Source organism: Scleropages formosus, chromosome 1 (genome assembly GCF_900964775.1).
Source record: "Scleropages formosus chromosome 1, fSclFor1.1, whole genome shotgun sequence".
Classification (NCBI taxonomy): domain Eukaryota; kingdom Metazoa; phylum Chordata; class Actinopteri; order Osteoglossiformes; family Osteoglossidae; genus Scleropages; species Scleropages formosus.
Genome location: NC_041806.1, coordinates 4,655,039 through 4,893,309, shown reverse-complemented (window position 1 = coordinate 4,893,309; position 238,271 = coordinate 4,655,039). Strand labels below are relative to the sequence as shown.

The 238,271-nt window shown below is 45.7% G+C and overlaps 9 protein-coding genes and 1 non-coding gene across 18 annotated transcripts; 6 read left to right on the top strand and 4 right to left on the bottom strand.

The window, feature by feature from the left end:
• Nucleotides 1-2,333: 2,333 nt before the first annotated feature.
• On the top strand, nucleotides 2,334-22,513 carry slc16a5a (solute carrier family 16 member 5a). Of its 2 annotated transcripts, none has more exons than XM_018745288.1 (5): nucleotides 2,334-2,408; nucleotides 16,079-16,452; nucleotides 18,466-18,609; nucleotides 19,214-20,056; nucleotides 20,786-22,513. In XM_018745288.1, the coding sequence occupies exons 2-5, from the start codon at nucleotides 16,167-16,169 to the stop codon at nucleotides 21,034-21,036; spliced, it is 1,524 nt and encodes a 507-aa protein (XP_018600804.1). In that variant the 5' UTR covers nucleotides 2,334-2,408; nucleotides 16,079-16,166; the 3' UTR covers nucleotides 21,037-22,513. The 2 variants fall into 2 exon arrangements, with proteins under 2 accessions (XP_018600804.1, XP_018600803.1); XM_018745287.2 differs by lacking the exon at nucleotides 2,334-2,408 and adding an exon at nucleotides 5,983-6,131.
• A 1,359-nt stretch (nucleotides 22,514-23,872) lies between these two features.
• Nucleotides 23,873-33,759, top strand: tap2t (transporter associated with antigen processing, subunit type t, teleost specific). Its single transcript, XM_018745473.2, has 12 exons — nucleotides 23,873-23,892; nucleotides 25,678-26,186; nucleotides 26,760-26,874; nucleotides 27,068-27,198; nucleotides 27,322-27,527; nucleotides 27,621-27,818; nucleotides 27,953-28,081; nucleotides 28,567-28,755; nucleotides 30,911-31,084; nucleotides 32,699-32,858; nucleotides 33,086-33,222; nucleotides 33,539-33,759. The coding sequence occupies exons 2-12, from the start codon at nucleotides 25,688-25,690 to the stop codon at nucleotides 33,746-33,748; spliced, it is 2,148 nt and encodes a 715-aa protein (XP_018600989.2). The 5' UTR covers nucleotides 23,873-23,892; nucleotides 25,678-25,687; the 3' UTR covers nucleotides 33,749-33,759.
• A 2,139-nt stretch (nucleotides 33,760-35,898) lies between these two features.
• chad (chondroadherin) lies at nucleotides 35,899-45,467 on the bottom strand. Its single transcript, XM_018745472.2, has 4 exons — nucleotides 44,079-45,467; nucleotides 40,418-40,581; nucleotides 38,480-38,625; nucleotides 35,899-35,976 (listed from the first exon to the last, which is right to left on the bottom strand). Exons 1-3 carry the CDS (start codon nucleotides 44,859-44,861, stop codon nucleotides 38,484-38,486), a joined length of 1,089 nt encoding a protein of 362 aa, XP_018600988.1. The 5' UTR covers nucleotides 44,862-45,467; the 3' UTR covers nucleotides 35,899-35,976; nucleotides 38,480-38,483.
• Nucleotides 45,468-50,158: 4,691 nt separating this feature from the next.
• Nucleotides 50,159-52,634, bottom strand: armc7 (armadillo repeat containing 7). Its single transcript, XM_018745440.2, has 3 exons — nucleotides 52,227-52,634; nucleotides 51,957-52,100; nucleotides 50,159-50,970 (listed from the first exon to the last, which is right to left on the bottom strand). Exons 1-3 carry the CDS (start codon nucleotides 52,312-52,314, stop codon nucleotides 50,600-50,602), a joined length of 603 nt encoding a protein of 200 aa, XP_018600956.1. The 5' UTR covers nucleotides 52,315-52,634; the 3' UTR covers nucleotides 50,159-50,599.
• Nucleotides 52,635-55,114: 2,480 nt separating this feature from the next.
• LOC108930264 (nuclear distribution protein nudE-like 1-B) lies at nucleotides 55,115-74,935 on the bottom strand. 2 transcript variants are annotated; one of them, XM_018745439.1, is made up of 10 exons: nucleotides 74,820-74,935; nucleotides 67,346-67,442; nucleotides 62,485-62,638; nucleotides 61,515-61,663; nucleotides 60,955-61,091; nucleotides 60,444-60,614; nucleotides 60,052-60,143; nucleotides 59,476-59,627; nucleotides 58,536-58,570; nucleotides 56,381-56,458 (listed from the first exon to the last, which is right to left on the bottom strand). In XM_018745439.1, the coding sequence occupies exons 2-10, from the start codon at nucleotides 67,429-67,431 to the stop codon at nucleotides 56,451-56,453; spliced, it is 984 nt and encodes a 327-aa protein (XP_018600955.1). In that variant the 5' UTR covers nucleotides 67,432-67,442; nucleotides 74,820-74,935; the 3' UTR covers nucleotides 56,381-56,450. The 2 variants fall into 2 exon arrangements, with proteins under 2 accessions (XP_018600954.1, XP_018600955.1); XM_018745438.2 differs by lacking the exon at nucleotides 58,536-58,570 and having other exon boundaries at nucleotides 55,115-56,458.
• A 1,122-nt stretch (nucleotides 74,936-76,057) lies between these two features.
• On the top strand, nucleotides 76,058-76,970 carry LOC114912288 (RING finger protein 222-like). The gene has a single exon (XM_029258288.1). The coding sequence runs from the start codon at nucleotides 76,223-76,225 to the stop codon at nucleotides 76,868-76,870; it is 648 nt and encodes a 215-aa protein (XP_029114121.1). The 5' UTR covers nucleotides 76,058-76,222; the 3' UTR covers nucleotides 76,871-76,970.
• Nucleotides 76,971-79,189: 2,219 nt separating this feature from the next.
• tex47 (testis expressed 47) lies at nucleotides 79,190-86,761 on the top strand. Its single transcript, XM_029257675.1, has 8 exons — nucleotides 79,190-79,254; nucleotides 79,868-79,940; nucleotides 81,348-81,451; nucleotides 83,090-83,157; nucleotides 83,752-83,953; nucleotides 84,377-84,533; nucleotides 85,843-85,894; nucleotides 86,691-86,761. The coding sequence occupies exons 1-7, from the start codon at nucleotides 79,228-79,230 to the stop codon at nucleotides 85,878-85,880; spliced, it is 669 nt and encodes a 222-aa protein (XP_029113508.1). The 5' UTR covers nucleotides 79,190-79,227; the 3' UTR covers nucleotides 85,881-85,894; nucleotides 86,691-86,761.
• A 1,095-nt stretch (nucleotides 86,762-87,856) lies between these two features.
• arhgap44b (Rho GTPase activating protein 44b) lies at nucleotides 87,857-142,162 on the bottom strand. Of its 7 annotated transcripts, XM_029251854.1 has the most exons (23): nucleotides 141,848-142,162; nucleotides 112,447-112,486; nucleotides 111,975-112,094; nucleotides 110,654-110,730; nucleotides 110,158-110,269; nucleotides 109,798-109,874; nucleotides 108,630-108,747; nucleotides 107,750-107,818; nucleotides 107,548-107,629; nucleotides 105,907-106,034; nucleotides 105,488-105,599; nucleotides 104,420-104,501; nucleotides 104,173-104,253; nucleotides 102,957-103,070; nucleotides 102,343-102,434; nucleotides 101,899-102,076; nucleotides 100,442-100,459; nucleotides 99,324-99,533; nucleotides 97,315-97,809; nucleotides 95,450-95,583; nucleotides 93,737-94,111; nucleotides 92,868-92,908; nucleotides 87,857-92,051 (listed from the first exon to the last, which is right to left on the bottom strand). In XM_029251854.1, the coding sequence occupies exons 1-22, from the start codon at nucleotides 141,898-141,900 to the stop codon at nucleotides 92,901-92,903; spliced, it is 2,775 nt and encodes a 924-aa protein (XP_029107687.1). In that variant the 5' UTR covers nucleotides 141,901-142,162; the 3' UTR covers nucleotides 87,857-92,051; nucleotides 92,868-92,900. The 7 variants fall into 7 exon arrangements, 2 of the variants coding, with proteins under 2 accessions (XP_029107687.1, XP_029107695.1); XR_003797673.1 differs by having other exon boundaries at nucleotides 92,868-94,111; XM_029251862.1 differs by lacking the exon at nucleotides 92,868-92,908.
• A 3,515-nt stretch (nucleotides 142,163-145,677) lies between these two features.
• trnag-ccc (transfer RNA glycine (anticodon CCC)) lies at nucleotides 145,678-145,748 on the top strand. Its single transcript has one exon. It is a non-coding gene; the product is annotated as a tRNA-Gly (tRNA).
• A 358-nt stretch (nucleotides 145,749-146,106) lies between these two features.
• Nucleotides 146,107-154,301, top strand: fbxw10 (F-box and WD repeat domain containing 10). Its single transcript, XM_029254238.1, has 14 exons — nucleotides 146,107-146,824; nucleotides 146,936-147,112; nucleotides 147,249-147,428; nucleotides 148,318-148,445; nucleotides 149,126-149,242; nucleotides 149,883-149,989; nucleotides 150,096-150,299; nucleotides 150,791-150,912; nucleotides 151,021-151,175; nucleotides 151,334-151,476; nucleotides 151,831-151,989; nucleotides 152,759-153,051; nucleotides 153,479-153,679; nucleotides 153,781-154,301. The coding sequence occupies exons 1-14, from the start codon at nucleotides 146,308-146,310 to the stop codon at nucleotides 154,206-154,208; spliced, it is 2,931 nt and encodes a 976-aa protein (XP_029110071.1). The 5' UTR covers nucleotides 146,107-146,307; the 3' UTR covers nucleotides 154,209-154,301.
• The last annotated feature ends 83,970 nt before the right edge of the window (nucleotides 154,302-238,271 follow it).

Below are 238,271 nucleotides of genomic sequence, written 5' to 3'. Positions count from 1 at the left end.
ATGTTCTTCTCAGATTTTTGGATTTTGAAAGTTGAATTGACTGGCATTTTCATTTATTACTTATTTTTGTCGTGTTACTGCATTTCCTTGGGAACCTTCTTGGGAATGGTTACGGAAAATGACTTGTAACGTAAAGGCCGCCACGGCTGTATTTCCTTTGATCAGCGCATTTCCCCGAAAAAAACCCAGTTTTAATACCCTCCTCTACAATAATGAGTAAACAGTTGTAAATGTCCAAATGATAAATGAATATGATGTGTCACTAATGGCTGATAAAATCCAAGGAATACAGCTGACAGTAAGGAGATCTCACTAATGGTTCCCAGTGAAAGTGAGTCAATTATTATAAGGGAAAATTGTGACTGAGAACGGCCAGCGAATCCAACAGAATTTTAAACAGTAAGTTTAAACAATAAAAGCGAGTAGGGGGGACAGAAAAGTAATGGGGTAAAACTACATTTTTTTCTTTAGAAGTGTACTGGAGTAAAATGAAAATTATCAATGCCAAAAACTACTTTAATTATTAATGCCAAAAGCTACTACTGCTACATTTTTTTTTTTAGAAATTTTCGTAAGTAATGGAGTAAATGTTAACCTCTATCTGTGAGAATAATCAGCTGTGATAAAGGGAATTTATATTAATTTTATACCTCTTGCACTTTTACCCTCGTTATCCTTGAACCTGAACCTACCTGGAGCAATAATCAGCGTCATCATCATTATTACCCCTACTACCCCCTTTGATTGTTTAACCTCCTTGTGTAAAATCTTTTTTCTCTCTCATGCAGTCTAGTGTTCAGTCACTGAGGACTGATAAAGAAAAAAAGAAAATTGCACTTGCATCATCGGCATGATTTCTTGTGCAAGTGTTTTTTTTTTCCTACATGCCTTCAATTCCTGCATTTTTTTTTCTGTGCGTCTACTTGAATCTAGAGCGATACCCTATTGCCAAGACCGCAAGAGGAGGAGGAGGAGGAGTCTGAGGGTGGTGTTAATGGGCCTCTTGAAGCCTGCGTCTTTTGAAAGAGGACTGGACTGTAAATGTATAGACTGAGCACAAAAAGACCCTATAGGGTATGACCTCTTGTCTTTTTTGGGTCAGATCGTAAAGGCTGGTCTACTGCGGTAAAAATAAGGCTAAGAGAAGGAAGGGAAAATGCTCTGATGTCCAGGAGTGATGGAAGCTCTTCACATGAGTCGATCCCACCAAGACATCTTCCTTTGACTTTCCGATTTGCGTAAAAAAACAAGAATTTATTCAACAATGTGGTGTTATAAAAATATAAGAATTTCTCAGTGTTGCGATTGACATTTCTAACAAGAAACCCTCATGAACTGTGAAATCTGAAAACAAACCTCCCGGACAACAATGTTTTATGCAAGTATGAAACCAAGGGAAACAGGAAACGACCCAAGATTGACGTTCGACTGAGATCTGATGAACTGGTCTGTCCACATGGGTGGTGTGAACACGGCACCGTCTTCCCTACTTTACAGGATGACTCTCTTCCTATTGAGGCATCAGGTGATACTCCATACCAGCAATACCACCACACACCCCCTCCCAAGTAATTCATAAATAGAGTTAGTTACCTTGAATTGAAGTCTACACCGAATGTTAACAGTGTGCCACTTTGCATGATATAAAATTCTGTTTCATCAAGACCTGTGTGCTTCCATAGATGTGCAAATGAAGCACCTGTACCTGAACTGTTGCCAGAAGTTGTTTGGGGTATGATGTTACTTTTTATTTTGGTAGGTGTTAACTCTAAGGTCACAAGGATAATCTTGTTGAAGGCAAGATGTGGGGAAACAGATTTTGTGAGACTGTACTGTTTTTCTGTTCTTATTTGCTTAAGCATACCATGTATAGTGATGTAATCCAAATTTTGCTGAAAAAAGTGGTTATTCTGTGAATTTTCATTCTGGAACTGCCAAGAGTATGATATGTAAACAGAAGCTACATTGATAGGGGTGCAAACATTGCCAGGGGGTGCATGCTCAGCAGTCCCAGCCGGTTTAAAGCGTTCAGAAAGAATATGGTGTTTTCCAGTGCTACAGCTTGGACGTGGTGTTATTATATTCCTAAACATCTCTCTTCCTCTTCCTTGTGCTCTCGAACTCTTTGAGTGTATGTGTATACCAAATATTGTTGGGTCAGGCCCACGAATATCATGGAAATGAACATCCTGTGCCAAAAGCTAGGCAGTCAGAGTGCTGTGGACCGGAGCCAAACCAACTGGATCAAGGTCACGTGGGGCAATGGAGTACAAAGGACAGATCCTCACACAGAACATAACTCTCATCTGAGTATTGGGTACATCATATAGACAGCTCATCACAGGCTGCGTCAGACCTGGGAATCTGGCTGGCTGCAGGTGCACATACTACCTGGACAACCTCTTACGGTAAGGTAGAAATAACTTGACTCTGGGGAAGCTGGGGGGGTAGCATGTAGTGTGGGTAATAATAAAATCTGGACAAATGAGACTAGCGATGGCAAAATGCTTGCAGTTTAATATTTTTTGGCTGTTTCAAACTTCCTTCTTGGGTTGGTTGATGTCCATAATAAGGTATTTTAAGTCTTGAACCTGCCACTTTAAGGAGACAAATATTTTTAAATATAATAAAATGCAATAGTGAGACAAAAACTTAAACTGGTTTTCTTTAATGATCAACACGAGAGTGTGGGTTTATAATCATTCTGCTGACACAAAAATAAGGCATGAAGCATTAAAATTGTCAACTGAAATGGTAAAATCATTTCCTGGAATAATTTGGTTTTTGTAATTTCCTGAGCCTCTCAATATGATTGCATGAGCTGCTTGTATTATCAGTCTTTATTTAGCTAATGACTTGGCTAATAACTTAAAGTCATTGTTTGAGGCAACGTGTCATGTTAGGTGTGTGTATTATATAAGTGCTTACAAGTGCATAGGTTAATAATCACATTCTAAAATGGAATATTGTGCAACATTTAACAACCTAGGAATGATAATTCATGATTAAGAGCATAGTGTAATGCAATAAATAAATACCGCTTTTGTGTAAATACCTTCCCACCATTTGTGATATTGGCTTTATCAGCAACCGTTACGGAGGGCTGCCTTACCTGATATCGTATTTTTTGTTTCATGATTGTTGCCTAACAACTATGTACCAAAAGGGATTGTACTCCTTAGGTCATACAAGCCCCAGATATGATTAGCTTCCCTGTGACTATTTGCATTATTATGTCACATCCCCTTAAATGTTCTTCATGTTCCCACTATTCACGTTAACTTACAGCAGTGTGTGACGTCAGCGGAATGAAAATGTGAAAAGCATGGTGTCTGTCTGCTCGCAAAATTTGCAGTTTTAAATTAAATGTATAAATTAATAATAAATCTAACTGGGGACTGCAGGTGGTGCGGTGATTAGAGTATTTATCAGTAGCAAGTTGAGTTCTTGCTCCTTAATAAAGTTACTTAGCCTGAACTGATATGGAAAAATATCACTCTATTATATAAAAGGGTAATAATTGTGTACCTTAGTGTACAAACCTGGTAACAGAGAGAGGACAAAGTATTTTAGATTTGTCAGTCGGTTTCCTTCTGCTTGCCCCAGAGTGTCTCATGGTTATTAGATTTAAAAGGAACTGGTTATTAGATTTAAAAGGAAATAAAAAATTTGAATTCAGCTGAAACAAAATCAGTGCAGAAGCCACCATGAGGAGCACTAAGTTAATATTCTACAGTATTGTAGCTCAAGATGGGGATGTATATTGTCTCATCCTGAGCCTGATGATGAATTCTATTTATGATTTAAATTGTTTTTTTTTTTTTTTTTTACACTAAACGTAATTCTGTGCATTTTAAAAGTCCTTCTTTTGTCACAATTTTTTTTTTTATAATGAAAGGGGAACAGTGTATGTTGCATACCTGTTTGGTACATGGCAGTATATCCAAAGAAGGAGATTTAAAAAAAAAAAAAAAAAAAACTTGCAGTGCATCAGCAAACAAACATTTTTATATTTCCAGTCAATGAACTTGTTTTTTTATCTATGTTTTAAATCATATCTATGTGTGTTTTGGCAAAATGGCAGAATGGGCTGTGCTTCATAAATATCAAATATAACTAAAGGTCACTGAGGTTAAAGGGCCTCGAAGGAGGTACGGTGTCAAGTGTTTACTGTCTTTCCTGCAGGTGTGTAGAATCTGCCTGCAGAAGCACCAGTGTGTTACACAGCACTGTGGTCACAATGACCGCATATGGACCACTGCTTGGGCAGAGGGTAACACTGCGGTCGTGGTTGAGGACAGGAATTACATCAATTCTGAAATCCCAACTCTGACAGAAGACTAACCGCACATGGATCTCCAAACTTTCGATCGCTGTAAATGGAGTAAAGACGTTTAGTTGCCGAGCACATAGAAAAAATCACGTACTGTCGTAATGTCATCAAGGTTAATGACAGTGATAAGGAAGGGTGGATCTGTGTGCTGAGCCACTTTTAACCCACATCTACATTTTGCTAAAAACTTTATAAAATGAAAACACATCTGTTACACAGAGAGGGATGGTATATTCATTTTTTTTTAATATACTACACTCAAATGACCTTCATATAGATATGAATTATGACTTGTTACACTATTTTTTGTAATCCCGACCTTGCTTCAAATCATTTTTCACCCGTAGCAATACGTTTGCCTGTTCTCCTAATGTGCCTCGATTGCAGGTTTTTGTCAAGTTTTGAACTGTTATGTCTGTTATTATATTACTGTTGGTATTTTTGGTAGGTATTAAATTTGTGGTCATTTTGTTCTATGCATTGGAAAGCTTGTACAATGTCTTTGTCCACATTTTCATTTTACTGGCCATTTTATTGTGCTGCTGCCACCATTTTACTGCTGGGCCCTTTGTGGTGACATCATTTGCTACTTTGTGACCTCATAGTTGTATACACGTCATGGTTTTCGTACTATACAGGTATGCCGCTTAAGGGTTCGTCTTAGTATTAATGCCAAATAACCTTATCTGTCCTTGGACTGGTGTGGTGGTGCAGCAGGCTTGGCTGGGGTCTGCTCTCTGGTGGGTCTAGGGTTCGAGTCTGGCTGGAGGTGCCTTGCGGCAGAACGGCATCCCATCCAGGGTGTCTCCCCTCCTCTCCCCCTTCTGTCCTGAGTTATTGGGGGGAGAAGTGGATTCAGCCAGTGTGTGATCTCTGGAAAGTTGTAGGCAAGTACCAAATATTTTCCACTCTTCTTTTAAATACTGGCTAGACACAACCATATAGTTAATAATAACAGTAAGCTTTTATTTAGGTTCAAGGACCCTTTTTTCTCAAAGCCAGACTACACTTCCAGCTTAGCCAAAAGACCAAGAGGCAATTTGCCAGACTACTTGCCCCACGCGGCAGCCACCCACGTTTTCTCTCTTTACAACCGGCAAACAGTTATCCCATAATATTCCCCCATAAGTCCCCACAATGGTTGAACACATTTATATTTTTCCCACAATCCAACTATTTACAATAGACCCGTTTCCCGCCCAAACTCTCGGTAAAGCATGTCCTTACATTATTACTACTACTATTATTATTATTATTATTATTATTAAGTGCAGTTTATGTATAGGCCTATATTTTCTCTTAATGTAATGCATAAATTGTACTTTTGCTGAGATGTACGTCGCTTTGGACAAACTAAGCGTCTGCTAAATGAATAAATCATAATTTAAACGTAAAATGTGTACGATTTTAGGGCACTGCGAAGCCCAGATGAGATCACCGTCTTGTTTTTCACTCAGCTGCGGTTAAAATCATCACAGCGTCCAGTGTGAGTGTCCTGTGTCAGGGTGCGAATTTAAGACCTAAGTAAGTTGAAAGCTCCACGAGCTTCGCCGCTTCTTAGGAACAAGCCAATCTATTTCTCCGCGCGTCGGTCGGGTGGGTGTGTCGGGCTTGCGCGTCCTCTCCACGGCTCTGTGGAAACCCGTGCCGTGACATCGAGCCCGTGACGTCACGTCCCCTCCCACGGAGAAACTCGACACTGCGTTGCCGCCGCCGCCGCCGTTGCTGCAGAACGTGGACGTGGAAGTGGACGGGGACCGAACTACTCGGAGGGTCGCCGCGGTCCGGCCCGATGAAGGTGAGGAGCTGGGGGGTCTCGATCTCAGCGGGGGGTTTGGTTTCGGCTGTGAAAAGCGCTGCTGAAACTACGCTACGGCGTGAAAGCGCTTTTCCACGCGGATGCTCCTCAGAACGGCGACTCGCGGCAATCACAATGATGTGCTTGTTCATAAACTTTATGAATAGCCTGGGAACTAAGAGCTGTAATAGAAGAAGGTACTGCAGGATATATATGTTCCTTAATTATTTTGTAGCTAAGCGACGTGATGATGATGATGATCGTATTCGCGTTTTTCTGCTCCGCTTTAGCCCAACATCTGTCTAAAACGTGTCTTTTACGTTTTCTAACTGAGCGCAATTCAGTTATGCGCCCAGCGTCCCCGATCGCTTTTTTTGTCTTCTCGTGATTTTAAACACGATTTTTGAACAATGTTTCAACCGGTCCGCGGCGCGCGACGGCGGTCCCTGCCGCGCGCGCACCTTCTTTTGCGCTGTTGTCACGTCCCTTTGAATCGGTGTCCGTAAAAAAAAACGGAAACAAAAAGAAATTGCGGTACTCGAGTGTAAACACGTTCCTTTCTTTAAACCCGAAATTACTTTTTACACTGATCATGTAGCAATGCAATGCAATGCACTAAAAATAGGGAATCATACTAGTATAAATACGCTTGAACTGTGTGATCAACAGGTAAAATAGTGGTTAGGGCTGTTGCCTTGTAATCTAAGGTTGGTGGTTTCAGCCAGTGTGTGTTCTCTGGAGAGTTGTAGGCAATTATCAAACATTTTCTATCCATTTCCATTTTCTATTCTACTTCTGCTATCTATTGTCCTCTCCCTCTGGTACAAGTGAAAAACAGTTAATCAACTTTTTGGATTTTCACATGAATAATTCCTAGAGTCTGGTCGGATTTTAATAGGTCCTAATAAAGACAGATTGAATAAACAAGTAGAGTGTGCAAAAATTAATTCTCATATCTTTACTGAACATATTCTTTGAATAGCTAAGGGGAAGGATTGAAGGAGTATATAAATTCAGTGTTTCTGGGGGTTCCAGTCTATGATATGATGTTCAGCCTTGACTTCAAGATAGTCTGCTCTAGAAAATATTCCCACAATGCTGCTAATGTGATCACTTAGGTTTAGGAATAGGTGGAACCTCTTTCATCAGCTATAACTTCATCAAAATTCTTCCTATATCTGGTGATCAGACATGCACAGCGGTTAGGAGGTATTTTGGCCCTTCGTCTTTCTCGCTCCGCAGTGAGGATTCTACCATGGCTATTACAGAAAGCAGAATTTCTAGTTTTAAAGTTAGTGTTCCTGGGTTAGGGGTGCTGTGGCGCAGTGGGTTGGACCACAGTCCTGCTCTCCGGTGGGTCTGGGGTTCAAGTCCCACTTGGGGTGCCTTGCGACGGACTGGCGTCCCGTCCTGGGTGTGTCCCCTCCCCCTCCGGCCTTATGCCCTGTGTTGCCGGGTAGGCTCTGGTTCCCTGCGACCCCGTATGGGACAAGCGGTTCTGAAAATGTGTGTGTGTGTGTTCCTGGGTTACTCCTGTGTTTGAGGTTATGGTCATGCTGCATGACCCTACTTCTTTTCAGCTTTAGATGACAGATGCCCCTATACTCTCTTGTACAGTTTTGATACAGTTGACATTTATTCCCCCAATTACTACAAGCCATCCAGACCCTGAGGCAGTAACACAGCCCCACATCATGATGCTCCCTCCTTCCTCCATCAGTTGCAATCAGATTTTGGTGTTTGTATGCAGTGTTTCGTTTCCTCCAAACATTGTGAACCTTCGCCAACATGTTCAGCTCTTGTCTTCTCTGTCTACAGAACACGTTCCAGTAGTGTTCTGGAACATTATGTATTCTTTAAAGTGCTGGAAATGGGCATCAAAGCTTTTTTTGGAGAGCGGAGACCTCCAAGGTCCTCTACAGTAACCTCTCTTGAGCACCACCCTTGTTCAGTGTTATTCGTAGTGTAGGCTCATGGATGTAGACCTTATCAAGTGCAAGAGATCGCTGTAGATCCTTAGCTGTCAGCCTAGGATTCTTTGTCACTTCCCTGAACAATGTATGGCGCACACTTGCGGAGATCTTTAGAGGGTTCCTAATTAGTAGTAATAGTACTGAGCTTGTGCACTAACTGCCTAACTGTGGACTAAAAGAGGCACAATTTTTACAAATACTTTTGTAGCTATTTCCAGCTTTGCAATAATAACCAACTCTTCTTCTGAGGTCTTCTAAAATGTCTTGACTGGGCAATGTTACACTTCAGCAGAGGAGTAGGTGACCAGATTTGTGGGATTTTTTTTTTTGTACATTTGGGCACTTCAAACCCTCACCTGAATGTCATTTTATTAATGGGATACCTTGATTTCATTTACCCTCTTTCAAATTATGGTTTTTCTTGGAGTTTCATACACATTTTTTTATTGACCTTGTACATTTAAGCAATATGTTCAATAAACTCATGACAGTGACCATTTTTAATTAGATTGTTTTATTATTATGACTTATGCAGATCAGATCACATTTTCAAAGTCATTCATAAAGGCACCCGAGAAGATCCAGGTTCACAAACCACCTCACAATTATATGTGACCTGAATTGGTACGGTAAGAATACTCTATAAATAAAATTATTGTAAAGCTGTTTAAGATTTTAAGTAGCTTTGGACAGAGTCATCAGCTAAATAAAAGTAAACACTCAACACCATGCCATTACTCTGGCCATGGTTCTTTATTGTGCTTTCTTATTTACAATGGGTCATAAAGGTCCAGCCAGGAGACCGAGAACAAGCAGGCAAATCCATTTACATTCCGACTCCCTAGAGGGTGGGGCTGTCTGCCAGCCTGGTCTCCATGAGCTACTCCATAGAAGAGAGAGACATAACGTTGACATTTATTCCTTTATGAGACATTTTTCTGTGCATTTGAGCAACAGACAAAGAGTTGGAGATGCAGACATGCGATTCTCGTAGCAGATTCGGTGTGTCCAATACCACGGTTTTTTTCCTTGTGCACGTTAGCACCAGCAGCTACACGTAGAACTGATGAAGAGCCGCTTGCCAACGTCATGTCATATTCGGCCAACAAACTTTTCATGTGACGAACTCACTTTTGGCCCCGATTAAGTTCATACGGACGGTACCCATTGCATTATTATTCTATAATATTATTAATGAGTGATCCTAAGAAACTGTTTGTCTTTGTTATCACATACCATGCAGTTATGTGGTTTAAGTGGTATATTATAGATGTTCCACAAGTGGAATGAATGTTTCTTGACATTTTTTATTGTTATATGGAAATTATAGTGCACAGTAAATTTTCACAGCTTGTCAGTTGCTTAATTGTATAGGTGTAGTAGGAAATGGAAAGGCAACGGAGTGAAATGTTGGCACAGTGTGGCGGGAAGATTATGCCAACAAAGTAACATGTTTGAAGGTAAGTTTATGATGTTATTTAAGCTTAGAATACTTTAAACAATGGATTTTAGAATTGGTGAAACTGTTTCTGTCATTGTCTTCATGTGAGAAGATAATGCAATAATTCATGTAAAAACTAACTGGAATGGTTTCCATCACCAGCATCCTCTGTCTCTATGCACAGCTGTTTGTCTGTTTATCTTTTGGGCAGAGGTCCGATTGTTTCAAACCCTTGGAGATGTTTTAAACTGAATTTGCTTACAGAAGATCAGGGACTGAGTTCTGAGACTGGTGTGAACGGTACAAAAACGGTATAAATGAATATCAGTTTAAGAAGTATTCATATTACAGGAGCTGGTGTAATACTATCAGATGACGTAGTCCTATAAGAAAGAACACAATGTGTAATCATAAAACACAATATCTGCAGTCTGATTTTATTCCTTTTGTTTGGTTTCAGACTCATGGTGTCAACCAGCACCTTTAAGATTAAAGACCTTTAAAGTTTGATTTGATATCCTCCTTGAAAATCAAGTGCCCCTCTGTCTCTGTTAGTGGTGTTTCTCCACCTCACTAGAGTCTGTTGCACTGTGAGAAGTAGCTAGTAAAAGAAAACATGTTGAGAAATAAATTTAGCAGGCAAAGTTTAAATGCAGGACACGTACTTCCTGCATTGCAATTTAAAGAATAGCACCGTTTCTCCCTCATTCCTGTGGCCCTAGCAGCATGTCTGCTATGATTTAAAGTATAGTTTGCTATTCTCTGACCGTTTACAAGTGGTTTTCAATTTACGTCGGGTTCTCTTCCAACAATCCCATTACAAGTTTACTTCATCATAAATTACAAATCCCCTTATAAACCATAAGGATATATATATAAAAAAAAAGAACATGCATGAATGCTATGTTGTGTAAAAGGGATTTGTTATTTTTTGCCACTGATTTCACACATTATTCTTGTTAAAGTCATACTAATGTAGAAAAATAATAACATAAATACAGTGCACTGTTGTAATTTAATGCTGCACTATTCTTTTATTTTCATTTGGACAGTACTACAGGAGGGTAGTGTCAGAATATCTTTTATTGAAGTTTTACTAGATCTACTGTCTTGTGCTTTTTTTTTTTAGCACCACCAGAATGCTACCTTTTTGTTTCCTAGCCTTTTAAAATAAAAAGGCTTTTGAAAGGAACTATAGACAAAAAGTTTAGTAAACAAATCCCAGTTCCTGCTGGATACCCAAACACAGACTGGGACCCAAACAGTAACAGATATGACTTCCTTGTAAGCAGCGTGGTCAGCTGATGTTGCCGTTCAGCAGATGGAGCAATCATCATTGTTATGGCCAAACATCAAAACTTGAATATAATAATAATAAGGTTAACAGATGGCCGTTGTAAGTCCACATGGTCGTAGGTTACATGTGTCATAAATCAAGGACCACTTGTATTTGACCCATCCAGGCAGGCTTCAATTTACAAAATTAATCCATTCCTGAAAACTCTGTGGATATCAAAACTGAGGATACCAAAACCCTATCTCCCATTATTTTAAATGAGTAAAATGTACAGTTCAATTTTATAGAATGCTCTTCTTAGGGAGTAATGCAGAACATTGAACTGAAGGAGACTTAAAAAATAAAGGGTTAGCTATTCATTCAATTACATTAAAAAAGTATTACATTTATTAATTTAGCAGACGCTTTTCTACAAAGCGATGTACATCTCAGAGAAAATACAATTTGTGCATTACATTAGGAGAAAGACTGACAGTTGCAGATGTGATTTTTAAGTAAACCTAGTTTGTTTGTTTCCACTTTATGCACCAATGTTCATCGCATGAGTAGGTGCAGAAAACTCAGGATAGACTAATCCTGATCACCTTCCTACAATATTTTTTTAAAAAGGTACACAAACATTTACATACCATACAGGAGTAGCAGGTATGTAAATACTTATCTGGGGATGATCGTAAAGTCAAGGTGCATGAACATTTATACCATACATGAGCTTGAGAGATCATGGGCAAAGTGAGTCAGGAAAGGTGAGTTTTCAGACCTTTCTTGAAGGTAGACAGAGTTTCTGCAGTTCTGAGTGAGAGCGGGAGGTCATTCCATGACAACGGAGCCAGAACCAAGAATCTCTGTACTTTATTTTTCATGCACGGGACTACCAAGCGGGCAGAAGTAGACGAACGAAGGGGTCTGGTTGGGGTGTAGCGGTTGATCAAGTCTTGTAAATAGCTGGGAGCAGTTCTGTTGACACATTTGTAGACAATAACCAGGGTCTTGAATTTGATCCGGGCAGTTATAGGAAGCGAGTGCAGAGAAACGAGTAGAGGAGATACATGGGAATGCTTTGGCAGGTCAAACACAACTCGAGCAACAGTGTTCTGTGTCAGCTGCAGAGGTTTGATGGCAGTAGCGGAAAGGCCACACAAGAGAGTTGGCAGTAGTCCAGACGAGATGTCGCCATGGCCTGGACAAGTAGTTGGGCAGAGACAGTTGTGAGGTAAGGACAGATCCTGTGGATATTATACAGGATGTATCTGCAGGTCCGGGTTGTGGCTTTGATGTGCCTAGAGAAAGATTGACTCAAGTCTGTCGTCACTCCCAGACACTTAGCCGAAGAGGTAGGCAAAATGAGTGAATTGTCCAGAGAGGAGGACAGGCCAGCTGGGAGGTGAAGAATCTCTGTTTTGGAGAAGTTGAGTTAGAGGTGATGATCAGACATCCAAGCAGAGATGACTAACAGGCAGGCAGCAATGCGTGCAGAATTGTCTGATGCTCGAGGTGGAAAGGAGGGAAAGAGCTGGGTATCGTCAGTATAGCAGTAGTATTTGAATCCATGGAAGGCTATGACTGGGCTGAGGGTGGAAGTGTAGATCGAGAAGAGAAGAGGACCCAGTATTGAGCCCTGTGGGACACTGGTTGAGAGAGGCAGAGGAGAAGAACGGGAGCTCTGCCAGACCACTTGATAGGATCTGTCAGATAGGTAGGACTCAAACCATCTTAGTGCCGCTCCTTTGATGCCAAGCTGACTAAGAGAGGAGAGTAGAATCCGGTGGTTGGCAGTGTTGAATGTTGCAGTCAGATCTAGGAGGATGAGGACCGAGAAGAGGGAGGTGGCTCTCGTTGACTGGAGAGCATCAGACACCGCCAGAAGTGTCGTCTCTATGGAGTGACCAACTTTGAAACCAGACTGATAACCATTGAGGAGATGGTTCTGGGTGAGGAATTCAGATAGTTGATCACAGGCCGCCTGCTCTAGAGTTTTAGACAGGAAGAAGAGGAAGGAGACTGGTCTGTAGTTTTGAACTGAGTTGGGGTCCAGGGAGGGTTTCTTTAAGAGAGATGAAATGAGAGCAGTTTTGAAGGCAGCTGGGAAACAGCCAGTAGAGAGCAAGGAGTTGATGATATTAGAGATGAAGGTGGAGAGTTGGGGGGAGATGTTCTGTTGGAGTGACAATGGAATTGGATCAAGTGAGCAGGTGGTGGTTCTGTGTGATATCAGGAGGTCGGAGATTTCGGATTCGGAGAGCATGACTTCACAGGGAGGTTTAGCGTGAACCGAGTAGGTTGATGCTGAGAACTTGTCTCTGATTGCATTGACTTTGTTTCTGAAAAACAAAGCAAAGTCATTGGCAGTGAGAGAAGGAGGAGGAGCGGGTGGCAGAAGACACAGAATGGATGAGAAGTTGGCAAAGACTCTGTGTGGTTTTTTTGTTGCAGACTGTGTTTTGTTGTGGTAGAAGGTAGTTTTAGCTGAAGAGACAGCAGAGTGAAAAGTAGCTAAGAGTTTTTTGTAAGCATCCAGATCTGAGCGAGTCTTGGATTTTCGCCATCTTCGCTCTGCAGCCCAGAGTTTTGTCCTGTTAGCACGTAACGTATCAGTCAGCCATGGAGTGGTACTTGAGTGTGCTAGTCTGGAAGATAGTGGACAGAGAGAGTCAAGGACGGAAGATAGGGCAGAGAGGAAAATGTTAGTGGCATTGTCTGTCGATAGATTCGAGAATTGTGCATCAGAAGGGAGAGCAGACAGCGTGGCAGAGGCAAAGCGGGAGGGTGAGTGATTTTAAGTTGTGGCGGAAGGTGACAATGGGTGCAGAAAGAGGTGAGGGAATAGTGGCGAGGCAGGGTTGGAAGGAAATGAAGATGTGGTCAGAGACATGCAGTGGAGTAACAGAGAGGCCAGGACAGCCACAGTTATGGGAAAATACAAGGTCAAGGCAATTGCCTGCTTTGTGAGTAGCGGGGGATTGGGACAGGAAGAGATAGGACTGCAGTTGTAACAGAAGGCCGCTTGCATGAATGTTGTCGACGTGCAGGTTGAAGTCACCCAGGAGAATCAACAGAGCGTTGTCACCTGGGAGAGAGCTCAACAAAATGTCAAGGTCATCTAAGAAGCAGCCGAGGGGCCAGGAGAACGATAAAGAACAACCACAACAAGAGTTATTGGGGCAGTGATAGACTGCATGCCATTCAAAGGAGAACAGATCATGCAGGTGGAGAGGGAGAACAGAATGTTCCCACCAGGGAGAGATAAGCAGGCCTGTGCATCCACATCTACCAGAGGGATGAGGGGTGTGAGAGAAGGAGTAGTTAGTGGAGAGAGCTGCAGGTGTGGCTGTGTTGTCTTGGGTGATCTAGGTTTCCCAGCCCCTCTGAAAACCCCAAACCAATCTTCCCAAATATCACTAAGACACACACACACTCGCACACGCTGCCTGAACCGCATGTCCCATACGGGGTCACGGGAAGCCAGAGCCTAACCCGGCAACACAGGGCGTAAGGCCGGAGAGGGAGGGGACACACCCAGGATGGGACGCCAGTCCGTCGCAAGGCACCCCAAGCGGGACCTGAACCCCAGACCCACCGGAGAGCAGGACTGTGGTCCAACCCACTGCGCCACCGCGCCCCCCATTTAGGAGACTCTTTTCTCCAAAGTGATGTAGACCTCAGAAAACAGCACAAAAGTGTATTATACCTGTGCTTCTTTGCTGTTCTGCTTCCAGATGTTGCTCAGAATACCCAGGGCAGTTGTCTGTCTCCAGTTTCTGCTCCAGGGTAATTCCCATTTTTCATTTTAATTGATCAGTTCTCTGTATGACGAGCTGTACATCTAGCAGTGATCAACTGAGCAAAATGTTTATTGTGAACAACTTTCTAAAAGTTTACACTGTTGCCAAAATGTGCAAACATAACCCGAAAAGCCATCGGCAATGTTTTCTGTCAGTTGCTCTGCTGTCTCCGCAATCGTTCCATGTCACAATGAATATGGCTGACAAATACTTCCCATAATGCCCCACTCTCTTAAAGCTACAGTCACATTCTTAACACAGAAATAGATAGCGAGATCAGGATGCAGATTTACCAAATACAATACATTACTGCATTTTTACTTCACTTGCTTAACGTGTGACTTTCTAATTTTTTGGACACGCTCCTGGTAAATTTTGTTGTACTAATTTTTATGTTCCCTAAATTGAAGAATGGCTATCAAAAGCCAAGAGTCAATATACTGAAATGTAGGATAAGGACAGTTCATAAATCAAAGGAGGCCTGCACTTACTAGGACTTGGTACTTGCTAGGACATCCCTTATCAAGAAAAAATATATAACGGATAAAATCTGTCTATCCACCTGGGTCACTAAATAAATCCATCCATCATCAACAGCTGCACATCCCAAACGGGGTTGCGGTGAGCCGGAGCCTTAACCGGCAACACAGGTCGCAAGGCCGAAGTGGGAGGAGACACACCCACGATGGGACGCCAGTCCGTCGCACGACACCCCAACCAGGGCTCGAATCCCAGACCTGCCACACAGTGGGCACTGGCCAATCCCACCGTGCCACCACACGCTGCTGCTAAATAAATGTTACAATATGTCAATTATTTAATTAAATAAAATATTAAGAAAAATAGAAATTTAATTTATTTAAAATAAATAAAAGTAGTTTTTAAATAATTTATATACATATTGTAGAAACCATAGTGTGTATATATATATATATATATATATATATACCACAATATTACAACAGTGAAAGTCACCGTATATTTACATCCCAATTGTTTATAATTATAGTTTAAAAAATTTGGAAATAGTTGGACGTGAAAGATCACCAAGTTGTGTACAATCCGTCAGAAATATAGAACAGTTAAACGTAAATAAAATATGAAATGTATTGCCTTTTTTACCAGTGTATATTGGGCCATATTTGGGCCATAAATATGCATTTAGTTTTCAATACTTGAGGATACTGAAACAGTTTGTATTCCCTGAACATTGGTATTGTATTTTTGCACTTTTTGAGGAAGAAGGTTTCATATTTGATGCAAGCCTACACACACATCCATCTCTACATATGTTTAAACGTGCCTGTTTGTAAAATAACATCTTGTTTCTAAAAATCATTGGAGAAGAGAGTTCTAAGTTTTTGTATGGTGGACATGCTTCTGACAAGGAGAGATGAAATGCGAGAGGCCTGAGAAGCTTCACTAACTTATGTTTATTTTTTGACAACATTCAGACGGGATTAGCTGCCGGTGGACGACTGACTGGAGAGTGAAGGCGCCTGAGGACCCCTCCAACCAAGACCAGGAAGCACAGAGGCGAGGATGGCAGATATAGGAGCCACCCTTGATGATTGTGTGGAGGACGGAGATAACCTGCAAGGCTCAGCATCAACGCCAAAACAAGACGGACGTCATGCCCAGTGGGAGGCTCCAGATGGGGGTTGGGGTTGGGTGGTGCTGGGAGCCACTGTCCTTGTCCAGGCCTTAACACTGGCCTTCCCCTCCTGCCTGGGTATCTTCTACACTGATCTACAGACTACTTTCCAAAGCAGCAACAGTGAGACCTCCTGGGTACCCTCCATAATGACTGCGCTGCTGCATGCTGGAGGTGTGTAGGAGAATGACTGGCAGTGCACAGCACAATTCACACAGTTAAAGTCACTGGAGGAGTTCTTATGGACCATGCGTGTTCCCAGTTAATTCCCCTCATAATATTTTCACTGCTGACTTGTGTGTTCATGCTATGGTATCTTTGAGCCTATGGTACTGCCGAAGAGATAACGTTAAGAAAACACTGGCTCAAGCAGTAATTCTTGATTTTATGCTGTGGCAGCAGGGAGACCCATGCAATGCAAAGTTCTCCAACAGGATGTACAGCATAGGCCTTATAAAGCATGGGGTAAAAAAAGAAAGGAACATTCTTAACCACTTGGGTAGTATCAACAGTACCTTTTCACGCATTGCACTAGCACACTGGAAACAGCTACTCTCTTTGCAAATCTCCTTTTCACTCTTCTTTGCAAATAATCAATAAAATATTATCATTTTATTTCCAAGCACATAGTCTTTAGTAATGTCCCTATGATTCAGGGAAGACCTATATGGGCATTAACGCACAAAGACATGTATGAGTTTATTAATGCAATAAGATCACTCGGAAGGGTAGCAAGAACATTCTACACAGTAATGGAATATGTATTTTGGAACAAGATTCTACAGTACACATGCCTGAACGCTGCAGACAAATGACCTACCCCTGAGCTCTGTATAAGAACCACATGACCTTTTAATAATCTCGAGGTCAACGAAGATGAACCTCAACCTTAAGTTTAACCATGTTCAAGCTAATGCATTCTCCAAATTATCATGCGCAATCATTATTCAGATATTCCTACATCTAATAACGCCACAGACAATGTGTTCCCAAATGTCTGCTGCCTCATTCTGTTCAGCAACAAATGAAGGCAAATAAGAGTAAAACTTCAATTTTCCATTGCGTTTAAACTGAGGCACAGATTTACAAATGAGTAAAAGTGTCTCTTGATAAAAGCACTGTCTAAGGAAAGGCTTAATAATATAGGCAGATATAGGACATGTTTACCAGAGATCCACTGAAGGTCGTGTGTAGCAAAGTTCTGGTGCTGTTAACACGGGAATTTAAGGATTCAGAAACATTTAACAGGTGAGCCGACATGCAGTTCGCCACCTGTCCCAATGACCGTTACAAAAGTCAACCCAAAACAGATCTGTTTGTTTCAATGTGATTGTTGGCAAGCACTGACAAGGCTCACGTCACAAACCATCGGGAACGGCAGGTGGTGAAATAGCTCCCAGTCAGCAAATTGTGACATCGAGCGATTTTCCTTTCCATGACACCCAGTGAAATGTGGTTTGTAGCGTCAGTCGTGTCAGTTGCTTTTTCTTCTTAGTTTGTGTTGGGTGGTAAGCGTACTCTTTGTCGGCGTTATTTTTTTGGTTGCTTAGCACATGCGCCTACTCGGTCCTGCCATTTCAGGTGTTTATGCAGTTTGATATTTTTACGGACACATTTTGTGTTAAGAGGCCTATACTGTTTATGGGTACAACAGCAGGGCCCCACCTGGGTCTTAAAACTGTGCATCCAGTTTCTTAAGAACTGCCTTGCAGGACCAGGGTGATGGAATAGCAATTTTTGAGTCAGGAGGGTAGTGTCAGAATATCTTTTACTGAAGTTTACTATGGGACTTTGCTCGAACTAAATGGCAGTACACTGAAATGTAAATAGCCAAAACAAGTTTTAGCTTTCATATTGCTTTGTGGCCTTGAGTAATGAAACCGTTTGCTTATTTTCTAGTGGAATTGCTATATACAATGAGTGTCCTGAGGATACTTAAAAGATGTTGATGTAGGCACTGTCACAAAACCAGGATTTGCATCTGTACTATGTGCATCTGACACGGTCATACAAATGAGGATGATTGATTGTGGAAATAAGTGCATGTGTTTGCATGAAAGGTTTAGGCATGGTAGTTCATAACCAGTAGTGTTTAAAACAGTTTTATTATCTGCAGGAATGTGCAGATATTATCCAGGCTTGTAAGTGTGTCTGGTGCTATACTCTTGTTCTTGATTTGATTTGCAGGTCCTTTCTGCAGCGTGCTGGTGGAGCACTTTGGTTGCCGGATTACGGTGATGCTGGGAGGTGTCCTGAGTGGTTTGGGAATGGTGGCCAGTTCCTTCACCACCACCATTAGTGAGCTTTACATTACCACGGGGATCATCACAGGTTAGTGGCTGAGCAATCGGATGGGTCATTCACTAAGTTTGTAGAAACTTTGAAAAAGGTTTGGAATTTTTCTTTTTTTAAATTTCTTGTAGTTAGTGCTCATTTGGCGTTCGGAACTTTTGAGAATATGTCCTCATTCACATTTGACCAACATCCTGGCAACCAGCCAGTATTACTATTCTTTATTTAGCTAATGCCTGTGTGCAGAGTCATTTACAGTTATTTACCAGTTTATATAGCCTGGTAATTTTGGCTGTATCAATTCAGGGTCAAAGGAGAGGCCCCACAAAAATACCAGTAGAAATTAGTTTTATTTAAATGGGGCAGAGTAGTATTCTTCCAGGGGAGCCAGAATTTCTATACACACCCTTGGTGATGGGGCAGCAGGTGGTGTAGTGGCTAAAACCATCCAAAGACTTGGGTTTGCAAGGTTCTTACCCTGAATTTATACAGTAAAAATTAGCCAGCCATACAAGTGAATAAATGATAGTAAGTAGCTGGATGACTGTAAGCTGTATCCGTTGCTTTGGAAAAAAAGAAGTGTCAACTAAATGAATAACTAAGAATAATTAAATATTTATGAGTTTTCCACCATTTCCTACAGGGTTGGGCTTCTGTTTCAGCTTCCAGCCAGCCGTGACAATACTTGGCCACTACTTTGTACGCCGACGTGCCTTTGCCAATGCGGTGTCATCCACGGGTACTGCCATCGGCCTTTCTACCTTGCCCTTCCTCTCGCACTTCCTCCGCAGCGAGCTGGGCTGGAGGGGGAGCTTCCTGGTGCTCGGTGGAATTCTGCTGAACTGCTGTGTGTGCGGGTCTGTGATGAGGCCTGTGGGAGGCCCACGACATAAAGGCCATGGCACAGCGAAGACAGAGGAGGCGGAGTCCGAGGGCCAACCACGTGACGAAAAGCTGGGGACCAGGGTAGTGATGGTCCTGCGGAGTTTGATGGCCTCCATTCGGCGCCACCTGGCTTTTGACGTGTTCTGTGGCAACGTGCGATTTCGCATCTACTCTCTGGGCATCACCTGGATGATGGTGGGCTTCATGGTGCCCCTGGTGTACCTGGTGCCTTATGCCACGGCCAATGGCATGGAGAAGAGCCGCGCGGCGCTGCTGCTCACCATCCTGGGCTTCGTCAACATCTTTGTGCGGCCGATGGCCGGACTGCTCTTTGGCCTGCCCTGGTTCAAGGGCCGCCACGTCTACATGTTTTCCGCTGCCCTGCTGGTCAACGGGCTAAGCAACAGCATCTGCTGCGTGTCGGCCAGTTTTCCTGTGCTGCTGTCCTACGTGGTGGTCTATGGCCTGTCCATGAGTGTTGTGGGCGCATTGCTCTTCACAGTGCTGATGAATGTGGTGGAAATGAGCCGCTTCCCAGCGGCCCTTGGCCTGCTGTGTGTGATGGAGAGCATCACCCTGCTCCTCGGGCCGCCCCTTGCAGGTAGAGGGTGAAGCGAGTCTCTTTGGCTGCATTGTTATCCTACTTGTGTTTTTACACCTTATATTGCAGTAATCAAGAGTTGATGTCCACCGTTCCCATGTTACATTCTAGCACTTGATTTCTTTGGCACTCCAGCAACATTTAGCTGTGGAAAAACACTGGTGCCAAAAGCACTGACTGAGTTCATTCTCTAGCAGATTAATTTATTCTTAAGCAGCTTACACTGCTTAAAATTTTTAACTCTCACCCAGATATTGGCGGGATAACATATTGAAGCCATGCAGATGAAGGGCTTTGATAAAAGGAACTGCAGTGTTGGTAACAAAAAAGTCTAGATGTGGAAAATTTACATCTACTTCCTCAATCATTCTTTCCCTGGATTCAAGTGGAACAACATACACTTCTTCTTAAGACACATTTTATGTTTTGTCTCGCTCGGGGACACACACACACACACGCACACAAGAGTCTAAAACCGCTTGTCCCGAGTGGGGTCACGGCGAGCCGGAGCCGAACCCAGCAACACAGGGCACGAGGCCAAGGGGGGAGGGGACACACCCCAGACGGGACGCCAGTCCGCCGCAAGGCACCCTAAGCGGGACTCGAACCCCAGACCTGCCATGTTTTGTCTCATTTCTGTGAATTCTTCTTTGTTATGGTTACAGCTGTTTTCTGCACTCGTCCTCGGGCCTTCCTAAGACCACGCCTTTCCCCTCACTTGTGTTCCAGGGATCGTGGTGGACAGCACCGGCCAGTACAGTCACGTCTTCTATGTGTGCAGTGCCGCCGTGGCCTCATCCGCCATCTTCCTCATGGTGTCCTTCTGCTGGCTGGACTATACACAGGCAAAGAGCTCAGGTCCTCTCAGATCACCCGCCCACAAGCCCGCCATCATCCTGTCCGACTGCCAAGATGGTATTGGTGTGCAGAAGGTGGAGGCATCCCAGCCGATGGAGACAGCGTTCGTCACTGTTGCCTGATCCATGCATAGTGTCTAGATGGACCGTGATGTCTCCGTCCTTTGCCGAGTGCTTGCGGGACGTCTGGGTAGCAACCAAAGCAGGCTGACGCACACCGATGGGGGATGGCACAGTGCCTTAACGCAGCTTTTAGGAGCAAGTTTTAGGAAGCTGTAGGTTTGATTCACGTGCAGTCCAGATTTTTCCTCGTGTCTCACTCCTTCTGTCCTTATTTCACACAGTTCAGGTCGATTCTGGTTGCATTACCAGGATAATTCACGCAAGAAAAAGGCCCAAGTGCGAGCAGCAATGTGCAAATCAGCATCAGCATCAGCTGCGGCATCATTACCTCACACTGGTAAACACTCTAAAATAAAGATTTTGACAAGACTACAATATGAATTACACTAATACCTCCATTAGCGCTACCTCCTGTGGTGCTGTCTCACTATGGCGCTCTTTCATTTTAGCCCTCTGTGTACTTTATCATAATACACCATATTTTAAAATATTTCTGAAAAATATTTCAGAGAAATTTTTTTTGGAGTTTGTTCTTGTTGTCCAGAAAATACACTGTTTTTGTGTTTATGTATTGTTATTAAAGGTATAACTATTCTGCAGAGTCCTGTATTTCACATTGTGTTGTTCATGCACAGTTTTGAAGTTCCAGAACACAAATAAGCACAGAATCCCGTCGGACACAACTTCACAAACCCTCAGCACCTCCTTCCCGCCCAGCCCCTTGGAAATTAAGAATAGAAGAAAGGAATAAAAGGACACCGTGTATCACACCCACCTTGAGCGTCTCCCAGGGGGATCCCATGCCATATGTATATTTCAGATTTAAATAACCTGTAACTGCGCACATTTCCATTTATACAGTATAAATCTACCGTATTAATGACCTTTTATAACACTGTTCCATTTAGCGTCGTACTTTGCAAGAACACACGTTGAGCGCTAATGGAGCTATTAGTGTAATAAATAGTGTCATGCCATAAAAATATCAACAACACAACTACAATCAATATAACTTTTTATATGGAATATATTAAATGTTGACCTAGAGAAATAATATATAAGAAAACCTGTGACTTTCTGTTATTGACGCTGTCAAAAAACAGTGGGAAATGTTTTTTTCTGACCTTTCCCACTTTGGACCTATTGTGTGATTTGACTTCTTGCAGGTAGTGAGTTTGCTTGTGTTGGCATGATCACTGTTACAGAGCAAAGAATGTCCTGTTGTTTTCCAGTGCCTTCCAGGGTATCAAAGCTACATTTTGTGTTTGTTTTGCACCAAACAGAATTCTTGGTTTTAATTTCATATCTGACTGATGTATGTTTTTATAGCACTTTTACATTGTGTAGGTAATATTAGTAATGTGTACAATCACTATGTACAAGACCACCTGATTCAGGACAATGTAAACACAACTTCTCAACAACTAACAAGTACAGGAGCTGAACTTTTCTGTGGACATTTCAAGTTTTGTGTGTAAAGGGCAAACAACTTTTGAGTCTCAAGTGTTTTCATTGTATCAGCTTTTCTGCTGAACTATGTATATTTATTTTAGATGTTCTTAAAAATTATGATCAATTTATTGCCAATGTGTCTGTTCCTTCACTTCCACTCACTGCTCATGGATTATTTAAGGTTACATTTGGGTCTCTGGTGATACGAATCAACTCAATTCATCTTATTTTTATGATAATGCAATATTAATGGCAAAGTTTTTTTTTACTGTCAGAGTTTTCACTTTCTCGGAATAAGGTCTGGATTTTCAAGAGAAATTCATGATTTATCTCTCATTACAATCATATTCACAAGGCTCAGTTACTTCACTACAACTCGGTAAGTTTCTCAGACGTTGAAAGGTCACCATGATCTAGGATCTGAACTTGTTAATGGACTCAAGTTCCAAAAAGGAGTGGCTTTTTTCAGTGAATCCTCACCTTAATTGATACACCAAATTCCCAAATCTGTAAATAACTTTAGACAGAAGTCCTAGTTTTACATCTATTCATTTAGCTGATGTTTTTCTCCAGAGTGACTTATGTTATGTAAAGGTATCTATAGGTATTTACCCATTTATACAGCTGGTTAGTTTTGCTGGAGCTATTGATGATAAGTACCTTGCTCTAGGGTGCTAAAATGAAGGTGAAATTTAAACCTGTGACCTTCGGGTCTAAAGGCAGCAGTTCAAACCACTACACTTCTAGCTTCCTGAAGTTCTGACAGCTGTGCATCAGAATATTGTATATGGCTGTCAAATTTTAATTCACTTCTGTTTTTCTTTTTTATATATAAGCAATTGCAGTATATTTTCCAGAGGGGGAAGGAAATGAAATTTCTAATCCCATATTAAATTTTAATGTGGGGAGCTATGAAGACGAATTTCTGACAGGCAGCTGAGGCTCCTCCAAAGACTCCTGTCTGGTAGAGGACAAATGCGGGGAAACTTCGAGAAGCCCTAATTTCCCGCCAATTTGACGCGCCAGTTTTTTCCGGTGGGATGCAGTATTTAATTTTTCACTGATCCCCGATCAGTATCATGTCCTTCAAAAAAGGTTAAGGATCTGGGATTGGGGAGGGTCTTCTGACCTATTAACATTACACAACGAAAGCGAAGTGGACAGAAAATATTAACATTATTGTTTATAATTTTAACATAAAGTGTGAGGTATATAATAATAATATACCATATATACACAGTACATCTTTAGTGTACATACAATATATAAAATACTCAATATACTCAAATACACTGCAAAAACACTCGACACACCACATACGGTGAACACATTACGGTAAATTGTAGCCACACCCACTTCCGCCTAAACCGAAAGTGAAAGCAGTTTGTGTCTCCATGATCACGGGTAAGTCTTAAGCAATGTCTTATTTCAATACTTAATGTTTCTTTTGTATTAAAGCAGCGAGTGTAGCTTTATCATGTTCCCTCGTAAGGTATCGCTCTCACTAACGGAGCTGCGCTGTGTTATCTTCAGTTTTAACCGTGGGGTGGGTTTGTCATTGTTTAATTTACATTTATATTTATCAGACGCTTCTCCAATTTCTCCAAAGCGACGCATCTCATAGAAAATGCAATGTGTGCATTACATTAGGAGAAAGAGAGACGTGATAGTTGCAGCCGTGTGATTTTTAAGTACAGTTAGATTGTTTCTTTCCATATGAACCAATGTTCATCACACAAGTCAAGTAGCTGCATAAAACTCAGAATATCGACGATTCCTGATCACCTTCCTGAAATTTTTTTTTTCTTGGAGATACACACAAACATTTACATACATTACAGTAGGAGTAGCTGCATAAACCTAAAGGGTTCTCATGAACATTTGCATGAACTGAAGAGGTGATGGGCGAAGTGAGTCTGGAAGAGGTGAGTTTTCAGACCCATTTAAATGTTGACAGAGTTTCAGCAGTTTTGAGTGACAGGGGAAGGTCGTTCCACCACAACGGAGCCAGAACCGAGAACCTCCGTGCTTTACTTTTCATGCACGGGACTACCAAGCGGGCAGAAGTAGACGAGCGAAGGGGTCTTTTTGGGGTGTAGCGGTTGATCAAGTCTTGTAAATAGCTGGGAGCAGTTCTGTTGATGCATCTGTAGACAGTAACCAGGGTCTTGAATTTGATCCGGGCAGCTATAGGAAGCCAGTGCAGAGAACTGAGTAGAGGAGATAATGGGAAGACTTTGGCAGGTCAAACACAACTTGGGCAGCAGCGTTCTGTATCGGCTATAATTTACCGTGATTGGAGAGGAAATTCATTTTCATTCTGCCTTTTCTCTTTTGACTTTGATTTATACTGACAAAAATAACGTGTTAATTTTCTGTTTAAAGTATGGAACTGTCAGTGTCACTGACACTGACTCAGTGCTGAAACTGACAGCAAGTAATCTATAAGGAATATAATATTTGCTGCATCAATCCAACTGTGAATATATTGGTGTCGTATATAGAGAAGGAAAAGTCATAATACAAATAATAAACCAAAACATGTACTTTAGAAAATGGAATTGTTACACATTCTGTTTCAGGAAATTTTGGCAGGAAAACTTGTTTATAATGTACAAGTTTATTAAAAGGTAAATATGAATGTATTTATGTAATTATTTATATATTGAATTCATATTCTACATTACTTAAGTTACGATATTAAATATATTGTCACAATATTCACATTAGAATGCCCAGGAACCTATGCTGCCACTTGCCCTTGAACCCCAGGAGGTTTTTCCCCCTTTTTTGTGACTGGAAGTTTTTTGTTTTTCTGTCCTCCACTGCCAGCCACCATACTTGTCCAACTCAGCTATATGTTATCACTGTTTATGTAACTGTCCTGCTTTACCTATTGCTCAGTGCTCCGGATCACTCTGCTACAAAGGTTTTCTATTAAAGTTGAACTGTACTGAATTGAAATATGCTTCCTTGACCTTGATGTCTTTTTCCCAACCTTTGTCCTCAAAGTATGATCTGTAATTATAAAAGTGACACAATAAATAAAAGGTAAGATCTTATATAACATTGTACATTGAGACATTGTAGAGAAACCACACAGAGGTGTGAAGAGTGGTTCTGCTCATGTAGGGATGACCGTCTATAATTCCCATTATTGTGATTTTTTTTATTTTTTTTTTTTTTCAGGAAGGCCACGATGCTGGGTGGCGGTGTGGGAGTGTACGTCCAGATCCTGTGCTGTGATCTGGCTCTCTGGGGGACATTATGGGGCTGGGTGTACCTGCTTGGGAGCCCAAGTGATGGCGGGTTAGCTTGGCTTTGGGCTCTGGGGATTTTGAGGTGGGCTTTTCTCCACATGGCCTCCATAGCATCCTCCGGTGGAATGGTCGTGCGTCGCTGGGTGGCAACACAGTGTCTCCTGTGGCCCATTTTCCGGAGCAGCCAAGTGATGCTGCAGCCAGGAGCTCTGAGCTACCCGATCCCTGGGCCTGCTGGGGTGGCCCTCATCACAGTATCGGGCATAGCTGCCTGCCTGTTCTGGGAGCTCACATTCCCTGAGGCACAGACAGCTGACAGCGTGAAGGAGAAGAAGAAACAGGAGGCCAAAGCACTCTTCCTCAGGGTGGTCCGCTACTCACGACCCGACATCCTGCACCTGGGCACGGCCTTCCTCTTCCTCAGTCTCGCTGTGATCTGTGAGTGCAACGTCCTACATACCAGGCGGTACTGACCTGCTGGTACCCCATGAATTTTCCACAGATCTATATTTTCTTTGTGTGAACTTTAAAATTTGTTTTTATTTTGCAGGCAGTTTCCTCCTGCCCATCTTACACTGATTTACCCATTTATATAGATAGCTGTGTAATTTTATTGTATGATTTCATAGGAAGTGCTGTGATCAAGGGTACTATAGCAGGAGGTAAAATTGAAACGGGATTGTTCTGGTGCAAGGTGTTTGCTCCAACCACTGGGTCACTTGCTGCCCCCACTTTTTACTCTTTGTTGGATTTAAAATGCTCACACTTTATCTGAACGTTGCCCAGAGTTAAAAGACCAACACTTAGTGATGGTCACAGGTAACACAGTGGTTAAGGACCCACACTTGAACTTGAAGGTTGCTTGTTGACAACCCACTCTCTGCTGCTGCTCTAGCACCCTGGATCGAGGTGTTTATCCTGAGTTGTTCCAAAAGTATAGGTTACAGTAAGAAGACAGATGGATGTTGCAAGTTTGGTGTGAATGATGAGCTGCTCCCTGCTCATACCTAGGTGAGACGTTCATCCCGTACGCCACGGGGAAAGTCATTGACATCCTGGGCTCCCAGTATGAGCAGAGCAAGTTCCTGTCGGCTATTGGGCTCATGAGCATCCTCTCATTGGGCAGGTAAGTTGTGTGTCCATCCATCCATCCATCCATCCATCCATCTTTCATACAGGTATATCTGTTGTACACTTAGACTTGTGAGCTGCCCTTGGCAAAACTCTGCTTTGGTTGGTTAGAACATGTGTATGGGAGCATTGCGCAGTAATATCCCCACCTGACCCTGGACCTGTATGTGTGTGTGTCTCACTTCCAGTGCTGTGTGCTCCGGCGTGCGGGGAGGCATGTTTATGTGCAGTCTGGCGCGGCTGAACAGGCGGATGCGGCACATGCTGTTCCGTAACCTGGTGCAGCAGGAGATCGGCTTCTTTGAGGAGACCAAGCCGGGTGAGAAGCGGAAAGACGAAAGGGAAAGAGCTGGCTGAGCTGTAAGGTTCCACGTCGTGGTCTGATCTCAAGGGTGATGTTGAAGAGCAATTTCCTTTTCTTCTTCTGCCTTCCTGCTGGTAGGGGACCTGGCATCACGCCTGGAGTCTGATACCAACTTGATGGGCATGTCGGTCGCCATGAACGTTAACGTGTTGCTGCGCAGTACGGTGAAGACGGCGGGCATGCTGGTGCTCATGGTGGGCATCTCCTGGCAGCTCACTCTGCTCACCTGTGTGGAGATGCCCCTGCTGGCGGCGCTGCAAAACTGCTACAATACTTTCTACCAGGTGTGGAGATCATCTGTTTAGAAAAAAACTACTGACTGATGGCAAGATGCCCTTAACCGTTGGGCTGCCCATTGTCCCACTTTTATCCCGCAGGCCCTTTCTCAGCAGCTTCAGGACTGCAAGGCGCAAGCCAAGGAGTTGGCAGGGTCTGCTGTGGGACAGGTGCGGACGGTGCGCGGCTGCGGTGCGGAGTCCGCCGAGATCCGCCGATACGAGGAAACGCTATCAGAGATGCACCGCATACAGTCCAGCAAGGGCATCGCCAGCGCCATCCACCTGCTTCTGCGGAGGGTACGTCAGCACACAACCCACGTTACTTTTCAAGTGTCGCTGGACATGGTGCATTGACCTAGGGTGCCATCTTCCACTTCACTGTTTGCCCATTCACCGCAGTTAAGCCTCCTCTCACCCTTGCCTCTCCCCAGATGGTGACCATTGCTGTCAAGGTGGGCATGCTGTTCTACGGTCGTCAGCTCATCATGCTCAATCATCTGACCAACGGTGGCCTGCTGGCCTTTGTCCTCTACCAAAAAGACATGGTGACCAACATGAAGGTACCTTATTACTTCATAATTCAAAATTGACATAATTAGTACAATAACATTAATACTCAACAGTGGATGAACCACTTATTGTGAGGACTGTCTTCTGAGGACTCCTTTACCCTATTACTGTATTACTCCTCATTATGGGGCGTAGTCATTAGAGCTGCCGCCTCTGGACTTGGAGGTCGAAGGTTCAAATCCCACCTCCCCGCTGTAATGCTTTAGTCACGGTACTTACCCTGAGCTGATACTGTAAAAATTACCCAGCTGTATAAATGGGTAAATAATTTTAGGTGTCTTAACATTGTTTTGCTTTGGAGAAAAATGTCAGATAAACGAAATGTAGTAGAACAACATTTTTCCTGTGCAATCATGAACCAGCTATGGTGACACCTCCATCCCAGACACGTGGACATGCTTATATTTTTGAACAGTCAGCTAGCGTTGATGTGTGATGGTGAGACATCTGGTGGTCTTCTCTCATTCTGTCCCAGAGTCTGGTCTACGTCTTCGGCACCATGCTGAACTCGGTGGGGGCGGCCGCCAAGGTCTTCAAGTACCTGGACAGGAAGCCACTGCAGGAGGAGGCAGGAAGCCTGGAACCCGCTCACTTGGAGGGGCGTGTAGAGTTCAGAGACGTCACCTTCTCGTACCCGTCGCAGCCAGACAAGCCTGCTCTGAAGGTGAGCCGGTCCTGGAGAGTGATACGCGCAGCTACTGCGAGTGGGATGTGTCTGGACAGCAGACACTGAAGCCCCTCTCTTTTACTTAATAGTAATGTAATATTTTCAGTCAGACAGTGTGGTATTTTAAATTATCCAGTATGTGAGGAAAACGAAGGGAAAGAACAAATCTTTCTAATACCATAAGGAAACGACAGGGAAATATCCATCAGAATATCTTGTTTATGGAAGTTATGTACTTTAGTGTGTATTTTATTACATTCATAATGACATGCACATAAATCCTTAAATCTGGCACGTTATTTCAAAGTATTTGCTGTTAGAAATATAAACCATGGGGGAGTTGTTTTCTTCCCATTTTGTTGATTTTTGAAAATGATTTAATTGTCGGGAAGTTCAAAGCATTCAAGCCATACTTATAATGTCTCCACACTGCATATAAAATATAATCGAACATATTGTCTGCAATCAGATGTGAGGAAAAAATGAGAGACGGGTGTTTGGTATCGTTTGTATCATTTGCATTAATTCGGTTTCATTAGTATGAAAATTAGCAGTTAAAAAGTTTGTGGAACAGACTTAAAATAATGGTGCATGGTAGCATATTGTAATAATATTTCAATTAAGTATTGGTGACACCGGAAGCCCTCTTTCTCTCTCGAGACAAATATTGCACCTTTATTTTATTACACCTATATTACGTCTTGCTTAGAATAATTCATGTTTTGTTAACATTTATTTAATATTGTAACATAGATGTTAGCCCAGTTCCACACATTGTTCTTTTTTAAGTATTAATTACCAGATATGTTCAAATATTATGTGTCATCCTCTGCTGTTTCTTTCAAAAGGAAGGCCTGTGCTGCTGAGTCGAGATGTACCTTGTTTCTGGATAATCTTCTGCATTTCATACCAGAAACCGAGAGAAAGAGCAATATTTACTACATTTTTTTTACTTAGCAGATGCCTTTTCTCCAAAGCGACTTCCAGTGAACCCTATGTAGTGTTATCAGCCCACACACACCTTATTCACCACGGTGACTTACACTGCTAGATACACTACTTACACTGGGTCACTCATCCATACATCAGTGGAACACATTCTCTCTGTCACTCACACACTATGGGTGAAGAGCATATCTTTGGAATGTGGGAGGAAACCAGAGCACCCAGAGGGGACCCACGCAGACACAGGGAGAACATGCAAACTCCATACACGCTGAGCGGGGATCAAACCCATGTCCTCTCGCACCACCCAGGTGCTGTGAGACAGCAGCGCTACTCGCTGTGCCACCCAACAGATTTTCCAAGTCGGGGATTTTCCATGAACAACATTTCTGACGGGCAGCACGGGGGCAAGATACAAACACTGTGTGCTGGGGATTTGGAATTAAAAACATTTCACACAGAAAGTGCTGAGTAAGACACAGAGAACCTTTGGGACAGAAGGCACTTTTGCTGTGGAGGTCAAAATAATATTTTGGCATTTCGGCATGTACAGCATTAACTGTACGTGCACAGAATGGGGAGGAGAACTCTGTGAAGCACTAATGAAAAACAAGACGGAAATGGAGTCAAAAGCAGACTCTTTTCCCCGAGAGCAAACAAGACTGGGGTGACTGCGATCGCGATCACTCCACATGATCCCCTAAACCAGTCTCCCACTCTCTGGAGCAGCTGCCTCATATAGCAGCCATAAATGTGCAATTATAAGCAGCTGGTCATTAGTAGTGGCAGCAGGTGGCATAGTGGTTAGAGGTATTGCCCTGTAATTGAAGAATATGGGTTCGAACATTTGTTGTAAGACCCTTGAAGAAGGTACTTACCTTCAATAGATACAGTAAAAATGACCCTGCTCTACACATGGGCAAATTGTTGTAAGTAGCTTAGTGTACTGTATCTGACATCTTAAATGGCACTAGAGAAAGGTGCCACATAAATGACTAAATGTAAATTAAAAGGAAATTGGCATAGTTTTTCCTCTACCAAGTTAATCCTGAATTTGCTGTGTGTCACAGTTCCACCTCCTTCCAGATCACAATAGTGTAAACACTGGGTGTCGTACGGGAGTTACTCCATTACTCGTGGTTACGGAGCCCTCTGAAATCGTTGCTGTGATTTGTGTTTTGTCTCGGATGTGTGGTTTCCGTGTCAGGGCGTGTCCTTGACCCTGCGGCCCGGCAAGGTGACGGCGCTGGTGGGGCCCTCTGGGGGTGGGAAGAGCTCCTGCATCAGCCTGCTGGAGAGGTTTTATGAGTCACAGCAGGGGGAGGTGTTGCTGGATGGGCGGCCACTGCACCAGTACCAGCACAGCTACCTGCACCGCAAAGTGAGTGCTGTCAGTCTCTCCCTGGGCAGCAGGGGCGTAGTGATTAGAGCCATCACCTTAGAACTGATAGAAACAGATTTAGATCCCAACTCTTGTTGTACTGCCCTTGAGCAAGGCACTTTCCTTGAATTGGTACCAAAAAATTAACCATCTGAATAAATAATTATAGAAACCTCACACTTTCCATCTGGGGAAAAGTGTTGGCTCGATGAATAACGGAACAGCAAAGCAGGAAAGGGCAGTGGAGCATCCTCTAGTGAGTTAGCAGTCCACATCGACATTAATCATTACAATCAATAGCACATATCTGTCGATTTTATAATATCACTCAAGTCAAGTAGGCTTCCGCGGCTGTTGTCATTCGACTGGAATTTAGCGTCTTCCGGAGTAGACTGCGTCGTCATAGAGACTAATCCCAACATTTCGTTTCCTATGTTGGAAACATCCTCAGGGTTCTGCATCGTAAACCGTTAGACGTTGTCTTCGCGGATCATTGATGTAGTCTAGTAGGTTGATTGACAAAAACAGCCGAACCGTCAAGGACAGCCTACCTCCCACATGTAAAAGGCACGACGGATAAGGTCAGCAGAAAATTAAAACAACACGATATCGAGACCTCCTTCCCCACGGAGAAAACAACGAGATGTCTGCTAAGCACAGTCAAGGACAAACTACCGTTAAAAACCAGTGGAGTCTATGAGATTCCGTGTAGCTGCGGTAAAATCTATGTAGGACAAACGGGACGACTCATCTCCACCCGCCTACAGGAACACATCAGGGCAACCAGAAACAATGACGTTAGGTCTGCATTAGCGGAGCACTCACTAGAGACTGGTCCCCTAGTGAACTTTGAGCAAACAAGGGTACTGGTATTAGTCTCCAACTACAGAAGCAGATTGGTTAGAGAAGCCATAGAGATAGAAAAACGTTCAAACAGCTTCAACAAAGAAGATGGTTTCAAGTTGTCACGAACATGGACTCCACTAATCTCATCTATCTCCACCAGAATTACCATGGATCGTTCATCAAACCAACCCAAAGCTGAACAGCCAATAGATGAACAGCCCCCCGGCTGGTACAGCCCCTCAAGGGAGTCTACACGCTGACAATAGGACCCCTTACTACCTACGACCCCGTCCTCCGGCAGATACACGATCCAATTGCACCCCCCGCTGACTCCAGCCCTGCCCACCGACTACTATAAATACCCAAACTCCTCAATCAACCTACTAGACTACATCAATGATCCGCGAAGACAACGTCTAACGGTTTACGATGCAGAACCCTGAGTATGTTTCCAACATAGGAAACGAAACTTTGGGATTGGTTTCTATGACGACGCGGTCTACTCTGGAAGACGTTAAATTCCAGTCTATAATATAACTCACTTGTAGAGCTGCGAATCAGTAAACACCTGAAGCAGTTTGGGTTAAAAACCCCACTCAAGGCAATAACAGCTGGAAACATGCTGGGACTTTCAGCCACAACTGTTGTTCAGTAGCAATTCTGCCATGTGCTGCTCAGGCAAATCATTTTTAAAAAAATATTACTTGTGAATATGACAGGTCGGTGACCCCAGGTGACCTTCTCCTCATGCTCTCTCTCCTGAGGAAGGTGTCGATCGTCTCCCAGAACCCGGTGCTGTTTTCCGGCTCCGTCAGCGATAACATTCGGTACGGCTTGAAGGACTGCTCCATGGAGAGGGTGGTGGTGGCTGCGGTTAAAGCCCACGCCCACGACTTCATCTGCAAGCTGGAGGACGGATATGACACAGGTGCCGCACCCCCGTCATCAGACATAGTCAATAAAAAGCTAGACTGGATAAAATCCCACATATGCGCGGCACAGCACTAGGAAACCCGACACACACCCTCATGCAAGCGTCGCCTTTTCCATGATGCACACACAAGCGTGGGTGTTCCACCTGCGAATGCGCAGAGGTGGCTCGTTTGCGTTGATCCCGCGTGGGACTTTGCGTGACGTGCTTTACGAACGTTGCAGATGTCGGGGAGTGCGGCGGGCAGCTGTCGGTCGGGCAGAAGCAGTGCATCGCCATCGCCAGGGCGCTGGTTCGAGACCCGCGTGTGCTCATCCTGGACGAGGCCACCAGTTGCATGGACGCCGGCACGCTGCAGGCAGTACGGCCACAGCAGTCCGCGCACCGTCACACTGCAATGCGCTGTCTCACGGCACAGAAATAGTAATATGGCATCGCTTTGATTCTCAAATTTATTAACCAAGAGTGGGTGTAAAACAGAGACCAGAGGACTGCAGGTCTGGACCTTTGAAATATTTGCTCTTGAGTCAATCTGGGTCCTATCAGGTAGTTACAAGTCATAAAATTCAGAAATCTACATCATTATACGACAAGTTACAGAAATGCTCTGATGACATTTTTTTTGTCATCGCGAAAAAGGATTGAGAGATTTTTTTTTTTCTGTTCTTTTCTTCCAGATGCAGGAACTTCTGTCTGGTACTGCGAGCCAGACGGTCCTGGTCGTGGCCCACCACCTGCAGACTGTGCAGAACGCCGATCACATCGTATTCCTGGAGGGGGGAGTCGTGGTCGAGCAGGGCACTGACAAGGAGCTGATGGCCCGCAGGGGGCGCTATCGCAGGTTGAAAGAGAAACTGTTTGATGAGCAGGCCAGCGGTGACAGCTGATTGCGCCGGGACGGCAGTTTATCCACATTTGGTGGAAAAAAAAATGGTTCCCTTGTAGGGACTGAATGTTGCAGGTTCAGACCAGATAAATGAAAATCCAGATGGATTAACAATAAATGATATTCATAAGTGCTGAACAGATAAGTGGAAAAACTGGATATCAAGAGTCAGTCCATCGCAAGTCACCCCAAGCAGGACTTGAACCTCAGACCCACCAGAGAACAGGACCTGGCCATACTCGGTGCTCCATCACATCCCCTTCAGTGTAGTAATAGTAAAACTGAAATATGGCAAAGGAAATGAATTGGGCAGCCTCTTGGCAGATTAACGGTAATAAGTATAAATATATCTATAATTGTGGTATTGGGAAACTGTCATCATCAAGCTTTATTCATTTAAGGTATTAAGAACTGGAGTTGTTTCCTCTTCTGTGTTTGAAGTTACATTTCCCATGTGGTTGTGGGAGCGCTTCTCTTTTCACACCACGAGGGGGACTCAGAGGACCGGAGGCCTCTATTGGACAGTGACTCGAGGCTCTCAGATGGAAAAATCAGTACTTTCCTGCTGGTGTATTGATTACAAACCGAACTGTAGTTTATTGTGGGTTTTACTGATGCATAGGATTCATTCTGAAGGGAATGCAACAAAACATGCTTTCATTTTGATGACTGCACTGGAATGTCAGTTATGATTAGCAGTGGCTTGTACTTACATTGATTTACCCACTTATACAGCAGAGTCATTTTTACTGGTAAATACCTTCTCCCAGGTGTGCTACAGTAGGTGTCAGATTTGAACTGGGAACCAGTATAGTGCCAGGCGATGGCTGAAACCACTACTCCACCAGCTGCTGATGGGAATAAATAATGAAAATTAGAAAAATATTTCTAGAACACATTATATGTTAATAAGTGGGCAGGAAATGTATAAGTTAATAAGGAGGGAGGAAGCAATAATAAAGATTACAAAATGGGCTTGACTGACGATGAATGGAAGTCAGTCTGCAGCGATGAGGATGTGGGAACCTGGCTTCTTATATCGACTTTTGTCCCCTGAAATAGCCTTGTGAGACACAGAACAAATGAAAACACGTTTATTTAATTTTACTGGTTAGATGTTTATTGTAAAGTAAATCACCTCCACAAGACAATATTTTAAGGTGTACTGGTAATGTTCCACATACATAAAAGTTGCGTAGGAATCGATGCTCCCAGAGGCTGGAAGTGTTCATTGCTACATGCTAATGTCCCATGCCGAGATTTTGGCAAAATTCTTTATCATTTCCTTTTTAAAAGTGTATCAAACCTTTCATCTTGGCTTAAAACGATGCGACTAATTTCATTGCATAAGGGCATATTCGAGTTTCTCGACCGAAGAGAAATATTAGCATTGCCAACAATTGGAGCTACCGTTACATTGGAATTTTTCCCTTAAAGTTTTAAATCCTTTTGTAGGGCCACATTTTTAACTGTAAAAAGGCAATACTGACCACTCAACGTATAGTATTTACACTGGTTGTGTTGGAAACGACCTCAAAAGGTGTTAAAATTCCTGCCGATGTCCATCTTCAGTAATTCGATATGATCCCTCATTTGGGCCACTACAAACTGCAGCTTATGCGTGAACTGCTTTGACTGTTGTTTCCAAGTCTCGGAGAGAGTACAAAAAGTCCCTGTTTGGATCGCAAAAGCTAGATCAAAGAAGTTTGTATAGAGTGTCAGTTATGTACGCTGCAATACATTTAATAGTCCAAGGGAAATTTCTCATGGGAAGATGACCCATCATCATGAAATACCCTTCTTGTCGATGGGCGGTAACCCTGGTAACAAGCGTTGAGGTCCTAAGCAGCGAGGGTACATGACTGAGGAATAGCAAGAGCTGGAATGAACATGGAGGCGTAGTGATGGCTGAGAGGAGATACAGATATCCTCAGTATGGTAGTTTGAAGGAGGTGGATATGTGTGTATAATCGTATTTGACAGTGTAAATGTGAAAGTGTTGGAAATGTGTGCGCCTACAAATGTTGGTGTTTATGGCTGCCTGTGTGAACCCTTGGTGTGCCTTTAGTCATAAAGGGTGTGTCTTTACTGTGTGTGAGTGTGTGTGTTTCTGTGCTGGACTGTTGAGCTGATAACCAAGGAGACACTCTGCATTGGTGTAAAGGTTGGCGTAGTGTCCTTTCTTCCTTCTCCTAGACGCTCACCTGGATAGACTCTTCCAGCTGTCCCCTGTGCGGAAAGACGCAGACACACAGCCAATTCAAACAGCGGGAAGTAGGCTGGAGACCACTCAAGGACTAGGGATACTGTGGACTGAAGAAGCCTGGGGCCACAGTGGAAAAGAACAGGCAGGTGTAGGGGACATGAGGACATAAGAGGGGTTCTCATGGAGGCAGGTGAGGCAAGATGAACAGGGTGTGGTGCAGCGGAGTGAATACATTTATTCCTCGTTATTATGGCTCCCGAGGTCCGCTTTTTCAATTAATTGGTCCATTATTATTGATGCCACTTATCGTTAATTGGTCAATTTGAATTTATGCTGTCTGCGACATCCAGGACGGGCCACAACATTCAGACTAGCGTGATAAACTGAGCCCACATTTGAAAACTGTGCCCTGTTATTGTGTGAGTGACTGTGAGTTGCACTGCATTGTGGGAATCATGTACCCATGCTCTCAGCTCCGGTCTGGCACTCTACGGCCTTGCTTGCATAAACACCTGTTTGCATTGTGCAACACTGTGCTTTAATTTTAACTATTCATTTATGTAAATGTCACATGTAGCCTTCCTCTTCCTCGCTCCAGTCCAAACACTATCACAACAAGTTTACTGCATTGTTATTTTTAAAACGTAATAAATTTTATAAACAATGTTATTATTCATTCCATTTTACTGTTACACGCAACATTTGGGTTGAGGCGAACCTTGTACGAGCTTGGAACAGATTGGATATTTTTCGCCATGAGACATAAGTACACATATGTAAATAAGTAATTTTCATTAACTGGTTTTACGATATTTGGTTGACTTTTGAACGAATCGGGACAGGATAATGAGGGATAAGCACGTTATGCTTATTCATTTATAGCACACCTTTCTCCAGGTATTTATATTAAGCTAATATTGTTATTTACCCAATTATATAGCAGGGGAATTTCTACCAGAGCAATTTACTGTCAGTACCGCAATCAAGGACACTACAGGACCAGGGATTCAAACGAAGGACCTTCTGACTGCCAGGCCAGTACTGGCTGTCCCAGAACAGAGAATGAGGTTTAGGCCATGGCTGTATTTCTGTCTGCTGCAGACTTGTACCAACCCAACATATATTTACATTACATTTAACTCCTTATCTGATGCTTTCAAAGCAATTTTGCTGTACCATTCAGAATAAGGAACGTTACAGGATGGTATCTCCAGAGGCATAAACAAGTCTGAGTCCTTAACCATGAAGCTAACTGCTTCCCTTTTATACTTTACATACATATACAGGTAGATGTTTTTGCTGAAGCAGTTAAACCTGAGTACCTGGCTCAAGGTGCGTCAGCAAGGCTTTCCTTCGGTCAAGAATTTGCTTTAAAGTCCTTTCGCTATCATTCCAGCTCAAGGTTATTCTGCCAAGTGACTTCATTGTCCCCAAACCCCAGGCCAAACCCAAATCTACGCGACGCTCTCCCGGTCCCAAACCTCACAGTCCCGAAGTTGAATTGTTCCAGCCCCAAAACACAGCTTCTCGGTCCAATCTCAGAGCGTCTGTCCAGTTTCCGAAACTACTCAGACCCTAGTTTGTAACTATATATTTTAATCCTGCTTGAGGTGTGGCATACAAACAATGCATAAATGCCTCTTCTGTTTTTAGCTGCTTGCAACCATTATCTAAAATACCTGAACATAATATACCCACCTGAATATAATATGAAATACGTGAATATAATTTACTCTATTGTATAGTGAACTGTCTTATTTGTTTCTTTGTCTTATGCCTTTGTTCAGCACTCTGTCACTGTGTGAGAAGAGCTTTATAAAAATGAATTGAACTGAATGTGAATAATCATAGTGAATGTGTAAATGGGTGGGGCCCCCAAAGGACACACACCTGCCAGAGCCTCAGACTGAAACACGAAACATTTACTTCATGGTGGAATTTATTTGTTGACCCTCTGGGTGGCGATCCGCGTGAACGCTAGAGGATGCGTTGAACTAGGGACGCAACTCTGTCCCCTTTTGCGCTGCGTGACACACACACACACACACACACACACACACACGACTGTAAATGTGAGCACTATCACTGCTGAAGCACTGATTCCCATGGTTATTTCCGCTGTTTCAACTGACTGTGATGAATCCAAAGGGAAGTGACTGCTACATGAAAGATCATAAGGTTTGTGAACAAAATTCAGCAATTCTGGCAATCAAGGTCTTTTCCAATTTTGCCTCTTTTCTGGTGGCCTTAATGTACACGGATCAAGTGCTGCTTTCCATAAGCCACTGCAGACATTAGTTTCCAGTTGGCTTAACCTGAGAGCTATTGAAATTTTCTTGACACCCCATTGTCCTATTAGCAGGGTTAAAGTCCAGGGTGGTACATTTCATAGAAAATTAATCTGTTTTTAAGAAGGAGGGCAAGATCTCCCCCCTACTGTCCCTCTTCCAATTTTGCCCCCACTCCACTACCAGAGAAGAGAGTAGCAGTATGATTTGTTGACACTCCGGTCTTCCTCATGCTTACCCATTCAGTGGCGTGCTCCCTTCTTGGCCCTTTTTGACTTCACCCTACAGTTGCCAAAACTTGATATGTCTCGAATCTGCTTGCCCTTGTGCTGGGATGGAGAGGAGCAGATGGCATCAGGATGCTGCCGGGTGGAGTCCATCCACCTGGTGGAGGGGAAGAGAGGGTGGGGAAGGGGGAGAGCATGAACACGCGGTCCGGAGAAGGGCGTTGCTTGCTGGCCCTCCAAGCCTGTCTGTGTGTGTATGTACATATTTATACTGAGGACAAAAATTGTTGGCGCAGTGGGTAATAAGCTGTTGAGTTGTTTACAGCTGAATGGTTCGAGTACAAGGAGGAGCTTTACTCGTGTACACATGGGGCAAAGCACTGAGCGTCATTTTGCGGCAGTTACCTTGGATCTGTGATACTGCAGGTTGCTTTGAAGAAAAGCACGCAAGGCACTTTGCTACCTCCCTGTCTCTCTGAATTAATGGGTCATGGAATATAATGGAGGATCACCCCTTTGGGGCAGTATTTCTGGTGAATAAGAGTCACTCCTTAAATAGCAAAGTAGCGAAGATCCAACTGTGCTGTGCAAATCCTCACTGCCGGGGTTCCTCAAGGATCACTTCTGAGTCCTATCATTCTCTGTCCATACATTTGCTCCCTAGGACCATTAATATGACCTTAAACCTTCTCCAACAACTCGTATGCTAATGATGGTCTGATTTTTAATGTCTTACTGCCACACAATACTGTCTAATTAGAGTTGTGATTGTTTTGCAGGAATTCTGGAAGGACATCTCAGTTGAAATTGAAACCTTTCTACGTTTAGTGTCTTATTCGTTTAGTCTTTCTTATCTTTTGACCTCCTCCATCTACAAATACAGTCATACCTTGGTACTCGACTGCTTTGAAACTCGTCGAATTTGGTACTCGACGCATTTTTACGCGAAAATTTTGTCCCGGTACTCGTCATTTGTTTGTTTCTCGATGCGCAAGCTAGAACTTCTCGGTGTCAATTGCCTCGTGACTCGCTACCCTTTCCGGCCGAAACAAAGGATCACGCGTTAGTCATGCGGTAGCTCTTGCCTTGTGCACATCCCCTTGCAGTCTTATCTTAGCTTCTGTGGTCATTTTGTGTGTTTTTGCGCTTTTTTTCTCATCATGGGTTCTAAAAAAATGAGCAGGGATAGCGCTGAGCAGAGAAGAAAATTACTTCACACCACCATTGAGCAAAAAAAAAGAAATAATAGGCAAATATGAGAGCGGCATTCCCATTACTGATCTTGCTAGGGAATACGGTATGCCTAGAACAACGGTCTCCACCATCATTAAGAATAAAGAAGCGATAAAAAAGGCTGATGTTACGAAAGGAGTTAAAGCCGTAACAAAGCAGCTTTACCAAACACTCGAGGAAGTTGAAAAGCTGTTATTAATTTGGGTAAACGAGAAGCAGTTAGCGGACGATCATAGTGCATCGGAAGCCGTGATATGTGAAAAAGCAAAAGTGTACTACAGGTAAAGTGAAGTTTTTATTTTATTTAATCTAAGTATTTATTAATTTTTAGGTTTATTTCTCATGTAAAGTAATGATATACAACCATATCTTTTTACATATTGCCCTGAAGATGTGCATTGTCTTTGGTTTGGGAATGCATTAAATTTATTTACATTATTCCTTATGGGAAAAATTTGTTTGGTACTCGTCGCTTTTGGTACTCGTCGCACCTCCCAGAACCAATTAACGACAAGTACCGAGGTACCACTGTATAAGAAAAAAAAATCACTATTTCCACTTCCCAGTATCTTGAAATCCATGGTTTTATCCATTTTCTCTTCCTGTGATTTCCCTTGTCAGTTTCTTTCTTTTTTCTGTTATGTATCAGATACAACTTTCCAATGTATGTCAGGTGTATCTGAGGTATGGATTGTCTCCCAGGGTTCTCTCCTCACTTGCGAAGTGGGGCCAGCTGGCAATTGCAGCTCCAGGGGTTGTTGGCCAGTGTGAGATTCTGGATGGTGCCAAAATCCAGGCTGCGGGGGAGAGACTTTAGCTTGTTGTTGTCTAGGTAGAGAGACTTGAGGGCCTTCACTCCAGTGAAGGCACCATCTGAGAACTGGGAAAGACAGCAGCAGAAGAAGAGAGAAACAGCACAACCGATTAATGGCGCCGTTCAAAAGCTACACTTTAATGGTTCGTGGCACCCAGCTACCATAAACACTTTGCATGCTGGCAAAATTAGTGCTGACTTCATTGGAACATGTCAACCATAAAACATCCCTTGTTGCTGCATTTGAATGCTACGTGTAGATGTAAACATCTGTCTTTGGTGAATCACAGAAACAGCTTTTTCAGTCTTCGCCTGCACATGTCAGCTTGCTATACACTAATGTAAATGTCAGTTTTGCTAGCGGAAAAGGTATGGCGTGTAAACGGTGTGGTGGTATTCCGCTGGCTGTCGAAATTCTTGATCCCTTGTGAGAAGACATCCCTTTTTATCCCTGGCAAGGCAGTAGATACCTAGGAGACGGTTGGGGTTTTCTTGTTATGAAAGGCTCCACTCAGCTCTCCCGGTGTGAAGTCTTTGGTGGGGTTCGCCAGCTGACCCACCGACACCCCCCTCCTTGATCTCGTGCACTTCTGCGAAAATGCTAAAAATCTCAGAAAGGTGCAAAAGGAATTGATCTTCAGGGTGTCAAGTTTGCAGGAAACTGGAGGTCCCTGAAGGTGGCTGGGAGGTAGGAAAAGAAGGTGAAGAGAAAAGAGGAAAGGGGAGGGGGTGGGCGCTGCGGAGGGCATCCTATGTAAACGTATACGATTCGAGGATTCCGAAGCGCCCTTTTGGAAATTTCCACTGCCGAGGTACTGCGGGGCAGTGGAGGGCCTTGGTAATTTGAGGCAATGGAAGATGGATGACTTCCAGCTCCGAGGGTTGTTTTTCTCCCATTTCGTCTGCCTTCGATACACTCTTCTGCCAGCGCCACTGCAAAGGGCCCAATTGTCCATTCACCTGTGTGATGGCAACCTAAAAATACCCCTCTCTTCATGGGATCCTGAACACCCTCCCTCTGTTTACACATCTTCCAACCCTTGCTGACCTCCTTACAGGGTACCCTGTTTTTGGGTAGAAAACAAGCACTGCTCTGAAAATAACCCTTGTGTAATAATTAATTAGAACATGCCTGGAGGGGGTCCAGTAAACAAATGGCTAAAAATACCCACTTTGACAGGAAAAGGGCTTCTCGCCTTAGCCTCATTGCCCTGTCGCTTCCCGCCTTCTCACGAGGGCATGGAGGCTGAACCACTTGTTTTTATTATTTTTTTTTTGCTTGGTTCACTAGACTTAATAAGTATACTTGGAAAAGTAGCCACCCCCCTCCCTCCGTCCATGTGCGCCTCTTTGTTTGTTGCACATATCTTGACCATCAATTGAGTCTGTACATCGGGAATGCAGCGTAGGTTGGGCTTACCCTGTGAAGTATGAAACACCTCACACTTCATACCTGCACCCACTGATCGTAGGAGAAGTTGCCTACAACTGACTGGACCTACAGGACGTAAGCAGCAGAATTTTGCTTCACTTTAGCCTTCTCATCGAAAACCTTTTGAAAATAAGTCTGAGTGCAACATCGTAGCAAAATTGTCAAGAAAACCTGCATTGTGCAGCCAACTGAGCTCCACGGGTAAGACTGTGGTCCTCGATTCTGTCATTTGTGGCCAAGATTCCTAACACCATAACAGAACTATCTTTGTTCTTCTGAGAACTTTGGAATACAGGATCTGTCCATAGGGTACTCACAGCACATGGCCGTAACACATTTATCATGAGCCTGCGGATTGCTGATTGCAAATACCAAGGGATGTGGATGGGTACTTCCTGCACATGGTCAGGACTTTGAGTGCAAAAGGATGTCCTTGAAAGAACAGTAACCTTACACTAACTGGGACACCTGTGGAGCAGGACCAGTTTTGGTTAACACAGGTATTACAGTGATCCTGACTGTCATGCAGCCTAGAGGAATGACTGGATCTCTCTTGGGTCTCTCACTCAAGGGTTTTGGGTCTAGTTAGGCATCAGTTCTTATTCAACTCTGTCTCAGATCTGATGTGAGTCAGTTGTGGTCAGGCTTGAGTTTGGCTCAGACTGAGGTCCCCACCACATGATGGTTTTAAATCCTGCTATTGACTCCATGGCATTGTTTACAACTTGATACCACCTCTTCTTGACAAGTTCAGTTCAAGTCCTGCTTTCAGATTAGATCTTCAGAAATCTAACCTTTCCTAAGGAATGGAACACTTAGAGGTGATCCCACTATAAAAACAGATCATTCCACACAAATAGCTTCTTCTACGCAAAAGTAATCTGTGTAGAACACGTTACACAATGATACCACCATTGAAACAGGTGAGGTTGAAAACAGTTTGGAAAACAGCAGGAAAATGTATTTTTAACCCGAGGGCTATTGTTAAAGTGAGATATCTAGAGCGAAAGTCAACATAATAAGCATTTCACTTAAACCACGGGAATGTGGGTATTCAGCTGTGAGCAGAGATGTAAGTAGCAGGTTTTGAAATAAGCCGTAAAACAGTTGCATGACATTGTTTTGGCCCGTGATCCATGCTGTGACCATACATGTGTATACCCTGTCAGGACATAATGCGAGCTTCTTCTCCTTGATTCCTGAGCTCCGCACACAACATGCGCTGCACGGAAGCACAGAGACAAGTGGTTTCCAGACCTATCAAAAAGCTAAAGGGCAAAAACTCAACAGCTGTCATGCAGGAACCACTCCAAGAAAAACATCCCTGAAGGAACGTGATGAGTCTTAATTTCCGTGAACTTGGCATATGCAAGAAAAAAAAAAACAAGAACAACTCAGATGTTACAGGTGTAACGGACTGGTAATCAAAAGCAGAAACACATCAGGAAAAGTTCAAAACGACCATAAAGTTTTGCAGGGAACGTCCATCCTACAACCAACAAAACGATGTGCTCGGGAAGTCTCTGGCACCACCATGTTTACACCACTTTTTAAAGCATAGGTTCTATCTACAGCAGCATAAACAGTGTAACCACTCTAGTTCAGCCTGGGAACACCCCACCCCCAGTCCTCCACCCACATACCACGACCCACACTCATTAGCTAGTATAGCTAAGCCATTGTACACAATTAGAGGTGTACACAAGCTTATAGAGACTCTGGGACATTTTGCCCAATTTGGGCAAATATTTAAATTTTTTTCCACAAATATAGGATCATTAGCTTTTATCATGTTTCATGAGGTATTTTGAACTCAACAAGGGTATAGCTGGTCATACTATGGACTGATTGATGACAATCTTATTATTGTCCCTATCCCTTTCACTCCCTCTGCACACAAATTGTCAACATACATAAAAGTTTGAATGAACTGGACAAACTGTACTGAAATAAAATTGAACTAGTCTTGTTCTACACAGAAAACAACTGCCACCAAAACTACAATCTGGAATTGTCCTTCTCCAATTCCCAAAACACTCTGATGTTCTGCAGAAGCATTAATCTCACCACATAAAATCCACACTTGTCTGACCCAACCAAACCCCCACCCCATTCAAAAACTGGAACTCACCTTCTCCAAGCCCATGTTGTCCAGGTGCAACTTCTCCATGTAGCGGCCGAAGCTTTGGAAAGCGTTGTCCGGGATGTTCTTCATTGGATTCTTGGAGAAGGTGAGCTCTTCCACCACACGTAGCTTGCTGATGGCTGCGCTTGGGTAGGTGGTCAGCTTGTTGTGATCAAGGTGCAGTATGGCAAGGTTCTCAACTTCATCTAGGGAGCCAGGCTGCAGTGAGCTTAACTCGTTACCGCTCATGTGCAGCCAGCGCAGGTCTGTGGCACCTGCAAAAGTTCCTGCCCGCAGCTCCCTCACCCGGTTGTTGTTGAGCTGCAGGACAAAGAGGTTGATCATGGGCGAGAAGATGCCTTTAGGCAACTCACTGATGCTGTTGCCATCCAGGTAGAGGTAGGTGAGCTCTGTCAGATCCTCAAAGGCACCCGGCTTGATGCTGCTGATTTCGTTGTTAGAAAGGTAGAGGTAGACGAGCTTCTTGAGACCCTTGAAGGCCTGGCCAGAAATCTCACGGAGCTGGCAGTGCTGCAGGTGCAGCGAAACTAGGCCTTTGGCATCGACAAAGATGTTGGCAGGCAAGACACCCAGGTTGTTTCGCTGAAGGTTCAGGAGCCGCGTGGCTGCCGACACGCGAGGTATCTTGGTCAACCCCACATTCTCGCAAATGACGTGCTGCAGATCACCGTGGCAGTGGCAGTCGTTGGGGCACTGGCTGGGCACCCCCTCTGCTGTGGGCCCAAGGCCCAGCATGCAGATCAACGCCAGGATTCCTGCACCATGCATGATGCTGCACCCAATACCTGTCCTTCTGTCCGAATACACCAGCAGCCGAAGCCCCAGAATCGAGAGGTACGACGTTGGGGAAGGGATATGTCTGGCTCTACAAGGAGGCGACGCAAAGAAGGCGAGCCAAAGGGCAAGAATGAGAGGCAGGACCCAGAAAGGTAGAGAGCGGGCCAGAGGGTGACAGGGAGAAAAGGAGGGTAGTGTGAAAACAGATTCACTCTGGCTTGAGAAGAAGGACTGCAGTCCATAGAACACAGCTCTATTTATAACATTTATTCGAGAGGAGAAAAAAAGCAGCAGAGGGCAGCCAAGCTGTTACGTGGACAGGTCTGCAGAAGGAAGCAGAGATTCTCAGGGAGTTAACCCTGCGCAGACTGACACTCCACCTCCCACCTTAACATGGAATGTGTGAGCACTGATGCTTTAAATAAGGAGAGGTCACCACACACAAACTGCATGGGTATTTTTTGATCCAAATTAACAGGAATTTTTTTAGGGGAGGGAGTAAAGTATTAGACAAAATGAAAGGGGAGGAAAAAAGGGATTTTGTGACAAAGTGAAAAAGGTAAAACCTTAACAACCCGTTGGAATTTCCTTGGCTTGCGTGTCCTATTAAATGTGTTGAGTCTGGAATATGAGGTGGCGCCTTTCGGCGGTCCAGACATTTATGTTGTTCCCATTGTCTGTGGCAGGGGAACAGTGCTCCGTTCCGCGTGTGTGTTCTAGCAGGGCCTAATCAGATGCAGACGGCCCGCGACGGCTCGCGGTGGCTGGTCGGGGCTGCTGTTCTCAGTCAGTCAAACAGGAGAATCAAAACCAAAAATCTGCATCAGCCCCTTTCCTTTCATTTGAGAGGTTTAAAGTCTGGCTTGATATACAAAACACGCAGCTGTTATGTACAAGGAGGTATGGTAAAGGAACTACGATGAAGTGGAGGTGCTCCCGGGCAGTCCACCATGGTGGCGTTGCAGAATGCATGAAGACAGCAGTATAATGCTCAGGAGCTACTGAAACTTAGACCCTTATAAGTATATTTCGCTCCTTTTTTTGCAGTTGAGAGTTGTTTTGTTTTCCTCTCCTCAGGTGTCAACAGACTTATTCTAAAAGTTGAATAGACCTGCTACAGCTCTGCATTGTACCAGTCCCTGGAACTTTGTTCAGCACTCTACATCACACTGGTGAGAAGAGCGCTCTATAACAATGAATTTAATTGACTAAAACTGAAGGAGAGAAGACGTGGCTGTCACGGTGGCTGCAAGTGTAGAAGCCGGATGAAGTGAGAGAAGCACGGGTGAGCAGTCCTCTCGGTTTGAACTTGCATAGAGGTGGAGGTAGGACAAGGAGAGAGATAAAGATGAAAATATGGGAGGAGGACACCTTTAGCTTAAAAAGGAAGAGACTGGGACTGACTGTCTACTTCCCTAGTGCTGTTGATCTTAGATAAGCACGTTTTTGAGCCCAAACCCAAGTGAGAGGACAGGTGGAATCTTGTATTTGCTCAACAGATTTGACATTCTGATGGGAATGTGTTTCTCGGGGTCCTCCAAGTGAACGTCCCCACAGTTCCACCCCTCTGCATCATGTAAGACCCCCTTATTCCCCCTACTTCATCGCCAGGCTACACTTCGCCCAGCAGTTCCCCTGTATTCTCCAGACTTCACACCCAGGAGGAAAAATATTCTCCAAGTAAGATATTATGTGTTGGAATCAATAGTGGAGACGAGCTTGTGTTGAACTTTCTAGCTGAAGGTCTGCTCCAACCGTGGTGTGTTTCCTTCTCTGGCTCATTCTCCTTTGACCACTACTGCCGTGCTGTGTAGCGTGCGACATAATTTCAAAAAACACACACCCTTCAGCAGCGGAGGAAGCCACATCACCACTTTTTCAAACTGGTGCTAGATCAGGTAAATAAAGGAGGGCTAGGAGACAATGAGTTTAAATATTTTCAAGCACCACTTCATCCGATCCCTCTTTTCAATAGTGACTTGAATGCCGGAAATTTCCGTTCAGGTTCCAAGATGCGGACAGTCGACTGACCGGGACAGCTGTGTCTTCAGGTCGAGGGACGTCAGAAGGATGACCCAGACCATGCTGGAGATGGGCCAGTTCTCAGATGTGCGCCACATATCTCACTGTCCTCCAAGTCCAGTTGTTTGGCAGGAAGGGTCCCTCTACTAAACCACAGTCTTCAAGGTAGAGCTATTGCCTATATACCTGGAGGTTGCAGGATCCCACCTCCTGCTGTCATACCCTTGATTATAGTACTTACCCTAAATTGCTCCACTAATTAATTACCCACGTGTATAAATTGGTAAATAACTGTAAGAAGCTTAATGCTGCAAGCTGCTTCGGAGAAAAGTGTCAGGTACCCGTGTAGAGCTGACTGTTGGTGGGCTCTCCTGCATTATACATCGTCAAGCTTGAAATTTATGAAGATGAAAACATTTTCCTGTTTATTTTTAAATAGGTTTCTTTTCTTGATCAATTTTTCAGAATTTCCAACTGGTCAATGCCACTTGTAATTACGCACCCAGCAGGCAGATGCCGGTAAAGAGCACGAAATGCATTAGGAGTTGGGAATCAATGCAGGTCAAATTAACTCCCTTCCGGCGTTTACAGCTCGTGCCTGGTGCTCCGGAGTCAGCGATCCATAACAAGATGACAAATGCTGCTCAGGTTTGTAGGATGAACTGGCCAAAAAAGAGCACTAAATGAGAGCTTGTAGAGCACTGTGCATTTTCAGACATTTTAAATGAATTTTGATGTCACCCCAAGGTATTCTGCAATAGACTCCCATCCCATCCAGTCCGTGCACCTCCCTCAGTCTTGCACCCAATGCCTCCAGGATAGGCTCTGGATCATCACGATCCTGCTCAGGTGAAACAGTTATTGACATTGGATGGATGGGTGCATGATGACCCATAGCTAATAAAAAATGTTAAAGTGTCTTTAAAGTGATTTTTAGTCCTAATAGCTATATTCATTATAGAACCCACAGAGGCTGATTTATAATAAAGGTTTTAATAGTTGTGAATTACTGGTAAACTGGACTGGATTTATGAACAAGACAAACTAGAGCAGAATTCCGGTCACATGGGGTTTATAAATTGGGGGGGGGGGGAGTGTAGTACGCTCTGTGAAGCAAACAGCAACGTGGCTGTGGGGAGAGTTAATTAAAAGTTCTGCAAATTTGCGTTTCGTTTGAAGGACTTAAAAACGAAAAACACTGCAGTCTCGGCAAGCGCCAGGAGCGGAGTCAGCGACCAGCAGACAAACAACGCGGCGGCGCTCGACGCCCTCGCTGTCTCACGAGGAGACTGGCAGCACCGGGAAATATGCGCACTTCAAACCGAACCGCTGACGTTCCAGACAGGAGGAAATGGAGCTCCCTGGCAGCGTGCGCCGGGTTCGACGCTGTGGTTTCCTAAGGCCGCGCGGTGAGTCATAATATCGTTCGCTTCCAAGGGCCCTCTTCTGCTTATTGCTCGGACTGGACGAGGATTCGCGGGAAGCGTGACGGGCGCGGAGCCGCAGCGCGCCCAGCGGAACCCAGACTGCCCGTCTGCGGACGGGGATTAATTTGCTTCAGCCAGCAGGTGGAGCAGCGGTTCAGGCACAGGGTTCTCCAAAGCGGGCACGGGCTACAGCGCGTGAGGTGTGTAATGCCAGCTGCTCGGGTTCGCACCCAGCTGTGTAAACAGGTGAGAGCGAAAGCTATGTGAGGCATTGGGAGCGAAAGGGGCCCTGAGCAAACAGGCGAGAACAAAAGCGGGAATATTTAACGGAAACCCCAGCGGGGCAACGGCCACAAAAATGCAGCGGTTCACTGAGCTCCAGTCTGGTATTCTTTGGACCCGACTGGACCTCACCTTATCCCGGGTCCGCTAGGAGGGAGGGTGGTCCACAGAGCGCTGGGGTCCACTTTCTCACAGCTCTCCATCCTTCGTCATTTACGCACAAAGTGTCGAAAAAGTGACAACTGACCGTTTGCTATAAAACCTGCGCTGCTCGGTCATTATTAATAATTATTAATTTTCCAAGTGTTCAGGTTGTGAGATTTTTACACTAACCTACCTACTGATTTATCCATTTATACAACAAGAGAATTTTTACCTGATCAATTCAGGGTTAGTGCTTTGATCAAGGGAGCTACAGCAGGGATTTAAAGCGAGGTCCTTTGCTTGCAAAGTGACTGCGCTAACCACTACGCCCCCTGCTGCCTTTTTTATGCACTCATTCTGACGGAGTGTTACAAAGCGCCGCTCAGTGCTGCTCCTCGGATCACGACTGCTTCTATTAAAGCCAGGTGCTCCGGGTTACTTTTTGATACCGAGAACACACAGTTTCTGTGACGAGGTGGTGCGGTCGGAGACGGCTCTGCTCAGAGGTGACCGCTCGCCCGAGGGTGCGGTGCGGTCCGTTCCCATTCTGCACACGTGGCGGTTGGGAATTTCCCCGGCGTTTCATGCTGCGCCAACCACGTGTTCCGCCCCAGCTGGCCCGGATCTGGGCCGGATCGGGGTCTGGCATGGGAAAACTTGCTTTGGACCGTCCCGCACAGCAACTTTCATAAGAGCGGAATTCTAGTGGCTAAAGAAGTGAATGTGTAATCAGAAGGTTGCAGGTTCTGGTCCTGGAGGAATCTGGCTGTTCCACTCTAAGCCAGGGTGCTCAACTCAGATCCATCCATTTTCACAAACAGTTTGTCCTGTCCAGGGTCAGCATGGTCCGGAGCCAATCAAAACAAGCAGGTACAGAGCAATCTCACTCACACAAGTGTTACTGCTGGGTCTGGAAACAGGGCGACTCTACTCGTCTCTAGCTGTTCTGCAATGATTACATGCCTCCACAGCACACAGTGCACTTCTGCTACAGTGTAAATACCGCCCCCTGGTGTTCCAGAGAGGTACTGGAGCACCCATATCTTAGCAAACAGGAATGAATGAAGACTGTCATATTTAAGCAACATTTTTCTTAAAGCACCTTACAGTTATAAACTGCTTATAATTATTTACCTATTTATACAACTGCATTTTTTGTTTTTTTAACCAGAACAAATCAAGGTAGGTAACCTGTGGGCCTTGAACCTATAAGAGTCCCCAGGTAGCAGCTTTAACGACTTTGCCACCTATGCTCCCAGCTATTAATCCCAGAGTGAAAATTCACAATAAAAAAGGAAGGGAAAAAAAAAAAAAAAACACACACAAAGAAATGAAAATAAAACTGAGGAAGGAAAAAAGGAAAACGAAAAAGTATGAAGAGAAAACAAGGAACACAGAAAAATAAAACGCGGAGCTGCTGAGCCATTATGAGAATGGGATGGAAACCAAATTAAAACTTCTTTGAGGTGTCATTTATGAAGCAAATAATCTGAATAAAAAATAAAAATTTACTAAAAAAATCTGAATACATCCTGCTACACATTTCCTATAACAAAATCGAGACCAGCATATTTACAAAAGTTTCCCACAGAATTGAGGATTAACATTATCACCATCCTGACATGCTCAGAAAAAGTGTTTAGTATATTTTTCTTATACTCTAATGTGTACAATTTCTCTAACTGACCATTTCATTTATTAAATCACTGGTTGCTTTGACTCCAATCAATAAGTGCAGAAGAGCTTCATTCTTTTTCCAGAATGTTCTCTGCAAAAGAGAGTTTCTGTGCTTCTGACTGCGTACCCAACACTGCGGCAACCCATCTCTTTCGTTGGTTGCATGGACCGCATCGATCACGTCCCGCCGCGTCCCCCGACCGGGTCCTCGGGTAAGGGGATGCCCAGGGCGGTCTGGGTGTGACCCTGCAGCTCATGCTGCGCCTGCTCCACCTGCTCCTGGCTGCAGTAGTCCTGCAGGAAGACCGTGGCCAGGTTGCGCAGCCGTGTGCTCTTCGACAGCGAGAAGCGCAGCATGCACTGCAGCACGGCCCTATCGGTGGTCTGGGCGCGGGAGGACGCCGTGGTCAGGTTCATGAGCGTTCCGATGGCCGACAGGACCGTCTCCTCGCGCCGACTCGACAGGCAGCCCGTCACCAGGGCAACGCCTCCGCTCTGCAGGATCTCGTCTCGGCACTCGTGGTCCACGCTGAGGTTACAGAGGCCTCCTGCAGCAGGCGCCCGTGGATGAGAGATGGCAGCAAAGCGCACCCAAAAAAAAAAAAGTATGGGACCGATCTCATTCAACTCACTTCCACTGTGTTTACAACTTGTGTTCGGTTTGTCATCGATAACATAACGACAGGTGTTGCACATTTTTACACGATGCACAATGAGCACTGAATAGGACTCTGTGGATGACAATGTATTTTTAATTCTCATGTAACTACATTATAATCATGTCCATTAAGAAAACCTAACCCATCAAGTTTATTGGCAGTAAAGTGCAGCAACGGAGAGCGTGTGCGCACACATGCACACAGTCTGAAACCACTTGTCCCGAGTGGGGTCGTGGCGAACCAGAGCCTAACCCGGCACCATGGGGCGCAAAGCTGGAGGGAGAGGGGACACGCCCAGAACGGGACACCAGTCCATCTCAAGGCACCCCAAGCAGGACGCGAACCCCAGACCCGCCGGAGATCAGCACCCGGCCAAACCCGCTGCGCCACTGCGTCCCCCATGCAACACAGAATATTAGTGTGAAATCGCCTTAAACTCAGTCGCAGCCTTAAAAAGTAGGTTTCCACAAATACCCACCGACACGTTTTGTAAATCTATTAGAGCCTCTTTTCCGGTAACCCTCCATTCACCAAGACTTAGCGCTCGGTGACTTTGTTGAACGAACAAGTTGGGAGTTTTAGTCCCAATAGAGAGCGTAACATGAAAGATGAGCTTATTGCAGGGAAGCTTCAAACAAAGTGTGTTTTATTTATTGCAGCTATTGCTAACTATTTTACTGAATGTGAGCTGTGAATAAATAGAGGGATGTCTATTATTTTATTAAACTATTATTTACATAAAAACACATTATTGGCATTAACTTGGGGTGTAAACGTGGAGGTACGGAGTTACGTACAGCCACCCCGAGTTACGCACAAACCCCCCGAGTTAGTCACGTGAGCTCACGAGGCACCACCGCCGGTCACTTACTTACCGAGGCCGAACTCCACCAGGTCCTCGCTCTCCTCCGTCAGCATGTCGAGGAAGAGCTCGGTCACCTGCAGCCTCCGCAGGGCGTCCGAGTTCCTGGGGTCATACGAGAAGTTGGCGAGGTTCGCCAGGACCTGCTGCTTGGCCTCTGGAAGCGACACGAGAAACGCGAAACATCAGCGCCGAGCCGAACGAAACCCTCGAAATCATCACGGCTCAAAATTGGAGCGGAACTGAAGCGACCCCCCCCCCGCAAACACGCAGGCTCGCGCACCCGCGCTGTCCGTGTCCTGGAACTCGGTGACGAGCGCCTGCAGGTATTCGAACCGGTCCGGTCCCGAGAAACGGCCCCTTCTCGACATTATTTATTTATTTATTTCACGACCTCCATTTCCCGGGAGAACGACCCTGAATGCCCGTTTAAAGCGCACACGCCACCCCACGAGCAACAACAGCGCTTCCCTTAGCAACGTCGGGTCCTGCTCTAAAAGGGGTCCGACCGGCAACTGGCGCCAAATCACGAGTTCCGGCTTTATTCACTAACGCTACATAATTATGCCCACATCTTACGCGAGTTTAAATGTGTTTCTGACGACGCGGCACATTTGAAACGCCACTTCGCTGCGCTTTAAAAACACGGTAAACTATTGTTTGGAAAACGGCTAACGAGAAACCGGAAGTGGTGACGAAACAGGAAGTGACGTTTCGAAAGCGATACCACAGGAGTTAGCGAGTGCTGCGGGCGTTCCTGAAGGACAGACCGCATACAGCTCCGTGGTTTAAAAATTAAAAAAAAAAAAAAAAAAAAAAAAATATTTGTGAGGAAGCGCCATGATTAAGCCCCACAAATTGTCGGCTGCGAAGCGCTTCACCAAGCCTGTTCTGTTCGGAACCGTCCTGCTGGCTCTGGCCGCTACTTTCGTCAACAGGTGGGTGTGTGTGTTCTCTGTGTGTGCCATCAGAAGTCTTGGTAAATTTCTGCTAACAATTTTTATTTTCTTCCAAATTTTTATATGTGTGTATATTGTGCAGTGGCACCTTCAGTACTTTTCTGTGCGTCATCATGCAGCAACAATTGCGAAGACATTTACCTCAGTGTTAGGAAAATGTGTACGAGTACAGCCATGCCCTTAGGCTTAGTATTTTTACTGTGTAAATTCAAGCAAGGTAAGTGCCTTGGTCAAGCCTTGTCAAGGGTTGTATCGAGTAGGATTCAAACCAACAACCTTCAGACTGGAAGGCAATGGCTCGAACCACTACGCCACCTCTGCTCCAGTTTATGGAACAAACACTGGTAGCACAGTGGTTGCACTTGCAGCATCTGCCTTTGAGCTTGAACTTGAAGGTTTGAATCCCAGCTCCAGCTGTAGTACCCTTGAGCAAGGTACTTTGCTCCCCTAAAATTACCCAGCTGTAAAAATGGGTGAGTAGTTGTAAGAAGACATTCTGATTGTAAATTGCTTTGGAGAAAAGCATCAGCCAGATGAATAAATGTAAATGCAACTGGCAGTTTGCTGCTCAAGTCCCTCCTGCAGTTACCCTGTTTTTAGGGGATATGATGGCTGTAGAAAACATGACCATGTAGTCACGGTGGAATATAAATAATTTGAAAGCTAGGAATTGGTCTAGTAAAAGCACCTGCTGGTTATGATTCCCATTCCAGCTAAACTTGCTACATAAGTTTTATATCTTCGGCTGAACTTAATTTAACCCTGTTCTGACACATCCAGTTATATGAAGTGAACGTAACAAATAGCATGAGCGTAACCTACACACCTGTGATGCGGTTCTGTCTCTGTCAGACACATGTTCTTGGCGGACGTGACGGAGATGCGAGCTCAGGAACATGCTCGCAACCAGGAGAAGCTGAGGGAGGTCTTGGAGCGGAGGCAGAGGCAAGTGGCCAAGCTGGAGCAGAAGAAGGTCGAGGCGGGCAGGTGAGGCCCTGTAGGAAGGCCCCCTGGGGCCGGATAGACAGTGGACTACAATGCGGATGCACCAAGTCCTCGAGGTGGTCTGGAAGGCCTTCAGAAACCATGATGGATTGACAGAGGGATGCCACACGGCTGCGAGAAGTAGATGGACTTCAAAGCCTTTTGCAGCCTGTAGTCGTCTTCAGCACTCTGCGTGGAGTGGGGTTATGCTGAACCACCGTGCTACGACCTGATGAGCTTTGCAGTTGTCAATAATTAGTGCCTATGTGTGAAAATGAAAGGTAATTTCTGAAAAATGAGTTTGTGGTTTATGCAAAATACAATAGTATAACTCATCCATCAGTAAGCATTACCTTGCAGGTTCACTTCAGAGGGGTATGTATTAATGTAGTGTGGAGACAGTCAAATCAATCTTTACAAATAGGTGTTCTGTCAATATGTGTCACTCAGTTCCTACTCAATATAACCAGCCATAATTCCTCTGGTTTAGTTACACCAATTACCTTTAACAGATGCTTTTCTCCAAAACCACTTCCAGTGGACTCGATGTAATAGTGTTATCAGCCCACACACTTATTCACTAAGGTGACTTGCTAGATACACTACTTCAAGGGTCACTCATTCATGCCTAAGTGATTGAGCTTCATCAAGTTATTAGTTGAACCTTTAACAAGTTACAGCTTCCCCTCCCCCCCCCCAACCCTATATACCACTTTTCCCCCTTTATCCTCCATATGGGAGTTTAGGGTAAATACTATTCCTGATCTGAGGGTTTTGTCCATTGCAACTTGGTGTATTTCTGAAAAAGTTGCTTGCAATAATTTACCAGTTTATACAGCTGGGTAATTTTTACTGCCTCTATTAAGGAACCTTCAGATTTCTAGGCAGAGATGAACATTGAACATGCAGTTTTGCTGACAGTATTAACCAGGTCCAGTAGAGGGCAATAGTGTAGTGTCAGTGCAGGAATGACGTATTCAGGACAGTTTAATCAAAATATGAAAGCTTTTTTAAATTTGCGCCCAATTGAAGTAACTAATGTTAGACAATTTAAGCATGATAAACGAAACAGCTTTGCTAGGCAACAGGGGCTCCTACAATATTTTCATTCATCCCAGAGGATTTCAAGGCAGAGCATTTCTCTACTCTTCCCATTTTAAAAATCCACATGACATGAAGTGACAAAGGACATTAATAAAAAGCAAAACTCATTTCAGAAGGAATTAGTGCTTTGGATTTTAAATATTTTATTAACTTTTGATTTTAAAAACTACATCATGTGATGCACTTTGCAATAGATGTCATTTCAATACATGCAACAAGGAATCAAATAAATAAATTCAAACTGGTGGATGTATGCATGTGTGTAGATATACAAACAACTGAAGACAGAGTACAAACCTATATACAGTGGAACGTGTTGATAGGCAATACAGTTTCGTTAAACAGCGAGCCATCTGGGAATTTACAAAAAAACCTAACTTCAAGAGTTCTGAATGTTTTTTGGGCAACACCAATCCATGGAATTCCCCTGCTAGAGGACTCGATCTAAATGAGTACAGTACTACTACATGTAAACCAAGACGACAAACTGAATAAACTCAGCTGAAAACAAAAAGGCACGTTGGACACAGTCTTTGGTCTAAACGGTTTAACTGGACAGGGAACGTTGGCTGGACAGTGTCCCATTTTGCCAAAATGAGGAGCTTGTGTGCCGCACAACGCCGGACACCGCATAAAGAACATCATTAAAACACTGGAAGGACAGAAGCATTTTTCCTGACAGTTTTAAGGTTTAAAGTCCACAAGGCTGTACCAGCGTCGAAGAGTTTGCTCCGAGACGTACACCAGCTTCCCTTACAAACCTGTGTGGTACTACAAGTAGCCTGGGCTGCTCAACGTGTTGTGCTGCTTTCACTCATTTATCACATCCTCTAGGAACATGGAGGAAAACAGACAACAGCAAAGCATGTCCTCTGTAGAATGAACAGCTCAACACGTGCAGGATGCTGGCGGTTCGGCTCCACTGGGCTTTTCGATAACCACACGGTGCTAATGCAGTACAGCATCAGTGATAACCGCTTAATCATTGCCTTACATTAAATGCCTTTAACCATTCCTACAAACACTTTTCTTCACATGTAAATTTTATTTTTGATGGGAGGGTGGGGACAAACTTCAGTTCTTTCATAGGAGGAACACTAGAAATAAACACACCTAAACCAATTTGGACCTCAAGGGCCGCTTCCTTGTGCAGCGCTAACTCGAGAGATGTGTGCATTTGTGCGTGCGTATTCATACCCTTAGCGTACACACAGGCAGGCCACGTGACCAGAGGACAGTGGACCAAGGTGAGAGGGTAGGTGTGTGCACCTGTGCCCGGGACAGTCTGGGTTAGAGGAGAGTTAGCGCTGTGTAACAGACCCCTTCCATGCGCTTTCAGGTGTGCTCCCTTTTTGTCCTGTCAGTGGCTGCGACAGCTGGTGGGCAGGGAGCGCTCCGTCACACACTGAGGGGCAGCAGGCTGCTTGGGGACACGGAGTGGGTGCTGGAGTCCAGTCCATTCACTGCCCTGTTTTGTTCACAACACAGACAACAAAGAGGTCAACATAAAACCCCCCGACTTCTGTTCTCCACTGCCCTTCCAACAACAAAAAAAATCCCTTTCAATCCAGGTAAGTTGGGGGGGGGGGGGGGGGGGATTCTTTGGCTGCTACATGTAACATTCTGTTAAAGACAAAGGATGTCTTTCAAACCACCCCCTGGTTACAGGTCAGTGATTAGACCCAAGGAAAAAAACATTCCGTACCCACATTTTTTCCTCCTAGATTTGGACATTGAAATGTGGTATTTGTATAGTAAAGCAATTAGTCCATCACAGGGCAGTGACACACACATTGACTCGCATACATGTGAAACAGGACAGGAAATTTAGAAGATGGTGAATGTTGACTAAGGGTGTATTCTGCCTCATACCCTGTGCCTTGCAGATAGGCTCTTGGCTACTGCAACCCTGCATTAGACAAAGATGAGCATGCAGCAGCCGCACCCAGCACAACATACATTTCTCAGTGACCCAAATCCTGGCCCCATCTCCCAAGCTTTCCAAAAAGCATACAAAAAAACCCCCCCCACAATCAGTGCCATAGCACGCACACACAACCGTGAAGCCGTGCACACACTATAAACATGGCCCATTCACCACCACATTCCTCCTGTCTGGGCAATCAGCCATTGTGGGGCTGCCGGGAGGGTCCACATTGCACAGCACATACTATGACAAACAGCTACATCTGTGGTGTGTGTATCAAACTTCCTGGAATCAGCTGAGTGTGTGTGTGTGTGTGTGTGTGTGTGTGTGTGTGTGTGTGTGTAAAGGGACCTGAAATAAATACTTACAAGCGGTTGAATGAAGCAAGCAGAAGACATTTGAAGTTAGCTGCTACTACTACTCAATTCAATGGCACATTTTCCAGGAGAAACCAGGTTAGACCAGTTCACCTCTGTGTGGTGCAGCATTGGAGGTGTGACTGGAGCAGAGATTTTACAACTGGAAGCCTTTGCTGATGTCAACCCTCATCACTTACCCTGGGCTTGAACCAGCACTGACTAGAAAGCAGCTACGGTTACAGGCAATTTAGCATAACCAGTTCATCAAACTCTGGAGGAAACCAGAGTAGCTGGGGAAAGACTTAGTGCCTAAACAAAACTTTGAAATTCACACCATATAACACACACATAATGAACAACAATACAATTCAGCATTTGCATACTTCAAGTTCCTCCACAAAGGGGTGCAGCTCCTCTGTCTTAGTGGAGTTGACAGGCTAATCACAGGTAGATTAACTTGAAAAGAAAGCTGCTGCCACCTGATTCAGACCACATCTGCCAGTCCAATTCAAAATAAGAACTTTGTTCAAGGGTACTACAACAGGAGTGGGATTCAAACCTAGATTCTATTGGAAGGTGATAACTCCCACAGGCTGCCACTGCACACAAACAGGTAGACACAGCTGCTGCAACAACGGACTTGCAGTCCCTATAGTGGTCCATATAGTTGTTACACCAGTATTTAGCTGATCATTATTTATGGAAGACACCCCTCAGACTTGGAGGACCTGTGATGTTCATTCATGGTACAAACTGACACTGCTGGATAAAGAGTCTGACAATGTACCACACACACACACACACACACACACAAAGACAGAGTCCATAACTGGAAGTCCTGTCTTGTACGTATTAGATTTACAACAGTCCCCTAAGACCAGGTGACCAAACAGATTTAACGGGACATTTCCAAGAGACTTTCCATTTCCAACATCAACAGAACTGCCTATTACTCTGGGAATCCCAAAAAGGAAAGAGGAGCTACTGCTTTGTTGTTCTAAAAGCCCAGGTAAAGACAGCACCCATCAGTAGTTATAGAGCAAGGAGAAACAGCCAGTGGTCTTCACAGCGTTGCAGGGTCACCTGAGGGGACAGGCAGTTCTCTCCCAGCATGGTGATAAGAAGGAATGTGAGTGCCACCACCTGGGCCAGTTAGTATAGATTACATCATCCATCTACTGCAAGAGCCATCATACCCCGCACTATATAGAATTAGACAGCATGCATATAGTCTAACATGACACACTCGGGGGTGTTACCGAGGACGAGCGCTGGGAAAATGACCCTCTCTCGCCTGCAGGGAGAAAACAAAGCATCTGAAACAGAGGCCTCCACCTTCCTCCTCGTGACCTCCGTCACCCTCAAACACTTTCAACTTGACCACACTGGTAACAAAAAGGTATGAGAGATGCTTGTGATGCACCATTTTAGCTTTGAGACCCAGTTAAAACTGAACAACAAGTCACTGTGTACTAGTGTCACTAAGATGGTAACACTCAAGTGGCTATGTGTAGACCGACCTGAATGTCTGAAAGAGGAGGTGGAGCAATTAGGGCAACCCAATTGATGGGTTGGATGAAGGTGATCTACCAGTAGAAACCAGCCTGCAGGCACATGTTTTCTTCCTTACATTGCATTTAAAGTCCAACTATGTTGAAATGTAACATTTTTATTCATTTATAAATATATGTCTACTTCTTACATCAGTAGCGTTGCTTTCCAGTAATGTTCTGATATGACCACTCCTGTCTACAGGATTCACCCTGAAAGGCGAAACCACAAAGACATTCTGGAACACTGTGCCGGATTCGTCGCGACTGTGTAAGCTGAAACTCCACTGTAACCTGAGAATGTCCTTTTTGCCAATGAAATGTGGCCTGCCTGGGAATGGCACACAAACAGCACTTTGTGGCATACAAGTGCACCACTTAGCTTGCTGTTTTAATTATGGGTTATTGACTTTAATGTCCAGCTGCTTAACTACTGACACCTTGATCTGGCCACAAAACAACGAGGAAGCCGTGTTAAACAGGAATGTATTGAAGCAAGCCTTGCCCTGGAGACCAAACCACCCATCGCCCACCAACTCTGTCGCAGTGCCCCATCCTCCATGTTCTCAAAGTGTGGGATGGGTTTTGTGCATGTATGCATAAACATGTTTTTTTTTTTTTTTTTCCTGCATGAAGGGGATGAACTCACGCTTTGTCAAAGTAGGTGGTGTGGAGAGACCCGGGGAACTTGGCACTGTTGCCATTGCTGTTGACCAGGGTGCCATTAGTAGCGACGTAGCTCTTCCTTGTTGCCTGCTCCTTAGCAAAGTTCCTGCAGGCTGCTAGCTTGGACTCTAGTGCCTGGACAGATGCACAAAAACACCTTGCTGGTCACATCACCACAATGCACTTCAGACTCCTGGGAAAAGGAATTTATGCAAATATGGTTCCTGTAATAGTAATTTAGAATTAAAATTTAAATTCACTCCTTAAAGATCATAGTTCAGTATGTAGTGGATACAATAAATTCACTAACATATCGCATTGTTAGTACATACGCGTACTCTAGCATTTCACTTCACCTCAAAAGTGCCATTAGTTGTGCGATACCCATTTTTTTTTTTTAAAAGGAAAGCACATTTATTGCAAGCACTTAAACACAAGCATTTTCAGACCATATTTCAGAACACTGATGTGCAATAAACAAGGATACACTCAGTGTGGCGGCACAGGCTAAAAGGACAAGAGGACCTCCGATGAGTGAACACTGTTCCAATGAGTTTACCCCAACTTTCCGCAGGAGTTCGCCAACAATATTGAGAGCTGATATTCTGGCTGACGGCGTCAGCGGTGAGCTGCCACAGCCATTGGAGAGCACTGTCACAAAGGAGAACAAACATCACAACCAGGCTGATCCACATGAACAGTGAAAGCAGTCATTTGTGTTTCAGAACAACTAGAGCACTTGGAACATTTCCCTGTCACAAAGAGACCTCTCTGGCAAAATGGAAGCAATGAAGGGACACTCATGCAGCAGAGATGCTGCTGGGCCCAAGAGCAGCAAGAGAAAGGTAGCTGATGGAAAGTAGAAGACATGGAGGAGCAACAGAAAATATAAAGGGGTGGATGAAAAAGTAGCCATAAGCAACCAGGAGGACAGCGGGACAGATATACCACCTTTAGGGCTTGTGAAGGACGTGTCCCCATTTTTGCCGACAGGCGTAGCCGGCAGAGACAGAGAGGCCTGTACACCCGAGTCCATCTTGTCGCCATCAAGTGTGGGAGAGCTGGGTGCTGACATCCTGGTGTCAGACTGCCTCTCACGCACCGCCAGTTCCTGGCGCAGGTCTGGATACAGGAACACAGTGATGCTAATGTCAGCAATATTTATCATTTGTGTTTGTGTCAACATACAAGTGGATAAAAGTGAAATTCCTGAGAACAGACACGATTCAGACTTCGATTTGAAGCAAAGCCACAATTTTTACTTCCCGTCAAAAAAGAAAAGACAAGCTGTGGACAACTGTATTCTTGTGTAATGTTACTGAATTAAAACTAATTCACACAGACAGGATACTTCAGAAATCTGGAGTTCATATGTTTCGTTATAGAATGTACACAACCAAATGGTATAACATATTGTGGGGTAGGTATGTGTGAGAGAATGGGAATGTGGATCAGTACCTACCTCTGGCTTCATCCTTTAGCCTTTGCACAGACACCAGGAGGGACTCTTTCTCATCCAGCTCGCTCTCTAAGAATGCATTCCTCTCTATGGCCTGGTTGAGGCGCTGTTCAAAGTCCTCTAGAGAAACAATTGTAGCCCTGGAGATAGGAAGATGACCAGTTCAATATAACACATGGAGAGCCAGTATTCCCTGAGGGTTTCATTTGCTGAGTGAATAATTTCTTCTGTTAGGCTTCTGTAGAGCACATGACTTCTACACTTGCCCCAGGTAAAATTCAAAAGTCCAAAAGAGTTTGGAGCAGAGTTCCACTGAAATTTTACAGTGCTATAAGGAAGCAGATTCCAAGAAACTGAATGGTTGTGTCTCAATGGACTGAACTGAACTATCTGAACTGAGGCAAAACATGGTGAAAGTGGTTCAGTGGGCAAACTGCTATTTTCTTAGCATTTGAGAAGACCCAGAAACTGCTGCAAATCAGTGGGTCAACTTAACTGTATGGGAATCTCAACTGCGTCAAGGCAATAGTCCACAGTGCCCCAGAGTCCCTAGCACCCCTGACCTCTTGGCCCGCTCCAGGTCATCGTTGGACTGCTCTAGCTCTCGCACGTATTTGTGGAGCTGCTCCTTGATGCCCTTTGTCTGGACCAGGTCATCCTCCAACATGGAGATCTGTTTATAGCTCTGGGCGTAATGCTGTTCGAGCTTCTCCTGTGAATGGGTGAAGAAAGCATAAGAGCAAAACCACCCTAACCCTAAAGGTGAGAGGGTGAACTGGGGGCTTAGTTGTAACCCCACTACCCCTTAGTCCAAACCTGCAGAGGAACAGCACTAGAAGCACCACTCACATTTGTCCATATAACTTTTAATGTATTGTGTCTGGTCACACCATCACTGCAGTGCACATGGAAGGTCGGGTGACCCACATGTATAGCTTGCTGTCTCTGACCTACATTAGCAGACACTGCCATCCGATTCAATGCTCTGTCTTATCAGGACTGAATCAGCAAAGCAGCAGCCTGTGTTTGTCAGAGTCCAGCAAAACAGAACAGTGGCTCTCGCACATTTAAGCACAATGACAAACATGAACACGAATGAACGACCACACGTTACATTGCATTACACACATTATACCTGCTTGCCGTTGCAAGCAGGATATCTTTAAAATATATCTAGGTATATGGACAGGAAGATCCCGGTTCCAGTCACAGGCTGATCAAAGCGAAGGACCATAATCATTCCCAAAAAATATCAGATTAACTGCATGTAGAACTTCTGAAATCCTAGGTATGACAGGTATGGGATATATGACTAACATGACTGCACCAAGGCTTCAGGACAGCATTTCCATTAAGTGGAAGGTAATGCTGGTGGGATTCTCTCAGGTTTGGTGGTGTTTAAGCACGCTTAAATCAGTATGCCTAAGGGGACAAAGTCTGAATACACTGGTTGTTTAGAGTGGCTACTAATCCTCTAAGGGGCTGTGGAGCAGCTTCAAATAAATGCAGTTCAGCCAATGCAAGACCACCAACCTTCAGAGCTTCCACCTCATTCTTCAGCCTCTGGTTCTCGGCCTGGAGGTCCCGTATACGGTGTTCTGCCTGACCAAGTTGCGTTTCCAGCTCTGCCTCCAGCTCTCGGCTGCCCTCCTGGAACTCCAACAGCTCGTCCCGAGCCTCCTGAAAACTGCAAAAGGGGCAACAAGACACGAGTTAGAAATCACTCAGGAAGTGCAATACATGGAAATCAGTCCACATAATAGATCCAATAAGGGTTTTGAAGCAGGCTTTGGAAAATTCCTGTTACATTACAACTGTCTTTTAGCGTGAAGGTATAAGAGAACCATTTGTTTTTGATGTTTGAAAGCTTAATACTTTGAGTAAGATATGTAATTTGTATGTTTGTAGTTACCCAGAAATGGAGAATGTTCATAGTTAATTAACAACAGATTGTTAGTGGTTACAGTTAAGCATTTAAAAAAAATGCAGCTGCAATGTGTGACTTCTGTGCATCGAAGCTGAAGATTCATGCATGCTAATGGAATAAAGAAGTTGTGAACCCAGTCTCCACTTGCCTTGTTCATGCCTCTATGCACCCACGCAACCAAAATAAATACTGGATGCTGTGTTGGTCACATTTTTGGGAGGAATCCTGGTTCTTTGGCTTCACAAACAGGATGAGAAATGAAAACTGCAAGCTGTTGGTTTCTTTTTTGAAAAGAGAATACTTGATAGCAATAGAAGCTGTCTGAGGAGACCCATTCATTGGTCAGAGGTAAAGACTTCCCTTCTTTAAAGTCCACAGCTACTCAGTGATGTAGCACTCTGTGCTTGTGCAATTCTGAATACAAGATTGGAGAAATGCAGACATAGGCTGCAGAACTTTTTAGGCTGTTCCCATGGTGCTCTGGAATAAAGGTGCCCACTAGTCGTTCTGAATAGTAAAGACCTATGGTTTTGAAAAGAACAGATCAAATTCTAGATGGTTATTGTTGCAGCTGTAACCAGCATATGTGTAACCTAAGACCTGTGCCTGCATTATGTGTGAAACAAAGACAGTACATGTGAAAATGACCACTGAGAAGGGAGAATGGAGTCCTCCTAAGATAGTCAAGGGTGAATTACAACTGAAAATATCATTTCCAGATAGCTTTCAGAGACATTCAAGCCAAGCTTGATGCCCTCACAGGGCAGTGCTCTCTTCATTATATTACTTGTATGGGGAAAATTGAACAAAAACAGAATGCAGTGGTTGCTTGCAATCATGAATAAACTGGCAGCATAATGGACAGTCATGTGCTGATAGAATGCAAATTGAGACCAGCAGCCAGTTTATCACACATTTATAGTTTTGTTTTTACAATGCTGTTCTAAGATAATGTAAATGAAAGAAATAACCAGCAACTAGTTTGTGTTCCTGAAAGTAGCAGCCAAGACCCAAAGTACCAGAGAGAACACGTGAAATTTTGTGTCAAGCCTTGTCCGACTGACAAACATCAAGGTGTGGCCTGAAAAGAAATCATTCATGATGGGAAAAGTAGCTTTAAAACACTGTCCAGTACTTAAGACACACATACTTAGTTCAACTAGGAGACACCGGGGAAGAAAAACTGAAGTCATCTTAAAGACATCAAGAAACACTGTAGGAATGCACATGTGACCGTATTCAAAGAATTCTTCAGCTACTTGGCACCTTAAGTAAATGAAGTAATGACTTCAACCAGATTTCCATCTTTACGCACCCCAGGTCACATGTTATGAAGCAGGACTGGCTTAGCACCTATCAGAGCAGACACCTGGTGACCCTAGATATTAGGGCTTCTTCAGCTGTCAGACAGGACAACCTCTGACCCTTAATGTGCTTCTAAAGTGGTGTGGGGATATGGAGTGAATGTGACAAGCACAAAGGCATTCATATTTTCAGAGAACTGATGAGCTGCTGTTGGTTCTCACACTGCCAAATGATGCCTTTTTGCTACGATTTTGACCAAACTGGATTTTTCAACCTTCCACCCACTACAAAAGTGAACCCGTTAAGATAATGGGTTATTCAGGTTAGAGCCACCAGATCAAAAACCATTGAACAGAGGAACCATTGTATACACATACAAAAAAAAAAAAAAAAAACACCCCTTGACCAGCATCAGTGAGCCCTGAAAAAAAAATCCAGATGACAATTACACCTAGTGACAGCACCCCATTTCCACATGCTCAAACAGCTTTTGTTTACCTTCCTAGTCAGGTGCCTCTGCATGAGTTCACCACGTGTTGTGGGGTACACAGTGTACTATAAATAACCAGGTGCTTGTTTACTTTGAGCAACTGGCCCTGGAGGGCAGCACGTTGGCCACTGTTACTTAATGGCCCTCCAGTTCAGACTGGAAATCAGATACGGCTCAAGCTAAAAATGGCAGCCATTTGGTATGTTTAGGTATGTGACCAAAGGCAGAGGGTTTCAAAAGGAAAGTGGGCAGTTGCTTTGTATCTAGAACCATGAAGCCCATTAAACCACACTTTACCACATCAACCATGTCATGGGTAGGGTTTCCCCCCCACCCCAAGGGACAAGTTTTGGGGGGGGGGGGGGGGGGGGGGGGGGCATTTGAATGCAACACACACCAGCTTCCTCCCAACAGCAATGTATGAAAGTGCGCTGGAGTTGCTCACATGCACTGTTTCACTTGGCCAATGATTTAAACTATATATGGCTACTCGTGTAACGTATACTGGTTTCAGTGGTGCTATGTCACGTGTCTGCATCAAGACTTCACCTTGGTGTAAATGCAGTTTTGTATTGTTTTCTGAGATGTATGTTTCTTTGGAGGAAAGCATCTGCTAAATGAATAAATGTAAATGAGAGTGATGACGACCCTAACCCTTCCCACTGAGACATCTTTAGCATCACATATTCCTGCACAGTGGCGTCTGGTGGCCGTTACAATGCTAAAAAAGATCAAAAAAAAAAAAAAAAAGAGGCAGTCTAACAGCACTCCTTACAATATCAGCAGTTTTTAAAGAATTGGACAATAGGGTTAATAAGTTTTAAGCTGCAGTCTTCAACAAAAAAAAGAAACATTTGTAAATGCTATATCACCATAATCACATGGAAAGTTTTAAATTAGCCAAGTCCATCTGACCATCCACACTTTTTAAAAAAAAAAAAAAAAAAAAAAAAGACAACTACTGTTAAGGCATGGCCTGCAGAGCATCTCAGAGGAAGACATTAAGAGTGTGATGATGCCAATGGGTCACAGACTTGAGGCAGTTTGTACATAAGGGGTATGTGGCAAAATACTAAATTACTTCTAATTTTTTGTCCCCCATTTATACTCCGTTGAAATTGAGGGGGAGAACCAGACACTAAACATATTGCTCTAACATGGTTTATAATGTATGGTAATAAATTATGCAGAAATAAAAAGCTGACATTCTGTACTTGAGCTAGACATTCAGCTTTTGATCTGAAACAAAAATAAATCTGTTACTTCACTGGTCCAACACTTTTATCACTGTATTGATTACAATAAAGGTTATTTACAGTGAGGAAATGACCATTACATCAGTATTTAACTTGCAGCTAGAGCCTCATTTGTGTTAACGGTGCAGAAATAGAGACTGCTGTTTGTGGGAGGTGAAGAGAAGATGGGTTGATGTTTTTCACAGTTGGCTCTTATATTATGACAGGAAATTCCTCAGATTTGTACTCAAAGGGATGACTATGCCATCTCTGCACTCTGATCCTGAGAGCTTCAGCAGGCAGCTAAGAGTTCAGGGCCCAAATACATTTCCTAAATACTTTCCTAAACACACACCCAGAGGCTCATACATTTAGGAATCTCACATAGCCTCCTGGTCTACCACACAAACACATAGAGCTAAGAGCGACAGCTGAATCAAAAACTGCAGGTTGTTCTGCATGAAGCCACCACCTGTGAGTAACTTTTCAGACCAGCCTCACATCAAACCACGTATAGCAGCTGCTCAGAGCAAGAATGCCAAGGGAAAAACATTTTGTTCCATTTAATGCTGCTTTTCAGTACTGGGGTTCCCCAAAAGGGTCCAACGGGCTTTAGCTAAACAAAACGTTTCAGTACCACACGCCGCCTCAGCACACTGCTGGAATGCAAGCCGGATCTTTCGACTGACTCAGATGGTGAGCAGCTCTTGGGGGAATAAAGGAGGTTTCAGACACCAGTCTGGTGCTGTCACCACACTGAAACCATCACAATTTGAATGAGCAAGGAGACAAAACAGAGGCAGCTTACAGTTCATCTTGAGTTATCACCTCTAAGGTCATACGCTGGACCAACAACCATTCTGGTCCATTTCAATAGGTACCACTGAGGGAAACACTAGATCTAGGTTGAGATCCAAATCATGTAGTTACCTGAAACCTGTGGTAAGTTCTCTTTTGTTCACATTTGTGATTTAAAAAAATTAAAAAAAAAAAAAAAAAGATGTCAGACTCAGAGTACAAAATCCATTCATGTCACCTTTTCAGTTAGCTGCTACAAATATGGGGGAAATGACACTTTGGATGACGAGGGCTTCTGTGACAATAAGCGCAGCCATTGGCCCCGATACAGAATTATTTAAATCCTTTAAAACATAAGATTAACACAATGCCCACTCCTATACAAAATCCCATTCCGTGTAAAAAATTCCAAGGAATGTGACAGTGCTGCTGAACCACATGAAAATAGTGGGAAAAAAAAATTATGGGACGAACCCTGACTCGTTGCACTGAAAGCAATTAGACATTACAGTAAAATCTCTGAAAACTTACTGCAAACCTATTCCAATGAAAACAGTGTTACAATTGTACAAATTCTGGTGTGTCTCAAACAAGTAGTTTCAAGTGGGTTTGACATGTGAAAGTGGTACAGAGACTTACCTCCTCTTGTACTGCTGCGAGAGGGCCTTCCAGTAATCAATCTCCTCGTCTTTGGAAGAGAATTTTGGTATCGTTTCTGTGTCCATTGTCAGCAAACCTGAAGGAAAAGGCAGGTCAGCAAAGCAGATTAAAGGTGTCATCTGCAGAAATAAACATCTGTAGCAGTTGAACAGTGGGATGGGAGAACAATTCAGAAAAGACAGGTTAAGGGCAACAAACTGTTACGCTGCCACGGTTCTGGCTTTCAGAACGGCCGACACGCATCCTCCCTGGAGCTATTTTTTACCCATTGCCCCTGATGACCCAGCAGCGTAACCCAAGGACAGGAAATGCTGTCATACCTCATGCACAGGATTCTGCTTGGCGCCATACATGTTCCTTTCCCAAGTTTAACAGTGCCAGAATAAACACGGAGTCAGTTTAAACACAGAAAGCTGTTTTCAGATGCCGGAATATGTCTTTATTCCAACCTCCTCCTTCAACTATTGAATTAGGGCCATCACTTAATATCATTGGTTTTTTTATACTATGAATACACCGAACTACAGACAAATTTTAAAACGGAACATTCAAGTCAGGATTTTCTAGTCAGAAGTTAATGTGCAATTGCTGACACTGTATTAGCTGCAGTGAAAATTGCTGCAATATCAGAACCCACCACCTTATATCTTTCCTGCCCCTCAGTCATCCAACCGATTATTGCATCCCACAAAGCAAAGAGAAACCCCTGCTGCCAAACATCTGACCTTTAAATCAGCTAATGGATGGCCCTGAGTGCTGATAAATCCTTTCCAGGAGCCATCTCAGCATTGTCCCTCCATGCCCTAGATCTGTGAAGGGATGCAGGGACACCATTCTGCTTATGTAGGGGTTCATCCTCCACCCAGATCCTGTTTCACTTTTACCTGCTTTAGAACCACCGATTAGCTCCAGGTCAGTTTTGTGTCATATGTATATCTGCTGTGGGTTTTTTTTTTTTTTTTTTTTGTTTGTTTCCTTGAATTATCATGAGTTGACATGTGAACACAGTTATGAACAATTAGAACTTCTGGGAAATTAGTCGATACCAGCAGGAAAACCCCATAACTCAGCCCCATGAGTCTCTCAGACTGCAGAAGAACTTTAACTTAGACAAAGCACAAGCTGAGCTTGCCCCCTGACATACCCAAGCTGCTGCCTCCGGCTCTGCTGCCTCTGTTGTTAAAATTCCACACCCTCACAGCACATTCCCATGGTTCACTGTGGGCCTGCCCAAACCCACAGCTTCAACCCCTACAAAAGTTAATCCATTTGCCTTGGAAGTCTCCTCCAGCTGTCAGTCCTGGCACACACCAGCTTCTCTGCCTGATGCTGGAAACCACTGGGGTTCAACTCAGAAGGGGGGGGGGGAGATCAATACCCTTACAGCAGTCACAATGAACCATCAAAGGCCCCCTCCCCCCCAGTGTGCCACACATTACAAGGATATCGATTCTTGCTTATAGCAGAAGACAAGGGGATCAGGTTAAATAAATATATAAAGGGGAGGGCATTAGTTTCTTTTCATTGTTGGCTTGCCAGTCTCTGTGAGAATGTCCCGACGGCACTCTGCTCACTGAGGCCATACCACGTGAGAATTATGTGGGGGAATGGGATACTTCTGAGAGGAGGATTGTTTAAAACCTCTGCCTAGCAGACAAAAATACAGTGCAACACAAGACACAGGTAAACAACAGAACAGTCAATGAGGCCACAGAATGAAACTGCAAGGTAAGTAGTCCACAAGAACACCATGCAACAACTGACAAACGCACAAAAAGTGCTCCAAAAAACATCCTGAAAAAAAAACTGTCATTCTCCCATCCATACAGTTCTAGGGTGCAGTACACTGCTAAAAGCTGAAGACCACCAATAACCTAAATAGCTAAACCATTTTGACATTTAAGGACATTGATCTCATTTTTTCATGTTCTGTGGGAAGTATACCCTTGGTCTGGCCTTTCAGGGAAGTTTTCTTCTGCAATAACACTGATAAATGATAATCGATTACACCAAGTAGTTACAGACACAGACTGGAAATAAACTGACAAGGCACAAGAACAGTAACCATGAAAGTGAAATATTGACTAACAGAACGAGCCAATCCACTGCCAGAGACATCTTACTCATCATTGAAGATAAGCCGTTTGGACAGCTGTGAGGGGTAAAGGTTTCAGTGTAGGCCTGTTACAGCTCTGGCCCCTCAACCACAATGCAGACACCCAAAAATCTCTAACAAAAACACTGTGGACGTAGACATGAAGTTGCACCACAGCTGTTGCTTGCATGGAGACAAGCAGGTGAAAAGTCCACTAATCATTGTAAGAATCAGATGAGGAGAATGAACAATGAATAAATAAAGCCACAGCAACTCAGCCTGAGCTTTACAGTCTTCATTTTAAAAAAAAAAAAAAAGTGAAAACTGGACACGAAGCCAGAAGGGCTCAAACCTGTTATCTCTGCAGCATCCTGAGCATTATATAGTGACCATATACCAAACAATGGCTGGAGATGCTATTGTTTCAGGCAATGGGGGAAGCAAAGGAAGTATTCCTCCCACTCCCCTTTCCATGGCCCAATCCGCCCTTACAGAGGCCTTCAAACACTTCCAGCGAGAGGCTTTACTCATCCAGGATTTCAGAAGGATTTCCATTACACAGGTCAGCATCTGAGCCAAGTACGCAGAGCGTTATTTTACCGAGCGTTTCTCCGTGTTTGCATGCACCCACCAAAGACCAAAAAAAAACCCTGATTCTTCGAAGCCAGCACCTCTAAACTACCCATAAGGCGATCTGAAACCAGAAAAGAGCAAAGTGAACAGCCTTGATTCACATTTGGGCTGCACTTTCACAGCCTGTTTATACTGAGAGCTATGTGAGCTTCTTTTCAGAGAAGGTTTTGTTTCTCACCAGCTGACACACAGGTGCCTCAAGTCACATCTGGGGAACCTCTCTGATGTTGGGCAAGGCAATGCTGGAGATCTCCAAATAATGGAATGTTGGTCATATGCGGCAGCACCCCATTTCGGTGCCCCGTCCACATGGGTTTCATGCATCAAAAAGGCACCACAATAAATCTGAACAAAACGCACAAAAGGTGCTGCTGCAACACCACAGCACCATGTGCGTACAATGAACCAGTACTTGCACAGGACTCACTAAAATGCACCGTTACAGCTACCCCTGCATCATCACCCTATTTGTGTACAGTCCCCCAACGCAGGAAGAGTACATATTCCAAAAGCCCAGAGTCCTCCAAAAACTATCCTAGGCTAATATTAACTAATTTATTTTTACCATTCCGCAGCAGGCCTGGGGTTTGAGCCCTGCTTCGGGTGCCTTGTGACAAACTGGTGTCCTGTCCTGGCTGTGTCCCCTCCAGCATTGCGCCCTGTGTTGCCGGGTTAGAGTCAAGTTCGCCGCGACCCTGTTTGGGACAAGCGGTTTCACCCAGTGTCTTAGAGGAATGTAGCTCACCTTGTTGGAAGCAATCTGCTTCCTCGTTTCTGTGCGGTAAATGTCAGTCTTTACTGTAATGCGCAGTGCGGATACTGTCTGAATCCAGTTCTCCTTCACATCATATCACATCCACCCCCTCTTACTTTATTGCAAAATCGGTGTCTCCATCTCCTTCTCACAAACTAAAACAAATGGATTGGTCCAGTTTCTGCACAGCAAGTGAATTACTTGAACCTAATAAGAAAATTAATATCCCAGTTTAACTATACAGTATTAAATTTAAAATGTGATTTCCAAATTAAACGGAAGTTGGAACAAGTACGGTAACCAATTAACAGCAATGTCTCACACAAACAAATTCACACTTCCTCGAACATAACAGTTAAAGATTATGAACCCAGAACAGCACTGGCTCAGTTCAAAAGCATTCATTAAAAGGAAGAAGGGAAAAAAAAATAAATAAAAAAATTGTTCACCATGTGATTGGGCTGTCAAAGGATTCACTCAGGCTACATCATTACCGACCGAGAAATTCATTTAATATAATCACTACTTTCCTGTATTTTAACAGGAATGTCCTGCCCTGCAATAATTACACATGGATTTAAGACAGTTAATGAAAACCTGACACCAACTAAAATCACACTTCGTCACAACACAGATGTCTTAATGTTTTATATTTTGCACAACTCCCAGAAGGGTTCTTGAATTATCACAAGGTCATGCTAAATTGTAGGCATGTTAATAAACCAACACCGAGATATTTCCAGTACTTTTAGCACCCAGCAACAATGTCCGATTTGTCGTGCAGATGTTGGTTCCCTAAATCATTTCAGCCACTGGCAGCACCACTGACCTGTGGCTGTGTGCAAGTTGCTCTCTGTGGTCATATGAATTCACAATGGGGTGGCTACACCACAGCTTAAAGGAAACATCACACCCATCGCAAGAAAGAAATGCAGTTGGCTATGCAACAGTCTGAGGACAGGATACCAACCATCACCAGCAAAAGTAGAATAAAGTAAAAGGTTCTTATTCAGGGTTTCCTTATGATTGTTCAGCATCCCATAGTAAATGAAAGTGGATAAACCCACATCTACCACAGCAACAAAAGGAAAGCCATTCCAAGTCCCACAATGCACCCTATCTTTGATTAAAATTATGTCCATAAATTTGCCAAAAATCTGACAACATATAGTTTCCAAACAATCGTAGCAAGAGAGGCAAGGCAGGTAAACTCATGGACAATAGAATGCTACACACTAAACTCTAAAGCACTGCACTAATCCAAGGTGGTAGCTGTGAAAGACATACAGCTCAATTTACACCTCAGAAAAATAATGAGGGAATTTGTAAAGCACTTAGTACAATGAGCTGTAAAAGACCAAAACATGCAAACCCTAGAGGTTTCTAGAAAACGTGCATGTGGAGCACCATTTCTAGTAACCTTATTCCTGCAACTCAGGAGAAACACTTGTCTTGCTACATGTCCCTTCAGGGTACATCTAAAACCAAGAAAAACATGAAAAATTATACTTCAGTTATTACTATGGAGAGAGAGCCAATAGATGCCAATAGCACCCTGTTCCAAAGACAGGCACACTGGAATATCAATCACTACCCTAACTCAAACTCCTTCAAACCAAAGGAATTATTGGAAAGGCAAAGAAGGAGAGATTCTACCCTGAAAAACATATGTGCTACACATGCTCATCTCATGGTGAGCTGGTACCCTTAATTATTAGGCTGAAGGATGTATGCATTGCTCCAGGCAACTCATTAAAAAAAAAAACTGAAGGGATTTGCCAAAAGTACCTGAAAGACCAGCAGACAGAACTTTCATTAGTCACCATAATACAGCTCTGTCGACTCATTTCCTTCTACCCAGCCAAAGGAAACCTTCGTGGGAAGTCTAGCGGCGAATTCCAGGACCATCAGGATGACATAACTGGGACTGAACAGTACAGAGCTTAAAAGCAAGCAGCATTTTCCAGTATCTCTACTGTTGGAGTTTATGTGTTCATTTGAAGCTTGATAGTAATTGCAGCTGAAATGGCAGAACTTCTTTGACAGCTCCTTTCTGTGTAAAAGTAGCACCCAACCTGTAAGACTGCACTCCTCAGGACAACTAAACACCCAGGAAAGCCTATAAGGGATGCCACAAGTACTTCCTTAAGGGGAGTGATGCTGAGGTTCATTAAATATCAGCATATTAATACACATGATCAACTACGGATCAAAAATACAGCCAATCGCAAATATGGAACATGAACGAAACAACTAATTTTAACAGTTCCTCTTATGACTAGCACCCAGAGGGACTTCCTTGTACTTGCAGTTGAAAACGATTAAAAAGCAAACCCCAAACTGGAACAAGGTCGACTCATCGGTCATCCTTATTTAAACACAGACCCAGCTGGAAAGTCACTTAAATTACATAACCGCATAGGACGCAAACAGCTAGTCCATCCACAGCACAAACCTCAGCACTTATGTTTGTGAAATGTTAAATTTCAACGCAAAGTGTTTCACTTCACTGTCACAAAACATGCTAATTAAATTTTTGTTCTTGAGACCAACCCAATAACAGTTCAGTTCTCACATTCAAACCTACCTAAATCTACAGACAGACATCCATCAGGCATGGACCATCTTAGATATAACATTAAGAATACAGTAGCCTTACCGTATAAATGCAGAGTAATTACCTTGATCAAGAAAAACTACAGCAGGAATGAGATTCAGACCCAAAACCTTCACATTGTAAGAAGATGGCTCTAACCACACCACCTCCTGTAACAATTCTAACAAAAACTGTACCTACACATAACTCAATAGTTGTAAATATTAGTAGCCATTATTCTGGTCAGTTTGGGTAGAAATATACAAGTAACATTTATATTTATTTATTTAGAAAATGGATTTCACCAAACCAACACACAAGGACTAAACTTTGTTCAGGCAACTTGCACACTAGACTCCCCATATTTTCTATAGCACAACTATGCAACACACACACACACACACACACACACACACACACACACACTCTACAGGCAACTTAGTCACTAATTCACCAAAAACACAGGGATAAACTCCACACAGAGAGCCAAATGTAACTCCCACTTCCTAACACAAAGCCCTGGTGCTGATAGGCACCACAGCTACCCACTTCACCACTGTGCCGCCTGGATATATAAGAAAATAAAGGCAGACGAACAATGACGCCTTCACGCTTCGCTCTAACTTCAGATAAGGATGAAATGATAACCAAATTCCTATGTCACGATATACATTCATAGAGATAGAAGACGAAAGGAGAGTATGGTTAAAAACAAAAGAAGAGAGAAAGCGCAGGTGGAGCACAGCAGAGCTCCTTGTCTCGGGTTCCAGCTCATATCGCAGTGCAGTTCCGCCGCTGGCCTCCAGGGCGGCGACACTCCCGCCCAGGCACAGCCAGACACACACCGCCAGAGACACGGCTGGAAAAGGCCGGGTCAAGGCAGGGTACTTTCCAATACAGAATCAGGGTACTTTTTAATCCTACTAAACAACAATGCCGTTGGGTTTATTTTACTGAATCACAGGCACACGGACCTCCGGCTCGAGCGGACTTGACTTGACACACAGTCATAGCATAGACACTTACTTACTGACACAGACGTGCGCGAACTAAAATTTAAACAATTTTACGAACTTACGTTATCATGTCATTTCTGTGTGAAAAGCGTACGTGATGAAATCGAATTGAGTAAAAACACAACATTTACCAGTAATAAATAGGCAGCACGACAACGAAGCCGGCTGGGTCGACGCCGGTGAGAGCCTGGTCTGGGGGGGACGACTCCAGTCAGTCGTCTCCCCCCGCCCGGAGAAACAGTACCACTCGAAAACGACGTACCGTTTCATTTTTACAACTTTCAAGATGAAAACAGGAGTAGAAGTGAAGAAAGAAGAATACAGTATGTGAGGGGAAAACCCAGTATACTGTACTTTACCTGTGCATCTCCTGCCCGAATCTCCCGCTTCCCTACTGGCTTCAGCGCATCACCGGCTTTCGCTCCTCACTGTCGGAAAAAATTGCACCTCGAGCCACGACTCGTGAGTCACGGGCGTCGACTTGAGCGACGCATGCGCAGAGCACGTGATGACGTTACTTCGTGATGACGTCACAGACGGCTGAAAGTTCCCCCCAATTACGCAATCGCATTCTGTAAACTACTGGGGAAGCTGAAAAGAATTAAAAAGTAAACCTCATGCGGAGCATTGAACTTCTGTGTGAGACGGAAAACTTGTGAAAATATAGATTCTGCCGTTAACAAATTGATATTTTATTACAGGTATTGAGAAAATCAAAAAATTCAGCAATAGGAGGTATACACTGGCTTCTTTGAACATTGGGGGGCACTCCCACAAACACCACATTATAACAGTTACAAAATAATAACAATAATGCTCCTGACAACTGTTCTATTGTTAATAAATAAATTAAATTATTAATACACCCATCATTTGTAACATTTCCACCGTTTTTAGATCGTGTATATATATGCAACATTTTAAAATGAAAGTTGCGTGTCGTCATATATTTCCGTAGGCCCACGAGCAGCTGTGATATGAAAGCAGAATGCGGTTAAAACAGAGGCGAGGAGCCGTCAATGTGACACCATGTGCTCTTAGCGCCGACTGCTGGTAGAGAAACGCAGGCCTCCAGCACATGTTCCGCAGGTGAAGTTCTCCTTCGTGACCCGAAGGGAGATCATTGAACGACAGATCTCATTCATAAATATGTATTTCGCTATATAGGTGCATGGAAGCCCCAAATAAAGTGATGATCTAAATGACATTATTCTTGCTCTAGATCACACTGGAAAAGAGCTGAAGGAATTCTATGGATTAAACCGATTAATATTTAATTGACACGTGTAGATGAACCGCTGGCATTTTTTTTTGTCATAACGCGGAAAAAATCTGTGTGAAATAATCATACCCTTGGTAAAGAATGTGGAAAACAGTTTTATAAATGGAATGGAATCGTAAAGTGAGTAACACGCCCCTCCCTATCCCCCCTACAGCTTGGACTAAATATTGACATGATTTGATTGTGTTTATGTTGACATCTCAAAAGTAGTTGAAATACTGCAGATGAGAAGGCTGCCCCTACGCACCTACATACAAACGCACGCACGCACGCACGCACGCGCCCGCGCGCACGGCTACCCAGGGAAACGGAACAACGCGTGGCGCGCGAGAGCGGGCCGGCTCAGGTGTGTCACAGGCGTTCTCCGTGGGGAGGAAAGGACCTTTCGGATCTCGTCCAAAGTCCGGCGGATCGCGCGCGCGGCCCCCGCGTCCACGCCCCGGCAGCCCGCGCGTTCCCGCTCGCCTCCCCGACACCATAATGAAGAGCTCCTGCGCGAACATGAGCGCGAGCGCCCCGGCGGAGAAGTGCGCGTCGGACGGCGGCACGTTCTCCGAATGCCCCGTGTGCTACGAGCCCTTGGAGGAGGACGCGCGCACGCTCAGCTGCGGACACGTCTTCTGCCACGGGTGCCTGGTGCGCACGCTCGTGACCGGCGCGGGCCCGCGGGCGGCCGCGCGCGGGTCCATCGTGTGCCCCATCTGCAGGCACCTCACCTTCATCACGCCGGGCCTGGCGACCCACGGGAAGCTCCCGGACAAGCGGCAGATCTTGGAGGTGCCTTCGCTCGAAGCCCACGCGCCGCTCCTCCTCGCGGAGCCCCCCCAGCCGGCGCTCTTCCGCTTCGCCAGCTCCTGCACCTGGCTGCCGGGGCGCTTGGGCCGGCCGCGCGCCACCCACCCCGCCCGAACGACACACATCTTCGTCATCAGCAACCAGGGTCGGCCCATGGCCGAGGAGGACCAGATCAGCGTGGACACCACCACCACCACTAGTGCCACGGAGTCGCTCGCGCGGCGCGTGCGGCCAAACCTCTGCATGAGCGCCTTCTGCGTGCTGCTGCTGCTCGTGACCCTCAGCCTGCTGGCGGGCGCCGCGGGGGTCCTGCGCTGGGTACTGCTGGGCTAGGCTGCCTTCCGTGATGGGGCAGCAGGTGGCGTGCTGGTTAGAGCGCTCACCTTGTAGTCAAAGGGCCCGGGTTCGAATCCTACCTCCTGCAGCAGGGCCCTTCATCAAGGTGCTTGTTCTGAATTGATACAGTTTAAAAAAAAAGAAAAGAAAAGCAAACAACATTGTAAGATGCCTTGGAGAAATGTGGCAGATAAATGAACCCCAGAAAAAAATCAGTTAAAACTGTTGACCTCATAAAAACTTTTAAAAGATGCAATATGCAGAGCACTGAGGAGTATATATGCAAACTTTGCTGTGAGCTCGTTGGCCCTGTGGGTGTAGAAAAATGATTCATTATTACAGCATCAATAGTCCACAATAAAGGCAGCGGGGCAAGGGCAGCGCGTTCTTCCCGAATGTCTTCCTCACGACTTTGTCCTTATGCATATCCAGGTAACACAGCGTTGTATAGGGCTGCATATTTTTTGGAGAGCAAACATTTTTCAAAAATCTAAAGCCTGTCTTACCTAAACTGTGCCACTTATCTAACATATCCAAATGCTGTACTCTTATTATTGCTTTCCTGTGGATTACACAGATTTTCTTTATGTGCCAAATACCAGCCTAATTCCATGATCCAGTCAAAAATCTTACACTTTCTCTTTTAAAGAATTTCTTTAAAGAATTCTGTCAGCCTGGATATGCTTTAAATGCACACGGTGGAAGAGAATGATTTAAAATATTATAAACTGTGAAATTAATATGACTCTGGAAGCATAAAATGTCAGTGTCTATGTATCAAAATGTAAAAAGTTGGAATGAAGCTTATTTTTTCTACCTGTACAGGTATACCTCCTAAATGTACCATATGTTGTTTTAATAACTGCAATACTTTCCACGCAGCCAAAGACTCTTATACTCTGTATTAAAACACCTGCTCATGTGAAGAAAAAGTGTTTGATGGTTTTTGTTCAAAGAGTTTGATCGTTTACGTCTTTGCTCTTGTTACTGGTGTTTTGCAGGCGCACATGTGTGTGAGAACTCGGTTTTGTGTAACGGCACACTTCCTTGCAAAAACACCCTGCGACTTTAAACAGGCAAATGACCTCCTGCAGCTCTTTTAAGGCACCGCTGTGGCAGGGAGCCTGTTGCTTGGCAACAAGGCCAAACAACCATGTCAGTCATGGCGTCCGGACCGCACAGGGCTCGGATGGACCACTTGGACGACGGGAGTCCTCTTTTTGAGGAGAGAGAGTCGCTGTTCGTCCATGTGCTGGACTCATACAGGGCCCTTAGAAAGGTTTGTACTGAGCTGTCTTGTAAAGAAATGCACACACACACACACACACTCTGCACAGCAGCCACAGGCTTCAATTGTGTGACGCAGGGCTGGCAGAGACACATCTGTCATGTCTCTCCAAGCAGGAGGTATTAATTCTTGGAAGAACTGAGTTTGAGAAAAGTTAGATATTTTTTGGGGAAAATTTATTTTTACATAATCTTACAGATTATTGTGGGACTCAGAGGACGAGCGTCTCTAAGCAGTGGCTCATCATGTCTACAGGGATGCTGGGATACACATCTGTACCACCGAATCCTCTGGACCACGCTCCCCAGTGGTTTGCGTAATGGTTAGGGCTTGATGGAATTGGGTTTGAATCCCCACTCCTGCTACAGTACCCCTGATCAGGATACATACCCTGCACTGATACAGTAAAAAATTACCCTGCTGTCTAAATGGGTAAATCGGTAGGAGTAACTGAGTGTACAAACCCAACACTGTAAGCCACCTTGGAGAAAAGCTTCACATAAATGAATAACTAATAATTTATGGTTCAGTCTCGATCTAATACCAATTTGACTCGGCGTGGAGAGACTCTCCGGCCATCGGAGTCTCTCCGTGAGAGGGCATGCAATCTGTTGTCATGGCGATTTGGCCTCTTCAGCCGCCGATACGAATGCATAAGATGTTTGTGAGAGGGTTGGGCGTGGGGGATGGGGGTGGTGGTGTAAGGGAGGGGTCAAGTTTAAAATATGCTCACCCTCCCCAGTCCTTCCTCTCTCTGCAAAGTTTAGCAGAGGAGGGGGCGGGGCATGTCTCCACCCCTTGCACGCACACCCCACTTCTGCTATTTCCCCAATCAATGAGACGGGGTGTGTTTTGTTTTGCCTTTTGACGGCTGTTTCCCCGCAGCCGCTGTTGGCCCAGCGGGATCTCCGCGTCTCCAGGATGTAACGTGCGCGGGGGCGATAAACACAGGGTTGGGGTTGGTTCCAGGCTCACAGCCATGCCGGTAGGGAAGCGGGCCGAGAACCCGAAAGGTTCCAAGGAAAAGAAGGGCAGCAGCCTGTTTCATCGCCTGTGGGACCAGCGAATGCTCCTGAGCCCCCAAGATGAGATGGTCAGTAGGTCTGCGCCCTGCATCGGTCTACTGCCATCCTTAAAATTTCTGCTTTTAATATGTTGTAGCCAACTGGTCGAGAAAATGAAGTAGAACCTTATGATTTGGAAAACCTTACTTTACTATGGACACCTTCTGGCCTGTTGAACTCAAAGAGTGTGTTGAGAGGCTGTTGAACTCAAGAAGTAGCCGTGTGTCCTGGAACCCGGGCTCGGCACAGCGGCTCTAGGAACGAAACGCAATCCGATCCCTGCTGTTTTTAGCTCGGAAGCCTTGAGATGCCGGTATTCAGCAGAACAGCACTGCTTTCTGTTTCGGGTCATCAGACACACCTTTTCAGGTGACCTTCAGGTGCTTTGTTTATGTTGCACTTTGGACCAGTTCGTGCACCGGGAGGTGGGGAGGGGGGTTTGGTGCCATGCGACCTATTGTTCTTAGAATAGTTATGTTGGCATGCTTTGCATTGAGGGGAACGGTCAAATACGGTGTGTTAGGTTGCAATGATTATAACGTGCATAATTGTGTGTGTGTGTGTGTGTGTGTGTGAGATGGGGTGTTTCGCCACTGCTACCTGTCAGCCGTCATCTCAATCACTGCATCCCCCTGCCTCCAGAAGTTCCTGTTGCACCGGCTCGTTGCTATTGGCAGCCTCTCCCCTGGCCTTGCTGACAAAAGGGAGCTGGGAGGTAGGTTGAATGTTACAGCGGTACATCCCGAGAGCTGGGATTACGTGGGAGAACCGCGTCGCTGTCAGTGTCATATAACGCACAGAAACACTCTTTGCTAACAGTACAGGTCTCCTTGGACAAAGATGTCATCTAAATGGAGGTCAATAATAATAATAATGCAATGTTTACAGCTTTTGGGTAGGATCTTGCTTGATCTGTTCCTTTTTATCCATTCCTTCTTCACGTTCTCTTTCATCGTGGAGGACCAGGCAACCTGGTTTGGCGAGAGTCACTTGAGTTTAAGGGTTAACTATTTGTACCTCACTTTCTAAGTTATTGACCGTGTGTCAAAGTGTGATTCCTCAGCTGATCAGAAATCAGTCTCCGTTATGCTGGGTCAGCCTTCGATATCGCAAGGACAAATATGTTCAGTGAAATATATTTTAAAAATATATGTATTTGGGGGGGTGCGGTGGCACAGTGGGTTGGACCACAGTCCTCCTCTCCGGTGGGTCTGGGGTTCGAGTCCCCCTTGGGGTGCCTTGCGGCGGACTGGCGTCCCGTCCTGGGTGTGTCCCCTCCCCCTCCGGCCTTATGCCCTGTGTTACTGGGTAGGCTCCGGTTCCCCGTGACCCCATATGGGGACAAGCGGTTCAGAAAATATATGTGTGTGTGTGTGTGTGTGTGTGTGTGTATTTGGAAAACTATATAGGGAAGAATAGATTTGATAATTTGGTTCAGTGCAGAGCAGCGGTGCGGTGGTGTAATGGTGCAGCGGGTTTGGCTGGATCCTGCTCTCTGGTGGGTCTGGGGTTCAAGTCCTGCTTGGGGTGCCTTGTGATGGACTGGCGTCCTGTCCTGGGTGTGTCCCCTCCAGCCCTGTGCCGCTGGGTTAGGCTCCAGCTTGCAGCAACCCCACTCAGGACAAGTGGCTTCAGCCAGTGTGTGTGTGGGGGGTGGGTTCAGTCTAGTGTATTTTGTTGAAGCTCTTCTCACCAATGTGATACTTGATGATGATAAAAGAGACCAAAGTGAACATAAACAAAACAAGCAGTTTTCTAAGGTAATATGGTGAAATAAGCCATCTGGCAACTGAGGAGAAGAAAACAAAAAAGTTCCATGCCAAGGAATTGGGAGGTAGACAAAGCCCTGGGGCTCTGAGTACCGGTGGCTGTCCGTTCACCCCTCCTAGGCTACACGGAACACGTAAACCCCAAAAAGATGGACGCTGCAGTTACAAGACAGGAACCCCCTAGGAGCCACAAGACAGATGAAGCCCTTTCTTATAGTAAACATTCAGCATGAAATCTACAGGACCTGTGATGTTACTCGTAACCCTTTCAAATCTGAGAGAAACGTCCCATTCCAGGAGATGTGACGCTTGCGGTGATTCGTTTTAATCGCGCTCCACTGCCGCCCGCACAGCTCATTTCGAGAGCCTCAATCAGAGGGTGCAGCGCAGTCACCAAGGAGAGGAGATCACAGGGCTGCTCCTGCTCTACCCGTCCCACATGGTTCACATCGTCGAGGTAACAGTGCTGGGCACCTCCTGTAATATAACCATGGGATCTGATGGCAGACAAATACCATACTCCATAGAGACAGAGCAGTGACCAGAGGGTTGTTGGTTTGTGTTCCAGGAACAACCCCATGTGTGTTGTTTGTAATATATAGATATATAAATAAGACTCTATTTTCTGAGCTTTTACTAAATGTATTATTTTTGAAGGTGTTACATTAAACTCCCAAAATCAAAATGCTATTAAACTGCACACATTAACTAGAATTAATAAATACTTATATATGTATTAAACTCAGTTGTTATGAAATGATTAAGAGGAATATATGTAGTTTTCGTCACTGAATTATACGAAACAGTGCAAATTGTTTCTGTTATTTACCGCAGTACAGCGATTACGTAACCCGAACCCTAACACTAATGGTTGCCCACGAACCCTGATTGTCCACTGCCTTTTAAAATGAGGTAACCGAGGGATTTATTAAACCAAATGGGTTTCAGAATTAATTTATTTAGTTGCAGGAATGATACAATAAAGCATGTTTTCTGCTTGTATATTTCATTCAGTGAGATTTTAATAAAGTGTTAAGCTGGAAGCAAAATCAATAGCTGCAGAAGGCAGGTGGAAAGAGGGAGCAGGTGTGATGTAGTGGTTGGCGCTGTTGCTTTGCAACAGAAGGGCCCGGGTTCCAATCCCACCTCCTACTGCAATACCATCAGCCAAGGTACTTACACTGATTTGATCGAGTAGGAATTAAACAGGTACATTAATATCAGCAGCTCAGTGTATAAAGTCAACTCTAAGAAAAAGGGTCATATGAATAAAATTGCTACAAAATTTTTCAAAATTCTCAGTTACGTCAATTCTTGTGCCGATTATGATTAGTCAAACTTTATTGATTACAAAAACACCTCAAGATCTTCTAGTCAACTTTTAGCCGATGAATCTTGCGTTCGTTATTTTCATGAAATTTTTCAAGAATTTATGAGAATTTTCTCTTACACATATAAGGAACTGAGAGATTTTAAACGTCATTTATTTAAAATAACACATATCCTGCACTGGAACATTCCAGAAAGGTACAGAAACATCAGGCATTGGAAGAGTGTAGAAGGCTGCAGAACATTCTAGAAAGCATCAGATCCTAAAAGGTACCGGAATATTCGGTGCTTGGAACCCGGCGCCGAAATTCGCCAAATTTTGCGAATTTCAAGAATGTGGAATATATTTCTCAAAACTCACATATAGTACAAACTAACAGCAAAAGTATGTTTCATCTAACAAAACTGAATGGAAAATGCAAAAAAAAATGAACATGATAAAATTTTTAGTTACAGTGTGTAATTTGTAACCTCTTCACTATTGATGCCTGCGAGGGAAAAATGACTAAATGAGGATTTGAGCACATTAATAATCGCAGTGCTTCACCTGGGATTTGAACTGCTGACCTTCACATCCATCTAGCTGGATACGGCAGTCAAGTCCATTGTTCGCTGCCCGTCAATAAGGAACGTTGGATTTTTCCATGCCGACGCTCAAAACAATTGGCTTTTGTTCACCCTGTAGTGTATTGGTTCTAAACAAATAAACACGCAGGTTTTTGTTTTGGCTCAAACCTGGCGGCCCTTTTGCACTCTCTGCCCGCAGTGTTCCAGCGAGGCCCTTATCTCCGTGCTGCAGGACCTGGGAGAGCTGCTGACGCGCCCCTCCGATAGGTGAGCTCTCTGGTCGGGGAAGGGGGGTCTCATGGTGCCCTCGCCGAAGAGTCATAAACGTGCGGAAGATATACAGGAGTTTCACTTTTGTTAATTCGTTATTTAATTATCAATTTTTCTCCAAAACAACTGACAATATTAAGCCACATAAATTAATTTACCCGTCTCTGTAAGTGAGCAGCACCTTGCTCAATGGTTATGCAGCAGGAGGTGGGATTTGAACCTGCAACCTCCGGTTCCAAAGGCAGCAACTCTGACCTCTAAAAAACACTTTTGTTAAATGGATAAGTGGCAGTGCGGCGGCACAGGGGGTAGCACTGGTGCCTCACTCTCCTGGGCTGTTCATTCAGACATGGGCTTGAATCCAGCTCAGTCTGTGTGGAGTTTCCTCCAGGTGTGCTCTGGTTTCCTTCCACCGTCCAAAGACATGTGTTTCTGGAGACCTGGTGACTCCAAATTTCCCAATGTGTGTGAGAGACTCTAGGGTGTACTCCACCCCACCTTACACCCTATGCTTCCAGGATAGGATGTGGGTCAGTGTGACCCTTCATTGGATGAATAATTTTATGATAAGGGTCTCCTTGTAATCCGCAGCGTCATGGTTGTCCAGGCTAGGATCCTGGTGGTGTCACATGACATCCCTCGGAGACTCTTCCAGCAGTGGACCTTCAAGGTACTCGCTCCACCGGCTCGGTCACCGGCCGGCGGAACAGAACACGAGCCCACAGAGAAGCTGGTGGCCGACACCCTGACCCAACTGATGAAGCTGGGCAGCCGCCTGCTCGAAACCCTCAAGGTGTGTTCGAAACCGCCCTCAGAGCTCCACGGCGACTGCTTCCGGGTTCGACAACCTCTGCAAAGTCTTCCACCTTTCATCCTGACCGCTACATGCCATAAAGCGCTAGATAGTGGTTCTGATCAATTATCGTTCATTTCATGCCAGGCAAATTCCCAGCACTATAAGCCAAACAGTAGATGCGCCCATGTCAGGAATCACACGCAAGGCATTTGACCGGCCCAGCCAAATGATCCTCAGTGTGAGTGACCCATGAGCTCCGCTCTAGAGTCACCGCGCGGTTGTTGTCCCTCAGGAGTGAAATGTGGTCGCGTCCCTGTGACGAAGTGAAATGACAGTTCCGCTTAAAGGCTCCAATTAAAACTCCATTGACTGTCATTCCAAAGAGTGCGTTAACCGTAAACCAAGCTCTCCACCCGGCAGGGCTCAGAGGCTGCCCAGGAGGCCTCAGTCGACCAGATGCCGGAGGTGATGCTCTCGCAGGAGGTCCTGGGTCAGCTGCTGGAGAGAGAGGATCTGCTCACACCACCGCAGTACCTTCAGACCTACCACTCACCCGTGGATGTGCTCCTGGACTCAGGTAGGAGGTTCCTTCCCTGACACGCGTGTGTGTGCACTTTTACAATCCTGTGTACCACACCTTCGTAGAGCCTTAAAGCAGACTAGTGCAACGGGGGCCAAAGTGTGTGCAGCTTCAGATGAGAACATCACACCCGTGTTCACCTACACACCGGTCTGTTATATCGCTGCAGTTCCATCCATCGTCAGGCACCGCTGGTGCAGTGAAGGGTCGCGGTGGTCCAGAGTCTATCTTGGAAGCATAGGTTGGGAGAAGGATACACCCTGGATGGGGCGCCAGTCAATCACAGGGCAATGACACACAGTCACTCAAATACAAGGGTGGCACAGCGAGTAGCGCTGCTGTCTCACAGTGCCTGGGTGGTGTGAAAGAATGAGGGTTCGATCCCCACTCATTCTGTGTGGAGTTTGCATGTTCTCCCCATATCTGTGTGGGTCTCCTTGCGGGTGCTCTGGTTTCCTCCTACAGTCCAAAAACATGCAGTTCAGGTTCACCTGTACTGTGTGAGTGTGTGTGTTCCACTGATGTATGGATGAGTGACATAGTGTAAGTATGGTATCTAGCAGTGTAAGTCACTGCGGTGAATAAGGTGTGTGGGCTGATAACACTACATAGAATTCACAGGAAGTTGCTTTGGAGAAGTGTCTGCTAAATGATGTGATGTTGCATGGTGGCACAGTGAGAAGTGTTGCTGTCTTACAGTTCCTGGGTGAGGTGAGAGAACATGGGTTCAATCCCCACTCAGTCTGTGTGGAGTTGTTATGTTCTCCCTGTTTCTGGGTGCTCTGGTTTCCTCCCACACTCCAAAGACATGCTGTTCAGGTTCCCCCATAGTGTGTGAGTGAGAGAGAGAGTGTGTTCCACTGATGTATGGATGAGTGACCCAGTGTAAATAATGTATCTAGCAGTGTAAGTCACCACGGTGAATAAGGTGTGTGGGCTGAAAACACTACATAGAGTTCATTGGAAGTTGTGCTGGAAAAAAGCGTCTGATAAATTAACACAACACACACATTAATTTGTTTCTCCTGAAACACACGTTTTTGAAGTTTGGGAGGAAACCAGAGCACCTGGAGAAAAAACCAGACAGAGCACCTGGAGAAAATCAACGCAAAGGGGGATAACATGCAAACACCAAACATCGAACTCGCGTCTGAACCCACAGCCCACTCTGCAGCCTCACCGCAGGTCTACGTGACAGATCTTACACCTCTGCGCTTGCGGATCGTTCACACGACAAAGAAAACTGTCAAATTATCCAACGGCTGAACGCAGGTCCATGACATGTGTGCCGTGTTATTGTTTGCAGGACACGTCTTCGGAAGCAACCAGCCAGCCACGGTTTAGCTCGGAGGTCAAAGGTGAGAGGCGTGACCCTGTTAAAGTTTTACTCGCCCGAAAAGAGTGCTCGTGAACTCTCCGTGTGCCGGAGCACGTTTTACCTCGAACTTCACGTTCCTGTCGATTTCAATGGAACCGCCGTGGTACTCTGGCGAGAGTCTCGTGTCCGAACCTTCGCGCTTTCCATCCGACCTTTGAAAGTCACACACTAAGCAAGTATTTGCTTTACCCTATATATATCATTATGACTCGAGCTTAGAACAAAGGTCATTCATGTTGTGTAAGACAAAATATTAGTGATAACTGTGCGTTTTGCATTACATAAAACCATTGGACCCAATAAGAGCCGGACGGATAAATACAGTATATCCCATCAAGGAGCAGAACTCTAACCCTAAGGCATGTCCTAGTAACCCCTACATGAGAAGCCCAGTCTGGTCGTGTTTCTGTGACACCATTAAATATCTATTTCTGGATGATCAGTACCAGTAATTGCTCTCTAACAGAGAAATATGTGAAACAAAATTGGATTCTATGCCTTTTGAGGAAGCGGATAAAACGTAATTCATTCAATTATATTTGAAAGATAGTTGATACGTATCTAAGATGAATATTTTTGAATTATGGATGGATTTAACTGTCCGGAAATGGAAAACGTACAGTAGGGTTTCAAAGCAGCTCGGCCGGAGCTCTGAAACAATGGGGTCGAGACCCTTTAGCATCCAGCAGTCCTTCGGGGTCTCTGTTTAGTCAACAAAAAGTCCGTTTTGCATTTTCCGTGCAGTTTTTCTGACGTGTCGCACTGTCTCCAAGCAGCCTGACATCGATATCCACTGGGACACCAGAGAATATGTCATAACCCAGGAAGACAGCTCCAGCATGGGATCCATCGGTGGTCGCGGCGTGGTTCATCGAAGGCGATGCTTGAACTCATGCAGAAGACGACCAGGAACAGCATTTACACATTTTAATAGAGTCCAAACCCCCTAATCCACTGACTGTTTTGTTTCTACAATTACATTTCACTTCTTGCATTTGATAAACCGAAATAAAACTTTTTTTTTTAATAATCATATTTGCATTTACTATGCTGACAAATTAAAGCTAAAAGAGTCTGACCGAAAGAAAGAAACACACTGGCTCCTCCTCTTAGAAAGGGCCACGTTAAAAACCTTAAACTCGCTTATGTGTTGAAATGGTCAGAAACACGGAGTGAGCAGGATATCATGTAGACGACATAATTACAGTCATTTTAAATAAGTTTAATTTCACATTTATCTGACGCTTTTCTGCAAAGCAACTTACAGCTATTTACCCAGCTGGGTAATTTAACTGGAGTAATTCGGAACAAATACCTTGCTCAACGGTACTATCTGAAGATCGGAACTGACAACCTTCAGACGTAAAGGCAGCAGCTGCAACCCTTTTGCATTCACACACACACATTTTCAGAACCGCTAGTCCCATACGGGGTCACGGGGGAACCAGAGCCTACCCGGCAACACAGGGCGTAAGGCCGGAGGGGGAAGGGACACACCCAGGACGGGACGCCAGTCCGTCGCAAGGCACCCTAAGCGGGACTCGAACCCCAGACCCACCGGAGAGCAGGACTGTGGTCCAACCCACTGCGCCACTGCGCCCCCACGCCTCTTTTGCATTCAGCCTGAATTAAAAATTGTACTATAAATTTTAATGATTGCGCAATATATATATAATTTCACATACTATATTGCAAAATTATAATATACTGTAGCTTGGCTGAATTTTTTTCGTAGATCATATCCAGGAAATAAACTGAAAAATGCCTGTATTAAACTTTTGACAGTGAATTTGGGGTAAAAATCAACTTTGGAGTTATAAATAAAACAAAAGTCAAACAAATCTTCGGTCCCACTAGTGTTTCTAGGATGTGGAGTTAGCGCACAACATCCTACGTAAGCGCGCGCATGCACACACACGCACAGAATCAACGAAAGCACACACCCCTTGTTAAAAACGTAAATTTAATCGTCTTGACATTCTGATAAGGATTGATGCAGATTGAACAGTACACAATTGGTTCCACTCGGGAGGCGGAGCAAAGGGGCGGGGCTGTGTTCATGGGAGGGATCAGCATGGTGAGGAGGGGACCTTGTCTAATGGGAGTGACCACTCCTGGCTCTGAGCCCCTCCAGGAACTGACCCTACGCTCCTGAGCATCTGGAGCATGGTGGTGCGGAGCGCATTCTAAAAGCACTCCAGCTTATCGTCTTAGTCCTTCTCTATTTCTCTTCGACCCCCTCAACCAATCAGACGCGTTTTTTTTTTCTTCCCCAACTTCAACACAAATCTAAGAACAAAACGAAATAACAACGTCTTGGTTGGGCGCAAAAAACACAGCCCCAGCATGCACCACAGTGTTGCACCTTTTAAATATACATAAAGGTAAATCAGGTAATGTGCTTATTTGGGCAACGGGGGTGGGGGGTGGAGCAGACAGGTGACAAAGGAAAGAAAAGCTTACTGCCACAGGTTTGGGGGGGGGGAATCCATCTCCCCCCATGATTGAGAGCAATAGGTGAATGCCCACTTTGCTAGATGGAATCAACTAATTGGCCGCAAAAACCAGTTTGAATTACAGCTGCGCTGAGCTGATCCCACGCAGCCTCAGTCGCGACTCAGGATTTATCCTGTCGATGCTGACATTGGTTCAGTCCCAGGATAGGGACTCAGGATGGGCTCTGAACGGTAAAACATTTGTCACACTAAGAGGAAGTTATCTCATGATGCAACGAATTTGAAGAAACTTTGACTCAGAATTTCCGATTCATATCAACTGCACCCATTTGATCAATTGGATATGTCAGTGGGGCGAATGAGGACAAGAACCCTTTCAGTTAGTAAAGAAGAATGCAGCCTGGGCCTTGAACTGGCATATTTCAGCTTACAAAGTTCTTCCCTTAACCACTACGCCACCTACTGGTCTGCAAACCGTAGCTCTTCACCCCCTTCACCAAGCCACACGTACAGCATCATCAGGTTTTCCTCCAGTCAAAACTCTTTATTTCCTTGGGTTTGGCAAAATATGGTTATTTGCTGCATTTTAAATGCAACAGGACTTTTGGGTTCAACAGAAATCTCCCAGCAGGACGGCAGCACGATGGCGGCTTTTATTTTATATTTTTGTGTTGCATTAGGAAAGGTAGGAGGATGTCCATCGATTAAGTTAAGAGAAGGTCTAGGAATGCCGTCGTCATCAGATGGACCGGTGCAATATTGAATGGATGGCTAGATGAAGTCGGAGGCAGCGTGCGAACACCAGCACCTCCATTGCTTAGGTTGGCTCATTGTAGCAGCCAGGAAAAGTCCCGCCTCCCCTGAATGCAGCTCCGCATTGGACGAAGTTATGACTCCAAGTCCCGCCCCAGCAGATGTACCCAGATGTCCTCCTACCCCAACAACACGCTGCTCCATCTGCTGTCCCTCAGACAACCAGAGGAAGATGATCAGCAGCAAGTGTTTACCGCTACGGTCCACCTAGGCATGGAAAACGCCTGGTACCGTTCCCTTCGAACGGGCACGGTCACAAAAACAAAACATGGTCAACTCTGAGAAATTCTCCTACGCTTCACAGTAGGACTTAGCAGCTGCTATAAAAATCACCCCCATTGAGAACAAGCAAAAAATATACATACTCAAATGCTTACGGTTTTCCGCTTTAGAAAAAGACATCCCTTGTTTACAAAACAGCTAAGGGACCATCACAGACCAGTTACCGACACAACCAACCGTTACTGTGGAAACACCCGGCACCAAACAAAGGATACATTTCATCACCATAAACACCGATGTCGCCTATATAACGTTGCTGCCGAAAGGACGCATTTGAAAGGAAAAATCAAGAGTGATAATGATCCGATCGAGTGGTTGGACAGCGGACCAGTGAGGTTCTCTCCCAATCTGGCCCTCGCCACGTACCCGAGTTTACATTGATCAATAAATATGGTAATTGCACTTTGATTTGTTAATATTTTACTCATTTAGGTGTGAAGCCCTCCATTCCTTGACTAGCGTTGAACCTTATTGCTTTTTAACATGATGGGGGAATATACATACGGGAACAGCCGGATGTTAAACCCTTCTTAAAAGCTCTCCCCCAACATGCCTCCTCCCCACATCCTGACCCCCCACACGACCTATAAAACATCCTGATGAGTGAGGCCTTTGTGATGCTACGGCTGACGCTGGTATCCCACACCTGGTGTCTACTCAAAATATGAGTGTCCCCTACGTGCACTCAACAGAATGCGGGGGTGGCACCTACAAAACAAGAAGTCTGTATCTTTGCCGTACCTTCATTCATCCATTAAAGCTCGCTCGGAACTGCTCAAAAACTTACCGCATTTCATATTTGCCAGCGACTATCTGGCAAGATGGTACAGCGGCAATATGGTATTATATAATGCGATGTTCCTCATGTGAGGATAAAAACACAGAACATGCTTGTGACATGTTTCCAAATCTGCTGAATCTATATTGACCTTGACACGCGTATATATATATATATTCTGTATTTAATTTATTTATCCAGGGATATATATATACAGATCTTTCTGTACAGCATTTCTGTATTTACAGTAGAAAGCGAAATATTTAGCACTTGGAATTATGGGCGAAGGAAGAAGCGTTATGGCTTCCGGGCAGTGCGTTTGCGTCCAGGGGTCCGGCATGAGGTGCCCCGTGGGAAAGGTAAAGAGGAGGGGCATGAGGTGCAGGAGACTTGATCCCGCCCCTTGACAATCTAGCCCCTCCCACAAAAGGCGTGGCCCTGGAGATCGGGTTCGATGCATCCTACCACAAAAGGTGGGCACAATGGATCTTGTCACAGTCAGAATACTATCTCGCTGTCTTTGTAAAAATCATAAATGGGAAAAATAATAAATAATTATATGTGTATTTATTTGAAGATATACTTTCATATATATATTACGCATTATCATAATTCCTTCTGTTTCATATTCTGATATTGGTCTGCACATTTTCTTTTGGCTTCCTGAGTCAATGGGAAGGGGTACAGGTGGGAGGAGAGGGCGGAGGGTGACCTGGCACAAGGCAAATCTTAGCTAAATCCGGGTCCTGGGGTTAATCACGAACCTGCAGACCGTGACGTGGTGGGTGGAGCAATGATAGACCCCGCCCACTGAACCACGACTACCATTTTTGTGCATCAGACACCTCAGAGCCTCGCATTTGAAAAATGTGCCCTTCGACAGACCTTAAAGTGTATGTTTACATTTATAAATGTGCTCTTTTATATGAGTATATTTATATACATTTAAAATATATTTTTAAAATATGCCATTTATAATCTAAGTAATATTATTAAACCTATCTATCTCACTATGAGGATCCGAGGCACACTACGCTAACCGATCGTTGTAAATGCAAAGGCAATAACCACGGTGATCACTACAGTGACAGCGCAAGGGGGCTGCATGGGAAAGGGGGGGGTGGGCACCTGTCACGAATGCATTCAAACCTGTTCCACCCCCTGCCTGTACACAGCAGGTTTCTATATGGCCTTCCACCCTCACCGCGAGTCCGGGGCGAGACGAGATCAGCCTCAGATCCAGAGGGCAGCGCCAGTCACAGAAACATAATGGCAGGGAGGCAAAAGAGTTGAAAAATGCAAAAAAAACTAAATTAAAAAAAATGAAAAAATAAAAGTAAACTTCAAAAAATACCATGCCATACATATATATATATGTATACATATATATCTAAAGTGAAAGTGGTTCAAATGAAAGTTGCAAAGTGGTTTTAAAGTCTATATTCAGTAGAGAGGCATTCTTTCGACCTTGCCGTCAGTAGAATAGAAGCGGAGCAGCACGGAAGCCGGTTCCGATCCAAGACGGGGACGGGGCGGTTCACCTGAAAGAGTACTTTGTACACTGATGGAGGAAGAGGAGGAGGAGCAAGAGGCAGAGTGGTGGTCCAGGTAAGCTGTGGGTGAGCGGGACGGGCTGAGAAGGGCTGGCGGTGACTCTCAGGGTCATAGGACCGTGCTCTCCGACTCGTCCTCGGACTCAACCTTGCCGGTCGCATCGACTGCAGCCTCCGAGTCCCCGCCGGGGGCGCCCTCAGACTTGCCGTCCAGTTCAACATTTATGGTGGGGGGTTCCAGGTCCAGGAGTGATTCTGGGGAGGCGTGGTCGTGCCCGTGGATTTCCCAGTATGTCGTAGGGAGGTGAAGGGGAGGGCCGGGAAGGCAAGGAAGCAGCAGTCAGTCGTCACGCAGGAGGCAAACTTTACACCAAACACTTCATAACGCCAGTAAGACGCATCATATGCACGGAAGCCATCGTATGCAATGGCCTGGGAGCCCACTGGGATTCTGGGTAATAGTCTCAGAGAAACACTGAGCAGTGTTGGGAGTATGATGACATCAAGTGCTAAATCCTAAGTGCTTAAAAAACAGAGAAGCCTAAGAGCTCCCATTCCACAGGGGCAATGGGTAAGGGGGAAGAGACCGGGGGGGGCTTCCATTGAAACACATAAGTTCTGAGGCTTGGGCGTGACCTAGGGGCGGGGTTTAACATCTGGGTGGGGCATTGGGAAGAGGTGTTGAGCATCCAGCACTTAGTGCTCAGGCAAACCATGTAAATTAGAGGGACATAGCTGGGGGGGCAGGCAGTGCTGGAGGTGGGTCCAAGTGTCGGCGGCGGGGGGCAAACGCCTCGTAAACGACGGTGGTGAGGACAGCGGCAGCGCTGGCACCACAAAGCGTGTCCAAAGCCATGCATCGCTCGGGTTCAGCCCCCATGCAATAGGCCGCACCCACAGGATGGGTTAGTGGTGGACTACACACAGCAGATATACAGTATACACACACATATAAATATATAAATATGGTCCATGTATACAGATATATATATAAAAAAGACAGCAGTCTGCAGGAAGCCGCAGAGAAAGCCATATGGCGAGGTGAGGCTTCGCAGCGTCACTCCAGCTTACCCTAAAAGTCCCCCCCACACTGAATGACTCGTCTCATACAGCTGCAGGTACACAACAGCAATCGACAGAGGAAAGTAATTTTAATAGCTGAAAACAGTATAAAAGCAAGTCAAGATGGATGTACAGAGGACAGACCTGTCACCACTCCCTTGCCAAAATTCGGCACTGAGAAAGAACAGCGGAGCCGTGTTGGGATGGTGGGCACTGTATTATTTATTTGCTATTTCGCAATACCCATTAACGACGATTGCATCATAGACACTATATGCTAAAGAAGCTTTATAGACAGCCGAGTGGCACGTTTTCAAAAAAAATAAAAAAATTTCGAACCAGTTTAACTTTATTTTTTGGACTTTTTCAATTAGTTTTCATTTTAGTGTTGTTTAATAGAATACTGAAAAGTTTTTGAAAACCCTTAAAGAATCATTTTTTATTCATTATAGCAACATCGGGAGTTTTTACAAACCCTAACCCGTGAATAAATCGGGCGACATTCAGTCCCAAGATGAGTATTAGTGATGAAAGTGCTGTCCTCTGTGAGCACAGAACACTAGGCATTCGGTGGCATCGATCAAGAATTTATATCTTTCATCTGAGTCAACCTGTAATATACAGATACAACAGGAAATATTTTGGGCAAAGCTCATGTTTTCACCCATTTAAAAAAAACAGAGATAAGCAAGAATACACAACCGTTGACTGAGGAAAGGGCATGAAAGATAATGTGTGCAGCAGGATATTTCTGGATTGTTCAAAATAATGAACTTCCACTGAAAGCTGTACAGAACATTCCTGGAAGGCCTTTCACTTGTGGGGGTCAGATCAAGCAGCTCGGCGGTTGCTAGGAGACGCCGCGGGGACGGACTCACCTGTGGACATGCTTTCTCCAGGGGACAACCCGTCCAGCAGGCCGTGGTCCAGGGCACGGGGGCTGGAGCCGGGGGCTGTCGGGGGCTGGGGCGGGGGCAGGCTGGGCCGCTGCCGGGGCTTAGGGGTGGGCCGCGACTTGGTAAGCGTGCCCGTTAGGGAGGGCGGAGATGACAGGGAGGTGGGTGTGGCTGGGATGCTCTGGCCTGGGGAAGCGATGGTGGCGTAGCCCTGGGGGTAGCTGAACCCGTATGGTGACGGGGTGCTAGGAGGGGTTGGGGACAGGCTGACGGGTGACGGCTGACCCGTCGACTGGTCCGACACCCCGCCTGACTGGACAAACGGGACTTTGGGCGGGATGGGGGCCAGCTTCCTCCCTGCACATTGGAACAAATGGACATGGAGACCAATGGAGCGGGACACCTCAGCGGGGACAAGCAGCACAAGTGGACACTGTCTCATTTTGCCAGAGTACAATAAAGAACTTTGTAACATTAAATCTAATTAATATTAACAAACCTCTTAACAACCTTTGGAATTGAAAAAAATTAGATTTATGTAAATTTTTTCATTTCTTTACCCTTTACCATGTTTCACTGTTGCGCTGATATTCTGAAAAATATATTTCCTTATATGATACATATTCACTGGCTCCTCAGCTTATGAACTAAACTGGGATCAGAAGTTTGCCACCTGTTTTGTTCGTAACTTTAATATTAGCACTAAATCACAATCAACAGAAGCTTAATAATAGTTATTGCTCATCCCTGTCTATTGGTTAAATTTTGTAAAAATTTCAGATGAATAAAACAAATCATTATTAAACGTCTCGTATTAACTTTGAGCTAAATTAAAAAAAAATGACAATGGTCCAGCGCTCCTGTCTGGTGTGCTTTGCTACCATCAATTGACTCTGCGTGCAAACATGACTCATGTACTTCGCTAGAAACGACAAATTGTCAGAAATACTTAAGTGAAGAAACATATAAAAATAAGTGAAGTGACATATAAAAATAAGCTGGAAAATGTTTGAATGGTTAAAAATTGTAAGTTCACTATAAGAAGAGGAACTGGAGTATATTACAGCACAGCTGGTAGTATAGGGGTTAGAACTCCTATCTTTCAACCTGAAGGTTGCAGGTTTGAATCCCACATGCTACTTACCCTAAATTGTGCCACTAAAATTGTCCAAAGGGGTAAATAATGGTAAGTAACTTAACATTCTAAGTCAGCTTGAAGAACAACAGACCTCTGGTTGCATAGTGGTTATATCTACTGCTTTTGGATCTAAAGGTTGCTGGTTCAATCCCCACCTGTGGTTTCAGTACTCTTGAGCAAGATACTTACCCTAAATTAGTCCAGTAAAAAGTACCCCCCTGTATAAATGGGCAAATAGTTGTAACTTGTGATAATTGCAACCTTAACGTTATAAGTCGCTTTGAAGAAAAGCATCAGCTACATGAATAAATGTAACGTTGGCAGCTGAATGAACAATTTTGGGAAAATACGAAATTCATAGAGAAACGGAGCATTTTTGGAAATGTGACAACGGATCAGAGAATGAAAGAGGGGCCAAGCGAGTGTTTTTAACGCACGCGCAACTATTTCTCAGGTGTTCCAAACCTGTCGGTGTCACAATTCGGCGCATTCATATTTGATCAAAAAAACACAACGGAAACCACTTAGGTAAATGAACAGATCCGATTGGACGGTACCTGTGCGAAGGGCGTGTGGGCTCTGGTCGTTGTTGAGCTGCCCTTGTCCGCTATTGGCTGCACTCCCCATGGGACACGCCCCCTGGACAATCTTCTGCCCAATCACAGGAGAGAGCTCCTTGTTCTTCAAGGTACTGATGAGAAGAAATAAATGCAGCGTTATCCACAGCAATCCCTCGGTTCTGCTCCATTCCCACGTCGATCACTATGTTTTCCGTTACCACTTTTTTCTTTTTTTTTTGGAAAAACCTCCGCGGCGGCCATAAGATTTGTGGAAAAACTAATCAAAGTCAAATTAGCGCGGCCAATGAAATTCGTGCTGAATGGCCGCGTTCCACAACCGTTCACCTTTCGTTTTATCTTGCGGTGCGTCTGCCGTTTTCTTTCTGAAAGGGTAATGATGGCAAACCATCTGTTCGGAACAAATTTTCATAACATGAGGTAGATAACGTCACAAATGGTGAATCATACTTCAACGGCAGGAACAAGGAACTACATGGAAGGGACGGGGGCCTACAGGGTGAGACGAGCTTCGGATGAAGCTGTCGGACAACCTCGACTCCAAGTGGAGGTGGCCAGAAATAGCCTCGAGCCGTTTATTCGGACATGAGTCACCCATCACCCCAAGGATGTCCGGGCTGGCAGCTGTTATCATGGCCACGGCACTGCTGACTCGTGAATTTGAGACTTGTGTGCGTACGTAGGCATGTGGCCCCATATGTGAGAGCGTGTGTGTGGGTGCGCATCGCGTGCACACCTCATCTGACAGTTCACACGAGCTCCCTGGAACGCGGTCCACGTGTCTAACCATGTGGTCCATCCCACATCCCACCTTCTCGTCCCCATGACCGCGAGATTTGTCATGCGCCCCTCTTTTGAAGTTCTGGGAGCGATACAAACATCCACTGCTGATCTAAGTTTACTGGAGCCTCTAAAACTGCGGATTTCAGCTCTCCTGCAGACCTGACCATGAAGACAACTGCATGAGCAGTAACATACGGCTTGTCCCAGGTCAAAGGTCAAAGGCCATAGACATTCGAGAATGAGCTTCTTGGATTTTTTTCAAGGACTCAGATGCATTCGAAAGGACAGGTCACTTTAGGTTCCTTCTAGGCCCGAACCCAACTATCTTCCATCCTGGCACAAAGGCGACCACCTCTTCCGCTCAGTACAGACCACAAAAACAAAAATCATTTTTTTGGTTTAAAAAAACAAACTGAAGCTTAAAGCACCTAGAAAGAAGGATGAGTTCAGACCTGCACTACAAATACTAACACAGGTCTTATTGAAAACGCAGATGTCTGGGTACTGGGTCATTTACCTCTGTCTTTCATCTGTCCATCCATCTCACAACAGACAATACTGCTTCCAAAGAATAATATCATCTCTAGTTGCCTGGCAACCAACACCCCCCACATCCCCAAGGGTTTTTTTTTTTTTCGTTCCTAGAAACAAGGAATGGTACTGCTTGGAGACAGAGCTGCTGTTATGACATTATAAAAACATGAGGAGAAAGGCCATTTGGATGTAAATGTCAAACATCAAGCTGTTTATTTCTGAGCAACAGAAAATGGAGGGCTGCAGGGTGGGAGGGGGTGTTTTGCGATTGAGAGGAAGCAAAAGAAAACATAATGTATGAAGTAACAGCAAATGAACAAGGAAGCTTTGTGTCTGGTCTCCATGTCTTATTTCTGCGTCCACTGGGGGGATGGGAGCGGGGGGAGTGTGCTTCTTTGGATTGTTTGTGTGAGCATGAGGTGTGTGAGGTGTGTGTGTGTGTGTGTGTGTGTGTGTGTGTGTGTGTGTGTGTGTGTGGGGCGGAGGCAGGGGTATTTCTCACATGGTTCACTTCTCGTCATAGTTACCTAGTCAGCTTGGGTCCTCTCTCTTGGCTACAGGCACAGGCAGCCCATGGCAGGGGAGCGGAGGCGGGGTGGTTAGCGGGGGCAGTGCCAGGGGGCAGGTCGTATCGGGTCAGAAAGAAGGAGGATTTCATGTAAGGGGGGGTGGTATTAGCGTCGGGCTGAGCGTGGCCATGCGGAGTGTCCGGGAGGGAGCCCTGTTTGGGGAGGTGCAGGAAGCTGGGTTTGGGGTTACAGTTAATGTCCAGCTGCTGCTGGGAGAAGGGAGGTGGGAAGGAGGGGGCATAGATGGCCCAGCGGTAAGGGGGCGGGGATGGCCCCAGGGGCATCGACTCGGGGCCTCGGGCGACGGGCCTCGTGCAGGGAGGTGCTCTGGGGTAGTAATGGTGAGGGGTGGGGTAGGAGGGCAAGGAGGGGTAGGGTGGGGGCGGTCTTTCCTCCTCCGGGGAAGGGTAGGCGTAACAGGAGTCCGACCAATTGGACGACGCATCGTCTGAGCTGCAAATTTTAAATATAAAACAATACAGAGAAATGAAAGCAACAATGTTTGCAAAGGGGAGATGAGTCGATCAGCGACAGACAACAGCGCAGGATTAAAAGTTATTGATTTTCAGGCAGCGCAGGGCAAAGCAAACGATCACGACGGCTATCAGAGGTTATCGGCACGGCAACCCGTCCTTTCACTTCCACACAAACTCAGGTAGGGGTGCGTTTAGGACACGTGCTGAATTAGGGTGAGGATATTTTTTTTTGTTAAGGAAGGGTTCAGTGGGGGTTGCCAGGCTTTACAGGGAAGTGTCTGGGGCGAACGATGCGAGGCGAGTCTTCCGAAGAGGGACAAACGAAACAAAGCAAACAAAAGGTGACATTTTAAAAGGAAAGAACGGACAGGTTCCTACAAAAGTCAAAAGCAAAGACATGCATCGACTGTTAGTAACAGCCTTTTGTGAGACACAGTGAATGGGCTTATTGTCCATGTTCTACAGTGAGTGGAGACACACTCAAATGCTCTTGACATTTATTTGGCACTTTTCTCCAAAGGGACTAATAACGGTAAGCTATCAACAATTATTTACCTATATAAACAACTGGGTAATTTTTTTTTCACTGCAGCAATTTACATTAAGTACCTTGCTCAAGGGTACAGCAATGGGATTCAAACCCGCAACCCCTGTGCCCAAAGACAGCAGCTGCAATCATTGCACCACCTGCTACCCCCTATTTCATGCAAGCATTTTCAAAGGGACAAATCAAATGGTCCCATTGGAGGGAAACGCTCTGACCGCCACCTTCAGACTGGCGGTCAAATGGTTCACACAGTGTCACATCAGAACCGAAGCCCATTCAACATGTCCCCAAAAAGCAAAGCAAAAGAAGACAGGGGGGCACAGAGTGTTCACACCAAACCAATGAGCTCTCTGCATCCTAAGGAAAAAAAAAAATATGGTAATCCCACATAATTTCTGTTCCCAAAACCCAATTTCATACGATTCCGCAAGCAAAGCACCTTCCACTGGTGCTACACATATCATATATGATGACTGTAATATTTAACTGGCAAACAGGCAACTACAGGCGTGAGGAAACTACGGAAAACGCCAAGTTTCAGTTTCAGTTTCAGTTTCTGTTTCTGTCATGGACCATGAGATTTAAAAGCTGAGTCTGCACTGGAAAAAGTCCTGAGCGAAACAGACTAGTTTGGCCTGTGTCAACGTGACCTTAGCACGACCCAGGAGGACCACACGTCTCAGAGGCCAACGAGCTATGCTGACCTACTGCCGCTTCCTGTGACACCAAGGGCAAGGTGATGACACATAGTCGCAGACAGAGCAACTGAAACGACAACAGTGACGACAACAGGTCTGAACCTAATGATCAAATGCAAGAGGGGGTGGGGGCATACACAATGCGAAGCCTGGTGACAAGTGGAAGGCAGACTTATGCAGGCTTGGTGGTGGTGGGGTGAGGATGGAGTGGACGGGGCAGATGCACAGGCCACCACACTGCCTTACCTGGCCCGGTCGGAGCTAACGGGAGGAGGAGTGGGGCCTGGGGAAGCGGACGTCTCGTCCGGCTGCTCGGGGATGAGCGAGTCAGTGGGTGGGGTAGGGGGCTGCGCGCTCGGGGCAGTGGAGGAGGAGGAGGAGGAGGAGGAGGCCTTGCGGGCTCCAGATGAGCCCCGGCGCGACACCCAAGATGTGTCCATCACTCGAACGCCCATACTACAGCGAGATAAAGACAATGTGCACGCACGGCCAGTCAGGGCGGAAGGAGGAAGTGCAATTTCGTGGCCACGCCTCAATCCACCCATTGCACAGGTCCTTTGCCAGTAATAAAAAAAAACTATAAACAGTCTACAGTACTTCTAAAAACAAATATTGACATACAGGTGAGTGATGGAACAGCCTCACAAAGAGGGTCACAGTGTTCACACTGTTGTCTCCCTCTAGTGGCTGGACACATGTCTGATGGTCAATTTTCTCGAACCCGAGGACAGAGATGAGGGTGCTACGTGCTACGTGTTGACAAGTCCTTGGGCCTTGGGCCACGCCTCTGTCCGAAAGCGATCAGAGGCGATGGAAATGGATGGAAGTACAAGGGATGAGCGCATTAGAGAACTCCGGCCTGCAGATGGTGCTGTGATGCAGAGGAGACAGGTGATTTTGTCTCGGGTTGATCATAGCCTCTCATGGACATTGCGGGAGTCAGCCTTTGTCCAGACAGACCATGACAACCATCATTCTGTACCCCTCGATGTGAGCAAGGGGAAATTTTGCACTAGTCATTAAAAGCAAGGCTGTGTTTCAGGCATGAAAACACCTCTTTATTCATCTTTCGTATTAAAGCAAAAAATAGACCATTTTGTTTAATCTGGTGAGTGAGCATGGTGGATTTGGGGTTTCGTGGCTTGGGAAAGGGGGTGGGAGTCAATAGCATGAAACAGAAGTGTACAGAACTAAATGGAAAAGCCAAGTAGATTCGGAGCACGAAGGGATCCCTTTCGAGCAGTTGGGTCGGGGAACAGATGGGGGGCACAGAGGGGCGGTGTGGCATCGCAATGGGCATCCTTGCAACGAATATGGTGAGAGAAGAGGGGAGAAAAGCGGGAACAAAAAGTGTCATACAGTACCTTTGTATCTTCCTAATGCTGCATTTATAGGACAAAAACACCAGAATCAAAGGTGAAGCTCAGTGAGACTGTAATAAAATGCCTTCGTTTACTTCTTTGCAGAGCATCGAAAGTGCAGAAAATGCAGGATATTGTGGACAGGACCTGAGTTGAGATGGTGGTGCACGGAGAGGGTGGGTGGACGACGTGTGCGTTGGGAAATGAGAATGCATGCTGGGAGCAGAGAGGACAGGGAGTCTTAGGATGAAGATGACTCCTTCCCAGAAGTGCGAGATGCGTGTCCTACAGCTGAAGTTCCATTAGTCTGCCAATAATAGCAAATGGGACGGCATTTCCCGACAGACAAGGAAACCCTTAAGATTAACCCACTAAAAAGGGACAGCGATTCTTGGCCACGGTTAATTTATCTATTATCAACGAGTGAAGCCTGAATTTGCCTTATATGCCCATCCACACATCGATCCATACATTTCTTTTTCATTCCTGTTATGACTGCAGTGATCCAGAAAAATCACTACAGTGACTAAATTCCTCTTGTATACTGTAGGGGCGATTCAGACAGTACCAAGTAACTGTATTGCAACAGTGTGAGAATTTTTAATTATGCCCATTATCACAGTGGGAAAATTCCAAAGCTATGGATGCAACAAGCAGTATTTAATTTCAAACTACCAACAGTCAAGATACAATCTGCTGAGTCCTTATGTTAAAGGCAAGAAGCTCTTTTGGTACAAGACAGATGAGGAATGATGGCTGAATCACTGGATGTCCAGTCAATAATCTACAACTGCTGTATAGCTGACGTAACGGACTGAGCAAGGGACACTTAGTAGTATAGCCCTTAAGGTCCTCCAGTTCTGAAAATTCAACAACAATGAAGGTCCATCAAGAGTCCCCTCAAGAACTGGATCTTGAATAACAGTTTCAAAAAAATAAAGCTGTCTTAACAAGTGCGCTATGAAATTGCAATCGATTCATCCATAGCAGCAGGCCTTGAGATGGATAGCTTTGAATTTGAGACTTTTGTAGGGTTCAGTTCCATTACATGGAAAATCACTTGACCATGGTGTGACATACACATGAAAGCAATCACTTCAGATCTTTTCCAATACAGAATGCACTATTTCAATTATGACAGACCAATAAATTCATGCACATCAGGCAAGCTATGTGCTATAAAAGCATTGCAACCCGTGTTGGTGGAAGGAGATTCTCAACAGAACAGGAAGAATACAGGAGGAAGTAAACTAACAAACTTTTTTTTGGAATCCCCACCATCTTATTTTCCTTGCCATGATGGGGATCTGCTGCTAGTGGCATCTTAAAGTGAGTGATGGTGAGAAAAGATGAGTGTGTAGGAGTGGAAGACAATTTGAAAGGAGGGTCCTTGTGATGGAAGGTGACTGTGGGAGAAGATGGGGTCAAATCCCAATAAGATGGACAGTGAGGAGCCCTACCCGTCCTTCTTGTAGAATTCCAACATCATGTTGTCCGTGGCAACGCTTAGCGGGCGCCGGCCCTGGTCGTGTTTTCGTTCTGAGTGGTCCATGTCAGGCGAGGGCATGGAGCTGTAGTTGGCATTGTGGTTGGTGTGAATGGGACTGCCATAGTTGCCTGTCACATTGAACTCAATTTCTGGGGAAGGAAGCAAAATTTCTTTAAATTTGATTGCCCCTACCATTGTGTACTTTGTACATTTTACAACATATCTACAGAAAATGAATAATCAACATCCAATTAAAATGGGTTGCTTTATTCTAATGCCATTATAAAGCTAAAGGTGTGCATTCTTAAAGACTATTGTATTACACTAACAGACTTTTTTTTGACAGGTGTTGAACAGTTGCAGCGATCCAGTCGAAGGGTAGGACACTCAATTTGAAAAACCCATGGTGCCTCACCTCCAGGGAAGAACCAGTCAGCATGCTGAATTATGGGCTCAATGATACCCACGATCTGGAGAGACACAGTGGTCATCATCTCCGTGATGTTCCTAGGAGGTTGTTACAACATTAAAAAAAATGATAAAAACTGCAGTAGTCCCACAAGCGATGACCACCGTCACAATAAATGCCTTATGCTCTTCAGCGATATGCTGGACATGTACTTTACACAGACAGTCTGGGTGAGTAATTTTTTAGCATACAAGAGCTGACATCAAGAGAGGCACATGAAATTAAGTATTCTGTAAGGGTTTCTTTGGCATTTTATAGTGCCAAGTGTCCAAATACAACTGGATTCTTGAATTAGGCACTTAACCGAATTATTTCAATGAAAATCTCAGCTGAACATATTGTTCAAGGTAGAATGTGGAATGTTAGTAAGCCATGATGGCCTGGAAAAAGGAGTAAGAAACACAGCTATGAGAGATGGGGTGCTGTGGAAAAATTCATGAACAATGAGGCTCAAAAAAAAAATAATAATGATCAACCCAGTCTTTGTCTCACTACAGCTAAGGGAGGCAGGTTGCCATTAGTGAGCCCTGTTAAAACTGCTTTGGGGTACAGAAACATACCCATCTGTGTTCGACCACAGCAGGTTCGGACCCAACACAATAGCCATGTTCCCTGCCGTCATCTTGTTCACATCCTGGTACTCGTTCAGCTTGGCCAAGAATTTGATTAAGTATCTGTGGGGAGAGTGAAATATACAAAAAAAAAAAAAAAAAAAAAACCTCTTTTTTTTTTTGTGTGATATGCCTTATTTCAATGGCGCTACATTATTTGTGTGCTTTTTTCCTGAAGGACATGTGAATTGCTTTACATGACAGCATCAGCCACTTTCCAAAGTCACTCATTCTCTATTCATACTTCTAGTAACTGGGCAGGCTGTAAATTTAAGTGGTCATTTGACCACTGAGTTAATGCAAACATTTACCAAATCAAGCATTTGGTTGAAGAGAAAGAACAAAACACCTTGAAATAATCTCACCATCATAATTTCATTTAAGGTGGGCCAGCTTTCATTTTCACCCCTCTCCCTTCATAAATTCACTTCAATATAATGAATATGTTTTTCTGGCCTGAACAGAACTTTCAGCAACTTCTGGAGCAGTTTTCTTCCTTTCTCTGCTCTGTCATTCCCTCTTGTTTTCTCTGTCTCACTGTATCCTCCAGTTTGTCTCCACCTCATCCTGACTAATGTTCCATCTGTCTGTGATTCAACGGAACATTCTGCCCCCTCTCCAGAGTAAGACATAGTGATTTGATGCATCATAGACAGAGGCTGACAAGGCTGCTTTCACTTCTTCCAAACCTCTGACTGATAATCCAAAAAAGATTAATGACCCCCTATCTCCTCCAGAAGTCCCATCCTCTGGAATCAACCTGAAAGCATCATTGCAGGGAACGGGAACAAGAATGAGCTCACATCTTGAGCTCTGCAGACTCTTCCACTGTATGTCCATATCAAAGAATTATACATGTATGTTTGTACACTGTTCTGCATGTAACCTTATGGTCCTTGTCACTCAAATTCTCATAATCTAGTCCACTTGAATTTGTTGTATACTAGCTGTACTCTTGATTGTGCTTTTTTCCTGCCATTACAAGAAGATGCAAATGCTTGTAGGGATGAAGGACAGACTGGCAAAGGTGCTAATTGAGTTCATGAGAAATGGTACATATTTGTACTCTTTCCAAAAGAAAATATCATAGATCATAGCCACTGAAGACCTTTAAGAAAGGAATGGGAGCAAAACTGGGATTTTGACCGAGTCATAAGCAGCTCACCTGAAGTTATTTCTGTTAGCCTTGGGAAGCTTCTCACAGGCTATCAGTAGAGCTTGGAGTCTCTTGTCTTGGTCCTGAACGCTGTTGAAAAATGCTTCATTATTCCTTCATTCTGATGGGTTGGACCATCTCAGAAGGAGTTTTTGCTGGACTGTTTGGCGACAATCAAGGCTGTTCTGTCACTGCACACTCCGTAAGACCTCCTCTGCAAGTTTCAACCATCCGGCAACGTTCTCTCCAGACTTACTTGGAAGCTTGGATCCACTCATCGTAGAGGTCAAATGTCATGAGCGGCTCGGGGAGCTCACGCAGGTAGGACTTCAGTGCTCCTGCAGGTGAGAGATGTGGGGAGGAGAGGCTGGACTCAGTACTGCTTGATAAATACTGAAAGAGATTCTGGTTGGGGATTCCATCATCTAGCAGCAGAGTTGAAACTGGGGTTGGAGTACGGGTGTTTGCCTGTACACACACGTCTAGTTGGGGAGAGAGGGGTTTTGAGTCTGCATGTGTTGATAAAACACATCCAAACTCTTTAAGTGATCCAGCCTTCTGCAAACCGAAGGGAGATGCTTTTAATTAGATGCCACATGTGGAAAATTAAAGAATTCTGGCATGAGATTTCCCAGAGGAGCAGTGCGATTTTAATATTAGCATGTTTAACTGGGATAACCATTAAAAAAATGTCGGCTACTCGCAGTTCTTGGTGCAGCTCCAAGACCAAGACACAGTGGCCAGCTGGCACAGTATCCTGGAGTTTCTCATGGCTGTCAGTTGGATACATGAGGTCATCAAAGTCCATAACCCAAAGCGTGTAATCGATTCCATCACAAGCTCGAGTTTTTAACCACCGTGTTGCACGCCTTTTAGTGAGAAGAATCCACTTTGATAATTTATCCATTCATCCACCATCAATAACCACATGTCCAACGCAGGGTCGCGGAGTTGCAGAGCCTATTCTGGAAGCAGGGTGTGAAGACTGAAGCCAGGTTCAAAGCAACAGCCTCACCCACAGCCCAAGAACTGTGAGGCACCAGCACTACCCGGTGTGCCACCTTGCTACCTCTGCTTAAACGAGGTTTCCAATAACACAACACTGATTTAATTTCATCCTGCTGTGTTTTGTTCAATTTAAAACTGCAGTGTAATTTTCGTCAATCTGCAGCATTTCTATGTTGACGGCATAAATCGACGCCTGAAGAACAGAAGTGATTTTTCAGACTTTAAAATAGCAGGCAGTGGCAGCTATGGCTGATGGCACAGTACAGGTGAGAGGATGAAAGGCAATGCTCATCACCATGGCAACGCTGCCTCTCACCTGCAATGGCGTGAGGGTCAGTAGAATACTCGTGCACGTCCAGCACACCGCAGTCCAGAGACGCCTTGAGTTTTTTTAGCTTGGAGGTAGACGGGGCCACCCTGAATAAACCCTGTTCGAAGAGTAGGTAGACAGTAAGACAAGACCTGTAGGCTAATAATAATAATAATAATGATGATTAGTTAACGCTATAAGTTGTGTTGGAGAGAAGCAACAGGGAAATGTATAAATGTGAGTGGTACTTTCTTTGATGCTGTTGGGGGGCAGGTGGTGTGGGTGATGTGGAGCATTCAGAGGAGTGGGAAACAATGAAGTAGGATGGGGGTGGGTCAAGGCAGGAGCAGGGTGTCAGCGTGGGCTGGGGGGATTGCTGGTGCAGCAGGGGTGGAACAGGGCCAGTTGAGTCGCGGTTAAGGCACCTCCTCCTGCAGGCCGCACTCCAGCAGCATGGTGACACAGGCCTCGATGGGGAAGGCGATCTCTCTCCCACTGATGGCCAGATGTTCCTCCAGAGGCTTCCCATAGCATGGCTTCTCCACCCAGGCCTCTGCCATCCACACGCATGCACAAATACACACACGGTGTTACACTCAGCTTCCAGGAATGCAGACTTGCATTAGATCTGAGTATCACTGAAACCCTGAATATGGGCAATAAAATGCCTCTAATCAAATATAGATCATATAACCTTCAGAGCCCACAGCCAATAAGGCACAAAAAACATTTTTTCCCTCAAGTATTGTCTCTATTGCACTCGGAAAAGACACCGAGATCAAACTCAGATTTACATGTACATTTATTCATTTAGCAGACACTTTTCTGCAAAGTGACATACATCTCGGAGAAAAATACAAAAAGTACATTGCCTGAACAGAAGGAGAGATCTGGATACAGACACGTGATTCTTAAGTACGGTCAATTTGTCACATTAAACCATATGAACCAGTATACATCATATGAGTAGCTGCATATAGGGTTTTTTTAAAAAAAATATTAAACGGAAAACATCATACATAATTATCAAGTACTTAAGAGATCAGGGGAGAAGTGAGTCTGAAATTAAATGCAGCGAAGGATTCAGCAATTCCGAGTGAGAGAGGGGGGTGATTCCACCACACTGGAACCAGAACTGAAAACCTCTGTGCTTTTGATTTTGGACTTTTTTTGCATGGGGCCACCAAGCAGGTAGAGGCTGATGACTGTAACAGTCTGGTTGAGATTTAGCGAGTGATCAGGACTCGCAGATATGGAAGAGGAGTAGATCTGTCGATGGTTTCGTAGGCCGTAACCAGAATCTTCAATTTGACGCGAGCAGCTACAGGAAGCCAACCGAGTGATATGAGGACGGGAGATACATGGGAATGCTTTGGTAGGTCAAAAAAACTCGTGCAGCAGCATTCTGTATCACCTGGACAGGTTTTATGACAGAGACCGGACAACCAGACAGGAGAGAGTTGCAGCAGAGTCTGTTGTGAGATACTGTAAGGGCGGATCGTGAGGATGTTATACGGGGTGCATCTGCAGAACCGGGTTGTGGTTTAGACGAGTTCAGAGAAAGATACGACCGAGTTGATCATTACTCCCAGGCTCTTAGCCGATGAAGTAGGTGAAATGATTAAAATGTTGAAATATACCCTGTCACCACAGTAGAATGCCAAGGAGGGGTGGGCAGCCACTGGTACTTGAACCCCCAGAGGTTTCTTTTCTCTCCTTCTTCACAGCTGGGAGTTTTTTGTTTTCCTCTCCTCAGCTGCCAGCTGGCTCATCCTAATAGTTATCTATGTTTGTCACCTTATTAACTGGATATCTGTATTGTACCATTTTGCCTCTCATTTGTACCACTCCTTGGACCATGTTCAGCACTGTGCGTCACTCCGGTGAGAACATCGCTCCATAAAAATCAGCTGAATTCAGAATTAACATAGGAATCACATACAATTCATTAAAGCTATGTTAAAGTACATACAAATCTGATCAGAGCCCCTTGACACAAGCTGCCCTGCGAAGGGTCAACCGAATGGCGGGTATCGCTGTCCACACAGAACAGGAAGCAGACTCACCCTGGTGGGCTTTGATCTGCGGCAGGACCCCCTGGAGGAGCTCCAAGGACTTCCTGTGGTACTCGGCTTGGATCTCTATTAGCTGCAAAGACAGAGAGAAGGAGCAGAGGCCCACCCCTAAGTATGCTGCTGATGGACGACAGCAGATAACGGCGGATCAAAGCCATTCCCCGGAGGGCGCTGTCACCGGAGGCGCACTTACCGTCTGGAAGTAGTTTGCATAGTCGATTTCTTTGGCCACAAAGCTGTACATATCCGCTGATAACTGATCCTAGACAGATAAAACACACACACCCATGCAAAGTGCATATAACAACTTTCAAATGCCCATCCTCGAATTAAAGAAATACACGACTTGGTGTTGGGACCAGTCCGAAGAGTGTGGAACAATAAATAAGGATGGAAGCAGAAACCCCAACAGCCATTTTCAGAGTCTTCGCTTATGCTACACGCCACACCAGATGACACCTCTGCCGCGAAACGTGGGAGTGAATTGCTGTGATTGACTTACGCCCCATCTGTGGGCGTTAGCTAGTGTAGCTCAAACAACTGGAGTGTCAAAATTCATACGGAACAGCTTTGTAGCTTACATAATAAATACACACACACACACACACATTTTCAGAACCGCTTGTCCCATACGGGGTCGCGGGGAAAAGGAGCCTACCCGGCAACACAGGGCAGAAGGCCGGAGGGGGAGGCGACACACCCAGGACGGGATGCCAGTCCGTCGCGAGGCACCCCAAGCGGGACTTGAACCCCAGACCCACTGGAGAGCAGGACCCAGTCCAACCCACTGCACCACCGCACCCCCCTTTCCATAATAAATATTTAAATATATTTAAATGTAATATAACTATTTTTGCTGCTGTCTGGTGACATTTTGAATTTTTTTAAAGCTTTTTTCTTACTCTGTGCGAGTGAATGAGTGTATGTGATTGCTCTACGACAGACTGCTATCCTGCACTGTGAATTACCGAATATGAAATCAAATCGGAAAAAGTGAGTGAGCATGATGGTGTAAGAGGAAGTGTGTGTGTGTGTGTGTGTGTGTGTGTGTGTGTGAGAGGATCAAAGCCAACCCTGCAGATCTCCATCCGGTTGGCTGCCTCTTCCATCTCTTCTCTGAGGGCATCAGCCTTGGTGCCCCCTAACTGTGGGTTGCTGGACAGCCCCGAAGTCTTCGAGGACTGCTGCAATCTGAAGCGGACCGGTAGAGACATGCTGTTACACACTGAAATATATACTCATTCACACCTAGAGAGACACACACACAGCCAAAACAATGAGACACTTGACAGCTGATTTCCTGGGGGTTTTGACTAATACTCAAGCTCACACATTATTCTTCTCATGCACAAAACCCTCAGTTTCCAACAATGTGTGCATGTGCCCCCCCCCGCTCACGCTTCTCCATCTCCCTGCCTCCGCCGCTCCCACGTTCTCGCTGTCCCGCTCCCCTCCCCTGCATCTCCCTCCTGTTCACTCCCACGCCTTTTCACTCCTTCCCTCCCCCGCTCAAGCGGCTGTAACCTTTACAGTTATCGCCGAGAGATCCAGGCAGGGCTGCGGGGCGGGCTGTTCAATGTGTGATGAGCGTGCGGCGCGGCGGAAGGTGCCGGATCATCGTCGCATCACACTGATGCAGCCAAAAATAGAGAGGAGCCAGTCGCTCTGCCTAGTGCACTGCTAATGAACAGCTGCACAAAGCGTGAACTCAGGGGTGTATTATCTCTTCATCCACTGCTTCATCGTTCATATCGGAAGCAGCCTGATAGGCAGGAAGGTATTAACCAATCAGCAGCAGGTGGCGTAGTGATTACAGCCACCACCTTGGACTCAAAGGGCCCGGGTTCGAACCCTACCTCCTGCTGTAGTACCTTTGATCGAGGTACTTACCCTGAACTCATACAATAAAAATTACCCAACTGCATAGATGAAAGTAGTTTGGCACTGTAAGCTGCTTTGGACAAAAGGATCAGCAAAAGAAATAAAATAGTAAACAATATCGTGTATGTGTGAAAAATTTAATGGAATACGATAACAGATGCACATATGCATTGTCCTGTTGCATGAAAATGAATATGTGGGGAACGTATTTCCAAATAACATTAATAATGACATTTATACCACACGTAATGGTCCGTCGGAGCTTGAAAGCACCAGGAAATGCACATGAATGAAATGTTAAATGATTATGCCTGAAAATGTGGAGATGATCTGTGGAGAGACGGGGACGAGATTTCGTACCGCGTGCGGGCAGAGTCCATGTCCAAGACGAGCTTCGCTAGGTGTTTCCTCTGTTTCTGTATGTTGGGGATCTCCACCTGTGGGGAAGAACAGTGTACAAGCTGTGTGTCATGTGGGATTCCCACTTTGACATGGGGTGTCATTTAGAGATGCTGAGCACAGAGAGCCTGACAAGAGGAAGACGAGGTTAAGAACCCAGTACCACAGTGGATCTCGCAAATAACAGTGCCGTTAGGTCTGGGTTTGAAGTTTGCAGAAATGACAGGTGTTTTTTACGCTTCAGAGCAACGCAGTGCAGTTTTGAACGGGCGGCGAGCGATGAAAACGGGGGCGGATCGTGTCGGAGCTCATTCGTCTCACCTCGGCGAGCATGTAGAGTGGCTCGATGACGTCCCGCTCAACCTGAAACTCAAAGAGGATGAGCTCCTGGGCCAGCCTGTCCTCCGTCTCCCCGCACAGCTTCAGCATCTTCCTGTAACAGAGGAACCGGGACCCAGCCGTCCAATGAGGACAAAGCAGAACTGGGGAATCGGCCAATCAGATTGCATTGCGGAAAGAGGAAAAATCTGTTAGAACTCTCAGCTTCGCCGCAAGATAAAAAATAAACGGCCGAACTGGAAAGATTTTTGTAATATTTGTAATTTGTTCTGTCCGAGTTCTTTATGGTTCCCATTAGACAAACTTTCATTTATCGTCCAGGGACTCTTTGTTCCAGTTTTGAACGTGTGTGCCTGTAGATACGTTTGTGTTGACGTGGGTGTGTGCGCGTGTGTGTGTGTGTGTGTGTGTGTGTGTGTGTGTGTGTGTGTGTGTGTGTGTGTGCGTGTGTGCGTGTGTGTAGGGAAACTGGACTCACCCCAGGAGAGATTCGTCCCCCAGCACAGCGGCGCCCTCCACCAGGCACTGAGCCAGCGTTGTGAGCGGCAGCTTTTTCTGGCCAAACACAATTAGCAGTTAGCATTTAGCACTTTGCTAGTTAGCACTTTGCACCACAGGATGGGATTTAAGTAGAGTCAGTGTGTTTACACAGGACACGGCACTGGCCTGGAGCTGAATGCAAAACACCGAAGCCCGTTTCACTTTCCTTTGAGCGAACGACAGAAGCGGGCCGGAGCAACTCCGAGACCGAATTAGCATAGGCCTACTGAGAAATTGCACCTACGGCTGCTCCTTGACTTACGACATACGGGACTCGCGATCACCTGCACCTACGAAGAACGTCCCACCGACCTTATTTTATTTTTGAGTTCCGATGCTCGGTCGCAACGTCTCACAGCAAGCGCTCCTTCTGCCGCACGACAACATCGACTGGCTGTACCGCCACACGGAGATCATTTCTTATTGTTGGCTCTCAGTCGGCGTTTCGGCCTCCGGCAGCCATTGTGTTTCGTTTACAAAAAGTTCTGCTTGTTGTTCCCCGCAAATTACTTTTTATTTAAAACGGCCAGCAAGAAAAAAAAATGAGCGTTCTAGAGGTGCTGAAGTGAAAAACTGAAAGACAGATTTTGAAAAGTGGAAATAACAGAGCCGCATGAAAATATGCTCATAATACTATGCTGTATATCATCATTATTCTGAATTAGTATTATTTTAACTAGAAAAATGTGTGAAATTGGTGAAAAAAACCCCTATTACACAACATTGCATTCATGCATGCTAATTATTTAAATATCTTCATAGTTTATAGGATATAGGACTACCTGTATATTCAGATACATGGAAACGGAGCACAATGCAAAGCGCTACCAATACATGGTCATGTAGCACTGCCGAAAGAATTTCAAAAAGGAGACCGAACCTTCCAATGTTCATAACAATTATGATGCAAGTCAAAATGAACTTTTCTTGCAGGAGAAAGTTAGAGACTTGAGTCAAACACGTTTTTTAGAGGGAGGTCTTTGTGTTGGCCGTAGCAATAAACTACGTTTTCTTGCCAGATATGTAAAAATAATTTACATACGTACGTTTCACGCCTTCATCAAAAAATTATTTTGTTTCTCATTTAACAGGCGTATAGGAAAGAAGTGAAAAAGTTACAGCAAGGTTGCACCCAATCACTCTCTATGGTGCCGGAACTGACCTTGTAGTAAAAGTGAAAACATCTTACGCAGGCCTAGTGAAGTAAGGTAAATTCTATGAATGAGCTTACAGCTTTCGAGTAGGAGAGGGGTACATACAGAGGGTGATCTGACGGACCGCTTGTCGATGTCTGCCCCTTGCTGGCCCTGCAGGCAGGCGGTCAGCTTTTTGTGGGTGCTGTGGGACACCTGCTTGACCAGCTCCAGTCGCTTCTCCACCTGGCAGGACAACAGGACACACTGAGCACGCGCACGCCTGATGACCCGACAGGCTGTGTCAAAGGTTTCTTGAACCCGTTAATGCAGTTCCAGGGTTAGAGACTCTGAAAGCCTGGCCTGTGCTAAGATACACCCACACACCCCCCCCTAACAATTAAGCTGCAATCAGTGCAGCCTCAAATTCAGGAAGGCTGTAATTTATACAAGTCCTTCCAAGCGCATTAATTTCTGACGGTGGCAGTATAATGACCTCGGGGCCCATCGACTCGCAAAACTCACACATTAAAGCAAATTAAACTATTTGGAAAAGACAGAGGAGAAACACATTTGGTTTTAGTTTACACACATTTACCTGCAGCAGATCTTCACTCAACACTTCTGTTTTCTCAGCCCTGAAACGACAGAAAAGAAATGACCTTGGGCGACATAAGGATCACTCGGTTACATGCCGGTACCAGAGGGTTGTAGGTTCGGGTCACTAAACAGAGGCTGGTGTTCTGGATGTAAAGAAGATAATTGTGGCGCTGCTGTAAATGCTCAAGTGCATACATGGGTAGAGATTAAAACTGGCACCAGAGGGGGAAAAAGACTTGCGGTTGAAACGACCGCACAATTAATGGTGCCAGACGTGCACAGAACTGGACCCAAGGATACGTCTTGGGCTTTTTTTTTGGAACTATATAATACATAGATGGATGGTGGTGGCCATGGGAGCACTGACTGACATTCTGACATCTACCCTCACGTCTATAGCCATCATGGCCCTAAGCTTGACAGCTCCTGCACCCATTTTGGCTCCCGATTTCACTTCCCAAGACGAATCTGCAGACGCTCTGCCTGTGAAAAAGAGCCCTATAGAAGTCGTCTGAGTCTGGGGCACAATCAGAACATTATTCAGACCTCTTCTCGGACGCCCCGAGTCTACCACTGACTGTTTTCGCTTCTCTCGTGTCACATTTCTAGAATCAGTGACAGTATTATTAACACACTGCTCAGCTGTTGCTTGTCCCAAACACCATGTATGCGTTTACACCCTTGTATACAGGGGCCATCAGGTGGCGGAGTGGCTAAAGCTGCTAGCTTTGAATCCCACCTCCTGCTCTCATACCGTTGATTGAGGTACTTACCCTGAGTGGATACAGCAAAAAATACCCAGCTGTATAACTGAGTAGATCATTGTGTAACCTGTCGTGCTACTGGTTTGTTGGATCATCTTTTTTGAGGGTTTAATTAAAGTTTCACATTCTCAACACATTCTCTGATGGTTATTGAGTGATGTTTAGCTGAAACCTTTGTCTAGGTGATTTACACTGCTTCATACACTACAGTAGACTACTTGCGATCATTCACTTATTTAAAACACACCTCCAGACCGCAACAGGACAGCGAGGGAAACATGGAGAGGATGTGCAAACTCCACACAGACCGAGCCGGACTCGAACCCAAACCCACAGCTCAGGAGCTGTGAGGCATCAGCACTACCACTGCGTCGTTTTACTGAAGCAGTCCTGATCAGGAACACTAGAAGCTGATCCTTTGTGGGACTTGAACCAAAAACCCACAGGGTGAAAAGTCTCAGCTCAGACTTGCAACGCAAAGCTCACATTCAGGTAAATTAAGCAGAGCTGCGCCACAGGGGGGCCCTGCTCTTGTACCTTTTATGGGGACCGTTCTGGTAGATACCAATTGGAGAAGTGTGTGATTGTAATCACATGCCGCCCCCCACATGGACCCAAACACGCACAAGCACTTGAGTCTGCGGGGAGGAGAGCCCACGCAGGACCTCTCAGGGACAGCATTCCACACAGCAGCTGCTTCCTAACATCCACAAACACTATCAGCACGCAACTCACACTCCTCACCATGTTTGCGGGGGGGGGGGGGGGGGGGGGGGGGGGAGACACAATGATAGCTTGTTACACAGCATTTTACCCTATGCGGCACCCCGTTACACCGTATTACTTCACGTTACACGACCTTACATCATGTTACACCACATCAGGACCTGTTTTAGACCCTTTCTGGGAGAAATTAAGGCTGCTCTGTCTGGCTCGCGAGGAATGGAACAAATCCCCAAACACCTTAACCGCCTCTCCATCCATCCCTCCGCCTGTCATATATTCCGCACGGCACGGGGGATCTGTGCAAACGTACACCAGAGCAGGAGGTACCGCCCTACAGTCAACACCCACACAAAGCCACCCGCACCCCAACCCATAAAGCAGGAGCTCAGATAAGCCCCGCCCACTGCCCTGCAGAGACTCGGGTCTGCAGAGTGGAATGCCAGGGAGAGGAAAATATGAGGTTGTGGATGATGAATCTTTAATTGTCACACGGCTCCTCCATTAGTAACGCCAAAGAGAGAGACGGGGGGGGGGGGGGGGGCTCTCTGAGATGCCCTAGGGACAGTACGTCCAACCCGTCCCTCCAGCAAACACCAGAACCAGTTACATGGTGGTAAAGTGGATACAGCAGGTGGTGCAGTAGTCAGAGCAATCACCGTGCAATCGAAGGAGCCAGGTTTGAACCTCAGCTCCTGCTCCAGAAGCCCCGATCGAGGTACTTACCCTGTGCCGATACAGTAAAAATTACCCAGTAGTACGGTAAGTAAAGTGATGTTCATGCTGGAACACCTAGAGATGCTGATGAGCTAAAGCAACTCTATATAGAGGAGTGAGGAGCGAGACAGAATTCCTCCACAGTGATGGGAGACCCCAGTGAACAGCTACAGGACGCGTTTAGTTGCAGTCGTCGCTGCTAAAGGTGACACAACAGCGACTGCACGCTTCATTTCGCTCCGCAACAAGAACAGAACATGAAAACATCGTTGGGGGCACCTTTCTCTCCCGGGCTTCTTTCATAAACCTCTAGAACCGACGGAAAGATCTGATGAAATTTAATGTCAATGGGCTGTAGAAGCAGCGAAAACAGAAAGGCGGCAAATACTTTTGCGACCCCCAGCACTGCGAGTCATTCTGGGAGGGGGAAACGTCAGATATCAGAATAAATAGTGGTAAATTCTTTTTTTATGCTAATGTGTAAGCAGATAAAGATGAGGCTGTGAATAACGCCGGCTACACGGCAGGATGCGGGGAGTTGGGGGGGGGGGGTTGTTTGGGACAGCGTGTTTCGTGATCGCTTTTCCACTAATGGCTGCTGCGTTTCGCCTCGCCCTCCCCCGTCGCCCTAATGGAGCGAGCAGGCTGATGAGTACGGCAGAACAGAGATCCTCTCGCTCCTTCTACTAACCCTTTCTCCTCCTCCTCTCCATCTCAGCCTCCATCCACAGCTCCCTTCTCTTCAGTCCGCAGCTGACCCCACTTATTGTTTCATTATTTCAAAATAAATGTAAAATTATCCACCATTTTTAAAAAAAAAAAAAAAAAAAAAAATTCATAAATCTTTCATTATTTCATATTTACCCGACGCCTCCGTCAACGGTGACTTGCAACGCGAGATGCACTAAACCACCTGCAATTATTGGCTTATTTATAAAGCGCAGCCATGTATAACACACACACTGCAGGTGATTTAATCACCGATGGACCAAAAACACAGGCCTTTGGATTGTGGCTGGAAACTCATGAGAAAACTCCGCACAGACTGAGGCGGAGTCCAACCCAACACCCCAAAGCACATCCCAGGAGCTGTGAGGCACCAGTGCTACCTGCTGGGCCACCATTCTGCAGTTAGATACAAATGGACCTTTTTACTGCACACTCTTTTTGGCCACAAAAGTTTTTTTCCATAATTCCTCCCATCCTTTGCATCAAAATTTGCAAACACTGTTTTTAACCGTGGTTTTTTGGCTACTCGGCACGTCCAAATTGCGCTGATCAATGGAGCTGTATTGAGCACGGTTAACGATTTCTTTCTGCGGTCCGCTATCTTTGGAGTTTCCCATGTTTTGCTCTCCCTAGTATCCTAACCACATTGCTGGAGATGAAGTATGCAGGTTAACCGACGTATTAGTAGGGACAGAGGGTAAAAAGGTACAACCGCCATACACATTTTTTTTTTTACCGTGTTAAGCTCATCTCTCCGCTTTTCTGTAGCACGTGTCCACCGTGCTCGTCCTTTGTCTCTTACTCCGCTGCCTCTCGCCATCATATCACTATTGACCACCATGGTCAAGAGCAGTGGCTTCAAGGACTCAAAAGCCCCAGGAGGGTACTTGCAGGTGTAGCTGGGATACCCAGCATGCTTTGCTGATGATGTGAACGGGTTGCCATGGCAACCCGCTTTCACTTTCCGGATGAGGCGAAACGAAAAAGTTGGCGTGCAGAAGCGGGATACTGTGTTAGGAAGTTCCAGAGGTGAATTTTATAACATACAGGTGCGCTCTTTAGGACATAACACTGGATAACGTTCCCGTGTGAGACTGTGTGGCTCAGGTACGACCGATAATGCACCGCAGCCATGAGCAGGTGACCCCAAGACCAGCGGTCCAACTGCCACACCATCGGCCTCAGACAACCGCACCTCCGTCTCCCTCCTGAATCCGGCCCAGCTGGACTGTGCCGCCCCAAGCCGGGTGCGTGCGGCACGCCGCCGTCTCCTCGGGTCCCCAACACAAATTCTGTTTCGACAGATAAACGAATTTAAAAATAGAAAAATAAAGAAACAGACCGCGGGCTACTGCGGGCAGATGTTTAAGGGCCGGAAAGTGGCGGGACACCGAGAGACAGCGAAGGAAAACATGGGACGACTGTTAAAGGAACAAAATTCCAAGGGAAAAAAAAAAAAAAATTAAGAAAAACAGGAAACAAACTGTCAAAGAGTCCTGTGAGGAAGCAGGACGGCGACCTCGGAGAATATTCACATCACCTAGAGTAGGTGAACGGTGCTCATCGACGGGACCCGTCGCGGGTCGTGCACAAAGCCGGTGCTGTGGGGTGAGCCTGCTGAGGGTTCCTTAGGGAAGAGCGGGCGCTGAAACATTTATGTGTCGTGCATCGCAATTATGAATTTTTCAGTTTTGCTTTTTTTTTTTTCTTTTTTTATAAAAAAGGACATAACGCACGCGGGACGTCGTGTTAGTGATGACGCCGAAGCATGTCGACACTCCCCCTCCGGGACCCGCGCTGACACATGGCCAACAGCCTCATTACCGTGGGAGTGCCTCTTCGGAGGATCGAGAGAGACAGGGCTTCGAACCCTGTTGCCACACTGGTAATCTCACAATCTGACTTGTGCTCCATTTTACAAGTGACTTACAATGTTAAGATACCTACAATTATTTACCCAACCGGGTAATTTTTACTGTATCAATTCAGGCTAAGTACTTTTGTCTGGGTACTAAAGCCACAGATGGGATTCAAACCAACAACCTTCACACATCCAAAGGCAGCAGTTTTAGCCTCTATGCTACCAGCTGCTCTGCTTTTACACTGCTCACTTTACACTAGCACTTTTACACTGTCAATTTTATACCAGCGACCGCACGCTCCTCACTTGACATTTGTCGTTTTACCCTGAAGCCTTCAGTGGTACTTTTCCAGCATATTTGTACAGAGCCCATGCGGTACCCCTCCCCTGGAGGATCATCTACTGAGGAAAAGAATATTTAGGCATGTCCACATTCCGCTAATAAAAAAATGGTTCGAATTTGCTGTGTCACACCACTCCTGACAGCTCTCCAGGGCAAAACAGAATGGGGGCGGAGCTTCTCACAGAGCTGCAGATGTGGGGTGGGAATATTGTTCTGCATCAAGCGAGAGAGACGCCCGCTATTCTGTGGAGGCCAGAGCTATGTGGACATCACTGTTGAAACCTGACTTCCAATCACTGCAGCTTTATGCGTGAGAGGCACCAACGTGGCAGAGGGTCCACTCCCCTCCCTCCCTCCCCCCCATGTCGGGGGGACTTGGCACTCGTCCCCGGGACCGTCTGCACTCCATCGGCCTGAGCGTCTGCCAGCTTCTCGTGCGAAGCGGTCACGAGAAACGCGTGCGTTTGTGTGTGTGCGAATGATGAGCAGAGAGCAGTGCAGGGGTGCCGACTGCTCACCAGTAAGGTGCATGATCCATGTGCTCATATCAATATTTAATATATATATTTTTTTTATTAATAACCTCTTTATCTGACCCCTATAATGACTTTCAATGTTAGGTTTGTACACTGAGCTACTTACACTGATTTACCTTTTCATACAGCTGGGTAATTTTTCTGTATCAATTAAGAGCAAGCACCTTGATCAAGGGCAGGGATTCGAACCCAGGTCCCTCAGATGTAAGGCAAAAGCTCAAACCGAAGCAGCACCTGTTCAGCGCTCATCCTCTTAGCACCAGCTTTGTATCCCAAATATCAGAATAAAAGAGTAGATGGTTATTAATAAAACATCCTGATTACTCGTAAGGCTGTGGGAATCGTACCAATGAGCTACCGGGTTGAGGCTGGACCCCAACAGCCAAGCGCCACTACTGAGGGTCAAGGTATGCACCTCACGCAAAGACGACAACAGCTTAGGAATTCCGTTGTGTTTATCACACACCCACACACTGTGCACTTGCATGGCAAACAGAGGCGCGCACTCACACACTCACACACTCACACACTCGCACACTCGCACACGCAAACACACCCACCTGGTTTGACTAAGATAGTCCCAGGATTTACGTGGGTCAAATCACACGCCAAACACACAAAGAACAAACAGCTCACCCGGAGAGGCTGCCAGCTATGTCTGGTGTAACAAAGCCCGGCGTCACACCTGACGGCTCACCTGTCGCGCAGGTCCGACGGGTTACTTTCACCACCCTGGGCGCCGCGCACCTGAGAATCAAACTGCACCGCACACACCTGTTACCTAAACAGGTGGGCAGCACACGGGCCAACAGGTGGCATCGGGGCTGGAGTCAAAGCCTCACAGTCTGAAGGCTGTTGGTTTGAACCTTGCTGTGTTACCCTTGAGTAAGGTACTTTTCCTGATACAGTAAGAACACTTTGCTGCATGAATGGATAAATCATTGCAAAACTGGTTATTTACCTTTATTTCTAAAGGAACTGACAATTATTCACCCATTTACACAGAATGAATTTACTGACACATTTTGGGGTAAATACCTTGCTCAAGGCTATTACAGCAGGAGGAGGGGATTTAAACAGGGGCCCTTTTGAGTCCAAAAGTGGGGGCTCTAACCACTGCGCCCCCTGCTGCCCTTTAAACACATGCATCGGCAGGCCACCTGAACTGTTCCAGCGAGCAGTCGGGCTGTATGAACAGGTGCAGGAGAACGGAAGTACGCTGCACATCAGTCGCTTTAATTGTTAAAAATTTTTTCATCTGTTTTTTTCCTTTATTCCTCATCAGGACTGTCCGCATTCAGAATGATGCACCAAAGAAGGACACATACAGCAGTTGTATCCTGGAAAAAAAAAAAAAAAAAAAAAAAATCACTTTTGTGCTGGAGCAGCAGGTGGCGTAGTCATTAAAGCTGCTGCTTCGCACCCAAAGGATGCAAATTTGAACCCCCCCCCCACTGCAGTACCCCTAAGCCAGGCACTTACTCTAAACTGATACAGTAATAGTCACCAAGTGGTATAAATGGGTAAATTGCTGTTAGTAGCCTTAGTCACTCAAATTAATAAAGAAAAACAAATACGACCCGGACGAGAAGCAGAGAACAAAAGACCTGCCAGAATGTGACGCTCGTCCTTACATTGTAAAAAATCCGAGATGACGGACGCGTAGATGTTCGGGATTTTCATGCGGGGGGAACGGCGCACGTAACAGACTCGGCTACTGTATTATTCAGAAATAATAACGGTGTCTGGAAAGCAGCGGTTAACGTCTTCTGTCATGCGAGCGAGACGTAGAGCGAGGTGTGACGACCGTGAGGACGTGCAATTAAATCTCATACGGCCACAGATTTTCTTGCATTCTGCATACGATTCTGGACCCGGGCTCCCTCATTTGCTTATTGCTATTGTTTCCACTAACAGAGGTTCTGTAAGCTGCTTTGCATACGGGCAGCAAACCGCGCCGAACAACTGCTCGTGTTTGCTGCCATGTGTGGGCGCTAATCCTATCCGCAAGGCACCGCCAGCGAGGGAAGGGGGGGGGCAGAGGGAAGGACGTACGAGTGCCGAAGGTGCGGAGGAGGTTGTGGTGAGGTCTCATAATTAATCAAACTGAAATTCTGGGAAATGGGGTGGGGCAGAGATGGGGGGGAAGGACTGAAATATCTGAAATTACTTGAGAGAACTGAATGCGGATAGTAACAACAACAAGCAACAGGGTTTGGGGTCGAGATTCGATGAAGACGGAGGGTGAGCGGTGGCGGAGCAGGTTTGGCCAGGTTCTGCTCACTGGTGGGTCTGGGGTTCGAGTCCTGCTTGGGGTGCCTTGCGATGGACTGGCATCTTGTTCTGGGTGTGTCCCCTACCCCTCCAGCCTTGTGTTGCTGGGTTCGGCTCTGGCTCACTGCTTAGGACAAGTGGTTTCAGAGAGTGTGTGAGTCCATGAAGACCACCTCAAGGAGGGACTTGAACCAGGTTGTGAGCATGATGGTGATTAATATATAACACATCAGCTCCAGACAGCTCATTCACCTAACAACCTGGCCACTGGAGATGGTGGGGTTGACATTAATGCCATAACATGATGGAGGCACAGTTGTGATGAGCCAGGAGGGAGGCCAATCTGTGGTGGACAAGATGGGGTATGAAACTGGAGAGATGTTTGAGATGGAAATTATCGAGAAGATTGGTGGTCTTCGTAGCTCGGGTTGTTGTAGATGTTTGAGATGGAGAGGAAAAATCAATGTTGTTGGATAACTGATGGGTCAGTTGGAAGGTAAAGGGATGGGAGATATTGTTCCAGGCAGCGAAGAGCAGGTTTTCTGGTGACAGGACTCCATTGCGTCTCTGTACGGATACAAAGTATATTCTTGCTCCATACTTTAGAAGAAGAACTTGATTGTTTGCATTTGTAACTCAATTTCTTTCTACATCCAGTGTCACTTTTACCACTGAATCTCAGTCAATGAAAACTTGATCAAACAGACATTCCTAATGCCATCATTTCTTACAGGATACTTAAAACGTCTCTGTTTTATCGGTCGGATTCTGCGAAAGTCTCGGATATGGCTATAAATAACAAAAACGTTAACTTCTAGAAAAATTTAATTTTAAATTAAAAATTAAAAGAAAGCGCAGTCATGGCACGGTCTCGGGTCCTTGCATGGGACGGAGGGTTGTTAAGCAACCTGGGCTCACGCTCTCACGTGCTGTAACCTTAATCACACTTGAGATACGTACAGTACTCCCTCCCAGCTAATGTTTTCAAAGCACATGGGTGGGCTTTGGCCATCTGCTTATAGTCAGGAAGGAGCGAGCCGATGACAGACGCAGAGATACGCAAAAGCACAGTCTCGCAGGGACCCTTCTCTCATGGTATGTGTAGAATCCAGGTTTTGACGCGCCCTTGATTCCCAGCCGTCTGGGAAGCGACAGGAACCATTTCCACCTCTCTGCTGGTGGCAGTACGAGATCTCACCCGCACTCGGGTGATGATGTATCAGCATTGCGGATCCTACAAAACCCGTTCATTACGTCTGTCCTGCGGTGTGTCCAACGTGCGTTCACAGGGCGCCCCACCTCTGAGGGCCCCTAACGGGTGCATGGTGGGAAATGCCGTCTACTGCTCCCTTTGACCAGTCCTTCTGAGCTTCACCTGTTGCATGACCATGTACATCCTTCGGCACCACTTACGTGCCAGTCCCATACCCCAGTGGGGGTTGGGATCCATTTACCTTTACCTACAGGACTGGGAGAGGGCAAGTGAGCGGCATCCATCGCATGGGAACAAGACGAGTAAAACAGCACCTGCTGCTGTACCTTAGAGCTAAGGCACCTCACTCTCACGGCCGGTGGGGAAACTGCTCAGAAGGCAGCGGGCAGAACTGTGCGTCACACGGAGTCGATCCATCAGCGGGCGTCCACTGTACAAACAGGCAAAACTGGGGCGATGGCGACAATGGAGGCACGGTGTTGCCATGGCAACGGGGGACAAAGCATTTTGACATGATAGGTGTGCGACTCCCTTCAGCGGTATGTTTACCATTTCGCCTTGGGGTTGGACCTCAATCATGACATGGCGGGGTAAGTGGCAACGCTGCATTCTTTCGCCACAGCACTTTCATATTGATTTCATTTCTTTATTTACCCTGTTATCCCCTAATTACCCTTTATTTACATATTTAACTATGCACAGTATGAAAAGTAGGCCGCAAACTTGCTGTGCTATTTCAGCAGTGCAGATCGCAGCACTGAGCAGCCAGTGCTCCGCAACACACCCGTTCCTTTGTTTACGCACCCACTTCGTTCCCGGAAATCCTTTCGTTCGGCGAAAATTCTTCTATTGAAACAACAAACACCATTATTTCTTATGGGGAAAAATTCTAATTCTAATTCGTTCCAAGCGGGACCCTATAGCGTCAGACCTCCACCCAAACCAATGACCTCAGTATGGCCATCATTCATAACCAATAACTGAACCCACATGCACAACGCAAAGATGCATGCAAAGATAAGACGCATGAGGACAAACCACACCTCCACACACCAGGCTAACCTGCTCGAGCAACCAGGAAGGAGTCGATATCTCCAACCTGGCCTCAAACTAAAACAAAGGCTTTCAACGCCAGTTGACCGTCCGTTGCATTCCAGCCAAGGCTTCTAAAGCCACGATCTTCAAAAGGACCTCAGCCCAAGAAGGGTGGGTCCCAAGCAAAACACAACCGCCCACCAAAATTGAGGCAGCTATAAAAAGCACGATCGGCATCCTTTGATTAGCTGAGATTATATTTCTAGTCACAATATTACGCTTTCATTTTCAGATGGGCTTCAACAATGAGCGGATTAGACAATCTGACTTCGTGTATGAAAACCATGCGGCTTTGCTTGGCTCATTGTCCTTGGTTTGCTTTCAAACTGTGAATATATTGAACGTTACAGCCAACCCCCTTTTCGTGTCAACGGGACAGAAAAAAAAAAAAAACCAAGAATTGCTCCAAACATAAATAAAACCCAAATCCTTCCCTGATTTTTAAAAAGCTGGAATCGTTACTCAGCCTGAATTCACACAAAGGCTTCAGTGAGGACCCACCTTGTTTGACTTGTGGACAAACACGGTACCAGTCAAAAATTTGAGTACACTTAGTGGACATTATTGTTCAGGAAGCGTTGGGTGAACTAAATTCAGCGGGACACCAACCAACATGTCTTCTCAGCCCTTCCGCAGCAGTTCCCAAAAACGTAGGATACCTGTGTGTTGCTTTTGCTCACTCTGCTGTCCAGGCGAACTGACATTTTTGACTTGTGTCAAGATACATAATGGTGCCATCATGAATGGGACAGTCTCTGATTGTACGGTCATCCTGTGGTCACGTTTCGAGTTTCACCCAACATACCAGTAAGGACCTCCGTACAGCTTCAGATAACTTACAAGCTGTTTAAGGCCCACGCTGTTACTCTTTAACGGATAAAAGCGGTGGGACAGTTCATACGAATATCTGCTGCTGCACCCTTGAGCGACGTATTAAAGCTGAATTTCTTGTGTAAACACTTGGCTAAGCAGAGCCTATCCAAGAATGTCGTACTGGATACAGACGTGAGCTGGATAAAGAATAAAAAAATGGTCAGTAGAGCTTCTGGCTCATTCGCTCGCATGAATGGAATGGTAAAAGAAAGGTACACGCACGCAAAAGCATGCCTTTCAGCCAAGGGCTTCCAAGCACGTTTCAAGAACGGTAGGGGCCACAAAGAGCCGTTCTGTACATCTATCCCTGTTTCTACCGCTGTTCGGTCATATCCATTGACACATCTGGACTATCAAAATGGTCCAACCTGCTCAGCGACATTCAGGATGACGGACAATTAAACCAGTAAAGTGAATTTATCACGGCATTTGCAGCTCTTCGAAGGTATGAATCCAAAGGGTTCGTTGTTTTGGGGAAGTTGTCTGAAGGTGAGGCTTCGGATCGCTACCCGAAAGTCCGCAGTTTGAATCCCTGGATCCCTTGATCACTTACTCTGAATTAATATAGTAAGAACACCCAGCTGTATCAAAGGGTGGATCGGTGTAAAGTTGATTAGCTAACATTGCAAGCCAGTTAATTAGTCAACGGAGAAATCGGCAAACAAACAAACAAACCAAATAAAGTCAAGAGAAGCGGCTCTGCGGTGTGTGCTTGGTCTCGCTGCAACAGTGCAGTGCGAGATCCTCCAGGTTCCAATGGACATCTGTGACTTGGTACCAGATGTCTGGAACGGATTGCTGAGCCCCGGGGAAAGAACAGAAGAGCCTCCACCCCTTGCCACAGAAAACAGGATCGAACCGCCTCACGCTGAGCAAATGTGGCAGTATGGAGGGTCGACAAACAAAGCAAAGAGATAAAAAACACGACGGTGGTGTGAATGACAGAGATAAGGCCTAGGAGATATGAGGATACGGTTCGGGTTTGAATGAGCTCGTGGACTGGACCCATGCCTTGTGTCTGCTGGGGAAGCGGTGACTGTAACCGTGTGAGGTTTCGAAGAGTTCAGAGGCGGGCAAAATGTGTTCGGGCACTGTATCCGAATAGCAATCCGCTTCCCCCACAGAGCCGCGACTGGTGCTCCCAGTGTTTCCTTCAGCGCCAGGACGCGTTCAGTTTCAACGATAAGAACTGACATCGTTTCATTTGGTGGAAAAGCGACAGCTCATTAAGCGGCATTGGGGAAGAGGCCCAACCTTGGGTCACTGAACCCTGGCCGTTTTGTAGGGGTCTTACTAATTGCAAGCCACAACAGGTAGACAGGGTGATAATATCAGCGAATTCTGGAAAAAAAATCACCATTTTTGATTGCATGGCGGCCTCAGGGACACTACTGACCACCTGTTGTGCCATACGGTAGGTTTGTAAAGAGATGAATATGCATGGTTTCTTGTTAGCCCTACTACATTGTTTATTTGATCTGGCATGTAAAGACACTCGGTTTGCAGCGAACCACCCCCTCGCACTCCCTCTTTCTTAGCCTTTGAGGATGAGAAAATGTTTCCTAAAAGCCAAATTGAAGCCAGGTTGCCGAGGAGAAAAAAAGGTGAAGAAGCGACGGAGCGTGGGACGGAGAGGGGGCCATAAAAATCAGGTTACCGAAATGGAGAAACCCACTTAGCTGGACAGTGAACTAGGTCAGCGCTTTGTTAAGGATGCCAGAATAGCTGCAAGCACACACACACACACACACACACACACACAAAACATGGACATCCAGAGTTGTTATCCACAATGAGAAGCATCAGGAAGGAGCCAGCACATGAAGGACAGTCGCTGAACAGACACAGCTGGACAGACATGTCTCCAAAAGAGGCTTTTCCACTCCAGGAGAAGGCAGAACTTCAACACAGCCTCCCTTCTTGAAGACCTCTCCACCTCAGTTCATTTGGCTGGCGAGTAAAGGCTGGCCTTGCTTCAACGCTGGCTCGGGGGATGCCGAGTTCGAATTTGGGTTGAGATGCAGACGATGGAAGATGAAGCCGACAGAAAGGCTGAGCCAAGAATATTCAAAGTCCGAAATCAGGTTTTAATAGGGAATGATGACCATGAAGATGAGGAGGACACCCCTGTCGCATGTGATTTTGGAGTGTCCTGAAAATTCCATATGGCACATGGCTGAGCGCGTGGGAGACTACATGTCATTCTGGGTTTTTTACACTGGTTTTACTGGAAGTACCACAAATACCCTGATCATCTACTATATGCCGCTGCCTTAGAAAAACTGTCCTGATCCTGATTTTCTGAATTTGAAATTAAAAACTGAAATGCAAATATTTAATGGCTGTCACTACTGTACTCTCATTCATTTTTCAGTTCTCATATCTCATTCTGTGCCTCTCTTCCTCCATGATCCATTTTTCATCCAGACTCTTTGTGTGCTTCCTACATTGTTTAAACTTCACCTCTTCTGGGTTCTGTTCCAGGAACAGCCAGTGACAAATCAAGTCTGAGGGAGAGCTTTGCAGTGTAATTACATCAATTTGTGGCACATTCATTGATCTGGCCTGTTCTCCAACAGCCATTCCTAAGGTTTAATCCTTGTCTTTCTCCTGCAATAATGTGGAATGCTTCTCCCTCCATTTTTCTACACACAAACACACACACGGTGGCTGAAGCCACTTGTCCCGAGTGGGGTCGCGGCAAGCCGGAGCCGAACCCAGCAGCACAGGGTAGAAGGCTGGAGGGGACACCCAGGACAGCATGCCAGTCCATCACAAGGCACCCCAATCAGGACTCGAACCCCAGACCCGACAGAGAGCAGGACCCAGTCAAGCCCGCTGCACCACCATGCCCCTTCCGTTTGGCTACTCAACAATTAAATTACTTCTCAAGGAAGCAGAGTGTTGCAAAGTGTCATGAATAGATTCAGTTACATGGACGAATCGGCCATCGATACGGAAGAATGGAAGGGAGTTAGAACCATGTGGAAAATGAAACAGGGTGGGGTCAAACTTATTTGACCCTAGAAATTTGAACCACAGCAAGGCAGCTTTAGCCAGAAATGCCAAATATCAGAACCTCTGCTGTATTGCAACCCAACTGGATGGACTGGTCCCACTGGAAGTGTGGGACTGAAGCACAGCAGACAAAAGGCTCATCAGGTTTTCAAAACTTCTTTATGCCTTGTCAGAATCTCAGGCACAAACACATTTATTCATTTAGCTGATGCTTTTCTCTAAAACAACTTACACTGTTGAGATTACAATTATTCACACAGCTAGGTAATTTTACAAGAGCAATTGAGGGTAAGTATCTTGCTTAAAGGTACTATAGCCAGAAGTGAGGCTTGAACCTGCAACCTTTGGGTCCAAAGGCAGTTCCTCTAACTACTAAACTACCAGCTACCCCCTTATACAAAGTCTGGCTTAATAATGTATTTGTCTAGTGGCTCTAGCTTCAAAACTAATCACAATTTCATAAGGTCCAACCCTAAAGCTTATTCACAGCTTTATCTGATCAAGTCCGAATTGTCACTGGAAGCACAGATGACGATACCGAACTTATCGTACTATGGACGTGTCATGCAAAGACTGGTTTGCCTTGAAAAGATGGAGACGACTGGACAAATGTTGTAGGAAAAAGATGAAGATGAACAGTAACCTGATGGATGGACTCCACCACAGAAAGAAAGGAAACATTTCTCTCAGTTGGACAGAATATTCCCCTTAACTCAAGAGTGCAAGGCCATGAAAAGTAGATACTGACTCAGTATCTCAAAATAGCTCTAAAACCTAATCACATTTCTTGCTTTCGATGCAGGAACAAGTCAACAAGCATCAGGTCTTAACCTGAGTGACACCTTCATCTACTCAACCTTTAGCCATCCTATTCAATTACTTGGTTTTACCTTCTTTCCTTTGCCATGGAACTGCTCTTTTACAGTACAGAAGCAATGTGATGGTGGGTATTTTAATCACACCTCCCTTGAATTAGCCCTTCCAACCCGACTTACTCCACTTGTCCCGATGTTGGGTTCTATTCTGGTATTAAGCTGAGAGGAAGCTTATTCTGGACAAAACTGCTGGAGACCTCCAGTATGATTTAGGAGAGATGTCTGCAACAGAACTTCCCCCAGGACAGAATCTAGTCCAAACTCTGAACTCCCTGAATCATGTGTTGAACCAAAAACAGCTCACGCATATTTCATCCGCCACTTTCCCAGTCCCCTTCCCATCCTGACTCTGTAAAAAACATGGGATTTATTTGTGAGAAGTCTGAAATGAAAAAGGAGCTATAATACGCACTGTAAATGTGTCGGGTCATTGTTAAGTCACAACAATAAACGGGTAGGGTAAGGTCAAGGTTATGGTTAAAGTTAGTTGCCTACCGCCCTGCGATCCTAAGGGCCAGCAGGTAAAACCATGGTCAGCGCTGCTGTCTTGGACTAAGAAGTTTCAGGTTTGAATCCCATCCCCTGCTGTAGTACCCTTGAGTGATGTACCCACCCTATACTGCTCCACTAAAATTTACCCATCTGTGTAAATAACTAGGCAACTTAGGCAGTTTGGTTTGTTGGTTTGGTGGATTTGTTAGTTTGGTTGGTTTGGTGTGTTCGTTGGTTTGGTGGGTTCGGTGTTTGGATTTGTTGGAGAAGGTAACTAAGCTTCTTGGTCTCGGGTCATGGAGATGTCTCTGCGGCTTTATGTTGGTTGGACTGGGTCTTGGTGTACAGCCATTGATAAATATGCATGGGGTATAACGCATCTTGTCCTGTGTATCTCGAATGTTGCTATTCACTTTGAAGAAAAGTGTCGGATAAATTAATAAAGGTATAGTGAAGTAACTCTCAGTGTTCATCGTGGGCCGTCACGAGAGCAGGTGGAGGGTTGTTCTACGGGACGATTAACGTTCATATTACAGCAGGAGCTGACCAACAGTGGTTTCCGCGTTCGCTGATGTGGCACATAAACAATTCAGAAAGCATCCAGGGTGAACGTCACGGTTCAACTAGCCCCCTGCAAGCACTCGGGTTACCCGCCCGCAAGGCTGCACTGTTATGGTATGATGGAGCAGAGTCACCTGTTGGAAACACCTACCCGCCAATCAGGGAAGGGTTTTGATCTCCTGGTCAACTTGATCAAGGTACAACACAAGGGTCCTTCTAGAACAGGCAACCTTTCCGTTATAAGCGGACTTCCTTAATTACCCTCTGGCTGGCAAGCATAATTAGGCCATCATTCTTCTTTGTTACTGTGATTTAATAACAAAAAAGCAGGACGGGGTCAGGCCACCCACCTCAGAAGAGACACGGGAAGCCGATGGTGTCCCAGTTTCTGGCACGCGTGCGGAGTAGCGGTGCTGCGCTCATCGAGGAGAGAACCGTCTGCCTTGAAATGGGAACGTATAGTCTGTCCTCTTCCCAGCGAAATCCAGTCCCACAGACCACTGGACTGGGTTACGCTGCTAAGAGTCGAGTGAGAACCGCCGTACTCAAGGTGTTATATGAGAAGTACGATGTAAGAGGACATTTCATTTTGCTTTGAGAGTCCCGCTGAAGAAAACATAAGTGCACTCAGCTACCAGTACAGTGGTTAACCCTAATACCTTTGAACCTGAAGGTTACTGGTTCATATCCCACTAAAGTGCCTCTCTGTGACTTATTTATCCTGAACTGCTCCAGGAAAAATTACCCAGCTGTATGAAGGAGTAAATCACTGTAAACCTCATTATAGGAAAGTGTCACCTGGAGAAATCAGTGGGAAAAAACAGCACACCCTACATACTGTCACACAGCAGCCTTGAAATAGGGCTTATAATCAAACTGGCAGCACTTTCACCCCCTTTAAAACCGGAAGTTCAGCCTTTCCGCATACTGACTCGTTTGACTTCGTGTCTATCCCTCAGACTGTTTCCCGTTTGTAAATTTTTTCATTAATTTTTTTTTAGTTTCAGTTAAAAATGAGCTCTTCCCCTTTAAATCCTCAAACGTGCACTAATGGAATAAACAGGGAGGATTCGGCTCTGGGAGACACAGCGGCCGCAAGTCCAGTTTCCCTCCCAATTTCGCACGTCGCCGTTTCCAGCACGACGGCCGGTTCCTCGACAAACGTTTCACGGGATCGCGCTACGTCGTCTCGGCAGAGACGGAGCCAAAACCTGCCGCCGACACCTCGTTCCTTATTGCGAGCCTCGGCATGCTTCCATATTAACAGCTGAGGTCCATGTGAAATATGCTGAGAAAGGGAACTAGACCATATCGACAGGACATGCCCTTAGCACACCTCTCCCAGCAGCGCCGTGTCTAACTTTAGAAATTGCTGCGGAAATGCGAGGGTGTGGGGAGCAGCAGGCTTGGCTGGGTCCCACTTTCTGGTGGGTCTGGGGTTCGAGTCCCACTTGGGGTGCCTTGTGATGGACTGGCGTCCTGCCCTGGGTGTGTCCCCTCCCCCTCCAGCCTTGCGCCCTGTGTTACCGTGTTAGGCTCCGGCTCGCCGCGACCCCGATCGGGGCAAGTGTTTTCAGACAATGTGAGGGGCTTGACGGAGGTGAGCGATAGGTCCAGCGAGTGCGGTCCATCTAGTACAGTCCAGCTGTACACACACGCCACGTGCAGTCAGATCGACTGATTTCGGATTTAGACTCATTTAACACGCAGAGAAGCTTGAGAAGATGAGCATCCCAAGATCAGCTTTTGTCGTTGTCACGGATAAACATGGGTGTTAATCCAGCCAGGCATCGTTGTAGGCACCTGGGATTTGAACTCACAAACTTCTGACTCATTAAAAGAAAAAAAAAAAGGACTGTCGGGGAACGCACGGTCAGGGCTGCTGAGGACTGCGGGCCGAAGATGATCTTTGAGGACAAGCGCCACCTTCCTTTGGACTCGTTCCCAAGCAAACAGGCTCTGAAGGTGGTCCCAAGGACCAGTTTACTGGGTTTACTGTACATCCCAGGGACAGCAGGGGGCAGAGTGGTTAGCGTAATTAGCTTTAAGTCAAAGAACCCCAGCTTGAAGCCCTGCTTAGTACCCTAATGAGGGTACTTACCCTGAAACGATACAGTAAAAATTACCCTGCCGTACAAGAAGACAGGGGGGCGCGGTGGCACGGTGAGTTGGACCGGGTCCTGCTATCCAGTGGGTCTGGGGTTCGAGTCCTGCTTGGGGTGCCTTGCGATGAACTGGCGTCCCATCCTGGGTGTGTCCCCTCCCTCTCCGGCCTTACGCCCTGTGTTGCCGGGTTAGGCTCTGGCTCCCCGCGACCCCAAATGGGACAAGCGGTTCAGAGAGTGTGTGCGCGCGTATAAGAAGGTAAATCATCTTAAGTAGCTCAATATACAAAAAGAGCGATTAGTAAAGGAAATGTCATTTCATTTTTTAAAAAAAATGCGCATTACATTTGGCCACATTTCATTAGCAGTTTGTCATTTAATATCCGCTTAAGCAGTTCAATCAACCTTTTTTTTAAGAACAGTATATATTTACAAACAGTCTGTTATAGAGCCTGTAATAATCCCGAATTCTCCAGTACGGAGAAAGTGAGGATTTCTATTATTTATTCATTTAGCAGACGCTTCTCCCCCAAGTGTCAAACACCAACGATTTGTCATTTTTATTTCCTTATTGTGTGCTATTTGGAATTATTCCCCAACCTTCGCTGCGGCCTGTGGCACTCTCATCTCAACCCCACGGGCAGCAAGAGGCTGCGAGATGCTCCGCAGCTACAAGAGGAAACAGGAAATGAACGGGAGGATTTTCGTGTCTCCGCTGCGCTCCTGTCGGGTTTCGTCCGCCTTGCTACGCGCACCAGAGACCTGAACTCCCAGCATCCTGCTCCCACGTTCCCAAAACCAGGGGAACCCAAGTCAGATACAAACATCCAAATATAATGAAACACATCAGACGAAGGTCAACAAAAATTTTAGGCTTATAAATTAACCTAATTACTATTATTTACCCCTTTTCTATATCTGGGTAAATTTTAGGGTATCAACAAAAGCAGGGGACAAAATTCAAACTCAGGCCCTTCGACTGTGGATGTGACCACTACGCCACCTGTTACATTACAAAACTACGCATGAAGTAAAAGGCGGTACGGTGGTACAGCGCCTGGGTAGTGCGAGAGGACATGGGTTCGATCTCCGCTCAGTCTGCGTGGAGTTTGCATGTCCTCTCCGTGTCTGTGTGGGTTTCCTCCCACACTCCAAAGACATGCTGTTCAGGTTCCACCAGAGTGTGTGACAGAGAGAGAGAGAGAGAGAGTGTGTTCCACTGATGTATGGATGAGTGACCCAGTGTAAGTAGTGTATCTAGCAGTGTAAGTCACCGCGGTGAATAAGGTGTGTGGGCTCATAACACTACATAGTTCATTGAAAAAAAGAGTCTGCTAAATAAGTAAATGTACCAACCAATGTCAACAACCGCTAGTCCCGAGCGGGGTCGTGGTGAGCCGGAGCCTATCCTGGAAACACAGGGCGCAAAGTTGAAGCAAGGAGGGGACACACCCAGGACGGGATGCCAGTCCATCGCAAGGCACCCAAGCAGGGCTTGAACCTCAGACCCGCCAAACTCGCTGCCACCATGCTCCCCCACATGAAGTACAGCCACAGTAGAAATGTTAATAAATAGTAGGATGATGAGAGCCCTTGTGAAAGTTCAGCTGTAGACTGTTGGCTTCACTCCCAACAGCCTCTACCGTGGTACCCCGATGCAATGTACCATACTGCCCGTGCCTCATGGGAGCAGCTCGATGTGTCTTCTGTGAGTCATGGGCTGGCTACTGGTAAACGTGTGGACGGTTTGCCTCACTGCTAGCCGTCCCCTCGGAAAGAGGACAGGAGGACGGAACCAAGAAAGAGCAGAAAACGTCCTCCACCGATGCGCAGCGAGTGTATTTTGGGTTGCGATCCAACCATATCTCTGCGTTCGTGAGATCGGGTTTGTCCGAGATGACCGTTGAAAGAGACGACGCTGAATTTCTGCCCAAACCTGTAGGCCCAAATGCCACAATATTAATGTATTTATCCTCACACTGTGTACCTTATTATTTTTATTATTCGTGATAGTAACAATCTATACCGGCGTAGTGTCCTTTTCAGGGTGAACCCTACCTTACATCCTATATTTCCGAGTTAGGCTCTTGATCACTGCAAACCAACAGTGGACAAGTGGTTACTGATAGTGGATGGACAGATGGATAATAATAATAATAATAATAATAATAATAATAAATATCAAGGTGGTCAAGCCCTGATTTCAACATTAGAGTAAATCCATGAGACTCAAACCAATGACCCACAGACACAACAGCAGAGATCCTTGATGCCCTAAGCAGGTGAGTGACAGGAAGGCAAACGGATGAAAACCGAACCCTTGTGGGTTCCACTTGCCATTAATAATTAGCGTGCAGGAAGAGCAGTTAGGTAATGGGGCCCATGCCTGCCTGTCACACCCACGACAGCTGCTGGGGGATGACACCTGTCCTCCTGTCACACACAGGGGGTGGCATCGGGTGTCACGGGGCACCACACGTGTAGAGCGGAGGGGGTCACACGTTCATTTCAATCCTTCATATTCTCTGCAAAAAGTCATAAATTAATATAACAGCTGGGTCAGCCTTCCTGTGTGGGTAACTGCTGGTCCGGTGCAGGGTCAGGGTGTCCGGAGAACAACCCGGAAGCTCGGGGTGGGAGGCATAGTAAATCCTCAATGGGACGCTAGTTCAACGCAGGGTAGAAACATTAACTATGCAACAATAATATAAAAAAATTAACAAGTGACATCACAAGAACGATCCCTGTCTGTTATGGCTCACGCACACACAAACACACCACAACGTAGTAATGAGCTTCCAGGGATGCCCCTGATTGCAGGAGCAGATGAGCCACTTGGCTGCGATGACACGGTGATGGAGAGCTTTGCTTACACAGGAGGGAGGGAACGTAAACAGCCCTTTAGGATGCGACAGCTCCGAACAGATGGCACGGTTCCCAATCGCTGTTTGTGTCGCCGGGCTAGGAGAGCATCGTTGTGGGGTATGGGGGCGAGACTCATCAGGCCTCCACGTCCAATCCCACCGAACTGAGGTCATGCGCCGTGCGTTTCTGCAGGTGGCAGCGGCTGCCCCGATGGCTAACAAACCGCTCAAGTTTCTGCTCCCGGGAGAGGAGGTGCTGCCGTTCCCATGAGCGATGCTCCTAAACCAAACTGTTTCCGCAGACATCTGAGCTCCTGGGAGCTCAACGATGAGCAAAGAGGTGGGTGAAGATGCCTGTCTGGACCCCATTTCCGACCCCCATACCCGACCTCAGGCCCATAACTCCCGCACGCCACTGTATGCAACTCTCCAGTTCAGAAAGAGTGGATGAACCAGGACATGCGTCATCACTGCGTTTCCATGACAACGCTGTTCCTAATCAAGCAAGCGCTTGCAAGTGGCAAAACCCATGGGAGCTCATTCTGAAGCTCTCTGCAATGTTCATCAATTACCAGAACGTTTCTTTTTTTTTTCCTTTTCTTTATAAACACACCTACGCCTCTCACCTGGAGGGGCATCCTTCCGCAGAGTTCCCAGATAATGACACGTCTGCACTGAAAATTGTTGAGAGCGTGTCATGCGCTTTTCCAGCAGGGTGTAAACGAGCAGAATTTTTTAATAACTGCAGCCGAGGCGGGAGCTACGAGGGGCTCCTAATTGCGAGCGCAAATCCATCATCGGCAAAACCGCAGCGGAGATGCTGAAGGGGAGGGGTTCGTAGAAGGTAGAGCGGTATGATGAGGCTGATGGAGATGATAGAGGTCAATTTAGCAGCTTCCATCTCGGTACATTAAGAACATTCACGCTAATTTACTTTACACCCTACAATGGCACGGTTGCTCAAGCAGTTCTTAGAACCAGCATCCCCAGCCAGCTCTCAAAAGCAGGTGGTCATCAAACTCATTCCAAAACCCATCATCAGCCCATTTCTCATACCTTTCTATGTCCACACCTCAGCGCCGCCCTTCCGCTGACCAACCACATCCAGTTCAATGCATGGCCGATTATTTCTGGACTGCTTCATAAGAGAGACTTTGAACAAAGTTTGACAGAATCGAGGTTGAAAAAAGAGCGAGCGGCATCATGGAGTCAACAAAAATGGATGTTCCTTGGGTTTGGTTGAAGTAGGTGTTCACGCTGATTGGTGCCTTCAGGTGGATCCATCATTACTGCCCACGTGTAGATCCCCAAAGGGAGCGGCACCTTCGCGCCATAACCAGTGACCTTCCTCCCAACGTGTTTATCCGATACAGCCCCACACCTGTTGTTACCTATTCCCTTCTGCCTGAACAATCTTAGTTTTCTTCTGCTTTTATGGACCAAATGCTCCTTGTTTTTCCAGTACGGGGCTGTGTGACTCAGGTTTGAATCTGTACTCCTTCAGGCGCACTGACTCATCATTATGAGATCATAACACGAGCTGTACGGTGACTAGCCTTTGCTCCTTAGACCGCCGTCTTCTGGCGCTCAATAAACTCGAGAGAATTTTGAACCTCGTCCCGAGCTTCCTCAAGTTTTCGGAGCTCAGCCTGGTCCAGTAGCTCTTGCAAGTCTCTACTGTTCTGGATTTTACCACTTCCCTTTCATTTCAGCGTTCTCTCTTTCAGTCTCTACATCTGCCCTGGATGAAGGCGCCCAGTCAAAGGCCTACAGGTGCTGAGAATATGTCCCAGGCATTTTGCTTGCAAAGAGGCCATCGGTCCAAGAGGACAGTAGGAATGGAGAAGATGCTCGAAGGGCACCAATCCTAAAAAATCTGCACATGGGAGGAATCGGTCGAACCGCATTGTGTACGCAACGCAGCAGGAGGTGCGCTTTCAAATGGAGTTACAGCCAAGGGGTTGCAAGTTCAAATCCCTGGACAGGAAATGCCTCTGGCTCACCGAGAGAAGTATTTAATCCAAATCCTTCGGTAACAATCTAACAGAGGAAAGAGGTAAAACCGGGTAAAATCGTAAGCTCCCCAGCAGTGTTGGTGAAGACATTTGCCAAGGAAAGAAACAATACAATTGGTTTAATGGGCGACGATCACTTGACTCTAATGACTCAGACAAGGTGGGCGGTGCTAAAAACGAATTAATTTCGATGCATGGGGAGCAGCTGGGTTTCAATGAAAACACAACCAGCAGACAAATTCCCATTGTTTTATTCCCCAGACTGACTGAGTCTTAATTAATTAAACGTCGCTGACTGCAAACTCGAGAGCACGTATGATACTAGCGCATTAATGTAAGATCACGCAGCGATGATGACGCAGCTCCCGCGATGCTCGAGAGCAAGCGAAGCAACGTTCAAGGACATCGATTAGTAGCTAAACGCTGCCGCTTCTGTTCGGAGTCCCATGCTGGATGCTTGTGTTACTTCCAGCATGAAACGCTATTTTTTTTGGTGTAAAAGCGTCTATTAATCGCACGAAAAACCAAAAGCAATTCAAGGCCCATGAGTTTTACCCGCCCAGGACCGGCTCAGCGAAACCAGCTGGTGGTTTATATTCAAAAAACACGCCTGCAGACTTCAGCGTTCAGAAATCTCTCAGTCTGGGAAATACGTTGTTTGAATTCTACAGACGAGGCAGAAAGAAAAACACAGGTAGCCAAAGCGCACCGTTCTCGTAACACCACTTAAATGTAGCCGAGGAGTCATACGAGGACTCTGGTCCTTTAGAAGATTTCTGAGCTTAAGTGCTAAAAAAAAAAAAACATATTGATGATGTGTATATATATATATATATATATGTCAGGATCTTTGGGAAAGGAGCAAAAAAAATGCTCTGCATAACTGCTCCTAAAATAACATCACGAACGATGACAGCAAAGTGTAAACTGTCCTCCAAGACCAATGTTTCTTCAACGCCAATGGGGTAGGCGACACAGCTTCTGTTCTCCAAGCCTCGGATCTCAGAAGGCACGGGGTGAAGAATGACGAGGAATGAGATCTGACAGTTTCCCTGCGTGATTCCAGGCTTCTGGGATTTCTGGTCTGGATTTAGAAGCTCAAAGTAACTCTACCCATGATTGACAGTGGCAAGTGAAGCGCCTAGTGCTGAGTCAACGTCAACGTCAACGTCAACCTTGGCCTTGAGCGGAGGACCCCCCCCGCCCAAGGTGCTCTGGGAATGCCTGTGTTGAAGGTTTCCTCCTTAGACAACTCCACTGGGACGGTTCCTCCAGCCTGCTATTCGATCAGTGTGCTGGGAGGACAGAGGCTCCGCCTCCGGGGACTACGAGTGGGTGGGGCTAAGAACGAGAGTCAAAAACGAGTGCGGAACCCTCCCTCCATACGCACGTTTAGAGCCCTCCCGAGCACCGCCGATGTGGCTGCGATTCACCTGCCCGGCCCTGGCACGATCCGTGTTTTGCTTCGTGAGACCAAGACGCCCCGGTTCACGGCCGGTTTGTCTGACGAGGAAAATAAAACCCACGATCGCGACACACAAGAGGAGGATGCGACAATGTACGCCGTGGCCTCCGTTACGGGGCGGCAACTGTCGGGAAAATACCACAAATGACAGTCCTCAGGCCCCTCTGCGCTTTGCGTCCAAAAAACGACAAAGCATCTCCATAGCAACATATACTGTAAATACCATTTCTGTGTCCCTATTCCCTTATTCCCTTCTGCAATACTGCTGCTGCGGAACACATGAATAATAAATTACGTGTGTTGACTTAGTCACTTTGGCGTTTATTTGTGAGCGGTGAAGAGTGCTTCCAACATCTGACATGGCACATGAAGACATTATTTGTGTTACTGGTGATTAATGTGCAATTATCGTCCTTGTTGAGTATCGCTGTCAAAATTTTATTTCGTAGGTCTGCAGCGATTCCACCCCGGTGCCGCTTTTCGGGGGGAAATTGTTATCAGTCACAACATTTTATCTTCTGTCTTTGCTGAGCCAGCAGTCTGCCTGGAACAGACACACACACACACACACACACACACACACACACACACACACACACACACACACACACACATATATATATACACACATACCCTCCATCTCTGCTTTTATTAGTTTGTGGGGGGAAAAAAAAATCCTTTATAACATCCTTTACAGAGACCTGGTTGTCTTCCTCACAAATTCGAACACTCGATAACCTCGAAACCCCTGCGGAACGAAGAGCGACCGAAACCCGAATGAAAGGATGAGAATAAACAAGCAGCCAATCAGGATTTCCCGCTTGGAAGAATCAGACAGGTTCCCTCCACTCAGGTCGACCTTGCCGACTTGCTCGGCGTGACGGATTCCAGCTCCCCGTTAGCATTACAGCGGATTATTAGGCTAATCTCCAGATTTGGGATTTGTCGTCTGGGTAAAACACTCAGCATGAATGGAGAAACAAAAAAAAAAAAAAAAAAACGTGAAGTGTTTATTCCCAGCGTTACCATCCATTTAAAAAAAGCCTCACCAAGTATGTAGAAAGGAATGTGTAAACGTTATAAATAAACAGAATGCGTGTCTACAGAAGACGACAACGATGCTACTAATTTCTGAGATGCGTGAAAGTGGACGATGAGTCCAAATTAAAGGACCGTTTCACAACATCCCGGATTGCACATCGAGAACTTCCCAAAAAAAAAAAAAAAAAAAAAAAAGAAAAGTGATTTTTTCCCCATTATCACCATCCACCAAAAATCCTCGGTAAATAAACAGTACTGAATATGGAAATGTTATTAATAAATTAATAAACGTGTGCTTGAAAAAGATAAGTTTTGATTACAGACCAAAGTACACATTTTTGGGACATGTGGAATAAGACGACAGTCAAATCAGAGGATTGTCCCACATCCCTCACTACTACTTAGGGCACAAACACATGCGTGAAATTTACATTTATTTATTTATCAGGCCCTTTTCTCCAAATTGACTTCTAATGAACTCATACCTTATTCACCGCGGTGACTTACACTGCTAGATACACTACTTACACTGGGTCACTCATCCATACACCAGTCTCTCTCTGTCACACACACTATGGGGGAACCTGAACACCATATCTTCGGACTGTGGGAGGAAACCAGAGCACCTGGAAGAAACCCACACAGACAGGGGGAGAACATGCAAACTCCACACAGACTGAGCGGGGATCGAACCCATGTCCTCTTGCACCACCCAGGTGCTGTGAGACAGCAGCCCTACTTGCTGTGCCACCATGTCACCACACCATCGATGAAGCACAGACAAAGGCGCGACTTAAATATCGGTTTCCTCTTCCGTTACGTTGACGACCAGAGGGCAGCTGCGAGAGGAAAACACAAGAGAACGGAACAGCGACTCCTCTTTGCATACACACTTTTCCATCGACAGACTGCACGGCGCACGATGGAACGGCCGTCTCGATAAGATCCGAAATATAAAAGTGCAAAAAACAATACGGCAATTTAAGAGACGTAGGAAAACGTGACAAGGTGTCACAATATGAAGATGATCTAAAGCTTCCGTGTTAACAGAAGAATATGTACAGTTTGGGATTCCCTCCCGGGATACGAACCCAGAATTGACTCCTTAACCGCTGCACCCCTAGCTTCCTACGACTGCAACAAGAGAAAACAAGGTTTCCTGTTGAGTGGCAGTCCAACACACACACACACACACACATACACACACACGCAGGAAAAAAAGAGAAAAAAAATCAAATGCCTTTACACATTACAGTACATCATGTGTGCTGTCACGTGCCATTATTACACACAATATTGCGTTTACCAGATGGTGCTGTTGTTGAGACCTCGGTACGTTATGATGTACTTTATTTCTGGGTCCTCGGTGCTGAACGAACAGAAACCTGCGCTAGACTCCACCCGACAGAATTGCAGAACAAATACGATGATTCACAGTGACCCCCCGCGGGACGGCCCGAGCCAAATTCGCACGGCTCCGCCGACGCCAAAGTCCACACGGCGGATTGACGCTTTCTCACCACGCCCCTCCGTCCCGCTGCAGCCGCCAGGGCTCTGGAGACCGACTAGGAGCGGCTCTCCATCCTTGGCCACCCAACCTCCTCCCACAATGCAGCAGGACTGGGGTGCAGAGTGTTTAATGGGCTGCAGAGTTACTTTTTCCTTTTTTTTTTCCCCCCCAACGATGTGTAAGTCATGCGGTAAAAACACAAAACACTGAGAAAACGAAAGAGAGGACCGAGACCGCCGTCCGGAGGGAGACGTCCCCGTCCCTCTGGGGCAAAGACAAACAAACACACCCGAAAGAGAGTCATCTAAACAAAACGAGGGAGCCATCATGGACGTTGGAGGAAAACCTCCGCTGCTGCAGTCACTTCCGTCTATGACTCATCGCAGAGGCCGTCGCGGCCCTTTTGGCGATAGCGCCGCGTTCCCGAGACGTCCTGTCCGCTCCTGACGGAAGATGATCCGTGACACGTGTCGCGTCACCGTTATCGCGTCGTCGGGAGCGAAACTTAAAATCGACTCGCCTCTCCCCGAAAGCGACGCTTTTTCATCCTGCAATCGGCAAATGACAGCGCTATCTTAACACTTCAGTGTTCATAAGCCCTTATATTACTATTAATAACTTTATTATCAGATATCAGCTTTTCTCCATAGCGACTTAAAACAGGAAGTTTGTACACTGAGCTGCTTACACTGATTTTGCCAATTAGACCATTTTGAATGAACCGGTTCGGGATCAGCACCCCCATCAAGGCTATACAGGAGGAGCGGGGATTTGAACCCCGAACCTTTGACATGAAGGTGACTGCGCTAACCACTACGCCACCTGGTGCCCCAGATATACAAATTCGGTTTTGTTCCATTAGATGTTGCTGCGGAAAGTCCAGCGGGACGACTCCGCCATGCCTTGGAAAGTCCCGTCATTGAACATGACCTAAAACCCAATGACGTGATTTGGGTGTGATCTTTCCAGAACATTTGAAAAGGTAAAAAAAAAAAAAAAAAAAAAACTTGTCCATGACACAGAATGCAGGTTCCAACTGAGTCTTTATCCTTTGACTTCGAAGCCTTCAATGCCACACTATTCACCTCACCACCCTGTCAACCACAACCTGAAACGATCCTCATCCCTGGGTACCACCAAACTGTTTTCCCGCCTGCTGTTGCCATGGCGACCACAGTGACCACAACTCTTAAGTTACGCTTTTACAGCCTGTTAAAGGATAGCAAAAAACCGACAAAACACCAATTATGACACGTTTTCCCAGAAGTTAAAACGTTGTCATCCGTCTGATGCCCTTCCTCATAACGCCATTAAGTCATGCAGGTCTAGGACTAAAAACCTAAAAGACTTCCATACGCTGCGGTCTTCAGAAGCAGAACACTGTAGGCCTGTTTCGTGCAATTCATCTCACACTTCATGTCTGTGCACTGCCGTGAGCTGAGGCTCCGAAATATTTCTCTTTCCAGCAACATCTGAAGCAGTGACCCGGCCTGTTTGCATCGAGCGCTGAAGAACATCGGAGGGAAGAGGTTGCGCTGATGATAAAATATGGATGTCATCCTCGACTGTTTATGGAGGCTTCCCTGCATGAACGCCCGAGCGATCGTAATGTAAAAACAGCCTAGACATCAGCTCTTTGGTGGCGATGACCGCCTGTCACCCACGCGACGGTCGGCACACGTCACATTCTGTTGACAAACTCACCCGACGTGCAATAAATACATGAAATGTATTTAAAAAACGAAAAATTATGACGCTGCTGTTAGTTTCACCGATAACCGCACTCACAGACGTGCCAGATGCTGACGGCCCCATCGAGAAGATGATGAACGTGCCACAAACCTTGATCTCCAGCAATATCCAATGAGATCACACTTCTGACACCATCACAACATCGGGATCCAACGGGAAGGGATGAGCGCCGGCCGTCCGGCGGGGTGTCCGCACGCAGCCAGGTGTCCCTCCGCCCACCGACGCACTCGGTTCCCATCCCATCATCATCTCCATCCATACCTTCGCTGCGGGGGCTGTACTCCTCCAGGGCTCTTCCGCACCTTCCACAACCCACGGCACCGATCCCTCTAACAAACCGTTTAACCCCTGAGTCGGGACCCCCGCGCCTTTGTTATTTGGGAACGACATGCAATGGCAGCACAAAGAAAAGCGATTGCGAATATTAGCATCCCATTTCATTGATCCTCCGCTGGAATGTGAGCCTTTTCTCATTCAATGATCTCCATCTTCCAGGAGAGCAAGGCACCGGTGGGGTGGTGGATGAGGAGGAGGAGGAGGATGGAGGTTTCTTCTGCCCTTGTCCTCACTTACCTGCCCACGGTTTGGTTGGCGAGCTGCCGCATGCGGTTGAACTGCTTCTTCATCGTGCATTTATTGTGTTCTGTGCTTTTGATCTTAATTTCTCGGCGTTATTATACGAGCAGCAGCGGGTTTCTTGTTTTTTTTCTTTCTTTTAAAGAAAAGGACTCCGTGAGCGACGCGCAGCCCGTGGACCCGCCCTGCGACAGCCCCTCTCCCGCGCTCCAACCGCAAACTCCATCGCGAACGCGGAGGAACGAGCCCGTGTCGTCGCGCTCCCACGTCCCCGGTCCCCCAGCTCCACCGCCGCGGAGCTGCTCCGCCGCTCTCTGCTATGCGGGCACTGGGACGGTTCGTACGCGACGCGCGGAAGCGGCCGCCGCGCTGCTCCATGGGAAATGTAGTCCTTCATCCGCCATCGGGCACGCAGCGTTTTCCACATGTTTTACTCATTTCAGCCTCTGTCCGCTTCATTTTATCGAGCTCTCTTCGCACCGTCAACAAATCTTACAGTCTAGTGCTGCGAGGGTTGTGGCCTTATAATCTGAAGGCTGTTGACTTGAATCCCCTCCCCTGCAGCACCAAGTTGATACTGAAAAAAATACCCGGCTGTGTAAATCTCAAACACACAGTGACTGAAACCACTTGTCCCATGCAGGCTCATGGAGAGCCAGAGCCTAACCTGGCAGCACAGGGCATAGGGCTGGAGGGTACCTACCCAGGACAGGATGCCAGTCCATCAAAAAGACACCCCAAGCGGGACCTGAACCCCAGACCTGGCAGCGAGCAGGACCTGCTCAAACCTGCTGCACCACCGTGCCCCCCTAAATGGATAAATCACTTATAAAAATAAGACAGGATAACAAAGAGTCCCGTCTTGCTTTGTGAATATAATACGCAAGATAATCTTTGGTGCTCTGGTTTCCTCCCACAGTCCAAAGACATGTGTTTCAAGTAAACTGGTCACTCTGAACTACCTGTACTGTGTGACTCTATAGGCAGATGAGTGTGTGTGTGGTTGCAATGGACTGGCATTTCCTCCAGGTCTCACTGTCTCCTGCTCTAACCATCCAGGATATGCTCTGAACCCCCACAACCATGCACTGGACAAGCACACACACACTGTCTGAAATGCTTGTGCTGAGTAGGGACCCCAGTGAGCTGAAGTCTAACATAGCAGTGCAGGGCACAAGGGACACACCCAAGACGGGACACCAGTCCATTGCAAAGCACCCTAAGCAGGACTCAAACCTCAGACCCACCAAGGAGCAGGCACGGGCCAAACCTTCCACGCCACCACGCCTCCGCACACTGGACAAGCATTTCCTGTTAAATAATGAACAAAAAAAGATTACTCATTTCCCACAAGTTGATCTGGAAATAAATTATAATAGTATAACATCAGTGTGCTCAGTGTTTCAAGGTATTGCAACAGATTATGAAGTCATTGAAAAAGTCAGGCAGTGATTTCAAACAGCAGGCAGCGCCACCTAGCGATGTAGCGAGAGTGACACTGTGACCTCAGCAGTGACCTCAGCAGTGACCTTCTGTTAAGTAAAGAGGGTAAATTGGGTTTTTTAGAATGTCAGAGAGGGGAGGGTCGGGGTGGGGTCTCGCTTTCTGGCAGGTCTTGGGTTCGAGTCCTGCTTAGGGTGCCTTGCAATGGACTGGTGTCTCATCCTGGGTGTGTCCCCTCCCCCTCCAGCGTTGCGCTCTGTGTTGTCGGGTTAGACTCTGGTTCACCACGACCCCGCTTCGGACCAGTGGCTTCAGACAGTGTGTGTGTGTGGAATGTCAGGGAAAGGAGCTGCCGCTGCACAGCAAGTGCTACCGCAGAGCTTTAACCAACTGCAGTAAGACCTTCACAATAACACATTTCCAAAATAAAAACAGATATAAAGCACCATATACATTTACGACTTAACCGAGCACGGAGGCCCAAACGCACATTTAATTGATTGCACGCCTGTTTTACTAAAAGCTCATTTACCACTTAATTTGTATTAATTGCACTCATAGCCTAAAGTATGAATTGAATTATAAACTGCTATGCCAGAACAAACAGTAGAAGGATTCTATTGCTTGCATGAAAATAACTTAGTGTGTATGTTTATTGTGTTTTGTCACGTGTCACTGTCCGGCAGCATTTGATATGCCGAATAAGAACCTTTTCGGAGTAAATGTTGTGCATTATGTACAGCCATATGGTGGCACAATCACGAGTTTACTTAAATGTTATTTATAAGGATAGGGGGCGCGGTGGCGCGGTCCTGCTCTTCGGTGGGTCGGGGGTTCGAGTCCCGCTTGGGGTGCCTTGCGACGGACTGGCGTCCCATTCTGGGTGTGTCCCCTCCCCCTCCGGCCTTACGCCCTGTGTTGCCAGGTAGGCTCCGGTTCCCTGTGACCCTGTATGGGACAAGCGGTTCTGAAAGTGTGTGTTATTTATAAGGACTTCCAATTGAATTTTGTGTCCTCTTCCAACATTTAATTCTCTTCCTGTTCCAGTTTTTATTTCTGTTCCTATTCCAGCCTTTCTTTTATAAAAAAGTTTTTATTTTGTTTATTTCATTTTGTCTTCCTATTACTCCTATTTCTATTTGTATTCCTATTACTATTTTAATTCCTATTCTTGATCCTGTCCCTACTTCTACTTCTCTTCCTTTCACTGTTCCTTTCCCGTTCTTATATCGATTTGTATTCACACTTGTTTGTATTCCTGTTCCTATTATTAAACCTATTCCTATTAATCATTTTACTATTCCTCTCCATATTCTGGTTTCTCTTCTTATTCTATTCCTTTCCCTTTTCCTCCTCCAATTACAATTTCTATTTGTTTTCCTAACCCCTTTCTTGTTTCTTTTCCTATTGTTGTTTTTTAATCCCTGTTTCAAATTAGTATTTTTCCTTACAGCGTTGCACATTAGTGATGTAACTACGCGCAATTGCTTTGGTGTTGAAATAAAAGGAAAAAAGAGAAAATTTTCTGAAATCAGCCAACTCCTGAACGACGGCTCCCCCTGCTGGAGACAGTTGGAACGGAACTGACCAAAGTCCACATCTCTTCCCGTTACAAGCACCGAATTCCACCTTTTTTTAAAATTAATTGGCATTATTTGCAGATGTTGAAACCAGGGGAGTATTTAAAGGGTAGCGCCGCCCCCTGAGAAAAATGATTGGCTTCTCGGTGCACCTCCAATTCCATTGGGCTAGAGTACTGTCAATCTGACAATGCCCAACTCCATTGGATGAGAACGCTGTCAATCGCTGCCTGATACGCAATCATAGCACCACGTTTTTCAAACGGGAGGAGAGACACGAGTGGAACACAGACCATGTGTCTGTAATGGTATGAACACACTCAGTTATATATTTTGAAATATGTGGACTGCGCTGTTGTCGTTCTCTGGAGCAATAATATGCATACGTGAACTCCAGGTAAAAGCAACAGTATACTGGAGCTTGAACTTGATTGCCCAAAGACGACCCTCGCGGTTAACGGCTCCGAAGGTTCCCAAGAGTCCCATTACGTAACTAGTTAGTTATCTTATCTAACGTAACTTCGGCGCACTTCCCGTGACACCTCATTTAAAAAAAATCCTGGAATCGCCCCTGGTGGTTGAAACTCTCACAGGATGGTCGCTTTGGAGACCTTTAAAAAACATTACCAGAGTGTCACGTGCAGATGTGCGGAAGTAAATCATTAAAAACGCTCGCTGAGAAAGTAACAGCCCGAATGTATCCCGAAAGGATCATTTAGAAGGAACAACCCGGTCATCAGTTATGACAAAAAAGGAAACTGTAATCACAGGTCATGACACCACCCTTGCACTCAGAGCTCTCACGCGCCGTTGGTGTAGTGGTATCATGCAAGATTCCCATTCTTGCGACCCGGGTTCGATTCCCGGGCGGCGCACGACTTTTTCTTTCCTCTTCGCTTCACTCCATCTGTGTGTCGCATCCATAGTATTTCATCATACGTATTAAAACCAAAAAGCATAAGGAACTTCGCTAAGTACGAAACCCGTAGTTACATACAATATGAACAATGTTGTGAACAAATGTTAATTTTATTTTTTAAAACATTTGTACATGTGATTTATGTGCATACTTTATTTCTTTAACATCGATAATAACGTCTGTATTACGCGGATTTGCTCTTTGATTGGGGCGACTGAGACTTACAGGAGAGAAAGGCGGCCCACGTGGGGAGGAGCGCGTCGGCTGTTGCTTAGCAACGTGGAAACAACTACATGACGCGGATCGGGGCAAAAGCGCAGCTCGAACATTGAAGTCGTCCAAACGCAGGCGATTATAAGATGCTCTCCCCGTCATCTGAAGTTGTCTGTGAAACAGATCTCGTGAAAGAAATTTTGATCTAAATGCACACAGGAAATCCTTGGTTGGTTGGTTTGAAACAAACAAAGCAGAAGCGAAGTTTCTTCTGACGTTTTCGCCAGTTGGACAGCACTAAGATGGACCTTTGCGAGTTTTTGACTGCTTCTGCGCATGAGCTCCGCTGTAGAGGTAGGGATGGGAACCTCTTCCCATGTGGAAGATGTCAGCCATGTGCGCTCCATTCCCAGATCTCCAGGACCATGCAGTGGTTCCTCAGAGCTGGAGATGAGCTCAGGAGGCACTTCCTCATCGGCATCCTCCTCCGATGTCAAGGCACCGACATCCTCAAAGACGTTGAAAGGCTTCTGAGGGTGACTCACTGCAAAGATTTCACCTACACCAGATCCCGCCAAAAGCCAAGTCTACAGGAGGACTCAACCACGTGGAGCTCCAGTCGAGCACTGGACGGTGAACTCCTCAGAAACACCATCCTGGAAACATGGGATTGGTTTAGTGGTAGTAAACAATGGACCAAAGAGGTCTATGTTTTAAGACTTTTGCAGCTTTGCAACACTGAACTTCTTCACGCTCTTGGAAACCTTACCAACGTTCTCCTAAGAAGAGAGAGGAAAGACTTTCTTCTTGGTGATGTTAGTAAGTACCAATCAATCAATCAATCAATCAATGCGTGTCTCTTACATGAAAGAACCATAGGCTTCCTCTTCTTCCTTAACTCTTTTCTTCCATTCTCTTGTTATGTTCCAGGTGACGTTGAAGACGAAACGTTTTCCATCCCTGAATCCCATTATTCTTTCAAGTCAGATAATCATCCTGAGCTGGACTTGCTCATCTGTGCCAGTTCCAGCTACGGGGCACTGGACCAGGGCTGGGATCTGAAGCCTAAGGATGTCACTTTAGAAACTATCGAAGTCCAAGACCCTGGTGAGTTTGAGGAGGGTACAGATCAGATCTGAGGAAGATACATTAGCACTGAAGGGTCAAGGTGAGGTCAAGGGTGAGTCAATGTAGTTCAGAGAGCACAGACTCTTGAAGCAGACTTCCTGGTGTGGCTTTAAAGGTCTGCAGAATGAAGCCAAGAAAGATGACTCCAGCACCACTGGAGGTGAAACTGGGTCCCTGTGTTGTGAAGACCTGGCCCTCATGGTGACCCCCAGATCCTCCAAAGCGCTCTCCGGTGTCAGCCGATGCAAGGACTTCATCCGTGGGCTACCGGTTCACCTGGCCAAGAGGATTCTGGGTGAGACCTCAGACAGCAATGTACAAATGTGACAAGAATATATTCTCAGTCTCTGCTTTACTCAAAGATCACTTCAATGAAACGACCGTGTTCACCGTGTTCACCTTGTTACCTAACCCTAACCCCATTTGGCACCCCTCTGAATGGACACCATTAAGAAAGAGATTAATGCTGTGCTGTCCTAACAACATTTTCATCACGCTACCTGAAGAGGTCCAGCCAGATCCTGCTCAGCTTTGTGTACAGCTCCTTTGGGGTGAAATGGTCATGGCAGGATAACAACTGCAGAAAAGCCGCCCTCTTTATAGACTGCAGCTTCACTGTGGCAGTTGTGGTTTTTATTTAGGTCCATGACACAGGTGCTTTATAGTGTCCAGCAAAGATGATAATTAGATGAGTGCAGCAGCTCCTGAGAGCATAATCAAGGCATCGCTGTTATTGAGACTGTAGATTTCCTGGAAAAAGCTCTGTTGGAGCCTCTGGAGAACATGTAGCCAGAGCACTTTTAAATGTCTCATCAGGACTTGGACACTGGAATTCGTTAGCAGTCATCCATCAGCGACCAGAACACAGCTCCGACTGCAGTTTTTTTTATTACTACTATTAATTCATTTAGCTCGCATCTTTCTTCTAAACTGACTTGCTTCCTTAGGTTTGTATAATAAGCAGCTTATAATTATTTACAATTTTGACACCTTCGCTGATGGTATTAGAACCCAGATTTTTCAACTGCAAAGTGGTGACTCCAACCGCTATGCCACCTGCTGCCCAAAAAAATGTGCAAAGGTGAAAGATTGTTTTCTCTGGGAAAAGACTTTAGAGACCCGTGTCCCAGAATACTCTGTACCCAACTATTTATGTGCTGAAGGACTTTCGTTGTGTTTTGCAGGCCTGCTGGACAAGGCAGCTCTCCTCAGCTGTCTCTATGTGTCCCAGCACTGGCGCTGTTTGGCCAAGGAGGTCTGGGTGGACTGGGAGTTCAAGAGGGTGTTGGAAAATCGGGCTGTGATCGCGCAGGTATCACAACGGGACCTGGGTCAGAATCTAAGGAGGACTTTGTGGACAAGGTGGCTTTCATTACATTTGTTGGTCATTCAAGTAACTTAACAAGCCTGAATGGCAGCAGGGGGCGTAGTGCTTAGTGCCAGTCCCTTACAATGGAGGCACTAGGGTTCGAATCCCCACTCCGGCAGTATGTGGCAGGTGCTCTGGTTTCCTCCCACACTCCAAAGACATGCTGTTCAGGTTCAGCTATAGTGAGTGAGTGTGTTTCACTGATGCATGGATGAGTGACCCCTTGTAAGTAGTGTATCTAGCAGTGTAAGTCACCTTGGTGAATAAGGTGTGTGGGCTAGTAACACTACATAGTATCCGTTGTAAGTCGCTTTGGACAAAAGCATCTGCTAAGTGAATAAATGTAAATAACCTGTAATTTTTTAACTTGCTTTTGGGAAAAGTAAAGGTAGATGTGTAAATAAAAAAAAAAAAAAAAAAGTTGTGATTTGCAATGCTGGTTAAATAAAATACACCACAGAAACATGAAATCAGATAAAAAATGTAGCAAAAGCATTTTGATTGTAACAGCTTGGTTCTTTCTGCTTTACCTCGCATGTAAGTAAAATAGCAATACAGTCCATACAGTCCATCATACAGGAATAAACTGTGTGTGAGTAACGCTTTCTTTTTTACACTTATAGAGGAGTTCTTCCTCAAGGCCCAACCCAGCCTACGCCAACATTCAGGAGGTCCTGGTACCCACTGAAGATGAGGAAGAACATCTACAATTTGGGGAACATGCCTTTAATCCCAGGAGGGTAAATGTTTATGAAATAAACACACACACACACACACACACACACACACGTTCTGAACCGCTTGTCCCATACGGGGTCGCGGGGAACCGGAGCCTAACCCAGCAACGCAGGGCGTAAGGCCGGAGGGGGAGGGGACACACCCAGGACGGGACGCCAGTCCATCGCAAGGCACCCCAAGCGGGACTTCAACCCCAGACCCACTGGAGAGCAGGACCCAGTCCAATCCACTGCACCACCGCGCCCCCCATGAAATAAACATTTAAATAAAAAAAAAACAGTGTTGCTATCAGATTCATAATTCAGTTTCATCATTTCCTAAAGCTGAACTTTATATGTGCTGTTTAAATTCGCCTGGTGAAAAAAAAGCAACATGAAAAAGTTTTGTAATTAGAGAGGTTCTGAAAGTCTTGAAAAGACCAGAAAAAAAAGGCATGGATGAGTATGGAGTTTTGTGAGCAGATGAAACAAATGAATTTAATTAATGTCAGTTGTGTTTCTGATGTGTGTTTTCCGCTTTGCTATAAGCACCATTGAGCCATCTGACAGGTGCAACACCATGCAATAGCTGTCACAAGTCTCATCATGTAGATGTTCTCTGGACCTTCTGCTGTCTTCCCTCTGCAATGTCTCCTTCCTCCAGGAGAGAGGCTTTGAGAAGGCCTATGCTGGCATCAACACCAAGGTGGTGAAGATGGAGGAGAGGAATGTTTACTGTGGCCCTTACAACCTCCTCCTGCTGTTGGACCGGTGAGTAGGCTTAGGGTTAGGGTTAAGGTCAGTAAGCGCCTGGACCGGAGGGGGCAACTGTGGCAGTGGTGCTACCCTTTGACGTGGCCACTATGTCTCCACTCAGGAAGGTGCCGCAGCGAGTTGTGGACTACGGCGGAGGGCAGCTGCTGGCTGTAGGTTCCAAGGACCGGCTGGTGCAACTGCTGGAGGTGGACACGGCGAGGGAAGCGTCACCGGCCATGCGGGGCCACACGGGGAGTATCCGTGCCGTGCTGCTGCGTGAGGAACGGGACCTCCTGATCAGTGCCAGCTTTGACCTCAGTATCAGGTCTGACCCCTCTTTGCCTGGATTCGCCCTTTACTGTCAAGTCCCTCCATTATCCATCAAGTTCCACTGCTCTGTGCCACATTCCACCCCCATCTCTTAGGTCGCACCTATTTCTGGTAGGCCCCACCCCTCATTGTCTAGTCCCACCCCTCTTTGCATAGTTCCACCCTTATCCATCAGGTTCCACCCCTTTCTTTTAGTTCCCACCCTTCACTGTCAGACCTCACACCTTCTTATCAAGTCCTGCCTCTCTGATAGGTCTCATCGCTCTCTGTTAGGTCACACCCCTATCCACTTGGCCCCACCCCTTTTTTAAACCACACCCTTTCTGTCAGGCCATACCCTCCTACCATTATCTTTGCAGGCTGACAGTGTTTACACTTTGTACAACTTAGCCATCACAGAATTTTATGGATCTTGGAAGTTGATGTTTTTGTGGGAGTAAGACCTGATACTTTTGCCATTTCCCCTGCTCTGTACTTTGGCCCCAGGTGCTGGAACTTGAAGACCAAGGCCTGTGTGATGCTGTTCCGTGGCCACTCTGGCACAGTAACCTGCCTTGGGCTTCATGGAGACAGCCTGGTATCTGGGGCCAAGGACTGTAAGGTGAAAGGTGTGTTCAGGTGTTGTAGTTGGAAATGCAGGTTTCAGCTCACTTCCTGGTGGTGTGTGGGACAAGGAGCGAGGGGTCGAGAGTAATAACCGCGTTTCTCGGAGACAGTGTGGAACCTGGTGACGGGGAAGTGCTACGAGAAGCTGAAGTTCCAGCACAGCGATCCCATCCTGTGCGTGAAGACAGATGGAAACGTGGTGCTGAGCAGCTGCCAGAAAGGTCAGGTCAAGATGTGGAGTCTGAAGTCAGCCATGCTCATCAAGGTAACGCTCATAGAGAGGAACAAAGTCAAAATCATGAAACTCAATCCTGAAATCAAGGCCTCAGATTCTTTAGCTCATTTCTTCATTCCTTCCCTTTAATCCGTTCACTTCCCACCCCGAGTTGATGTGGAACCCCTGTGATTTTTGTCCGCCTCCAGGTGTTTGATGGTCATGAGGGTCCTGTTCGATGCTTGTTCTTCAACCAGTGGCATGTCCTCTCAGGTGGTGCGGATGGGTGCGTGATCGCCTGGAGCACCAGCTGCGATTTCCATAAGTCCTTGGCCACCTACCAACACCCAAAGTGAGCAGACCTACAAGGTGGACAACACCTGTGCCGATGCAGCTCTACCAGGTTCAGAACTGGAGTTCATAAAGATGCTTTTAACCAAAAAACTGAAGAAAGTCCCACCGAAAGAATTATGCTGAAATTCTAAATGAGGGAATGGTAATAATCCAAAATACATCACGGTGGTGCAAGATACTTGATGAGCTGTTGCTGAAGGGTTAGGAACTTGCGTTTGACAAGCTATTACCCTGTAAGAATGCATGTAAGTGCTCCGCTCTGATTGTAAATCCCTCCGGATAAGACTGTCTTCCAGATACACAAAGAGTAATGGTAATGATGATGATAATAAGGACAGCGATGCTCTCTCAGGGAGGTCTTGGCTTTGGAGTTTCTTTTCCTCCGTGTAATCACCGGCTGCTCGGATGGGAAGGTACGCATCTTCAACTTCCTGACAGGGAACTGCCTGAGGGTCATCAAAGCCAGCAGTCCGCTGAGCCCCGTGCTCTCGCTGCACGCACACAGCAACAAGTGAGGACTGGTCCCCGTCAACTGTTGACCTTCATCTCTGTTTCATACTCCTCACGCTGTCAACATGCTCCTCCCGCAGTCGCTGATGCTCCTCCCATCTCTGTGCATGGTCCTCTTACTGTTATCCAGGGCCTCCCACATCTGTAATGCTCCTCCTATTTTCACTGATGTTCCGCCCATATCTCTGATGCCCCTCCCACTGCTGCTGATGCTCCTCCCATTCCTGTCCTTTTACTGTTTCCCATGGACCTCCCACATCTGTAATGCTCCTCCTACTTTCACTGACGTTCCTCCCATGTCTCTGATGCCCTTCCCACTGTTCCTGATGCTCCTCCCATCTCAGTCCTCTTACTGTTGCTCATGGCCCTCTCATAGTTTTTTTCATGCTCCTCCCACTATCACTGATGCTCCTCCCATCCCTTTGATGCCCCCATCTCCCATTTCTGTATGTGGTCTTCTTACATTGCCCGTGGTTCTCCTATGTTGCCCATGCCTCTCCCATCTTTTTAATGTCCCTCTGACTTGCTGATGCTCCTCCCATCTCTGTAAACGATCCTCCAACTTTTAGCTGTGGCCCTCCCATGTGTGACATGCTCCTCCCACCTCTGTAGATGGTCCTCTTACTCTTTCCTGTGCTCCAGCCATCTTTATCTTCATGTCGTTGCCCATTCTCCTCCCACGTCAGTCTGTACGTCCTCCTTCCTCGTCCCCCCTTTTCCTCAGGTTTAATCCCCTCAAGATGCCTCTTCCTCTTGTGCCGCCCATGCAGGGTTGTCATTAACACCAAGTCCAGCGTGGTGCTCCTGCGGTTTGCCGAGGTGCACTGGGACTACTCTCTGGAATCAGACCGCACGTTGGTGGGCGAGCCAGCGAGGGATTTGCCCAAGAACAGCTCCTCTGGGTTCCGGAAGCATCCATACCCCTACGTGCGGGCTGAGCGTATGGCCCTCTTGGCCTCCTCCAACAGGAAGCTCTACCACCGCACATCCCAGGAGGCCGAACGGCCAGCGCTTTCGCACCACGCACGCAGTTTGTCCACAGCGAGCATGCGCCGAGCTCAAAGTACGTGAGCTGTTGGCTACATGATCAATGACGGCTGCTCAGTTCTGCATAAGAAAAACTTATTTAAAACTGTACTGAGAGCTATATGTATGCTTGAAAATTGGTTGAAATATTTAAAATAATTTGAACAAAATTTGTTCCGTTTTGCCGTTTTTTTTCAATTATTTTTTTCTGAATATTTAAAAAAAAAAAAAAAAAAAAAAAAAAAAAAGGTAATACTGTGATCCAATTGCTCATTGATGAACTGCGCACAGCGGGTGTCTTAGTCCATATTTACCGCATCAGGTGACTCAGTGGTGTGTAAACCTGACAATACCATGTGTCACGTTCACACCATTGTCAGTGTTCATGTCACACCTTCTCGCACCTGTCGAGTGTAACCTTTCTGGACAGAGTGTGTGCTGAGGGTCCCAAGTGTTTCCCCCAGAAGCCCAACAGGAGTCCTTACGGCCGGCCACGTGGTCCGAACTCCTAAAGTACCGCCGCAGCCGGGCCTACATCGACCTTCAGCCGGAGTTCCTGGGCGAGCCGCCGTCGGCCCTGTCTCCCGGGAGGCCGGTGTGCAGACGTAGCTCTAGCGCCCCCTGCGGGGCTGATCAGATGGGATCAGCTGCACGGCGACTCCCCGGTAAGGCAGCCCTGACCTTCTCCTCAGCCTGCAGAAGTACAGCCATGTAAAATGGGCTACCTTGGGTTCCCCTGATGCTACTTTTCTGCATCCATTTACAGTGAAAGACCGGGACAGAACGAGCGTGTCGGTGTCCTGCAGCGAGAGGGTGGTCAGTAATCGGATCAGGAGGAGGGAGCCACACCACTCCATCACCCCGGAGGATGTTCTCCCAGCAGTGAACTCTTCCCAGCAGCTTCAGCGCACTGATGAAGGAAACTACAACATGGAGAACACCTGGGGGCCTCTCACACCCCCTGGAAATAAGGACCTTGGGGGACGGCTGCCGTTGCCACGGAAACAGGGTTTACCAGCAGCACTCAGCAGAGCTTGGACTTCGAGTGGGACGGGGAAGGTTGTGCACCAAGTGGGTGCCTTCACAACAACCAGCGAGCAGGGTGGCAACCCCCCTCTGCCAATGATCTTGAGGATACCCCCGAGAGGGGGGGCCCCCACGAGGAGCGTAACATTCCCCACCAGTGGGGTGTGACATGTGGCAGCTACAGGTGCCACACACACAGGGGTGTCAGAAACACTTCTTGTTGACAAGTGGAGTCCAGTTTTGCTGTGCTAATTACAGCAGAGGGCGGTATAACACAGTAAAAACAAGTGCAGTTTATTGAAGCACATTTCTGTAGTTTAACTGATGCTAAAATTCAATAGTGTTTAGATCATCTGTGTTTCAGTATAGAAAACGCAAGTCTTTTTACTTTAAGAAGTCTAGAAATTGGTTCTGTCAACATAAGTACATGTTTGGCTAATGCAGTTTATCCAGTTATGCAGATATATATCTAATTATGCAACTATTCTCACAAGAAGTGCAGCAGCAGATGGCATGGCGGTTATAGTTGTCATCTTGGAACTGAAGGACATGGGTTCAAATCCCACTGCCTTGCTGCAGTACCCTTGATGAAAGCAGTTTGCTGAAGTGACGCAGTAAAAATCACCCTGTTGCGTAACTGTGTAATTAGTGTGCAGAGCTGAGAGTGTAAATTGTCAAAGTCCTTTCAGCATCTGCAGAAAGTTATTGCAGCAACTGCCTATTAGCATTTACAATTTTGGGCAAAAAGGAGAAAATGCTCGATAACACCATTTCTATTTTTTTCGCTTTTATTATAGCCCTTGTCCCTCTATATCCTACCAAAATAATTCCTGAAAAAGCACCTCGTGGCGAAAATCTGGATAACAGGCACAATTATGACATTCACTTAATGCGGGAAAACTTTAATTCATTTCAGTGTCATTCCATGTAAGGAAGTAGTTGCTTGGCATGACAGCACGGAGTAAATAACAATAAATAATAACATTATATTAATAAAGTAATAAAAATTCAGTAACGTCTCAACCACCTGTCCACGTCAGGGTCGCAGCAGTCTGGAGCCTATCTGGGGTGCAGGAACAAGTAGAGCACACCCTGGACTCGATGCCAGTCCATTGCAAGATTAATAAAGTCAATTTACCATCATAATACACAATATGATGCAGAGCGTTGTGGAAGAATAAATTGTAGTGCATTGTTTATGAGCGAATCCTTCTGAAATGGGAACGGAAGGCTGTGTGTGTGTGTGTGTGTGTGTGTGTGTGTTCTTTACGGAAGGACCCAACTCTGACACAAGAGTCAGTGGACCACACTGTCCGGTCTCTGTCCCTTCCTGCTCCCCTGCTGTGGGGGGAGGGGAGGGGTCACCATGGCGGGACAGCAGGGCCGCCTGCGTTTCTCCACTCCAGCGAGGACATTCAACCTACCACCTGCCCTGTGGTCCCCGCTGCCCCTGGGGCATCATTAGGGGCATCCGTGGGGGTGGAGGGGATTGGAGGGCTCCGATACTCCTCGAGTGAAACAGCTGTGCAGTGCTGGTGGGGGGGGGATCGTGTGGCGGGACAGGACTCCACCTCCCACCCCACAGAAAAGGAGCCCTTCTTTCAGCTGGCGGCCCGCTGCTAATTTGCTTTAATCTGCAGAAAATTGGGCTTTACGGCATCTCCTTTTCTCCAGGGGTGCTGGCTGTGTCAGGACTGGTGGGGGTCAGGGTGCCACTCCCCCAGGATAAACCCCCCTTATTCCCCCAGGTAGCAGACCCCCTTGTCCGGAGTCACCCGGCGGCGCCTCCGTGGAATAATGAGCGTGAAATCAAAGAAAAGGTAACCAAGGGGAAACCTTCACGGGGCAACGGCCCGGGACCTTCTGCTCCCCGTGTGCCGCCTGTGGATGGGGGGGGGCATAGGGGTCCGGGGGCCTCTGCACAAAGGGATGGTCATCCAAAAATAAGAAGGCTTAGGGGGTGGGGCGGAGGCTGCCGACAACAAAGGTGTCCTGCAAGAAAAGGAGGTTATCCCCCTTCTTCTCTTCCAGGGCTCGGAAACGAAGGGAAGAGAGGTGGGGTTGGGTTGTGGGGGGGGGGGGGGGTTGTCTGTCAAATCAAATCTCACCGACAGTAATGCCGTTTCGGCGAGGCTGGCAGGTGGGAGGTGGGGTATCGCAGGGGGCGGGGTGCCTTTCCCAGTTCCGAACTAGGTTAACTCAATCTGGAAGTCGACGAGGAGCCCATTTGCATGGCGGGCAGACGGAGGGTCGCAGCCCCGGGTGCTGCGCAGATATTAACCACCGGCGTCATTTAGCACAATATCAGGATTTGTGTGTCTGAGAAGCCCAAAGCACATGAAGGAAAAAGGAAAAAAAAGCTGGTATTGGGAATATGAACATGAATTTGCAGCAGCAATCCCAACAGATGACCCCCCCACCCCCCTTTTCAAGGCCCCCTTCTTTTTTACTTTTTGCTCAGTCTGGAGAAAATGGGACTTTTCCCTTCTGTACAGATCGTGTAGCAAAGAATACCCAGGACGTGAGTGATGCCCACACATGAGACACATCCCTGACGTCCCCGGAAAGAGAAGGAAGGACAATGACAAGTACATTAAAAGTTTACTGGCTCCTTAACTCATGAAAACAGGTTGGGGTGGGGGGGGGGGGTAGTCTGTTTGTAACTTAATTTGTTTGCATCTCCAAAATCGCTTTAGCCACTAATGGGTGTGGTTTTTTTTTTTTTTTTTTTTTTTTTTTTTAAGAGAAACCATGGGGGCTGGACAGATGAGGGAGTTCAGGAGGGCTTTGACCTCACAACCAGGCTCCACAGTGAGAGAAACAGAAGGGGATTCCAGCTTTATGAGTGGGGGCACTTTGCTTAAATTGCAGTCCTAACCTGAGACCAGAGGACCAGATAAGAAGGAAACTGGTGGCTGAGTGAACTGCCTGCTGGACCGAATCCGGTTCACTTTGAGGGCGAATCCTGGTCCAGACACCTTATGATTCTCAGACTGAAGGCGTCTGCCGGAGCCTTGGCCCCTTCTACCCTGTTTTTGTCCCCCGTGCTGAAGGTACCGCCTCGCTGCGACCTGGAGCCGACCGTGCCTCTCCCCGCGGGCCGAGGTTAAACAAATGGGCCGCCGGGGTCGCCCCTCACACACTCCCCCTGATTAAAGAGGTGAGGGAACAGAACCGCACGCTAGACCTCTGCCGGTCCTGGGGGGTCCGCACCTCCGACTGCTGTCCAAGGTAGTTAGAGAGAGGATTTCCAAGGCTCCTTTGCTTTTGTGTGTGTTTGATCTCATGTTCTTCCACTGCATGTGTGGACTGCAAGACAAAAGTTACCCAGCTCCATGGGTAAATCACTGTAAGCAGTTTAACACTAGGTTCTGCGGTCTTGTTTCCTTGGTTATCAAAGTACTGGCTATGGTGGTATTTAATGTTCTGCCATTAAAACAGAGACACCAGCTCCCCCATTGCTGTGTTTTTAAAACAGCTGCCAGCCTTTGGGGGGTGGGAGTATGGGCTGAAAGGCTCTACATATATGCTGTTGACAACGAGCGATCGTTTTTTTCTAGTTATCGGTGAACTGTTACACTAAGTCAATGCGATTGTTACAGTTATGAATTTGCATTACCGTTGCATGACCGTCTATTTCAGGACCTGGATACAATTTTTCAGCAAAGCCTTCAGTATGACTTTTTTTTAAGCAGAGATTATGAGCACAGGTTACTTCCCCACAGTCTGGGGAAGTACAAAAACCTGGTAACTTAAAGAGCTCTTTGTCGTACCGGTTTTGGCAGACACACACATTGTCTGAACCGCTTGTCCCATATGGGGTCACGGGGAGCCGGAGCCTAACCCGGCAACACAGGGCGTAAGGCTGGAGGGGGAGGGTACACACCTCGGATGGGACACCAGTCCGTCACAAGGCACCCCAAGTGGGACTCGAACCCCGGACCCACCGGAAAGCAGGACCCAGTCCAAGCCGCTGTGCCACCCCACTCTCGGTTTTGGCAGACCGTAAACGTAATTGTTTGTATTGAGGCAGCTTTTTCATCCGATTCCTTATGAGCCTGATCATGGACATGTTGAGCGCTTGTAATCCTAAAGCATCAGTGTGTCCAGTAAAGACCTCACTCTAATAGATTTCCTTTTAGAATGTGGACAGGCTTTTGGTCACAACGTAGCTGTCTAAAGGTACCTGTGGCCTTTTTCTAGCTCAATTCCTGCTTTTAATAGAGTAGAAGTAGTAGTAACATCAATAATAATCATTATTAATAATAATCTAATAACCTTCATACTGAACTCCTTTCAAGCCACTAGTGTTAAAGATTTTTTTTTTCCCTTTTAGCACTGCTTATGGATAACCCTTCACACAGCTACTCTTGTAATGTAACAAACATTTCTATATTAAAAAAAAAAAAAAAAAAAAAAATTTACTAGGATGGTGATTAGGAAGAGGTGGTGCAGCAGGTTTGACTGGGTCCTCCTCTCTGGTGGGTCTAGGGTTCGAGTCCCATTTGGGGTGCCTTGTGGCAGACTGGCATCCCGTCCTGGGTGTGACCCCTCCAGCCTTATGCCCTGTGTTGCTGGGATAGGCTCTGGTTTCTCGTGACCCCGTTTGGGATAAGTGGTTTCAGACGAGATGTGTGAGATTAGGAAGTTCTACGCAGCGACTCGTCTGCTGAACAGTGATTCATATGGTGGAAAGTAACACACTAACTGCACTTAAGAATCACATGTCTGCATCTAAGAGTCTCTTTCTCCTAATGTAATTAACACTTATTTTCTACGAGTTGTGCGTCGCTTTGGAGAAAAGCGTCTGATGAATGAATAAATGTAGATGTAAACATGGTAAGTTCAAGTCAAGTTTACTGTCATATGTATGTAACACAGGTGTACATGGTGCAATAAAATTCTCACTTTTACATCTCCTGTTGGCTGTAATGAAACAAACACAAACCAGGCAGTAAATACAACACTAATAACAATACATATAACGCTGCACACACACACATTTTCAGAACCGCTTGTCCCGTACAGGGTCACGGGGAACCGGAGCCTACCCGGCAACACAGGGCGTAAGGCCGGAGGGGGAGGGGACATACCCAGGACGGGACGCCAGTCCGTCACAAGGCACCCCAAGCGGGACTCGAACCCCAGACCCACCGGAGAGCAGGACTGCGGTCCAACCCACTGCGCCACCGCACCCCCCATATAACGCTGCATCATTACGTAAATATCAAAAACCATATACAGTGCTGCTGAAAGTATGTGAACCTTTTATGTCCCTTAGTTTAACCATGGAATGATTATATAACGTGAAACAATGGTTCTCATCTGAAATAATAGGTGTGTCAGCAGGGGCAGTTGGTATAAATTGTAAAAGCTCCTGCCTTTGGCCCCAGTGGTTGCAGGTTTGAATCCCACCTCTAGCTCTAGTACCCTTGAGCAAGATAATTACCCTGAATTTCTCCAGTAAAATTACCCAGCTGTATAAATGGGTACCCAGCTGTATAAATGGGTAAATAACTGTAAGTAGCTTAACACTGTAAATCACTTTGGAGAAAAGTGTCAGGTAATGTGTAGTAGAAACACACAAGTAGTGCAGGTGCAAAAACAAGCGAACCCCAAGTTGCACTGGTTAAACCAAGTAGGCAAGTACAATCTGGTGCGTAAATCGTAGTGATTTATTCCTTTTTTAAGTTTATTTTAAGATTTAACGGCACGTCTGAGTTTTCATTTGTGTGCATGTGTGTGGTTTAGTGTTTCGGCACAGGTTGCAGGCAGACCTCCGTTGCGTGGGGTTTTTTTCAGTACCTGTCTGGTCTCCATACGCGGCAGTAGCTCATACACACGGGGCCCCCCAAAAAACACCCCGGGGGGCACGCACATGGATTCCATCTCCCTTTCCTGCACTCCGTCATAATCGCAAGAGAAGAATTAAAACAAAAGAATCCACCACTTTCTGGTTTCTGGAGCCCATTGTTGGGGGACTTGTACTTGTACATTAGCCCTAGGGGGCAGCCTTGCTTCACCAGTCCTGCGGGGCTGCACTCTCCGTGAAAGAGGTTCCACAATCGCTCCAGTTATGAATGATACAGCAACCCTCCGTTGTACTGTGTCATTATTTCCACACAAACCCTCTATTCTTCTCCGTCTGCCTGCTGTCTCCTTAGCGCGATCACTCTGCAACACGGGACGTGTGCTGACTACTGCACCCCCACCCTTTCTCTTGTGGCTGTGTGGAGACTGATGGGGCCATGGCACAAAGTATGCTCTTTGCAGGTAGAAAAAGGTAATGCTACCTTTTTGGCACAAGAGGAAGAAGTAGTAGTAGTAGCCTTATTTCTTCTTATGCTTTCCACCCCTCCTGGGGCATAAGCTGCCAACAAGAGCTCTCCAGGCGTCCCTAAAAGCTAAGATGTCATGAAGTTTCCTTGTTGGCATTTTTGTAGCTGGCAAGGTTTTTACAGTGGGGGGTAACTAGCCCCACGCCCAACCCTCCTCCTTTCCCGGCCGGGCTTGGGACTGTCCATGGCAGAATGTGTAGTAGTAGTAGAAAAAGAAGTTGATGATGATGAAGTAGAAGAACAAGATGAAGAGCCAAAAGAAAAGCAACAACAACAAGGAGAACCTGAAGATAATGATGATGAAGAAGTAGAAGAAGAAAAACAACCAAAAGAAGAAGAAGAAGAAGAAGAAGGTAGCACAGCAGTTAGAGCTGCAGCCTTCCACTTGGAGGGCCCAAGTTGGAATCAAACTTCCTGGTGTAGTTGTCTTCAGCACAGAACTTGACCTAAACCGATACAATAAAAATTACCCTACTGTATAAATGGGTGAATCACTGTATGCAGCTAAATATAAGTGACTTTGGAAGAAACCACCAGCTAAACGAATCTTACATTTGTAAGAAGATGAACTTAAAAATGAAGCTTAAACATCTCAGTTCCATAATTACGTGGCAGTGAGTTTCAGAAATATTCTGGAGTCATTCTTGTAACATATACACAAGTCAAAAGTTTGAATACACCTGACCACAACTTGTATGGGATGAAATGGACTGATGACAAAGTAAAACAGCCCACAAGTGTCCTACACCTCTGGTAACTCCTGCTGCAGAACTGAGAGGACAAGGTGGTTCATTTTACAAAATTCTTCTCATAGACTTGTTTGTATAAAGTTTGGAGGCTCAGGAGGACGTGTGGAGAAAACGGCACAGAAGAGAATGGCGAACGGAAGGGAAGTTTGGTCAGTGTGACTCGATCTGAGCTTTTTCCCCCCAACGGTGGATGTGGATGTGGGGAGAGGAGCAGGGCCGACATCTGGGAACAAGCCGATGACTCGCATAGAGAGCCTGCAGATGACCTCTGACCTCAGCTTCCTGCCCCTCCACTACTACAGTTTGGTTGTAATATAACACTAGACAGGATCTTTTTTCTTCCTGCAGCTCAAAAAGGCAGGTTTGACACTCAGATGGTTCCAGCCACAGGTGGTTCAACAGGTTCCATGGTAAAACCTTCAAAATCCTGAAGTCAGTTGAAGGGCCCTAGGGGACACCTTGAGTTAAATTGAGGGGTTTTGTGATGATCCACATCCATGTAATGCACAGAATCCAGGCACTCAGGCAATTCTGGAAGAATCCCAGTCTTAGGTATTTACCGCTCTATCTAATACCCTTAAATGAGGTTTGTGTGACCCCCACCATCATCATACAGTCTCTTCCATCATATTTACCATTCACTCTTCAGCGCTGGCATGGACACCAAGTGGTGTGCCAACTTACCACGGCGATTAGCCTCAGTCAAAAATCACATTAGGTGACATTGCTCCACTGTACGCCCCCCCCAGGCTGGATTTACACTCAGTGTTATGATGGTGTCTATTTTAATTGTGTTTATTTCTTTATCGTTCAAGTCATGCAGTTTGCTGCAGGGTCACGCTTGGGTACCAAACTCACAACCCAAGGTCTAAATGATGCTCCACACAACTACCCCCATTGCCTTCGCTCGTCTACTCAACCGAGCAGTGAACCCACTCCCTGATAGACAAAGACAGTTAATGGATGGCTTTATCAGGACTCTGCTTAGCGTTGGACATAACCCCTTAATCCCACTTTAACAAGCTATTAGCCCCATGCCTCTATCACAAACCAGTGTTGGCTCTCCTCTCACTCCTTGGCCCAGGGGGGACTTGGGGGTTAAAGGGAGTGTTGGGGATTGGGAAAGCAGCACCTGATAAGAGCACTCCAGGTCTTCGAGGGTCAGCCAAACAAGCACACATATGCACACATATTCCAGTACGAGGCAAGTTTGCAAGTGCATTCCCGTGTCAGTGTGGCCAGACAAAGCAGCCCATCCTTTGGGTTTCATTGCTGAAGTAAACATTACTGCCCTGGCTACGTGTAGGGAGGGAGTGCCTGCTTGACTCGGGTCCATCAGCAGATTGGGATGTGAGCTGAACTCCTCCTGACCTGGCCTCATGTAATCTGACCCTCATAGCTTTAGTCTTGTGCTGCCAGTTGGCTTTGCTGGCAGAAAGTAGTGTGTCAGTTAATGGTTCATGCCCCTGGAAGGGCCACCTCGCTTTACCCTTGTACAAGGTGCTTGAGCATCTACAGTAAGATTTTGCATAGGTATTGGCTGTGGAGATTGAAAAGTTTTTCTGGGATGGAGGAAAGCTGACAAGAACATTGAATAAAATGCATGCAAAATAGTATCCAAGTTCAGGATACTTACCATGAACTCCAGCCATTAGCAACAACTGCTTGTCCTGAGCAGGGTCGCAGCAAGCACCCAGGACGGGACGCCAGTCCATCACACAACCCCACAACCAGGGCTTAAACCCCAGACCCAGCACATGGCAAGCACTGGCTGAACCCACCATGCCACCACACCCCCTTACCCTGCACTGATACTTTAAAAATGCTGTATACAGAAAATGGGTTGGCAGGCTGCAACCTGGCCACACCCAGAACACTAGATTGACAGCTGCACCTGGGATCAGCTTGTTAAAGGGGATAATGAGGCCCAGGTGCAGCCAGTCAACTCTCAGAAGTACCCAACGAAAGCTCGAACTCTGTGAGAGTTTGAGTGACATTAGGTATACTTGGTGGTTTCGAGATTTGAGATCTTGACATGTTGGGAATGATACGTTTGATTTTGAAGTGTTGCGTTGTTGTTTAAACATTGCTTTATCCAGCGTTTCTGTAAGTTTTTGGTGTCTTAGTTTGATAAGACCGATGCCTGCTTATTGAGTAATTGTTCTGACAGCAACTTCTTGTGACTATTTAATCCCTGTGAACATGGGAGAATAAATTAAAGCTACAGAAAATCCAACCAACCTCGTTCCCCACCGAGTCACTGCCCTGAACTTAGCATGCTCTGGCGTGCCGCAATGGGTAAGTTATTGTAAGTAGCTTAATATTCAAACCTAACATTACTGGCTGCTTTGTACAAAGATGTCTTAACCCTGACTCCCCTTGACCCAGCCTCTGAGCTGACTTTGCTTATGGAGTTGTGGAAGGGGGGAGGATTTTGGCTGGGATCTCAAGTCTGCTGTGATGAATGGGTGACATGTCAGATCTCAGATTCCTCACACCCACGGGTGTCATTTGCTATTTTTGAGGGGCACTAGCTGTAAAAACACACTTTTGGCCTTCCTCACCAGCCTGATGCTGTCCTCACCCTCCACTCAATACTTTCTCCTTGTTCCCCAGCCACCAGCCAGCCTCGGTTTTGCTCTCTGTCATCTTTGCCTGTGGGAATTGTGACCTCACCTGTCCATCTCACAAGGTGGGGCTGGGTTAATCTTTCCCAATGTGTCAAAAGCTGTTACATCAGGCAATGGTACAGCCACTACCATGCATCCAATTAGAAGTACCTAAGAAATCCATGAAAGCCTGGTTTGTGATGAATGAGGAGAGAAGAATCGGTTGCTTGGTGGTGTAAAGCTGATGGTGTGAGTTGCTTAATTTTTTTTTTTGAGTGTAGAAGGACATCTGTAGGCCTCACCCTTCCTCAAAAATTAAAAAAGGAAGTATAGATATGTTGGAAAAACATGTTCGTGGCGGTACGTCTAGTCTTTACAGCCTCCATGCTGATACCACCTTGAGCAACTTCCTCTTGTGCCCCAAGCAAGCCAGGCCCACGCCGTCTGCGGTCCAGAGACAGCCCCACTTAATGCCTTTGTGACACCAGAACATTCCACATTTCTCAACTTCAGAGCCGTTTCAGCAATGAATGAGAAAAAAGAAATGAGTTCGACACATTCCAAAGCGGCGGCTGGAATTGATTGGGAGGGCTTGCCACTTATGCAGAAAGTGGCTGAAAAAGGCGTGAACCCAAACTAAGTCCAAAACAAACAGGCTGAACCACAGAGAACAACAAGGAATAATTAAGTTTGACTTCACAAGGCAAGTGAAAAAAATAAAATGAACAGAACAAATGTTTCCGTTGAGTTCATGGATGCTGTCTTACAATCCCAGAAATGGAGAACTTGATCAAATTAACCTTGAATTATGAAAAACATCTGCCCTGTTGAAGCATCCAACCTCTTCTGACAGGGCGAGGACTGACGGGACTTGAAGGCCTCTTTAGTAGACATCTCATTGTGTGTTGCACCCTGCTCAGGTCAAGCGACTTTCTCAAAGATCCAGCTGTTGGACAACTCCATGGACTTGAATTGTCTGGTTCAAGCATCAGGTCCACCATTCCATGGAGTGTGAAGGACCCATGCCCCTCTCCCTCTGAAGGTGTGTAATGCTTCCACCTGATACCTTTTCTCAGAGGTCCAGATAAAAACCAAATCCTTACTTACCGGAATCAGCTGTCCTCAGCTTTGATTTGAACCACGCCAGGGCCATAGTATGAGTGTCATGTGTCCTCTTTAATGTGGTTGGACAGGGTGCTTTGGATCTAAGGTGTGTAGTTGCTGATGTGGGTATAGCTGTTGGGCCCTAGTGTGAGGGGAAAGTTTACAGTGTGTTCAGTCTAAGGCTACAAGTGATGTGATGGCAGGAGTGCTGGGGTTGGAGTCTGGTTGTATGGGTTTTCTGTGCATAAATGATTGCAGATTTTAGACCCTCAGCTGGGTATCAATGTTGGCTGTGTCTGCAGCAATTTCTGGCAGACCACACGACCCAAGAATATCCACTGATTCCCTCCCCTCCCCCAGAGGGAGCCGTCCTCTGGTGTCCCACCATGTCTGCATTATACGTGTCCGTTGTTGAACTTCTTGTCTAACCATCTGAGTATCTGTGGCCCAAACCTTGGCGGCAGGGTTGTCTGGAGCACATGGAGATGGAAGCGCACGAAAATCTGACTCGACAGGAGCTGACAGCCATCAACCGTGATCCACTGGCTGGGACTCGGGGGCTCCTCGCCGCTGAATCTCGCCAATTCTTCTAAGAGCTTTCGAAAACGGCGGGACGGCGGCACCGCACGCAGAGAAACTCGATAGGATTTGATAAGTTAAAAATGTCGAGTCTCGTCTCCTTGCTGGCAGACGCTGAGGTTAGGCCAAAGACATGCTTGACGTGAGAGCGTCGCGAGTGATCGTCATGATTCTGGCATGCACCATCTACTCATATGTTTTGCATCACGGTGGTTCATTTCTACAGCCGGGCAGTGAGGCTGCAAGGTGGAGAAAATGCCCTCGGTGAATCAACATCCATACTTTGGTGTGAGATTGCTGTGGAATTTCAGGACGTGGTCACTTACGGGTGAGTGTTATGTCATCGTCCCATCAGGAACTTTTAGTAAAGCACTTCTTTCCAATACTGAGCATCCAAAGACTTCAAATCAGAGCCCAGTGCCCTCTGAATAGACTCCACAAACTCTGATTCACGCTAGGAAATGATAACCATTATCATGTCCCTCCATCTCAGTCTGTTTGCTTTTGTTTTTCTTGGCCTTTAATTTCCTTAAAGCTGTTTGCAGAAAGGAAAACACCCAAAGTGGTTTGGTTGCAAGGGTACAGAGTACGGTAAAACAGATATGAGGTACACAACTGCACTGACGGACACCTGAGAAAAGAAGCAGGATGGGGAAATTATCATAACTTACGTTTCTCATCTTTGTCCAAGGAACACACAACGTTGTGGGTTCGACATTAAGCTGCTCGCAATTATTCGCCAGTTCATACAGTTGGGTAATTTTTACTGTATAAGCTCAGGGTAAGTAACTTGATCAAGGGCACTACAGCAGGAGCAGGGATTTCGACCTCAAGGCAATGGATGTAAGCACTTCATCACTTGCCCCTGAACCAGATAAAAAAGCAGGATTGTGAGAAATAGGAGTGTTACTACAGTAAATCTGTTAAATCACCGCAGTAAATAAAACGGGAGCAGTGCTTTTTAAAATAGTCAAGATGAAAAACCTCAGACAGCGAAAGTGACTGCTGCCATCGACCAGCTTACCTACTGCTGCATGTTATGCCAAGAGGAAAAGGAAAACTGTACGTCACCTCAGAAATATACCAAACGCTTCATGCATTGTCAAACCCGAGCAGAAATATGAGTTATGTGATTTGCCATTTGCCCACACCACTGGTGATACAAAAGATTCAGTCTTGCATATTCCAAAATTTTTTTTGGATGCTTTCATATGGTTTTTTTTTTTTTCATAGATTTCATAAATGCTTTGATAAATTTCCAATCACCGCAAGAGATGTTTTCTGCCATAGAAACTTATGTTCACATAATACAATAGGGTTACAGAATAACAGTATAGCTTTACACTCTTCATTCCATTCTTTTTTTTTTTCCCTCCGTGTCCTGAATAGATAAGTATCAGGGAGGTGTAAAAATGTGTCTTTTCCAACACAAATCCTAATCCTTCACCCGAGGCTTTGCTAGGGTGGTCGCTCGTGGTTTGCCATTGTAAAACCGCAGAGATTTGGAACCACTATGATGCCAGCTGACCCTGATGGTTTCAGGTACTGTAGGTTAGTATGACCAGACTAACAAAGAGAGAAGGGTGCAAGGGGCTGCAGGGGGGGTGGGTTGACATGCCTCTTCTCTGGAGGTCCTTGGGATGTGTCGCTCTAACTCTTGAGCACCGGATCTGAGTTCTGGTCCCATTCGTATCCTGGCCACCATGTCCTCAGCTGTTTTCATCCGTGGCCAAGAGGCTGGAAGCTATTTGACATCTATGGATTAATAAAAGTGCAATAAAATGCAGAAGAGTCTTGCTTCTTTCCACAAATCGACACACTTCTCCTTATTCCAGTCAGAACGAAAAAATGTTCTTTCTGGCTGGGTTTGAACGTAGATGTCCTTCAGACAAAGTGAGGATCGGGCATTCATTCAAGGATGGTGACCTCTTTCATATACGGTTCTGAGCTGTGGATTAAATATTATTAATTATGGAGGGAGAGGGAAGAAATGCAAGAGCTGTGTGGGTTCACAGAGATCCTCAAATGGACCTTGGTGGTTCTGTAAATCTCACTGCCACGGAAGCTGGGATGCTTGAGAAGATGCTTTTGGGGTGAATTGCGTCGGGTTGCAGGATGACCAGACACGAATACACGGTCAGTAAAGCAGAGGTGGACCCTGTGATGGGGAATGGTGAGGGTGTGGACACGAGGAGCGATGTCTTTAGTGATGTTCTTGGTCTCATTTTAGGGGCCGAGTGTGGAGAGGAGCAGCACCAGCAGAAGAGAAGCTCTGTGGTGTGGTTGTTTGGATCGCGTATCCACCCAGTGTTTGCCACTGCGGTTACAAAGCCCCCATGCTGTAACAATTAGTGGTGCGATCATGGTGTTTCAACAGCTACGAATGAGGAGATGGAGACCAGGTTGTTCACAGAAGGGCTGAAGGTATTTAACAGGGTATGGCAGGTAATCACAACATTAATAGTGAGATTTTGCAAAACGAATTCCAGGAAAAATCTAAAGAGAAAATTACCCAGCTGTATAAATCGGAAAAAAAATTGTAGGTCACTTTGGAGAACAGCATCAGCTAAATGAGTAAAAGTTTAAAAAAAAAAAAAAAAAATGTAAATGAATGCATAAATACATTTACATGGATTGTTAAGGGAACTGGGCCTGTGAACGATATTCTGAGACCCTGCTGCTGTACTCTAAAGCAAAGTGATGAATCTGACTTGTCTCAACCAACCATTCAGCTGTACAAATGGGAAAAATGATAAAGCTGTGTAATTTATTTCTATGAAAAAAAGGCATCGGCTACACAGACTTAATAAGCTATGGTTTGTTGCTGAATTAATTCTGTGGGATAAGAAGGTATTTCCGTGGCTTACAGTTCGGATAGCAAATTTGCCCTCCCCGTGTCGCTTCGAGATCCTAAGAGTCACGGCTCTGTGTCAGCTGTCATGTCTCCTTGCTGACACCTGTCAATCATTTACACACACTTGATGCATAGGCTCCTGCAGGGAGGGTGAATAGAGACGGAATGGGAGTGTGTAGATAAAATTGGAACCTATGGACTGCAAAGGAAAAACAGTCTTGCTGTGGCCACCAGTAAGTCCAGTGGGAACAAACAGTGTGTGTACCAAACACTGAGATGTTCTCATGATGGTTCGTAACACACTGGTTCAGTAGCAAGAGGCCCACGCATTTACATAAATTTATTACTGATGTTGGGCACCTGGTAGTGCGGTGGTTAGAGCTGTTGCCTTTGAACCCAAAGGACATAGGTTTAAATCCCATCTCTAGCTGTAGTGCCCTTGAGGAATGTCCTTAACCTCAGTTGCTTCAGTGAAATGACCCAGCTGGGTAAATTATTGTAAACAGCTTAACATTGTAAGTTGCTTTGGAAAAAAGCATCAGCTTGATGTATTTAGTCAATTGCAGTGATTTATGCAGCTGGGTCATTTTTTGCTGTCTCAGTTCAAGGTAAATACCTTGATCAATGGTACTGGAATAGATCAAATCCAGGTCCTTTGGATGCAAGGCAGCAGCTCTAACCAGTAGAGTAAGGTGGGCTCCTTATGGGATCGCTACCCCATGCTGATACATGCACACCTGACCGGATTCTGGAAGCAGGCGGGTTCAGAAAATTACTATTATACTGTATAACCAGCAGAAAACATAACATCCATCATCCTGGTATTGATTATCAGCACTCTACGTGCGCTGTAAACACCAAGATGAGTTAAATCAACACAGTTTTAGCACTCCTCTTTTCTTTGGGTGCGCTTTACTGCCCCCTATTGGCTAGGCAGGTAAATGCAGGTTGAGTTCACTCCACTAAAGGGAAATATGGTAGAAAATAGTTTGCTGATCAGAAAATATTAAAATAACTTGGATATTATACTATGTATATATCTGTGGCCCTCAAATTCATAGCTCAGCCATTCATGACACAATGAGCCAACCCAACCTGGGTCTTGTCTCCTTGGTAACTGAGGAGTGTCTATACTGCTTATTTAAGATTAATATTCAGCTGATATTGCTCGAGCTCCAGGACTGTATTCAGTACGGTTCCAAATATGTCCCGTCTAGTGTCCCTTGGTGGACAATTGTGTGCTGCCGCTGCTGTCGGCGCCGAATGGAATCGAAGACCGTGCTGCGAATGTGAAACATCTGCTCCTAATATGTTTCATCTCCTGCTTCCTGACAATGCTCCCTATGATAACTTAATAAAAAACACAAATCATGTAATATATATGCTTCATATTTTTACACCACTTGTGTCAACGTGATGGGAATCAGATGATGGGGGTTTCAGCGCTACAGCATCCACCCTCTCTGGCCCTCCTCATGTCAGAGTGAGGAAGGTGACGGACATGATGAAGATTAATGTCTGCTGTGTTCTGACAATGAAAGTGGTCTGCGTCTTGAGACTCCTGCTATGACATCATGCAGGTGCTTGTCAACAGGTGGATTCCACTGCATAATATTACCATATTAAGTTTCTGGGTCAGTGTAAATGGTCAAGTTCCAGGCTGCATGTTCAAACTGCAGGGGGCTACAAAATTAACACAGTAAATTTACTTGGGTGAAGGTGGCATAAGTATAACGTAATTAATAGATACTAATATAAATATTGTCTGGACTTGCCACTTGCCTGAAATAGGTTAAAAATTGTCTAAAGTTGTACAGTATAAATGTGATATAATAATATATATTTTACTGTCAGCTAAGGCATTTTGCTTAATTTGTGTAAAGTTATACCTTAATTTATCTTTACTATCGTCATGAGATGGCAAGATATTTTTTCCCCATGCTGGTCTGAGGTGTGGAGATCTTTCAGGTGGATGTAGTGCATGCTGTCCATCATAAGCCTGATGAGGCGGAGGTCTCCGACAACAGGCGTTTATAACCCCGGCAATCCTCAGTGGAGTCGGATCCCTGATGGTGCTGTATCAGAAGACCACTGCCAGTTTTTCCGGAACATCTTGAGATTCTGGGCTTAGTTGCAAGCTGATCCCCCTATGAGAAGCAGTGCGATATATCGTTATATCTGGTTTTCTGTCATTGGACAATAAGGGCTCTTGAAGGGTTGAGTGCACCATCTGTGACCTTATTTATCCTCCATGTTTAAAAAATAAATAGAAAAAAAAAATATATACATACACATACATATGTGTGTATATGTAACTATACATGTAGTTAAATTGTTAAATAGTAAACAGACCGCCTCACCTATATTTACCTGCTCCTAATAAATAAAACTGATACCAAAAAACAGTTCCTACTAATTTGCTTCAACCGGTCCCATTTAGGACAAAGGTGTCAATAAACTCACATCCTTAGCCACACGTCCAATTCAGAATCACGGTGGTCCAGGAACCTTTCCTGAAAGATTGGACCATGAGGCTAAGTGTGGCACACCCTGGACAGGACGCCAGTCCATTGCAGGGGTGTCCATGAAGTCTTTCATACCATACTCAAAGGGGCCTAATATCAAAGGACATACTTGGCTAATTTATATCTAAATTGGTATATACTTTTTTTTCAGTGAAATGTGCTTTAAAGTGTGTTTTTTATGTCTTGCGATAGATGACTTTTTGGATGTTTATTAGTGCTGGTCTCTAACTGGGTTCCCATTACACAGTTTTATTGCTAACCCAAAGAGGTAAAAAAAACCAGAGTGCTGCTTCGGCATGGGAAAAAATGTAAGAATCGGTGTCCCGAGTCAAAGTTTAGTGTTTGTTTTCGTTCCGGCCAAAATAGATAATAAAACAGAGAATTGAGGGGGATGAGAAAGCTGTTAATATGATGTTTATTAGCAGCAGGCATGTCTGTGGTTGTGTCACTGAAATATTGCGGCTCTGTGAAAAACCACAATGATCTGCGTAGTCTTTGGAGGATGGGTGAGAGAGAGATGAATGCTCAGTCACACTGAATTGTCTCCTTACATCCAGAACACACTCCTGAGTGTGTATTGTTGTGTGAGTGAGTCTTTTTACCTGGGTGAGATGGCGGCTCAGCAGGGAAGGGCTGGTCCTTAGTGTTCAACATACACTGTGTCTGCTGCTCTCAAACCCTGACCTTCTGATTATTTACCCCACATAAGTGTCCTTCATATCCATTGACATCACACCTGGAGTTGTGTTTTTTGATACAGCTCTTGGTCCCAAAGTGGGACTTTCTCATCGTCTCGCCCATGTCCCACCACTCCAGCTGACTACCTCCTTTACCATCCTGGCTCAGCGCTGTTGACCCTTTTTAGCAGGTGGGCAGCTGAACGCTCAAGGGGGTGTCCAGAATACGGAGCCCGCTCTCTGCCCCTCCCCCCATCTGCGGCTTCAACTCCCCCATCTGCCCGCCTCATGCACAGAGATGCGGTCTACATACCTGTCTCGCATACAACGGATGGGAATTTTTCACCATTTCATTCTTCACTTTTCCGGAAAAACAGACTATTAACAACATGTGCAAGAAAATTTAAACACTGTATCCGTTTTCATGAATCTGAGCGGTTTGCTGCAGGCCCTGGTGGTTGATGGCGGCGATGAAAAGTGCGCAGTTTTGGAGTCAAAGTGCGCCCGCAAAGACCTGGCATGCCGTCTACACCGTGTTGTCCCTCATCGGCTCTCACGCACGCAACGCGGCTTAGTTTATTTGCCAAGGAGGATCAGAAATGATTCCCGCTCGATTTCCTCTCGTGATGGAACGCACCACCGCTAAAGTGATCCCGTGGCGGATGCGGATGGGCGATGGGGGTTGACGTTGGCCGTTTATTTACGGTGAGTGCTCGGAGCGTTGAGTTTTCACTCACGGTTTACTTCTGCTGCGGCTGAACGAGAATTCTGGGCCAGAAACTTGCCCAGCAGCAATTTAAAAGTTGGAATGGCGCATTTATGTTTTGATATTGTTACACATGCAAAGTCATACACATGTCAAGGATTAAATTAAACCACATTCTGATACCTTGCTGTAAAAAGCCTTCAGGATGTCCTGAGACCAGAGGGGACCGTATTTATGTTCTCCGCAGTAACTTTCGGGCTCTAGGAGCTGCATTAAAAACTTGAGTGTTGATTGGCAATTTTTATCTGTATATCTTTTTTGGGGGATAAATCCTTAGATAAAGAAAGAATGGAAAATTGGTGTCAATGACCAGAACTTTCAGTCCCTCGTAATCCACTAAAGGAAGCTAAGAGAGGTTACTTGAAGTCTCCTTTAATGAGTGGAGGCCCATGGAATAAGACCTAGAAGAGGTTACCTGAAGATCTTACTTTGATCCGCAGTATCCGCTGATGGACCAGAAGCTGTGGGACCTCCAGTGTAGATATGATGTAATATGTTGAGATGTTGGCGTGTCACAAGCTGCCCTGCATATTTGAAGAAAGAGATCCCATTTTTGTCTAAGGGGAAGTCAAGAGAAGCATATGCAGTTCATTTGTGTTCCAGATACTGATTGTGACATGCAAGCGAGATAGAAGACCCAAAAGTACACTTAAGAGTAAAATAGGGCACTAAACACACTTATCATCTGGACATTCTACTGAGGAACATGTCACACCACCACGTGTGGAATATCACACACACCTATACCTTTTGTCATGCTAGATACAACCTCACCCTAACACATATGCCTGGTTACAGGGTGTCCAGAGCCTCACTTTTCAAGATGTTCCCAAGAAGAAGATCAAGAAAAAGAAGATGACAGAAGAAGTTCTCAGCAAGATATCCAGAGTACAATCCAACTGTAAGCCTCAAAGGTGATTATTTTCCTTCCAGTAATCATAACTATTCTAAATCTATGGTCAAATCTCAAAACCAAGTCATATTCTACCCCTAAGCTTCAGGAGTAAGTGTTCATCTTACTTTCAGCATCACGGCCAATCCTTTTTTCATTCAAATCTAATCTGTTCCTTAAAATTTGTTTCAAAAGGCAAATGTCCAGAAACCAAAAAACTGTTCCTGTTAGTTTTTAGAGTAAAAGTTATAATCCATTTCTAGATTGACAAAAGTTGACTTGAGAAAGGCTCAAAACATGCACAACCATTAATAAGATTATTCTAAGCCTCATGAAGACTGGTTGCCCATGTTATCGAGTTTCAGAAGCTTACTATCCAGACAAATGGATTCCATTGGAAGGAACGTGTGCGTCTACGACTAAAGTTGTGAAAATACACCTGTGAGCTGTTATCCACTTAGCTGATAGATTTCTCCAAAGCATTTGGAGAAATACCCATTTATTCAGCTGGGTATTTTTTTTATTGTATCCGTGCAGGGTAAACACCTTGATCAAGGGTCCCCCAGGACAGGACTAAAGGGTTTCCAAGGTAAAGGCTCTAACAACTGCACCACCCGCTGCCCCTTATCGTGAAGTTTGTTGGTTCTGTTGTGGATCTCCTAGATCTTATGATATTCATAGCAGCAAAGCAGAAGGGTGCGGATGGGTCGGTCAGAACCGCACCTTTCTCTGCTGCTCAATCTTAGTGAAAGAAGAACACGGGATACCGGGGCAAAGTGCATCCCGAACGGAAGGAAGCGTAAGATCTCCAGCCCCTTCTGCACATTGCGAGCCCTTGGAACATCCTGGGAGGCCTCGGGGGGTCTTCAGCGCATGGTAACTGATGAGGAGAGAGAGCTGGCACACCAGCACACACACAAAGAACCGGCGTATCGGAGCGAGACGGATCGGCTGCCCGTCCTCATCCCCGGGATCGCAGACCCTTTTGTTTAAAGAATTATCCCGCACTGGTTTCTATCAAAAACACTCTTTCTCATCCTTCTTTTCCATCTGTTGGCATGTGCTTGCGTATGAGCGCCTGTGTGTGTGTGCGTGTGTGTGTGTGTGTGAGAGAGAGAGCAGCACTCCAGAGAAGCGGCCCCATCCCCTGTGCTATCGGCCTCCTAGAGCTAAGAAGATTTTGCGGCGAAATAAGAAGTTGTCGCTTTGAACTGCACTTCCGAACGCCGCAAAGACCATGAAGTAGTCATACTTAATAAGCTGCAATGTGATTAGTGTCTGCCTGTGAAATATCACTCGCTTATCTCCAACTACCAGCTGACAAGGAAATTTCAAGGGATCCTTTTTTTTTCTTTCCTTTTTTTTTTCCCGCCAAGACTGGAGCGCCAGGAGTGATGGCGGCGCCCGTGCCTCCGATTCCACGCGTATCTGGCCGTTTTTGTTCTTCGCTCGCTGCGCCCAGCCCCCTCGAGTTATCTGTTTTCTCCATTAACGGCGCGTCTCGCTCGCGCACCGGCACCTCCTCGGCTCATTGCAGAAATTAATAAGCAATCTGTCGCTATTGTCGCGGTTGCAAATGTATGTTTTTGTGTGTTTCCGTGCCCTGCCTCCCCGAAAAGATTTGTTTGTTGGTTTGTTTGTTTACAGGGAATATCAGCCAGTCCCTTTGTTTGCTCAAACGAGATTTGATTTGACGAAAGCTTCTGGGTACGTCGTGACCAGACGGCACAAGCGGTTGGGTGCAGTTTGGTTACTTAGGGGCATGAGTGCAAAGGGCATGGTGGTACCTGGGACCTCAGCGCTGCAAGATCATCACCTACTGGAGAATTGGTGGACGTAATGTCAAATCCCTATTTTTTTGCCAAGAAGCACTAAATGCCATAATGATTCCAGGCACTGCTCTGCTACCAAAGGACAGGGGTTCAAATTCCTGCCCCAGATAAAGAACCCTTGATCGAGGTACTTACTCTGAATTGATACCCAGCTTTACAAATGGGTAAATCAGTGTAACTGGGTCGATGTACAAGCTTAACAATGCAAGATATGCTGAACAAAGGTGTCCGATAAATACACACACACACACACACACACACACACACACACACACACACACACACACACACACACACACACACACACACACACACACACACACACACAAATTTTCAGAACTGCTTGTCCCATACGGGGTCACGGGGAACCGGAGCCTACCCGGCAACACAGGGCGTAAGGCCGGAGGGGGAAGGGGACACACCCAGGACGGGACGCCAGTCTGTCACAAGGCACCCTAAGCGGGACTCGAACCCCAGACCCACCGGACAGCAGGACCGTGGTCCAACCCACTGCGCCACCGCACCCCTGTCCGATAAATAACGGCTAATAATTCTTACTGTTTGTGCTGCTGCAGTTCTCTCCCACGAATGGTTATTACATCCGTCCACAACTCAAGGAAAGAGGGTCCGATACCGACAGTGGTCATAAAAGGTCTCGTTATTTATAGGTATGTCAGCAGTGTGGGTCCTTTGGAGTTTTACACTGTCTTTTGGTCTGCAGTCCAGCTCCTTAATCACTACACCCCTTACTGGCTTGACATTACATTCACCGGCTGCAAACGGAACGGAAAACGCTGTTCCCAGTCCTTCGCTATATTTTACTATGAAAAATTCTCTGCACCGCCAGCGAATATTTCCTTATTGTTAAAGTCTCAAGCACAACAGCTTTGGGAAAGTGAGCACAAACCCAACAGACTGTACGTCCAGTGCGGTCGACCGCATGCCTGCCGTCGCTTCTCGCCGTGAGCGATAGCCGGACCAACAATGTCCACGCACCAGCGCCCTTGGTGTTTTGTTTAACAACCACTGGAAGCTTAACGAGCCGTTTCAATGCTGACGAGTAGCATTAATTCGCAGCATCTGATTAAAATTATCGTGTTTTTCATTCCTGGCAAACAGTACCCTGGCGACGGGACATGAGATTTTTCGCCGAGCGGTCCAGCAACAACACTGGCCTTCCCGCCGCAAGGAAGCGGAGGAAAAAGACTTGTATGAAAGTACGCCCTAGTCGGAACCATGACAGCAGTTAGAAATACTGACCATTGTGGGAACACAAACCACCCTGAGTCCAGCGGATGCCTGGGGACCTGTTGATGCTAGAAGTGTGACCATGAGCACCGTTTTGACTTTGTCCCACTGGAACTCTTCTTTGGGCTTTGTATGGGGAGTTTTGAATCACAGTTACATATTCAGAGTGCTGCATAATAACAAGGACCTCAAATTTCAGCCTCTTTTCACCAGCACATTAAAAACTACTCAGAATGAATGATATATATTTATTTACTTAGCTGACCTCTTTGTCCAGTGCAGCTTACACTGTAACATTTTTACATTGTCACTTACAGTGATTAATCTATGTATACAACTGGGAAATTTGTACTTTATCAAAACAGTAAATACCTAGTATTACGCTGATTGTGAGGTGACATTTACAATTATTCATGTATGATTTTGCCACATATTGAGCTGGGTGATGTTTATCTAAGTACACACACACACACATCCTGGCTGAAGCTGCTTGTCCCAAGCAGGGTCGTGGCGAACCGGATCCTAACCCAGCAACAGAGGGTGCAAGGCCGGAAGGGGAGGGGACACACCCAGGATGGGACGCCAGTTCGTTGCAAGGCACCCCATGCAGGACTCGAACCCCAGACCCACCAGAGAGTAGGACCTGGCCAAACCTGCCGCACCGCCGTGCCCCCGTTGTTTATACAGATAACAGCATGTTAAATCTATCTATCTGTCTATCTATCTATCTATCTATCTATCTATCTATCTATACATACGTGTGCTGTGTGTGTGTGTGTATACCCTATCAGCATCTGCTGTTATACACACACATACACATGCAGACGGACACAGAGATGTACATACAGATGCAGGACCACAACCAGGTCCACATGGGGTACAGTCCCTCACCACATGAAGTCTCCGCCTCTTTGACAGGCAAAATATTTGTCTCGACAGCATGCAGATGTTTGGGGAACCAAGTGACAATGGTAGCGAAGCGACCAGCCAGCCACTGGTTTTGAAGAGATAACATTTCACATTTCCTTTTCTTTCTCTTCTCTCCTTTCTTCTTTTCTTTTCTTTTCTTTTTGAAGGCACAGATGAAGATGGTCTTTCATGCCTGGCGTCAAAGTCTCTGGAAGCCATCCAAGACGTCACTGTGAACACAAACCAGTGCAGCCTGAGAAAGGCATCAATAACCCGACTGTTCCAAGTGCTGAGACGTTGGGAACCAAGAGGACATTGGTAGGGCTCAGAAATGAAGAGTGGGTAGGAGAGGGAGTGGAGGGGTAGGAGGGCCGGGGAGGGTGGGGTGCCTTGCTGTTCTGGATGTGGATCCAGAAGTTTCTGTAAAGGACAACTATGTGTTTTGTGCAGTTATCCGTTTTTAAGTGGCCGTTTTGTCGCACTGTTGAGTTCTTCACCCTGTAACAGACCCTTGACGAAGTTGCTTCATAGACACAACAGGGGCTGGGGGTGGGTGTTATGCAAGAGACCCACAGTTCCGCAATACAGAAACATGCCTCTTAACAGTATTTTATTCCTTGGCTCCCCCACGAGAAGAAGATGCAACAGAGGAGATTGAGATACCACAATTTACGGCAGATGATGCGATGGAATGAAGCCAACGAGCCCTTCTCTTCCCAGCATGCTGAAGGAAGGCGATTCATATGATGCTGCGTGAAATACTGTCGAGGTCCGGAGAAAGAGGAAATAAGAGAAGGATAAAGACCAGGGGAGAAGAGGGAAACCTTGGCACGAGTCCCGGAGACCCACAGAAACAATGATGTTCTTCATAGTTCGGATTAAAAGGCCATTAAACTTTGGTGGGGAAAAATGGCATTTATTTGTTTAACAGATGTCTTTATCTAGTGATAAAGACATCTGTGAAACAAATTGATGTTTTTTTCCCCATTGAGCAATTTTGTAAGAACAGCAGGGATTTGCACCTGTACCCTTGTTGGGCAAGATGCCCAGAGATGTAATGTGTACCCTACCTGCTGTCCTGCCAGTGACTTTCTGGAGTGTGGAATGGATGCTGTTGGCAGCACTGGAAGCAAGTGATGGTCCATTTGACCCTTGGAAGTGATGCTGCAGACTGGCTGCTCAGATGGGTAATCGGCAACTTATGATGCGAAGATAAAATAAATTTGCTCGGAAACTCTAGATGGGCACTGGTGGAATGACTGCGGCACCCGGTCCAAAAAAAACTAACACGCGCTGAGCACGATGGCTCCTCCTGGTGATTTAGGACTAACATAAAGATGAACAGGGCAGAGAACTGGGGAAGTGATGGTCACCATCATCTGTATGCTGCTTTTCCCCTTAATGCTGTGGCTCCTAAAGGAAATGCCTGTTTTTCTTGATGAAAATCCAAGGAGAACCAAGGGATGTAGCTGACAGGTAGTTTTTCGTTTCTCTTTAAAAGGGCAAAGGCCACTGACTCAAATGGCTCCTTAGGTCCCCTGTCACATGTTGCTTGGGCCTACATTTCTTTCCAGGGTAATGACTGAGAACTTCAAGCTGGGAGCCACAGGGATGGGCTGTGTTACTTTTGTCGGCCCCAACTTTTTAGATCATCGTTCTCCTAGAGCTTTCACGCAGTAGGGGTGATGTTGCCCTCTGCGTTTCACAAACTCCACCAGAGCTGTTGGTACAACACACCGAGCACGTTCCCACTGCAAAGGGCTGGCCTCGTGACACCAAAGGTGGTAGGTTCGAGGGTGGGTCTGTCAAGGAAACGTATATAGTTACAGGAGAAAGTGGCCTGGAGTAATCACAGCTACATTGGTGTCATAGCATCACTACAGACAGGCTGATAACCTAATGATTAATAACAGTTTTATGTCAGTCTGATATCCTGCTGAGAACCAGCAAAAAAGGTTTTTGGATTTATTTCTTGGATTTCTAGGAAGCTGTCCAAGCCCCACCCCCAAACATATGGTATCATTTAAAAGCATAGAATGCCTTCTCCAAGGTGCATTGAGACTAAGCAGTTTACCATGAACTGTTTGGGAGATACACTAATAGGATATGTCCTCCAGAGTGGAAAAAAATGAGTGGATCATATACAAACTAGAGAGCAGCCGACTACTGGCGTGTGCCCGGTGATAAATATGGGTCCGTCTTGGACTGGAATCTGTCTGAAAGACAGACGCCCATGATGCTGGAGAACAGAGACCCAGGGCACGGTAATGGCGCTCCGGGTCTGATGAGATCATCTGACCAGTTGTGTTTGGCTGACGGGAGGGGGTCGGTGGGGAGGCCATTTCACTTGAGCTGGAGCAAAGATCTCCAGTGAAAAACAAGCCTGCTTTGTCAGCTGAAACTTGCTCAAACCTGGCGGCACCGAACACATCATCGGACTTGGCTGGCAGATTTTCCACCAAGCAAAAGTCATCAATCACGACAACAAAGGCGCGGACTGATCAGCAGATTAAATAAACATAATACTGGGTTTGGACCCCCCTACCTCCATTCTAAATGCAATCTCTGAGCATACCACTCTCAGCAAGAAAAAAATTTAATTTCCTTTTTCTTTTTTTTTGCAAAACTATGGCCATAGTTCACCTCATATATGTATTATATTATTTTAAGGATATCTTCTCGCAGAATGTGTCTACCTGTTTTAATTTAATTGCCAGGCAGATATATCCAAGGCCGCACATTTTCCTAGGACAGCTGTATGGTTTCCATTAAGCAGTGTGACCCGTAGCAATCCCAGATGCCTCCAACAAATATTGTTTCAGTCATTCACTTAAGGATGTTTTTTTAAAAAACTTGTTTTCATTTTCACTGCGAACGCTCTTGGCAGATTGTTCGGCTCGACGCGAGAGTCCATTAATCCCGGCACCGCCGAGCGAATGTGCAACGCAAACAGATGCGCTATTAGCGGGGAGCGACACGCGCCCACGTACGCGCGTGCACACACTCCCGAGCCCTCGTGCACACTTTGGCGGTACTTTTTAAAGGCGTCCAGAAAGTGTGCGACAAGTCCTTTCGGAGCGACTCCTAATTACGGAACTGTTTATTCAGGATTTGGAGAGTTAGGGAGAAAATCCCTGCACACGCCCAAATGTTACTAAGCTTGCTGTAATTTATTACATACCAGAGCAGAAGTCAAAAGAGGGGTTTTGAGGGAATATTAGCTTTTGCCTTTGGCAGACCTGAGACATTTTTAATCCTTTCCTACACCCACAGCCGTTACACGGAGCCATTCTAGGTTTATGGTTTTGTAATTACTCACCTTGGGCCTTTCGTGTACGAGCATAAGGCTCCTCACAAACTATTGCTGTTATATATGCTGTAAAAGTTATTTTAATGTCCATGCATTTTTCCAGTTTATCCAGCCAAAGGCACGTCATGTGTTTTTCAAAACATATCTGAAATCGAGTGCTTTCGTGTGTTTTCGGGTAGGACGGATGATGCACGTGGTTTTTGGTCAAGACTGGATGCAAAAGAGCGGCTCTGGAAAGAACTGTAAAACATAATCATATATATCTTTTCTGTCCTGACGTTTAAAAGTACAATCGTAACTTCTCATATCCATCCTTCGCAGAAACAAAGCAGAAACTGGCGGCCTTCCTCAACTTCCTTTATAGTCCCCTTCATGGGCTCTTCCAAAAAAATAAAACAAATGAGCTGTGATTTCTCCGTTGGCACGGCAACTCCCTTCCATGCCAGAACAGAGATTTTAAAAGACCTTTCTCTCATCCTTCCGTCCAAATGGCTCGACAGAAAACTATCTGCGAGCCCGATAACAAGAAGAAGAAAAAGAAAAAAAAAACCCTCCTCTGCAATCCTTGAAGAGAAAGGAAAAATAACAAGATGAGAGCGGGGAGGGGAGAGAAGGGAGAACGCAAGCAATTTAAGGTAATCCGATTAGCGGTTAATTCCACAGCCGTAGTTCAGCGGCTGAGGGACTTGGAGACAAATGTTTACTTCTCAAGCGTGGTATCGTAGCTTCCTCCAGGAATTGGGTTGTGTGTATTAGTGTGTGTATGTGTGTGTTTGAAGATGGGCCCTTTATTTGTACCCTTGTCAGAATTGGCTCCACATGGTGCCTCCAACAACCTCCAACCTCTCTGTTCCTGATAATGGGGGGGGGGGGGGTGAGTCATGGGATTGAACTATTTTTAAAGAAAGGGTTTTGTCCCCATGTTGCAGCCCACTGGGCTGGACTCTTGTCACCATGGGGTTCCCAGTTAATTACCCCCACCTCCCAGCCACTTACTCCTCCCCCTTTCTGCATAAGGTGAAAAACTCACCTTAAAAATGATTCACTTCTTGTCAATTGAGTGGAGCACTGAATACTCAAAATACCAGATTTTACAAGGTAGTGGTCATGATGTATTGCAGTGACCAGGCTGTAAGGTGTATAAGTGGAGAGTGTGGTTGATCATCCCTGACAGCCTTTAGACTGCAAGGATTTGGTGAGTAAGGGGCATGAAAAAGTAGCTACAAGGACTAGACAGTGAGTAAGCGCTGATAATTCATGACCCTTTCATCGCTCTGCTCTTCCTTGGGACATCATGGGTCACCACAGGTCTAACTGTTGAGGATGGTGTGCCTGTTCTCACAGAGCACAACCAACTTTCTGACCAAGCCCCCCTGAAAGACTGGAATACGTCAATGAAAATAATGACAGTTCTTGAGTCTGTCCAGCTTTCACCATCTTTAGCCCATCTTCGAATAATAGATGAGCTGAGAAAGAGAAGAGAAGATGGATCAAATGTCAGCTGGCAGAGAGAAGGAACAACTGGCTTCCAAGTAATGGAAATACAGTACATGTCTAGTGATTTTATGATAGGAGCCTTTGGATGGCATGATCCCCTCCTCATTCTTTGTCCCAGAAGATCTCAGACTCTCCCAGACTGATCCTCTCTATACAAGCTGACTGGCTCGAGTTGAGGTGGCATATCAAACTGAGAGAAAGATGCCCCATATGACCCCATCCCCCCCTCAGTATGTAATTCTGCTACTCACAGAGCTCAAGGTGGTTGAGTGTTATGTAGAATCTTCAGCACAGGCGGGAGAGTTCTTAGATCAACATGGAGCCAGGAAACTTGGCCTGCTCTCCCCAGGCACTGCTGACACCCAATTAATCCACCACGGGGTGATTTTACCAAGCCTTTCCATCACGGATTTTTCCAAGAGCGCGATGCTGTAGCTGCAGTCATGTTTCTTAGTGCTGCTTCTCAGCTTGAAGGTGCATAAAATATGGTACTGAGGACAAGAACGTCCTTTTAAAGTTCATACCCTATCTTCTGAAATCAGGAAATCCACAGTTGGACGGTTCCATCGAACATTTAGCTCCCCTTTTCATACAATATGGGTGTGATCTTATACATTCTGGGGTTTTGTAAAACCTCAGCCATACAATTGCCCCCTACAGGTCCAGCACCCAGCCAAAGCCAAGTCACACAGGGCTGAAATATAGCCTGGTGTTTATTGGTCTGCAAGAGCTACCCACCCCCGGTGTTCTCCCTTGTGTTTTGAAAAAGTGAAATTGATTAAAGACTTTGGATTCCTCCAGCAGGACCCTAAAAATCCAGAAAGATCTTCACGATGGTGAAATACAAACTAGGCTTGCAAAACGGTGCCTCTTCCGAGTCTTATTCTTCATGTTAACCGAATAAAGGTATTTGGCTTCACACTTTTACTCCTGCAAAGTAACTCAGACACAGTAATCAGGAAGGAACAGAGTGGGTGTGAAATGGAACATCACCTACAAGGGCCGTGAACCGTGTACTATGACTTTCCAACATGATGGAACGTGGACATAAAGGCCACGTGCGCCTTTTCGGTAAAACCATTGAGCCAATCGAACAGTCTTTCATTCCCACTGTCTTCCAATAACTGCCCCTGGCTCTGTTCGATCTGGATCCCACTCCTGTTTCACCCTCGATGAATTATGCTTTTGTGTTCTCAAGTTTCTTCAACCTTCCATATTCAACGTGTGTCAAGTGACAAGCCAAGGAGGTAGCCAAGAATGTTACACTTTAGTTATAGGCCCCAGGAACTAATATATGTGTCAACTAAACAGCCTCCTAACCAAGATGGAGGCTGATACAGTCAATGAATCATGTATTACGTGAATGCAGTCATCCAAATCATGCTATTATGTAATTCGCAATGGCTTATTATGAGATACGCAGGTCCTAATTTGGTTACATTACGAGCTACATTACCCACACTGAGCCCCTGAATCTGGACTAAGGTAGAATGTTATAGGTATTGATCGACAACCAATGTCAGCTTTTAAAAACAACCTATTTGAGGTGGCCCTCACAGACCCTCTCAGCACGCATGCCAACAAAGCACGAGGACTTGGTCATTTCTGAAACTGTTAGTGGCCTACCAGTGTCTTATGACCAGGCATCTGCTAATATCATCATAGGTCTTAGGTTTCCCCCCTTGTACGGTACCTGCTTTGAGAGGCCCTATTTAGCACTCTGTATTTTCCTGTTTCCAGAAGCAAAGTGTATGAACCAAGACATTGCCTCTGACAGTGCTACATGTAACTCATGGAACGATGAAAAAAAGAGGTTGACAATTCTGAATTGCAGGAATAAGTGACCACACAATGTAATGTCCAGTGCTTAGCCAAAGGTTCATTGCTAAGGGTTAGCTTTCAAAGTTTAGGGCTAAGATCCAAGTCTCAATGTTAGCAGTGTTTATGACTATGGTAAAAGGCTTAACGTTATGGTGAGTTTAGGAATAGGGTGTTTAAGGCTAGTGCCCAATGCTTAGCATTAGGAACATTGTTAAGAACTAGGGTGCAATGAATAAATTTAAAGTCAGTGTTCAGGGCTTGCTCACAATGCTTATCGCTAGGGTCAATGTTCAAAGTTAAGGCCCAATGCGTCTGGCCTGGTTTCCATACAGGGCTTATTAACCGGATCTTTAGCTGAGGAGTTACCATACAACCACACTGCATGGCCAGGTCAGTAGCTCTGCTCCTAACTCCCCACTCACACTCCCAGTCCCATGTTCATCCCTCTGTCCTGGGGACAGGGGCTAGGTATATGAGAACAGGGACAACATGTGCTTTGAGTCCTTTATAACTTTGTTTTTTGTTCTGCTCTTTGAGCATGTATTCCCTATTAGTAGCCACATGGTGGGGAATGTGTGCAGGTGGTGGTGGTGGGGGGTAGGCTCTGAAACAAGACCACACAGACTGCATGGTGTCCCACTATTGGAGCCAGCTTCCCCCCCCATGGAGGGCCATGTGGGCTGTCTGCACACCCCTCCCCAACCCCTTGCTTAATGTAAGTGACGCTGACATGGAGTCCTTGTGCGAAGAGGCTGGCACATCTCCATGCCAGCCATCAATTCGAATAGGTGATGATGGTGGGCTGATGTCCATTGTGGAAATGCTGCTCATTTGTGGTGAGATGCAGAGCTTCAGAAGAGAAGCGGTAATAAAAATGAGAAGAGGCCGTTGAACCCACTGCGATGGTCTGATCTTTCAGTATCTAAGAGCTGGTGGAATTTGACTGCTGAGTCGCATGGATGAAAAAAAACCACGTTTCTACCGCACTGCTAGGGGGCTCATTCCAAAGCACCCACTACGCTCTATGTGAAGAGCTCTTTTCTCAGTCCTCAGCTGAACTGGCCCCATCTGGTTTGTCTCACACCCACTGGAAACTGGTGGTCGGTGTTGATCTAATCACAGTTAGCAAGTTGCTGGAGGTTTCATGATCAGATTTAATTGTGGATGGGGAGATGGGGACAGAGGAACTCCAGTTTTGACAGAAACTAATGTTAAGTTCTCATAATCAAATCTTTAGAGTTTTATAGAACTTATTCAATTTTCACATACACACTATGGCCAGTTTAGAGACACCAGTTAACCTGAGATACATATTTTTGGTGCGTTAGGTCAAACAACAAAACCTATGGTTACTCATAAGCCATGGAAAGCACCCATGGTGCTCATGAGATGTGCTTTTTAGGGCCTAAAAAAGGGCATTCTGCACCACAGTTTACATCACCGAAAAACAAACTGCGTATCTTGGAAACCAGTAGGAGTGGAATATAAAACAAGTCCGGTATTTCCGACGTCTCGCCTCTTGCTTGCTCCCGGACATGTATGTCTGGCCCCTGAACACCGTCTAGCTGTGTTTTTTTCAGCAATTCCTTCCATGCCAGGGGAGACACCCCTCACCCACCTATTCCACCCCCACCAACTAATCTACCATTTGAGCTTCTGCAGGAGCAATGGAGACGATTCATGCCGGAGATCAGAGCAGACCGAAGGGGCAGGGAGAGGGAACAGGAAATGCTTCCTGATGCCTGGCACTCATAACCTTGTGTGAGATGCTGAGAGCCTTGGCTAGACAGACCTGGCCTGGGGGGCTTCGTTCACATAGCATTGCACCCGTCTCTGGACCAACCACCACCCTCAGCTTTGGTCCCCCCCGTTAGCAAACTATTAATTTAATACAATGGTAAAAGGGATTGAGAGATGGGAACCCATGACAAAATTTGACCATGAGATATTTTTTAGGAGTTCAGGTTAGTTTTGGGTAGGACGTATGCTTAAATTTATTCATGTAGCAGACATGAATAGTTTGTAACTAGCATTTAACTGACTGCTTTATCCAAAGTTCCTTTCAGTATGTACACAGCAGAGCAATGTAACACACACATACACACACTGCAAGCAATTCAGAGTCACCAATTCACCTGAAATACACATCTTTGGACTGTGGGAAGAAACCCATGTAAACACGGGGGGAGAACCTGCACCCTGAATGTATGTAGAACCCAAGTCTGTGGGCACGGACCAGGTGCTGTGAGGCACCAGTACCACCCAGCACTGTATTACTAGACTCAAAATAACATGCAGACCTCCACATGGCGCTTGCCATGGGTTTAGCCACCAGTGTCTGCTCACCCCCCAGCAGGTGACCCTTCTATCACCTCTGCACACCTGTAACCTGCAATCTGTGTCTGGAAAAGTGTGAAAGACGAAGGTAGCCCTCATCTCTCAAACACAAAATAAGGGCAGAAGAATGTAAAAGTGGTATTTGCATATAAATACCCCAGGAAGCCTCCTGTGTTGGGTTGGGACACATTGGTGCCCCTTTGGGATCCCGTTGCTGCCGACTGTGAGAATGCAGCAGCAAAGACAGGTGCTGCCGAAGAGGAGTGTTCGCAATCAGAGAGCATCGAAAATTGAAATAATTCACATTTTGATTGTGTTGACACCTTTATTTGTGTACGCTGGCCCCGTTTATGAAATCTCCCTTTGGAATAATCGTTTTTCTTTCATTTCTTTAGAGATTTTTTTTTTTTTATTTACAAACAGCTGACACCGTAATTTCACCCCGTCCACTGAACTTCAGTTCGATTTCAAGGCTGCGAATGCCGTTCCCCGTGAAAACAACATTTTGCTGTTGATAGTTTAATTTGACGCGTAATGTCCTTTTAATTATTATAGATGTAAAGTGCTCCCATAATACTTGGCTCCTGGGCTTGCGGGGTTGCCTGAGGCTTGATTAATGGCACTTTTACCTTGTACAAAAATACCTGCTTCCCGTCGTTGGTTTGAAAAATGAGATTACGTTCAATTACTGCGTTTGCGCTATTCTTTCATATTAAGGATTCGCTCGGCCGAGGTGACTCAGAACAGGGCTGCTGGATTGAGAGCACCAAGCCGACCGCTCATAAATCAAACGGGCCTACTGGCTGCCCTTTCTTACCCTGGTGACCTTATGGAAAAATCCCCCTCTGGTAATCTTGGCGATCATGCATGCCTTTCCACGGGACGTGAGTCTTAGCATTCTGCGTAGGCGATGAACTTGCAACCAGTATGGCGAGGGGCCGGATCCCAAAGAGTTGTTGTGCTCTGAGCGTAATTCTTCCTGATCAGGATTAGGTAAACATCTAGAGAAAGGACAAAGTGGTGACCTGTGTAAAGGTAGATATATGAAACAGTCATTTATATTCGTACCCCAGGAAATTTTCATGCTAATTTTCACGTGTTATTTTTTTCCCTTGAGTGGTCTTTCATTTCATTTATCTAACGATTTTCTCCATCTTGACTTAAAGCGTTAACCTACTTTGATTTACCTATTTATTCAGCTGGGAAGTGTTTACTGGATTAATTTTTGGCTAGGTTCCCTGGTCAAGGGTACTGCAGCAGGAACACGGATACAAACCTGGGACCTTTGGGTTATGCCACCTGCTATCCCTAACCCTAACCTCTACCCTTATCCTTACCCGTATCGTTACCCTTAACCCTAACCCTAACCCTTACCCTAACCATACCTTTCAACATTAACTACACCAAAGCTCACATTTTATTGGTCACTTCTATGTCTTGGAGCACTATCCCAGTGCAGGAATTAAAGTCTAGACGATGGAGGCCGAATTTGAAATGTGTGCAGCGAGACATCCAGAGGAACAATCGCATCCCTCTGCCATGGCTTACAGGCAAAAACATGCTGCTTTGACGCACAGCATGTTCACAGAGGTGCTGGAAGCCATTTTAAACAAACATTCCTCTGCTCGTCGCTATAATTCCTGATGGCTTCCAGACAAATTATGGGCTGCAAGGAATTTTCTCCAATTAAAAGGGGCACTTGGAGAACCGTCGCCTCTCATTTCCACCTGGCACCTAAAGCCGCACATTGTTACTAGGGCACATGTGGCCCTTTCCAGCCCATCACCGATGGATCGCTTGGACTCCACCTCGCTTTATTTCTCTATGGTGACAGCATGATCGATGACGGAGCTTTGGCTGTCATCGCACCCCGGCGCCCCCTGTTGACAGGCATTAGTGGTGTCGAGTCACTTAATTGAGAAACCACATCATCCAGCGCAAAAAAACCAAATGTACAGCAGAGGCGGCCTGCACGGGCTAGAAGGAAGGTGGACAGGATAGCGCCACATTTCTGCATTTTAATTAGCACCCCTGAGCCTACGTACTACAGTAAAAGTTGCCCGAGCGACTGAAAATGATATTGTACGATTTACGACAGAGATAAGCGATTTCCCAGCCTTCGACTGCTGAAACTAAAATAGGTCCTGCTCTGGGTTCACATGTCTACCTGGCCCCATTCCACAGAGCCAACGTCCTAGGGAGTCTAGACAGCTGTGTTTTTATACAGCTGTTTGCTTTTTCCTGCTAGTTAAAGGAAGGGATTCCAAGCCAAAGAGGAAACATTTAGGCTTCTTAAGTGCTCGTTGTTAGTAACCTCCCCCACCCCCTCAACATTCCCATTAACAGCGGGGTGATGTCTCTTAAGAACCCTGAGGAAAGAGAAACATATTCTGTTATTGAGATTTTCTCACACCTGTATTTTGAGTACAAAGGAACGCGGGACATCTGGAGCTGGAGATGGAACTGGAGAAGTTAGGGCTTCGATTGCCAGGTGTAGGTCCAGGGAGAAAGCCCCAGGTGGGGTGTCCTAGGCGGTTGTAGGCAGTGGAACTGCAACGCCCCAATGTTCCTGTAAGTGTCGCTGTGTGTTGGAGGGTTGAGTCTCAGGCACAGGACAAATATGATGCCCCAAAGGTTACTGCAAATTACTGGAGGGTGCAGATGCATTTTGATGGTGGCTCATGTTTCTCACTTTTGGAGTCCTCTTCAGTGAGCGTGGCCTTTGGGTAAAACTAGGGGTGGGTTCGAAGAGGTGCCAGCTTCTCCAAGAATTTTGAGTGGGGGCGAATAAATTCTCCCTGTATTGAGAGGCAAGGGTAGTGAGGAGGGGGGAGGTTTTTGGGGGCACAGGAAGGACATTCAAGGGAGGACAACCTCGGGGTGGAATCGCTTTCACCCAACTGCCAGCCACCAGTCCACCAGCAGGCCTTTCAGCAAGGGCTACAAATCAGACTTGCTTTCCCATGACATCAAAAACGTGCCGGCAGACCCCAGGACTCCCGAGAGGGGTAAAGATACCATTTAACACCCTCCCCAGTCCAAAAATAAACAAACACGCCATGAGGGTTCTCTCGGGTGTCTGTTATTAGGTGTGAAAAACAGTTGCCCGCTGTTCTCTGCTGTCTGGGTCAATATCTCAGCAACCTACAGGCCCATACCACCCACCGTCAAAATCATTACCCCGTCACACAGGGCATACTGCCCAGTAATTTCCCATCCCCCACAAGCTCTCCTTCTGGTATCTAGTCTATTGGGGGGATACAATGAGATAACAAGGGTGATATACTTCAGGGTCATCACCCCTAATGACCTCTAACCTTGTCTGGCCACTGATACCATTGATAGCTGGCCACTGGCTTTGACATTGACCTGGTCAGAGACACAAGAGCCCCGCTGGAGTGATCTTGAGGACCAGAAGCTAGGCAATTGGTTTAGGGTCCTGTGGATGTGAAGAACAGGGAAGGGCTTCCGAAATGAGGGCATGAAAGAAAGGCAAGAGGCGGAGTTTCCCCGGCAACCAGCTCAGGAAGCAACGAAAAGGGAGGATACATATCATAAAGGCATGTGAATAACAAAGTCTTCATAAAAATAGCTTTTGCACACTAATGTGGGGTGTTGAGGTCAGATGAAGGTTTTTGGACAATCTAGGCAGAGAGAAACAGGACTCCCCTAACAATTCCTGGGCTCATTTGCGTGAAAAATTGGGAGATAAACAACAAGAGATGGCCTGTCCAGCGGAAGCAGCATGTAGAACTTCCTTGCTTCTTCTTCTTGTTTCCCCTGACAGCTCAGCTCCACTAATCCAGCTCTGGGCCAACAGCCCAAGCTTCTTTGTGTCTCCGTTTTCTTTTTTTTACTCTCGGTTATTAGGAAGAATCCCTTCCTCTACCCATCCGTCCCCCACCACACGTGGTCACTGATTTGTAAATGTGATAATTAACCCCCGTTCTGTCATTCACATCGAGACGACGAAGGCTCGGGCCGGATACTTACAAGAGGAACTATTAATCAAAGTTTGAGCGCGACTGATAAGGCCTAATGAGGGATTGGATTGCTGCAGTTAATGGCACTTATCAAACATGCAGCCAGCAGATATGGGAGAAAGTCGTCGACAATAGGCAGAGTGGAACAAAGAACGGTCGCGGGCTTTGAGAGAGTGTGCTGGGCTGCAGGGCCTGCTTTTGTGCGGCAGTTAATTGGGGTGACTCCTAGAGTAATAATACTTATAAGTAGGTGTTTGGGTGTGTGTATTCCAAAGCAGCTGTACAAAGGATGTAACAGTGAGGGTCATCAATGACTGTGTTGTTTTGATTACTGCTGTTTGCTGGGGCTGTAATGAACCATCCGAGGTCCCATCCAAGCTGTACTCTGTCTCACGCCCTAGGGTTTTGGACGACAGCAACCTTGCATTTCAAGCAGGTGCTGATAATGAACGAATGGATGGAGGGGTGGACAGATGGATGGATGAGTGGATGTCTGTGACAGGAAATAGTTGCCGTAGGAAAGAATACTTTGCTTAGAAGTTTTCCCATTTATGCAGGAGGGTATTTCAAAGAAAGTACCTGGGGCAAGTAATGATGGAATGTACTCACTTTTTTATTTTACTATCGTTATTATTTATTATAATTTACATATTATGTGTTCTTTATTATATCATTTGTTATGGCTTTTATTGTATCATCATAATATTTGTATATTTTTATTTGTTGCACATATTAATGTGATGCTGAAAGCTGTAGAATATATGCACCTCAGTTACAGGTAATTTTCCACACAAGCAGGGATAGGAAATTAAGCGTTGTTGGGTGGCTTTTGCTTAGAGAACAGGTAGATAGGTATGTTTTAGGATTTACTAAAAGATGGAGCACAGGATGTGGCATTAACATCAGTGTGGATGTACATTTGTAGCAAGTGTTTGCTTATACCTTTTGCAAGTATGCAAATGTCTGAGATGGATAGCACATTGAGAAATTCTGCAGAACAGTAATAAATCATTTTTAAGCTTTATTGTGAATCATCAGCGAGACTCCAAAGAAACAGAAATGGTTTGAAAAAAGATCAATTCTAACAATACCATAAATCACCCAGCATATTCCAGCAGTTGGAACTTGAAGTTTACAACATGAGCTCAAGACCAGCTACTCAACCAGCACACCGCTTGCTGTTCCCTTGAAGGATCAGTGGCTAAGATCCAAACTTTGAGGCACTACTGAGTTCAGTTTGTGCTTAGGGGTTATGAGGTCTGCGTTGCAGCGCAATTTATTTCTGCCCACTACCCTGAGTCGTCGCTCTAATGACCTCCCTTGTGGTGGAATGTGTTAGCGTGACCTGCTGACACTGGGTTCAATCTTCAACCTTGTTGAGCATGTTGCTGAGATCAGGAAGAGATGCATTCTCCATGTTCAATCCGTTGCCACAGTGAAAACTGCTTATTGCATGTTCATGTGCCATCAAGAGTCATGTAGTTAAAACCCATATATGTCTGATCAAGGTTCATATGCCTGTTGCAGGGATGGGAAGTATCAACTGTGAGTGTGTGTATGTAGGGAGAAGCACCTAACAAGAGGGAGGCAAAAAGAGAACACCTCGGGTCATGTGAAAGGACATCTTGTAGAGATTTTAATACCATAGATGTGTTTCTAAGATATACACTGGTATATATAGCAGCGTGATCCTCGCAAGTGCAACTTTAAAAGCACAAACCAAATGCAAGCATGTTCTAGCAGACGGATAGGGTTGATCCCAATTTTTACTGAAGATTGTACTTAAGAAACCAGCTAGAGGGGCAACATTACCGCATTTCTGCCTCATTTTTGTTGGACATGGATGAGAACGTCCAGATGCGGAACACCGGTTGGTTGTATGCATGGGTACATCAAGAACACCCCATCTGAACATCAGTGCCAATCCGATATCGATGTCGTTTTTCGTTCAAAGTGCCCTCAGCATCAGCTTCCCAAAATGAAACTTGAATGTTTGCTTGGGAGATGAGGCCAGGCAGCATCGTAAATAATGGAAAAGCTAACGGAATCAGCAGGTGGAGTAGTGGCTGAAGCCATTTCCTTGCATCTGAAAGAGCTGGGTCCAAAACCCTTCTCCTACTATAGTATCACGGAACTTCCCCTGAATCAATACGGTATAATTACCCTGCTTTATAAACGAGTAAATTGTAATAAGTACCTTAATATAAAATCTCGACATTGGAAGGTGTCTTGTACAAAGGCAACGGATACTAATGGAAAAGAAATGGCTGCATAAACACCAATCCTGATTAAAAAAAGACCCAAGGAGGAAACCCAAACTGCCTTGAAATCCTGTAATCTCACCATTGAAAAATACTCAGGTTTTCACATCTTTCCTGTTGTTTTACAAACAAGTAAAAAGGTCTTTTATTGTCTTCCAGGCAGAAGAAAAGGCTGCTTAATTTTTACAAGTGGAAATAAATCGTTTTTTTTTTTAACTTTATGACTCCCAGCACCAATTGAGAATAGAGAGCTGCTAATTGAGCTGTTTTTTTGGCAGTAACGTCGGGCCAGTAAAACCTTTATGCCTCTCTCATTCAGGAAACCCCTGTAAAAGCAACACCACTCCCAAGTGGACACGGCCCACGCTCTCCAGATGGCCTTCCTGCACCCATTTCGTACAGTGGGATGTGTTTAGGAACCTTTTTCAGTTTATCAGTGATTATGTGTGTTTATTTTTATTTTTTATTCATTCTCAACAAAGAAAAAAGCTGTTCTTCAGCTTAATAGGACACAGTGGAGGCCCTGCCACTAATTAATGGTGATTTCGAAAAGCTAAGATTGAATTTCTAATGGAGCCCAAAAGGCCAGTAAAGGGTCCCACTAAATGATGCATAGGGGCAAAGAGAGTTATGTTCCAAGCTGGTGTGCAACAGCACTTTGCCACACACCCCCAGCCCTGAATGGACCTAAATCGCCTTGTCTGAGGTCCTTTGGTAAAAGAAACGTGTGTGTGTCTGTGTTTGTGCTCTTGGCCTGCCTCCAGCTGTCGCCAGCAAAGTCCTGAACACACTCTGGATCACAGCCAGCCTATGAGATCACCAACCTCCACCTGTTCGGGCCGAACCCCAACACCTCCTTCCCCTCCCTCTGCTCCATCCCCACCCGTGCCTGGATTGGAACCCACTCACAGCTGTTGAGCAGGAATGCTATCTGGTCATGCGAGAAGCGTGTCTTATGACATGAAATCAAAGGCTGGGCCTCGGGCAAGAGTGTGGGGTTTTAGGTCTCAGGCTGCATGGAGGGGAAATCCGCACCGACGGACAGTGGAACCTCTTCTCACTGGCTTTGTTTACTTTGTTTCATCTTGTGTCATCGTGTGTGGAAACTCTGCACTACCGACTCTAGTTTTGGGGGACCGAAGGGGTCTCGTTCCCACACAGCCTTTCCTCCCCGTGTTGACCAGCTCATTGTGTGTCACTTGTCAACCCCGTCACCAGCTCCTCCTTCATAACTCCAACACTGAGACCATCAGGCATCAAACTCTACTCCATTTAGACCCCATCTTAATTGTTGGACTCCGAATGTCTTTGAGCCCTCATCCTTCGCCCCTCTACTGGTTATCATCTCCTGATGCCTGCACTCCAGGCCTCTACCTCCGTCTCTTCTTTTCGTCTTTCGATTCCGGGTGTTGGAGTTTTCAGTAGACATCAGAATTACCCCATCGCTGATTCTCTTCAAGGTAACAAACCAGTTTGTCTTACAACCTTCAGATTTCTCCTCTACTGCAAGTGTAACTTTAGATTTCACTGTAACAGCTGATTGTAGCTGGTTGTGAGCCAGGCAGCTACAGGAGTACGACAGAGGGCAAAGACAGCAGCCTATCCGCACAAATTGATGCTTTTATGAATGAAAAAGGGGCCCGGTCCCCCGCTATGCCTCAGAAAGATCATCACCTCCAGCCACCTGGTGTTCCCACAGTTGAGAAGTTCAATACCGAAAGGTTACAAGTTCTCAGTTTTGGCTCTCGTGTGACGGAATGAGCTCCACCTTTCCCTCAGAACTGCGGAATCCCTTTCAGCATTCACGAAGGGTTTCTTTCAGACCCGCTTCTTCCCAGATCTCCTAACTGCTCCCTGAACATTACATCATCTGCATCATTGTATCATGACATCATTGCATCACATCATCTGTCCTGATCACCTCTGCGTTTCCTATTAATTCTATATGCAGCTACTCGTGTAACGTGTGAAAAAAATGGTGGTGTTGGACAGACCGACTGCGAGTCGACAATCCTGTGTCGGTCGGTCGAATGTGTTTTTGTTTACTCTGAGTTGTGTGCCGCTTCGGAGAAAAGCATTTGCTAAATGAATAAATGCGAATGAAATGAAACAAACAAAATTGGGGCACCTGGCCCCTCAGAACTAGAAATACCTTGAACTGGGAAATGGCAAACAGGCGACGTTCTCATCAAGACATCAGAGCAGATCAAACTGCAACCCTCATTCAGCTACAGGTAGTCTCCTGCTCCCGTTCTTTGTGCTCTTACCAGTCCTTGGTCCAGCTGATTTCAATGTCCTCGCTGGATGTCCTTCCGTCTTCAGCAGCTGGTCATTAGCGTTCTGCCTGGGCAGGGGTGGACACTGGAAAGCTGTCCATTACCCTCCGTCCAACCCTTGGTCTGGGCTCCTCATTACATCTCATCTGCTGTAATAACCTTCAGACTTTTAGTTATGGCAAGTTTGAGCCATTTTTATCATTTATGATCTTATGAAATCCTGTTTAGTTGGATACCATTTGTTATTGGCGGTTGAAATGCTTCCGCAGCTATGGCTTGTCTGAATTCAGTCTTTCTGCGCTCCTGTAAAATCTTTTAAACGCAGAATTTGTAGGTTGGCTTAGACAAAGACATTAGTCATCAGATAAATAAAGAAAAGTTAATAGCTGCTGTAATTGCTCCTCTGTGGTGACAGAAGCATCTGAGTCTGCAGATCAAAAATAATAGACTAACTGCCGACAAAAAGAGGCACACCCAACAGCCTAAAGGCATTCTGGAAAAGGAGGTCTAAGCTGCATGACAGAAGCACCGCTACCTTGGACCGTGTGTGAATAATGCTTCCCGAACATCGAGTTGCTCATTTTAACCATCTGTTCTGTGTCTGTTGGTTTTTCGACGTCTGACCGCTTAAGAGTTACATGGTGCGGGAATTTCGCCGGAGGATCACGGGGGCTGAGCAATCGTTCAGGTTTTTTGCAGATGACTTTGCCTGTTATTTTCTGAGATAAGCACCTGAAAGCAGAGCGGTGCTGTTATTAACGGCCTGGCTGCGGCAGGGAGCGCGTATTGTTTCACGAGCCCCGCAAATACAGTGTGCGCCAGCCGTAAATCTGGGAGAATTTGACACTACGGGGCACTCGCGGACGCGAGTCGTGAGTTATGTTCTGCTGCGTTGATCTGAAGGAGCGGGAGAGTGTAGTCGCGGCCTTGCTGTCCGTGTTTTACAAAAGCTTGCGTGTGTGGTGGGGGGTGCGTGTTCGAACCAGGAAAGGTCGTGGTGTTTTGCGGGGGGCACTTTTCAGCAGCCCTGCCAGGACAACCCCCCTCCCCATCCCGCCCCATCCAGCAGATCCTCCTTGTTGTCTGACACGTAGGATCTTTGAGCCATGTGCTGGATGGGGGAAAGGGGGGGCATTGGGGAACCCAGACGGCCGACGTCTAAATCAAAGCCACAGCTGAGAAAAGGCCAGGTTTCGAGCTTCACAAATCTCCCAAATGAACACGGACGTGTGCGTTTTTTCCCTGTTTCTTTTCAGACTGGTACAAAGCCGCCCTCGGGGGGATTATATACACACACCCCCACCTAGCAGCATAATGAGGTGGATACCACTGTACGGGCCAAGCATACACTCGCCAAGCAGCGAAAAATAAGCGTTTCCATAATTTGTGAATGCATTCTCCTTTCAGCGGGGGGAAAATACCATAATAATGCAAATTGAACATGACTCTGTGGTTCTGAGATCAGACCCAAAGTCAACAGGAGCAGAAACGCAGAAAGAAAAGAGCGCTGGGCGAACGGAGAATGGCGTTAACACCTATTTGTTGGCATATCCTGGCCATTTTATCGATGTTAATCGCCCCGGATTGAGGAAGCAATTTAATTTGATTCGTTAAGACTTTAATGCGGTTTTACTTACAGGAGCAAGTTACAAAATGAAATGTCAAAAGATATGAATTTCATGTTTGAAGACCCTTGGGCACATTAATGTGTATTTATTTTCGAGAGCAACTCTCAATGGCACTGCCACCATGACGAAGGGATGCTGGGGTGGAATGGAAGGCCCCTGCCGCCAGGCTCATTTTCACCGTACCCAAGTTACCTTCCTTGTAGAACATTTCTTTCTTCCTCGCAAATCTTTTTCACCCTCTAGGGTACTTGGTATTTGTCAAGGCTGCCTTGATTTTCCCGACTGAAAGCACGGCTTCGTCTCCGTCTTCTGTACATCTATCAGCTCTTGTATGACCATTTATAACAGCTGCAGTCAGAACTGTGGCCTCATGCCACCTTGAACGGGTACAAACCAAATCAATTTATTTTTTTAACTTAGTTACAGAAAGCCAAGCATGAATTTTATATTTGCCTAATCGTGGATTATTCAGGTAATTACATTTAAATTTATATTGCCTTTATCCCTTGTTACTTTTGTTCCTTTATTTTGTGTTATGCTCTTAAACATAATATAATCCTATTTTGTCTAGGTACTCTCTTAATTTAATTTCCTTAATGCCATTCATGCTAATTAAAACCATTAAGCTGCCTGGTTACTTTCTCATATTTGTAATGCTGTAATTGGTTGGCAACCATCTTCCCATACATTTCCCTATATGAAAGCATTGTGGGGCTACAGTTTATGGACACTACATTAAATTAAAAATGTATGATTTATTTATGGGTGGATAAAACCTTAATCACGTACCAGACTCTCCATCAGTGATGAGGATGCAAGCACTGAGGAGGGGATGCAACTGGAGGTCATATCTGCACCGCAGACTTGTATTTGGTCTCCCAGGGGACAACTGCAGAATTTTCCAGAACAAACAGATTCACATGCAGATGGGTTAGTCATGTCCTTCACATTCTTTCTACTAAAAAGCCATACCTACAGGGTCATTAGAAATATCTGAGTTAGTGGGAAGTTGAATCATAACAGAAGATGGGGCTAAACTTCAAGGACATTTCCTTGGTTTCCACCCCATGTCAGTTCTATGTGAAAAGGCAGACCAGCTGCATAAAGTGTACAATTAAGGCTACCTTATGAGGCAGCTGGTCTAAAGACAAAATGAGAGCGTGTAATAGGAGTTAGAAGAGTAAGTGGTCTTCATATTCTTATTTTAGTTTGAGAGGTTTTTTTTTCTATATTTGAGGTTGTGTTTAAAAAGATTTTTTTTCCAAAATGTCTTTGGTAAAATGGTTTTTGTATCCCGCATGGCCATCTCCATCCTGCTGGAAGTGCAGGATGGAGATGGCCATGTGGGATACAAAAGCCATTGGTTTAATCTGCTGAAAATAGCAGCCCTGACAGAGTAAAGCACTCAGTTCCAAATCTTTGGCCAGGAAAAAAGGAATACAGCAAATCTGAAAATATAAGCAGATTTTAAGTTCACAAACACTCACCTGAGCTAGTGGTCCTAATGTGATGCTCACTAAATGTGCCACTTAACAGAGAGATGGTTTCAAATCAGTTCAAAATCAACTCATTTCTTTGTTGGTTGGTTGGTTCATTCATTCATTCATCCATTCATTTCCATCAGCTGCAAAATATTGCTGAAAAAGCAACAGTCCTTGTTCTAGCTGTCCATGAACTCATCAGCTGACTTCAGCAATGATCATTTTCTCAGCTGAACTCCTGTGAAATTTTCACAATTTAGAATATTTCACCTGTAATTTTATGCAGTGGAGTAGAATGTAGCGGACACATGGGATTTATAAATTAGGTGCGGGGTTGTTAGGTTGGGTTGGGCTACTAGGCCTATATATATGGACAGCGGTGTTATGGAAGGTAGGAGTCATGTTTGGGTTGGACTGGTCAGAGAAAAAAGAAGCAAAAGAATACAAATGTTTCTTGAATTTTGGCGGAGGCTGCCTGCTGTCAGCACCCGGAGCTTTGTGCATGAAACAGCCAGGCGATGCTGAGGAGCGAGCCAAACGGGACAGGCCAAACCAAATAATAGGGGTGATTTGCATTTGCTTTGGATGTGGGGATGTGGGTTTTCTCCAGAGCCCCGAACAGCATCACGCAGAAGCAGAGATGGAGGCTCATGAGGAAAGGCCAACCGACACCCATATGGGCTTGGAGGAGGACACTTAAATCAGATCAGGGTTTCACAGGTCTGGGTTCACCTGGGTTTATGCTGCTCAAATGTCCATGTGGTTATGACGTCCCTGCTCTGATGGTGGTAAGTGACAGCTGTCAACCATGAAGTTGCAACAAGTGAAAATATGGTATTAAGCTTTGCAGAAATTAATTAAGTTTTGTTGCTGATGGTTACAAACTATTCTTTCGGTCTCCTTCTTATTAAAAGCACGTGGTGTTTATAAAAATTTGGTAATGCCTTTCTTTCTCAATCCTAGCACCCTGGCTGGGGGCGGGAGGAGCACCTGAAATTGCACTTCCTGATTTGAAACGGAGGGAATGTGGGGGTAATGACTCCCTGCAGTTCAAAAGGGATCGAGGTTTTTAACCTGATGAAGGACAACAGGTTGGGGAGACTCAGGAGACACTGGAGAACAAAGGCAGGGAGTAATAGGCATATAATGGAATAAGAAAAAGCCCTCAAATGTATCATATGTTATCCATCCCGCGGGAAGGTGGGAGGGTGTGGGGAGGGTTTGATCGAATAAGAAGCCGAACTAAAACTTCCCTCTGTCCTTGTGGTTGCGGAGAAGGTGGGCTGAGGCTGAGGGGGGCTACTGGGGAAATTGGACCCTGGGTCCCTATGGGTCCCAGTCAGTCAAAGCTGGTTGGGACTCCAGTCCCTCCAGCGTTAAGGAATGGCCTTTGATTACCCCGTCCTCCCTACCCATGTATACACTGGTAGTGAAACCCGACACTCACGTTGTTACCGAAACGACACTTAGATATGAGGGGGGGGGTAGGACTGACGGCTCTTCTCTGGACTGAGATCCTGTTCATGGTCTCCTTCTCCCCTCCATTAAGGACAGTGGCAGGGGTGTGACAGATCGGGACCCCCCGAGATGACAGGCTCTTGGCCCGTCCCGAAGCTGATTAGGAGTTTGGAACCCCCCATCTTTCATGCAAGGAATCGGAGACGGAGCAACAAGACCTCTGGTAATTTAATTTCTCTGATTTACAGGCCTGTTTTTTGGACTATTGCGGGGGATGCAGAAAATAAAACAAGACGGAACAACTGGTAGCTGACAGGCCAGGAGAGGACAAAGCTGGTGCGGGCTGAGTCTTGGGAGTGGTGCGAGTTTCAGATTCGGACACAGGGGCCAGCAGTGTCATCACCTTGTTTCAATTTCATTTCATCTCTCGGCGCCACCATCGGGGGGACAGGATCGGGTTGCGGGTCTCTCCCGTTATGATTTTCATGGGAATCCTGGGGCATCTCACTCAGACAGACATATATACGCATGCACACATGTGATTGCGTTTGTGTTCAGAGGGATCACTGACATTAGCAGCTATCTCTGCAAATAGCATCAGAGGCCAGCAGACCGACAGGGTCGTTAATATTGCCCCCCATTTGTGTCTTTAATATCGCTGAGCCGCCAGCTGGGACCTTCTGGCTCGTCTGACAATGCCTGGAAAATGGTTTCTCTCTTGGGCCGCTGCCCAGCGAGATGTCCTCTTTATCGCACACTTTCCTGGGGCATGGATGAGCGGGCCGAGCCCTGACATTCTGCGGCTCTTAGATGGCTTACCTTCCCGTCACACTGAATACCAATGAGTCGTTGGGGCCACTCCACCTTTTTCACGGCTGGCAGATGGGTCTTTCAGTCTTTGGCCTGTAATAATTTAAAAAAGGTCATTTGGAATTTTTTGCTTTAGCATGAGAGATGTGGCAGTAACTTTCTTCAGCTCGACAAATTAACATTTGATCTGCATGACAATTCAAAGGAGTTCTGAAATGTCTGGACGCCCTTGTGGAACTTGTTGATAGTGCTATGTGATCACACCTGTAAAATTTTGCAACCATTTGTCCTTTTTCCCTTATTTCATGTATGAGCGTATACTTTTATTTGCAGTTCCTTGGTGTATCGTTTCTGGCGGCGGCGTTTTTATTTTAATAGAAAAATAACATGAAAAATCGCATTAATTAATACGACCCTTTTGTTTTTAACTAGATACAAAAAGTTTAACACAAAATGTTCACTTTTGATTTCTTTTGCAGTTTTTCACATTCTGTGAGAAATACACTCATCCACCACTATTAGATCTCCAGATTATCAGATTTTCATTTATCTGGTGTGTGATTATTAATACCGTTTACTGTCAATTATCCTGGTCTAGTGTAATAAACCGAAACCACATTTAAAAATTGCACCAACTGCATGTGAGATACAGCCTGTGAGATGCAATGCATTGTGGGAACCGTGTACCCACGCTCTCAGCTGTGGTTTGGCACTGTATAATCTCACTTGCGTCCTCTGTTTGCGTTTGCAAGCCAGTCCACACGCACTTATATCATCTCTAAGAGTTTACTTTATTAAATGATTTTTTTTTTAAAAATGTATTTTATATGTAATGTTATTATTAATTGTTGCACTGTTTTAATGTGTTAACTTTTTCCTTATATTAGGAATCATTTTGGGGTGAACTTTGTATTTGGAATTTGCCCTCATTAGAAATAGCAGTTTAAGTAATTTTGTTTGCCTGGTTTTCAGTATTCAGTTTGTTTTTAGCAATGAATTTGGAGGTGGCGGCGGCAGATTGGGGCACTTTTTTTGTTTCTGTTAGCTCGTTTTGGCTGCATTTGGCTTGCGTTTGTTTTTGGGTGCCCATGTTTTTGGCAGAATGGCTTTTTAGGTCTATGCATGGGGGGGCAACATCTCGGAAAAGCTGGTTGGCACTGTTTCGAATTACCACGTCTCGTCGAGGGAGATTAGTGCAGCGCTCTTGCAGACTGAGACAAAGTTAAGGCATTAACAGTAATGTGCCAGAAGGCTGTGGGCACCCGTGTGGACAATAATGCTCTTGAACTTCTTTAAATATGCCTTGTAGACTGCGCACCCAACATTACACTCACGAAGAAGGGAAGGGAAAGCAGAAGGCTACTTTCACTCATCGTTCTGTCTGAGGTGCTACTCACTGCTCAAGTCTTCCCTGACATTTTCGCAGGGGTACCTTTGCTTTTTTTGTTCGACTCCGTCTGGAATGACACGCAATCCGAGCGTTTTGTCCCAGATGTTGATTTCTTTTCGTCTGATCTGAGAGAATCAGCGGGAGAGCGAGTCAAAGCAGGACCTGATGCTGACAGTACTATGCTGTGCTAAGATGTCAGCTGTTTGACAGGCCCCGGGCCGCTGGCTAATCCCTGGCCTTGTCAGTAGCGCTGATTGGGTTTGCGTCTATCGTACGAAGGCCTTGGTTGAAGGGTGTATTTGCGTTCGTCTCTACCGTGCGAAAGGATGGCAGCAAGTCTTTCTAAAAAGTAAGTTGTATGGAAGTAAAGGTGGGAAGAGAATCGTGCTTTTCAGGCAGAGCAAAGCCAAGCCGAACTCCGCGCTCCAGAGGAGACAAGCAGTGACCAAGGTCCCCATACCGCTGGGTGCGGGTTCAAATTTTGATTCTCTAAAAGAACTTTTCTTGTAAACCTGAGCAGAAATTTGACCGCATGATGATTTTCAGTTTTCGTCCTTATTAATTGCATAAATGCAAATAATTGATTTTTTATTTACCTTAATTCTCCTGATATCTTTGTCCAAGGTGACAATTATCAGCTCTGTAATGATTTAACCATTGCAACAGCAAGGTGTTCTGACTGTGTTAGTTCATGATAAGTAGATTTATCGGGGTACTGCGTTAAGAGGGGGATTTGATCACAGGACCTTCAGCCTGGAAGGCTGCAACCATAACCCCTGTGCCACCTGCTGGCCTCCTCATACAAAACTGAAACTCCCATGAATAACTGCATTTAGTACTGAAAGGTGCTTGAATCCCATCCTTGTTAAGTGAAGGATGGGACCTGCTGTTATACCTCTGTGAAGGACAGTCAGACCAAACTCAGCTGTACAGAAGGATGGTCAGTTACTTTGATGGTAATAAGGTCCTGAGAGTAAAGGACGCCAGTGAGGATGCCAATCAATTGTTCTACTAGTGTAGCTGGAGATGGATCAGAACCTGAGGTGTTCACACCTGCTCAGAGGCTTCAGGCTGAACTGTTTGACTGTGAGTTGGTCGGGGTCTAGTGAGCATTTTGGGTCTAGGAGATAATGAAATTAACTAATAACCAAAAAATTACCAAAATGCTTCATTTTCATTCATTCATGTATATATGGGTAAAACGTAAATAAAAATGAAGAAGTTGTCTTCTTACAGGTTGACTCTCAAGCAATCGAAGGGCCTAATCTTGCGGGTATCACCTTGCTTCACAGCTTCTGCTAGAATAAATACAGCTGGGAGCAAAACTGGGGTTAATACTCACGGTGGATCATAATCTCGGGATTGAGCTACTTAAAGAGTATTACATGGTTAGATGTACTTACAGTTGAAATCTACATGCGTTTCACCGCAGGCTAACACCTAAAGTACACAAATGTGTTATTACAAATTTTGTGGAAAAGTACACTGTAATACATCTCACCACTGAAAAATATTTTGGAAATAATGTTGTTGGGAGTTGTGGAGAAAAGAGAGAATCTTCCTCAGAGTCCAGTTTAAATGGTGTTTGACTGTCGGATCCTTGAGTAAGGCACTGACCCCCCTGAACCCATACTGTAAAATCCTAGTTATGTGAATCGATAAATAATTGTCTATATATATATATATATATAGGAGGGGGTGCGGTGGCGCAGTGGGTTGGACCGCAGTCCTGCTGTCCGGTGGGTCTGGGGTTCGAGTCCCACTTGGGGTGCCTTGCGACGGACTGGCGTCCCGTCCTGGGTGTGTCCCCTCCCCCTCCGGCCTTGCGCCCTGTGTTGCCGGGTAGGCTCCGGTTCCCCGTGACCCCGTAAGGGACAAGCGGTTCTGAAAATGTGTGTGTGTGTGTGTGTATATATATATATATATATATATATATATATATATATATATATATATATATATATATATTTGGTAATCTTTTGGCAATTACTTAATTTCATTGATTATTTCCTATATACATAAAATAGTGAGTACTGTGTAGAAGGTTTAGGCACTTGGTTGGGAAAAAAAACTGTAAAGTGAGAATGCTTCCAAAAATAATGCTCTAAATTAATAAACTTCCTACACAGCTTAGTAACTATCCATCGTCGACGATCGCTTGTCCCGAGCGGGGTCGTGGTGGGCTTGGCCGGGTCCCGCTCTCTGGTGGGTCCCGGGTCCGAGTCCCGCTCGGTGTGCTTTGCGATGGACTGGCGTCCCGTCCTGGGTGCGTCCCCTCCCCCTCCAGCCTCGCGCCCTGAGTTGCCGGGTTAGGCTCTAGTTCGCCGCGATCCCGCTTAGAATAAGTGGTTTCAGTGTGTGTGTGTGTGTCTACTTTCTTTAACGACATACAAAACCCTTACTGTGATACTGTAACTGTTTGCAAAAGGAATGCCTGGAAATCTAAAATATGCTCTTCCCCATTAACACTAATGCAGAAGACATTAAATAAGTATCTAAAATATTTTTATGAAACATCTACGTGCATAAGACTTTTGCACAGTACTGCATATTTATATGTATAGCTTTAAACTGTAAGCCAGCCTGGAAAAAGTGGCACTGGCTAAATAATGCTTAATAACACATTCATTTTACACTTTTCTCCAAAGCGATTTTCACTATTAAGTTATTTACAGTATTTACCCATTTATATAGCTGGGTGATTTTGGCAATATTACTTCAGGACTGGTATTATGATTTCTTAATCACACTACAGCTGAAGGTAGGACTGAATCCTTGAGTTCCAAACAATATACTATCGTATAATAATAATAATAATAATAATAATAATAATAATAATACTAATAATAATAATAATAATAATAATAATAATAATAATTATTATTATTTGGCTATGGCTTTGTTTATTGGGCTTACCTTATATTGGAGTTATAATAGGTAAATTTATACAAATATTGCCACTGAATAACACCATATTGTTAGTTATATTACATAGGCAGTTGACATGCATTTCATTCTGTTTAAATACATAAATCCATATAATTATGTGGGAACACAGACTCTGACGAACCTCATTCTGAGATGCTGCACAGATTTTTGGATTACGGGATATGAAATGCTTAAATCTGTAAACGGGTTGCATGCAACAGGAGGCCGACGGGAGGCCATGATGAACATGTTGGTAGTTGGTTGGACTAATAGCAGCTGGAACAGGAGTTTACAAAACTGCACAAAGAGCTGCTGGGTTCGCCAGGAGGTTAAGAGCTGCGGTCGCCGTGGTGACACAAAGACAAAAGTACCCCCGCAACACTCCCCACCTGTGGCTTGATAGATAGAGTCTCTGCATTTTCTCCGTGTATAGTAATGAACGTGATGAAAATCTCGAGAGAATTCAGGCTTTCAGTTTCACAAAAGAGACCGAAGAAACAGGAAGGACAAGCTTCACTCCGCAGTTCAAATATCTTTTGGACACGAAGCCTTCTTTGGTTTCTTAACATATAGCGTAATGAAAGGGACAGCATTAGCGTGTGTGATGTAATAATTCGAAGGGGGAAGTACCAAGTCCTATGGGAATTAGAGCCATCACTTTGCAGTCAAAGTACCTGGGTATGACTCCCTGCTTCTGCTTATAGGACCCTGATGAGGGTACTTACCTTGTAGTGATACAGTAAGAAATTTTCCAGCTGTATAAATGAGGGAGCCGTAACTCGGTATACAAACCTTACACTGCAAGATGCTTTTAAGAAAGGTGTCAGGTAAATTAATTAGCAATCACTTTTGCTCCGGAGGACACACACTGACTGAAACCGCTTATCCACAGTGGGGTCGCGGAAAGCCGGAGCCTAACCCGGCAACACAGGGTGTAAGGCTGGAGGGGGAAGGGACACACCCAGGACACACCCAGGACAAGACGCCAGTCCATTGCAAGGCACCCCAATAAGGACTTGAACCCCAGACCCACCAGACAGCAGGCACAGGCCAAACCTGCTGTACCACCATGCCCCCTGCCCTGGAGGACAGTATATGTAAATGTAATCAGTCCAGATTTGGTAGGAAAAGGCTGTGGATGGACGGCCCAAGAAAGTCCGCATTCTACGTCTTCCTGGATATTTGATACCAGCACCGTTCCTCGCTAAGACTCGGACCTGCAACCTGGAAGGGCTCAAGAGCTAAACCAGCTGGTGGGCTGCGGCACGGGGCTGCTCACAGGTGACCATGCGGTACCCTAGAGACCTTCTCAAACCATTCCTTATGTTCTTCAGATCAGGCAACTCTACAGGACATCCTTTGAGAATCTCTAATTGGGGAAAATCCAGGTGATGGGGGGGCTGGGCTGACCGAGCATCAGATTGTGGCCCCTACTAGTAATGGCTGGGTCCAATTCCCTCAGCATGTTTGAATCCCCTTCCTGAAACCCAAGCCAGCTTGTGAGACTTCCTGGACATGATTACGCCTTCCTTGGTACAAATTGGCCGCAGGCCCCGTGGCGTGTAACAACGCGGCGGCTCGTGAACCGTTCCGGCTTTGGCAGCCGGGAGCCACGCCTCTGGACAGCAGCCCATCGCAGTCTAGCAAGTCTCATGAAGCCCTACACACAGGTGAAACAAATTTAATGTGGAAAATATGTACTAAACTTTGAAAAAACATAAGAGAAAGGGCAGGAAGGGAGCAGAGAGAGAGGGGAAGGGATGCTGGTGGAAAACGGGAGTGGGGACAGGGCAACAGAATAGAAAGACAGAATGAGAACAGGCAGCAGGGGGCGTGGTAGTTACAGCTGTCGCCTTCTGATTTAAGAATCTGGGTTTGATTTTCTGCTCCTGCTGCAGGACCCTTGGTCGAGGTACTTGCCCTGAGTTGACAGAGTAAAAATTACCCTGTTGCATAAATGGGTAAATCATTGTGAATAGCTTATATACCTTTGAGAAAGGTGTCACATAAATGGGTAAATAATATTAAAGAGACAGCCAGTGAATAATGGAAGGACAGAGATCACGAAGGGGAGTGAGGAAAGGAAGAAGAGGGGCAGAGGTAGATGGAGAGGGGTCAGGGGTTCCGGAGGAGAGCAGGTGGCAGACATTAGACAGAAGGGAAGCATGTGAAGACGACGGGGTGTTTTTCCTTCCTCCTGTCGGCTCGTTTGCTTTCTCCCGGAGGCCCTGCTCCGTCTGCATTCTTCAGCGACGCGTGATTATCGGCAAAGTGCTTTTAAATCCGCTCCCGGTCCGCGCCATGATGTCCTCCGCATGCTAATCCTGGTGGTGGGGGGGGGGGGGCTGATCCGACACTGCGCCACCGCTCTTTCATGTCGCACATGCCTCCAACAGCTGGAAAAGCAGCCCCCCTCCCATGTGCCGAGCCCATCTTCAGCTCAACTCTAGCAGCACCACCAGTATTTCTTGTCTGGTATTATTTATTCATTTATCTGACACCTTCATCCAAAACGTCTTACAATGTGAGGTTTGTACACTAAGCTACTTACAATGATTTACCTATTTCTAGAACTGGGTCATTTTTACTGTATCAACTCATAGTAAGTGCCTTGCTCCAGATCACTACAGTAGGAGCAGGGGTTCAGACCTGGGATCTTCGAGGGGGAGGTGATGGCTCTAATCACCAGCACTGGGTGGGGTGATTGGGGTGGGAAGGTGAAGATGAGGTGTCAGAGTTGGGGGTGTGTGGAGACTTCACCAGCTTCTATGGAGGGATGCTGTGTCACGAATGCTTATTAATCGAATTGCAGCACCGTTAAAGAAGTGCAGTAAAAGGAAACCATAAGAAGGTTACAACTTCAGACTCAAGGTCCAGGAGTGTCTCTGCTTAAATGAGGTAAAACAGTAAGCCGTGTCAAATCACACGAAATAAAAAAAAAAGCTGTAAGAGTAATAAAAGTGATAACGATATTAATAGCGATCAAAGTAATTTCAAAATGTGCGTTTTATTAAATGTGTAATATCTGTAAAAAATCACACCCAGTGAAAGCAGAAACGGGGGGCCCATCCACCCATTCAAGTACTGCGTAAATTTTTACTGTTCCAATAATTTAAGATTAATCTCAAGTTTCGTCACCATGCATCATTTCGCAGGCTCACCGGATCCTTTCATCTGGAGTGTCTTATTTTTTTATCTTTTTATTTTCTAACTTTAACCATTTAAAGAGAGAGGTATTCACTTGCTCCACAGCCTTTTTGGCTACAGCTGAACTTGTGCTCTTGAGCAAAGCGTTGCACTCCACTTGGACTGACATCTGTTAAAGTCTGTAGCTTTGAAGGCAGATATATACAAAATGTATAAGATGTCACTGGAATGACACATGTTGAGGCTAAAGTTATTGTACTTTGGACACATAATACAAAAACCGGACTCTCTCTAAATCTGATATTTGGAAAGGCAATATATATAATTTATAGCAATCTATATGTATATACATTTATGTACATTATACAATAGCACATTTAATATATACATGTTTAGACAGTGCTGCTTGAAAGTACGGTAACCCCTTGTGTCCCTTAGTTTTACCACGAAATGGTTATTTAGCGAGGACCAGTGTTTCTCATGTGACATAATAGGTGTGTAATGACCAATTCCATACGTTGCCTTAGAGGAAATCGTGTGTGTAGCAGAAACATACAAGTGCAGGTGTTAAAATAAGTGAAGCCCAAGTTGTATTGATGAAACCAAGTAGGTTGAGTAAATCAGGTGAGTAAATCAAAGTCATTTGTTCATTTTATATGTTTCTTTTAAGATTTGACATTTACGTTTTATAAGTTTAATATTTTGTACAAGAATAATGACCGTCTCTATAGCGTGCTCAGCAAGCATCATCTAATAATATGCATAATTCCTCTAATGCATTTCTCCAAAAAAATAATTCAGGGTAAGGACTTTGCTCGAGGGTACTTCCGGGGTGGCGGTATTCAAACCCCAGTCTTTTGATTGCAATGCAACAACTCCGACCACTACGCCACCTGCCGGCCCTGTCGACACCTTTCTGTCTAAACAATTTACATCCTCCAACGGAGGATGACGTAAAGATCCGTCAGTCTGAATTTAATCCGAACTGTCATAACTGGCAAGTAGGACAAAGGTGGGTCCAAATTAAGAAAAGTCAAGGCGAAGCATATTCACACTCTTCATCTTTACTGAATGGGACGTTCACAAACTGTCCTGTGCCTTGCTGCCCCTACACATGGTCAAGGCGAGAATGGAGGTCATGCTTCGGCTATTCCAGGTCGCATGCTTCTCAGGGGTTTATCGACCTGGCGCTCGTGCACCTGAGACACTCCTGGGAGGATGGCGCCGTGCCGGCGATACGCCTGCGTGGTATCTCAGCTGGAGACCTGGAAAGGTGACGAGTTCTCTGAGACTGCGCTCAGCGACAAGACGTGACATTTTGACCGGGTGCCCACCGGCCCGGGCGCCAGGAGCCGTCCCGCGACGCGACGCGAGAGAGCGCTGCCGTCGTTATGCCTCGCGAGGCTGACATTTATTATTCAGCGTCGAGGCGGCTGTCGGTTCCCCTCGGCGCATTATTCCAGACTAGTCGAACGGTACCGCACGCCGACCCAAAGCAGTCTCAGGTGTCCAAGGAGACAAAACAAACCCAATTAAAAGGCCGATAAAGAAAAGCCCACAAGAGCAGCAAGAACAAATGGCATCCAATCTGTCGCACCTTCTTGAAATGACTGGCTGAAAACCCCACGTTAGCACCTATACAACAAGACGGAAGGTGGAATCTCAGGTTGCAATAAGGCGATAAAGATACCTGGCAGTCTTCTTCAGTTTGCCTTTGTGAGTCAGGTGTCAAAGCTGGTAATTTGCATTGTACATTCATTTCTTTAATGGACATAGATATCCCCAGTGTCTGGGGTGTCACTGGTCGCACGTTCCATGCGTGGCAGCGCATGACGGAGGATAAAGAGTCACATAGAGGCTATATTTACATTTATTCATTCAGCTGATGCTTTTCTCTGAATTGACTTACAATGTTCAGATGTGGGCTAGTGCCCGCTGTGTGGTGGTTCCAGGGTTCAAGTCCTGCTTGGGGTGCCCTGCAATGGTCTGGCATCTCCCCTTCCCCTTCAGCATTGTGCCCTGTGCTTCTAGGATAGGTTTCGGCTCGCCGTAACCCTCCTCGGGAGGAGCGGTGGTTGGTATTGCTTGGTTGGTTATTGAGACACATACAATAATTTATCCATTTATGCAAACAGGCAGTTTTTCTAGAACAGTTTAGTGTAAGTATATTGATTAAGACTACTGCAGCTGGATGGGGGTGCGGTGGCACAGTGGGTTGGACCACTGTCTTGCTTTCCGGTGGGTCTGGGGTTTGAGTCCCACTTGGGGTGCCTTGTGATGGACTGGCGTCCTGTCCTGGGTGTGTCCCCTCCCCCTCTGGCCTTACGCCCTGTGTTACCGGGTAGGCTCCGTGACCCCGTATGGGACAAGCGGTTCTGAAAATGTGTGTGTGTGTGTGTGTGTGTATACTGCAGCTGGAGGGGGATTTGAACCTGCAACCTTCAGGTCCAAAGGCAGCAGGAGCTCTTACTACCAGCTACCCCTACATCTCTCCGACACGAAGCAGAAAACACTGAAACAAAGTCAAGTGGAAGTAAGTTAGACACTTGATTAACTATGTATTTGTGGAGGGAGCTTCATAAAATGCACTTTGTTGTTATTTAAGCTCTTTAGTATTGTTATGTTTTGATACCTCTTATAATATTTTTTAGGTCATGGAACCAGGAATCCCTTGCAACCTGCCAGAGCCTTCTTAATAAAACCCTCATTCATCTCAGGTGAGCGAGTGACAGTCTTGTTTCAATGCACTGGATCCGTTAATACAGCTGGAATATGACTGAGCAACATCTGTAGTGCTGCTTGTGGATTTTGACTCCAGTCACACTTGTTGGTTCAATTACCATCCCAATCTTCGACCACATCACCTCAAGCCTGTCCTTGGAACGTTTTTTTTTAGATTAAAGTATTTATTATTTATTTCTGATTTCATATTGTACTATCTTACCTTTGGGGATGTGTGCATGAACCACTTTTATGAAGCCAGTGTGAGTTGCTCTTCATTACAAATTGATGCATCCTCGATCGAATCGGCTGTAGATTCTCGCAAAAAAAAATGCAAAGCTTTGGAATGTCGGAGGAAAATAATAAGAGAATCACCAGCAAATGGACGGATGGATACAATCACAAAGACAGTGGACACACCCTTTTCATGTGGTGGACAGAACATTCTGGACTCATCCTAGTCATGTGGTTGCCACTATGCACTGACATCACAGCGCTTTACAATAACTGTACATACTTCTGAGAATTTTGCTTTTATATTTAACTATTCTAATACCCTTGATTACTATTTACCCCAAATTGCTCCAGTAAAAATTACCCAGAACTAAATAATGGTTTACAAAAACAGCAACAATAATAATTTTGGTATGAATGATGTCACCTATGCTGGCCTCTTGGTCGTGGGTTAGGGTTGGAGAAGATAGAAAGAGCTTGACCCAGAATGAGGAGATCTTTGGGTTAGGAGAAGATGGAAAGAGCTCCACCCTGAACGAGGAGATCTTTGGGTTGGAAGAAGATGGAAAGAGCTCGATCCAGAATGAGGAAATCTTATAGTTAGGAGAAGATAGAAAGATGGAAAATTGGTCTGGGGAATCTGCCATCTTAATCTGTCCAGCTGCTTCACTTTTCCAAGGCTCCGCCCCCAGCTTGGCACCTTGCCGGGCCACTTATAGTGAAGCATTTGCAGCAGTTTGTACGCTCTTTTATTTGTTTAACATAATGGTTCATTAATGGCCAACTTAGAGCGCTCGCCAACAAAAACAACGATTAGAGATTTGAAAACGTCCCCCCCCCACCCTGAATTTCCCCTCGTCTGTTGTTCTGTAACGCTAACAGCAATGCTCCCTGTTTGCTGACATTTAAATCTCTATTTGATTTTTTTTCTTTTTTAATGGCTCATCTAATTTAGTGCTCTTGTAATCCGTAAGCGCTGGTCCAACATACTGAAAGAGAGATGAAAGATTCTTAAGATAAACACTCAGGAGGGAGGTTTCGCCAAGAGAAAACAGGCCACCGCAGAACCATGAAGTCATCTCAGCATGGGTTTACTGAGACCTGTGCCGATATTTCTGTAGAAAAATAAATAAATAAATACACACACACACACACACACACACACACACTTTCAGAACCGCTTGTCCCATACAGGGTCACAGGGAACCGGAGCCTACCCAGTAACACAGGGCGCAAGGCCGGAGGGGGAGGGGACACACCCAGGACAGGACACCAGTCCGTCGCAAGGCACCCCAAACAGGACTTGAACCCCAGACCCACTGGAGAGCAGGACTGCGGTCCAACCCACTGCGCCACCGCACCCCTGAATAAATAAATAAATAAATAAAATAAAAAAATCTGAAAACACTGGCAAGTCATCACAACAAGCCTCTGCCTCTTTGTGCCTTGCATAGCTGCAGTTAAATCCCAGCAGATAGGGGGCAGCACACTCAAAGGCATGCTGGGAAAATGGCTCCAAAGGCTTGTGCTTCAGCCTGTACTGGGGGGACACAGATCTTACGTTAATTGCATTTCAAACATTTATATGTTATTAAAATGAACAAAAAATGCATAAAAGCTCCTTTTACCACCAAAAAGTGCACCTGGGATTTCGGCTAAAAAAAATAAATAAAATAGCAAGAGTAAAACATAAGCGGTTGTGTTCCATTTTATCATATTCAGAATAGCTGTGAATTGTTTTATAAGTGACAAAGTCACAGAAACGCCATAAATCATGCAGCGCCTACAAATAAAGTGAGTAATTTGCTCTGCAGAGGGCTGTGTGGATGCAAAAGAAAGGCGCGATAATTCCCAAGTAAACAGCGCCATGCCCGATGCAAATCTCCCCTGCTCTCTCACTGTGTGTGTATGTGTGTGCATATGTGTGTGTTTGTGTTCTCAAGCAAAGCGCAAGGCTCTGCGCGTAGCTGCAGAGGGCCTAAGGCAAACACGCACTGCAGTGCGCAACAGCGGTTTAATTACATGCGAAGCCCCGCATTGAACTCTGGGGACTACACACTCGTTCCTTTTAAATTGAATTTTACTATCAATTAACTTTGATGCAGGTGATGCCCCTGGAGTCTAAGGGTGCTTGTTTTTCAGTAAGAAGGACTTGGTGATGAAGGGGCCTGGATTGAACACATAAAGATCCAAGGGGTAAACCGTTAGTGCCTGGGGGTGATGGTGTCCTCCTTTTCTAAGGATACAGTCTTTTCTCCCCTTCTTCATCTCCCTTCATCACTTTTCTCCACCCTCCCAAACCGACTCCAGTCTTCTAATTGTTACCTACAGTACCAGTCAAAAGTTTGAGTACAGATGCTGGAAACCAAATTTGCCTTGGCCAAAAAACATGCAAGTTGGACTTCAGAGTTTTGGAAATTGGACTTATAGACCAATGACTTAAAATGTCACCACTTGGGTAGCAGCATTTGTCATCCAGATAGACAATGGCCTATATTCATTTGCTTAAACACTACACCTCACCACAGCTGTCAGTCTGCACAAACTATGCATCAACTTATGGTTTAAGTATTTCCACAGAAAAGTAATTTAAAATGAAATCAAGAAAGATAGCAGATGTACAATGTCAATCAAAAGTCTTAGTTTGCCTACCTAAAAACTAAAAAAAAAAAAGACTATTTTTTTCACGAGTCAAAGTCATTCTCATAAACCAATGAGTTAAAATGTGAAATATCTGGCTCCAGAATATACTCCAGAGTATTTATAAGACACAGAGAGTGTGGGTACATGAGCTGTGCACCTGTGTTTCCCACTATCCAGCATGGAGGTGGCAGTGTCATGATCTGGGGCTGCCTTGCTGGTCATAGAATTTATGATCATTAGATGATCTCAATCAGCATGGCTGCCCTAGTATAACTCTGAGGCATGTCATTCCATCAGGACTACGGATAGTTGAGGAGGCCTTTGTTTTTCAACAAGATACTGCCCTCAAAGTTGGGCTTGAAGTATATCACCAAGAAAGACCTTGAAGGACAACTCAAAATAATGACATTGATGTAAAATAATCTCAGTGTATTTAAAGTTTTGACTGGTATCATGCATCTTCCAAATATCATATTTTTCTCCTTGCTCTCTACTTTCTTTGCTACTCATCCCAATCTCTAAATTCTGCTCTCATTCCTCCTACTTTTCTTTCTTCTTTACTCTGCACTACTCTCCCCTACCTTTGCTCCACCATCTTATGGATGCTAGTTGGGCAGGGACCCACCCCCACTACCCCAATGCATTTGTCCATTGCCACTGCACATGTTCCAAGACAGAAATAGCACTTAATAATGAAAGATTTATGTCAAGTAAGCTTGTAATTACATGCTGCAGTAGACAATTAGGTGCCTCTTCTTGCCATTCCGACTCTGCACCTTGTACTTTTCTCTCTCAACTGGATGGCTGTGTTCAGCACACAGACGATACCTCAGAGAATCTCCACCCTCTCAAGACCTTGTTGTTCTTTGGTGGTTAAATTGGAGAGCAACATGACATGTCCAGAAACAACTCGCTTGTCCTGGGAGTTGATGGAGACTTCTTGAGTCCGCCACCCCCCTCCATTTCACCTGCTCCGGGTTGCAAACACTGGAGGCTTTGACATCTCAATAGGCTTCCCCACTTGCCCATATCATGTTACGGCCAGTAATTACGCTTAGCCATGTAGGATGAGGGACGTCCGCATGAGTGGCTCCGTGTAGCATCTGGCGGGCTATTGAAGAGCTGGACAGTTACAGGGATTGTGCTGTATGGCCTGAAAGGAAGGTCACGTTGCACTTGCCAGCCGCTCTGTTTGTCAGTGAAAAAGACAGCTTTAGAATGGATGCAGGGCATGACATCTCCTGGAACCAGCATTACCGCTCCAGTTACAGTGAGGCCTCATCAAAGAGTTCCCGCTCTAAATTTATGAGCCAATATATCTATGAACTGATGAAATTCTTCTCCACCAAAGTTATGTCTTCCTGAACAAATACTTGCATGAACTATTTCTGGGATTATATGCTTCCTGTGAAGGTGCCCAGCCCTGACGTGACTCTTCTGCATCATGTCTAATCCCCTATATATGGTTATCTCACTCCTTTTTTTTAACTAAAACCTTGAGTAATCTTTCTAGAGGATGATGAGGTGGTGGTCCTTTCATGCTAACAACTGAAGAAAGACCATCTTCTCCCCATGAGCAAAAATGTACTTTTTATCTGTGGATGTAAAATTGCATCCAAAACAAGGATACCTACAGTGAAATCAGCAGCACAGGTGAACCAATGGAACGGCGGGATAAACTTCCTTCAACCACTCGCTCATGAAGCTACATGTGTTTTCACCCGTGTGGTGTGTTTCACGTGGCATATCTCCTTTGCTGAGCTAGCTGTGAAGGTGGAAAACCCCGGAATGCGACAAAGCTATATAGAGCGCCTTTTGTTCACCCCCGACATACCCCAGTTCACTGTAATAAGCTTAACTGCAGAGACAGAGGGAGAAAGAGAGAGAGAAAGAGGCGCTTCCAGAAGGTTATTTTCATAAATGTGCCACAGTCTGGCTGGTTTGCAAATGCTGAGTAATCAGAGACACAAAATATTCAGCCCAACTTGTTAACTTCATTGGCGAGAGGAGGGAGAAATTGCATTGACAGAAGGCCGTGATGGACAGATTGAGCTATTGTGTGTGGATTACAGGAGCACAGAGGCTCAAGACCTCAATGACAAAGGCTTGCATCTGTCTTGGGCCACTTCTGGACCTGAGATGGAATGACATGTGAGCAGCCAAAGGTTTTATATAAACCAGAGGAGGTTTTCTTTCCCTGATGTTTCCACCTCTACTTCCACCAACAACAGTTCCACAACACTGATTCAAGTTCCAAGTTGAAATGGAAAGGTGGAGTAGAGAAGGATAGATCAGTGGTATTCACACTGGCTGCCACAGTAGAGGAACCCTATGAGATAATAGTCCAAAGACTCCCTGCTCTGTTGCCTCTTCATTACATGTCCTCTCCCATGGACCCCATGTGGTCACATGAGGGATAGTGGCAGGAGGATTGACACTGGGGGGTTAGGGTGTAATTGTCTGGGGGGGTATTCTTCCTCCTCCTGGGACCTTTCCAGAACTTTATCCTCTTTGTGGCTGCTAAAGATCCCATTCTGATGAGATGTAGACCTTCTTCGCAACTGTCAACTCAGCGCTCTGTGGCATTCACTCAGATCCTGACCCCCGCCATCTGAGCGGTGCCTTGAAGACAGACTTTATTGACTACAGACCGAAAGGAGCTGTGGTTTTTGAATTTTCCAGACACATGTCTGAACCCTTGTCTGAACCCTTTGATCAGTGGAACTTTGTCTTGCTTGTTCAAATAAATCTCAGCAACGTATCGAGACCATATATCTTTGCAGAACATAAACCTGTAAAAAGACGTCGGATCGAGTACACACTCGATGCACAATACTGTACATTCGTAAAAGTTGTTGTAACTGCTGCTGTCTGCTTAATACCAGCAAGCTCACAAATATATGTACTAATCAATATGTGTGTATTTATGATCACAATGTCAGCTAGATGGATAAAATGAGTCACAATAGATGGAACCACAGCCACCAATAGCGCCCCCCGGATAGACCAGACCCAGTTACCCCAAAATGTTTCCTTATAGACAGGTCATTATGAGCTGTGATTGGCTGCACAACCAAAAACAAAAGAACACTATGAAAAGGCACTAAACCAGGTAAAACAACAGGGAAAAATGCTTTTCACTGGATACGGAGCAGAAAGAAATTACAGCTACCATGACAACTTGAGAAGTTGATACTGGCTTTCAGGTAAAATTGACCCCTTCGTTTGGATGTCTAGGTCATCATTAAGTCAGACATCGCTGAGTGGATGCCTGGGCCAATATGAAATCAGACATTATTAAGACTGAGATCCCTGCCTGAACATGAGTTTCTCAAGGTTTGGGAAGAGAAAAGGATAAACACCGGTGGTCTGTGCATTAGCTGGAAACTGCTGGAAAATTCTATAGTACTGCGGATGATTAACCCATCTTCCATATTTACCACACACTGTAGGAGTGGATGCAGAAATACAGTGGGACATTGTGCTAATCTCAGAATTAATAAAATGTTCGTAAGGTTTTGTTAAGGTGTGTCTTTAGACAAAGCCTTATTCTTAGAAGATTCCTTTCAAGAATGTGGAATCTCACTTGGCCCCAAGAACTTCAGTGTAAATGTTATTTACTCTCTCCTTTTTCCTCACTCTTCTCCCCATCTAAAGTGCTGCCACATTCCCAAGTGAGGATGAAGCACTTTTTATAATCCCAGCTCCTCTATCCTGGGGAGATACACCCCTTACAGTTCCTCAACAGCCCCCAACACCCCGTCCCCCATCCAAATTCCAAGGCTATGGGTTGCAGAACTTTGGAAGGTGCTACGGCTGGTGCCAGGACCAGGGCTGCCCTGTGCATCGTTCTTGGCCTACTCTGACCCTACAGCTGAAGTGCTGCACCACCCTATAGTTTACAGCACCACCACGGGTATAAAGACCACCCTTCCAATCCTGCAATACTGGCTCTTTCCCATAGAGGGTGGTCAAAAGCATTTAAAAACATGCTAGAAGATGGATGGGGGGATACAGGACATCAAATTTGCACACTGTTTTCTTTTTTGTTATCGCTAGTTCTAGTAATTTCATTATTATATATGGACACAATAGACCAAATTGCCTTCTTAGAAAACAATCTCAAATAAATACTATGGCATATTTCTTGATTCAGCCCTGAGAAAATGGAATAGATTGTTACACTGATGTTGTTTCTGTAAATGTTTTTTTCATGCCTAGGGAATTTTTGGAGCAAAGTTTTGTTTACATCAATAAGAATGCTTACATAAGCAGCACAACTGTCACTGGCCTTCGTCACTCTTAACCCTACAGTTTACATAAATGGTGCTGCTTTTGGGGTGTTATGCCAGTTTTAGCTGTCTCATGTCAACAACTGAAGACATGCACATTATGAGAGTTCTTCATCTCGTACAAGACTGTCGAGAGCAACAGCCCCTAAATTCCAGTCTGAAAAATGCCCTAACCCGATTTCCTCTAAACGGGTCCTGACCAAAACCTTTCGACCAGAGACCAGGAACCTAACAGTCAATAAAGCCGGGGCGCAAAATTAGCTGGAAAACTGGACAATTACTGGCACTCAGAAGCAGTGACACAGTTGACATAGGCGATGCAGACTACATCCTGGTAAAACCCCGACCCCCTGGAGGGCAACAGTTCCGCCGCCTCCACCGCAGAACAGGCCATGAAATGTGCTTCCTGGCCACGCCATTGATGAATCAGCTGGGTGATACACTGGTTTTACTCATCTCTTGTCTTCTCTTCTCTTTCTCACAACCAGACCTCTGTCATTGGCCATAAACATCCATGAGACTCGTACTCTGTTCCTGTTTGTCTCAGAACAGTGAGTTAGGAGGACCTACTGAATACCACGGTATAGTTATATTAGACGCATCGTGCTTTCTGTTCTATTGTAAAGGAAAGAGAAGGACGCTTTGGCAATAAATTGACCTATCGTTGTAGACTGGGTTGTTTGGTGGGCAGGCGACAGTGTGAAAACCATGTTCCTCCATTTCTTCAGGAGCTTGCTCTCCATTATTCTCCATTGTACACTGCATTAGTGAGGAAGAACCAAGCATTATGGCAAACAATCTGTGTGCTGAGGCTCTGCTCACAGGTTGACCAGTGGGATCCAATAAATTGTGGAAAGGCATGGAGCGATATCCACCTTTCACAACACACATTCCATGGATGACTGTGGATGGGGTGTAACTTGCATCACAGATGCCTAAGTTGACTTGACCTCTTTGACCTTTTAAATGGAAGTGTTTACCTTTGACAAGAAAGGGTACCAATCATTCCAGAGCCCAGATACATGGGCACTGGGAGTTATCACAATGGAAGGAATGTAATGGGGGCAGTTTATCACTAAGGTTTAAGAGTAAGACCTTGCTACTAGCACTCATGCTTAAGGCCACCCAACCACACAGACTGAAAAATTCCATCTGTCTCAAAAATATTTTATGTGATATGAAACGATGATTTTTTATTAAGTATAATTGTGCAAATTCTCAACCCTTTTCACTCAAATATGACATTTGATTTGGCAAGAAAACCATTAAGTTATAGGCTGAAAGGCACTTGGCAACATGTTTACAAGGAGAACCAACTGGAAAGAAGGCCAATTCCATCACTGGAATTAGAGATTTGAGCTCATTGTTGATTTTGTATCAGTTCAGTTTTGTCTGGGGTTGAACTCCAGAACCTCAAAGTGCTCAGATGTCAATGAGCCTACGAAGCAGCTCACTCTGTCTTACTTTCTCCCTCTTTTTATCTTGCCCTTTTTCCCACTCACATAACAACCATGTGCCTGCATTCGTTTTACTTGGCACCTACATGCCCATTACACCATAAGTTTATAATGCGCTAACAAGTTAACAAGGTGTGTGGACGCAATAATACACAACTTCCAATCATGCATTAAACACCAGCGGGCATCAAACGAGGTTTGCGTTAAACCATGCAACTCTGATTAGAGAGAGATTGCCTCAAGGGTGCTAATATACACAAGTGAAAGAGCCGTCTTCCCTTTCGGTCCAGTAAAGTACGTCATGTATCTAAAGGCTGTTTGATACTGAAAGGGCTTTTCTTGAATCCAAATGTGATGTCATTCAGAGCTTTATAATAAAAATACAGTTACCTGAATTTCCATGAGTGTTGCAGTCAAGCTTTTCGGTCATTTTTCCCGCTTCAGAACTGGTTTGATGTTCCTCATGCATCATGATAACTCTGTGGAATAAGCCTAATAGGGTGTTTGGTGCATGTTACTGTGACTGCTGAGATTCACGGTCCTGTGGTCGTACTCAGTTCCACACAAAGTGTTCACCTGAAAGGGCTGTTGTGTCTGGGGTCATAAGCTGAGCCCAGTCAGGTATACCAGGTTGAGTTTATGGTTATCAAAAATAATGCACTAGGAACGTTGTTCTTTACTTATATATTTGCTATTCAAACCATATGCAGCTTCAGGACATAACAATAATGTATATCCTTAAATGAACCAGCAAAACTCTGGGTCTCTCCACAACTGTTCAACTCCAGTTCCCCAAACTATCAATTCAAGTCCCACAACTGCTCAGATCCAGTGGCTAGATGGTTAACTTCATTTCACCAGTGGCTCTGCTTCAGTTCCTCAGCAATTCAACTAATGTTCCCCAACTAGGTGTGGTGGCGCAGTGGGTTGGACCACAGTCCTGCTCTCCGGTGGGTCTGGGGTTCGAGTCCTGCTTAGGGTGCCTTACGATGGACTGGCGTCCCGTCCTGGGTGTGTCCCCTCCCCCTCCGGCCTTACGCCCTGTGTTGCCAGGTTAGGTTCCGGTTCCCCGTGACCCTGTATGGGACAAGCGGTTCTGAAAGTGTGTGTGTGTGTGTTCCCCAACTATTCAACTCTAGTTCTTTGACTCCTTGCTTGGGCATGGTTTCTGTCTGTGCATGGTGCCTCTGCTTTTGTGAGACTTAGCTCCCAAAAAGGGGTGTTAGCAATGTCAACTGTGCATTTGGAATAAGAGCTGTAGGAATTCTGAAAGATATGATATGGGAGAGAGAACCAAGCAATTACAAGAGGGGACATGTGAGGCTCATTCATGCCAAAGATCATGGGCACAGCTATTGTGATAATGGTTCTTGATTTGGTCAGTCTTTGAGGCAATTGCCCAGTTATGTTTAGCAGTTGGTGATTGGTTTTTGGAGTGATGAGGCAGATGAGAGCAATAATTGATGTGAAGATACCCAAAAGTGTTGAGCTAATAACTTTTTCACACCCACACCTTGAACCAAAAGTAGGGAGAAGCAGTTGAACCACACTGAGAGCTTTTACACTAGTCAGAACTGTTGATCACAGAGCAGGGAAAGTCAGAAGCAAACAAATTGTTTAGTTTCAGGAAGTTGAATCAGACTCCCCTCCAGGCACCTAAAATCTCCAAAGAGTGCCAGAAGTCATGACATTGCTGCAAGCAGTTTTTTTTTCTGTTTTCCAAAGGATTCAAGCAGGTTTTAATTTCCTCTTGACCTTTTGTTTAACCTGTGTCACCACCCACTGTCCCATCTGTTGTCAAGCAAAACATTAAGACCACAGTGTTTTCTGAAATACATCCTTACCTACATAAATAAATCTTGAGAGAGGCTTGTAGCCATAAAATTAATGTCAGAGAGCTGACTCCTCTGATAAGTAGTTGGGTCCTCACAGACTCTAGAGGAGGTCCTTGATCTGCTCCAAGGGGACAGTAATGAAAATTAGTGATTTAGCAGGAACCTGACCTTCAGATTAGAGGGCCACAAAGATATGGAGCATAAGAGAACTAAGGTGTCTGTGAATAGCCAAATAGCTTCTTACAACAGAATGAGAAGAAAAGGATGTTTAGATGTTTTTATGGTAGTGGTCTGGGTAGTGTTTTTGTTAATTTTCCTCTTGATTTCACGTCTTGTGTGTGGATCAAATATTGGTCTGATTTGAGTACTATGTGTTGGATGCTGGATGGCAAAGAGTGTTGGATCTTTGACTGATTCCACCTTCAACTGGTGTGAAAGATATACAGTTTCAATAATGTAAAGTTCAGAGTGGCTGTTGGAACCAACTGCATCCAGAGTGTACGATCCCAAACATGATGAGAGCGTGATGATAGTTCCACCTTCCAACAGTAAGCCTTCTAACAACAGATGGCTTGGTTTCCTTGTTCCAGATTGTCCTGTCACTCTCCTTATTTCATAATAAAATCACAGGAGATGATGCATATCTTATGCCAGTAAACTTTATTTGCATTCCTTTCCTGTGCTGGCAACTCTGTGACACTTTCAAACCAACCTTATGAAAAAACCTGCCTTTAAACATGATCAAGGCAAAAGTCTGGCCACTGCCTGCCATACGCCATTACCTATGGTCATGGTGAAAACATCAATGTTTTCATCATCATCCCCATACACTTGCACCTTCAAAGAGAAGAGTGACGTTAACCCGTGTTGAACAGATGGACAAACACCCACAAGTAGGAAGGGAAAGGGGGAGTGCAGGTGATTCCTGCAGGTCCACCTGCCTGGCCTTCCTTCTGCTTGATTCCAGCCTGAGGCTTTTCCGGCCTCTTCCTCCTCTGCAACCTTGTGATTTCATTAGCTGTAAGTTTCTTCTCATTTATTTGAACAGGCTTCTACAAACAGGAACAGCTATGAATCAGCAAACAAGATAACATGATGCAGATGTAGGGAGAAGGGAAGGTTTGATGGTCAATTAATTAAAAACATCATACCCCCACCTGCTAGTACTATGGTAGGAGAGCCTGTAATAGAATCAGCTCCCCACCGGTTGGATTTTAGTCCCTTAATCTAATTTCAACCAGGCTGTTGTTCCCTGAAGTTTCCACAACAACTGCCATACATACCTCTGTTGTACAACTACTTTTCCGTTGATCTTTCTGCATCTAGACATTCCCCATATGTTGCAATCAGGCTTCTGTTGGACCGTGGGAAATGATATGACAGGCCATGAAAATACTGAGCAATGTGCTGCAAAGCATAAAATGTTGAATAATGACATCACCACTCAGTCTGATTTTGTTATTGTTGTCTTGTTCAGCAGACACCTAAAGGTACAATAGGGAGACCTCTCCTCATTTTTGAACTGGCAATTTTTTGCTCATAAGTCCTGCTTTGGCTAGGCAACTTCAATCCCTCCATCCACTATCTGTAACCACTTGACTAATGCAGGGTAATAGTCATCTATCTAGAGCTGATCCCAGAATCACAGGGTATGAAGCAGGGTATAGCCTTGGTCAAATGCCAGTTTACTGCAAATCTAAACCGATTATTAGAACATTGTTTAGTTATTTCTATAATTATACTTTGCAAATCCTTGGATAAATGCACAGGAATCAATATAATGTAATAAGTTCCATTATGGAGGCAAGCTCCCGCCTTTCACTAAGGTGCTCTAAGAAGGCCCTTCCTTCAGACTGTGCCAGCACTGTCCAAGTGTATTCCTGCCTGAAACTAAACAAATAGCGACATGTCAGTAGGCCTTCATTAGTGGGAGCAGCTGTTTTCCATGCATCTCCTATCTGCAGCTGGGGGACAAGAGAGCCTTCTTTATACCTCCCCCATCAAAAGCTTGATTCCATAAATTGTATTAAGATCATCACCTGTACACAAAACTTCTATTTTCTTCTCCCTGACCCTCTGCTTCCGGTGCCTCCTCAACCTCCCTGTTCAGAATAGTGGTCAGTTATCCCCTCTTCACCACAGCTGGGATGGTTTGTTAGGATGCTTGGCTGAGACTCCTCAGTCTCCTCTGCCAGTGCACGTGATGCGTTTTTGTGTCTGTCTTTGGCCTGCTTTTTTATCATCCCTCTGCACCAGTCCCTTACATCTCGACTGGTGGACATGGGAGGGTAGCTGGGATTGTCAGAGCTATAGCAAGCAACACTGTGAAGATCAATCCCCTCACTCGCCAAGGGGACATCCTACAAAATGAAACAGCGCTTTCAAAACAGTTCTGCACACTCCCAGAGGACCTGACAGCACTAGGCTAATGGTGCAAGTAATGGATCTGATGACCTCTGAGCTGGAGGGTCATGGGGTCAGCAGCAGCGATATTCAGCAGTGATCTTCCTCCGCCTGCTGTTGGTCACCAGGTTCTTTGCAAGTGACTGATGCCTTCCTGATCTCAGTGGCTCAACGTGCTTGTGCCTCTGTGTTATGAGTGACAATAAACTAACAAGGAGGACAGGCATCAATAACTCTAATTTATAACATTGACAGTCCATTCATTAAATGTGGGGGTGGGACTTGGAACATTCTGAATACTTCAGTTTTCAGGCTATTTTCCTTAGTAATAGGGAATAGTATTTTAGAAGTAACCAGTATAAATTATGCTCTCAGCATCTCATGCCATAGGGACCAAAGCTGCGCCATAACTAAATGACAATGATGTGATCATGAAATGCCCCCAAAACATGGATTTTGATTTTGTTTTTTTCCTATTCTTTGTGAACAATGTTAGTGTTGTTTTTTTTTGCATAAGAATCAGTTGTGTAAAAAGTAAAGAACTGCAGAGCTTAACTGAGCCAGCTGAGGAATTCATGATACGTGAGCAGGCCAGATCTCATGGTTGGAGGTTTTGATGAGGTACAAGAAATAAGTGATGTGCCCTTGAGTTTATCAGGGCTCATTGGTGGGTTTTTATGGGTGGGTGGGCTGGGGGGAGTGAGAGGCAGCTCAAGGTTTCAATAGAAACCTGTCATCCAACCTAAAGAGATGTCAATGCCAGTGAGCCAGGCAGCTAAGCATGAAGTCCTGCAGGTCAAATGTTCTCTCAGTCTGGTGGTCTGCTCAAGGAGCTGTCATCACGCACCTCCTTCATCTCCCGTTTTCTACATTTCAATGCACACAAGTAACAGCCATAAACCACACACTCCTCTGGGAGCACCTTCAAAATGTATGTCTATTTATCTTGTTTGCGAAACCACAAAGGTGGATGGGGGACATCTTGTGGTCTCCATCTTGTGCCTTGTGGGCATTCTGGAGTTCTGCTGCCCAGTTGGACATGGTATCAGCTGGGAACAGTTAGGTTCTTGAGCTCAGCTAAGGTTCCAAAACTGGATTCCCTCCAAAATGCTCAGGCTAGAGAAGGGCTGCTTGAACCCAGCAAATCTGGATCAATCTGTCTGCCTTCAATTTGAAACCCATTTGACATGAATTAAAAAAGGATGTGTAAGGTTATTTGTAACAAATCTAACCCCAGCTTTTTTATTTTAGGCGAAAAGTTGTGTTCCTCTACCCCAATAAACACAAAACTGTAGAGCAAGCCCCGTAACAGATGTTATCCCAGAAATTCAAACCCAATAACAAATTCCCACCTCACAATTACAAATTCTTGCATCGAAATAATGGGATTTTAAAACGGTCTCTCCTGCTCACTCACATCCAACCTAAGTCTCAAACTCAGGGTAAAAGCTGCAAATGGAAATGAGAACTGGTGCTGGGTGGATAATAGCAGGCCTCCTGAGTGATATCTGAGATGTTCCGATAATTTCACTTTGCATATGATACTTGTATCTGGAATCTGTTGCAATCAGCTCATCAAATTCAGCCTGTAATAAACTGGTGGATACATGATATAATTAGACCTGGGACCTCGGTGTTGATGATTTTCCTACATCATCCAGGCTTGACATTTAGGCTGAAGAATGTATGTTCTAGCTTGCATTTACACCTGCTTATTTTCTTCTGATTTAAGGCCATAAGAGAAAGTATCATTGGAGCTCTCTCTTTTCTGCTTTCCCTGCATATGACCATTCATTTACCATGCAAATTGAAGTCTGTCTACACTATGGTGTCCATTTTACCTTCTGATGTGCTCTGAGAAAGGCACAGTTGTAAATGACTGCCGTGTCATGATGTCTGGAATGTTAAGATGCTCTGTGGGTCACTCTGATGTATTCATAGCTTATCAAGTGGTCAAACAAAGAAGGGTTTCTGATTAGTTGGCCCGACAGCTGTTATGGCAGCCCTCAGCGATAGTTTTATGGAGTGGATATGTTTTTATGGGCAGCTCTTGACAAAGGTTGTCAGGTGAACAAAGCCATCCGCACATTTCTATTCACCGCTCAAGACAGCTGGATACTTCCCAAGGCAGTTCCACTGAAGTGCCTCTTTTAAGAGTACAGGAGCAGGTCCCATCCTTGATCTTGCCCTCTGTTAAGTGTACAAACCATTAAGCTGCCTTCTGTTAGCGTTTGAATAGAATCATGCTTTGGGCAAGCTGTCCACCTCTGCATGGTGGTAAGTTAGAGGTTAGTCTTAGTCAAAATTCTTAAATTCAGTTCTTCCACCACAAAAACACTGCTGCTGCCAGTATGTAGAAGCTCTAACCAATGGCATCTGAAGTATTTTCTTCTGACATGGGGAAGTTGAATTTCAGTCCTCAGGGGGTTAAGTGTGGGGAGGTTCTAAATTGCTGCCTAAGAAGACTGGGAACAAATTTCATATCCAGTTAATTTTCAATTGATCTGCAATTAGATCATTTTGAAAGCATAATGAATTATGAATTTGTTTACACGACCATCACGATGCTCAAGAACCCCTGACCACACACTGCAACCTCTCTGTGTGGTGGCGGCAACTTGCTGTTTTCACGAGCCTCTACCTTCCGAAAGGCATGAAGTGGAATCTCAACATGAAACCACCAAAGATTCCTGAAGAACTTATGTCCTTAGGGCAAGTTCTGAGAAGCTCACCAGAGGTTTCCTGAGAACCCCTGGTGGTGGTATGATCAGAGGGCTGAGATTTGCACGGGCAGGTGGTTACTTTTTCTCCCTGGGCAATCGTGTGGGTTTCACATCTCTGTGGGCACAAGCTCTCGCACGCTGTGGAAGGGATTAGCTCAACAAATCCCCTCATTCAAAATGGGTGCAGGGAATCAGGAAACGCCATAGTCCCCCTTGGTTGGGGGGGGGGGGGGGTCAACAATAGACTGGTTCCACTACTGAACTTCTAATTGTCTATTGACTTTGACAACTTAACATTGAAGCCAGATCCCAATATTGGCCCGGAAAAATAATATACAAAAATACTTTCTCTCTTGCCTCAAGCCAAAGTGAACTTATGTACATTTATGGAAAAGTGATCAGAACCGTCTCCAAGTTTTTCATTGTACTTTTGGTGAGCGCTGTAAGTCAACATGGATAACAGCATTTGTCATGCAAATAAACCAAGGTTTTAAATCCAATTCCTAAACCACTACACCACAACACAGCTGCCAATATATACAAACCATGCAGCAAATTGTCCTTTAAGTATTTTCAGAGAAGAGTAGTTATGTATGATGCTAGTCAAAAGTTTGAGCACACCAGCTTGAAACCAGACGTGCCTGGACTTCTAGGAAACTCGACTTTTGATAATAGGAAGTCTATCTTATCGACCAACGAGTCAAAGTTTGAAATGTTTGGGTCTAATCACTGCCTGCCTGTTGTGTCATGATCTAGGGTTGCTTTGCTGATCAGAGAGTTGTTCATCGTTATCAAGTCCATGGTGATCTCAACCAACATGGGTATCATGGTACACTTCAGAGGCAGGCTGTCCCATCAGGAATATGGCTAGTTGGCTATATCTTAATTCTTTGGCAAGATAGCAACCCGAAAAACAGTGAAAAACTGTTTAAAAGCTATCTGTGTCACATCCCACGGGGTCACTGCCCCTCCTGGTCAGAGGCGGCGCCACTCAGTGCCGCTAGCTAACGCTTACCTATCACCTCACAGTCTCGTAGGACATGGAGGTATAAAAGGAGCCAGCGGAGCAGAACTAGTCGCGGATTCTTAATCAGCAGTTCTCTTGTGCTTCGTTGGCGATTGGTAGTCTCTTGTTCCCTCAGTTTGTTTCCTAGGTGTGCATGTTCCAGTCCCGAGTGCCCGTCCCGTCAGTTCCTGCCTCTTGTTCTTCAGTCCTGGTCCATCGTTCCTGTCCGGTATTTCGTCACGTCTCAGGGTTGCGGTCAGACTCACAGATTAGCGTTTCACTGTTCACCGTAGTTCCAACACCGTGTGTGTTTCCTGGTCTCGTGTTTCTTGTTTCACTTCCACCGAGTGTCTTACAATACGCACCGTACACGTCTAACCTCACACTGCACGTGAAGTCATTATATATTTCGTCTGTGTTTGGACGTAATAGCAACGCGCGTCCGTGTCGGACTCCCGTCCGGACGCTACAGAAGAATCCGCCTGCTAATATGACTTCAGCGGAATGGCGTGAGCTGGCGGATCTGACAGAGGCGAACCAAGAACGACTCCTGGTTTGCACAAACGCCGCTAGCCGCCTCACAGATCAGTTCGAGCAGTTGACACGACTCCTCAGTCATGGTGGGCGGGGCGCCGATCCGACCAGTTCGCAAACGCATGATGATTGGCGGACATGTCTTTTTGATCGTCTTTATGCTTCCTCGGGTCCTCGCGCGGAGCCCACGAGCCCTGTGCAGACCAATGGGATCAGCGCTACTGAGCAGCTGTCCGTTCCCTTCCAGGAGGCTTTGCAAGGTAGCAGAGGTGAGAACCAGAATTACACAGAATACTCAATCCCCAGTCCAGCCTCTCTGTTCCCAGGGCCCTACTCTCCTGAGTCACCCCCTAGCCCAGACAGAAAGACAGAGAGACAGTTCTTCCCCAGCACCAGGAGTTTTCAGGTGCGTTCCTGGTCTCCAGTGGAGAAGACATCCAGCCCCCGATTGTCAAGACCACTCTCTCAGGAGTTCTCGCCGGATTACCGGAGCAACTCCGGGTCCAGCCGGACCCCGACGCCGCCAGGGCAGCAGGTGCCCTACAGCCCTGTGGACAGTGAGCCGGCTCAAGCACGCAACCTTGTCAGCTGTGCAGGGCTTGAAGAACAGTGCGTCAGACAGGGAATAATACGACTCAGTAACGGGCGTTTGACAGAGGAGGAAAGGAGGCGCCGTTTTCTGCAACGCTTGTGCTTTTACTGTGGAGCTGCGGATCACGTTCAGGTTTCCTGTCCAGTGCGGCCACCCCGTGGACCCCAACGGACCGACTTACTGGTGAGTGATGTATCTCTCCATACCTCCCTGTTGACATTACCAGTTACAGTATCCTGGGGTTTCCAGCAGCAGCAGACGAAAGCTATGGTAGACAGTGGCGCTGCAGGGAATTTCATGGATCATGATATGGCCGCGTCCTGGGGCTTGCCCTGTGCCCGATGCCCAAAACCCCTGGCTATTAAAGCTATTGATGGCGCTCCAATCGGGTCGGGGCGTGTAGAACAGCGCACAGAGCCCGTTACTATGCAGGTAGGGCCACTCCATAAGGAACAGATATGGTTCTATCTGATTAAGTCCCCTGATAACCCCATTATTTTGGGATATCCATGGTTATGCACCCATGACCCTATTATCTCTTGGAGTGAGGGGAAACTGCTGTCTTGGGGACAGCAGTGTCCCAAACACCTGGAGACGTCTTGTAACTCCACATCCATAGAGAGCCCTAATGCAGATCTGCCCCTGCAGCTTCCAAGGGAGTATGCAGATCTAGTGGCGGTGTTTAGCAAACACAAGGCTGCAGAACTGCCTCCTCATAGACCTTGGGATTGTGCTATAGATCTTTTTTCGGGCACTACACCCCCTAGGGGGCGGGTATACCCTCTTTCTCAACCTGAACATCAGGCAATGGAGGCTTATATAACGGAGGCACTAGAAGCCGGATTCATCCGGCCGTCTACCTCTCCAGCTTCCGCTGGCTTTTTCTTTGTTGAGAAAAAGGACGGGGGTTTGCGCCCCTGTATTGATTATCGGGGGCTAAATGCCATTACTGTGAAGTACCCGCACCCCTTGCCTCTTATCACGTCGGCCCTCGAACAGGTTTCCGGTGCTACCATCTTTACGAAACTGGACCTTAGGAGCGCATATAACCTGATTCGCGTTAGGGAAGGGGATGAGTGGAAGACCGCTTTTAGCACCGCCCTCGGCCATTATGAGTACCTGGTCATGCCTTTTGGCCTGGCGAATGCACCTTCCGTATTCCAGGCTTTTGTTAATGAAGTACTCAGAGAGCTAATTAATCGCTCAGTATTAGTGTATCTGGATGATATCCTGATCTTTTCTCGGTCCCGTGAGGAGCATATTGGACATGTCAGGGAGGTGTTGCAAAAGCTGGCAGCACATAAGCTGTACGTGAAAGGGGAGAAGTGCCAGTTCCATGTGCACTCTGTGGATTTCCTGGGGTACATCCTAACACCCAACGGGGTCACGATGGATCCACAGAAGGTCTCGGCAGTTCTGTCATGGCCCCAGCCAAAGACAGTAAAGGACCTGCAACGGTTCCTAGGTTTTGCGAATTTCTATAGGCGCTTCATAAGGAACTTCAGTTCCGTTGCAGCCCCGTTGACTGCTCTGTTAAAAGGAGCCCCTAGGCGCCTGACCTGGACTCCTGAGGCGAGTCAGGCCTTTGAAGACCTAAAGAAGCGTTTTACTTCTGCCCCAATCCTGAAGCACCCTGATCCCAAACTGCCCTTTATTGTGGAGGTTGATGCTTCTGAGGCCGGGGTAGGGGCAGTGCTCTCACAGCGCCAGGGAAGTCCCCTGAAGCTCTATCCATGTGCGTACTTCTCACACAAGATGTCGCCTACTGAACAGAATTATGATGTAGGAAACAGGGAGCTCTTAGCCATAAAGATGGCCTTGGAAGAGTGGAGACATTGGTTAGAGGGGGCTACGCACCCATTCTTAGTGTTAACTGATCACCGGAACCTGGAGTATCTGCAGAAGGCAAAGAGGCTCAATTCCAGACAGGCGCGGTGGGCCATGTTCTTCACCAGGTTCCGTTTCACGGTGACCTATCGTCCTGGCTCCAAGAACGGCAAGGCCGATGCCCTGTCCCGTTTGTTCGAGGTATCGCCTCAGCTCTCCCCACCAGACACCATCTTGTCCCCGACGCAGTTTGTGGCTCCTATCCGTTGGGCTTTATTGGACGATATCCAAGCAGCCCAACGTCAAGAACCCGGTCCCAACGAGCAGCCCCAAGACAAAGAATACGTCCCGTCCACTGTTCGGTCCGAGCTCCTACACTGGGCCCATGATGGTCCAAGTACAGGACACCCAGGGGTCAACCGAACCTTGAAGCTTCTCGCTGAACGCTTCTGGTGGCCATCCATGAAACAGGACGTACGAGACTTCGTCCTTGCCTGCACCACATGTGCCCAGGCCAAGGTCCCACGGCAGCTGCCAGCAGGGCTTTTAGAGCCACTCCCGATTCCCAACCGTCCATGGTCCCATATAGCGGTGGACTTCCTTACTGATCTTCCGTGTTCTGATGGAAACACCACCATATTGGTCGTCATAGATCGCTTTTCCAAGGCCTGTCGACTGATTCCTCTGAAAGGTCTACCTACAGCCCTGGAGACCGCGGAACTGCTGTTCCAACATGTCTTCCGGCTGTATGGCCTGCCAGAGGATGTCGTCTCGGACAGGGGACCCCAGTTCACCTCAAGGGTCTGGAAGGCCTTCTTTGCCCGCTTAGGAGTCTCAGTCAGCCTCTCCTCTGGTTATCATCCACAGTCTAATGGGCAAGTGGAACGCCTCAACCAGGAGGTTGGACGTTACCTGCGGAGTTACTGTGCTCAGAATCAAGCGGATTGGAGCAGATACCTCCCCTGGGCAGAGTACGCCCAGAACTCCCTGGTCCATTCGTCCACAAACTTAACTCCTTTCCAGTGTGTGCTCGGTTACCAGCCTCCGCTGTTCCCGTGGACGATGGAGACCAGTGGGTTGCCAGCTGTGGACGACTGGTACAAGAGGAGTGAGTCGGTGTGGGAATCCGCACATGTCCGTCTCCAGGAGGTGGTATCCCACCAAAAGGAGAAGGCCGACAAAAGGCGTAGGACTGTATTGTACCAGCCAGGGCAGAGAGTATGGTTGTCCACCCAGGATCTCAAACTGCATTTGCCCTCGAGGAAGCTTGCCCCCCGTTTCATCGGCCCCTTCAAGATCCTGAAGAGGATCAACCCGGTTTCTTACCGTCTTCAGTTGCCCTCGCATTATCGTATCTGTCCCACGTTTCATGTTTCGCGCCTCAAGCCCCATTGTGTTTCCGCCCTGCAGAGCCCAGCAGTTTCTCCACCTCCACCGTTGGATGTGGATGGTTCTCCTGCCTACTCCGTCAGGGCCCTCCTGGACTCCAAACGGAGACGGGGTACGCTGTACTATCTGGTCGACTGGGAGGGCTATGGGCCGGAGGAGCAGTCTTGGGTACCAGCACGGGACATCTTGGACCCAGCTCTTATTGAGGACTTCCATGAGTGTCATCCAGATCGGCCTGCTCCGCGACGGCGGGGGCGACCGCCTACCCGCCGGCGTTCTGCGGCTGGAGCCGCCCCTGGAGGGGGGGGTACTGTCACATCCCACGGGGTCACTGCCCCTCCTGGTCAGAGGCGGCGCCACTCAGTGCCGCTAGCTAACGCTTACCTATCACCTCACAGTCTCGTAGGACATGGAGGTATAAAAGGAGCCAGCGGAGCAGAACTAGTCGCGGATTCTTAATCAGCAGTTCTCTTGTGCTTCGTTGGCGATTGGTAGTCTCTTGTTCCCTCAGTTTGTTTCCTAGGTGTGCATGTTCCAGTCCCGAGTGCCCGTCCCGTCAGTTCCTGCCTCTTGTTCTTCAGTCCTGGTCCATCGTTCCTGTCCGGTATTTCGTCACGTCTCAGGGTTGCGGTCAGACTCACAGATTAGCGTTTCACTGTTCACCGTAGTTCCAACACCGTGTGTGTTTCCTGGTCTCGTGTTTCTTGTTTCACTTCCACCGAGTGTCTTACAATACGCACCGTACACGTCTAACCTCACACTGCACGTGAAGTCATTATATATTTCGTCTGTGTTTGGACGTAATAGCAACGCGCGTCCGTGTCGGACTCCCGTCCGGACGCTACAATCTGGCTAAGAAGGAAAGTGAAAGACAACACAACTAACAGCCTTATCAGTTATGAAAAGCGAATTTCCTGCAAGTGCACTCAAAATTTTGACTGGTGCTGGATACTGTGTATAAACTTTCGAGTGAGATATATTGTAGCTGATATATGAAGATCCATTTGTGGAACTCTGTCTCATACTAGACATGTTGTACACCTTGCTTACTGTCTTGTCCTGAGTGAGACACACGGTCAGTCAGTACTATGTTACTCAGCAATTACTCCTAGTAAGAATGTAAAAGTGATGCACACCATCCAGTTGGTTGAGAGGATAACGGCGCTGTCATAAACATACAGGACACCGTAGTATCTGACCTGGTCTGTTTGCTCGTAGCCTCGCAGTGTTTTCCATTCCCCCCTCCCCCAGTCCCCAGTCCTCCTGTCCCCTAAGCAACGCACCTAGCAAGTCGGCCGTAATGACTTTCAAAGGAGTCGACAGACGTTAATTATTCAGTGCCAACTTGAAAACTTACACACTTCATTACGCTGCTTCTGCATCTGCCGTTAAAACATTCCTTTGACACTTTTTCATTTAGTTTAGTTTTTTTAAACTTTTCCATCCCCAGGAATCTGTTGCTGTGCACTAATAATGCAAACAGTGCAGACACGTGTTTCCGGGTTCTCGCTCACTTGTTCTCAAAAAGCAGGATTGGTCACTCCGGAGTCCGATAAGACAGTAAATAAATCTATAACGAGTCCAAAGTCAGGTTCTGCATACCCCCACTGCCCTACTTTGCTCCTGAATAATTGCTGCCATACAGCATATCCTCAAGGCCCAAAGGCAGTGAAATGAATTGCTTTTGAACTCACCAATTCATATACATATAACAAGTGTCATTATGTGTGTGTACGCATAAGGCCATTCTGAAAAACCTGACCACAGAAGTATCATTAGGGAACTGACCCACCACCCCTCTTGCCATCCTACTTTACACGCAAGTGCCCGAAAGGGGCGAGAGCGTGCATTTCCTCCGAAATGTCTCTGCATAGCAGCTGCCGTTTGCATATGCCGGCAGCTCAGCCAGATTTGCAAGGCAAAGGCCTCCAAAGTGCTGTAGTAGGACGTGTCCTTTGGCACAGCTGCAGGTTACCCACAATGCACTTCAGTCCTTGCACGCTACATTAACCGTCCTCCTGCGGAGAGAAGAGCGACCGACTGGGGTTTTACCATGTCTTCCTTCCTCTTCCTACCTGCAGTGAATATTACAAATACCACAAGAATTTTTATGTCTCTGTATCAGTTCACTTTTCTCCCATAAGAGCTATGAGCCTAAGTGGGCGTCCAAGTTGTAAGAAACCCCTAATGAAATACATTAAAACAATTACACAATTTGCTTTCTCTGATGGCAGAATCAACTGAGAAAAATTTTAACAGTTATTTCACTTTAAATGGCCATGTATTTAGATAGCTTCATAGTTCACGAAAGACAGAAGTGCTGCTCTCACTGGCATATTTGGATGCTGAGAGTTCTGGGGCTGGGGAGCTGGGATTGGGAGGGAAACAGGGGTTCCAGTCAGAGGAAGTACCGGGAAAAGCATACTGGGAAAAGATACTTAAAACCTGTACCATAGAGCGGATAAGTGATTTCAGTGATAGATAGATAGATAGATAGATAGATAGATAGATAGATAGATAGATAGATTCTGTGTCATTTCTCCATCTCTCAGTAGCTTCATTTATTAATAAATAATATAATTAATCGATTTAAAAACTGAGCAGCTGACCACAACTACCCAATGTCTGGTGTCTTAAAACAATCTTGAGAAGCAGTGGAAGGATTTATCAATGCTGTATAATGTAGTGAAAGCTTCTGTGGGAGGTTAAGGGGTTCTCTGGAGTGGTGGTCAGGTTGGTGTGAAACTCAGTTTCCGTGGTGCACTGTGAATCTTCACACATGGCTCATTTAGAATAGAAACAAGCAGTATAGATACACAAAGATGGAATGAAGGACTCTATATATCCAGTGTTTCTTAGTTCTGCATATTGTATTTCCTTTATGGACTGGATTGCGGTTATAATGCCAGTTTGCAATGATAGCCTATGACCTGACCACAGCACTAGGCCTCCGACTGAGGAATTGGTGTGTTTGAAAGTGCAAGAGTGATTATTGATCTGTTTTCTCAAGGCCCTGTGGGATGGGAGTTTGAGCTTGGTGGTTAGGGATTACAATGGGCCATGGACAGGGATCTGTGTTGAGGACCTCCATAGTGTACGACAGGTGTGGGTGGCGAGTAGAAGGAATGAACCCACAGTTGAACTCTCTAGCTTACTGGGCCCTTGGGAAGTGACCTCAGCTACTGTGCAGGAAACAAAAAAGCAAACCAATCCCTACTGGTGGGAACCCATTTTCTTGCTCTTGCTGAAAGAGGTACACCATCGTGCCCACTGACCCCTGCAAGTTGTTTGTCATCGTTGCCTTGGTTCAGGCCACACCACTGGCCACTGTGCTTTGTGGGGAGGTTGGAGGGCCTGGAGGCAGTGTTGAAAGAGAACACAGCTATCGGGTTTGTTCACATGAGGCCACAGTAGTGATTTGACCCAGGCATGCTGCCTATACAAACACAGCCCTTGGTATGTGACCAGAGCACTTTGTCTAGGGACCTACAATGAATGAAGGGTCCGAGAGAGAAATATAGAGAAACGGGTCAAAAGAGCTGGGTTTTGAGACCCTTATTAAATGCTGGGATGAATGCTGGCATTCTGCAGGATAGAGGGAGTTTGTCCCACCACAGTTGGGCAGGATTGAGAACCTGCAGAATCCTTGTGAGTGGGATCACAAAGCAGCCAGATATGGAGGAGCGTAGTGCTCTTACTGAGGTGTACAGATGAGCAGGTCCTCTAGGTATCAAGTTGCAGATTTTTGGTTTGTCTTATAGGCCTTAACCAGAGTCTTGAACGTTTTCAGGACAACCACAGGAAAACAAAGGTAAAGAGAGGAGGTACATGGGGGTGCTTTGGCAGGTCAAAACAACAGCAGCATTCTGGAGAATGAAGGGGCTTCGTGGTAGATGCCAGACGACCAGAAAGGATGAAACTGTAACATTCTAGGTGAGATTTCACCGTGATTTTGATCAGAATCTGTGAAGAGTCTATTGGAACACATGGACAGATCCAGCTAATCCTATAAAGGTGTCTGCAGGACAGGGTTATAACTTTATTGTTTTTGTGGAAGTACTTACCTGGGTAGTTTGTTACCCTGTCACATTACCTGAAAAATGAAATGTATTTTCTCTAAAACCCGCAAGAGGTCATCCCCACGTTTCCACGTTATATGATGTGTCTTCTGGGACCATAATGTCTCGCATTGAGCTGTGATTCTTGGTCTGATTCAAAACAATTATTATGTAAATATTACCCTTGTGCTGTGAACATGCAAATATTTTGGCTCACCCTACATTTACATTTATTCATTTAGCAAACACTTTTCTCCAAAGCGATGTACCCATCAGAGAACAAGACAAAAAGTGCATTACATCATCAAGCATATGGTATTTTTAAATTCTGGGATGGACTTTGCAGTTCCGCGGGACAGAGGGAATTCGTTCCACCGCAATGGCGCCAAGACCGAGAACCGACAGATCCTTTCTTAGCTTCTGGTTAAAGTCATGGTGATATCATGACCCTACACTTGTCTGTGTCCAACGAAATGCCTTACACTGCACAAATATCAACAGGGTTATAATGTACCTATAGCATACAGATATTTCAATTTAGACCATCTTCACATTTAATCCTTTCCTTTAGATAATTATTTGTGTTAGTGCCAGATGCGCTATAAAGCCCAAAAGGAGCGGCAAATGTACTGTTGGTGAATGTGTACAGTTACTAAAGCCATCCAGATTATCATTTTAATGTCACCGATGTCTCAGAAGTGGAGTTATGGGGTGAACCAACTAAATGTAATTACCCTGTCCGTTATCTTCACCGTGTTAAACGCATTTACGTACAGCAACACCCTTAGGTTGAAGAAAGCCACTCCTGTGGAATAAAAGTCATTTGAAATGGTCTTAATCTCAGCAGGGCTCTTGCAATGGGACCCACGGGGAGACATTTGTCACCATAAAAAAGAAAATAAAGCGAAATGACAAAAGTGGTCCAGCGTATACACCAGCTAGCATGTGCGAGTTGGATCATGTTGCCCCTTACAACAGTGGTTGGTTGGCAGGGGGGAAATAAACCAAGCTTGGGAGGGTACCCTTGGAGGGAAACACAACTGGGGCTTTCTTCTCCTCAATCCACCCCTCCAGGACTCAGAGGGAGTATATTTACCCCCTTTCCCGGTACCCTTAATTCTATACCTCAGTTCTGCTGTCATGTCTGGAAGGACTCTTCTGCTGTAAACTATTATAGGTAACATTGACCAGACATATATGGCACACATTTAATGGTAATGCCATATTACATTCCATAAACACTAAACAAGAGCATTCCTATCTGATTCTTTTGACTGTAATGATGTAAGCAACTTGGCACGGCCTCTGAGCTGCCCGTTGGGATGAAGCCGGCTTTTTCTTTTTAAAACCATTTTGGCACGGCCCTGTTTTGCTGTTACCCACCCTTGTGTTGCTGTGAGCTCTCTTGTAACTCTGTGACGCACCATTTCACCATTGAGTTGTCCCCAGCGAGTGAGTGGGAGGCCTAGTATGTACATGGCTCGTGCAGGAGACTCAGTCCCTAATCGTTAAATTGTTATTTTCAAGTGCTGTTGAGTTGATGTCAACTCTTGGCAACCACAAAGTGTCTGCAGAGACTTTCTGTCCTCCAACTGTGCCCTTAGTATGGAAACCGTTGCGTCCATTGTCGCCGTGAGTCCATTCAACTGGTTCCTGGTTGTCCTCTTCCTTTCCTTCGACTTCTCCAAACATCAAGATTTAGAGAGAATACAAACTTAGAAAAATGTGTTTGACAAGAACAACAATCTCCTTCTCATCATCTGTGGTACTAATGAGAGTTCCAGTCGAATTTCATCCAGTATCCATGAATTTGTTTTCCTTACCATGTGCGGTATCCTCGAACTTAAATTCAAAGGAATCTCTCTTTTTCCTGTCCTGTTTTTAAAGCCCAGCTTTCACATCCCAGTAGCAAATAACATGCAGAAATCACCATTGCTTAAAGAATTCCAGTCTTTGTTCTTGTGAATACATCAGTACATCTGAGGACCTTTTCCACATGTCACTCAAGATCTGCCAGGTGCTGGTCTTAGGCACAGATCTTGACATCATTACATTACAGATGGGGAAAAACTAAATTAAGCTGCCTTATTCAACAGTGTTGCTTACACTCCAGCCACTTACACATCAACTTAATTTACTAAAGGAATTAAGTTGAGATGCCAAGCAGAAGGACTGGCTGTTCCTGCTTTCTTCTCAGCTCCTAATTGCTTTATTGAAGTCATTACTGTGAGTTTGTCACCTGTCCTGCAAAATCAGGTGTAAATCAGGCACTAATTGTATTGTGACACCTGTAGCTCTGCAACTCATTTAGATGCTGGTTAGAAAAGCAGGGACCAGCAATATGTCCCCCAAACCTTGTGGTATGTATAATATTCCCAAACCCTTGAAAACCAGCTAGTTTTACACCCTTTGCTGGTACACACAGTCCGTCTATCTTATTGAAGTGTGTGTGAGAATTATTCTCATTTGTTTTCTCTCTTTCCACCCCATCTTGCTCCTCACATGCTGTAAATTATTAATACTCTCACCATATCACCTCTGCATTCTCTGGTAACCCCCAAGGGGCAGCAGCTATTGCTCATTATCTCTGCTGGTAATTGGGTCTGATGGTACAGAGTACTGGATAAGAGCAGCAACAAGCCAGCGGAACAGGGAATCGTGGAGGTCGGCAAGTGTTTTCCCTGCTTATAAGTGTTAGACCCAATTGGTGAGGTTTAGTTTCTTTTAGACACACAGCAGCTGCTGCAAAACTTCATGATAATCTGTCAAGTGACAGACAGGAGGTAATAGCAGGTAACAAGTGGTGAAGGGCACTGACTTCTAGCCTGGATGCTGCTCAGTGTGGTCTGCAAAGGGACCATGCTGTATTTTGAGTAAGATGTTTACCTTATTTGTACCAATAAAAGTACCTGCTGGTGGGGAAAATGGTCAAAAATATCAATTATATTATGTGTTGGACTGGAATCCCATCCAGGGTGTACCCTGACTAGGCTTGCACCCTGTACTTCCAAGAATGGCTCCAGACTGCTGTGTCCAGTGACAAGCAATTAGAGATGGTCTGTAGTTATTATTATAAGACAGTACATTTCCTGCTGGGATAGGTGACAG

Excerpts from the sequence above, each read along its gene's own strand:
- slc16a5a (XM_018745288.1), top strand. The coding sequence starts at position 16,167 with ATGGCAGATATAGGAGCCACCCTTGATGATTGTGTGGAGGACGGAGAT. Across the intron at positions 16,453-18,465 it reads TGCGCTGCTGCATGCTGGAG|GTCCTTTCTGCAGCGTGCTG; the intron begins GTGTGTAGGAGA and ends TTTGATTTGCAG. Across the intron at positions 18,610-19,213 it reads TACCACGGGGATCATCACAG|GGTTGGGCTTCTGTTTCAGC; the intron begins GTTAGTGGCTGA and ends CATTTCCTACAG.
- tap2t (XM_018745473.2), top strand. The coding sequence starts at position 25,688 with ATGCTGGGTGGCGGTGTGGGAGTGTACGTCCAGATCCTGTGCTGTGAT. Across the intron at positions 27,199-27,321 it reads CTTTGAGGAGACCAAGCCGG|GGGACCTGGCATCACGCCTG; the intron begins GTGAGAAGCGGA and ends TCCTGCTGGTAG. Across the intron at positions 28,756-30,910 it reads CAGACAAGCCTGCTCTGAAG|GGCGTGTCCTTGACCCTGCG; the intron begins GTGAGCCGGTCC and ends TTTCCGTGTCAG.
- chad (XM_018745472.2), bottom strand. The coding sequence starts at position 44,861 with ATGCATGGTGCAGGAATCCTGGCGTTGATCTGCATGCTGGGCCTTGGG. Across the intron at positions 40,582-44,078 it reads ACAACATGGGCTTGGAGAAG|TTCTCAGATGGTGCCTTCAC; the intron begins GTGAGTTCCAGT and ends TGTCTTTCCCAG. Across the intron at positions 38,626-40,417 it reads CAGCTGGCCCCACTTCGCAA|GTGGATGGACTCCACCCGGC; the intron begins GTGAGGAGAGAA and ends CCCCTCCACCAG.
- armc7 (XM_018745440.2), bottom strand. The coding sequence starts at position 52,314 with ATGTCGAGAAGGGGCCGTTTCTCGGGACCGGACCGGTTCGAATACCTG. Across the intron at positions 52,101-52,226 it reads CCAGGACACGGACAGCGCGG|AGGCCAAGCAGCAGGTCCTG; the intron begins GTGCGCGAGCCT and ends TGTCGCTTCCAG. Across the intron at positions 50,971-51,956 it reads CCTGGTGGAGTTCGGCCTCG|GAGGCCTCTGTAACCTCAGC; the intron begins GTAAGTAAGTGA and ends CGCCTGCTGCAG.
- LOC108930264 (XM_018745438.2), bottom strand. The coding sequence starts at position 67,431 with ATGGACACAGAAACGATACCAAAATTCTCTTCCAAAGACGAGGAGATT. Across the intron at positions 61,664-62,484 it reads ATGAGGTGGAAGCTCTGAAG|GAGAAGCTCGAACAGCATTA; the intron begins GTTGGTGGTCTT and ends ACCCATTCACAG. Across the intron at positions 59,628-60,051 it reads AACTCCTGCGGAAAGTTGGG|GCACTAGAGTCCAAGCTAGC; the intron begins GTAAACTCATTG and ends GCATCTGTCCAG.
- LOC114912288 (XM_029258288.1), top strand. The coding sequence starts at position 76,223 with ATGAAGAGCTCCTGCGCGAACATGAGCGCGAGCGCCCCGGCGGAGAAG.
- tex47 (XM_029257675.1), top strand. The coding sequence starts at position 79,228 with ATGCTCCTGAGCCCCCAAGATGAGATG. Across the intron at positions 79,941-81,347 it reads TGACAAAAGGGAGCTGGGAG|CTCATTTCGAGAGCCTCAAT; the intron begins GTAGGTTGAATG and ends CCGCCCGCACAG. Across the intron at positions 84,534-85,842 it reads GGATGTGCTCCTGGACTCAG|GACACGTCTTCGGAAGCAAC; the intron begins GTAGGAGGTTCC and ends TATTGTTTGCAG.
- arhgap44b (XM_029251862.1), bottom strand. The coding sequence starts at position 141,900 with ATGAAGAAGCAGTTCAACCGCATGCGGCAGCTCGCCAACCAAACCGTG. Across the intron at positions 104,254-104,419 it reads GAGTGGATCCAAGCTTCCAA|CGTTCAGGACCAAGACAAGA; the intron begins GTAAGTCTGGAG and ends ATTTTTCAACAG. Across the intron at positions 102,077-102,342 it reads TGACTGGTTCTTCCCTGGAG|AAATTGAGTTCAATGTGACA; the intron begins GTGAGGCACCAT and ends TTCCTTCCCCAG.
- fbxw10 (XM_029254238.1), top strand. The coding sequence starts at position 146,308 with ATGGACCTTTGCGAGTTTTTGACTGCTTCTGCGCATGAGCTCCGCTGT. Across the intron at positions 151,176-151,333 it reads AGTCAGCCATGCTCATCAAG|GTGTTTGATGGTCATGAGGG; the intron begins GTAACGCTCATA and ends GTCCGCCTCCAG. Across the intron at positions 153,052-153,478 it reads GAGCATGCGCCGAGCTCAAA|AAGCCCAACAGGAGTCCTTA; the intron begins GTACGTGAGCTG and ends TGTTTCCCCCAG.